General features: G+C 41.8%; 8 protein-coding genes across 26 annotated transcripts; 2 read left to right on the top strand and 6 right to left on the bottom strand.

The window, feature by feature from the left end:
* Positions 1-17,291: 17,291 nt before the first annotated feature.
* LOC118089892 (transmembrane protein 14C) lies at positions 17,292-144,915 on the bottom strand. The gene is made up of 6 exons (XM_035125013.2): positions 144,911-144,915; positions 24,816-24,853; positions 23,251-23,327; positions 20,393-20,494; positions 19,398-19,485; positions 17,292-18,473 (listed from the first exon to the last, which is right to left on the bottom strand). Exons 3-6 carry the CDS (start codon positions 23,324-23,326, stop codon positions 18,416-18,418), a joined length of 324 nt encoding a protein of 107 aa, XP_034980904.2. The 5' UTR covers position 23,327; positions 24,816-24,853; positions 144,911-144,915; the 3' UTR covers positions 17,292-18,415.
* On the bottom strand, positions 27,114-36,643 carry PAK1IP1 (PAK1 interacting protein 1). The gene is made up of 10 exons (XM_035124997.2): positions 36,412-36,643; positions 35,156-35,318; positions 34,274-34,394; positions 33,215-33,289; positions 32,955-33,007; positions 31,277-31,422; positions 31,095-31,192; positions 30,565-30,664; positions 29,837-29,963; positions 27,114-27,599 (listed from the first exon to the last, which is right to left on the bottom strand). Exons 1-10 carry the CDS (start codon positions 36,472-36,474, stop codon positions 27,445-27,447), a joined length of 1,101 nt encoding a protein of 366 aa, XP_034980888.2. The 5' UTR covers positions 36,475-36,643; the 3' UTR covers positions 27,114-27,444.
* C8H6orf52 (chromosome 8 C6orf52 homolog) lies at positions 36,704-47,428 on the top strand. Of its 12 annotated transcripts, none has more exons than XM_035125007.2 (10): positions 36,704-36,806; positions 38,294-38,465; positions 39,107-39,170; positions 40,118-40,194; positions 40,290-40,411; positions 42,758-42,937; positions 43,839-43,958; positions 44,487-44,883; positions 45,463-45,505; positions 47,042-47,428. In XM_035125007.2, the coding sequence occupies exons 4-10, from the start codon at positions 40,165-40,167 to the stop codon at positions 47,176-47,178; spliced, it is 1,029 nt and encodes a 342-aa protein (XP_034980898.1). In that variant the 5' UTR covers positions 36,704-36,806; positions 38,294-38,465; positions 39,107-39,170; positions 40,118-40,164; the 3' UTR covers positions 47,179-47,428. The 12 variants fall into 12 exon arrangements, with proteins under 12 accessions (XP_034980898.1, XP_034980894.1, XP_034980895.1 ...); XM_035125003.2 differs by having other exon boundaries at positions 40,287-40,411; XM_035125004.2 differs by having other exon boundaries at positions 40,002-40,194; positions 40,287-40,411.
* Positions 51,018-90,652, top strand: NUP153 (nucleoporin 153). Of its 5 annotated transcripts, none has more exons than XM_035125777.2 (22): positions 51,018-51,187; positions 62,552-62,765; positions 65,145-65,393; positions 66,233-66,372; positions 66,453-66,581; positions 67,883-67,999; positions 68,134-68,172; positions 68,279-68,332; positions 70,828-70,974; positions 73,067-73,119; positions 74,231-74,357; positions 75,293-75,433; positions 76,366-76,458; positions 76,645-76,735; positions 77,115-77,219; positions 78,082-78,702; positions 79,238-79,432; positions 80,944-81,795; positions 86,068-86,445; positions 87,561-87,836; positions 88,931-89,084; positions 89,569-90,652. In XM_035125777.2, exons 1-22 carry the CDS (start codon positions 51,032-51,034, stop codon positions 89,654-89,656), a joined length of 4,419 nt encoding a protein of 1,472 aa, XP_034981668.2. In that variant the 5' UTR covers positions 51,018-51,031; the 3' UTR covers positions 89,657-90,652. The 5 variants fall into 5 exon arrangements, with proteins under 5 accessions (XP_034981668.2, XP_060133948.1, XP_060133947.1 ...); XM_060277965.1 differs by having other exon boundaries at positions 62,549-62,765; positions 74,234-74,357; XM_060277964.1 differs by having other exon boundaries at positions 62,549-62,765; positions 89,572-90,652.
* Positions 90,715-103,716, bottom strand: FAM8A1 (family with sequence similarity 8 member A1). The gene is made up of 5 exons (XM_035125781.2): positions 103,116-103,716; positions 98,355-98,475; positions 96,613-96,736; positions 96,086-96,225; positions 90,715-94,787 (listed from the first exon to the last, which is right to left on the bottom strand). The coding sequence occupies exons 1-5, from the start codon at positions 103,510-103,512 to the stop codon at positions 94,643-94,645; spliced, it is 927 nt and encodes a 308-aa protein (XP_034981672.1). The 5' UTR covers positions 103,513-103,716; the 3' UTR covers positions 90,715-94,642.
* Positions 105,323-153,585, bottom strand: CAP2 (cyclase associated actin cytoskeleton regulatory protein 2). 4 transcript variants are annotated; one of them, XM_035125782.2, is made up of 13 exons: positions 153,409-153,584; positions 146,651-146,781; positions 138,938-139,038; positions 127,819-127,896; positions 122,999-123,142; positions 122,686-122,771; positions 121,216-121,321; positions 113,761-113,962; positions 112,936-113,108; positions 111,705-111,828; positions 111,166-111,248; positions 109,985-110,125; positions 105,323-109,256 (listed from the first exon to the last, which is right to left on the bottom strand). In XM_035125782.2, exons 2-13 carry the CDS (start codon positions 146,769-146,771, stop codon positions 109,173-109,175), a joined length of 1,443 nt encoding a protein of 480 aa, XP_034981673.1. In that variant the 5' UTR covers positions 146,772-146,781; positions 153,409-153,584; the 3' UTR covers positions 105,323-109,172. The 4 variants fall into 4 exon arrangements, 3 of the variants coding, with proteins under 3 accessions (XP_034981673.1, XP_034981675.1, XP_060133950.1); XM_035125784.2 differs by lacking the exon at positions 153,409-153,584 and adding an exon at positions 130,701-130,907 and having other exon boundaries at positions 146,651-146,675; XM_060277967.1 differs by lacking the exons at positions 146,651-146,781; positions 153,409-153,584 and adding exons at positions 130,701-130,907; positions 133,310-133,413.
* A 15,267-nt stretch (positions 153,586-168,852) lies between these two features.
* On the bottom strand, positions 168,853-186,410 carry RBM24 (RNA binding motif protein 24). The gene is made up of 4 exons (XM_035125289.2): positions 185,837-186,410; positions 184,816-184,939; positions 181,434-181,488; positions 168,853-170,987 (listed from the first exon to the last, which is right to left on the bottom strand). The coding sequence occupies exons 1-4, from the start codon at positions 186,002-186,004 to the stop codon at positions 170,642-170,644; spliced, it is 693 nt and encodes a 230-aa protein (XP_034981180.1). The 5' UTR covers positions 186,005-186,410; the 3' UTR covers positions 168,853-170,641.
* A 15,302-nt stretch (positions 186,411-201,712) lies between these two features.
* On the bottom strand, positions 201,713-208,622 carry STMND1 (stathmin domain containing 1). The gene is given in 5 exon segments (XM_035125081.2): positions 201,713-203,220; positions 203,223-203,289; positions 204,552-204,694; positions 206,770-206,905; positions 208,490-208,622. Coding segments are annotated over 5 exon segments (495 nt in total). The 5' UTR covers positions 208,574-208,622; the 3' UTR covers positions 201,713-203,155.
* Positions 208,623-210,557: the final 1,935 nt, after the last annotated feature.

Raw genomic sequence — 210,557 nt, 5'->3', positions numbered from 1 at the left:
GACTTCCTGCTTCCCCACTGGAATCGGAACTCTCCCTGCTTTCCCCTTTGCTCGGGGACGGGCTTGAACTCAGGAGGGGAGGGACTTCGCGATATCCCCTGTCCCTCACATCCACCCCCCTCCCAAGCTCTCCTTCACCCCTCCCCAGGCCCCCCCCATGTGTCGGTGACGACTGGAAGCCTAAGAACTCAGTGCTCTCCGAGCCCGTTGGTGTGAATACCTCCCCCCAGTCCTGCGAGCCCCCCCCTTCCGCCTGGGCGGACGGGAATCCCAAAAAGTCCGTGGCGTCAGAGCTGGTGGGGGTAAAAACGTTCTGCCAATCTGCTCCTTCCTCTGACTGGGTGGATCTCGGTGACACCCATACCTCATCCTCTGGTTCCTCAAACTCCGCTTCCCAGCGCCATGGTGAGCTGCTCTCCCGTGCCTCCTCCTCCTCCCCCTCCCTTTCCATGTGCCAGGGCTTGGGTCTGTGGGGAAAGAGGGCGTGAAATTCTTCCACCAAGAATTCCTCCTGTATCTGAGTGGCTGGGACCCATTCATTCTGGGACGGTGGAGCATCCTCCCATGCCATGAGGTACTCCAGTCCCCCCACCCCCCACCTTGAATCCAGGATGGCCGTGGCCTCATTGAGTTGCTCCCTGCCTTCCCTCTCCCCCCCTCCCTCGGGGGTTTGTTCGCTGTCTCGGAGCCTGCTGCTTTCCCTGTACGGCGACAGCAGCGATCTATGAAACACTGGATGCACCCTCATGTCCTCTGGCAGTGCCAGCCTGTATGCCACCGGGTTTACCTGTTGCGTGACCGTGAAGGGGCCCAGCCTTTTGGGTGCCAGCTTTTTGCACCTCCCTCTGGTGGGAAGGCCCTCCGAGGACAACCACACCTTGTCCCCCACCCTGATGACCTCCCCTTGTCGCCTGTGGCGATCTGCCCCCTTTTTGTACGCTTCCTTGGCCCTCTCCAAGTGGTCTCTGAGCTGCTGGTGCACCGTCTCCAGTTCCTCTGCCCAATCCTCAGCCTGTGGGCCCTCCTCCTCCTCCTCCTCCCTCTCCCTCTCTGGGAAAGATCTGAGGTCGCGCCCGTAATTGGCCTTAAAGGGCGACACCCCTGTGGAGACGTGCACTGCATTGTTGTAGGCAAATTCTGCTAGTGGCAAGCGATCCACCCAGTCCGTTTGCCGCTGGCTGACGTAGCATCTCAGGTACTGCTGCAGAATGGCGTTGACCCTCTCCGCTTGTCCGTTGGTCTGCGGGTGTCTAGCCGTCGACAAGCTGACCTCCACCTGCAGGAGGTTCATGAGCCGCCGCCAGAACCTGGAAACAAATTGGCGGCCACGATCCGAAATAACCCTTAAAGGTAATCCATGCAGTCTGAAAATGTGATCAACAAACAGTTTGGCTGTCTCTTCTGCCGAGACTGCCCTGGCACACGGTATAAAGTGACACATTTTGGACATAAGGTCCACCACCACCAACACTGCAGTCTTACCCCTGGACGAAGGCAGATCTGTGATGAAGTCCATGGACACCACTTCCCACGGCCTGTGTGGTGTGGCTAAGGGCTCCAGCAACCCTGGTGGCGCTGCTCTGACCACCTTCGCCCGCTGGCAGGTGGTACAGCCCCTTACATAGTCTCGAACATCTTCCCGCACCCCTGGCCACCAGAAGTGTCTCATGACTAGGTGAGCGGTTTTGTCCCTTCCAAAATGCCCCGCTGTAGGGTTGTCGTGCATCTGCTTGAGGACCGTACGTCGAAGCTGGGTGGTGGGTAGGTACAGCGCACCCTTGTAGAAAAGCAGCCCTCTGCGTTCTGCAAAGTCTTTTGCCTGCTCCCTCCCCCCTCTCAGTTCTCTGAAGATGCGGTTGGCAAATTCATCCGCTGCCGTCAGTGCTGTGAGTTCTGCCTCGCTCACCACAGCTGCTCCGCAGGACCATGCCGACGGGGGGAAAATGTGCCTTGGGGCTGGTGGCGCCTCCTCCTCCATGTACTCTGGCTTGCGGGAGAGGGCATCCGCCCTGACATTCTGCTCCCCCGGGATGTAGTGGATGGAGAAGTTGAAGTTCGAGAAGAACTCTGCCCACCGTATCTGCCGCTGGTTGAGCACCCTGGCAGTTCTCCAGAACTCCAGGTTCTTGTGGTCTGTGCACACCTGGATGGGGTGCTTCGCGCCCACCAGGAAGTGTCGCCAGTGCTGGAACGCAGCGTAGATCGCAAGAAGTTCCCTATCAAACACTGTGTAGTTGCGTTCAGGCTGTGTCAGCTTCCTGGAGAAGAAGGCACAGGGTCTCCACTCCCTGTTGGCGTCCAGTTGCAACAAAATTGCGCCCACAGCTTTTTCAGAAGCATCTGTCTCAATGCGTAGGGGCGCGTCCTGCACCACATGGAACAGGTTTTGGTCTGAGGCGAACACTCTCTTGAGGCTTTCGAACGCTGCTTGCGCCTCTGGTGTCCACTTGAACTTCTGCTTGCCTCTCAGGCAGTCCGTGATGGGAGCCGTAACGCGAGAGAAGTTCTTGATGAACTTCCTGTAGAAGTTAGCGAAGCCTAGTAGGCGTTGGGCATCTTTGCGCGTCCTGGGGCTGTGCCAGTCCAGGATGGCCTGCACCTTGTCCTTGTCCATCGCCAGCCCCTTGTCTGACAGCTTGTAGCCCAGGAAGTCCACCTCTTTGGTGTGAAACTTGCACTTCTCCAGCTTCACATACAGGTGGTTCTCCTTCAGGCGTTGCAACACCTCTCTGACATCTTTCACATGCTGCACTGGGTCATTCGAGTAGATAAGGATGTCATCTAGGAAGACCAAGCATTTCCTGAAGAGGAGGGACCCCAGGACGTGGTGCATGAAGGCCTGGAAGCAAGCTGAGCCCCCTTGCAAACCGAAGGGCATCACCAGATATTCAAAAGAGCCCAGAGGCGTGAACATCGTGGTTTTCCATTCATCTCCTTCCCGGATCCTGATCAAGTTGTACGCCCCCCTTAGGTCCAGCTTGGTGAAAATCTTGCCCCTGCGTGCCGCTGTCAGGAGATCATCCACTCTGGGCATGGGGAAAGCCACGGGCTCTGTCACCGAATTCAGCCGTCTAAAGTCCACCACAAGACGGCGCTGTTGCGTGTCTTTCTTGTCCACCCAGAAGACCGGGCTGCCCCCTGCTGCCTTGCTTTCCCTTATGAACCCCCGCTTGAGGTTCTTGTCGATGAAAGCGCGCAGATCCTCCAGCTCCTGGTCTGACATGGCGTACAGCTTGGCTGGGGGTATCGTCGCCCCTGGCACCAGGTTGATCTGGCAGTCAAAAGGCCTGTGCGGGGGTAGGTGGTCGGACTCCGCTTCGCTGAAGACCTCCTGCAGGTCCCAGTACTGCTTGGGTATTGCCTCACCCCCTTTGATATGCATGGTGGCCACCGTGGCTATCGGAGGCCCCTCCCCTGGTTGGTGCTGCATGCAATGTTCCAGACAAAAGTCCGATCCAAACGTGATGCATCTCTGGTGCCAACTGATGGAGGGGTCGTGGCGCGCCAGCCAGCTCATGCCCAAGACGATGGGGGGGTCTGAGATGGTGGTGACGTTGAACGCCAGTGTCTCTGAGTGCCTTCCCACCGTCATTCTCATGGGGGGGGTTTGATGTGTGATGGCCCCTCCCAGCAGCTCCCTGCCGTCAATGGTTGCTACGTGCAGAGGAAAATCCAACTGCAAAAGCTGGATTTGGTGCTCTTCTGCAAAGCTTCTCGAGAAGAAGTTGGCGGACGCCCCACTGTCAATTAAGGCGAGGACCGTCAGGGGATAGCCATTTGGGAGCGTTAGCGTCACTTCTAGAACCACTCCTGCTCTGGGAGGGGTGGGCTGGCTCTGCACCTCTCTGTGCGGGTGGGCGGGCTGGGGCTGTTGTCTGCTGACTGTGCCTGGCTGCTGCCCCTTGTCTCCTGCAGCCAGGCTTTCCCGTTTCCCTGCTGTGGTGCTGCGTCAGTGGGGGAGGGCACCACCGTTCCCGCCTTTCCTTGCCACTCCCTGCGATGTGGGCAGTCTCTGACGAGATGCTGGGGTGAGTTGCAGAGAAAGCAATTCCCGCCCCTTCCCTCCTTGCGTCTTGGCGCCGCTGGGGTTTGAAAAGCCCGCGCGCGCGCGCTATCAATCTGCATGGGCTCCTGGTCCTGGCTGGCTCCAGGCGTGGCCTGAAAGGGTTGTTGAGGGAGTGGCTTCTCCTGCGACCGTGGGAACCAAGCCCGCTTTGCGCGCGTCGCTTGCTTGTCGTTCCACCGGGATTCCTGCCTCACCCCCACCGCCAGAGCTGCTTTGCTCAGCTGATCCATAGTACTGGGCTTTGGACCTCTCGAGAGTTCATCCTTCACCTCCTCGCTCAAACCCAAGTAAAACGCAGCTTGCATGGGAGGCGAATCCAAAACCCACCCCAGTCTGTGCACCAGCATGGTGAATTTCGCCCAATATGCGCGAACTGTCATATTTCCTTGGCGTAAATTATGCAGTTCCTCCTTAGTCTGGTCCAAATGACTATCGGACGAATACATCGTCCTCAAACCTTCTAGAAATTGTTGGACATTTTTCATGCAAGGATTCTTGGTTGCGATTAATGGTCTTAGCCACTCCCTGGCTGCTCCGGTGAGATGTTCCACAATAAACGCTACTCTGTGCTCATCATCGGGGAACTCATTCTGGTGCAGCTCAAGAGCATACACGATCTCAGTCTCAAAGCCCTGAAACTCCTTCGGGTCTCCATTGAACTTGCTTACAAGGGTCCCTGCTCTCCTTCCTGGCAGCACTTGGACTTGGGGAGCCCCTCCCGCCTTGTTTTTCTCTGCATCCAGCTTGTTTTGGAGGTCTACCGCCACCGCCCTTAAATGCTGCTCTTTTTCCTGGAGCTCTCTCACCTGTTCCGCAAGTTGTAGCCGGTCGTCCTGGACCTTCTTAGTCTCCTCTTTAGCTGCCTTCAATTCTCCCTGCGCCTGCAGCGACAGCTGTTGCAGTTCTAGCTGGGCTTGCTCAGCGATCTGCCGCCACTTCTCCGCCTCGGACACGCTCATCCCGGCAACTCCGAAGTAGCCCAAAAATGATTAGGAGGTTGCTGTCACAGTGGCCGGAGTGGACTACTTCAGAGTAACGACGCTACGCAGCTCTGCATTTTATTCTTTTATTGGTGCTGCGTATTTACAGTGCTCAAGTCATTGCTATTTACACGGAGCGATGTTGTCAGTCGGTTTCAGAACCTCCTAATGGCTTTTGGCGCGTCTTTCTCCAACACAAAAGCTTTGGCAGACCCATCCTCTTGCCCCTCCTCTTCCTGCGTAATTCTGGAGTTGGAGGGATGGGTCTTCCCCCCTTGCTTGCCCCTTCCTGTCCCACCTGGGACCCTGGCTCCTCTACCTTGCCTGAGCCTCGGACACGACTTCCTGCTTCCCCACTGGAATCGGAACTCTCCCTGCTTTCCCCTTTGCTCGGGGACGGGCTTGAACTCAGGAGGGGAGGGACTTCGCGATATCCCCTGTCCCTCACACCCAGCCTAGATTATTTTTTGACAGGTGTGACTCTCTCAGAATTGCTATTAAAGATGTGAAAGACTAGGCAGGGAGGTACTGGAAAATTTGGGAAGAAATGTCCCTCCCCCTCCCGGGTCTTCACAATGGACTAAGCTTACTTAAATTTATTGAGTTCAATGGGTCTACTTTGAGTATGACTAGATTGCCTATCACTCTTTTTTAACTGGCTGTTCTAAACTATGGTCAGATATTCCATGGCGAGTTGCCCTTTAAATAATATCAAATAAAATAATTTATCATAAGAAGGTAAAAGCAAAACCAAATATATTCAGTCAATTGTGCTCACATTTTAACATCATACCAATACAAGGACATAAAAAATGAAGTAATACAATGTCTCTGATTTTTCATTCTGTTCTGTCAGTATAATGTCACCAGGGGGTTTTCTTTTTCTTTTCCTTATTACAGTATAGCAAATCATTTTACTGCATATTAAGTAGAGGTCAACTGACCAAATAAAATAATTTCGTTTTTAGGTAGACTAGGATAGTATCAAAAATGAAAGTTGAAAACTCTCTTGTCAATTTGCTTCTCTATTTGCCACTGTCCATCCCAGCTCAATAAATTATCCTTGCAACTTTATGCATGGCACTGCAAACTTTAGCATACTTTACTGTATTAGTAAATTGGAGGTGTGCCATAGAAAAGCTTGTGACTCCAAAAAAAGTTCAATATATGGAAATAAATCTCACAGCAATTCAAACAAGCAAATCCTATGAATAGCATGAGCTAGTTTTTCTTGTCCTCATTTTTGGACAAGGTAAAAACAAGCAGTAGACGATTACACATGTCAAAGGAATCTCTTTAACCCATTCCATGTTTTCCAGCCTAAGCTAAACTTAGGAGCATTTTTATAGTCAACTGCACTGATGTGGTTCCACTGAATCCTTAAAACGAAGAACCAAGGTTTAACTTGATGAAACACAATTTTCTCATTTACCTGTTGAGCGCTGGAAGGGACAGCTCAGAGGGACATCCTACACACTTGCCAGCAGGCTTTTCTGCATCAGACCTTCTCCCAACATGGACAAACTCAGGGAAGGGAAAGCAGGAGGTGGGGGGACAGGTTGGGCATGTGTGACCCCATTGTCTTTCTCCATGTTAACTCAATTGCATGAAAAGTAATGCCTGAACCGAGCTTTTGTGAAGGCTCAAACACGTTGTTTTTTTGCAGCTGTGCACAGATACCCCCATTCCACCCTGTGGCCCCAATCTTTGGCCCCTGGATTGGGCCAATTCACCTTGTGCCACATTTACAGTGGGTACCATTTTATGACCCAGGTGTTTTTTTACTCTTTATCTTTTAAATTATCACAAAAACACTTGAGAGAGAGAGAGGTACAGTGATATAATGCCATAATCCTTCACCCCACCCCCCAACATTATTTATAAAAACACATACAACCCCCCTAGTCATCACCATCAACGGTGTTACTAAAATGCCCATGACAGGAAAGTTATTCTAAATGGAATATTTAAAAAATGGCATGATTGATTATTGTGTTTTAACACCATCGCACCATAATTCAAAAACTACCGTACATTGTGATTTTCTAGTACTATAGGGTTTTTTTCCATTTTAAAAAAGCTGGCAAAGCGTGTTAACAATAATTAACATATTTATAGAAAGGGAAATAAATGGGAGTCATAAAATAGTCCTCTCTTCAAGGATTCTAGTGGATGTATGCGAAGGTTCAAATGACCCAACACACAGCAACTACATCACACCCATTCGTGTGGCTAGAATATAGTGGGACGTAAACTCTTTCCAATAGTGTAGAAAGTCAAGCTGCGTACACACTCCTGTCTAATCTCAGTGGTGGACCTTGGGGTCTCAAATTTCAGTGCCGCTCTCTGCAATGCCAAGATTTGACACACACACACACACACACACACACACACACACCACTTCTATTCTACCTCATAATTATGGAGCCCCCTGTGGCACCCCCGAGGCTCTGTTCCCAGTGAGACCAAACCACTTGCGCTCCCCCAAACCCACCTCTGCTACTCTACATCTAGTGCACTCCCATGACTGGTTCGGAAGCAGTGTACACAATCCCTATCTACCCTGGTGGGGTTTTTTTTTAGGAAAAATTCTGTTTTGATGTGTTTCCCCCACAAACTAGGTTCAATCCAGATTGAGAAAACGAACGACCTATATCTGCGTTTTAAGCCTGTATTGTGTACACAGCCTCTGTTGCAATTCTTCTTGTAGATTGCAGAAGAGTTTACAATGGTAGTGTTAGGAGTTACTTGTCCAGAAGCAACCAAAATTCACTTTTAAGGTTAACCCATAAAAGACTTTCTTTATTTGCATGCATTAATCAGTGCATCAAGAGCTCAAAGTGAAACGTTGAGTATGATGAGAGTACAGTTTTAAAAAATGCATTCCAGAAAGAGAGAAATATGTTTGGGCATTTTTAACATTCTTATCACACTACTCTTATTTATTAAAGCATTTGCTCACCTAGAGTCTTTTTCAACAACAGGCACATAGTATTATATCATTAAATTCTGCATCTGCCACTCTGCAGCTTTTTAAAGACGACAGTTTGTCTGAAATCCACAGAGCTAGCTGGAAGACTCGGGTGAAATTAGAGCTTGCTATACAAATGGAATTTATTTGGAATTCAATAATGTGCTAAGTGTCCTGTCTAAACATGCTGGCATCCCTCAGTTCAAAGTGAATTTTGTTGCAAACCAGTTTGTAATTGCATGGTTTCTCTCATCATCTTTGCCTGAGTTTATGCAATCCAGAGAACTGTGGCTTTTAAATGACACTAACTGTGATTCAGAGATAGAGAAACTGGTGATTCAGATCTGTCTGGTTCTCCCACATACAGACTTTACTGAGTCACCGTTAGTTATAATGTTTGCTGCATCCACAAAGGATGTAGAGGCTGAGACCTTGATTCCGTGAAGCTTTCAGTTTCATACCAATAGGAATCTATTCCTTTTTGTAATCTCCCTGTTCATTTCAGTATCACTTTGACTACATTTCTGTAGGGACACCCTACAATGCTATTGCTCTGTCTTGTAAATAGAACAGCTATTAACATGCATTGTATTCTACTAATGTCCCAGCATGCAAGAGTGTCCTATTGCAAAGGATTATACGTTCTGCATGTACCTGCAGAGTGCTCAATAACTGTGTTCATGGTGGGGAAATTATTAGGTTCGGCAGATCTAAAGGCACATGCTTATCGAGTGATGAATAATAGGTATTAATTTCGTAATTAGCAGCTTCAATTTTCTCGCTGTAAACTCGAATGAATAGTGGATAACATTAAGCCTTGTGCCAGGACTCATTGACGCAGTTCAGACATCACAATGGCAGGATTCAGTCTAGTAGGGTTGTCATACGTCTGGAATTTCCTGAACACTGCTGGAATACGGCAGTCAGTAACAGTGCCCGGGTGGAAATCGCTGAGATGTCCGGGAAAATCTGAACGTATGGCAGCCCATGTTGGAAGCCTAGATTTTGGCGATTTTACTTAAAAATAGCTCAATAACTTGAGTTCAACGTAGCTTAACAACTTTGGGCAAAACAAAACAAAAAACTGAACTTTTGTGTCTGGATTTTCACTTTTATATGGCAACCCTAGTCTAGCCTCTCCTGTATTTCGCTTGTCGAGAGAGGTGCTGGATGGAACTGGCTTGGGAAGAGATTGGCAGACAGGCCTTTATTTATCTCATTTAAATTCTGTCCATTAACTTCAGTGGGTCTACTCTGAGTACCGCCCTAAGTAAAATAAGCATAAGATTCGATTTACTTGTGTAGAATAAAATAGAATAGTTACCTGTATAGAATAAAAACACAGAGAGATTTGAAATCAGAGGCCATCAAGTAACCATTATGGAACCACTTCAGAGAATGCCCATGTGACCATGCAATTTATCTCTGGGATTAGGAAATCTGTTGTTGGATTCCCAGCTTCCATCAGCACCAGGCAGCAAAGCCTACAGTCTGGGATTATGGGAACTGAGGTCCAATGTCTGGAGGGTCACATGTTCCCAATCACTGATCTACAGTATATAGAAGTTTGTGTATCAGCTGGTTTGGACGGTATCCAATGCACTCATTCCATTAACGCAAGAATTTACTCCTGCACAACAGAACTCTCCCCTCTCCTCCTCCCGCATCCTCCATGAAGCTGCTCTGGATGGGTTGAGGGGAACCCCAGAACAGACTAAGCGGGTGCACAGGGAAGGAGAAGAGGGAAGTTCCATTGCACAAGAGCAAATCCACAACATACAGTCAAAACACTCTTATACCACTTCAGCAGCCATGGCTTCTCCCAAAGAATCCTGGGAACTGTAGTTTGTTAAGGGTGCTGAGAGTTGTTAGGAGACTCCCTCACAGAACTACAGTTCCCAGCTCTGGCAAAAGCCTATCTCAGGCATTCATAAGTAACCGGCATTCAGCATCCAATTTATAGTGTTTTTCAGATAAAGCCCTTTTCAGGTTTTCAAGAACTTCAAATAGCTTATTGACACACTACCAAACCTATCAACAGCCTCCCTGGATGAGTGAAAACGTCCAAAACATATGGTATCAAAAATAATAGTACCTTGTGAGCACAACAATGGTGAAGCGTTAAAACAAACCGGAGAACAAAAGAAGGTTGATCTTGAGAGGCTAGGTCATTAAATTATGATGTGCTGTATATCGATCCCTTCTCCTTACTGCTTTTGACACCAGTCTTACAGACCTCTGCAACCAGGCAAGGTGCCACTGAGTGTCTCTGTCTGGGTCAGAGGCGCTGCAGACCAGAATCCTGTTTTTTTGTTTTGCTTAACTTGCAGCTCTGAACGCAGATAAGTCCACAAGTATTTCATTTCTTCTAGAAACATATATTTCTCTGTCAATATTCACTGTACCACTGGAAGTATGCAACGGCTGCTAAGGTAAACAGCTTTATTCTTTAAAAATAAAAAATAAAAAGACAAGATGGCAATAGCTCTACTCAGGCGTTGTGTGTGTGAATGGCAAGGTGAGCAGAAAGAGGCTGCAGAAGGACACCTTTCTCCCTGCTCCCAACATGGCCTGTTTCTTATGCAGGCCCAGCCCTACCATCTGAGTGAGGCTGTTGCACCGAGCGGCAGAGGTTGGGGAAGGAGGAAATGGCAGCATAGCCTGCCCTGTGCCCTCTACAAAGCCTTCAGGGGTGGCAATGGTGGACACCGTCTGATCAGCAGTGTTGGAATCGCCCTTCGGGGGAAAGGGCTGTAGTGCAGTGATTGTTGTTGTTGTTTAGTCATTTAGTCATGTCCGACTCTTCGTGACCCCATGGACCAGAGCACGCCAGGCACTCCTGTCTTCCACCGCCTCCCGCAGTTTGGACAGACTCATGTTCGTAGCTTCGAGAACACTGTCCAACCATCTCGTCCTCTGTCATCCCCTTCTCCTTGTGCCCTCAATCTTTCCAACGTCAGGGTCTTTTCCAGGGAGTCTTCTCTTCTCATGAGGTGGCCAAAGTATTGGAGCCTCAGCTTCACAATCTGTCCTTCCAGTGAGCACTCAGGGCTGATTTCCTTAAGAATGGATAGGTTTGATCTTCTTGCAGTCCATGGGACTCTCAAGAGTCTCCTCCAGCACCATAATTCGAAAGCATCAATTCTTCGGCGATCAGCCTTCTTTATGGTGCAGCTCTCACTTCCATACATCACTACTGGGAAAACCATAGCTTTAACTATACGGACCTTTGTCGGCAAGGTGATGTCTCTGCTTTTTAAGATGCTGTCTAGGTTTGTCATTGCTTTTCTCCCAATAAGCAGGCGTCTTTTAATTTCGTGACTGCCGTCACCATCTGCAGTGATCATAGAACCCAAGAAAATAAAATCTCTCACTGCCTCCATTTCTTCCCCTTCTATTTGCCAGGAGGTGATGGGACCAGTGACCATGATCTTAGTTTTTTTGATGTTGAGCTTCAGACCATATTTTGCACTCTCCTCTTTCACCCTCATTAAAAGGTTCTTTTATTCCTCCTGCAGTGATAGAGAACCTTATTTGCCTGTAGGACGTCCCTGGTATCAATCCCTAGCATCTCCAGGTAGGGCGAAAAAAGATTCTCTGTCCGAAGCCCTGAAGAGGTGCTGCCAGTCAGTGCAGACAATAGCAAGCTAGGCTCATTATTGGCTTGACGAACATACCCTCCAAGTGTACCAATTGTCCTGGAATTATGAACGCCATCCTGGCTTCTGATTTGATCCTGGAATGTCCCTATTTCCCCCGTTATCAGGGTGAGAAATGTCCCTGTTTTCAACCAAGGAATGCTGGAAGGTATGGACTAAGTATAAGGCAGCTTCCTGTATTCCTGCCAGCTGCTTCAGCTTCTGTACTGTACGTGGCATGGAGTGTCCTTCGCCTCAGGCAGCAAAACTTTTGCTGTGGGGAACCTTTTTCTTTACATGATTTAGAAGAGGGGAAGATTGGAGATCTAAATCACGTGGGAAGCCTACACGAGTAGAGAAAGTTCCCCAGTGCAGAAGTTAAATAGGCAAGCAGCTAGTCTGATTATGGGGGCAGCGCTAAAGTTATGGCCCCACACCGCTTTGTACTCATGTTGACTCTTCAAAGTGAGTAATACTTACACGTTACACAGATCTGTTGATGGCTGTTAGCAATGAGGGCATCCTTGCATCCTTTGTCTGTTTGCAAAGACAGGGGGGCTCTGACTACCGGATGCTGGTAATTCACAGCTGGGGAGGAAAATAAAGGTGAAGCCTGCCTTGTGAATCTTCCTTAGGCATTGATAAATCCTGTTTTGTGACTCTGAGGCATTGTCCAGCAGACAAGGATCTGCTCATCGGATGACTGCTCTAGCACAGAGTGACAGTTCTTATGTTCTTAGATTGGACTAGATCAGGGTTTGCCAACCTATTTGGGCAGTGGGCACATTTGGGATTTTGAGAAAGTGCCATGGGGCCAGTAATGAAATGGCTGGTGTGCAGGTGTGGCAGAACACAAGATGACTACCATGGAGCTATGTAGGAGAGGTCAACCCATTGCAACAGCAACTGAGTGGGGAAAGCAGCTACTCAAAAGCACTGTGGATTTTTGAAGGAAGACTTACTAAAAGCTTTTGTAGGTACTGTTGGGCACATTGGTGCCCAAGCGTACTGCACTGACAAACCTGGGCTAGAATGACGGAATGACCTTCGGCTTTCTAGGGGGGGGGATTTTGGCAGGTAATGATGGTCCGTCAGGAGACACACAAGTTACACCAGCTGAAATTCCCTCTTCTACACCACCACTGAATTGTGCCTTGGCACCAGGACATCTTCTGTGTAAAGATTCAGCATGTTGGCTGTGAAACTTATTCAATTTATTTTGCTATTCATTTTAAAATATTTTTATCCTGCCTTTCTGTTTGAATAAATGCTCAAAGCAGTTTACTATCTAGTCAGCATATTAAAGCAACACTAAAATCCAAAATAACTTATAGTGAAAGAAAGAAGCAGCGGCAGATCAAACACTCCAACTAATTTAAATATCTTAAACGAGATTGATGCTATACTAACATTTTAGCTCTGCTTATATCACTTTGAAAAAAAATAATCTCATGAAATGGAGCACTGAAGCCAAGAATAATTTGTAATGCAGCTAGTTTTTCAGTGTCACAGTGCTACATTTTCATTCACGACAGCAACTTATACTTTGAGAGTATAAGTTTAAACAAGACAGTTAGGGCTGGGTTGACCTTTGTGAGCTGCCTTTGTCCAAACCTCCCTTCATTGTGGCTGCATTAAGCCTGGGGTAGGAAAGAAATGGAGAGATTAACATAATTAGCTCTCTTTTAATAAGGTTGTTTAATTGGCCAGTCCTTTTTATTACCTAGCTTCAGTCTCATTCTCCATTGATATACAGACAAATTCTTTTTCTTTCTTTTTTAATTGCCCTTTAGAAACAGGAAGGAGCTGGTACTGTTGTAATTATTTTGATCGCCTTGTAATGTCAGCCTTGGAATAAATTGAAGACTTTCTGGGATTCTGAGCTAACACCCTTCCACCTTGCAGTAACAAATTCAGATTCTTCTGTAGGCAAAAATAATGGCAACAAATCATACTTGTGACAACAAGCTGCTTATACACTGGCAATAACTTCACAGGGCTAAATGTTACCTAGGGGTTGGGGCTTGAAAAATATTTAGAATATAAGCTGCAGGCCTCACATTTTTTTAGGTACTCAGATGACATTAATGCCAACAAAATTCCAAACAATATTGTACACCGTCTCTGCGTAGTTCAGTGTGCATTACATTCATTCTTTCAGTGATCCTTGCAACTAGTAGCTTTGTATTACAGATATTTTGGCGCCTGAAACAAATAAGCCTCTCTCTGGAGTAAAAGTACAATGAGTTGTATCCAATGCTCTCTGTGCATAGTTGTGCTGGCACAATGGGGCTTCCGTTTCCTTGCTTCCTCCATGCCTCCCAAACCTACAGAGCTTATTTTGGGGCCATTTAGGGAGCTGAAAGGAACAGAAGCTGTTAGTAATTTGCTTTTCCCTTTCATGACCTGAGGCAGTCATTTCACTCTACCTGGTAAGGTGGCTGGGGGGTCCAGACTGGTCCGGGAGCAGAATAGCAAAAAATAAAAATTCTCTTTGCTTCTGAAAAGTGTGATGGTCTGTGTGCTTTGTTTCTATGACAGCAAAGCAAGTCTGAGAGCAATCTCCGCTACTGCATGTCACACTATTACCTAGGGTGGCTTGGTGAGTTATGGAGATACATCAGTTGAAACTCTTCTACACAACTGTTGAAGGTGCAGGGGCCCTGTGCTCTTTTCCACCTGGTTATCCAACCACTACCACATTGTTCTGCCACCACAATTTTCATCCTGTTTCTTCTGGACTTCTGCTACTCCACCTCTTTCGGAGTCTGTAAGAAGTGGCTCAGGAAGAATCACATGCATGGAGCAACCTTCCATGGAGCAGGGAGTTAAGTGGGTGCTCAGCTCTAATGGCAGGGTACCTCAGTGCACGTTATCATGATGCTGCTTTTACTCAAAAATTCCAGCAATGGTCCAGATTCCGAGACTCTGCACAGGAACATCTACCAACCACCTTAAAGGTAAAGGTAAAGGGACCCCTGACCATTAGGTCCAGTCGTGGACGACTCTGGGGTTGCGACGCTCATCTCACTTTACTGGCAGAGGAAGCTTCCAGGTCATGTGGCCAGCATGACAAAGCCGCTTCTGGCAAATCAGAGCAGCACACGGAAACGCCGTTTACCTTCCCGTTGGAGTGGTACCTATTTATCTACTTGCACTTTGACGTGCTTTCGAACTGCTAGGTTGGCAGGAGCAGGGACCGAGCAATGGGAGCTTACCCCGTCGCGGGGATTCAAACCGCCAACCTTCTGATCAGCAAGCCCTAGGCTCAGTGCCACCCACCACCCGCGTCCCTAGCAACCACCTTAGAGGCGTTTAAAAAACAACCACCACCACCCAGTGGGGGCTCTCTTTTTGTGATCAGTTGACAAGCCTATCTGTAGATTTTTAATGTTTTTAAGTTTTTAATGTTTAATGTTTTTAAGTTTTTAATGTTTAATGTTTTATTACATTTTTATATATGCTGGAAGCTGTCCAGACTGGTTGGGGAAACTCAGTCAGATAGGCGGGGTATAAATAAATAATAATTATTATTTTTATTAGAAAGAAGCTGAACAATAGCTCATGTAGTGAATTAAGTTGAGATTGAACCTGGAACTCCCTGGATCACACTCTTAACCACAATGAGCAGCTTCTAGTAACTTGAGACAACACAGTTCTCACAGCCCTGAGAACAGAATCCAGCATTTCGAAGCATTGTCTAACATTCCAGGGTTCAACTGCACCTATTTTTGTCTTAGAAACATTTAATGCACCTTCTCCCCACTGTTCTTCAGCAGCCTGTTTATGCTTTTCTTGATGTGGAGCTGAACGCTAATAAAACAGAATTTGGAATCAACTCCTGAGGATGACATGTTTATGAGAGGAAGGGACTAATAAATCTGCCAGCCCCTGCAGCCCTGCTAAGGGGTAACATTAATTCCATCTCTTTTTCTACAGTGCACCTAATAAGCAAGTGCCCTGTGCCTTTGAAGGAACATTACAACCTTTGTTCCAGTGAGGCTCTGCTACTTACACAGCTAATTGCCTTTCCTGCAAAAGGGTTAGGATTCCTTACTTGGGGTTACAAAGCGGATTTGGATTCTGTGCCCTCTTCTGGTGCTGGCCATGAAATTGATCCAAATAGTGCTTGTCTGTCAGCATATTTCACATGCAAATATTTGATGGAGGGTGATGTTTTGTACACATATATATAGATACAAGCAAATTAGTTCAGGGCTTTGCTCAACAGTTGCTCAACTACTCTCTGCAACTGCAGTTCAGTAACAATCTCATGTTGAAAGGAGAAAGTTCAGGAACCAGCCTGCAGTTGGTTACCACTGGATTTGCCTTTCCCTGACTCATTCAGGTAATCTAGTTTAAGAGAGCTTCTTAATTCTCTCAGTACAGGGAAGTTGCTCCTGAATATCAGATGGGAGTATGTCCGGGTTAGGGGACCTGTAGCCCCCCAAATGCTGCAGGACAACAGCTCCCATAATGTTGAACTCAAGAGTATGTTGCAAACCATCATTCCTGAAATTCAATTCCGTTCTCATGTACAAGTTTCTTTAGCCAACAAGCAGGTCTTACTGTAACAGCACGATTTATATCCAATAAGCTTACATTTACATTAATTTTTCATGTCTCATCTGTGTGTTTTTTAATTCAATATTAATCCTATCTGAGCTAGCACAGCTTTTTAGCACCCTCTGTCGTCTCAACCCACAAATGCAGGTGTAGATGCGATCCACACACAATGTATTGTTTTTATGTGTCTGTTCAAACCAGAGCCATACATTTGTCTCTGGAGAGGTCTGCTTGGGGGCTCCTCCCCATAGCTTGTTGTACCCCATCACTTTTGACCTTTCCTCTTGTTAGCCATTAACATTAGCTGCCTAAAATGCAGAAGCGGCTTTAGCCTATCATTGCATGTCATCCATATTATCATATAGAGACGCCGTGTGCTATATGTGCATGTTCGATCTATAGTAGGCTATCAAAACTGTCCACCTGCTTCCCCCAGACCAAAGGTAGCACACTAGCCAGATACTGTGGCCTGTCAACCGCGTGATAAATCCTTTGGTTTTAGGACCCACGTAATAGTGCAAACCAAAGAATTTTAACCATTCTTGTTTTCTGCAATGCATACCGGTACTTGGGTCATGAGTGAAACAAACCTCTAACAAGGCTAACTGAATGTTAGTTAGCAACAAATATCTCCCATCCATTATTCTTCATGGCAAAGGGTCCCAACAACGTTGTTATTTTTTGCTGGTAGAGGTGCATAGAGCATTTTTCATCATAGGACCACAGTGATAGGAAAGGATTACCTGATGAATTTCTGCCCATCACACAGCACAGGCCCACATTCTACACACTGGCAATCAGACTAAGGTTTTTGCCTGAGCCTCCACTCTTTATGGATGCATCACACAATGATTTATCCTGTTTATCCAAACTAAAACCTCAGTGTCCCTGTCACACCCAGTATACAAATCACAATTTGAATAGCTTCCCACGTTTTGGGCATTGCAACATTATTCTCAAAGATGTGAAAATGTCTGGTTGAATAACTATTGTAACCTTTTTTTTCATTTGGTTACAAACACTACGAGAACAATTGTTACCTTTCAATCAATCACAACAGAAATGTCAAGTCATCTGCATAGGCTTTAATGCTGTAAGAAAATAGCATATATGCATTGAACTCAATATTTCCCACCAATTCATTATATTAAAAAAGATAAGACATGGATGGATATATGATCAAAGACTGCACCTTTCAATAATAATAATAATAATAATAATAATAAGTTCAAAAAAAGAAGAGCACAAAAGTACTGTATACCAATCCAGTAAAGAATAGTTTTGACTACCATAATTCTATCTGTTTAATTAAAAAAAAAACCAGTAGCATTTTACTTAACACGGTAAGAAAAATAGTACCCCTGTGTTTCTACAGAAGCAAGCTCCTAGCTGAAAACTCCATCAGGGTTATCCTCTCCTCCACTGAAACTATGATGGCATCTGCAGCGACTTAACAATAGCTGCAGAAATATCCTATATGTAACAGAGGTGAGTAACCTGTGGCCTTCCAGTGGTTGCTGGACCACAACTCCCATCATCCCTGACCACTGACCCTGCTGGCTGAGGCTGATGGGAGTTGGAATCCAACATCTAAAGCCACAAAGACTCCTTGGCCATGCTATAGGAAGCAGGTAAGGCGAGGGCTCTCTGACTCTCTGACATTTGCCTTTATATACATCCTCATAAATCTTATTGCTACGTGAATTTGGAAGAGTACTGTTACGTCAGAACAGCAGCATAAGGGACTATTCCCACAGCTTTCAGAATAAAGCAATAAGGGCCATGGTGGAAGCCAGGCCAACCCTGTTCTCTGCTGTCTCCATGCAGCGGAATAGATAAAAACTGCATTCAGCCACGCCTTCCCTGCTGCCTTATAATTTATAATCTCTTTATCGGTTAAGCCAAAAGCCTGCCTTTGCCTTTCCAGTCAACACACATTGTCTTCATCTACAACAAATATACCACACTGATTTTTGTATCATAAACAGTAGTTACTTCTAGAATGTGAAAAAGAAAAATTTCTGTACACAATAAGACACTGTCAATGACCTCTGTCATATGTTTTTAAAAATTAGGACCTTCACTATTTACGGCGTGCTCTTTCTTTCTCCTTCTCTTTCCCATAGCCCATTCATCCTGCTGCCTGGTGTTCAGTCTTCTTATCCATGTGTCTCAAGCCTCGTGAGAGGTCCTGTTATCCTTCATGTGGCTTCTCATACATCTTCAGTCCAAGCCTCCCAACCATCAGCAGGCTTTAAAGGAAAATGCAGTCAAGTTTATCTATATGACAGAAATGTGCGAAGCCACCTCCTACGCAATTGCTCTTCTGACTCAATGCATGCGCAACACACCTCCAATATTTTATTTCGGAGGCTGGGACAGAAATGGGAGAAAGCAAACATGCTGTCCGGTAGTTCTCCATAACTCTCAGCCTTCCCAAACTGGAACCATGCAGTTCCTCAGGACCAGGTAACACTTGTCTCATTTTTTGGCTGTGCTAAGACAGTCTGTGCCCCCAACTCTCCCAAGGGGTCTACAGTGCTAATGAGAAAATCTCCCTTCCTGGAGAAATGCAGACATAGCCACCAGGTTGATTTGGCTTCAGAGTACACCAGTTCTGTTTTGTTAATTTTTATGGAATGCATGCTTTTAGTATTATATGGTTTCACTGTTGTTTCATTTTACAGTGTTGTGTATTTTGTATATCTGTAACTCACCCTGGGACATGTTTAAGAAAGGCGACTTAAGAATTTTAATTAAGCTATCAACAAGTCACCTGCTGATTGGCTGAAGGGATGGCTTTGGTTGCCAATGAGTGGAATATAGATTAAGGGAAGTGGAGCAGGGGAAGAAGGGAAGGTTTCAAAAGGTGGCCTTCCCTTGAAAGCGACAGAATGGCTCAACCTAAACCAGATCCTGCTTACGGTAATAAAATTATCTGATCTAATAAAAAGTACCGAAATGCACAACAAAACTGCTCATCCCCAAAAAGTGTTAAGCAATACAGTTTCTAGAATGCTATTTTATAAAACTAAAATTACAGCCTGATCCTAACTGTGCCTGTTTAGAAGTAAGTCCCATTGATTTATTTGGACTTATTCCAAAACATGTACGCAACAGGAATGCAACCTTAATGTCAAAAGCAAAATAAATAAAATAAACACGCAGCATAATACCTTGCACCAGCAATCAGTCCTGCAGGCATGAATTTTCCCGAGTTGTAGAATCTTATGCCCATAATACCAGCTAAGGTTCCAGAAGCAACTAATTGAAAGACAGAAAGAGAAGCAGCATTATATCAGGGGTGTTTCTGCCCACTTGAGGGCAATGATTAAAAAAGCCAAGTTATCAACTTTAGTATGTCACATGCACAAACAAGCAAGCAAGCAAGGACACACACAGCTCAAAGATGTGTACCAATGTAACCATTTTACACCCCTTAGTAACAATTTCAACCAAACAATTATTTAATAATTTTTTTGAAAATTTGTTGACCACCTAATCAACAAAATGCTCCAGAAATTTCACACCAAGTTCAAATTACATATTATTACTATTTTTATTAAAGCCAGACAGAAATGATGAACTGTAAGATGAACAATCTACTTCTACCTAAAATCTAACCTCAGAGAAAACTAGCGAAAAAGCCAGCATTGTGCAATTGGGCTAAGCAGCTGAGAAAATGTACTCTTAAGGAATGCTGAGAGGCACTTTCCTAATTGCAAGTTGCATCACACAGCACACAATTGAGAGCATGGGATATATCTCAGAGCAGGGATGAGGAACCAGCTGTCCTCCAGATGATGGACTACAACTCCCATCATCCCTGATGATGTTCTACTGTGTTGGGATGGGGTTGCTCCCTAGTAAGTGTGTGGTTAGGATTGCTTTAACTGACATGTGGTTTAATTCATCAAATGATGCTATACATGTGTGCTCCAGAATCAGCTTCCTGGTACAATACACAACACTACACATGAAATGACCCCACATTTATTCCAAATCAGCCTCCTGATAAAATTGGTATTTAACTTTGCTGCTTGTATCAAAGTGGTTTTGTTGCTGTTGTTATAGTACATCAACGAAATAAAATGCAGGTGCATTCAAAGCGTTGTGGTTAAGAGTTACTTTTACGTATTTCACATATATACATTTTCCCAGTTATGCTTACTCAGTGAAAGCCAAATGTTTTTTGAGTCTTGAGAAAGTTGGTAAGCTCCAAGTCCTGCTAAACCCCCAAAAAGAAGACCAGCAGCTAAAGATGGGACACTACCTGGAATAAATAAAACAAGGAATGTTTGTTAAGCTGTAGATATAAATGGGGTACATATATAAACCAAACCAACAAAATTTATTTTGTTCTAAGCAGTTTTCAGCTTAAAAAATAGCATTGTTCAAATGTTTAATATTTGAATTGATGTGATGCTTTATAGTGCAAGTGGTGGGGTCAGAACCGCATGTAAGGCACACCAAGGTTGGTCGCACCAGTGGGACCACCATTTTCTTTGAAGGTTTTGGTAAGTGAAGGCAAAGGAAGGTAAGAGCATGATAAAAACAGAGGAGAAAGATGACTTATACTGTAAAAAATAAAATAAAAATTAAGTAGGTGCAATGTTGCCTGTTGGTATTGAAATTGAATTCTAGGTCTGAAAAACATGAAAAGTCCTGCCCTACAAAATATGTGATATCTGCTGTCCCAGTTATCTTCAACCTATTCAGACTGAGAACCCACTTTTCACCAAAACATGCATTTGAGGACCCATTTCTTAAACTCCTATTGCAACCACCTTGAATCATGCTGTAACCCACCAGCTAAAGACCAATGCACTATGCTAACCTCAGAATCATATGTGCTATCTGGGAAACAGGTAAGGTTTACCCCAACTATTTAAATTTCCCCTTTTAAATACTTGAAGGATGAACATATTTTTCACATAATAAAAAAGGCTAGTAGTATAGCTTATCCACTCCAAGATGAAGACATTGTTCACATATAACAGCAAACCATGGCCTGTTTATTGTCCAGGTGTTGAACACAGATATTCACTCCTTCTCTCATGCACTCTAATTCCCTCTCTCACTTTATGGTTTGATCAAATCGAAGTTTGACATTACACTGGGCTAGCCTACAAACCAGAAATAGAAATCTACCTTAAAAAGCAAACGAGCACATACCCCCTGTTCCCTCTGTTATCTCCTCACAACTTCCCCATAGTAAAACTCAACATTTACTTTGGTGTAACTCAACATTCACTTTAGTGTCCTTTTAAATTAGCCGTTAGTACAGTTACTCTGGGCAAAGGATAATCCTGCACTATTCTAGGAAAGTGGCCTCAGGAGGCTGCTTCTACTCCCATTATCAGTTTATATATAAAGAGGTGACCTGCAAACGAAATTGATGAAATGTCACCACCTTTGGCTACTGGTGAATGGTCCCATTAATGAGGCTTAAGGGAGCACTCAACACCGATTTCTAACACCACTTGTTCCATTTGCAGGTCAAACCTAATTGGACTTGAAGCATCAAAGGGCACTGTTAAAACGGCCCTGAGTATTTTCTGTCTAGGCATTCTGCCTTCCTTCCATCATGCCACTGAAATGACCTGGAATGATTTGTTATTCTCATAATCAGGGTGTGATCTGTCATTTTCATAATGCCCTTGTGAATAAAAAGCAAGTCCTGGAATTCAAATGCCTAGATCTCTTCTCCTAGGTATCTTAAAAAAACATGGCATTAGGTTGTTGCTTCCCTCTTTTAAATTTTGATTTGCTTGCCTTGCAGCTAGAGAAAAGTTAAAATGAAGGACAAAAGAAACAATAAATAAATAAATTATTACATCTGGGTCCACCCCCCCACCTTGACACTTATTCTCAGTCACCATTATGTCTCTAACCATCATTCCAACTACTCAAAATGCTGCAAGAAGAATCCTGTAAGAAGCCCCTCACCACGTGAAGAGTCTCATCACAAATCAATACATAGATTTTCCATCAAGGTTAATGGAAGTTATACATGCAAGCCCAGAGAAAAATATGCCCCAAACAGCTTTTGTTACAGAAATGCTACCGTCAGTTCTTGAGAGACCTTCCTTGTTAAATTATTCATTTGTAGTGGGGGGGGGGGGAAGCCACGGGGAGAAAAAAAACCCAACAATTATTTCCCTCTATGAACACAAAATACATTACTTACTGCCTAGGTACAGTAGTTGTGTGTGTGTGTTAGGTTTGATAAGAAAACATATCTTATACATATTTCAACCCCCTCACACAAATTATCGTTTTTTCTGAGGGGTTTTTCTGCTTCCCTCAAAACGTTAAGGAAGTTCTCGTTTCTAGGCAGAGTAGGTAGTTCTGACAATGCTATAGCCAAACAATATATGCCATTGCAACACGATACACTGTTTAGCTGTGCACATGTTAGAATCACAGAGCAACATGTTTGTTCAAATAACCATGTGTGGTATTCAACTAAGTTTTATGTAGACCCATTGAAATTGTTGGAACTAATCTTCATTAATTTCAGTACTACTCTGAGTAAAATTTTAGTGAATATCAGCCTGAATGTGACACCTCGATGGGCACTGTGTGCAAGTCAGGGGGAAACAATGTGGCTTGCAACATGCAAACGTTTTGGGTCTTGCCGTCGATTATCAGCATAGCTCTGTCTGTGCCTTTATCATTCTAAAGCACGTTCTCATAGGAAGGGTGTCAGTTCCTTACAACTGCTAATCAGCACCCTGCAGCAAAAACTAGTAACAGCAGCTTGATATCTGTACATAGACTGATAGTAGGAATGCATAGTTGGAAGTTTCCCGTTTTTACAAGAGGGACCTCCATTTCAAAGAATATAATTCTACGTTTCCTAACTTGGTGCCCTCCAGATGTTCTGGGCTACAACTCCCATTATCCCTGACCATTGGTTCTGTTAGCTGATGGGAGCTGGAGTCCAACAACTGCTGGAGGGCACCAGGTTTGGAATGGCTATTTAATAGCAGAAAACAAGACCGTGAGGAGACATCAATACTATACCTGCTTTTGCATAGCCAATCATCCCGCCAGAAGCCACTAAAGCTGCATAGCCAAAACCAATCCAGTCCAACCCCATTCTGGAATGCAACAGAGATATGTATGTGGTAAATGTTTGTAATGAATGGAAATCAGATACAAATTGACTTTTTTATGTACCTTGTGCTAAAACTGTCTTAAGTGTAGACTGTTCTTCCTATGGCACAGCATTTGTCATTTTCTCAGTCTTGAAAATAAGGTCTAAGAAGTCACTGGCCTGCCCACCAAATACCAATTTAAACTGTTTCAGGCATATGGGCAACCATAAAATAGAGGAGAGAAGACTAGAACTCTATAAATTCTCCCATGCCTGATTACAGCAGGTAAGTGACAATTTAACATATTCCTGCTCACAGCCTCTCCATTGTTTCGGTTTATTTTGACAGTGCTCATGAAAAAACCACACCTGCATAGAAGAAAAAAACCCCACTTTATGACCTTTTAAATGTGGGGGTTTTCTGGTTATGTATTTATGTGTTTTTATACCATAAGGTACCCTGTGAACATTGGATGGAGGGCAGTATATTAATTTAATAAATAATAAAATAAGGGGGAAAACCACTTTTTCAAAAGGAAAAATATATATTAGATTGGTCTTGGATTTATTGAGTGGTTTTGGAGAAACCAATCTAAAATGGTGTTCCATGCGAATAGCAATTATCTACCTCTCAAAGGAAACTGTAGAGGAGAGAAATGAAATCAGGATTATAAAACACTTGCTGAAAGAGCAATATAAGATGCGTTTGTAAGTACATTTTCCAGGAATGGACACAAAAATATGAAATGAATTCAACAGACACATCTTTAATATTGGGCTTATACACTGATTTGCTAAACACCTGCAGACTTACGGTAAATAATAAGAGACTCAAAGTTAATTTCCTTTGCGTGCTTTTCTAAATTTTGAAATTATGGGGGAGAGGGAAACAGATTAAAGGAAAACATATATAATCCTCAGTCTGAACTTAACTCACTGTGTGGTTGTGAGGCTAAAACTACAGTATACCCTATACTCCTTGCAATGGTGGAATTCAAGATGTAGTAATTTATTTAATTTCAGGTCAGTCTATAAAAAAAATTCCTCTAACTTCATGTAACTAGCAGCAAAGAGTTCTCTGACAATTATTTTCAAAATAAACGTGCATGCGTTACTCATATTTAGATATCTGTTTTGTTGGAGGGGAATTTTTCTTGGAAGTAGAGAATTCTCTGGGGTTTTGTTTTGAAATCTTGCAACACCCAGGCTTAGAAAGAGTTCTGTGCACTCTTAAACAAAACAAAAGCTCCAATTCAGATCGATAAGGCATTATGTTATTAAAACCGTGAATTTCTGTAATGGGACACACACACCACCCTCTGATATTTATCCGATTTTCATCTATGTCTGCACAGAATCCCTTCACTGTTCACCAACTATTATATATACAGTATTCACAAAAGGTTCAGTACAAAGCCAGTTCGCTGGCTGCTGCCCTAAGAAAAGAAGAGAAAAAACCGTGGGAGGGAACTCCATGAATAAAGTCACTTACTCTGCAGGAACAGCAGCAGAAGAGTCACAACGTAGGAAACAAAACAAAACCGAGCCGTGCAAATACTGTATCGAATCCGCCCGGCAATGGGAGAACTACAAAAGAGCAACGCACGTGACGCGGGCCAAGCAGAGCAACAACCCGAGTTGTATTTGCAAAATCGCGGCCAAGCGGCAACCTGCCCTTTGGTTTTCTTACAGAAAGCTGCTACGTCAACCAACCCAAACGTACCATGACCGGGGGCGGGCGTTATTTCATTACATGTACAGGCGAGGCCAAGCATCAGAGCATTCCTCTGAGCATTGCAAACGCGTTTTTCCACCCTGCTGGTGCAATCCCCAATGGTTGCATTCAAAACTAATCTTTGCACGCATAAAAGAGACGAGCTCAAAACGGTGACTTTTCTTTTTAGTTACTCTGGAATCTTAGAGAGAGCCTGTTTTACAGTGGGCAAAGGGGGTGGTACTTGCAACCCTGAAATCCACACCGAACATTGCAACAAATTAAAAAATCTTCATTGGAATCTTCACGAAGGGGTCACGAAGAGTCGGACACGACTTAACGACTAAACAACAACAATTGGAATCTTCAGGGCTGGTTAAGGCAGGTTGCAGCCCCAAGTACATTTACTGAGTAGGAATTAAGCGCAGGTCCACACTGTACTTTGATTGATTGATTTTATTTTATCCTCACAACAACCATGTAATGTAGTTTGGTTTTGTTTGTTTTTAGTGGTAAAAGTGGTACATTTATAGCACATGACTGACCCCAAAGAATCACGGGAACTGTAGTTTCCTCTTCACAGAACTACAACTCCCAGCATTCTTTGGGAAAAGCCAGGTGTTTTAAACATATGGATCTGCCCTTTGACTGCAACCCTATAAATGCTTGTCTGCGAATAAATCACATTAAACTCAGTATGATTTACTTGTGCAAGTAGGAAAATTTAGGGCTGCATGGACATTAGCTCACCATAGCTGCCAAGTTTTCCCTTTTCTCGCGAGGAAGCCTATTCAGCATAAGGGAAAATCCCTTAAAAAAAGGGATAACTTGGCAGCTATGTAGCTCACTGGTAGAGCTTTGTATGCAGAATGTCCCAGCTTCAATCCCCAGCATCTCCAAGTAGGTCCAGGAAGACTTCCTCCCTGAAACCCTACTGACTGGCAATAGTGAGCTAAATGGACCCTGAAAATTATAGAAAAAAGTGTATCGTCTGGCTTCGGTTAGATAGCAACTTGCTTGTATGAACTGGGCAGTCAAGTTAAGAATAGGAAGTTGGTTGCTGCACTACTGTTGCAATCAAAAGACACCAGAAAATAATCCAAATAGGCCATTACATTTATGCAGCTTCGCTCACAAGATGCAAATTCTAGTTCTGTCCATAGTGCAACCCTATGCCTCTTTACTCAAAAGAAAACCTCACTGTCATCAAAAGGTCTAGTAGGAAGCAAAATATGTCAGTGGGGAGTCAGTGGGATTGCTCCTAAATTGAAGTGGAAGAGTCAGGGTGTGGTAAGGCTGCCATATGGGGAATTTCTGAAAGGCGGCGCTTTGCCCTAAATCTATGAAATATGGCAACCCTAGGGTGTGGGTGTGTTACCCTGCCAAGGAGATGGCAGAGGAGCTGTCTCTATGGCGAGAGCATGAATGACACTCAAAAATGTACCGGTATCTCCAGTATAATTGGTGGGCATTCAGTGGTTTTGCTTTTTTATATTGATTTATTGTTCATCAATCAGGTTTGTAATTTGTATTAATATTCTGTTTATACTTTGGGGGCCTTTGAGCCAAAAAGCATTATATAAATGAACCACAAAATAACTTCATAACTAATATAGCATGTTGAATCCAAGCATATCACCCTATATTAATTAAAAACTTACCTTCCAAGTCCCGGACTGCAGAATCCGGGACCGGCAGCCGTGTGACACCGGAAGTTGCGTCAATGTCACTTCCGGTGTCACTTTGCCCTTCTATGGGCACCAAAAATGGCTGCCGCCGGCTTCGAAAGTCGCTTGTACGCATGTCAGGAAGTGCGTCACGCAACTTCCGGTGTCGCTCCGCCCATCTATGGGCACCAAAATGGCCGCCACCGACACCGGAAGTTGCGTCTATGCACTTCCGGACATGCGTAGGTGCGACTTTTGAAGCCGGCGGCGGCCATTTTTGGTGCCCATAGAAGGGCAAATCGGGGGGGGGGGATGGCCGCCAGCAGGAGAAAATAACGGAGAAAAACGGGAGACGAAGTGATACGGGGGACCACCGGGAAAAGGTAAGCAAAAACGGGGGTTTCCCAGGGAAAACGGGGTACTTGGCAACTATGTAAAAAGTATTTTCATACTAGGGAGATTTCTGTACTTGTTCTTCCAAAACTTACAAATTCAACCACTACAATAGAACTTTTCAGGTGCTTTATATAAAATATTTATTTAAAAACAAAAAATGTTTCCTCCTCTGTAAAAAACATTTGGTCATAGGATCTGGAAATGCTCACAGCTTAAATAAAAATGGTTCCTTTCTATAAATATTAACAGATCAAATTGCCATGAAAAATTATGCTGGAAATCAAGTGTACTCTGGTTGGTGGCAATTTATTATAGGATTAGAATTGCAAATGGTAGCGACATATTCACATTAATCTCTGCATTATCTTTTTCTTCTTTTGCTGTACACCAGCAGATTTTCCTTTCTTGAGGGTTTCTTGGCCATCACCCTCTGATGACTTATCACACTCAGCCCAACCAATTTTCTTTTTCTTTATCAATGGTTGCTCCTCTTCATGTGCTGAAACAAAATGAAGTTATTCATTGTTAAATTTAAAGATGTAATGCTTTAAATACACTGGAAACTATTCAACTGTGTCCCTCTACACATGGAAGGCTCTTTCTTCCAGGGGAGGCTTCCATGAACGGAAGGCAGAGGGAAACAATATTCACAAATTTACAGCTACCCACATCCATTCCAAAGGTTCCCCCAGTTCTGTAGAACAGATTTAGAAAGGCTGCAGGGCACTGCAGAGGAAAAGAGAAAACAGCCCCAAACACCATTGGACAAACTGGAGTCAACTCTACATTTTACAAAATAACCAGGGGTTTTTTTGTTGAATGTATGAACAGTAACCTCCATGATCACTATTGTCTAAATAATAACTTGAATCAAACTATCATTGGACTTGTGCATTTTTCAACTCTGCAGAGCGAACTGGTTTGATGAGAGCCAAAATCACTTGTCCCCAAAATGCTGTAAATATACTTTATGGTAGGATCTGGTTAATATAGATCAACCCTTTTTTAAACAAGTCATCGCTGTATTACCTACAGCTGAAAACTTAACAGAAATCCAGGAAAGCTCTACTTGATTTTGAACTATTTCATGCTGCGGCTGGGCTGTCATGGATTAGAGAGTGGAACATACTTAAAGACACAGATCTATTAGATTTAGAGGGCTTCGACAACAGGTTTGGTTGGCACGCGTATTTGGTTTATGAGAAAGTTAAGATACACAAGGGGTTTTTAAAACCATATACAGTGGTGCCTCGCTAGATGAATTTAATTCATTCCACGGGTCTTTTCTTATAACGAAAAAGTCGTCTAGCGAATCCTAAAGGAATGCATTGATTTTTTTTTTTAATTTTCCCATAGGAACGCATTAATTGAATTTCAATGCATTCCTATGGGAAACCGCGATTTGCTAGATGAATTTTTCGTAAAACGAATTTGTCTAGCGAGACAACCTCCGCTAGAAAAAACCTTTCGTTAAGCGGAAATTTCGTTAAGCAGGGCATTCGTTAAGCGAGGCACCACTGTAATTAGGAAATCACTTTATAAAATCTGGGATAAATATAAGGGAATATTGGAACCTAAAATCCCCTGGTGGACCTCCCCGATAGAGGCCATGGCAGTAAAAAGGAAAAATGCAAAAGGTGACTGGGCAACATATAGAATGTTACTAGACTGAGGAAAACAACAATAAATAAAATTTGAAAAAAGTTGATGAAATCAGAAGGTATGTGACGGATTGGCTACAATATTTTCAAATAAATGAGAGGTAGAACATTGATAGACAAACTGGATTTGAAAAAGAAACATCAAGATTAGAAAAAGAATTAGTACAAGCCAAAAATAAGCATATCTCCAAAATGTATATTCTTCTACTCAAGTGGGAGACTAAAGAAGAAGTGAAAAGTGCAATGGTACGTTAGGCCCAAGACCTAGGCCATAATATCTACATGAATCAATGGGAGAGATTATGGAAAGAAGATATCAGGTACACAGCAACTTAAGAGAAAATATCATGAAAATTATATATTGGTGGCACCTCACCCCGGCCAGACTGGTCAAAATGTATAAGAGTAGATTGGAAAATTGTTGGAGATGTAAAGAGGGGAAGAGGGTTATTTATGCATATGTGGTGGGAATGTGGAAAAAAGTTTTGGGGTGTTATATATAATGAATTTAAAAAGATGTTAAAAATCCCATTCACAAAATGACCAGAAGCCTTCTTACTAGGGATAATGTCAACTGAAATTAAAAAAGAAGTAAGACCACTCTTTATGTATGCGACATCCGCAGCCATAATTTTAATTGCAACGTATTGGAAAAATGAAATTACTCCTACAAAATCAGAATGGCAAGTTAGATTGTTAGAATATCTGCAAATGGCAAAAATGACAGGGAGGGTAAGAGGGTATTCAACACAAAAAGTAAATCAAGAATGGATTATAGTCAAGGAATATCTGAAAAATTACTGTGACAGCGAAAACTTGTTGGCAGATCTTGAATGAGTCTTGCAATGTATAGATAATATATGTAAATTTAGTGTTTCTATTTAATTTTTCTTCTTTCTTTTTCCAAAAGACTTAAGAAAATAATATAATAATATGATACTGTGTAAAATATAACAAGTGTAATTCATGGTAGTTTTTTTGAGAACAATCGGAAGTCTATTTAAGGTATTTTTAAAAATTTCTTTAATAAAGATTGTTTTTAACTTAACAGAAGTCCAGGAAAGCTTTATGATACCTTGAGAGGATGTTGTGGCTTCATTGGGGGTCTTCTCGGTTTCTGAATCTCTTTTGTGCCAAACTGCTAAACATGTAAGCCTGGCCTTAGTATTGACTTCACACAGCAATGATGGGGAATTACTAATCTGAAGGGAGGGGAAAGAAATGGTTAATGTAAATCCCAGAAACCATGTTATTCTGTAGCAGCAATGGATAAGTGCTTAAATCTTAATTCCTGGCATCTCTAGGTAGGACTGGGAGTGAATCCTGTCTGGAATCTTGGGAGAAAATACAAAAAACAGACCCCTGTGTTGCAATTCAAACGAGAATCAAGCATAGAGCAACACACGACAACCATACATGGGAATGCAATGTCAATTCTAAAAGAACTCTTCAAACAAACAGATAGGATGGGCATAACTTAGATGGCCAGATAAAAAAAAGTGGCTTACACCATCAATATTTGTATTGATGGTGGAATTTCAGAAGATGTAGCTTACCTGCTGAAATGCCCTCTTCTACACAACTCTTAAAGGTGTAAAAGCTGTGTCTTCTCTTTTCACTTGGCGGCCATAGGCACACCTGCAACGTAATCCTAGCTGTGTTTACTCAGAAGCACACTTCCCACTGATGTCACGGCTAGCTGAGATTGTGGCTATTAAGTGCCAATGAAATAAATTAAGACTGCACTTCTTGGAATTTAGTATTCAACCTTGAATGGTGCACTTAGCTTTGTAATATGCAAACCTTCTCAAGATCAAGACTCCACATCTTAAGGTATCCATCGCTCGATGCAGTCACCAGAATATGTAAGCCTTCCATTTCAAAAGTGTAGATCTCTTTTACTCTATGGATCAAAAGTTGGTATGAAATATCCCAATAAAATTAGTAAAAATTAAACAGCAGCAAGCACTAAGAAAACTGGCGATAGGACACAATTCAGCCCTATTTAACCACTTAAAGTGCTACTGGTTTAAACACATGCTTTCTTTCATGCTAAAATCAGTAAATAAATAAATAAATGAAGTGCTGAACTACGGCACATTCATAATGAAAATACAAAACAAGAATCCAAAGAGAAAGAATTAAAAACGGACTATTATATACTGAGCCAGAGCATGCATAATATTTCAATGTTTAAAAGATTATTGTATCTTATTTTTCTGTTGGAAGCCGTCCAGAGTGGCTGGTAGAAACAATTATTATTATTATTATTATTATTATTATTATTATTATTATTATTATTTCCTTTCTATTATGTTTCAGAAAGAAAATACCTTTTTTCATGAGCTTTAAATTCACAAAGGCACTTTTGAGATTCACAATCAAATAACCGTACAAATTCTTCATCTCCTGCAATGGCAAGTATGGAATCCTGAAGGAAAAGGTGAAGAAAACATAAATCAGGTTGAATTTATTTAAAATGTTTTACTTACTTTGACATTGCATTACTACTTACTGTAAGAAACTTTACTGAAGATATTCTCTTTTCTGCAACAATGGTGCCAGAAATAGAAGCAGTTTCAAGGTTGTATATATCCACTTTGTTAGCTATAACTACCACGTATACCTCGCCACTGGGTGACCATTTAACAAGATGCGCATCTACGTTAAGAGGAAAAATGATACAGGTTTTATAAAATATTAATTTCAAATAGACACTAAATAACCACTTTACAGCAAACAAAATAAGGAAATCTAAGGTGGAATCTACACACATATAGAAAACATTCAGAAAATGCTTTTTTAAAAAGTGTTTTTAAAAATACAAATAATTGTCCATAAGGCTCACCATCGCCATAAAGTGTCACATTGTATATTGCACTTAAAACACATTTAAAATGTTTTATTTGCAACTGTATACTGTGGTACCTTGGTCTGCAACCGTTTTGGATTACAACCACGTCAAATCCGGAAGCGCATGTCCCTTTTTTTGGATTACAACCCATTTTTTTGGAGGTCCCATTGGCGAAAGCGCACCTTGGGTTACAACCTGTTTTTGTTTACAACCAGACCTCCGGAACGGATAGCCGAGTCCTAATACTGAATGTTATCAGCAATCTAAGCCAAATAGAGAAATGAAATGTCTTGGACATTGTTAAACTACCGGCCCTCCTCCCAGTTCCCTTCTGAATATTGCTAGAACATCTCTCTTAGACAAAGATTCTTTTCAAATGTGATTTGCTACAAATACGGTACTTGTTCACAGTACAAAACATTACATACACCCCAGTATGTAAAATTTTTGCCTTGTTTTTACATGTCTTTTAAAAGAGTGTTGTCTATAAAGATATAAAAAGGCAAATATATTAGTTATCTATAAACCAAAGTTTCCTTAATGTTTTTGCTTTGGAAAACATGTAGCCAGTGGTGTTCCTTGTGTTCAAGGAAGGCTCTCATTCAGCAGAGGCTTCTGTCAAGCAGAAGGAAATGATTTCCGTCAATTCTGTTTCCTTCCTGCAGGACCCCATTTCATCTCCCATGCTGTCTGAAGGATCCCAAGCATAGCTGCCAAGTTATCCCTTTTTTAAAGGGATTTTCCCTTATGCTGAATAGGCTACCTCGCGAGAAAAGGGAAAACTTGGCAGCTATGATCCCAAGACCTTCCTGGAGCAGATTTATGTGATGTGCTGGGGAGCATGGTTTAACTATTTTGCCTTCATAGATGCCACCAGTGCAAAGACATTAGAAGCACTCCTAACAGAAAAACCAAATCCTAGCTATGCTGAAGGGAGAGGCATGAAGCAAGAAAGACTGCTTGGAAGTACTCAACAGGTACCTCCAGAATATAGGAGACTAAGAACTTGAGAGCCATAAACATAGATTGATACAGGCTTTGAAGGGTTCCAGAGGAGGGCTAGGACTTGGGATGGGAATGATGTTTCTGCCAGGAACAATTGCCAGTGAGAAGGCTGGTGACTTATAATAGCATTCAATGGGATTATTGGGCAATGCGGGCCTTGAAACTTTTGTGTAACAAATAGAGATTCTCTGGGTTTTCAGGGCTGCATCACAAATCCAAGGACACAATAACTGTGGACTCTGAACTAAAGAAATTAGACACACATGGTATTTGGCAATGCATGGACATATCTATAATTACAGGACAGGACAGAATGCAAAGGGGATATACTCACTTTGTTTTATATTTTTTATGAATGCAGATCTTCCTTCTACAAGGTTCCATGTTCTGAAAAACAAGATGCTTAATAAACATATTTTGGAGTGAATAATTAACTAGTTTTAAAAAATGAACAATTTAATGTTTTCACCCCCTCTGGGACTTGTTTTGAATTTGTATCACTTGTTAATTGCTCTGAGTTTACAGAAAAGAAGAATCTAAAGTTTTAAATAAAATTAAAATGAATGTTTCTGAAGTTGCAGCCTTCCGACTCACCTTAACGTCTTGTCTGTTCCTACTGACAAAGCTAACTTCCCAGAAGGATGAATAGAAAAAGATGTCACATGTCCCCTGATAAAAAGAGCAAATGAAAGTCAAGATTCATTACTCCCATGAACTCACTAGCAATAATAAATGCTGCCCATGAATTAAGGCTGTATTTTGCATCCTGCCATTAGGAACTACATTTGTGGGGGTGACGTGCAGGAGTTGGCTGGCGGGAGGGGGGTTATTGCTAGTGGGTGAAGGGTCTATCAGTATGTCTTATTTTCGGGGTATGGCTTGTATCGCGCAATTGCTTAGAAATCCTGCTATGGCTTATATTATGGCTACGTCTTAAAATAGGGGAAACACGGTAGTATCAATGACAGCTCAGACTAGAGCAGGGGTTGTCAACCTGCTCCCTACCGCCCACTAGTGGCCATTTCAGGATTCTAGGTGGGCGGTAGGGGGTTCTACGGCACAAGCTGAATCCTCCTTCCATTAAACACTGGTGGGTGGCAAAGAAAAAATTTACCATCAAGAAAAATGCATTAGTGGGCGGTAGGTATAAAAAGGTTGACTACCCCTGGATCATCCTCAGTGGTTACACTACAACTGAGAATGCTTTGAACTCCCTAATTGAAGAAACCTGCCCCAACCTGATCCTACTGTGTTTTCTTAGCTGTTTAAGTGAGTTTGGGGGCAGTAACAAACTTAGCCTGACTTGGTTGTTGCTTGATTCTGATACTATTTTTCTGATAACAGTTGTTTCATAATGATATTTTACAACTGTTTTATGCTGCATTCTCTGCTTACCACACGTGTGTGATAAATATATAGGCTTGTAAACAACTTCAAGAAACCCTCCAGAACAGCATGGGATGTAGTTTCTGCAAGGTGTTCCTATCCAATTTCCACCACCCACTGTAGCCTTCTGTACCATGCCATTTTGGATTCTCTGGAAGAGTTGTTCTGGAATGGTTGCAGGGGAAGAGAGCATAAGAAAGCTTCTCATGCAACTCTGAAATTAGGCCATAGACTTTTTTTAAAAAAGAAGAAGAAAACAATACTTACTTGTGTGCCTTAATGGACTTTAAGCACTCCCATCGTTTTGTGTTCCAAATGCATATTAAACCGTCCTCGGCTCCACTCAATAAATGTGAACTTCCATAGAATTCCAAGCAGGTTACAGTGCCTGAAAATCCATGCAAATCAGTTACATTTAATGTATTTTGAACATGTCTTCTACATTTCAAAATGGTAATTTTGCAGCGTAACTGATTTAGATATGCCTTGCAAAACTGCACATGCTAAACTATGTTTATGATAGCTTATGGCTATCATTTGGTGCATAGGAACTCTGCAGTTCTCAGTACCACTTTGAATTTGATTCCACTGAAATCCATGAAAATTATTTCTGTGTACAGTGGTACCTTGGTTTATGAACACAATTGGTTCCGGATGTCTGTTCATAAACTGAAGCGTTCATAAACTGAAGCAAACTTTCCCATTGAAAGTAATGGAAAGTGAATGAATCCATTCCAGATGGGTCCGCGGCGTTCGCGAACCGAAAATTCATAAACCGAGGTGTTCATAAACCGAGGTTCCACTGTATGCTGCTTGGAATTGGAAACAAACCCTTGAAATAAGGTTGGCATGTGCGTTTTACCATGTGCTGGATTAAAGGCAGTGCCCTTGATTCAGAATCCCACAGGCACTTCAACATGCATATGGGGCACCTGCTGGAGCTGGCTTCCCTTTTTATTAATACCACAGAAGTGAATCAGGAAGCCTTTATGCTTGCAACCTTTCATGCAAGTAGCCTCTGGATCAGGGCAAATATTTGTAAGCCTCTTCATATCTTTCTGTACTTAAGTCCTGTTCAGAACCAACTCCCACTAATACATATCTCACTCCCAATCCATGCAACTAATACAAGAATGATAAGCCCCTTACCATCGTGTTGCATCAGTGCACCATGTTCTACTTTCTTTTTCATGTCGTAGATTTGTATGGTTTCATCCTTGCTGCCAGTGACTACATATCTGTCATTCACAGCTACTGCGGACAGTGAAGCAGTGTGAGCATGGTGGGTGAAATCAGGAACAGCTGACCATTTCTGAAGATAAAACATAAAAAGAACAATTATTATTTGCTAATGATATCCCAATTTTAAAAACAGAAACAGGGAACTAATCTTCAGAGGGCCTGATGCAGCTAATCCTATTCATCAGTAAGTTCAATGAAAGCAATGGAGTTATAGGAATTATGCCATAGTTCGAATAGGGACTTAGCTAGGATGAACTGTGTTGGGATCAAGACCAGAATGTGCACAGAGCACACAAAACATTCCATGTTCAATCAAGGAGATATCTGGTCAGTTGAGAAACAATCATGCAAAATTTGTCACAATCTCTACCTCACAGGCTTGTTGTGAGGATAAATGGGGATGCCGCCTTTAGCTCCCTTACTTGGAGGAAAGTGGGGTATAATCACCCCCCCCCAAGTGTCCCTATTTTTTCAGGGACAGTCCTGGATTTACAGAAACCGTCCCAGTTTCTGATTTGATCCCGGAATGTCCTGCTTTTCCTTAGGACATCTCTATTTTCATCAGAGAAATGTTGGAGGGTATGGAGTTATCAAGACCCTCGAGCCATCTGAAGGCTGTAGAGGTAAGTTTTTTAAATATTTAGTATTTTATTTTGTTTCTACAGTATATATGTTGGAAGCCACCCAGGGTGGCTGGGGCAGGCCAGTCAGATGGGCGGGGTATAACAACAACAATAGAATAGGACGTCCCTAAATGTTGGAGGATATGATAGCTCAGCCGCTAGAGCACGAAGCTATTAAGCTCAGAGTCGTGGGTTCAAATGCCACGTCGGGCAAAAATATTCCTGCACTGCAAAGGGGTTGGACTAGATGACCCTCGTGGTTCCTCCTATGAACGGGAGGAAGACGCCCTTTCATCGCCCCCATCTCTCGGCAACATTCGAACCCACAAGGGCGGAGCTGCGCGCGGCCAATGCCGCGAAGGCTTCTGGGAAGAAAGCCTTAGAGCAAGACGAGGCGAGCTCCCCCGTGACCCTCGTGCGTGTAGCATCTCGCGTGGCGTGCGTCGCGCATGCGGCCCTCGTGCTGTAAGTGCACAACGCGCCACTTTTTGCTCTTTCCAGCCCCCACCCGTTTCGTTTTTTAAAAAATACAGTTCCTACCTCGCCCGGCTGTATCGCGAACCCGAAAAGCACCTGTTCGTAGCAGCCCCCTAACAGCTCCATTTCTCGGCCTTTCGGCGACGCCTAATGACGCGGGGGTCCTTAATAGCTGTGCTGCATGGGGTTGTCTATTTCTCCCGCCTGATCAGGAGCCGGAAGACTGTGCCACCAGCGTGCGTGCGCTGCGGTCGTCACTGACGCTTCCCGTTCGATCTCCTCGTATTGGGTGGCGTGTTGCGGGGGGCCGTAAAGAGCGACCGGAAGTAAAACAAACAGGCAGTCACCGTGGCAGCCTTGGGCGGAAGTCGTCGAAGGAAGAAGGCGGGGCGGCGGCGGAAGGGAGCGTTGCGACATCCGAACTCCTCGTTATGGCGGCTCTCAGGAAGGCCGTAGACGTTAGTATGGGAGGTGCTGAGGGAGCGCGGGTGGCGAGCGGGTGCTTCTCGTTCCTTAACGGCTTCTCTCCAGCGCTTCTGGGGGTGGTTTTTAGGCTCCCCCGGCCCTTTTCGTGGAGTTTCTCCAGCCCCGCCCCTGTGAGGGAGGCCTCGGCGCGTGCTGGAGACTCTTCCTCCCGCCCGCTCTCTTGTTGTCGGGTTAGCCCCTTACAAGGCTGCGCAATCCTCCTGGGCGCGCTTAGTCTCGGCTGTGCCGCTTGCGACTGACACCTGAACCTTGGGGACTGGAGGATCGGGCTTTCTGCAAAGGCTCAGCCCAAGGCTTTCGTTTTCGACGTAGCCCAGTGGCACCGTTAAGCGTCGCTAGGTGGAACGTGGGACTTAAAATCCCCAACAGGCGGGTCGAACTGAAATGTAAAGCCCCCCCGTTTTAAACTTTTAAAAATCAAAGGAGACAGAGACGGATAGTCAGATATATTTTGCTAAACATACAGTTCTAGGCGAAATCAAGTTTTCAGTTGAAAAACGAAGGGCCTAGTAAGGTTGTTGTGTTTTTTCTAATCGCAGTACTGTATTAGACAGCCACATTTCTATTGGGAAACACAACTTTTTGCCACCCCCTTGCTTGAACGTCTGTTACAGAAAATTTGGGAACTACTTAATTTAGGATTTTTCAGATTTGAAAATTTAAAAGCATATTTTTTTCAGAAATTATTTTCTGTTTTAATATTTTGCCCAAACTACTAGGGTGCAATCAAAATCTGTTAAACTTTTTATGAGTGTTTTTCACCTTCCTCCATGTGCCCCCCCCAATCTTGCTCTGAAATTAAACCCTGGAATTATGTTCCTGCAGCCTGTTGTGATGGCCACCAACCCGGATGCCTTTAAAAGAGGATTAGACAACTCATGGACGATAAGGCTATCAATAGCAAGGAGCCAAATTAGCTTTGTTCTTTTTCTACTGTCAGGCAGTTCTGCAAATTGTTGTGCTCAGGTCCTGCTTTCAGGTTTCCCATGAATATCTGATTGTTCTCTGTAAGAACAGAATGCTGAACTAAGTGATCATTTGGCATGATTCAACAGGGTTTTTATTTTCTTGTGAGAGGAAAGTGAAGTTCTGTTGCATTAACAGAAATTCATCTCACTGATGTGCAGATATAATGGGATGCAACACTTTGGGTTTCTTGCTTACCTATGGAATGTATTCTTCTAAAGATTTATGTAAATACATGCTATGAGCATGATCTTTGAGTGTAAGAATTCTGTGGTGTGCTTTGTGTTTCGAAAAGTATCATGGAAACAAGTTCAGATGATTTCACTGAGACTTACCCAGTTTAGTATACTCTCACCAAATATTTGTAATACCAGTACAAAACAGCAAAAAGGTTCCCAGTTCTCCCGTCAGTCAAAATAAGTCCTATTGCTATGAAACTGTTATCATGTGTCTCTAATTCTTCTTTTCTTCCTTTTCTTTCTTTGTATTGTAGTGAAAACATAGGTTGTTTAGCAATCTTGGAGGAAGAAAGTACCAAAAATAGTTGTGAATTCATAAGATACTTGGAACCCGAAATACATTGGATGACACCTTACTTTGCTACTCCCCATCTTCTGCATCCAGAGTTATTTTTATGTGGCAGTTTGTGTAGTAGACACTGACTGGTAAGTTGAATAATCTTAAATTGAAATTATTCAACTTGAATAACTAGTTGTAGAACATGTTATTTGCATGTTTTTAAAGAGGCTATGTCTGTCAGCAATCTTGTAAGTAGAGCAAGATATTAGCTTCCTGAATGCATATTTTACATTACATTTTTGCATTGCTAATCTACAGATTGGATGTCCTCTTGTACCTTGGGAACAAAGTTACCATTACAGTTTGACATGCAATGAAGTACAGCCAATCTAATTTTGTCCTAATGTAGAAACTGCACATAAAGGGATAATTCATAACTATATTGGTATGGTTAATATGGCAAACACAGCATTTTTTAAAAAATAAAAGTACACAGCATACCCTAAAAAATTGGGCATGTGTTTTTCTTTGATTTTCAGGTTGGGCGGAGACTATACCCATGTAGAGTTGCATTCATATTGAAGCAACAAGTTTGCATCTTAGGGATGCTCATAGCTGCCAAGTTTTCCCTATTCTGCACTTGGTCACTTATATTCCTCAAGGAAGGAATCCCACCAAATCTAAGTGGTCAATAGGTTACATTTGCAGCAGTCCTGCAATTAAAGGCAGTTTATTTTTCATTTTAAAAAACTTACATATTTCTTTTCTTTTCTTTTTTAAAAAACAGCACCCAGAAGAGCAACCACAGCATATTTTTCTTCTGAAGATAGTTTTTAACAATGGCTAGCCAGGTAAGATCATTTTATGAGAATGACACATTCATAGCTCCTAAGGGGAAGACATTAGCCATGGTCAGAGCCATTGGCAAATGTCAAACTTAAGCAAGGATTTCTGGGGGAGGAGTGGCGGTGGTGGTGGGTTTTAGCCCTATGCTTTCCTCAGATGAATTTCTGACAGATTGTTCTCCCCTGCTGTGGAATCCTTAATCACGTCAACTGAAGCAGCTTGGGGGCAGAACAAGAAGCTTTGCTTTCTGCACTGTTGCACAGTGAGATCTTGTGGTGGGACTTTCCTATAACACACACTATTTAGGATGCCTGAACTGGTGCGCTAGAAGTGAAATGATACCATCCATGTAAGTAAACCTTAAATGAAAATGTTGAATCTCTATCCCGATGGTGAGGGATGGTGAGGGATATTGCCTTTGTTATCTGGTCGACTGCTGCCTCCTTCCCTTTTCCTCCCCAACCAGCCTCTGCTGGTTTCTTTCTCCTTTTTTTGGATGTGGCATTTTTTCCCCACTTGCATGTTGCTAGTGTAAAAACTTGAAGTGAGCTCCTTTGGCTGCACTTTAGATTCAGTCTACCCAAGACAGTTGCCCTGAGATAGTGGCCGATACCTGGCAGTGTTGATCAATATCTCAGAGAAGAGCCCAAGACCCCTTTTAGGTTAAAAATAATAATTGGTGACCTGGCCCTGCATCTCATACACTGGACCTCTTTCTGCTGTAGCGTCTCTGGGCAAGTCTTGGAGAGATCTAAAGCAGGGTCCTGTTGTAAAAGCAAGTCTTAAATTTCATGCTTGGTCAGCCTCTAATGGTTAACTCTTTTTTTTAAATTAAGGAAACCGAGGGGAGTCAAAATGTTGGCGTGAAAAGCAGTTACTCCTATAGCCAGCTTGACCAAGTCAGGGGAATATGGCTTTTCATACAATCCTTTGGCTCTGTTATTTTTGCCAGGCATTTTCCCCAGAGGCTGCTTTCCCTCATGGGAGGCGGAGGGAGAGATGGGACCCCAGGCTTCTGTCAAGGGAAAGGTGAATATGGGGAAATCACCAAGGTGGTGATCGGGAGAGGGAGGGAGGCATTTAATTGAGATGAAATACTGTATAACTGTTTTTCATTCTAGCAGGATACAGTGGGAAAGGCCAAAAAAGAAAGCCTGCCTCTGTGGTGGAGATCCCCCCACAAAAAACGGAAGAAAAAGAGTAAAGCAAGAGCAGGAAGACCAGATTTTACTAGTATTCCAAGCAGGTGAAGAAACCTTGAAACTGACAAGAAAAAAAGCCGGCTCTTGTCCATATAATAGTATTTAAATCAAATAGCACAAAATTAACAAAAAACCAACTCATTAGGCTGTTCTGAAAAAAAATAATTTGTAAAGTTAAATAAAGAAATAAGCCAGTTTTAATGGAGCTGTTTATTTAGTAGCTTTCAAAGGCCCAGTGGATATGAACTTGTAATTAAAGTGAAACAAGTTAAAAGGCTTCAGGCAACGGTTCCAAGACTATCGGGAGAATTCTGTGTTCAGCATGAAAGCTGATACATCTGATGGTAGACATCCAGAATATACACAAGTATTGTACCCTCTTGGTTTGTTCCCTGCTTCTCAAAAGGTTTTCTGATTATGCTTTCTCAGTGTCATTTATCTGCTTTATCTTTTGTACCATGTTTACCTTTTGATGCTTAAGGTTTTGCCATGTACTGTATTCATCTTGGAGGGCACATGTTGAATAAAATTACAACAGCCATCTCAATGGCTAGAAAGGCAGTAAACATACCTTGGCACTACAAAGTATTAATAGCATTACACTTTGGATATACATTTGAAGCCCACCTCACTGCGGGATATTGACAAGCCCCATTCATTCCCACAAATTCAGTTTTATTTTTAATGAAGTCATAGGACAAGAGAGAATCTGGTCTGTAATTGGAGCCAAACTACATTATTATAATGTTGTCCACAGTTAGGTAACAACTCATCAGGATAACCATCTATAAAGCTACTTGAAGGTTCTTTCATACTTAGCTTTTGACTAATATATGTAGGTACGATATATGTAAAGTGTATTGGCATTCTCTGATAAATGTTGGGGAAAGGGCTACACAATTTTTTAAAGAATATCTATGCCCCACTTGCTCAAAGCAACTCATGCTGAATATTACAGCATTTTGGGGAGTTTGCTTAATCTGATCCATGCTTGCTAATGTTAATGATATTTCCGTCATGTTCATTCTCCCTATTTCTTGCTTCAGTTTAACCATTATAAAATGGGAATATAAACGTAGAGTTTAGGATTAGAGTTCTAGAGCTAGAAGAAGCAGAATCATAGGTCCATCTTTTTGCTGCTTATGCAAGATTTCCTAGATATCAGCCCTCTCTACATATTACCCAGTTCTGGTTACAGGTAGGTAGCCGTGTTGGTCTGGGTCGAAGTAAAATAAAAAAATTCCTTCAGTAGCACCTTAAAGACCAACTAAGTTTTTATTTTGTATGAGCTTTCGTGTGCATGCACATGTATCTGAAGAAGTGTGCATGCACACGAAAGCTCATACCAAAATAAAAACTTAGTTGGTCTTTAAGGTGCTACTGAAGGAATTTTTTTATTTTACATATTACCCAGATAGTGCTGTGCCGCTAACAGAGAACATGAAAGGCACTTGCAGAGCAGAAGGCTCCAAATGATTCAAGCCACAGCTATGGGAGAAGGCAACAGTAATAACAAAATAAATAGAATTAATAACTAGTTCGAGCTGCAGAAAAACCTCCTTAATTTTAGTTCTTTTCTGCATCCACTGAATATGTGACTCTGCTTGGCCGTTGAATCACATTCTTTTGTATGCTTGATGGTCTCTTGATGGCAATGAGGTAACAGTGAAGAAAATAAAGGGCTGGATTTAATTACTCCTTCTGGTAATTAAAGTGCAAGGACTCCCATTAGTGCATCATGGCTGCTCCCCCATGCTTTCCCTAAATCCTCTTTGGGGGGGTCTGGAGAACCCCCAGAGCAGCACATGGCAGGAGGATAGTGTAGCTTGCCCAACAAAACACATAGAAATGCTTGTGCTGACAGAACATTCTCTTTGGTGCTAGAGTGAATTCCACCCAAAATTTGACTATTTTCTCTCATGGACGCTAGCAGGGTTGCTTTAGACTAAGAGCTTTGAGAACTGCTATCTTGAATCCGTAAGCAGAGCAGGCTAATAACAACCCACAAGCTGCTTAAAAGTACTGCTTAACTTTATTTTGGAGGAGGCAATTGACCTCTTTCATGGATTTAATAGTATAGTAAATATTTTTCACTTGGGTGGTTTGGAAAGGTGGTTTGTGTTGTGGTAGCAGCCTCTCGGACAGTTTGGTCTGAAGCAGAGTTTCAGAAAAGTGGTTTGAGGATTGTTGCTCAGACATGATCAAGATTATTGCTTCTGTGCATGGTGCCCGTGAATGCACCATGGGCAAGGACAAACACGTATTGGCTGGATCAATCCTAGGTAGGTATTTGAGTGGCATACACTCTGGAAAGTAACCTAGTGGATACAGGGCCCTGAGGCTTTTACTGCAAGACTACTAATTGCATTTTTTCTTTAAATTTCTTGCAGGCCAGAATTTCCAAGGCAAGAATTTGTTAGGCCAGAACAATTTACAAGGCCTGAATTTGCAATATTTGTAGGAGAGTTAACTCCCGAGGTGGATGATTTCTTGCTCTATGACTACTTTTTCAAAAGGTATCCATCTTCTGTAGACTGCAAAGTGGCCACAGATCTGCTGGGATATTCCAGGTAACTTATTACAGAACAAAAAGCATTGGTGGTAAGAAACTATGTACAACTGAGGTGCTTAAAAGCTTTTCGTAGTGAGCTCTGCACATCAAGAAACAAATGTGCAATCTCCAATGAGAAGAGAGAAGATAGACTAATGGTGTTCAGTCTTCTCATAGTGTGAACTTGCTATCTCAATGGAAAAGTAGCATGTTTGGGAGGGAATGTCAGAGCTGCAGTGCTTAGTGACTGCTTACACTTACATATAGAGGTCTGCTGTAGTTTGAGAAACCTGATATGATCCTGATTTAATATGTCATAGCTCTATATGATCATGTAACAAATTAGTGTAGACTTTCTTGAACTATTTATGAAGTTGCATATTTTAAGTGCACCTGTTGCATTTAATAAGGAAAGGAAGATAACATTAATCAAAATCAAGTGTAAGGAGAATGGTAAGATGTCTCCAGTTTACAGGTGGCAAAGAGAAGTAGTCTGCAGCTAACATTTTTTGGAATGGAATTTATTTGACCATTGGAAATCTAAGAGTCCACCAATGATGCAGTAACAAAAAATTTGGGTGTCATTTCATGACCAGTGACTTGCTTAGATAATATTGAACTTAGTAAGCATAAAGATCCTATGAAAAAACATTATTGTTGGAGGCGAAGTAATTTCAGTTTATGCTGGTGTTAGGGTTTGATAAAATTTGAAATAAATAGTATTCTGATTTATTTCATCAAACCCTAACACCCTAACAAATCATTCTGAAAAAGATGTACATTCCGGGGTGGGGGGATATCCCAGAAATGTGGTGAGAACACCCAGGGAAAGAAATGGTCAACTCGATAAGTTGCAGCACTAAATTGCTGAATTGAATATTAATAGAATGAACATGTACTAAAATGTGTATTAAAACTAGGGGTTATGGCTTTGTCCGATTTTCTGAAGAAGGTGATATGATGAGAGCATTGCAAGATTGTCAGAATGCACCTGGTCTAGGTGGAAAACGAATCCGATTGACTTTAGGAATTTCTAAAAGGTAACTCATGAAATTTACTAATCTCTTACAAACACACCATTTGTATATGATTACTCTGGAGCCTAGGGTTAGTTTTGTTTTGTTCTTGCATAATTGTAAACACCTGTGCTTTTCTTTCGAATAATCAACATAATTATTACCACATGAACAGCCAGGCCATGATTCTGCTTTCTTCCTCTCCTCCTCCTCCTCTTTCAGGGTTTCCACTTGCACAATAGGACTTTCCCCCCTTTTTCTCCCTCTGTGTACTCCATGCACCTTCCCCAAATCTGTTCCAGTGAGTTGGAGGAACCCCAGTACAAATTGGGGGCATAGGGAGTTAGCAGGGAGAGAATCTTCCGTTGCGCTAGGAAAAATCCTTGAACAGATGGAAGGAAAGACCTAGCACTATAATTCCACCCTGTATTCAGGTTAACTTTTTCTAGGGAATTTAGTTTTTGCTAGACTTTTTGCTAGACTTTCCGTGGTGCGATTGGTTTTATTTCATGCTTTAGATAACTTGTACTTTTCTTTTGCTTTGTGTTTTAGATTGAAAGCAGAATTTCAGCGGTACCAGCCCTATAGTTATAATGATTATTATCAAGACTATCAAAACTACTACCGCCAGTGTAATTATGATAGAAATGAACGCTTTGATCGCTATGAACGTGCTGACCGTTTTGAACGAGGTAACCGTTTTGGGGACCGTTTTCCTGAACGTTACCCTGAACAGTTTGGGGACCGTTGTCCTGAACGTTATGCTGAGCGCTTTGGTTCCCGTTTTGCCGACCGCTACGGTGACTACCCTGAATATGGAGAATATAATGCTGAATATGGAGATTATAATGCCGAATATAACGACTACAACTACAGCTATGCATCTTATGAAAGGATGCAACCAACCGGAAATATGGGACAGCAAACTATGAATCCAGCCATATTTCAGGTATCCACTTGAGCATACTTACAACTGAAGTTTTTTTTTATGAAGTCATAGGTAGAAATAATGACTATATACCTTAAATATGGCTGTTGGGTGCTTTTTAATAATGCAATAATTGTAAACCTGTGCTGTTTTAAAACACAGGCAGTGAGGGCTGGCTGAACTAGGTCCAGGCTTTAAGCATTTTTGTAACCAATCGTATAGAGGTTTACTCTGAAGTACTGTCCAGTTCAGTGTCCCAAGCCAAATAGGATTATAGCTAAATTCATGGATCATGTTTCTGCTTGATTCATTTCTTTAACTGATTGTCGTTATTTAACATGAGTAAGATTCAGACAAGCCCAACCCTTGGAGTTTGTCTATCATTATACTGAAATGCAATAAACTCAAAATATAGCTCAGCTCAGTTGCATTAAATCACTAACTTTATGTGACTTTAAAGTAAAAAAGGGGAGTGGAGGAAGAAGCTGAGGATCAGGTTACAATGTTTATAGCAATTGTGCTTTAAGTTTCTTCTTATTTCAAAAATAGCAGATAGATATTTTTTCTTTAGAGAAATGATTCATGTTTTTCCTCCCCCAGGAGACCTCTACTATGGTTATGAATGATGATCTAATAACAGAAGGTAATTGTGATATTATTAGTACATGCAAGTGGACTTTGATGCTTATCTTAGTTAGGCAAGATCCAACATTGCGTCAGCAGTTGCAATGGAATTCTTCCTTATCTCCCTCTGCAGCCCCTGTACCCCAAGTCTGCTCCAGAGGGTCCCTCAATCCTCAAGCAGATTTCGGGGGTATGCAAGGGGGTGGGGAGGAAGGGTAAGTTTCACTGCAAGTGGAAATAACAATTGGATGTTGCCTCCCCTTTTTTTCATTGGACAAAATGTACTGGTCTCCAAAGAAAATCTCTGAAATGTTGTTTTACAGCAGGGATGGGAAACGTCCATGGATCAAAGTGGTCCTTTAGGCCAGGGGTTGGCAAACTACTGCCTGGGGGCTGAATGTGGCCCCCCAGGCTCGTAAATCCGGCCCGTGGACCCTGCCAACACTGGCACGGCTTCAGATTGGCTGCAGGAAGCTCCTGCAGCCAATCCAAAGCTGTGGACGGTTCTGGGCAGGCAGCGACGCTGGCGCAGCTTCGGATTGGCGGCAGGAAGTTCCTGCAGCCAATCCAAAGCGTTGCTGCCTGCACACTGAGGTAAACCCGGCGTGGCCATGGATGGAGAGGCCGGTGGGTGGTGGGTCTGGGCATCAGAAAAGGCTCGTTGTGGGCCTTCAGCTGGAGCTTGGTGCGTCTGCTGGCCTGGCACATGGCTCAGCGCTGCTGCTCGGCAGCCGTGCTGGAGCACGAGCTGCCCAGCACTGCATGCACGGCCTGCATAGCGCCCTGGCCTCGGACGACGGGCCACAGCACATGGCGCACACCGCCTGGGAGCTCTGCAGGGATGGGCCAATGGAGTGGCTGCTGCTCATCAACAATGCTGGTGAGTGGGTGGCACCGAGATGCGCTCCTGAGAGCATTCCTCCTCCAGGTCCGGAGGCAGCTGTGGGACCGGCTTGCAGGGTATTTATATTTTTCAAAATATAGTCCGGCCCCCCACAAGGTCTGAGGGACAGTGGACCGCTCCCCTGATGAAAAAGTTTGCTGACCCCTGCTTTAGGCCCTTGGCCTTGGGAACATTCCCAGGCTGTGTACTGTCCTTGAGTGTTTTTTGCCTGGTTGTAATGTGTTCAAGAACTGTGGTGATGTCTCTTGCTTATCTGGACACAGGGTGGAGAGATGTATAATGGGCATGGGAAACTCTGGCTTTTGCATAGCTGGAAAGTAGCGTACTGTAGTTTCATAAGAGTGCATTCAGTGTAGAATTTTGTTCTGTGTTCTGCGTTTATCCCTGTTATGAGATAACATAACACAAATTACACAAAAGTCATGAATAAGTAGAGAATCTAAAAATTAAACTCTTTAAAAATCATTTTATGCATAAAAATCATTCTTTTCATTTTGATAAGAATGCATTCTGTACTTTAAGCTGTTTTGTAAAAAAAATTCACAACAGACGAAAATGGACAGAGAACACTGTTTTCCAAAGTTTGTTTTCCTGTATAGTAGCTGTTTTACTTGATTCCTTGCTCACTGATGTTTTGTTTTGCTTAAACAGATCCACAGCTCAACGTAGACGTTCACAGAATGAACAGAGAATTTATGGTGAGAAGTGAAGAACTCTTTGACACACTTATGAGCTGTCATTGGCAACCTCTGGATACGGTCACCTCTGAGATCCCTACTGCTTTCTAAAAGTGTCTTATGTTAACACCATAGCATGACTATTATGACCAAGGTGCTAAATTGACATTTCTTCAACATTACTTTGGATCCTAAGTTTTTAAGCACGGTATTGGATTTTGTTTTGCTATGCTTTGATGGCCTTTGTCATTTTAGTTCATCACCCAGTATCTTGAAATCATGTAAATATTCTGGAAATGTAAAGAGTTCGTCTAAAGATAGACTTGCTTATGTAAATAATAAAACTTTGTTTCTGCAAACATGTCAGTTGGAACCTGTTATTTTTACTTTACTAAGTTTGTGATCTAGTTTCCAAAATGTAGGGTTGAGGCTTCTGTGGGTGTGGTCCTTTCACCTGGCTGGTCAAGACTGGTGACAGTGCTGAGCTAGATGGACCTTAAGTCTTTGATTTATTTTGTTGCTGTTGTGTAGTTTGCATGAGCTTTCCTAATGATGTAAGCAAATGCATTACTTGATGAGTAAGAACAAAGGGCAGTCTAGTCCCATACTGCCTCCGGGGTGGCTGGCCAGATTCTAGGGCAAAATTTACAAACAGGTCCTGATGGAGATAACTGTTGCCCATTAGTCCACATACTAACCAGAGTTGGGCTGCCTTTTCAACATGAAAATCCCATTGGCTAGCTGATACTGTTTTAAATGAACCTTCGTGATTTCACCATTCATTCAAGAGTAAGCAGTTGTGTCTTTGTGGAATTGAATCTGCCAGTAAAGATCAAAAGCAAAGGGATGAAAAAATATTCACATTGCAGGCCTATACCCACCTTGGGAGTAAGACTACTTTATTCTTATTGTGAGAAGATGAGATTTGAGTGGAGCAGTTTCCCTTTTTCCTCTGCAAAAATACAAAGTGACTGTTCCTGAGGCCATACAGATCAACTTGTCTTGGGGATTGTGCTCATTATACGAAGCACCTCTCCCCCCCCCCCAAAAAAGTGTGCAAATACTACATATTGAAGCAGGCTGGAATTTATTTATTTTTCTTTTTAAGTGCTTCAGAGGGATAATGAATACTTTATAATAAGGGTTGAGGAAGATGTGGCCCCGGCCAGAATAGCTGGTGAGTCTAATAGCTGGAGGAACATAGGTTCCCCATTCAAGATCTAAATTATTCTTGGCTTCATACAACTCTTCCATACAACTCTTACAAGACCTCTGACTTTTGTGATGTGAGGGAGATGATTGAATTTAATTAACTGGTAGGCATTATGCTAATAGGTGTCCATAGTGTTACTTGCCTCTGTGTAATGTTAAATGTGTAGTTGTTGACCTAGAAAAATCTTCTTTTCTGCATATCCTTAGTTAAGGTGTATAATGAGAGTTCTTTCTGCTCAATGTTATGGTTGAAATTGCTTACAGTGGAAATTGACAAGCCATAAACATGCAGAGGATTGGGCTACATACACGTTTCAGTGCAATCCTATGCATCTCATGTTCCCTTATGGTTTACTTCCAGCAACGATCAATAACCAATCCTAACTCGTTAGTTTTGCCACAAGTTTCCCTTAATAATTAAGGGAATTATTATATTATTGTTAAGTTTCCCTTAATAATAAAAGCAGAGTTATCTTAATCCTTTTCCAGTGGGACAGCTCTGCAGTGACATGGATTTAAAGGACTGAATCTATTCAAAATCAATACTTGAGAGCATTTCAGGTACTAAATGGTAAACCAGCCTCCCTGTTACAAACTGAAGCTAATTTGTCAAAGCTGACATTTAACATACCGGTACTAGTTTATTGGATCCAGTTGTCCAAAGGAGAGAGAAACTTTCCAAATCAGCATTGTTGAGTAATTCAGATAGTGGCTGGGTTAAATCAGCCCATCATTTGATAGCTGCAATAGATTCTCCTCTTAATTTTTGCTAACACAAGGAGAAAAGAGCTTTAGATTGGGTGAGGCAATGTATTTTGGTTTAGATTTCCATGAACGGATGACAGAAAATACACAAACCCCTCTCCTTTTAAGCATACAATGTTATCTTAAGTTGCAAACCACTACAGTACTGTATCCTAATTGAATGTTGTGTCTCCAGCCAGAAGCACTTAGAACCGTTCTGTGAGCACACCCCTCTAGGACAACTAGTTCTAGAACTGAATGTTAGGAACTCTATCCCACCCAGCATATATAACAAAACTTGCATATCCAAATGTCAGAGAGCAATTACCTTTGCAAGAATTAATGAATTTCTTTCTGCTGTTACTGTATATTAGGATGGTTCAGAGGGATTCCTTTATAGTAGTGCTGGTATCTGTGAACAGCCAGGTGTGGAAAGTGTGGATTACATAGATTGAAGAGGATAGGATATACTGGTCTTTCTGCTGACGAACCTAAACCCACAGGATCATAATTGATTTAGCTAGCTGCTTTCAAATAAAAAGGAATGAGCCAAATCTCACTGGTTGACTGCTAGCCACAATTTAGAACAATGAAACAGCAGAGAACAAAAGCAACAGGATTACTAACTGCAGTACAAATTTTAAACGATAGCATTTCACTTACTGTATTTTATTAGTGCTGTTTTAAGTGTCAAAGGTAGAATGTGCTGTTTTGATTTGTTTCATGTGCAGTGATTATTTTTTGTATATGGTAATTCAGATGGCCTTTAACTAAATAACGATTTGGTATATTCATGTTCCAGTGGTAGAACATATTTGCTTAGGTTCACAGAGCCTTTAACAATTCTGCTAATAAGTGTACCAAGTTTTTAAATTCTTTAGTGTGTTATAATCCAATCCACATGAAACACTTTTACTGTCTAACCAGGAAGATAAATAATGGGTTTTCTAGAAGCCAGTGGAGATTATGTTTGCCTGCGTTAAAGCTGTATTGCTTTTCCTCTACAGCAAAGTTGGAGGTTAAACATATTTGCCAATTTGAGAGCTTTATGCCAGGCTACAAAAGCCCTTGCTGAACTCTCCCTCCGCAGTCAGTGGAGTTTAAATGTGCTTCTGCTGAATCGTCCTCTTGGTTTTGACCTACTCGGGGCGCAAAGCAATAACCACAAAGGTGTCCAGTCTGATATCGAAAACCGCCCGGGGGGGGGGGGGTCAAACAGGCCCAACCGCCCTTCCAAGGTTAGTTTTCCCCACCAAGCGCAGCGGTAAGAAATGGCCGTATCCTCCGGCCCTGTAAGGGTTAAAAAAAGGCGCCTTGGAAATCATTTTCATTCTAGAATAGCGAGTTCCGGCCTTCGCTGCGGCATATATCGCGAGATTCTGTGGCGCGTCAATGCGTCAGACCGGCAACCACCCCGAGAGAGGGCGGAGTGTGTCCATGCTCTCTGCGCAGCCTCGGCTTTCCGAAACTACATTTCCCGTGGACGCTCATGGGCCGTCGGCTGGCGACTGAAATAAGGCAGGATGGCGGGTCGCGCGGTTTGGTGACGCCAAGCCGTCCGGGCGGGTGTCCTCTGGTTGGTCGGGAGGAAAGGAAGGAGGGAGAGAATCTCGGGCGGGCTAGACGGTGACGGTGTTGGTGGAGGGGGGGGGAGAGAGAGGGTAGGAAAGGGAGGGGAAGTAGAGCGGCTAGGGACGGCCTCGGCGCGCGCGCGCGCACTAGCCAGGGAGTGAGACAGGCATCCTGTGAGGGCGCGAGGCAGGCCGCGCGGCGCGGGGTATCGCCATAGAGACAGTGACAGCACAGAACGGGATTGGGGCCAGGGGTGGGGGCAAAGAGGAGCGTGAGGGAGGGAGGAAGCGTGAGGGGGGATAGAAAGCGCGCGCGCGGGCGCGCGCACAGGGGGTGGCCGGGCTAGGCCGGGCCTCTCTGTTTGCGCCGTGCGTGCGTGCGTGCGGGTTGTGGGTGGGTGGGAGGGAGACCGGCAAGGCTCGGGAAAGGTCCCATTATGGATTCGGGGGAAAGCGGCGGAGCTCCGGGAGGAGGAGGAGGTGGTGGAAGCGGCGGCAGCGGCGGCGGCTACGAAAGCGGCGGCGGGAAGATCCGGACGCGGCGATACCACCTGGCAGCGGCCTCCTCGAAGCCTTACCCGAGAAACAAGCAGGTGAGGGAGGCCGACCGGGGAAGCATGTGGTGTGTGAGACCGGCAACTATACACATAATATATCTGTATGGAGGAGAGAGCGGAGGAAGCGGTGGGCCGGTGAGGCTTCGGCTCTGCCCTCCCGGGCCCCCTGGGAGCCGCCGTTGTCGGCCTGAGAAATGGCCAGGCCATATTCTGGTTGGGTGAACAACCTGGTACCTCGAGGAGGAAGAGAAAGCATTTTCTGCCCCCCCCCTTTCTTCTTCTGAGGGGGAGAGAAGGGGAAGTGTGTGGGGTCTATGTAAGTGGGGGGAGGCGTTGATTTTCGAGGCCGATCCCAGCGATATGAATGATTCAAGTGCGGGGGGGATGTTTAGAGGGGTGGGATTCCCCTTCTCCCGTTTTGAGGCACGCGCTTGGGTTCTATGAGATTTCTCCCCTTCCTGGATTTCTGTTACGGCGGGAAGAAAAGGAAGGAAGGGGAGGGCAGCCAAAGGGGAAAACGTGCCTCCTGCGAATCAAGGCGCCGATTCGCTGTTGTGCGATGTCTCAAGCAAGTGTTTTTAGCGGGATCTCTTGCTTTAAAGGTAACACCGAAAAGGGGTAGGGTTTTTAACCGTTGCACAAATCGCACATCCACTTTCTAGGCTTTAGGCTGCAGCCTTAGCCCCTACTTACCGGGAAGTAAGCCTCATTGAATTCAGTAGGAGTTATTTCTGGGTAGAAATGGTGAGGATTGGAATAGTGGGGTTATGATTAATGAGTCTGCACAGTGTCTGTGCAGGTCTGAGATTTCAAGACCTGTCTTTTGAATGCTAGGACAGGGACCAAATCGACCTTTAATACGGTATATTTTAGAAAGAACTTAAGTGTTAGTAATTTATGAGTGACACATGAATTTGTTTAGTTAATTTATAAATGACAACTTTTAAAAATTGCTGCTCATGCAGACATGTAAGATTTGGAATATTGGATATTCAGTGAAGTTTATTCAGAGCAGACCTACTGAAATTTAGAAATTTAATTTAGTCATGTCCATAAATGTCAGTGGGCCAGCTCCAAGTAGAATTTAAAAAAGCATGGTTTGTGTTGCAGCCATAATAATCAATATGTAGCATGGATCCCCCCCCCATGATTGGACAAAGGTGAGATACCGGTATTAATGAAACAAATAGGTGAAGCAGAATATGCTGATTTCAATATTATTTTCAGGTCACAACAAAATACAATATAGCTGTAGTGAGAAATGCCTGAAGTTGTAGGTAAAATGTGAAAGAATATAAAATTTGATCAAAAGCAATTCATGCTGTGTTCAGAAACACTGCTTTTGAAGCTAACTAGAAATATAAATAAAATTGCACTGTGAAAAGTGGCTTCCTTTTATTGTATTTGAAAAGCATCAAACATTTGCAATGGGAGGTTATTATTGGTCAGATTAGAATAGCTGTTGGGTTACAGCTACTAGTGTGAGCAGAAAGTAGGACACCTATACCTTTTTATTATTGTGTAGAAGTGATTTCAGATAATTGAAGCTAGTTATGTAGGGGTGAGAAACCATTACTACCAAAATTCCATTTTCTAACTAATTATTAAAGATCACTGTTGTCATTTGCATGATCTCACCCTGGTATCTGTACTTTTCACATATTTAGTTGTTAGAATGTAATTGTTTATATATTTATAGCAAGGAGTTGTAGTGACTAAGTTCTACTCAGGAGTATGCCTATTTGAAATTAACCTACACTAAACATGCCCATTAATTTCAGTGAGTCTGCTCTGGGTATTACTAAAGTTGGATACAGTCCATACAGTTTACCACCATGACACTATTTGGATTAAATGGGTGAGCAGTTATGGGCATGATCTTTGTCATATTCTCTTTGCCTGTACATAAAGCCTGACAGTGTTGCTATTTCTCCATACATCTTTTGTAATTGTTTCAGTTATTCTATTTTATTATAATGTTCAGCTTTGAAAATGAAGCTTAAAACCCCCCACTTATATAGGGAATAATTTCTTGAGATTCCTGCCTCTGTGGTGGTGAAGACCAATTCAGCAGTTCATTTGTCTTCAACACAGTTCTGTTCTACCCTAATATTTATGCAACTGTCATCTAAAGCCAATTAGTTAGTTTTGGCCTTTGTTAATGGAATCTTGGAAGCCTAAATCCTAATAAACCTTGTTTTAAGATTAAATTTAGGATCCTTAATCCTGTTGGGAATTTTACAAATTATGTTTGTGAGAGGATTTTAATAGTGCTGTATTTCTGAACACACAAAAAAGCAATACACAAAGATTTGTGTGTAAACTCTATTATTTTTCTGGATTTCCACTTTGTAAACCCTATGAAATGTAAGTGAATTGACAACCACTAGGAATTTCCTTGCTTGCTTCCCCCCCCCTGAACTTTTCTCTTGCAAATCTTTACAATATACAAGCGGATTCTACCAGTTTTAATGAAACATTTTGCTTTGGTTTAAGCACATTCTTGTATGTTTGCCAGCAAAAGTGGTCCAATAAAAATTATCCTTCTAATGTAAGCTGCTTCTTTTTATGGAACCACCACCAAAGCATCATTTCAGGGTAACTTATAGAGGCTGTATATTATTCAAGTTGAGAAACCGCTTGGAGTAAGTTCTTTCTGATCAGTACTGCATTGAGATATCTTTGCACCTTGAGCACAATCTCATTCAATACTTAGATTTTGAGATTCTTTTGGAGCAGATATCAGCCTGACCATTTTAAAGCATGTAATAATAACAATAATTTATTATTTATACCCTGCCCATCTGACTGGGTTTCCCCAGCCACTCTGGGTGCTCTCAACAGAATATTAAAAACACGATAAAACATCAAACATTAAAAACTTCCCTGAATAGGGCTGCCTTCGGATGTGGGTTGGATCCAGATTAACAGCAATCCAACACCTGAACCACATTATGCTGAGCTGTTAGGAGGGTTGGATTGCGTGAAGGTGTTTTTTTCTGCTCAGCTCTATTCTTCTTTCAGGTCTGACCTTCCTCTTTTGGCTGCTGAATGTGCACATTAGGAAGGGGAGCAAAGGTGTTCAATATAAGTACACTGAATTTGGATCCCATTGAAATATATGGGATAATAATAATAATAATATAATTTATTATTTATACCCTTCCCATCTGGCCGGGTCCCCCCCCACTCTGAGTGGCTTCCAACACATTAAAATACATTAAAATATCACAGATTAAAAACTTCCCTAAACAGGGCTGCCTTTAGGTATTTTCTAAATGTCAGGTAGTTGTTTATCTCTCTGACCTCTGATGGCGGGGCGTTCCACAGGGCGGGTGCCACTACCAAGAAGGCTTCTCGCAGTGAGGGAACTGCCAGAAGGCCCTCAGCGCTGGATCTCACTGTCTGGGCTGAACGATGGGGGTGGAGACGCTCCTTCAGGTATACAGGACCGAGGCCGTTTAGGGTTTTAAAGGTCAGCACCAACACTTTGAAATGTGCTCGGAAACATACTGGGAGCCAATGTAGGTCTCTCAGGACGGGTGTTATGTGGTCCCGGCAGCTGTTCCCAGTCACTTTGTCTAACTTGTCCCTTATATTTCAGTGAGATTCAAGTTCAACAAATTTAGTCTGGTTCTAATCGTGTATTTATAACATTGTTGCTGTTTGTAGCTGATTATATATTAAAATTTTATCAGCTGGATATTAGGGCTGAGCGATGTCTGATTTTTAACATGATATATTGCCAGATAAACATTGCACTATACCGATATATCACAATGTCTGAAATAAGGATGGAACTACGTAGAGGCGAATGGGGTAATGTCCTGGCAGCTGCTACTACTTAGGGGTCTAAAATGGATACATTTTTTACTTACCTTTATTGTTACAACTGTTATTTTAAAGTACAGAGCAACAGGGACTGCAGGAATCATGAGAAACACGATGACTGGCTACACTCACGATCACTTCCAACTCTACAGTTCTATGATTCTTTATCCACATCAAGATTTTTTTTACATAGCACACGTGCACATCACAATTCACAATATATCACCATGTTGTATGCAGTCATATCTTGGTTGTCTCCGACGTTTTGGCTTCCAAACGCCGCAAACCCAGAAGTGATTGATCTGGTTTGCAAACGTTCTTTTGGAACCCAAACATCTGACAGGGCTTCCGCAGCTTCCTGCAGCCAATCAGAAGCTGTACCTTGGTTTCCGAACCGTTTTGGAAGTCGAACGGACTTCCGGAACAGATTCTGTTCAACTTCGAAGGTACCACTGTACAGTATAATGCCTAAGTAGATTTAAAGTATTAAATTGGTAGCTATCATTCCTCCATTAAAAATTAGCAAGTCTCTTAGGTTCTTTCTGTTATTGAGAAAGTATATCAAAAATAGTTTTTAACTTTTTCTTCTTTTGGTCTCTTAAGAGAGAAGGGTACAGAGACACCTGTTATGGTACAGAAGGAGCTATGGAAATCGGAGAAGAAGGAAGTGCAGGCAGTCATACCTGAGGGATGTGGAAAGGGGATTGGGGAGAGATGGCTGTGTGGAGAACTATGGAGTGTAGGAAAAATGATTAGCAAAGGATTGGGCATATAGAAGGACATGGAATGGGAAAACAAAAGAAGCTGAAAGATAGAGGTTCAAAGAAGAGATTGCTATGTGGTGAAGGTACAAAAAGGGGTAGCATGAAGGTGTAAAGAGGTTTGTAAAGAGTAGAGAATGAATAACAAGCAACAAAAATGGAGCTGCAGAGATACCTTTGCGTAGGGAAGGAGAAAAAGAACGGGTATCTGAGATGTGTACAGAGAAGTAGCAGCCATCCATTGGTCTACAGTAGAGGAAGAGAAGGTAACTAGGGTCACCATTAGCTCTGCTGAAGGAATGAGGCCTGCTTTCCATCTCCCCATTGAAGTCGACTGCAAGAATGGCTGTTACCAGGTTGCAGCTGAGTGAGAAGAAGATTTAAAGTTGCTTGTGTATTTGTTTTTTAAGATGTTTCTTGATACCATGCATACAAACATATGTCTGAAGTGTATGCCTAAGCAGAGTGGAGAAGCCTAGGAAGTACTGAGTGTTTTTCATATACAATTGTAACTTATGATATGAAAAGGTGTGCCTAAAGTTGTTCTAAGAAGGCCACAAAAAACTACAAAAAATTATTCTGGTTGTGTTTAAGCTTTGCTTTAAGGGTGTATGCTTGAATGGATTTAGATTTAATCCTAATCATTTTTGTGAGCAAATCCCCTTGAATTATTGGAATTTGAGCAAACATGTTTAGGCCAAATTGTCGGAGTAGCATTCTTTTAGAAATATTTTATTTGCTCTTTCTGCTGTGCTCTCGATTTCTGAAAGTTGTGTCAATGCTTTATGTTAAACTCTGAATCATTTCAAAGACGTTGCACTGATTCTGAAAAACTTGGAATATCCCACAGTGAATGCACATTTTAAAGGTAGTATGTCATAAGGGCTACATTGCCACAGCATAATTTCTTCAGGCCCCTGTGGACTCTGCTTCATTTGATTTCAAAAGAAGTTTGAATGTTGATAGTCATGTGTTAGATACCCCAATCAGCAGTAGGGGATATTTTGGATGGTTACTGCTTATAGAAAGGGTGGGGAACCTCTCCCTATGTCAAAGGCTGCACCCACTCATGGGAAATATATCTGTGGTGCACACCAGGCATTGACATAGCCAGAACTGGTGGTGAGCAGGGCTGATACCAAAAAGGGCCAGGGCCAGAATTAACAGTAGGCCACCCATTTTCTTTTACCACCCCTCTCTGGCACTATCTCTCTCTCACACACACATCCCCATTACTTCCCCTCTGAAAGCCTTTTGTCCTGCAATGAAACGTAAGCTAGAGCAGTGGTTCCCAACAGGTGGTCCGGGGACCCCCAGAAGTCCGCGAGCTATGCCAGAGGGGTCCTCAAGATGCTATTAGATGCCAAGCCTCTGGCCCGCCGGAACCGGCGGAACTGCTGCCGCCAGTGCGTGGGCGCCAAGCGAGCCCGGTGGATCAACCGGGGAGCCACTGAAGGCCCCCCGACGACCCCACCGGACCGAGGCTGAGTGCGCCCGGCCGGAGACTCGGCGGAACCCCTGGGCCTAGAGGCTCGAAACAGTGTTCCAGGCCGCGGCGACCGCGTGGGCGTCAGAAACGTCCGGCGGAGCAAGCGAGGAGCCGCTGAGGCCCCCCCGCAGGTCCGCCGGGCCGAAGCCGAGGGCGCCCGGCCGATGGCCAAGCGGAGCTCCGTGGCCCGAGACCTCCCACCGCGCAACGATCCTAGGGGGCCTGCCTCGCGACTGCAGTCGCCATCACCCCTAGCTGCCCAAGAGGGGGAAGGAGCCCCCCAAGTGAAGGCCCCCGATCCCGCAGCTCCTGCGCGCCACACGGGGAGCCTCGTGGGGACCCGAAGAACAAAGGCCGCACCGAACCTGCTGGCGCTGCTACCGCCGCAAATACAACCACCCCCAGAGGAGGAGAAAAGAAGAGGGGACGACAGGGAAAAGAGGGCCCCACCACCACCCTCAACCAGGTGAAAAGGTAGAAACCTCCCCCCCTCCAGAGGGAAACCCCCCGACCCCCAGACGGCCATCACACCGCCTCCACCACAGCCACCACCACACCAACGCCCCCCCCCCCCAAGAAGGATAAAGAAAAGAGGAAAACAACTGAAAAATAAATAAAACCACTTTTTAATTTTAGGATTAGGAATTAATGGGGGTCCTTGTCACAATAGCGGCTCGATGAGGGGTCCTCGAGAAAATTTTGTTGGGAACCCCTGAGCTAGAGAGAAGTCCCAGTCATGTAAATAGTACCTTTTTTGTTAGCTTGATTGCTGGAAGGAGGGACAGCTGTGGGCCAGATCCCAAGGTGCCAAAAGTCATATGAACATTCATGAAGAACTGTAATAGTTCCTACGTTTTGCAACTCCCTTCCATTGCATATCAGACAGGTGCCTTTTCTATTGCCTTTTTGGCATCTGCTAAAGATGTTCCTCTTTCAACAAACCACCTAAAATCTGTACCCAGGTTGGTATCTGTTTTGGATTGGAACTGATCTTTTGTATTTGCTGTCATTTTAAACTCTTTCATATTTCTAATACTTTTTTAAAAAAAACTACCGGTATGTGCAGTTGTTTTAAGTTTTATATACAGTATGTACTGTTTTATATATTTTGTTGTAAATTGCTTCGGGATGCCTCAAAGGAAGTGACTCATAAATGAAATAATAGAAATAGGACTATTGTTTATTTAATAGAAAATTACTACCTTATTTAACAACACTTAAGAGCATTCTTAAATATCATTTTAGTAATTCACAAATAATTGACAGTTTGAAAATAATAGTTTTGATTCAAAAAATAAAAGTATTTTGTACAGGGCTAGTACGATGCTGTGTTTAAAATGCTTTTTATGTTATGCTTTCATGGGTAGGGGAAACCTCCTGCAGGTCACTTTGGTGTCAAAATATTATGTGGTAAGATGACAATATGTGTTAATACTGCTGATGCTGTCAGTGATCTGGATAAAACGTACTCCCAAGAAGGATTCAGACTTTGAATCCCAGGGTTGTAGCCATTGGTAGTTCTGTATGGAGTAGATCCATTGAAATTAATGGTCCTGACTAATTTCAGTGGGTCTACTGAGTCTGGTGGAGTTTGATACAACACCTAAACATGGCAGCTACCATGAAAATGTAATCTTACTAATATTATCAAAAATGTGTACTAAATTATAATGTGTGCCATAATCAAGCATTATTTATTTGTCTTCAGAGCCAATTATTTATTTAATTAACTTCAGATCCCATTTGGATGTGGAACATTTTAATCATGTTCTATTAAACTTAGTAATAAGCTCTTTTCTGAAACAGACAACCTTGCGTTCTGTATATTTGAGTATTTATCTTTTGGAAGTATCTGCAGTGTGTTAGTTTCCCTGAAGAAAAACAAGAATGGATGTTTTTGTCTGGATCTTGCAAATATTTCTGCACCAAAATAGCATGCTCTTATATCAGTTTTTCTACATTGGCTGCTGTACAGTGGTAGGTCTATAAATTGTAGGTGTATGAGGAGTCTACTAATAACTCTTAGTGACCATAACAAATTACACATCCCAGGATTCTTTGGGGAAAACTATGATTCTTAAAGTGCTTTAAATGTATGGTATGGATCTGATCATTTATGAAAGAATAGTTGGCCCCCATTGTGCAATGTTACCCTAAAAATGAGCACCCTCCTCCTGTTTTGGCTATCTTTATTAGCTATCTTTAACCCTAGTTTCTGTTAACTGAGTTCCCCTTATTCTGTACTCATCATAGATAGTATATACCAGGCATCCCCAAACTGCGGCCCTCCAGATGTTTTGGCCTACAACTCCCATAATCCCTAGCTAACAGGACCAGTGGTCAGGCATGATGGGATGGTCCAAAACATCTGGAGGGCCAAAGTTTGGGGATGCCTGGTATATACCATAGGCATTTCTGCTATCATTTTTTTAAAATAAAACTCACAATTGATAACCCCTGAGTTAGATACTGATGCATGGGGAGTGATCCTGCTTAACACTGGGCTCTCCTGAATGATCCTGCTTTAGTGTTAAGTCCTCACTTTGTGCAGTGCTTCATAGGCTCTCAACAACCAGTTGGTTGTCTGGTTCTTTGGGAGCTGCACAAAGCAGAGATTGAACAAGTTCCACCCTTTCAGTCAAGTCCCAACCACAATGCCCTCAAGGGCCAAATGAGGAAGCCTGCTAGGCCAAGATTGGCAATACCATCTCAATAGGATAACAATTATTAGAAGAGCTAATAGTTACATGTCAGTTATTGATCCATTGGACATTTTTGAAAAGTCTGTTCTCTAAGAATGTGTCTAAGATATAATGGATCTGAACTAAAGCGTTCTCAATTTGACTGTCTGATGATGATGGTTTTTAAAGCCATGCTTGCCTTGAAGAGGAGTCTCCATTCTTTACTACTCAGTAATGAGATGCCTTGAGGCTTAGAACACTACTGCTTGCCTTCCTCTCTGTGATCATGACCTTGAATACATTTTAGTTGTCCCTTTCTGAAGTTTAAATGAATTTATTACTCATGAACACATATTAACAGCAGGTTGTTCTGAAAGGAATATTGTAATCCATGACTAGCCCGGAAGTGTAGTAAAAGCGGTCTCATATAGGAGGTAAAAACAGAGATGGTAATTTTAAAAGTGTCTGTATTAGGTTTGCCCTGATAAAAAGCATAGCTTTATTTGTCTTAATTTTTAAGCTTTTAAAATTTGTAACACTCGTGACTATATGTCGTTTAGATGGTCAAAAATCTTTATTGTTGCACATAATTTTATCTGTAATTTGTATCAATCTCAAATTTGTCTTTAAACATAGGTGTTCTAATTTGCTGTTTTCCACACTTTGCTAACCAATTGGTGACTAAACTTGGCACTCTGAATATAAAGGGTCAAGTAACTGAAAAAGCTGTGTTCCATTTAGGCCTAATGCATTTAAGTACGGAAAATAGAACCAGGATTTACCATACAGCTAGCCCAGTCAAAAGGCCACAAACTGCAGTACTTGATTGAGGTTTAAACTCATAACAGTAAAAAAAAAGTATTATAAAGAATACACTGTTCTCCAGTGATACTGATCAGGCTTAATGCCTCTGACAAAGCCAAGTGGTAAAAATGCGGAGAACCTGAACAACTGTGACCTACATTGGAATTGCAAAGTTGCCAATAAACTATGGGCAGAAGTCAGACAGTGAATCAACTTTACTCACAGACTTATTTGTGAGTTATCTTTTGGTCTTTTAATGATTGGGCAAATTATAAATTACAAATTTTAATAGATTCCTGTTTAGCCCGGAGGCTCCCAGAAGGGCTTACATGATTTAAAAACAAACAAGCCCCAATATACCACAACTACTGTTAGTAGAACGAAACATCATAAAAATTGAATCACATTGACACACATGTCTTAACTTAATTCTGTCAGTTGGATTGTGGACATGTGCTCTGCAGGGAGCTGTTTTTAAAAACTCTTCGGAAACTTCTGCTTTTACAGAATGCACCAACTAAAAGTTTGACCAGAGCCAGTTTTTGGAGGAATGCATGTGATAGCCCCCTTGCCTTTTGCAACAATTCACTGACCATTTCAAAGTGTTGACTAGCTTTTAAAGTCCTGGACAGTTAATACTTAAAGAACTGTATCCTCTCATATGAGCCTGCTCACTCATAGTTTGACATTATAAGTGTTAGCATCCACACTTTACTATTACATCTCTGTGATATTTTATATGTAATGATTCAGATATGCCATAACACATGTGTTCTGATAATTTGAAGTTCTTACTCCTAGATGGTGCCAACATCTGTTATGGAGCCTATCCATTTGTGGGGGTGTCAGTTTGTGTGGAACAATATACTTCGGGTTTCAAGACTGTTGTGTTATATAATTACTCCTTCACTGAAGGTAGAGCAGAAATTGTCTGAAATTACCTTGTTTTCTTTGGCTAAGTGGTTTTTAATCCTTGGATTATTGCTGAATGTATGCTACTCTTAATATCCCGACTATTTACATTGAATTAGATTGGATTGCGGGGGGGACGGGCACCGACCAGAAACTAAAAGCCAAATGTGTGGATGATTTTCTCAAAGTGAAGGAGATGACTCTTCATAGGTTGAACAATTTTGCAGTTCTGAATACTTTTGGGGAGTGAAATCTTGCTTTTGTTTTCCCTGTATGTCTTGACATCACTTAGGAGCTGGGTTCTCTTGTTCACTTCAAAAGGATTCATAAGCAAGGTTCTACAACAATTGTGCCTGGCCTTGGGACCAACCAAAAATGTGTAGTTTCCAAGGCCTTGCTCCTCCCCTAAAGTGTAGAAATATAATTTCTGACCTCATGCCATGCCTTTGAGGCCGAACTTTTATTTTGGCACTGTGTTACTGATGCACTCGAAGTACTTGGAGGCAGGCACCAAAACAAACAAATCAAAAAGGGGTTGTCTCTTTCATTGCACTGTGTTTTGAACACTCTGGGAAATATGCCTGTTGGCCTGTTCCACCGCCAAGCTTAGGTGGAAGCTGGGGATTGGTCATGGGCATCATAGAGTAGTAGAACTGAGGTGACCGCTGCACATTGGGGATGTTTCTGTGCTAGATGACTACACTGAGGAATCATGGGTTAAAGAATTGTAGAATGCAAGCACCTGTTTGGAACATGAATATAATTGGAACAGAAGTTATAACAGATTTGCTATTTCAGGCAGCTTTATAGCATTGTAAACAACTACCAACAGCCTGTGGGTAGGTTCTAGTACTAACTTTGTCAACTGGGCCTTTGTTATTCTAGATATAATTTAAAAACTTTCTTCTTTTCTTAAAAGCAGGGAATTGTAAATATCGTTAAGGAATCTGTGAAGAGTATTGTTCCAGCTTGGCTTCAGAGATATTTCAGGCAAAGCGAAGAGGCATCCCCAAGTGAAGAAAGGAGCTTAGAGGAGAATGTAAACTATCATCCTGCCTTTGAAGATGATGATGCTGACAATACCCTTGAGATTGATGGACGAATTACTCCTGAGCCAACAAGAATTACTTTAGATGGTAGGCTAAAGATCTTCTCCAACCTCACAGCTAGCTTCTAACAATTCGTACTAGAGATCTACTTACGAATATAAAAACATTTTAATGGTTTTCTTAGCTGCAAACTGAGGGATGCTATTTTATATATGTCAAATATTCTGTTAAAAGAGAGTAATTAGAGACCCCTTGATATTCTGGTGCAAGGGTAGGGAACCTTAACCTACTGGCCAACCTTAGCCTGCCAGGGGTTCAAATTTTCTTCCAAAAGGCCATTTTTAAAACCACACCCATCTCCTAATCTGATGGGCAGATGACATCAGCAGATGAGCAGGAGATGGGTTTTAGTTTTGCAAGTTCCTGTTCCCTGTGAGGAACAATGCATGCATGGTTGATTTTTGCAGAAGCAGGATATAATTCCCTGTCCCCATCAGCTGATGAGCAGGTATTTCAGTCCTGCCAGGTTAAAACCAACTCTATAATTACTTATCCTCCACAGGCCATCTTTGACAGATGGTTGAGACCTGATGTCAATATAGGATCAGAAATAATGGCATTCCCAAGGGTATAAGGAAAGCTTTCTTGTACGCAACTGTGGCCGCGAGGGTGCTTATTGCGACATATTGGAAAAAGGACAAACTCTCTATCAGAGCTGAATGGTTACTCAAATTTACAGAAAATGCAGAATTAGCCTCTCTTGTGGAAAGAATCGGAGACAAGCCCAAACATTCTAGAATGTGATAATTTCAAGAATTATTTGAAAAGCAGCTGTAACTTAAGCATGGTAGTAGCCTTTGAATGATTTCTGCAAATAGTACATTTGAAGGAAAACAATATTGAAATAGAAAAGAGAATTTTCACAAAACAATGATAAACTAAAGCAAGATGATTAATATAAAGGAAAATATGGAGAGGATGGGAAGTCATAGGTTTGTGTAGAAAATACATAGTTGAAATTGTATGTATCTTTTGTGAACATTGTTATCTATTGGTCTGATCGAAATGAAGATGACTACGTGTTGTATATATATGGAAAACGAATAAGAAAGCATTTAAATTTTTTTTAAAAAAAGATGAGAAATAAAAGTCTTATTCGCCCTCCCCTGCCAAAAATCCCCTGCCAAAAATCTTGCCCACCCTGCTCTGGTGTGTGTTACTTCAGCATTATTGTGAAATGTTGGATGACACCATTTTGCCTACTAGCATTACCATGCACTGTTTTTTGAGACCAACATTCTAAGCATTGGACTAATATTCAATTATAATTCTGGGGTTTTAAAACATTTTTAGTATACCTAGTATGACAAGAGATGAACAAACACGATCCCTGTCTTGAGTGTTGTGTGTTAAATTCAGTGCAATATATATGATCCTGCTGTGTGATAAGGAGATTTGTATCTCTAATTGCCTTACCACCACCACCACCACCACCCCAAAAAGTTGATGTAGATGTTCAGTAACTTCTGCACAGTAGGGTCTTGGCATCCAAACCTAAGTCGAGAGATTTTTAAGTGCTATTCTTTCATGTTCTCATCCATTCTCCCAGTCTGAAATGTTGCTGTGAAATAAAAATTTAATCGCCAACAATTAAGTGATAAGGTTATAATTGATCACTACTAATATATATTTTTTCCAAATGGAACCAAAGCTTTGAACTGGTAACTGTTTGCATTGGATTGGTAGCCTCTTTTTATATTACTATTATTACTACTACTATTATATTTATTTATTTAAATTTATATACCACCCTTTATCAAAAGATTCCAGGTTGTTTAAAAACACATTGCAGAACATCAATAATAAAAACCTCATTAAAAACAGTGACCGACAGTCTAATATCCTACCATTAGGATTATTGGAAAGAGAAAATGTTAGTCATGCAATTCCCTTTCCCAGAGATAGGTGAGCAATGCAGTTTATATTCTAGAGAGCTGATACGATTGAACTTGTAGCAAAATATTTTTATAATTATTTACACATGGGTAGATAAACAATTGTTTTGTGGCTTTCAAATTACTCAGGGTGGTGTTCCTTGCATTTTAGATTTAACTTGTCATGTTAAAATATTCTGTTGTTCTTGGGAATCTATTTAAGCACTAGAGTATAGATTGGCATACCCAGGATCATCTTTTGTTTTGTTTTTAACATCACAACTAATGTTTCACTGTCAGTGCTATCATTTATATTGTGTTGTAGTACTTGGAAGAAATGTAGTAGCTATTCTCAGATGGATAGATGAAACCATACATGTATGTGGCACAAGTTAAATTTAGCTTATCGTCTATTTTTTACACTTGAAGCTTAGCAATAGAACTAGTGTTGGTAGCAAATAGCTTTTGACTGTTCCGTATGCATACCTGCAACTTAAGATAATTCTAATTGTGCTGCTTTGTTCCTCTTTAGAGCCCTCAACAAGTAGATCTGGTTTAAACTTCACAGATATTTTAACAAGACCCTCTCTCCACCGGAGTCATCTTAATTTCAACATCTTGGATTCCCCACCTCCACTTTGTCAACCCTCCACATCATCTACATTTCCAATTAGTAATTCTGGACTTTCACTTGGAAAAGAAATGAAAGATTCTACCTCTCAGCATGATGATGACAACATCTCAACTACAAGTGGCTTTTCTTCAAGGGCATCTGATAAAGGTAGCAAAGTTCACCAGAATCATTAGCATCTTTTTGTATGATTATTCCATAACGTGACTAGGTTTTGTTATACTGACATCACTTTAGAAGAGATTGTGCGCAAATGGCAGGTATTAACTGTGCATTTTAAGACTGATGTTCTTAATGCAATGTTATTTTGGGGGAGTGGGGAGAGGCAACGTAGTATGAGGGAAGGAAGTTATCTCATGCTCCATCAATGCAGAGAGCCAAATAGGTGTGTTAATAAATCTATGCTATTTTTCACCCAAATGACCCCCATATTGCAAACAATATGAAACACAATTAAGAATAGGAACAGATGAGAGCAGCAACTAATAAAACATAGTATATTTTAAAAGAACACAGTAACAACAGGAGTCAGCCATCACAAACTAATCTTGGAGAAATAAATTAGGCACTTTTAAAAGCCCATTGGAACGGTATCCACCATTAAGGGCCAGCATTGTTGTTGTTTTTGCCAGGGTGTGTGTGGAAAACCTACTAGATCAGAACTGTTAAGACCTATGTATCATGAATTCCCACTTGTTAAATTATATATGTTTTCCTTATGGGAAAGGAAGAGGGGAGAAAACCTCCATAGATCTCCTTTCACTCCATTCCTCACTTCATTCCTTCCATCCCTCCCTGCTTTCCATGATCTAGATAAAGAAGAGTAGTGTATTTTCTTTCAAATAATTTCTGGACTCCAAGTGATACTGCAAAATGGGAACTGTAGGGGGACAAAGCTTTAATATTGTGGTTATCGTAGTATTAAGGATCACTATTTTATAATATAAATAAGGCATTGATACATTTGTGTACACATGTTGTCTTTTTAGATATAACAGTTTCAAAAGTTGCTTCAGTACCACCTCTTTGGTCCTCGGAGAGTGAAAGACTTGTCTCCCTTTCTCAGCAGTCAGCCACCAGCTCTAAAAAGCCTGGCTTTAATCTGTCTGCTTTTGGAGCACTTTCCCCTGTAAGTACTGCACAACGTTTGCTTTAACTATGTTACTTCTGTATCCATTTTGCTAATTAGATATCAATATGTGTTTGCAGTCGCTTGGTAATGCATCAGCTTTTAAGACAAGCCAGCTTGGGAATTCTCCATTTTATCCTGGAAAAACCATGTATGGTGGTGCAGCTGCAGCAGCAAGGCAGTCTAAAGCACGGATTACTCCTTATCAGGTAACAGAAATGCTGGTGATCTATGGAGCATGTGAAAGAAGCAGCTACTTATATTAATAATTCTGATATGAATTTTAACTTTGTACTTTCCATAGTATATGCATACAAGTATTTCATTGTTTTGGTAACAAAAAAAACTTTAGTGATGCAGCTCTGGAATACAAACGAATCTCAGCCTGTTCTGGTTCATATGTAACGTTAAATTATGGCTATTTAAAAAACAGAAATGAATGCTGTCTCCTTGTGGACGTGCTGGGGGAGAAGAGTGGGGAACTGTCGAGCCAGAAACTGTGTTGTCACCGCCCACCTTTCCATTGGCGGGAAGTCACCCTTTAGAGGGTACACCTGGTGGGCAGGGCAATCTCCTTGCCAGTTCAGCTTACCACCAGCCTCACTGCAGGCTGCTCTTGGGGCAGCTCTGGTTACGGTAAAAGAGAAAAGGCAGGAATGCCATTTTGGAAGGGATCATGGCTTAAAGCAGGCATCCCCAAACTTTGGCCCTCCAGATGTTTTGGACTACAATTCCCATCTTCCCTGACCACCGGTCCTGTTAGCTAGGGATCATGGGAGTTGTAGGCCAAAACATCTGGAGGGCCGCAGTTTGGGGATGCCTGGCTTAAAGCAACTCTATTCAGTTTCTAAACAAGTCATTGTTAAACCATGGTCTTTGACGCTGCCTTGTGTACCTAATTAAAGTTTCTTTTAAGCCACACGTTTGCATCATATGTGAAATGATTTTGCGGACAAAACATAAACTCTAGCAACGACCTTCCTTGTAGCCAAGCAGGAGGAAAAGAGGGAAGGATGGAGTTTGTGAGCCTGAAAATTTGCTCATTCTAGCTCATGCACATCATCTTAAACTGGGTTTAGTGTTACACATGAACCGAAGCAGTGGCAAAATGTGGCCTAGCATGACTTGCAAATGTCCAAACAGGTTAGTTGCTGAATTTGGATGTGACAATAAAGCATTGCAAGAACGTGTCATGGTGAAACATGAGTTCACAGTGTGTGGGGGCATAACAACTATAAGTTGTGAACTCTTTACGGGCAGGGACCTGTCATCCATTACCTCTGAAACACCTGAAGTGCATGTTCATTGATAATGTATGTATGATGGATGTATGACGTCTACAGAAAATACTCTCATTAGGCTACCTGGGCCACGTTGAGCATATTTGAGTCCTTTCTCTCCAAATCCCTTCTAGACTTTTGGAGATCAACATGATAACTGACTGTAATAGCATGTAGACCCAAAGCTTCAAATCATACAATGTAACGTCCATAATCTTGGTTTTTTTTAGACACCAGTAAGAAGGCAGATGAAAGCCAAGCAAGTGAATGCACAATCTTATGGAGTGACAAGTTCCACTGCACGGCGCATCCTGCAGTCTCTGGAGAAGATGTCAAGCCCAATAGCAGTAAATTTCTCTCTTTGAAATGTTATTTATTCAGTACATAACATGAAGCTTTCTAATCCTGCATTGCATTAGGCAAACTCTTGCTTTGAATACATGTAGTTTAACTTACTTTAGTGTTGTTGTTTTTCCAACAGGATGCTAAAAGAATCCCATCTTCTTCTTCATTTTCATCTGTAAGTTAGTCTTCAAACTTTTTTAATGCATGGAGTTGTTGTTGTTGTTGTTGTTGTTGTTGTTGTTTTTAATCACACTTGTTAATTTGGATGTTTTGTTTCCCAGCCTGCAGAAAGAAATATGCTGAATATCACTGACTTCCATTCACCAAGGAAAAGGGTAAGTTAACTTCCATGTCTTAGTTGCTTCTATGTGGTGTAGAACTGTTAAATATTTTATGTTTGATACCGGTATGCAGCAGACATGAAATTGCCTATGGATTCTAGTATAGATAGCTGCTGGCATTTGCCTACTTATGTTTTTTAAAAATCCATTTACTTGGTTTTGAAATTTGAAACCTAGAGCAAATGTTAGTGGAACGCTAAATTAAGCTTTTATAAAACCAGTGTTGTAGTCGATGAATAAATTCATAACTTGCTCTGCATCTGTATCGTCTGTCTTTAATATGCCTATCAGATCTGTTTGTGTCATCCAGACTAAAATGTGCAACAAGGAGAAAACAAGAGGCTTATGTTTACATGCTGGAGGTACCATATGTAAGGTTAAAGTTAGCGGAATAAGGCAAAACTTTCACATGGTTTGCTAGATCTTCTGTCCTCAATGAGAGTTGTTGAAGATATCATTGGGGGGGGGACTTTTTTGGAGGCCCTACTTTAAATGTAACAGACTTTAGGAAATTGTACCCCTTTGTGAATAGTGGGTAGAACCTAATGAAGTCTGTTTTTAAAAGAATTCATTTATTTGCAGGATTGGCCAGGTATAAGCAAGCACTATTTCAGCTTAGATTTGCAGGTTGTTGACTCACACTTGTGCAGAAACATGGAACACTAGCTAACAGGCAACAGAAACTAGAGATGTCAGAAAGAAAGCTCTGTACCCAGCTGTCATTAAGTGGAAAAAAAGAGGAATTGTCTATTCATACTGTAGTAAATGGTTGGCAGCAGTAATTCTTGGCCAAGAAAAGTTTGCTGGTGATTTGCCACCAAAGTGAGTGGGCTGTCAACAGTCCACTTAATTTCTTGAGTAAAACAGTTACAGATGTCTGTACGGTTGGTATTCTAAAGACCTGTGTCTTCAATCTGGAACTTCTCTACATTAATCAGATAATTATAACTTATTTTTAATGCCTTGAATTTAATGGAATTACCCCTTCCATTAGTAGAACACTGCTGGGTCCAAGGCACTTCAATATCTATGAAAACGGACCTTTGCATCCAGCCTGGTGTCTGCATACAACTCCCTCTCACACCTGCACACTCCCGTTAGGCTCTATTTCATGTGGAAAGTCCACAGAATTGCACAAGTTGACCATGATGACGTTAGTTCATCATGATATCAGATTCCCCTATAGACCTAACCTTATGACCCACTCCTTGCACCAATCAAAATGTGCAGAAGAGAGATTAGTAGAATGCCAGGATTTTTAAAACATTCTTAAAATGTTGTCTAAAACCAGTACATTTGAAAGCAGTGTGTTAGACTTGTGATGACATCCATCCACTGTAGAAAAGGAACATACTTACCTTTGAAAAGATAGCTCCACCCACTCACTCCAACAGACAGGGCTATGCAAATCAGACGTTTAACTGTCATCCTGTGTAGAAGAGAGCTTTCTCCAGCCAGACACAGCAAGCAGGGAATAACTCGAGAGATGCTTGGACTCTCCTGGATAAGAAAGGGACAGCAGCCATTGACAACAAAGAGGCAAGCTCAAACATGGGTATCCTCACGCCCAATTAGGACTGACTGAGACCCTTACAGCAGTGTTTTTCAAAAGTGGGTCCCCAGCTGTTGTTGGAAAACAGCTTCCATCATCTCCAGTGGGGACCCAAGTTTGAGAAACCCTGCCTTACAGCCTGAGACCACCCCCACAACTCCCTCTAGCAGTAAGAAACACTTCTCCAGGGTGGGGAGGAAACCCTTCGTGTAGATTAGGAACTTAATGCAGGAATTGCAGTAAAGCTGTAACCATTCCACAGTGGGAGACCTGAGACTTCTATGCTCCCAGGCATGGAAGTAGACACTTTGTAAAACAGGAATTCAAGTATTGATCCGTTTCACCAGTGTGGCTTTGAAGACTTCCTTTCCCACAGTTTTAGGGTGAAAGGGATACACAAAGGCTGGGCTTTACTTGGTAAAAATAAATTAAAAATAGAGGAGCTGGTACTCATATATTGATAACAGTGCTGTGAGTGTCAGCACAACATAGCTGACATTACAGCAAAAAAGAAAAGAAGGTGCCGACACTTTGCTAGTAAGTACTGTCACGAAAAAGCCATGCGTTTAGCTTATCTCTGCAAAAGAAAATTCTGGAACTCTTTAATTTCCTTGCCAGACATCTCAGTTCAGGTCTGACAGTTAACCTCTTGATGGCAAGGGTTGCAGAAATTTCCTAGCAGCTCCCTCACTAAATGGGAACATTCAATGAGTCTTAGGTAACCATAATTTGTTTTTAAATAAAATTGGTAATAAGGGATACATTTGTATTTGTTCAAGACTATTGAAATATGTGAATAACCACCTTCCATATACAGACATAAGGGGATGGGTGTGCGTTTGTGTATACGTATGTACGTACATACATACATACATACATACATAGCATTACCCAATTTTATTCAGATTGCTTTAATTCAACACTGTTTCTTTTAAAGGCTGAATCCCATTATCCTCCAGTCCAGAAGCTTGTGACACCGAAGACCGTTCCACTGTCAATGAGTCGGTCACAATATTTTAAACCATCTCTACCATCCGCTGCTGAATCAGGCAAGATTCGACAGAGAATAGAGATGAACCATAAGGTATGCATACTTCAAAGCTGCTGATTGTACACCATCTTTAACCACAAGCTCCCTCTTCCTCAGTGCCATCACACCCTGCTCTGATTGCCCCCCCCCCCGGTGGCTGCTTTACAGTTCAACGCTCACACACTTCTTTTTGACAGTATCAGTCTGATAATTGGGATTCCAGTGCATCCCTTTAAAGTCATAGCCGGATAAAAAGTTAATAATTGATTTCACAATTTAGTTCAACATGGGGGGGGGGACACATTTTATTGGTATCTCATTCCAAACACACAGTCTAACACAGAAGCTACTAGGGCACAATGTTACCTTGAAATTCCTCATCAAGAAGCCCTAGAGGAGAAAGTGGGAGAGATGAATAGGTGAAATACTAAGCTCAAAACTAAATAATCACAGGAGTCCAAAGAACCCTAGTAGCCTATCATCATCATCTTTTCTTTTCTTTTCTTTTTTTTCTTTTCTTTTCTTTTCTTACAAACTATAATCCAGTGTTGCAAGCAGACTTCTGCATCAAGATAAACTCAACTTGCAGAATTAATGGAGCAAAATTAACCTCCAGGATAAAATTTACACCTGGGGTTGAACAGTGCTTAGTAAAAATTTGTGAGCCAGTGCTTTTTAAGTGGTATAGCTACAGCTGAAATTTATGATGCAGAGAAAATGCAGGGTTATTTTGAGAACTTGCTGAGGACAGAAAGGACTTAGGCATTTTGCAGCTTTACCTTTCCATTTACAGTCATACCTCGACATCCAAACGATTCGACTTCTGAAGTCGACAGCCCTGGAAGTCTTTTCGCCCTGCGCGTGCATTCTGCGCATGTGCAGAAGCAGTGCTTTAACATCCGAGGACTTTGACTTACGAAGATGGCCGCGGAACAGATCGTCTTCGTAAGTCGAGGTACCACTGTATTTCAGTGAGGTAGATTGGACTCCTGATAGGATTAGAGTGAAATGTATTTTTTTTAAAAATGAAAAGGAGGTGAGGAGGAAGAAACCTAGAACAAAAGACCCCACAGTTGTTGAGAAGTTCATGGAGTATGACATGGGTAAGATTTACTAAAGATGTTGTGCAAATATTTCAAGTGGCAAAAACCACATTAGCTCGCTTTTAAGTTGGCAGACGTTTTTGAAAGGGAAATTCTTTTCACGTTTTCTGCATTTTGTATCACAGAATGTATCTGAGAAATTAAGTTCATTCTACTATATTGAATCATAGGGACTTAATTTTCCTATTGAAAATAAATGAAGTCGCTTATTTACTGAGGGTTGTATCTAATGGCAGCTTTGCACTAGTGGAAGCTCTTCTGCTTGTGAAAGGCAGGGGAACCTGCCAGCCAGCCCCCCTTACCAATTGCAGCCCATTACACCCATACAGTTCTGGAGGGTTTCCCAACCCTGACTAGAAATTTGGGGAAAACAGGGCTGCACTGGGTAGGAGGGAATTGGTGAAAATCAGGTGTCCTACCTTGCAGAAGCGATTCCACTACTGCAGAGCCGCTATTGGATCTAGCCCAGGGATCGGCAAAGTTTTTGTGGCTTGGGCCCTTTCATGGTCCCACAGACGCCACGGTGGGCCAGAGTGCGCACGCATGCGCAAACGCTATTTCCAGCACGGGGGAGGTGTGTGCAGCTTCCCATTGGCTGCAGGAGAGCCAATCTGAAGCCGGCAAGCGGCGCGGAAGGCGCACGGGAGCCGAGCGGGCGTCCATGGGCCAGTTAAACAACCCTAGTTAACAAGCAGCCCATGGGCCTTAGGTTGCCGATCCCTGATCCCTATCTCTGTGATCCTGCAGAATGTTTTGTGGAGTAGGTAATTGCTGTAGACAGGCATTGTCACATGAACCTTGCTCACAAGAAATACAGCTTGTGGTGGAAGAGATTTATTTGGATAATTTCAGGCAGCAGGGGGCAGTAAAGGAGTACTTCTGCAAAAAGCCATATAAAGCTTAAGTGTACATGAGAAAGGCATTTGGGTAAACAAGGATCAGTGGCTTCCTGTTACATGCTCCAATGTTTAGTATCTTTTTTTAAGGAATATCGAATCAGAAAAAAAGAATTAAAACCTAAAGTATTTTTTTTTCCTTTACAGGGAGTACAAGAGAGAAATCTGGCAGCAGACAAGAAGGTAGAATCACCAGAAAGGTATGTGATGTATATCCTAAATCTAAAAGACATATTATAATTGCTCTTACGGGTTTTTCATTGGTACCCTGTTCATTTGTCCCTTATGCAGAGCAGACAATTAAATAATAGGCATAATAATAACAGAGATATGTTTATGTAAAAAGTTTCCAGAGGGGTAGCTGTGTTAGTTTTGTGTTGCATAAACAGTAAAGAGTCTTGTGGCATCTTGAAGACTACAATGCTAGCATGACATGGATTAGAATCCACTTTATTCGCAATACAGTACAATTCTACAAGTCTATATACACACTAGGGCATGGATTTGAAGGCTGTGAGGTCAGAGGAAAAGGAAATGCAAGAAGTGCATTCAGTGTTCCAAGTGCTGCAAGATTCTTTGTTGTTTTTAATTAGGAAACAGAAGTTCACATCTAACGCTATGCCAAACCATGGCTTAATGCAGGCATCCCCAAACTGTGGCCCTCCAGATGTTTTGGTCTACAACTCCCATGATCCCTAGCTAACAGGACCAGTGGTCGGGGAAGATGGGAATTGTAGTCCAAAACATCTGGAGGGCCGAAGTTTGGGGATACCTGCATTAAGCCATGGTTTGGCATAGCGTTAAATGTGAACTTCTGTTTCCTAAGTAAAAACAACAAAGAATCTTGCGGCACTTGGAACACTGAATGCACTTCTTGCATTTCCTTTTCCTCTGACCTCACAGCCTTCAAATCCATGCCCTAGTGTGTATATGCTGAATGTGCTAGTTGCTGAGATGGCACCTGCTTTCTCCCTCCCTGGTCCTTTAAGCTCAGCTCAGCAAATCAGCTGTAAACCCCCCCCCCCCCGGTTTTTTGCTTTCCCCCCGCCTTGCTAACTTTTGCCACTTTGCCATTTTGGGCAATGTATGTCTCTGATCCCTATTATATATATATATATATATATATATATATATATATATATATATATATATATATATATATATATAGTGTGTGTGTGTGTGTGTGTGTATATATATATATATATATATATATATATATATATAATTATCAGTTCGCATATGCATCCTTTGTTGCTGCTTTGTTTGTAGGACTCTGAAAAGCTATATAACATATATTTGATTCTCTGTCAGCAGTGTAACAAACCCCAGGTTCAGTACCTCTGCAACCAACGGGCTTCCTCCTTCAGTAGGAGGTGGTGGCGGCAAAATGAGAAGGGAAAGAGGTGTCCACTATGTATCAAAACCTGCGCAAGAGGAGGTAAGAATATTTGTTCAACTACACTGTGTGTGTCTGTGTGTGGTTTATGGAGTAGTTTGGAGCTTCAAAGCTGTTTATTCACAGCCTGATTGAATGGACAAACTTAGTATTTTAGTCATTGGATGGAATCCAACATAGGGCAAATCTTCAGCAGCCCAATGATTTTTCTATGTGCGATGGAACACCTTCCTCCTGTGCACCCCTAAAGCTATTCCACAACTTCTCCCAACCTTCTGGAGCAGCTTTGTGGAGGATAAGGAGGGGTGAAAGTCCTATTGCACAAGTGGGAATTCTTACGCTGACAGGACTCGCTAGTAGAATACTGTCCATTAGATTTAGACAGCTTCCCAAGCTTATGCTCTGCTTTGTAGCAGAATATAGGATTTATACGCAGGGTTCATACTCCAATTCAGGAATGGAAGAGGAGGGAAAGTATTCTAATGATATAGGAGCGTTCTGCAAGGTCGCTGGGAGTAGCCGTATAGCGCTAATCAGCACCAAGTTACAGCAGCAGAAAGTTATAGCTCACTAGGTTTTTATAAATAAGAATACTGTAATTATACTCCACTCATCTGGCTGGGTTCCCCATGTTTTGAGACATAGGTACAATTCATGGTATATTGCTTTAGCATTTACTGAGGAAGGCTCTGTTTCTGCTGCAGGTATAGGAGGGCACATGAGCTATAAAACAGTCAAATCCTGTATAACCGCAAATATAAATTATTGTGGTGCTTTTATTTATCCTGTATGTACTTTTGGTGTGCGAGGTGTTGTTGGTTTTTTTTTAATTCTTTAGGATTTCATTGATAAGGTTAACAACAGTTTCATTACTTGTTGGGTTGCTTTCATTTTTTCCTGCCGACAAAGGCTGAGTAGAACTAAGATGTAGGTTTCAGTGGAACTTGGAAAATAATTGCATCATTGTTCCATTCTAGGAAATGGATATGCCAGTGCTACCAGAAATATCTTTGCCCATCAGTACGTCATCTTTGCCAAACTTCAGCTTTGGCCTGCTTGCTAGCAGTACTACTGTCTCATCTTCGCCTGTCAGTTCTGCGCAATCAGTGGCTAAAAAGGTAATATTTGCATGAATCTAGGTTTTGCTTCCATACTCTCCTCTATCTGTTCTCTCCTGTAGATTCGCCAAACCCTTTGTGTATTCACCTGACTTTAATTTTAAGCCATGTGCTATTTGAGAATCCTTTAAAGGACAGCCCCACCCTTCACTGGCCCCTTCTTTCCCCACCCTGAGTGCGTCTGTCTGTCTGTCTGGAATGGATCCTTGAACTGTGAGAATGCCCCTTGCTTGCCTGGATGGAGAGAGAGTGCCTCTGACTGCATGGCTGGAATGTAGGAGTTGCATTGGTTGCTTTACCCACTTTTGTCTCTGGTCCCAGCCCTTCACTGGCATGCGATCTGTAAAAAAAATTGTCCCAAGGCAGTTTGGGCTTTGTAGGACCCCTGCGGTAATGGCGAGCTCTTTATGGGGGTGGCCTTGTTCAGTGCAACAGTTTGTAAAAGTTTACTCAGCAAGCTTTACAGAGATATAGGCTGAAGTTCTCTTTGTATGTTTCCCCCCTTTGGCAGTTACAGGAGCTAAGAAGTTAGGAGCTCAGAAACAGAATGGGTGTTGTCAACAACAGCCATGTCCCCCAAATAATCCCAGAAACAGTTGTTTGTTAAGGGTTCCCTACCAGTTCTCGGCAATCTTTGCAAGAGTGCTTTCGTGGTATGCTGTGGATGTGGCCCTACTGCTATAAACATTAGCACAATTGTTGTGTCTTATTACAAACTGCTTTTGAAACTCTCCTCAGTCTTCTAAACATCTTGTCATATGCTGTATAGACAGAAAAGGACAGCTGCAGTTAAAGAAACAGAATGGGTTGCTTGGGATCCATGCCAAAAGTCATCTTCCTAATTTGAGTGCATTTGTTTTTGCATTATTAACCAGTGACTTGTAATTCACTTCATTCAAGCTATTAAAATGCAGTTCTTTTTAAATAATTAGGTGCAACCAGCCAGTAATGCTAGCAGTCCTGTGTACAGATTTTCATCTCCAATTGTAAAATCGACAGAAGCAGAAGTGCTGCCATCAGTGTCTGTAAGTAAAAGATGCATAAGTAAAACTTGTGACAGAAGAAAGACAGGAATGATAGAGATAAAAATATGTTTAATACTCACCTTGGAAATTCAGTGTTAGGAACCATAAATCTGCAGCTCACATTTATGAGGCTATGTAAACTAGGCTGTTGTTTTCTTTTGACTTTTAAATTTTATCTCCTGCCAGGCTGGTGCATTCAAATTTAGTGTTCCTGTTGCAAAATCATCTGATCCTTCAGGACCTAAGGATACCCCAGTATTGCCTCAGAGTAATGCAGGTAATTAAGTTGACATTTAATGCGAACATTTTCTCCAGATGGGGAATTAAGATTGAATTTTGGTTAGGCTTTTAAAACTTTCCATTCTGTGTGACATCAGAAGCAAATGTATTCCTGGCCTCCATTCTGAGTACAATCCAGTTTAAATAGAACCTTATTCAAGCATATGTGTCTGACTTCCAATGAACTATATCATTTCGCTTCTATGGACAGCAAGTAGTTTGTGCTTCATCCAGTAAGCTACCGCATGGAAATTTTTAAGATGGGTTCTATGTAGACACGTGTGTGTTCTCATGTGTGTTGGTGGGTCCTCATAAGTACACACAACAGGGTCTGAACCATGAACCTTGTCAAACTATTATTTTCTTCACACCTGCAGCGGTCAATAGCATCAGCAGTAAGAGAGATCATGAGTATGATGGTCCCTTTAAGCCTGCAAAAATTCTGAAAGAAGGAAGTGTGCTGGATATTTTAAAGAGTCCTGGTGAGTCGGTTGATGAGGTTTCATTTAGTGTTAAATGATAACTGACAATGGGACCCTTAATCTCAGGGCCTTTGGCATTGCAGGGAGTTGGACTAGATAACCCTCAGGGTTGCTTCCAACTCTACAGTTCTATGATTGTATGATTTATATGGCACTTTAAAGAAAACAGTTGTAGGGATGTTGCACTCTAATAAGCATTCTATCAGTGCCAGCATTTCTTCTTGCCCAAAGGAATGATTTCCCCTCTCCTCCCTCTGTTTTTTTTTGGGGGGGCGGGTTCTCAGAGCCAATTGGGCAGGAGGGGGAGAGGAGGGCATTGATGGAAGTGGTTGTGTGGGCTTCTGCTAGCAGGATCAGGCAGTTAAATCTGGCCCTTGATATATTTTCTTAATCCAGTCTGATATATAATACCAGCAATTTGCACTTTTTGAAAAAAGGAATAGCCACATTGAGAGCAAGTATTTTCTCCAACTTTCAAATATATTGCCAGTTTTCTTTAGGAATAGGGATTTTCAAATCAATTTCCATTGTTATCTACATTTCTCATTGCTAGACTCAAGATAAATCTGGATAACATAAATTTTAAAATGTGGACCTTTCATTGGTTTGGTATTAATTGCAAAAAGACTGCAAGTGCCAACAATATGTATACATATTTGTGTAAGGGTTTCATGTTATGTGCAGTGATCTTTACCATACTATGATAGCCATTCTTCTTACCCAGCTATTTCTGTGCCTGAATAACCATATGCGCGGTATGGTTCCATCAATGAATCTTCTGTTTTAAAATCGTTTGCTTGGCTTTCCTGTAAAAGTAGAGTATTTGTTAGGCACTCAGACTATTTCCTTTTCTCTTTCTTAGGCTTTGCTTCTTCGACCACATACTCATCAACAGCCGCGCCACCTGTTACAGCAAGCACAGTAGTTTATACAAGGCCTGCAATAAGTACTTTCTCCGGAACTGTTTCAGGACTTGGAGATGCTTTGAAACAAGCGTCAGCCCATTGGCAGTGTGATACATGTCTTGTGCAAAACAAGCTGGCAGATAACAAATGTGTAGCCTGCCAAGCCGCTAAAGTGCCGATGTCAGATGGTACTAAGCAGACTGGTACTCAGTTTAACTCAACCTTGAAAGCATCTCTTTCTACAAGGGGGACGCAGGGCTTTGGAGACAAGTTTAAGGCAGCAGCTGGAACTTGGGACTGTGATACTTGCTTGGTCCAGAACAAACCGGAGGCTACAAAATGTGTGGCATGTGAGACACCAAAACCTGGAACAGGAGTAAAACCAGCCTTCGTGCTTCCTGCAGTCACAGACAGTGCAACAACAGTGACTTCCTCTTCTGGCTCTACTGATCTCACAGTCAGTTTTGGATTTGGAGACAAATTCAAGAAGCCAAAAGATGCTTGGGAATGTTCTGTGTGCTTGGTGTCAAATAAGGCAGAGGATAGCAAATGTGTTGCCTGTCAGTCGGACAAACCAGGTGAGTTTGCCGTATTTGGACATTGATTGGGGTGGGACATATCCAGCTATAATCCTAAACATCTTTATTACGGCATAGAACTTAGTTTTGAGGAAACAGGCATTGTGCTGTGTGAAGAACCCTTATTTGAAAAGAAAACAATAGAGGGCACCACTGAATATTTCCTGGAGTTTAAATATATAAGAACATACTGGGAAGTACAGACGACTAACATTTCATGTGTGAGTCCCGTTCCTGGCCCCTGCGCTCATCAGCAGAGCGTGCCCCACCTTCATTTTGGGTGCAAAAGGACCCGCGTGTCTGACTGCATGCCATTTGGGCGCGCCTAAAATTGTCACCACCTGTATTTGAGCTATATCCAGTGCTAGTCCCACTTGCAGTAGACCCATTGAAGTTAGGGGGCATGACTAACTTAGGTTCATTAATTTCAGTTTCTCTTGCAAGTTTCAAATAGGTACAGTATTTTCAGCTTTGTTTTTGGTCTACATGGGCAGAACTGCTAATGGTTTACTTTATGCTATGTTTCATTATCTAGGAAGTTCAGTGCCTGTGGTGAGTAGCAGTGCTTCCTCTTTACCTGCTCTTTCTGGAGGATTTCTAGGCTTAGACAAGTTCAAGAAGCCAGAGGGAAGCTGGGACTGTGACACATGCTTAGTACAAAACAAAGCAGATGCCACAAAGTGCGTCGCTTGTGAGAGTTCAAAACCAGGCAGCAAGACTGAACTCAAAGGTATGTAAAGAGTATAAATGCTCTCTCAAAAAATCATGTTTGCGTATTTTGCTTCTTAATTTTCTCCTTTTTAATTTCCCTCTCTACCCACGACTCATGCTTTCACCTCTAAATAAGGAGAGCCATGCCCAGAAGCAGTTTTCTGCAGTTGTGTCACTTGTTGGAAAAAAGGAGTGAATATAGATCACATTTGCAATGGATACACCTCCAATTTATCCCCTAATTCTTTAAACTCTGAGAGGTCCCCTCACCCTATCAAGTTAAGGAACCTTTGGGTCTAATTGCCCCCCCCCCCAAAAAAAACTGTCTCCTCCAGGCAGCCAAAAGGCATTGTCAGATTTCAGGGATGCAGTCCAGCTGACAAAATCATTTGAGGGTTCAAGGCAGGGCCAGAAAGCGGTATGTTGCCTGGGGAAGTCCCAAGGACTAGGTAGAGAAGTCTAGAGAGTAACATTTGTCATGGGACTAAGCTTAGCTATTCCTGACTCAGGAACACATACCTCCTGTAACTTCACTTTCCCATCTCTGCAGCCCTTTAAATGGCAAAGTTTCCACCTCTTACGGAGGGGGAGGAAGGAGAGAAACTGGGCTTGGTGCAGTTGAGCACTTTACGGGGATAAGGTCCCAAGTTGAATGAAAGCAAGCTCTTCTCGATTTCCTTTTACTGAACCTTCCAATTCCAGGTGATGAGGGCTCATGCCTGCATGCTGCTCTCTGCTGCCATCAAGTCTTGGCAACCTGAGAGCGGTGTGCATGTCTATTAACCCATTTGCAGCGATTGTGCTGCTGCTGCTGTTACTTTCTCTCCCCCCCCCTTACCTTTCAAAGTAAGATTTTCCTGCATTCCTGAGGGATAGTCCTCTCCTGTCTACATTGGCTCCCTCCCCTCCCCTCTCCTTTCCTCATCCCTCAGCATTCAGGGCATGCACTTTACAAATAGGGGGAGTGGTTTCATTCCAGGGAAATTTGCTAACTTGCTAAATTTGCTTTTAAAAAGGCAAGTGGCCTTTTAAAAAACATACTTTTATAGAATATCCTAGTCTTCAAATAGAATTCATTAAGTCTCCCCAGAATGTGACCATGTGTAGTCACACCCTGTGTATAATTACATTATCTTAATAGAATATGTTTTAATTCTTTCAATAACATTTTACATACACCTCTACAGTATTCACTTTATGTTAATGGTGCTCATACCATCTTCAGATTTACTGAGGAAAATATATTTATCCTCTTGCCAAATTACTCTGTGCTGCTTATTTCCTAACCTGAACTCATCAGTAATCTGTGATCTAGAATGAGTTATTATAACACCAGTTATGGTGGTGAAGAGAAGTCACAGTATTGGGAAGTGAGAATGATTATTTTTTCTAAGAAAAAAAATTCTTTACATAAAAATGTTGCTATGATTGATTTTCAAAACAATTAAAACTTGACCCTGCAGCATTTCTCTATATAAATAAAGGTTATGTTGGGTTTGTAACACATTTGGTGTACTATATTATTTTCAGGTTTTGGAACTGCTGCTGCTTCTACAGTCCCATCTACTACTTCCTTCAAATTTGGTATTCAGTCATCACCATCAGAGCCGCCTCAGACACTGGGAAATGCAGGAAAAAGTTTCAAATTTGGAGACCAAACAGGATTCAAATTTGGTATTACAGCAGAGCTGGGATCATCAACAAACACAATGACTGGAGGCTTTAAATTCTCGAAAGCAGAAGGGTCCAAACAGGAATCTGAATCTGAGGACAATGTGAAAGATGGCAAGAGCAATAGTAGTTTCAACTTTGGACTTCCCTCTGGAGCTAGAAGTACATCTTCTACATCATTTCAATTTGGAACCTCTAACCTTGGACAGCAAGAGAAGAAAGAGGGACTTAGCAAGCCTGCTGGAGGAGGCTTTACTTTCGGCACAGGTTCCACAGCCTCTGCAGCTGCACCTGAGAGTAAAACTGGAATAAGCGGCTTCAAATTTGGTAATACAGAGGAAAAGGAAACAACTTCAGTCACTCCCTTCTCCTTTAAAAAAGTGGAGGAGAAAAAAGAAGAAAACCCTTCAACAAAAGGTGGCTTTACTTTTGGTAATGTAGAATCTGTGCCCACCCCACAGCTTGTTTTGGGAAGGACAGATGAAAAACTGGACACTGTTGCTCCTTCCTATCCATCAGTGTTTGGAAAGAAAGCAGAAAATGAAGAATCAAAGGCACAACTCATGTTTCCATTTGCAAAGGCAGAGCAAACCAAAGATGACAGCACAGCAAAATCTGGATTTAGTTTCAACCTAGCAAAACCGGCAGAGAAAGAAACTGAACAACAAGCAAAGCCCGCTTTTATGTTTGGAGCACAAGCAAGCACTGCAGGTAGGTACAAAAAATCCTTATAATTTATCCCATCATGTTGTGAAATGGATTTTTTTGACAGGTGATTTAAGAAACTGGGGTAGTATTTGCCGTTTCTATGAACACTTCCCAAACATTTCAAACTATACTATTGATGAACACCACTTGCTGAAAGCCTACAGAAGTGTTTTAGTTTGAAATGTTTGGGAAGTGTTCATAGAAAAGGCAAATACTACCCCTTGGATAGCTTAAGACAGGGGTCAGCAAACTTTTTCAGCAGGTGGCCGGTCTACTGTCCCTCAGACCTTGTGGTGGGCCGGACTATATTTTTTGGTGGGGTGGGGGAGGGGAATGAACAAATTCCTATGCCCCACAAATAACCCAGAGATGCATTTTAAATAAAAGGACACATTCTACTCCTGTAAAAACACGCTGATTCCCGGACTGTCCGCGGGCCAGATTTAAAAGGCGATTGGGCCGGATCCGGCCCCCGGGCCTTAGTTTGCCTACCAATGGCTTAATGCCCACAGTGGGAAACTAGCCATACAAATAAGGTACACAGTTCCTGTAGGCCTGTAATATCTCAATAAAGCTCAGTGCAAGCTCAGGCAACCTGCCCATAGATAGGGTGCAAATGTGATGCTTTGTAACAACCCATTTGATCTTCTAAATTGGAGTCTTAAACATTTTATTTAAGAATTCTGACAGCAAACCTAATTAAGAGACAAACTGAGTTTATTTTAGAAGAGTTGGTAGTGGGGACTAATGTTTACACTTAAATATTGTGAATATTGTAGATGTTCTTTTGCTATGGAATAGCAGCCATTTCTGGTTTTAAATCCTTAGGATTGTGCATAAGTCATTTAACTGCCAGCTTTCAGAGTAGGAAATTGGAACAGGAATCATACTTTGAAAAAAATGAATGCATTAATTGAACGAGAATTGTACGTAACCATCTTTGCACATGGATAAATTATTAATGAATGATTTCATAGGAGCTGGGGGGAAATTACAATCAGGGAAATAACCACAGAACATCAGGGTATTAAAATTACTGTTTTATTATTTATTACAAGGGGAGAGAGATAGCATGGAGCAAGAGAAGGAAGACACAAAGTTCAGTAGCAACTTATGATAGATGCAAGATGGAAAAGGAAGCCAATATTAGAAATTGGACATGGGGAATCATATGGTCAAAGCAGTGTGCATAACATCAAATGAACAGAAGAATTGAGAGCAAAGATTTTTAAGCTGGAGGAGCAGGAAGACGGGAATATAAAACATTACAATGATTGAGTCTGGAATAAGGGAATGTAAAAATGTCCCCATTATAGAAAGAGACTAGTGATATTAGAGTTAAGAAGAAAAACTGGAATTGAAGACAAGTGAATTATATGAAAAAATAATCCAAGCAAATGTAAGGAAAGGGAAAAATAATTTCATGAAAGAAGAATTGAGAAATAACAGGCAGGAGGCAAAACCAATGGTATTGGTTTAAGATGAAATAGGGGCTTAGTGAGAAGACATTTGGTGAGGCATCTAGAACTATTGAGAGAAGAGGCAAGATCGTGAGCAAAGAAATTGAGATGCAAGTCAATAGGTTAAAGACAGTTTAAGATAAAGACGTGGATAATGGAAGCAAAAGGAAGATTATATAGGACACCTGTAACATTAGGGACGCGGGTGGCGCTGTGGTGTAAACCACTGAGCCTAGGGCTTGCCGATCAGAAGGTCGGCGGTTCGAATCCCTGCTCCTGCCAACCTAGCAGTTCGAAAGCACGTCAAAGTGCAAGTAGATAAACAGGTACCGCTCCGGCGGGAAGGTAAACAGCGTTTCCGTGCACTGCTCTGGTTCGCCAGAAATGGCTTAGTCATGCTGGCCACATGACCTGGAAGCTGTACACCAGCTCCCTCGGCCAGTAAACCGAGATGAGCGCCGCAACCCCAGAGTCGGTCATGACTAGACCTAATGGTCAGGGGTCCCTTTACCTTTAACAGAACATTATAGGTCCTAGGAATCAGTCTCTTTTACGAAAGAGTTTTACTACAGTATTAACCAAGTGGTTTACCTTTTCATTGTTTCACCAACATCACCGTGTTGTTTGTTGCTGCTACTGAGTATTGAAAGCATTTTGCATACATAATTTGAAATTCGAGTGATTCCCCCCCCCCCAAGTAAAAGTAATGAATATGGAACGAAGACTTAACAAGTCAAAAGCAGTACTAGTAGAGGAAAGAGAGAGAATGCAAGAACCGCCCACTGAAGAATTTTGGAAACATGCTGAAGGAGAAAAACAGAATGATATAGGAAACGGGAGAGTTGAGAGGAAGGTTTTTTGGAAGCAATGAGGCTGGTTGGAGAAATGTTTACCAACAAAAGCCAGGGTTTATTCAAGGTTAAAAGGAGAAGGAATATCAGACCAAGAATACAAATTTGACACCCTCAGCAGTTCTGCCACTGTTGAATTGTCATTTGCAGGTGGTTGGTAGAGCAACTGCAAGGTTCAATCAAGGCCTTGCTATTTAGATCATGTTCTGGCACACAAACACATATATCTAGTTACAGGTAGGTAGCCGTGTTGGTACACATATATGTTAACCCTGTTTTCATGTCACCTGACATCAGGATATCTTATTGCAAAGTGAGTGGCAATTGATCACCCTAGTGTAGCAGTCCTATGCCTTAGTGCAAGCATTGTGCTGACCCATTTCAGGCAATATTGGTTTAAATTATCTATGGTTTATCAAAAGGAGCATTGTGCCTGCACATCCCTTCCTCTTTATGGGATGTTAAAACAATAATTTAATTCCTGTAGTACGGGCATGTCGAACCTGCGGCCCTCCAGATGTTTTGGACTACAATTCCCATCTTCCCCAACCACTGGTGCTGCTAGCTAGGGATCATGGGAGTTGTAGGCCAAAACATCTGGAGGGCCGCAGGTTTGACATGCCTGCATGTAACACCTGAACTGAGAAATTGTGACCTCATCTCCCATCTCCCAACTACAAACCAGGTTTTGAAAATTCCAAGTTTGATATTTTGCTTTTTATTTAACTTGATTTAACATTTATTTTTAATTAATTAAATCATACTTTCCTGGTGCAAGTATAATGGGCAACTGTTTGTGATTTTGTTTTGGGTTATGGCTCATTAGAGAAGAAACCATGTTGAGCATAGTGCTTGTCCCAAGTTCAGTAAATCATGAATTATTAGACCGCAGTTGTCATACTTGAAATGACTGGCCATTGTGTCTCATAACTGTGATGCCATTTGTGCAAAAGTATAACTTTCGGTATAGCTTTCGTAGGAATCTGAGTTGAATGTTCTCATGGACATTGCCACATATAATTCCTGAAATCATTTACAGCATCTAAAATCTAGCTTTCTACTTCTCAGCCAATGAATAGAAGTGGAAGTTGTCCAGTTAAGATCCACAGTTAGTTTTACAGCTGTTGAGGAAAGGATAAAAGACAGGATTCAAGATGATGAAGAACTGAGCCCAAAGCTAACAAAATGAATTTAAAAGATAAATGTAAAGATCTGTGTTTATCTAGACTTCTAAATAGTAAGCCTGAGATCAGAGACTGTTGTCTTTTTGGTAACACTCACCTGATCTGCTATGTACAGTTCTGGGCACCACAGTTTTCAGTCCTCTGCATTCTACTGAAATTTAAGTTAGTCCAGAGGAGGGCAACAAAGATGGTTAGGGGCTTGGGAACCAGGTCCTATGAGGAAAGGTTGAAGGAGATGTTTGTGGTTACCCTGGAGAAGATATTAAGAGGCGTATTGATAGCCATCTTCAAATACAGTGGTACCTCAGGTTACACGACTCCGCTAACCCAGAAGTAGTACCTTGGGTTAAGAACTTTGTCCCAGGATGAGAACAGAAATTGCGTGACCGCGGCAGCGGGAGGCCACATTAGCTAAAGTGGTATCTCAGATTAAGAACAGTTTCAGGTTAAGAACAGACCTCTGGAATGAATTAAGTTCATAACCAGAGGTACCACTGCATTTGAAAGCTATCATACAGATGATTGAGCAAATTTGTTTTCTGTTACTCGATGGGGTAGAACCCAATCCAACGAAGTGCAAATTACAAAAACCTAAATTTCAGCTAAACATTTCTGACAATATAAGAAGAGGTTGGGTGGTTGGTTACCTATCAGAGATGTCATAGTAGTGGGTTTCATGCACTGGATCTTTGATATAAAAGCCAACACAGATTCTGTGGTCTAGCTTTACTCTGCAGCTTCATTGCTTTCTAAAATAATTTTAATCCCTTTCACTTTCAGATCCAGGAACACAAAAGTCTACATTCAGCTTCCTGAGCTCTAGTTCCTCCAACACTGCTGTGCAAAGTGTTTCTGCTGCTGCTGGTGGTGGTGGCGGTGGTGGCGTGTTCAGCAGCACCACCTCTTCCTCAAATCCTGCCCCACCAAGCTTTTTGTTTGGACAGGCCAACAACACTGTGAGCAGCTCTGCTTTTGGTAATCCCTCTGACTCCAGTACACCCCAGTCCTTTGGGTTCTCCCAAGAGAGCAAGCCACCAACAACCACCTCCAATACAAGTGCTCCTGCTCCATTTCTTTTCGGTACAGCAGCCACCACTAACAGTGCAGCCAACTCTGGCTTCAGTTTTGCAGCAGCCACCACAACAGCAGGTCCTTCAGGTATGCTCAGAACTTGATTTGGTTTGTGGCTATCTGTTGAAGGATTTGTTTTCCAGAAACTTGGCTGTAGAACAACATAAAGAGGGCTTTGAAAAAGATTGACTTGGCAAAGTTATCAGTGCTATGGCAGTTACGTTCCATAACAAATTCAATAGATTCATGGTCAAATTGAATGATACTTATATGTTGTTGTTCCTAAGTGTGCCGGGGTGTGTGGAGATGAGCTTTTCTAAAGCTATCCAGTGTGGTGTTGGCTGAGGGATTGCACAGCTCATTAATCGTAACTAGCAGTGCTACACCAGCTACATACATTCCATTTGATGGGCCTCCGTGTGCGTCAAAAACTGCTGCAATATGTTTTAATGTAGCTGTGTGAATGTTCAAAACAACTTCCTCTGCACTCACTAAAGTCTTCTTCCTACTGCTACTTTGCCTTCAGCCAGCTGTCTCTTGATGCCTTCTGTTTTCCCTTTGTCAGTGTGCCTACCTTCCCTTCATTGCCACCATTGTTGTTTCCTGTTGCAAAAATGGAGTGCAGTGTTACAGTGGCAACACGTATGTGCCTTAGTTTCAGGCGCTTAATGTTCAGTAGAGGACTGCTTTCATCCCTAGCAGTGGATTGACCTGGTGATAAGCTTTGTATGTACCCATTTTAAACTGGGTAGGAGTTTACTCTGAGGCATGGTCACATGCACTTTCAGTAGGGACACTTCTCACAGTTAACATGCAGGAATTAGCAATGCAAAACCACTTGTAGTCTGCAAGGCCGTCTTAAGCACCTCTGGCGCCCTGGCACTGTGGTGCGACTGATCCCTCCGGCGGGGCCCCCCCCCCGTTTCCCAGTGCAACGGGCGGGCAGGCGCAGCTGCGATGCGCCCCCCTGGCGGGCTGGCGCCATGGCACCACCCAGCCTGGCCGTAGGGCCGGCCCTGGTAGTGGGAGATAAAAGAGCAGGTACAGTTATTGAACATTTCAGGCAGTTTAACATTAAAGATCAGCTGAAATAAACTGTTAAATAAGCAAAAGCCTATATACCCCAGAGTAGAATTTAAATAGTTATATTCTTAACCACCAAGACCAGTTCTCAAGTTTATTCTGCTCACTTGTTTTTCTAGGTTCATCCTCTTCATTTGTGTTTGGTTCTGGGTCTTCAGCTCCTGCAACTGGTCCTGCATTTGGTGCCAGTCAAACACCAACATTTGGTCAAAGTCAAGGCTCCAGCCAGCCCCCTGCTCCAACCTTTGGATCACTCTCCTCATCATTATTTTCTACTGGTGCTCAGCCTGCGCCTCCAGCTTTTGGCTCTGTGTCAAGCAGTACACAGCCTCCTGTCTTTGGACAACAAGCTACCCAACCACCTGGTTTTGGCTCTAGTACAGCTCCCAATTCTGGTAAGTGCAACCTCTGGAGGTCTTGCCTTGTAGGCTGGTGGTGTTGTTAAGGCAGAGTTATGTTTAGGTTGTTCCATCCTAATTTTTCAGTCTTCTTTGCCTGCTAACCTGTGCTAGCATCATGAGTGCCACTTTAAAATACTTCTTGAATCAAATTCTGTTTGCAAATTAACTATTGGTTTGAAAAGTTTAGTAGTATTCCACATTCTTTGTGGAAATGGCATAGAATTTATAAATGATAAGTTCCTCTTAACTCTGCTCAGAATTTTTTTTGTGTGTTGATAAAATTACACCTCAGTGGGATACTGAAGAGTGTGAAATGTTTGCGCGGAGACAGGTAAACATTGTCAAAAACACACAATGTGTTTTGAAAGATCTAGCTGCTTTTTTCCAAAAATACTGATGTGATGCTTTGTATGATACATCTGCTTTATTAGAATATTTTTTTCCTCTGAAGATGGCTTTGTACATACTTTGGATTATATTTGAGCTGAAATGATTCATAAAGAGCTAATGCAGGCATCCCCAAACTTCGGCCCTCCAGATATTTTGGACTACAATTCCCATCATCCCTGACCACTGGTCCTGTTAGCTAGGGATCATGGGAGTTCCAGGCCAAAATATCTGGAGGGCCGCAGTTTGGGGATGCCTGAGCTAATGCTTAGGATATATGCTATCTGATGCACTGTGTAACACACTGCAGAAACAAGAGAAAGTTACCCAGAAACAAAAGCTGTACCAATGGATTTGGACATGACAAAGTGGATTTTTTTCTTTTTTGTATGAGAAACTGCTTTTGAAGGTCGCATTAGTTTCAGAAGAGTTTTGCCATGTAGCATTGGAAGGTCTTGTTAAATAAATGTGTGTGTTCTTGAACATGCATTTTTTAAGATCTAGCTCTGTGGAATCCAGAATATCTTATTGGTGCACTCCAGCAATGCAGTAGTTGCTTTGTGAACTGTTTTACTTGCATTCTCTTCCTTTGTAATCACCTATTCAGTGCTTCTAAAGAAATTAAAGTTCCCCATAGACAAATAATTGCAAAACAGTGCTTCTCGTCCAAGAGGCTAAGTCTCAGTATCTCGCTCTCTTAGGCCCGGTGTTCCAGTTCGGAAGTAGTACTAATTTCAACTTTACAGGCAACAGCCCAGGAGTATTTACCTTTGGTGCAGCTTCTGGTGCTCCAGCACAGCCTGCAGGTGGCTCTTCGGGATTTTCATTCACCCAGCCTTCATCATTTAACCCAGGGTAAGAAGGGGTTAAGACTTGGCATGATAGTATGGCAGGGTCTATATATATTGAAGGTGCAATCTCCTAGTGCTTCCATGCACATGTTGTAATGTAAGGGAATAATTTTCAGGTACATCTATAGGAATTCCACACTATTGAATAGCAGTGCCGGGGGGGTGGGCAGGATTAACTTTGCATTAATTGAATCTAGAAATTTAAATTTCACTCTAACTGTGGCTATTGGAAATGAATATTTAAAGCTGATGGCATTAAGCCTTTCAGATCAATTATACGCCTGCAGCTATCCTTGAAACAACTCCTTAACTGAGTGTCGTAATCTCTAGAAAATGATGTATTTAGTAAATGATCTATGGGATATTCATTCAAGTGCCTGTTTTTTTTACAGTGGATTCCCCCCCCTTTTTGTTCCACAATATTAGAAGCTTTAAGACATATGACTATCACTTAAGTTCCTCATGTCTAATTCTTTTCTTCCCTAAAGCAGGAATAATGGGAAAAATATATTCTCCACATCTGGACCTACGCAGCCTGTTCGGAAGATAAAGACAGCTGTTAGACGTAGAAAATAAAATATTAATGATTGTTACAGACAGCAGTTCTCTTACCCACAGCTGGTTGCCCTGCATTGTTCAATTACTGAATTGTACCTCATGCTGGGTTCAGCTGAAGCCAGGTCTGCCTAAACTCTGCTCGCTTTCCCCCCTCCCCATTTAGGTTTTTTAAATAATTAAGAGTTGGTGGCAGGGAGGATCTTAAGCAAAACTTTTAGAATCCAAGAGTTTTCACTGACTTGGCATGGTCTGGCTATAGATATAAATATAGCCTGCACAGCGAATGGCTTCGTATAATACCTCTGTTTGCACCACTTTGTGCGCTCATCTGCGTTTACTGACACCTCGAAATTGTAATTATATCAGAGGGGAGTCTGTATAGAGTAGAGAATGTGGATAATGAGTGGTTTCTATGCGGAGTTGTGCTGATGTATGTGTGAAGTGAGCGAGTTGCGTGTATTGTGCACTAAAATTTTCTGATAGAGGAAGAATGATTAAAGAATGGTCCATGCTAAGGACTAGTTAGATCAGTAGTACTTCATTCAATAATTAGATGCTCTTTCTATTTTCATTCTTACTCCTTATCACCTGTCTCGCTTTTTCAATATTTTATTATGAAACAAATGTGTAAATACAATTCAGTTTCTCAATGTACTTTGACATAACAGATCTGTGAACTTGAAATTTTAATTTTGTGTGTTACTGCAATTTTTTGTTTAGTATTGTCTCAGATTTTATTATGTAAATCTCATTATTCAAAGTTGCCTAAATCCATTAAAGACCTTTAAAATTGGGAATTCTTAAAGTGAGTTTATTGGCTTTTCTGATCCATTTTTGTTTGGACCAAAAACCAGTATTGTACAAAGTGTTAAGTATATATTTTTATATTTACGGAAATGGACTCTGGTGACTTTGGATAATAAGGAAAAGTTTAATATTAAAGCCATGTTTATTACAGTATAATTAACATGTTAAACCATGGGATAAATGCCATCAATAAAAATTATGGAAATATGTTTGTGGTGAATTTTAATATAAGCACGTGGTCTTACATGAATCTACAAATTCTCAGTTAGTAGGATATACGTCTTATATTTACAATTAACAAATGCTGATCAATGCAAATTAAATGCATCTGTGTTATTGTGCTAATAACAGGGTACCTGAACTTCAAAGCCCAGAGGGCTAAACACAGTTGTCTGGAGCATTTGAATACACTTAAACTTGCAGTAATACGTAATAGACCGGGGACAATAATGTATTTATTAAAATACTTACTGCCTAGTAATTGGCAGCAAGTGAAAGATAAACGATCGTAGGTACCTTGATTAACAGCCTCAGCTTGGTTTATAAGAGATTCTTCTTTGCGGTCTGCAGTCCCATATGCAGGTCCTCATCTTCACAGAACCTTTCAAGAGTTCCAGTCAGGAGGTTTATGCTCATTTCTCCCATTTTCTGCTATCTTAAGGCTAGTAGGTCTTTAAGTTTATATACATGCCTCAAAAAAACCTGGATGAGCACCTTTCAACTATGTTTTTCCAACAGCTTGCATTATCACCATCTAGCAAACCATTCTCCATTGTTTTCTCTTGCCCTAATACTCTGCTGCAGGGGCCAAAGTCCTCAATACACACAAAGAACATTTTGTCCTACATATTTTGCTTTTATCCCAGCAGTCCTCAGGGATGGGTTTCTACCATGTTTGATAAGTGGCTAAACACATTTACTCCTTTTTGAAAAGGGATGTGGGAGGCAAGAAGTCAAAGAGCAGTTGCCAGTTGTGGGCAATTTACTTTGTGACGTAGAACCTGTTTTTGCAGTATGCACAACTCCATGTCTGGCTGGCTTTTTTGTATATGCTTGGGGGCAGGTAAAAAAACCTCCAACCTTTCCATTCTGGTGTTCCCAAGACCTCATGAAGCATGGTGGCTCAAGAGTAATGCAACTAAACTATTAGCCCATGAGCCAAGGGTCTAGAAACAAAGATGAATTTATGAAGCACCTTTTAAAATAACATATGACCATAATAAATTCATCAGCCCCAGCAGTCAGTAATTAGCGGCTTTCACTGAAAAATGTGTTTTTAAAAGCCTAAAATATGTAATACTCAACTATGAGCAACAAAGCAACAACCTGATAAATACAACATATACTACATAAAATAAAAGTCAATCATCTTTAAAGACACATACCCAAAGTATAAAAAGCAATCATGTAGGCAGTTTAAATGGTGGCCTAATTAATCTTTATAATATCTAGTAACACAAGTTCTGTATTCATTACTAAAATAGTTGATCAAAGCAGTTTGTGTCCTTTGTGCTCTACAACTGATAATACCTAAGCTGCTGCTGCTGCTACCACTACTACTACTACTCTGTGTCTCTCAGCCTAACTAAAAGTGTAGAAATGTACCCTTCAGTTGATGGAACTGTGTGCAAAATACACCTTTCAAGTTCAATGCTACGCAGAAGGGTAGTGCAAACAAAGTCAAAATCCACAATTCTTGAACTGGTGACAACCTTTTCCACATCCAGATGGACTGTGACTTCCACTAGTCACAGCTCCACTCCATGATTTTCCACATGATTCACTGTTCTGGGCCTGACTACTCTGCAGGTAGTCAATCTTGCTATCCCTTGCTGTTGGAAGCAACTGAATGATCTTAGCACACCAGAAGCAGAGATGCTATCCCCAATTGATATCAGCTTTAATTAAGCTAGGATAAACTACAGTAGCACATAATTCAGCAATGCTGTGTGGAGCTACCTCTTACTACTCAATTCATAGAGCATCAGTGATTCATCAGCCCAGCAGTTCTCTCAGAGGGACTGAATTAGTGCTAAGTTATAATTAATGAAGACAGGCACTAAAGCTAAACCAAACCATGAACAAACCTTGGTTACAGCTTGTGGTCTGAATGCCATACCATAGCTGCCAAGTTTTCCCTTTTCTCGCAAGGAAGCCTATTCAGCATAAGGGAAAATCCCTGTAAAAAAGGGATAACTTGGCAGCTATGTGCCATACCAAGCAAAGTATGCCTTAGTAGGGTGTGAGAGAAGCAGAGAAGTGCAGTGGCCAAGATCTCTTCAGGAAACCGATGCTAAACCAGTTCAACTTAGCATTGCCTGCCAATTGGCTCATAGGTTCAGTTAATTCTAAGGAATAGGGTATTTGCCATAAGACAAGTGGGTGTGGTAAATCTCCCAATCCATCAGTGCTTTCCTATAAGTAGGCCTTCCTCAACAGGCATTTATGTTCAGTGCTGCAAACCATAGCAGCAAGACAACCTGCAGGTTTTTCAGCATGAAGATTAATTCATTCAGAAAGATGGAAAGAGACGAGTTAAAGGAAACAGCCATAGCACAAACTTTTAACCCTTCCAGAAATGTATTTTAGGAGAAATGTTAAGTACTTACTCCTGTATGATCTCCCCTCCAAGAAGCTCTCGCACATTCATCTTTATTTGAACACAGGACTTCTCAGAATTCCTGTGAGGGAGAAATATTATTTCTTTGCTGCTCCATAATGAACAGCAGCCCTTCCCCCTTAATTGTTTGTCTAATTAGAAGAATATTTCTGATATTCTGTTACATTTGGAAAGTCACTACTGTAGCCATATGATCTGTCAAGTTTGAGATCCCTGCTTATGTACATGGACAAGAATCTGAATCTCACGACACCATTGTACACCAGTTCCAAAACTAAACCAATGGCTCAGCTGTGAACTTCCTTAAATTGAGATACTTCAATAACTTGAAAACACCAGTGTATATTATAAGAATTACATTTTTAAAAGACATGTATTTTTTTTAAAAAAAATCAACAATATCCCATTACAATAAGTTAGTTCCTTATCAAGTGACCAGAAACAAATTAATAGAAACATTGTGTTCTGGTTACATAGTATTTGATCTTAAGGGAACAGAAGACTAAGGGAGAATAGTAATACTTTTTAAAGTTTGCCAAGCCATAAAAACTTGATACCAATGTGCTATTCAGCTAATATTCTATTTGTAAAAATAAATCATGCAAAATATGCTTTGTTCAATAAGGATAATTTAAATTATCTAGGCACACAACCAAATAAAGTGAAAGTGCACCTATTTATATTTGCTTTTTCAAAGATTACACAAATTCTCTATTGCTTTAGCGGTATTGTTATTGGCTATTTAAAAAATTATTTTGTTATAAAATGGTGCAAAAGGCTATGCATAAACTTCCTTTTGCTTGTATCTCAAACTTGTAGTTCTCATTAAACAAATCTGAAGCTTCGTTTTTCTCCTTTCTGCACTAGTTTAAGTTTTCTGTGCTCTTACAAAGGGGGAGGGGGAGGAGAGAGAAATCAAACTTTTCCTTATCCTAAGCAGTGATTAACATGTAATTTGCATCTATTCCCTATAGTAATACTGCCAGAACTCCAATATATACCAGTTTACCAATACCAGAATTATCTGCTTTCCATGATAATAGCACATATTCAGTTATTGGATTTGTGTTCAAGATCTCTTCATCATGCAAGACACACAAGATGTTTAAAGAAAACTTCCGAGTATTAAAATACAATGCTTGCATGAGAAATTCATGATAAGGCTTTTATAAAGTGACAATTCAGTCTGCCACCATAGCATTATATAACTTCTAGCAATTTGCCGCAAACACTATAATCCCTTTGGTTATCTCCTGTAATAGTTTGGAGTGTTCATGAAAAATAAGTCTCTCTTTTGCTATAGGACCCCCACTGTAGAACTAGCATTTCTCATACACTAGAAGACACTCTGACCATAGGCTGCCAATAGTTTTTGAAGATAACTAATTCCCTTGATCAGTTCAAATACTCTCAAATTATATCAGTGCCATTTTCTCCAATGTTTATGGCACTGCTGGAATTTTTTTTTTAAAAAAAAGTTCAGTGTCATCATTGGCACTGTTCTGGAGTGACAGATTCAGAAATCCACCAGATGTCATCAGCACATTTGAACAGTAGAATCCTGGCGTTCTTGTGTATCATCTGACACCGTTTCGTTTTACCACAATTGTTCCTGCTACAATATCATAGGCTGTTCGGTTATGCTGAAAGAACAGCAGGGTAATGAATGCAGGAAAAAAGGAAGCAATAGAAAAATTCTTGATCAAAGCTCGTATTGTAGATCTGGAAAGAAAAGAAATTATATGTCATCTCTGCAGTTTGTTCTGTAAACGAGTTGTTTTGACAAGAGTTATACAATTGCTATAAAAAAACAACCCAAAATCTACCCCACTCTCAGAATAATTTCCCATTTCTGAGAACCGATACACATCAGCTTTCATTAAGACAAATTTTCTATTGTTACTTTCAGAATCAAGGATATTAATCTTAGTTTGAAGAATCTACTCTTAACATATCCCCCTTCACAGCTGGTGTACCGGTACTGCTACACAACTAGTATTTCGTGTTTTACTAACACACTTCTTCCATTCATTAAATATTCAAACACCGTTTCCCCAGGAAAAGCAACCAGAGATTATTAGTAAAGGATTTAATATTATAATGCCTTTTTTTACAAAGACAAGCATTATCACACCATAGAATACCCTGTACGGTTCTGATTGTTGTACCTCATAAGGATAAAAATCAGAACAGTAATTCAGGGAGTTATAAATAACCAAGCTTTCTTCCTCATAATGACAATAGAGGGAACAATCCTACGCACAAGAAGCTGGCATAAAGAGAGTCAGTGTAAGTAAAGCTGATGCAAAGTTGTACTGGATCCAAACCCTGTTCAGCTGAAGGGATACTGCTGCTGCTCTGCCAAAGCCTGGTAGAGTGAAAACTTGCCTTTAAAATAGTTTTTTTGCTGGGTTGCCAGGTCATGTGATTGAACTGGATGAGCTTAGGATCCAGCTGAAGTCCCCCAATCTGGTCGCACCATGCCCCTGGAACCCCCCTTTTGGGGGGCTTACACCAGCCTTGGCTCAATGACCTTCAGCTCAGCCAGTTGAGTGCCAGCTGAGCACCAGCTGAACTTGGATGAACAAGTTACGTTGGTGTATCTTCGGCAGAGTTCAGGGTTAGGGATTTAACACCAGCTGAGACAGGGATCAACAAGCTAAGCCCGAAATCAATTGCATCTTAAGCTAGTCATTCCAGCAGAACTTGCCATAGGATTGCCCACTAAAGTATCAAGTTAAAAGTTAGTCTTGTTATTAGTCCAAAAATAAAATAAGTTCTGCCTACTGATGTATGTGGTTTTTTAAAAAATGTCTTTATAGTGCTTGTTGTTTTCAATGCCAGCTGTCTCTATTGTTGGCTTATTTTGTTAAAAAATCTTACTGTATAAAGTTTAATTAGACTGTATGCCACCTTGAAATTGAAGTGGAGGTGGTAAATAACTATTCAATGTAACTAGAAAAAATTGATGAACCACTACTTGTACCAACATAATAGTGATACAAAAAAAGTTAACTTACGTTGTCATGCTCACATTAGAAGATGGAATCACTAACACGCGACTTGGTGCAATAAGGACAGATGTGTCGCATGTCACAACTCGAAGGCCAAGCAGAAATTTCCCTGGGGTTGCTCCACCTGCTCCCCAAATGCAAATAATCTGAAAATAAATTCCATTTCAAATTTTGTCGCCAGGAAACAATATTTTACCTTGCACAACCTTCCAAATGCAAACACTTTAAAAATGAAGCTAACTTGATGAAACCAGAAGAACTTCAAAACATGTTTTATAATTGGGGATATAACTGGAGACGGAGGGATAACCTGCTCCCTGTCCTGGACGACTCAATAACCCTAGAGACTACTGTATGTAGATAGTGGCTTCTGCTTCTTGGTCACACTAGAATGTAACATAAAATAGAAATTCATTTTGTATATTGGTGACTTTTCCAAAAGTTCTCATTATATGTGTCAGTTTAAGCTCACTAAGTATTAAGGCATATGTTCTCACTATTCACTACTGAATGTGTAGTTAGGGCTTAGTTACCTCATAGAAGCAGACTAGCAATCTGTAGACAAGGGCCACTATCATCATTTTCTGTAAATCTTCCATGGAAGTGTCTTCATCTATTTCCTCTATGATGTAATGCATGGCAAACTTGGATATATCCCTGCACCAAAAAATCATTTTAGTAATCAATAACACTAACATACAATATCACTACAGTATAGATGCTTCTATTCAATCCCCACTTTCCTGTCAAATGTTTTCACCTGATGGGAATTTTAACTGCATAGAATTAAGTAGTGACTAAGGAGTCAGAATTAAGCTGCATGGATGTAGCCGGGGGGGGGGGGGGAGCTGCCCCTCCATCAAGAAAAATCCATTAAAAATACTTAAATAACTGAGGTTCTGCTCCCCCACAACAAAAATCCTGGCTACACCAATGACAAATTGTGTCTATGTTTTGGCCAGTGCCAATTGTATTTAATTACACAAGCTGGATGCTACTCATGCTTGGCAACAGTTTCAATTCATGCAGAAAATATGCTTATTTCGCATCTAAAAGCACAATTCTACATGAGAGCTAGTATATGGTAGGAAGTCCCCAGGACTAATCTTGCCTGTGACATGAACTTCACAGTGTAACCTTAGGCAAGTCAAACACTCTCAGCCTAACAATTCATGGCTAAAAATACTCCTCCATCTCACGGGGAAGTTGTACAGTTTAAAATATGGTAGTATATGTGAAGTGTTGCAAATACTTCAAAGTGTATAAAAATGCTGGATTATGTGTTAATTATTTTGAGGTAAGCAAACCCCATCTGAAAAACCTAAATATTTTATATCGACCAATACCAACTTATCAACTTTTAATCAAGCTATACAATTATTTAAAAATGCCAAGTTAAAAAACATTAGGTGAGATGCAAACAAGTACAGTGGTACCTCTGGATGCGAACGGGATCCGTTCTGGAGCCCTGTACGCATCCAGAGCAGTACTTAACCTGAAGCGCCGAATCTGCGCATGCTCGCCACATGATTTGGTGCTTCTGCGAATGCACGTGACATCATTTAGCGCATCTGCGCATGCACAAATTACCGAACCCGGAAGTAACCCGTTCCATTACTTCTGGGTTCGGCGTGTTCGTAACCTATGTTGTACGCAACCCGCAGCATTCGTATCTAGAGGTATGACTGTATTCTATAATTTTTAAAAAGATGAACATAATTTTCCAATATACTTCTCTATAGGGAAACAATATACATTAAGTGAAGTCACCTACACCCAAGAACTATACCACTCATTTAGCAAGTGCTGTATTTACTAAATCTTGACGTATGACTTGAGTATTGCTGCAACTACAAAGCTTGAGGAATAGGGTACAACTAAATTTAAGCTTATACAAGGTGGTATTATCATATTAGTTGGTTATTTAATAAAAAACATTTTTTGGCTCAAAGCAACTAACATTTTTTAAAACCACAGCACCAAATTAAAATGTATCCAAATATTTTAAAAAAACCTATTTGTGAGTGTTTCCACATGGAAAAATAGTTCTACACCTAGAAATCTAGTATGGCAGGGAGGAAACTTGGCTAGATCCTTTAACATCTATGTTTTCCATGTTCAGGGATTTATTTTGGTATGAAGAACATTCAATCTTACAGCCTCCACCTGCAATTTGAAATGGACTAGTTCTGCTATAGGTTTTTCTAATTCAAGGAAAACAAGAGCACAGTTAAGAGGAGAAATTATAACATTTTCTATATATTTTAAAACTTACTTTATTCCACTGAGGTGCATAATACTCAAAACTATGGTTGCTTTAATAAAGAAAAGAATGAAGAAATCCACCATCTCTGCTATAAACCTGTGAGCCAAGGATGGGATAATATATTCACGACCTGTTTTTTAAAAACAAGAGTATTCAATAATATAGTACCGTATTAATACAAAATAAACAGCTTGAAAAAAGATGCAATGTGCACAAGATAGGCTTATTATATTTCACTTTACATACCCAATGGCAAATGATGCAATATTATAATTGTAAGAACAGTGGTGCCTCGCTAGACGAAATTAATTCGTTCCACGGGTCTTTTCTTATAGCGAAAAATTCGTCTAGCGAATCCCATAGGAATGCATTGAATTTTATTTTATTTTATTTTGCCCATAGGAACGCATTAATTGAATTTCAATGCATTCCTATGGGAAACCGCGATTCGCTAGACAAATTTTTCGTAAAACGCATTCGTCTAGCGAGGCAAGCTCCACTCGAAAAATCCTTTCGTTAAGCGGAAATTTCATTAAGCAGGGCATTCGTTAAGCGAGGCACCACTGTATGTATAATGCTAGAAAACACAGAGACACAACTGAAAACCACACCAGCTTAAAGGAAATTTACCACCATATGATCATTACTATGTGAACCAATGTTCTCAAGTGAAAACAAACTGCTGAGGAGCAACACAAAAGACTGCATGATAGTCTTCTCCCATGCCATGCTATCCTGGCACAAGGTCTGCTGCAATAATACTTGAGCTATTCACAGAGAACTGAGGCCTTGCCACGAACCATCTAGGGTTGGGATAGGAGGAAAGTAGACCTAGGATCTATTTGTAGAAATATGGCTGATTTGTAGGGATCAAGGGATTCAGATTACATGTGTGGAAACTAATGTGCTAATAAAGAACTTGTGTTTAGTTTAATTGACAATTACAGTGTTAAATGATTATTTTAAAAATGATCTTTCTACTTATATTCGATTATATTTCTTCTCTTAATGAACTTAACTATTTCTACTATTTACGTATTTTATAATGAGATGTAATTGTATGCTGATCTAATTAATATGCTTTATATACTTTTTCCAAGTTAAGTTAATGAGAATTAGTTAAAGTAATCTACCGTGTTTCTCATATTATAAGACACGTCTTACATATATTTATTTTTTCCTCAAAAAAAAACACTATGGCTTATTTTCAAGGGATGTCTTATTTTTTTCCTCCTCCTCCTGCCGCAGCCGGCATTGCTGCTGCGCCTATCACTATGTCTTATTTTCGGGGTATGGCTTATATTCCTTGAATGCTTAAAAATCCTGCTATGGCTTATTTTATGGGTATGTCTTAAAATATGAGAAACAGTGTAATTCTCAACAGAAAGTAAATCTGCAATCAAAAACAATTCTCCGCCATGGCTCGTTTTGTACTAATCACTTCTCTCTCATACTGAAGTTTTTCTCACCTGTAAGATACACTTATTAAACGGTTGCTTTTAACGAGGTCTTACTGCAGCTTTGCTGGCTAGTTTGAAAGCTGTATGATCAATCCATATGCCACTATTTTGATGCTTCCTTGTGCCTCCCTTTTTCCTACTCTAAATTTCATATTTCCCTTTTGAAAAGAAACATGAAAATCAATGCTCGAAAATGGAATTTCAAGATTTGGGCTCTGCATTAGATGCACTCGGTGTTTCTGCAGAAATGACAAATATTTCAATGCAACAGTATCATACCGCAAACTGTACTTTTGAGTGACATTATAGGTTTTCCAGAGGCATCTCACTAACAATTGTAGGAAACCGGCTGCTGGCCAAGAAATACCTTAATTAGGTCTAGGAAGGATCTTATGCACTCATCCACCCAAGCCCTTCCATACTTATATTTACCAAAAGTTTCTAGAAGAGTAGCCATGTTGAATTCCAACCTATACCTATTTCCTGAGAGCAAGCCCCACTCATCTCAATGGAACTTAGAATGCAGCAAAATCAACAAAGACTCTTGCAGCCCCTTAAAAACGCAAATTTATTTGGCTTTTTATCAGGCTCAGCTGATCTGAGGCTGGGGTGGAGGTCCTGTTAGAATAAAGTTGTAAACTCAAAACAAAAAAATCAGCCAATCTGGTTACATAAGATAGCAGGGACCCTTGGCCGACTTAGCTCTCCAAGGGCCTGGGCAAGTGTACCCAGCTGGCCCACGCCTCTACATGGGCTTGCTTTCATTCCAAGCTTACTCCTCTGCCTCCACTCTGTCCTCTGTGAACTGCTCAGCAGAGTTTTTCTGAGTAGCAAAATAATTGGTGAGGCACAGCCTTGGGGAAAAAATGGCTAACCACTTGGAAATTGACCATTCTCACATCAATGTCTGCTCCAGACTTGATACCACAGTTGATAAGGCCTAGAGCAGGCACCCCCAGACTCCGGCCCTCCAGATGTTTTGAACTACAATTCCCATCATCCCTGACCACTTGTCCTCTTAGCTAGGGATCATGGGAGTTGTAGGCCAAAACATCTGGAGGGCCACAGTTTGGGGATGCCTGGCCTAGAGATACTTAGAGCATTGTCAATTTTCTCAGTTACTGTTGCCCAAGGATACAGCAGAACATTAGAAGATTTCAGGCCCAGCACATGCTCTCTTGACCCTTGCCCATTTTGGCTTTTAAGATCTAGCAAGGAGGGACTTGATTAGGTGGATCAAAGGAATGGATTATGTCTCACTTAGAAGTCATAGTGCATTCCTTCCTGAACCACCCAGTCACATATCCTATTCCTGGGCAAGATAGCAGAGCGTGACAGCTCACCAACAACAGACACTCCGGGATAAAATTAATTATTCAACCTAATTCCAGTTTGCCTTCAGATCTGGGTATGGCACTGAAACAATCTCGGTCATCCTGGTTGATGACCTTTATCAAGATAGAAAGGGGAAAACACTACCCACTTGTTCTGCTTCACCTCTTAGGAAAGATCAGGCATCCCCAAACTGCGGCCCTCCAGATGTTTTGGCCTACAACTCCCATGATCCCTAGCTAACAGGACCAGTGGTCGGGGAAGATGGGAATTGTAGTGCAAAACATCTGGAGGGCCGAAGTTTGGGGATGCCTGGGAAAGATTAATACCACTAACCATGGCATTCTCCTGGAACAACTCTGGGGGTTGAGAATCAACAACACTTTAAGTTCCTACTTAAAGAACTGCTCCCATACAGTAGTATCGGGGGACATCTGCTCAGCTTCATGACATTCATATTGTTCCTCATTCACTTTAATGGAAACCAGCAGCCATGTGTGGACCAAGACAGCCTGGTGGCAGTGACCACCAACACACACTTTACCATCTCTCAGTTGAACTACTGCAAGGCACTCTACATGGAGATGCCCTTCAATATAGTCCAGAAGATACAGTCACTGAAGAATTCCACTGCCATGTTTTTACATGGGGTAGCAAGAAGAACTCTGCACAGGGCCCAGTTCAAGAGTATGGACATACAAGGCCCTGTACAGTCTGGGGAACTAGTACTTAAAAGAACACCTCCCCAGATGCTGCTGTCCAGGACTGACCTGCTGAGAGCCTGAAGGGCCCTGCCTTGCTTCTCTCCACCTGGCTTGGGGTGGGGCCTGACAGGCTCCATAGAGGACCTCTGCTGCTGGACAAAGAGGGCTCCTTTTTAAATTTTATTTTTTATCTATGTCATTTTAAATTGTAATTGATATTAATGTTGTATTTTTTAGTTTTAGATTTTACTATTTATATGGAAATTGTTTTCCATTTGGTTGTGTACCTACCTTTTGATGTGTTTTATTTATAGTTTATTATTTTTGTTATGTTGGTAATTATGTAAATCTTCTCATGTTGTAAGCCGCCTTGAACATTGTTTTAAGTATGGAAAGGCGACATACAAATAAAATGATGGTGGTGGTGGTGGTGGTACCTTCCAACCTATGCTTGAGAGAACTACCGGTAGTTCATGATGACACCGGTAGGCAAAGACCAAGGAGTGAAAGAATATAACAAACCCTTGCTGACAGCATTTCCTTCTCTTGTGCATGTGTGTTTGTGTGCGCCCAAGAACTGAGAACCACACTCTATATCTCCTGTTAAGGAAAACTTCTGCCACAACAGATTTGTTGAAGTCTTTAAAAGGGCGCCACAGCATTTACCAAAACGCTGCCCAGAGAACAGCCCATAAGCCTCTCCCCTTCATTTATTATACAGGTGAAACTCGGGAAATTAGAATATCGTCAAAAAGTGCATTTATTTCAGTAACGCAACTTAAAAGGTGAAACCAATATATGAGATAGACGCATGACATGCAAAGCAAGATATGTCAAGCCTTTATTTGTTTTAATTGTAATTATTTGTCGTTAGGCGGGTCAATTATAAATGGAATGTAATTAATGAAATGTAATGGCGATGTTTCTTTTTGTATTATTGTAACTATTTGTTTTATTACTGTGGAATTTCCAAAAGAAAGCACTTGTAAAAATTAAAAGAAAAATAAAAAATAATAAGTTGCATTACTAAAATAAATGCACTTTTCGATGAAATTCTATTTTTCCGAGTTTCACCTGTAAGCAATCCACCTCCCAGGCGCTGCTTCTCGCATCTACGCCCCCACCTCAGGCTAAACAGCGCGCCTCCCTCCCCTCCCGTAAACATCACCATGGAAACCCAACCCTCAGGCCGCCCCCGCCCCCTTCTCTCCACTTCAGCCCTGGCGCCGCTTCCCTCCCCGCCCCCTGCCCCTTCCCCGGTCAACTCCTCTCACCTGCCGGCCGGCCGGGTTCCCTCAGAGAGCTGGCGGCGGGGGCGGCCCGTTGGGTCAGGGGCGCGTGCCTGCCCGCGGGCGGTTGCCAAGCCGGGGCCGCGCGCGGCGGGGCAGGACCACTGGCGGCGGGAGCCGGAGGGGTCGCGAGGAGGTAGTGGAAGGGGCTGTAGTAATAGCCTCCGGGAGGCGGGGCGGCGGAGGCAGTGGCTCCGGCCATGAGCGCGGCCAGGCCGCTCTGCCAGCTCAGGTAGCCGCAGTACGAGTCCCACAGCCACTGGTGCACCCGCCGAGAGTATTCCCCCGCGCTCAGCGACTCCGAGGCGGCGGCGGCAGTGTGAGCGCCGCCTGTTTCCTCAGGGCCGCCGCCGCCGCCTGGGACCTCCTTGGTCTCTGCCATGGCCCCGGCCAGGTGCGCGGCCTTCTCCGCGGCGCCTCTCACTGCCCGCGGGCCTCACTGCGCAGCTGCAGGGCCATCCCGCTCCCCGACCGCTTACGCCGGATATATAATGTAGATCTGCGTGACAGGCCGAGCGTAACTTTTGCGGCGCCGGCTGCGTAGCTCTGACGTCACTGGCGTAGGCGGGGCGGAGGGAGACGGGAGAGCGGCCCCAGGCCCCGAGGAACGGTTTGGAGCGTACCACTGCCTGTTCACGACCCTACGTGAAATGGTATCGCCCAGCTGCGCCGCTCGGTGTTTTGGGGGCTCGGCTTGCGCCCCGCCCGTAGCAAAGAAGAGTACGATAAGGAAAAGAGGCAGGGCAGCCAAAGTCCTTGGACTGGAACCCATGAGGTCTGCCATGCCCCTTTGCAGGTGGGAATCAGAAGGCGCCGAGCTGCCCAGGATCACTTAGAATAGCAACGTGTTTGACCTGTGAGCTTTGACCAGGCGTACTTCCAACTTGCGCATCCTCTTTTTTATCTCCTTCAAGTTCTCTAGAAGAGGGGACTAAAGGTTTTCAGCGAAAGCAACAGGCAGTTGTACAGCGTATGGTGCTGCTGACTATGCCGGACTATGTTTTGAAGGCTCAACCAGATTATCTGAAGCAGACAAGGATCCATTGGAAGCAACCTGTCCCCAGCTCCCTGACCCTCTAGGATCCTTTATCCTCTCTTGCCTGGCAGCCAACGAGATAAACAAATGCCTTGTTGGGATAAGTTGGCACATCTCTTGGCTGTAAGGCCAAACCTATTTTGTAACATCGTTTGCCCATGTGTTTAGCTGGCTTCAGCTGCTTGACCTCATTTCTAAGTATTTTTGGATCAGACTTTGAGTGAAGTGTTGTGTTCACTGTGAGAGTTTTTGCTACAAGTTTGGGCTGCTTTAGAAAATCAGTGTAGAAAGCAAATGTGTTATCATTCTAAGAATCTAGTCTCCAATAATATAATAGTAACATAAGAAGGTCCCTGCTGGGTAAGAACATAGGCCTATCTAGTCTGGCTTTCCATTCTTGCAGTAGCTAACTAGAAGTCTCAGGATATGAGCACATCTTCCTGCCATTCCTGATCCCCAGCAGCTCTTACTCAGAGGCAAACTACCTCTGGTACTAGAAATAATATACAACCATTGTGACTACCAGCCTTATCCTCCACGAGTAATGGGTGGATATTTCTTTTTAAGTCAATGTGTTTAGGTTTGAGTTCAAACTGTAGTTCAGGTTGAGCATAGAAGTCTTACTGCCTAGTCCTATCAGTACAGTGGTACCTCTACTTACGAATAACTCTACTTACGAATATTTCTACTTACGAATGGAGCTCCGTCCGCCATCTTGGATGCGGTTTAGATAGGATTTTTTCTACGTACGAAATTTTAGATATGGTTGCTTCTACTTACGAATTTTTTCTCCCAATGCATTCCTATGGGATTCGACTTACAAATTTTTTCGACTTACAAATGTGCGTTCGGAACGCATTAAATTCGTAAGTAGAGGTACCACTGTATTTACTCTGAGTTCAGTGAGGCTTACTCCCAAGTAAATGTGCATATTTGCAGTCTTAGAACGTAGCTGCAATCCTATGTGCAATTGGGAATATCTCTGGCTGAATTTTCAGTGGGATTGATTAATATGCAAACACTGAACAAGAAAGTTTGCTGGAACAGTATATTGCCACCACAGCAGGTAAAAGTAATGTAAGGACCCCTGGATGGTTAAGTCCAGTCAAAGGTGACTGCAGCATAACATTATTAGAGATACATTATTTTAATTCAATTGCACACCAATGTAACCTGCATATTAGAGATGAACAGCAGCAAGCTGCCATTCTCTTTTAGGATCAGCAACTTTTTTTTATTCCTTATTCATATGTACTCCTTGGTGCTTAACTCTAACTTGATTGTGAGTATTCACATATATTCGAATAATTAGACATGAGACCCAAGTGATTGTTTTCCCTATCTCTGTCTGTATTTGAATGATTGCCCTTAAAATTCTAAAATAGTTTCAGGTTTTAAAAATATAAATCTCGCAGCCCACTTCAAGATAAAATTAACAGTATCATTTGTTCTTTTTTAATTTAACAAACATATTTTCAAAACTAACTTCCCATTTTTTCCTAGGAGTGTTTGGGAATTGTTTACATTCTAGTGCTTATTCTGCCACCTGGTGGCTATGCAGAGTCAGTATCTCAACTGGTTGATAAGTAAAAGTCAGGTATACTGTACAGTATTTGCTTTTTTGCTTTAGAAGGTGAGAAATATTTTCACAGTCATATTTGTAGATTCTGCTTTTAATTGCTAAGTGAGAACACAAATTGATTCACATTTAAACACATAATTTCCCCAAGCGTATGTTCTTTAAAGCCGATTCTCATTGAGTATTTGCTGAAGGTGGTGAAAGCCACTGAGCCTCTTGGACTTGCCAATAGGAAAGTTGGCGGTTTGAATCCCCGCCACAGGTGAGCTCCCGTTGCTCTGTCCCAGCTCTTGCCAACCTAGCAGTTTGAAAGCACACCAGTGCAAGTAGATAAATAGGTACCGCTGCGATGGGAAGGTAAATGGTGTTTTCGTGAGCTCTGGCTTCTTGTCAGTGTTCCATTGCGCCAGAAGCAATTCAGTCATGTAGGCCACATGACCCAGAAAGCTGTCTGTGGACAAACGCCGGCTCCCTCAGCCTGAAAGCGAGATGAGCACTGCACCCCATAGTCTCCTTTGACTGGACTTAACTGTCCAGGGGTCCTTCACGTTTACCTTTTTATAGGCGTCCTGTAGTTTGAAAGTACCTACAATGCGATTTTCAGCTTTGACATTGTGATGGAATTATGTTCAGCACTTGAGAGTTACACAATACAAATCAATACTCTACTTTGCTGAGTATTTTACCCAGCATGTTTACAAATCAAGTTCTTCATTGTGCAGTTAGCTCTCAGCTTATAAAGTCCCATTTAACTCACTGCTGCAGCATTATGTCTGACTATAGAATTTGGATGCAAAATGTTATAACCAGTATACAAATGTCAATTGCCTCTTATTAAAACGTAACATGTAGTCTCATGTTTCCCTGGATAGTGCATGTGTCCTCAAGGTTCTCAATTCTGCATTGGCTCAACTTAAATCTGCTTAAATCACATACTCATCATTCATTATGTAATTTGAGCAAATTTGGAGATGCATTGGATACATATATCTTTTAACATTCTTTTCCCTTCCTTACCTTATTGTACATCCTGATCTGCCAAAATTCCTATTGGTAAGCTCCTTTGGTGGGGGACTGGGGTTTGTAGTATGGTGCTTTGTACCACACACATTGGCAACATCTAAGTAAATAAATCACTAAATAACCAGATGGGCTTTGTGTAGCGTCTTCCTCTCAGCCTCTCCGTTTGCTGACTCTCAGCTCATACTCTGCTTAGGATCTTTTCAGTTGTGGTTTATACAACATTGGGAAACTCACCCCAGGGCAGCTCATCTGTTGTCAAGAAGACAGATTTCTTTTTCCGTTCCAGATGTAAGTGCTTGTGAGTTAAATGCAAATTATATATGCAAATCTCCCATAAATTTTGAACATGAAAGGCATTAAAAAAAAACTTTACAATGCATTATATTTAAACAAGTTACCATTTTATTTTTAGTCATGTCAGGTTTACTACTGAAAAATGGCATGTACTAAACCCACAACAACATTATACATACAGATTAAACATCAGATAGCAAAATCTTATTCCATGAGCACTATTTGTTGTAGTATCTATACTGTACAGTACTACAGTCAAATATAATTTAAAAACGAAGGGGTTACATATCTTGTAAGGTGCAGTAGGCACGATTTATATCCTGATCTAGCTTTGCAAGCATATTACCATTATTTCACTGTTACAAAGTAGTATAAGTAATCAAAATTCAAAATGTATTGAAATGTACTACAACATGTACTGCACATCACATTAGTGTTACAAATTAAAAAATATGGACCATGTAAGTCAAGCCCATCTCCCAAAATACAATCCGTTTAGTCTGAGTTCAAAATTTATTCAGAAATAGTCTATGGCTTTTCTTAACGTACATTTTTGAATAAATGCATGCATACCTTACAAATGGAAATAGAAGCAGAAATACACCCTTGCCCAGTACACAAAATAAGATATATAACTAGGATAACCAACTTCTGTATTATTAGGAGCCACTCTAATCTCCAGACACTGGTCTGGAAGTGTATTTTATTGCAAAAGCTGGCACTCTCACAGATGGGGGCCAGGATGTATAATAAAATTGCTGCTATTCAGCAACACAGCCTTCACAATGATAGAGTGGATGTATGCAGGCAGAGTGGGGATACTACATACAAAACAGGAAGAGGCATAACATCCAAGTGTGAAATAGCTCTTAGCATTTCTGAAGCAAAATCCTATTCCTTGAATGGAAAACTAACTCAGAGTGCACCTACTGAAATCAGTGCACTAATGTTAACAATGTAATAGCAAGTATATTGATTTCAGATTGTGACTTAGTCTGATACCATTATATAACCATGTCTTCATTAATGTTTGGTAGGGTAGCAAGTAGTAAGCTTTGGCCTTACCCCAGAAGCCACTGCATTTTATTGTCTTCTCGTTCCTTCCAGACATAGGAATAATTAGCATTTGTGAGATCCAGGAGAAACGATGCTTAACATTCAGCTAAGACCCTTTATGTTATCAAATAATTTAAAAAAAAATTTTTTTCAGATTAGGTTGTTAAATACTGTTTGACCCAAGTAAACAGTAAAGCCCACAAACAAGGAAATGTTATAATGGACAGGGGAGAAGTGAGGGGGGGGGAACTCAGTAGAATGCAGATTTACTTAAGTTTAAAATAACTTTTTCTATAAATTATCTCTGAGCTAACATCAACAAAATTGAACAGAAACAAAGATAACAGCAAACTCTCCTTGTTAAAAATAGATGGTTAAGGGGAATAAGAAATTGAAAATATCTAGCTTTTATTTTCCGTGAGCAGCTGTTTCCATTACCTTTTCCACTTTCAGAAGTGCAAAGACATATAAGAACTACAGACTTCTTGGGCTCCAGGTTTATTGGGTGATACATGAATGAACTGAAATCTAAAATGAACATCGTAACCTACTGCAGTTTTTTTTAAACCGGTCAACACATTAAAAAAGGAATGCACTGAAACATGACAAAAGTGTATCATGCAGACATTTGGCTTCCTATATGCAGTGAAATAGCCAGTAACCTGAATAGTTAATTTAAAAAACATTTATACATTCACATGACATTTGTATGACCTATTTGCAAACAAAGTCAAATTGTGGACATGTTGAGAATATCAGGATGCCTACAAAAAGTGAACAGGGGCTGTGCAGTGTTTTCAAAGTGTGTCATGGCAAAATGAACGTTCATGCCTCCCTCAGACATAGTTGTGTACATCAGTATACTTTTTTCCTCCAGAGATAGTCTCAGTGGAGGAAAAAATACTATGTAATACAGCGTATGGTTTCCAGAACACAAAGTAGCGGCTGGAAGGCTTATCACTCATTACAAACCAGTGCTGCTGCTTCATGCTGTTGTTTTCAGATGGATTTCTTTGGAGATTGTGGTCAGTGGTTTCTGTCCAGCCCTAGGAAGTTAACCCACAATCTCTGTAGGATCAGTGACCAACTTGGATCCATCCCACGATGTCTTGAACTGTTCAGGAACAGGAAATTCTTTCTATATGGATGCAAGATTGACAATGTCAGTTGGTCAAACAAGTGGCTGTTATGAAAACTGATGCACTCACTGTTAGTGGCACATGACTGAGGAGGCTTTTATAAGTCAGTCATACTATAAAGGACCTTCTTGATTACATTCAGGGGGGGGGGAAACAAGCGTGGCATTTTTTGTTGCACTAGCAGATTTGTGATTTCTCCTCTTGATGTAATTTGATGACAACCATCCCAGGTTAGGATAGCATAAATGCCAAAAAGTAAGAAAATGCTGTCATTGAAATTCTACTCGATATTGATCCAGAGCAGATTCCAATGTATAGTTAGCAGAGTTAAAACTTAAAACATGTTGCAGGATCCCCCAAAAATAGACCAGGGGCAATCAATATTTCATCCAGCAGAGCTTTACTGCTACTGAAGGCAAATGAGCATAATGGTCACAAATCCAATACATTCAGGATTGGTGCTGCCCAAAAGAAATCCAGTTGCAGCAGACTTAACTTAAACTTAACAATAACTTATAATAAGTCTAAACCTTAACACTACATACAGAGACACCAGAACAAAAAGAAAGAGAGAGAAATGAGTATATATTAATTATACTGTATGTATTCAAGAAACGATTTACTTTAATCCAAAAGACTGTTTTCCTCGGAGCAACTTGCTGTCAGTATACGATTCAGTGTGTATTTCAGGAATTTGTATCAGAAAGTTTTAAAATATCACACTTACATAATCACCATCCTTTGGGATAAGGATGTTCATTTCAGATGACTTAGCACTCACAATCTCACAATCTAATGATTCCTCACTGAGGTATATATGACAGCCTTCAGTCTTGTTAACTGAAATGGTTGGCACTTTTCCTATTACCTGCAGAACAATCAAAGGACTTTATAACAAATCAAAATAGTAAAGAAAAAAATGTTAACCTCAACAGAGAAGTGTGGTTTTTTACACCAGGCCAGGCAGAGCTTAATTAAAACCGGCCAAATTCCAATGGTAATTCAATACACAAGTCAGCCCCCGTAGTCCGTTGTCACCATGTTACAAACAAGTGAATGGCTGCATAAAAAATTCGCCAAGCATTGCTCTCATGTTACCCACTTTCATTTCAACAGTGTTCCCATTGAAGCAGAATCAGGTGACATGCAGCTCTCTGGCAAACCCCGCCCCCCGGCATTGAAAAGATCAGAATAGGTGCCAGGCAGACAGCTAAGGGGAGCAAGATCCATCTGAGGAAAACCTAAACAATCAAGCAGGTCTGCAGGCAGTTCTTCAGGTACCTAGATTGTAAAATATTGTCATCCATCAACAACCTATCTCCTCTCCATCTCACAGTCACCTCTGCACAGAATGACCTTTGCATGCCTCCTAAAGGAGAGGAGAAAGTAGATCAGAGGACCTCCCTAAGAGGGATATTCCATAGAATAGGGGTATAGGGAACTAAGCAGATGGATATTAGCCAGCTCTTACTGAAAGTTTAACAGATGTAAAGGACGCCACAGATTTATGGGCTGAGTTACTGCTTGTCAAGAGCAATGCCTGGTGATATTTATCCCCTCCCTCCTTCTCTATAAAAGAGCAAAGGTTGCCTGAGGTCACAAAGAGCACATTTGTGGGTGCATTTATAAAATGGAGAGAATTAATAGTCACACGTTATAAATATAGTGCAAGTGTTGCTGAAGCTCACAAGTAGAGCATGGAAGCAACAGTGAGATATAACTAACTTAAAGGCCCAACTAGACATGGTGTTAAATGCATCTTTGCATCTAACATGCATATTTTAAAAAAAATACAAAGAGGAGCTGTTTGTGGAAGCTGATGATCAGTGGAACCTCAGCAGGTAGAGTAGGAAAGTCTATCTTTCTTGTTTTGGGTTCCCTGTATTAGTGTTATGAATGGGTGCTTACCTGTATCTGAATATCCTTGGAATTGATCACTTCAACAATACCCACAACATTGTCAAACACAAGGCCAAACTTTTTGCAATTGTCTGAAAAAAGGGGGGGGGGATAAAAAAGGTCACAAAACGTATTCAGTTCTATCTATTGTTGAACATATGAGAAAGCATTTAACTGCTACAACTTGCAAGTGTTTGCGGGTTGTAGCTAATTAAGATTTACACAGAGTAGATCCACTGAAATTAACAGAGCTATGTTAACCATGTCCATTAATTTTAATGGATGAGTATTACTAACATTGGAATCAACTCAGAGAATCTAGCTAATTTTATTCACATTCTTATCCCCACAAAATTCAAAAGGAGTAACAATTGTGTCTTAAAGTGCTATCACCTACAAAAGCTTTGCAGGATGTTCATTACAATCCTGTGCACATTCCCCCCTCCCCACACCAAAGTAAGTCTCACTATATTCAACAGGGCTTTATTCCAGGTATATGTGCATAGGATTGCAACCTTAGTCTTCACTCTAAAAATAAGCACACGTACCAACTGTAATGGAATTAATTTTTCCTTTCATCTGTAATGTAGATTTGTTGCACTTGAAAATGTAAGCTACTTGCTTGAGTTCAGTGTCGGAAATTAAAAGGTCATTCTTGTCTTCTTGGTATTCCTGCATTAAAGAGAAAGGAAAGGAGGAACATACCACAGATTAGCCTTAACGGATAGTAGCATTTGCACTTTTCTTCCAACCACTATTATCTCACAAAACGTGGGTGAGAATCTAACCTGCAGCTACGTTCTTTTCGTGTATCACCTGCTTTTCCACCAAGCTCCAAGTCCCACAGGAGGGTTTTGAGAATGAACACAGGAATGCATGGCATCGGTAATTTGTGTATTTCTTTGGGCTAGACGAAGTTATCTAAAATGATTTTGAAGTTTAATTGTTTGAGATTTTAACAAATGAAATTAATCCAATTTTGGGTGGAGTTTCCGAACATTTTAGGTGAAATTTAAATAAGCACCTTTTTTAAAAAGAAAAAAACTACCTGCAGTGATAATAAGTCAAACGTGCCCGTCATCAAGAGAACGGCACTGAAATGCAGCCTTTGTTTGACTTTTATATTGGAAGCAATTTTTGTACTGCAAATTTGTTGATGTGACACCCAACTTTCTAACAATATTTGCAAATAAGCAATTCTGAGGACTCTTCCCAAAGATTGCATAATTATTTTCAGCGTCATTGGTGCATATCATTCCAGGTCATGTTCTTAAGTGGGGCTCCACCTCCTCACAATTTACTTACTTTTGTGGAAATATGGCAGCATGCTATTTCATGCAGAGCACAGTTACACCAACATCTAATGGCATTTACTTAAAGGGAAACATTGAGAAGCTTGAATGTGCTGTTTCATACAGTATACTACTACAGTCGTACCTTGGATCCCAAACGCCTTGGTACTTGGAAGTTTTGGCTCCCGAACGCCGCAAACCCGGGAGTGTTTCGGTTTGCGAACATTCTTTGGAACCCAAACATCCGACGGGGTTTCCACAGCTTCCAATTGGCTGTAGGAGCTTCCTGCAGCCAATCAGAAGCCACACTTTGGTTTCCGAATGTTTTGGAAGTCGAACGGACTTCCGGAACAGATTCCATCCGACTTCCGAGGTACGACTGTACACCTTTTGCACACACTTTTTACTCCAGAGAAAGGTCAGTAAACCAGGTCAGTTTACTCCAGTAAAGGTCAGTGAAGGTTAGTTATAGGTGAGCTGAACTTACCACTCTCCATTTCTTTCCTTCAAGTTCCAACACAGGACAGTGGCTCTGCTGGGAAGGCTTGGGAGTAGTCAGATTTGGTGCATGGCTTTTTGTAGGAGATCGAATCGGTGTCCCCTGAGCCCGAAGACTGGGGTTCTTATGAGTCTTCAGGTCATCAGAGACATAGCGAAGCCCTAAGAAAACCACAAGCAGTTGTACAAAAATAGCAGCTTCGTACACCTAAAAGCATCACCTTCATCAGATTGGTTGATATGGTGGCCCAGCTTTTGCTATTGTGTTGTGTTTGATAAATCAGCAGGCACTTGTATTTTAATGCAACTTTGCCTGCAGAAAAGCATTATGCCTGATTCTATTCAGAGAGTATCATGGAGTCACAGAGTTGGAAGGGACAACAAGAGTCATATAGCCCAACCACCCGCAATGCAGGAATCTTTTGCCCAATGTGGGGCTCGTAACCACAATCCTGAAATTGAGAGCCTCACGCTCTACCAACTGAGAGCTTTATGTCTGATTAAGAGCACACAACTTAATGTTTCTCAAAATGTAAAGGCGTGCAACATCAAAAGAGACTCCAGAATCAACTGACAGCAAATTCATGATACAAGAGTGGCATCAGGTTTCTAAATGATGTACTACTTTTGTGTACTCAGGGTCCTGAAAGCAATCAGGATGTCATTTTGAGCTTCCTCGACGTCTCCTTGACCAGTGGCTCTATGCCCTAAAGATACATGGCAGTTAATGAAAGCTTGCTTGGCGTTTGTTTCTTGAAGAAACAAAAAGACAATGACTATCTACAGCATTGGAAATGTATTATTTTCTTGGCACCTTTGGTAATTGTTTCTCCCTGGTTCAGCTGGGCAAATAAGGCTGAGCGTGTTGCAGTTGCATCCTCTTTTGCATTTTCTGTATCAAAGACAGGAGGAGGTCCTGGTGGTGGTGGTGGAGGAGGAGGAGGTGGAGGAGGTGGAGGAGGACCCTGGTTGCTCGCTAGAGTAGACAGCCCAGATGCTGCTGATGCGATTGGACCCTATAAGGAAAATTTTAAAAAGGCGTCTGGAACTATAGAAACAAATGGTGTCACAAATCACGAGAAACTCTTCTGCACTATACTTTTGGCATGACTGAATATGCACCGATCCCGTAATTTCATTGTAGAATGCATGATTATAAAACAACGACAACCTAGAATACAGTGGTTATATTAAAGGTTCAAGGTGGTCACAGTTAGAAAACAAATAATAGGTTTGGATGTCGGTAAATTTTTTTAGCTGTTTAGATTTATGCAATGTTGGAATTCTGTCTCCTTTGCTGCTTACAGCCATTGGCCACCACAAAGTAGTTTCAGGAAAGAATAGGTCAGTAAACGAGCTACAACCTGTATTACATAAAATAATATATAAGACATAAACGAATAAAAAAAGATTCTTCCAGGGAACCAAATTGTATTATTCATATTCCTAAACTGATTAGTCGTCTTTACAATTAACAACTCTGATGTGGAATTTTCTATTAATCTTCCAAGGCTTGTTCCAGGACATGCACTTTCAGCTAAACCATGCATGATATGTGAACTTGCACCAAATATTATAGAAAGAAAGATTAATGGTAAAAAAAAATCAACCTGATAATAATGGTCACTTATTATACCATCCCAAGGGCTGACAAGATGTAATGTAATATTAGAATACAAAGTTAGGTACAACCCTACGCATTCTTATTTAAAAGTATGTATCGCTGAAGACTGTGGAGTTTAAGCAAACACCACCAGGCTGTTAATCAGCAATGTAATTTGCAGCACCTCCTGTTAATATTGTGTGCTTTTTCTCTTGTATTTTTCTTGTACAGTTGTACCTTGGAAGTCAAATGGAATCTGTTCCAGAAGTCCGTTTGACTTCCAAAACATTCGGAAACCAAAGCATGGCTTCTGATTGGCTGCAGGAAGCTCCTGCAGCCAATTGGAAGTCGCAGAAGCCCTGTTGGACATTCAGGTTCCAAAGAACGTTCACAAACCAGAACACTCACTTCCGGGTTTGCGGCATTTGGCAGCCGAGTACCAAGGCATTGGGGATTCAAGGTACGACTGTAGTTCCTTTTACTGCCTGTTGGCTTTTGCCTGCCAGTGAAATAGTTGTAAGTTACCTCCATTAGCATGTGTCCCGCTGAGGAGCCACACTCAAACAGACTGACAAACTCCTATGGAAATCTGGTCCACACAGCATCAAAATTCATGCTTGAAATGACTCCTGAGCTATATCACATCTTCCCAGTATGTTAAATTGCTATACAGTAGGCCTGTCACTTATGCAAGGATTCAGTTCCAGGGGTCCAGTTCCAGGGTTATGCATACCTCCTTCCCGAAGCCTTGGTTACCCCGCCTTGGGAAGGCAGCAAGGGGCCTCTGGCAGTGTTCCAGAGTCCTTGTGCCGCCTTCCCAAAGTCTGTCAAGCAAGGAAAATCTTCTGGGTGCTCAGGAAATAAATGGAGAGCAGAGAATGGTGGGTTTCCCTGGCTCTCCATTTACTTATTTATCCCGCCTGCATAAGGTTGCGCTTGCATAAGTAGAGCCAGCGCAAATTGTGGGCTTACTCTATATAGGCAGCTTTGACGTGGGTGCTTTCAAACCATCACCCCACATGTGTAGTCTGGGCCCATTTACAAAATGAAACTGCAGAGGCTAGTCTAAAGCAGAAGACCTGGAAGGTGAGGCAAAGAGGGACTTAAAAACTCTTTCATATCCAGGTTTGCCCTTTCTTCTCTGCTTTGAAAATCAGCCCATGTGCTTTTCGTCCTCCCAGCAATGGGGTAATGGCAGTAGCAGATGGCGGAGTGAGGTGGCAGTGCTCAGTCACCTTCAGCCAGTTGCATCACTGCTGCTTACCAGGAGGAGCAAGGAAGCAGGGAGGTTTGCACAGTGCAAATACACTGATAGAACCAAACTAGTGTGTTTGCTTTATCCTGACCTTATCACTGCCTCAGCCCTCCCTCTCTACCTCCTGGTTTTGGAAGGAGCACGGTCTCTGAAGGAGCAGTTTTGCCCAAGTGACCTCTTTGGCCACAGTGGCCCATGCAAGGGCTTAGTAGCTGTCTCAGCCCCTCAACTTTCCTCACAAAAGCTCGTCTATCTGATCATTGCCTGCATGAGGGAGCTGCAGGTCTGTGAATTCACAGACTTCAGCTTAGGACCTTGTACAAGAAAGATGTGTTACAGTTTCTCAAAAGTCTGTCCTTCTCTTAATCCAGCAGGTGCTTGCTGTTCCAAACCATTCTTTAGATTAAGTGCAAGCAGATGTTAATAACAATGTATCCTTATAAAAAGGCATTTAAACAGCTATTTAACTAGCACAAATGGTTACGACGTCTGTCTTCTAGGTTTATGTCAGCTGCTTTCCTTAGCAACAGCTGCTCTCTCATTGCTGCCCCTTAATAGCATATAGTTTGGTCAAGTAACATACAAAAGTATTTGTGCCAAAGTATCTGTTGGTGGTTGATCTCACTCGCAAATAAGATCCATTTGTTGCCAACCGTGGAATTGTTTGAAAGTAATTCCAAAAAACATAAAGGGAATCAGGATTGCAGATTATAAATGCATGCAAAAAAGACTTGCTTTTGAAGAGAAGCACACTGTATTTTAATGTCAAGTGTATCATTGGTTTTCTGAGGAATATTTATGTAGAAAAGATACTAGATTAGCCTTACTGCAATTGGTAATAAATCCTGTGTTGATGAGGGTTTGGGAGCTACCAGCTCCTGCCCTGGGAATGAAGTTGGCCAAGTTCCTAACATTTGCAGGAGATACAAAATGAAACTTTCTAAGGATTATGGTTTTGCGCCTCAACTTCCATCTCCTTCCACTGGAGATCAACATGAAACATGGGGGAGAGATATCCCTGCAGGATCTCTGATCAATGATGACTACACATACTTATCTTGCCCTCTGGCAAGTGGGAGTTTTGAGTGCCCACACTTGGACAGATACCACCTGGGTTTTGTGCAGGTACAGGAAACCACACTGGTGTCATTCCACCGGCAGGTGCTTCAGACTCTACACACTGGAGACCAAGATAAGTGTGTGTCGGGAACAGGGGAGATGTTGATCAGAGGCCCTGCAATGGCTTTTATTGAACTTAAAACAAACATAGGAAGCTGCCTTATACCAACCAAGTCAGACCACTGGCCCATTTAGTATGGTCTACACCAGGCACCCCCAAACTTTGGCCCTCCAGATGTTTTGGACTACAATTCCCATCATCCCTGACCACTGGTCCTGTTAGCTAGGGACCATGGGAGTTGTAGGCCAAAGCATCTGGAGGGCCGCAGTTTGGGAGTGCCTGGTCTACACCATTGTTTCCTAAACTTGAGTCTCCAGCTGTTTTTGGACTACAACACCCATCTTCCCTAGCTAGCAGGACCAGTGGTCAGAGATTATGGGAACTGTAGTTCAAAAACAGCTGCAGACCCAAGTTTCACAAACTGGCAGAACTCTACAGCCACTGAAACTGTCCAACGGTTTGACTACACCCCCCAAAAGGCACACTCCTCCTTTGTCTCCCAAGATGGACGGATGCCAACAACACAAACTGGCAGTGGCTCTCCTGAGTTTCAAACTGGGTCTCTCCCAGGCAGCTGGAGATGCCAAGAATTGAACCCGGGGTAATCTGCATGCAAAGCAGATGCTGTACCACCAAACTATGGCCGTCCTTGCCAACTCCTTTGAAACCAAGTTCTAGCAATAAATAATAATAATAATAGTAACAACAACAACAATCCCCAGTCACTCTGGGCGGCTCCCAACAGAATTAAAAGCACAATAGAACATCAAACATTAAAAACTTCCCTAAACAGGGCTGCCTTCAGATGTCTTCTAAAAGTCAGATAGTTGTTTATTTCATTGACATCTGATGGGAGGGTGCCACTACCGAGAAGGTTCCCTGTAACTTCACTTCTCACAGTGAGGGAAACGACAGAAGGCCCTTGGCACTGGACTTCAGTGTCCGGGCAGAATGATGGGGGTGGAGACGCTCCTTCAGGAATACTGGGCCGAGGCCATTTAGGGCTTTAAAGGTCAGCACTAACACTTTGAATTGTGCTCAGAAACGTACTGGGAACCAATGTAGGTATTTCAGGACCAGTGTTATATGGTCTCAGCGGCCATTCCCAGTCACTAGTCTAGCTGCTGTATTCTGGATTAGTTGCAGTTTCTGGGTCACCTTCAAAGGTAGCCCCACATAGAGCGCATTGCAGTAGTTAAAGTGGGAAATAACTAGAGCATGCACCACTCTGGAGAGACAGTCTGTGGGCAGGTAGGGTCTCAGCATGTGTACCAGATGGAGCTGGTAGACAGCTGCTCTGGACACAGGAAATTTGGGGGTTGCATCCTGCATACATATTTCTACTGCTATTGACTCCCCCTGGTAGATGAAGGAAAATGCAGATTCACTTCCTTTGCTCATCAGTTGTTTGACCTCCTAATTTTCATCTTCAGTCAGTGGCATTTGAAGAACTAAGCTCAGAAATGGGATAGAGGTGTTAGAAAGAAGAGTCCATATACCATTACTGTTTACCTCACTCATTTGTAAAAAAAGTTCCTTATGCCTACATTCATGTCTCCACCTTTCAACCCATCAGTGTGTGGTCCAGTATAATAATAATAATAATAATAATAATAATAATAATAATAATAATAATATTTATACCCTGCACATCTGGCTGGGTTTCCCCAGACACTCTGGGCAGCTTCCAAGAGAAAAATACAATACAATAATCTACTAAACATTAAAAGCCTCCCTAAACAGGGCTGCCTTCAGATGTCTTCTAAAAATCTGGTAGTTGTTTTTCTCTTTGACATATGATGGGAGGGCGTTCCACAGGGCGGGCGCCACTACCAAGAAGACCCTCTGCCTGGTTCCCTGCAACTTGGCTTCTCGCAATGAGGGAACCGCCAGAAGGCCCTCAGCGCTGGACCTCAGTGTCCGGGCAGAACGAAGTAGATAATAACTGAACTTCAGCTCAAGTTCAGATCCCAGGTTAGGCGTGGAATAATTCTGGGTGGCCAAGGGAGTGACACTCACGATGAGATTCAGTTCCCTTCTGTAAAACAAGATATCAAAGACCTACCACATAGCAGAAAACTGTACATTGCTGCTGCTATTAAATAATACATATAACAACACCTTATTCTTTCCCATTAATATGTTTCTTTTAAAAGACAGTCTGAACAAAAATGGAGCATATGAATTTTAAAACGTAGCTCTGGCAAGCACAAGCCAAATTTCACCATTATGTTTCATATGCTAACGATAGTTAAGTTAATTTTGTGGATGTGTGCACAATTAGCTTACAGACATTTGATTTGTGAACGAGGGGGACAGGTGGTGTGAGCAAGGACATAAATGAACTGAAAATCCATCCCCCTCCAGGAAACCAATTACTGGGAGTCTCAAAGGAGAAATTTTCATTCTCCTAATAAAAAGCTACAAGCACTACAAACTCTTATAATCCCAGTTACATGCTTAATATGATTACAGAGCTCCATATTGTCCTCTTCACACATACACACACAGACAAAGATGAGGATTGTGAAGCTCAAAATATCATGTAACAGCCTAGAGGAACAGGTGGGCTATGACGAGGAGACATAAATCTTTTGTTAAGGTGTTTCTTCTGTAAATCTATACTAGCGTTGTCCCTGCTAACTACAACATTTAGACCACCTGTCTGCCAGCATTCCTGCTGCCCAATGATATGCTAGTTACAAGGTGAAACAGCTGATGGTTGCTGCCTCTATAGAAAAATCTAATCCACTTTGGCTGTTTATCTGTTTGTCTGAAGCCATCTAAAAAGAAAAAAAAGATTAGTGCCATTTATCACCTGTTCCGGATTTGCCATGCTGTCTGTACATCAGTGTGGGTTACATTTAGCCACACTATTTAGTTTAGCGAGCCAGTTTTTTGGTATGGTGATTAACTCTACCACCCATGACAGTTTCTATAGCACAGGAGGGAAGAATATAGTGCTGTTTTCACATGCTGGCTTTCTCATAATTGTGGTGTTACCCTTCTAAAATAAATATAATTGTTGGGATACATTTCCTTCCCATTTTCTAAAAGAGTTTTTTTCATTTCGAATTTTTGCCTGTTAGTGGTGAGCTGATATGGCTAAAAAGCCGTAAGTCTTGACATCTTTCATTTAGAAGGCAAGTGATGATGGTGAGTAAAAGGCACTGAACTAAAATACCTGGCATTTTTTACAGCTATAGATGGTGAACCTGCTTCTTGCTAATTTGGCAGCACACAGAAGACAAGAAGAAAGCATAGAGGCCAGATAGAACTAACCAAGTTCCTGAAAATTAACTCTTGAAATGTTTTCAACCTACCACACCTCGTCACTTTGCTTACATCTGGATGTCTTACGCCAGGAACTGCCACAACACCAGACCTGGAAGCAGAGTCACTTATGGGGGGGGGGAGGGTGGAGAGCTGAGGGGGCAGCAATGGCAGAGCTGTGCAGGCACACTGGTGGAGCCAATCTACTGTTCCCACTGGTGTGATTACTCAGCACCCTCCCAGTAAGTGGCTCCACTGCCAGGAAGTCAGGTACGCGGCCATTACTCCTTGCCAGCCATTACAGCCAAACCTCGGCTCCCGAACATCTCTGTTTTGGAAAGTTTCAGCTCCCAAACAGAAGTAAATGCTCCAGTTTTCAAACATTTTTCGGAAGCTGAACATCCGACACGGCTTCTGCTTGAGTGCAGGAAGCTCTTGCAACCAATCGGAAGCCGTGCCACAGTTGTTGAACATTTCGGAAGCCAAACGGGCTTCCAGAACGGATTGCGTTCAACAACCGAGGTTTGACTGTACTGTACTGTACTGTCTTACGCCTCAGGGGCCAAACTGCATGTGCCAATAATTGTGTCGTCTGTCCTTCAATGCAAACTTTCTATTTCCTTAAACATGTCTGCATTCCACAGCAGCATGTAGAGAGCCCTTGACTTTAACAAGTGTGACATGAATGTGGTCTTTATCATTGAGCTTAGAGTTGAGACAGATTCCTGAATTCAGCGGCCAGCATTATCAGGTCTTACATTACCCATTTAAGAGAGAGGGCAAGTAATGGTACATTCACTAGGAGCTTCTTTTTCCTCACAGTAAATTTCTGTAATATAATATCCTCAATTAGCCATTTCCAAGGATCAGAGGGAACACTGAATACAGGGTAAGAGAGGCTAAGTATTATTCAACTTTTCTTGCATTGGAAGGAAATTCCAAGAAATACAGCACTTACAGTTTTACTCCATGCGAGCCCAGTGGTGTGATATTCTTTGATGTATGCCTGAAGTTCTGTCCAGATATTCAAGAATGACTTCACCCAATCAACATGGCGCAAATCACTGTAACATAATGGGAAATACTTGTGCATGCATTAAACATTTTGGGGGACAACCCCTTCGATCCCTGGGATCACAGGCCTGAAAGAATATTGCAGATGCTATGGAGAAGGAGGTATTCCAGCAGAAAAGGAGGTCCACCATCAGAAGTCTCCTCGCTGCAGCTGCGGAAAGCTAACAGCCACCCATCCCCTACCATCAGTTCTTCAACAGTGGTGAAGGGAGAGTTTGGGAGGCAGGTTGAGGGAGCCTGTTCCCCATACATATTCCTGACGAGGGAAGGAAAATACACTAGTTGTGGAACTGGCATATTTATTTTTCCTCCAGCCTCCTCACTCTTCCTGGCTGGAATGCAACTGCATTAGTTTCATAGGCCTGTACTGGATAGCACATGTAAAATTACTAGTGGTGAGTTAAAGCAGAGACTGTGGCATCTGCTTGGAACATGTCCCCATCATCATGCAGGAATTGACTCCTTGTCATTGGCTTTTTCTCCTTCAGCTTTTGTGCTGGGTGAATATACCAATGTTATGCTAACCTAGCTAGAGTGTAAGGGATCCGCCAGTGTAGCTAGGACCATTGGAGTGACCAGCCACTGAAAAAAAGGCTTGGAGGCTACGAAATCTTCAGCTGAGTTAGAGTAAAATAATACAGTATTAATGTATAAGCATCTCTGAGGACTTCCTGCATTCTTGTAATACACCTTAGGTCAGGCTTCCTCAACCTCGGCCCTCCAGATGTTTTTGGCCTACAACTCCCATGACCCCTAGCTAGCAGGACCAGTGGTCAGCGATGATGGGAACTGTAGTCTCAAAACATCTGGAGGGCTGAGGTTGAGGAAGCCTGCCTTAGGTAGCAGCTTGCTCATTATGCATTGTTCTGCTCCTTTACAAGTCCTTAGAGCAGAATTGACATTTGTGAAATGATGTGAATAAATACACATTTTTAAGTGGCTCTATCTGAAGTTATTGCATTGCTAAATTTAGAACACAATATGGGTTATATTGTACACAACACATCTTTCTTTCTTTCTTTCTTTCTTTCTTTCTTTCTTTCTTTCTTTCTTTCTTTCTTTCTTTCACATAAATATAGTTTTATTGATTTCCAGTATATTAACAATTACCAAAAAGAAAAGAAAAAGATACAAAAACAAAATCCCAGCCCACCCACTTCTCCTCCAGGATGGATAAATCTGGTTAAGTTTGCCAAAATCCAATCTGTGATTTTGGGAGACAACACATATTTCTCAAATACTTTTTGTAGTAGATTCAAAATCATACAATATTCTTTAGAACTTGATAAAACTGGTTCTGAAATACCACCAGAGAAATGTAGCAATTTTTAAATATATGTTTTTAATAACTTACCTATGCTTGTAGTCTTTTAACACCCTGTTTGTATAAAAGGTAGCAGCATCATTCATCTCCTTGACATAAGGCCCTGGCTTAGGAGACTAAGGAAAGGTAGAGGACCATCATGTAAATGATGCAAGAGTGGAGAAAAAGAAAGAGAAAGAGGATGTAAAATCAAAAGGCAAAACTTCCCTGCATTTTAGAATGTAACCATGAAGATTTTGAAACACAGGGAGGGGGGAGAAGACACAACTTGAATTTGACATTAGCTGGGCACAGCATGTCAAAAATAAGGATTATTTTTTTAAAAGAAAAATTCAAAACTCACCACAGTTATCCACCCAAGAGCTGGAATGCTTTCACTGACTGCTGACAGATGATTAAACATTTTACTTCCTCGATTTCTCTCCCTGAACGTCTGAATTTCCTGGATCTTGTCTGATATTGGTTTTAAAAGAATAGTCACTTCACTCTGCAATATTAAAAAGAAGAAGTGTTATTACTGCTGACATAGCAGCAGCACACTGGATCTGCAGAGAGGAGGAGTCAGAAAGTTGTACAGCCAGCCCAGGTTGACAAGGTGGGGCACTGGCGAATGGTCTCTGGGTTCAGATGTTCCGCTATTGCCTGCGGCTTGGTCAGGCTGCACACTTCTCAGGCACTTCTTGGCTCCAGCTGTTCTGCTGCTATCTGATAAAGATTAAAGTGCCATTGCTGCTGCACTCAAGCTTGCTCCAGATTTATGGAGGAGCATCCAGACAACCCTAGTTCAATGTTTCCAGCCATGGTGCTACCTCTTGGCACTGAGGAGCCTTCCACTTTGGGGGAGATAATGGAGAACAGGTCTGGTGCTAACCCAGCTCTGACTCCACCCCCATCTCCAAGGACGTGATAGTGACACCAGCTATGTGAACGAGCCTTGTGTAGCCAGCCTGTTCAAAGGAAGGTCCAGTCCTAGGGTGCAGGACACTCGCTGTGCAAAGTGGTGTCTACCCCTTACTTCAAAGGAAGGTGCAGGCAATGTGTCATTTGTTGGGTCAACATCTTAGCTAGTGCTTAGTGCGTGTATTCTTGCCTCCTGTGTACCTGTTGAGCCTTGCTTTGTTTAGTTTGCCTTATGTTCCACTCAGATTTGAGCACTGAAGCCTTGGACAAACCTGGAACAGGGTCAGGACGCAGAATAAATATCAGAGGAAATTCCATAGCAGAAAATAACCTTGCACTTATACATTGTTGAGTGAGAAGTTTTCATCCTGAATCACACAGGCCAAATCCAGATAATAATAATTATTTTTTACTGAGATTTATTTCCAATCAGATGGCTGATTGCATAACTCTCTATGGCAGACTCTAAACTGTGGAACTCCCTGCACCTGCAGCCTTCATTATACAGGACTCCTGGATGGCTCAGTCAGTAGAGCATGGGACTCCTAATCTCAGGGTTGTGGGTTCGGGTCCCATGTTGGACAAAAGATTCCTGCATTGAGGGGGTTTGACTAGATGACCCTCATGGTCCCTTCCAACTCTACAGTTATATGATCTCCTGGCAAATGCTGCTCTTTACCCTGGCTTGAAGTATGTGTATATATTAGGACCCACCTTATTTTGGTGATTGCAAATTGTTTTTAATTGTTTTTAATATTATGCTTTTGTAACTCAACCTTTGGGTGAAGGGCAGGTAATTAATAATAGCAACAAGAATAATAATTCATAACATACAGTTTAAAGCAGTAGAATTTGTTCTGATTCCATTTTGTGCCACTTCTATGGACTATGAACACAACAAACAGAAATCATTGTCATTTAGGTTTCTTCTGTTTTGAGAATCCTGAGTTTTTAATATAGAATTTGTGTATTAATGACAGGTATGTCCGACTACAGAATTTCAGCGTCAGACCAGCTGGGCTATTGACAGCTATGAACAACACATTTTTAAATGAGGTTTTTTTTTAAAATAAAAAAAACAACACCATTTGTATTTTCAGCAGCACCTGTTACTAATCTTACTATCTGTAGTTGCGCCTCTTGGCAAGGAGCCAACTTCTCCCTGTTCAGATACTTCTGGAAGCTAGTTTTAGGCTTTGCATTTGCATTTTTAAAAATAATATGATAATAGGAATTGATCAGAGGTTGCTTATAATGCTCTATAGTCTATATATCACAATTCAACTGACTTGTATAGGATTAATGGAAGCAACTGTACTCAGGGCCGTCTTAAGCGCCCCTGGCGCTGTGGTGCGCCGGATCCCTCCGGAGCCCTCCCGCCCCGTTTCCCAGCGCGGTGGGCACAGCGCGCAGCGCGGCTACCACAGGCGCTGCTGTGTGGCGGGCAGGCAGGCACAGCGCGGTTGCTGTGGGCGCAGCTGGCGGGCGCAGCTCGCGGCGCCCTCCTGGCGGGCCAGCGCTGTGGTGCCCTGCACCACCCAGCCTGGCCGTAGGGCCAGCCCTGACTGTACTGTAATTGGGGAGGCAGGAAGAAAGGGCCTCCCTCAACTCTTATGTTCTTCTTCCTCTCCAGGGTAGACCATGCTGGCTTGGAATTATGAGAGTGGCAGTCCACAACATCCAACAGGTAACCGTTCTTATATACTTATTACATCTGACCAGTTTTCAAGCTACCAATGCTCTATTAGGGCTAGTGCAATAGAAAACAGTAAAAGGGAAGTCAGGTATGTAGTAACATTTCTCAAGCTACATTTTTATGATATGTGCTGTGATGAATATAACATTAACCTGCTTTGAATCCAATTAGGCAACTTGAACCAGAGTTCTTACTGCTTGCCACTTGAAACTGGCACAGCACTCCTATATATGAATAATCAGATTCTGCAGTGGTGGGGAGAGAAAACGTGTTTGGGTGCAGCTTCAAGGTATTATTCTCAACATATTGTACATATTTCAACTACAGTTTTGAAAAATAATATTTTGGGTCACAAAGATAAGTTTCAAGGGTCAGAATTAAAACAGCTGCATGGACAGATTTTCAGAAAACTTGAATCAGTGGCAAACCTGGAATCCCTGCATGTACAACTATGTTACAAAATGCTTTAACTTGTAGAGGAGTCTGAATTCTAGCAGTAATCTTGCTTCTAGCAGTAATCTTGCTTTATCTTAATTAGTTAGAAAAGCTCCCAAATGCTTTATATATATAATTCTCCACTCTTATTTCCTGACTTTAAAGTACAACTTACAGTACTTTGCCATTTTAATATTTGATATGAAAAAATCAGAAATGAATTCCAAATAACTGAAATGAGTTTCAGAAACAATCACGGCTTTCTAAAAGGTGATTCTGCAGGCAACAGCCACTAGCTGGTATACATAAGCTCTAATATCAGAGGGTGCTTTTGTCATGTGATCATTTCCACTTCACATACAAATATAGAACATGACCATAAAAAGTAACATAACATTCACCCTGCTAAGTAATTTATTGTAGTTGATGTGGGATTGGCATGCCAGCTGGAACGATCTTCTCTGCTCTTGCTATTTTTGCATATACAGAAAGAAAAGTGCTTCAAGAAGGAATAATAAAATGTAAACTTAACTGCTGAAAGCAAATCTAAACTGCACTGAAGGGACACTTGGTTGTGATTTGCTAGGTACAGATACTGAAGAAATCCCTAAAATTTGTGACCCAATGAAATAAGGGGGGAAATCCCAGACACCCTATTTTCTGCTTGCCCTTTTGTGTCAATCATAGTATAATGTAGTTTTAGCAACACCCTTTCCATTTTGTTCCTGAGTTCACTTGCTTCTTAAAGCAGAGGACAGACATCCCACCCCCCATTTCCTCTTTTAAAATAAGACATCCCTGTGTCCAACCCAGCAGGAACTCGGCAAATCCCCTCAGTCTCAACAATGCTGTTTCTGAATATCTGCAAAGCTACTATGCTGTGATCACAGCTAGCCAGCTCATTCACAGCTTTACATTACTAAAGCAAACCGTCTAGACAGCAGAATGACACAATTACTCGCTTTTCTGCAGCACTTAGATGCTGTCACCCTCATTTGCTTTTCTCTGCTCTGCGAGTTTTGGTAAACTAATGGTTGGCTTTCCTGTTTGGATTTCACACTGACTGCATAGTTTTAGGTTATAAGCAGAGGCAAACACAGATGACATCGCAAACAAAGTTATAGGGGAGCCTCTTTTCTTCTCTCTTCTGGACCATTCTGTGCACATCAGGTTGCTGTAATACCCAGGGCTTTTTTTCAGCCCAAACTCGCTGGAACTCAGAGCTGGCACCTCTCAGGTGGGCGCCATTGCCATTAAAAGAGAACAAGGGAGGTGTTCATGGTGAGTTCCAGCACCTCTTTTTCTAGACAAATAGCAATGGTAATACTGTAGGAAGCTAGGGTTGCCATATGAATGCTACAGTTGACAACTACACTGATATATTTGTATAAGACCCAAAATAACCTTTGCTCTATGTCAGGCACCCCCAAACTTCGGCCCTCCAGATGTTTTGGACTACAATTCCCATCATCCCTGACCATTGGTCCTCTTAGCTAGGGATCATGGGAGTTGTAGGCCAAAACATCTGGAGGGCCGCAGTTTGGCTGCTCTATGTCCTTGAGTTCAGGATATGTCAAAGCAAACACATTTTGGTTATTCGTGGCAAGTTTTCTTTTTTTCCCTTTTTAATTATTCTACAGTGGTACCTTGCTAGACGAATGCCCTGCTAGACAATTTTTTTGCTAGACGAATGGGTTTTGCAATCGGAGGTTGCCTCGCAAGACAAATTTGTTTTGTGAAAAATTCATCTAGCGAATCACGGTTTCCCATAGGAATGCATTAAAATTCAATTAATGCGTTCCTATGGGTAAAAAAATAAAAATCAATGCATTCCTATGGGATTCGCAAGACTAATTTTTCACAAAACGAATTGACTCACAGAACAAATTAAATTCGTCTTGCGAGGCACCACTGTATTTCTGTCCTGAACTTTCCTCCTAAAGGAGACCAGAGGTGGTTTGCCTATTTTGTGTTAATTACAAACAGGTCACATGTCCATGACACCTGCACAGCACTCATAAATGATTGGTGTGAACGATCAGAAGTGACTTCATTGGAAAGGTCAATAAGGCATTTATTCAGTGCCATCCAACTAAAAAAAAAAAAAGCCACCTCTCCCACCTCTCTCTTACCTCCTGAGGTTCTTGATACTGTGAGGTCAACAGTAGATATGCTCTCTGTGCTTGAAAAGCTGCGCGGATCATTTCTGCCTGGAAAAAAGGGTGACAAACCGAGTTATGAGTATTTAAAATATGTAAACACTAAACCCTTTCACTTGTGATTATTATTATTTTTAGGACATTAATGGCTTCAAAAATAAAGCTATCCAAATCCACATTGATTTGTTCATTCCAGTTATCTAAATCCATATTATGGTATTATTATTATTATTATTATTATTATTACCATATTTTACTCTAATTTTCACATTGTTCATTTTTATAATTTTATTTGCAGCTCTCTTACAGCAGCAAGTAAGCCAGGCTAGCATGAGCCTCACAACGGATGGGAGTGCAGATTTAACATTTCAGGAGTACCAGGTGGCTGCAATGAATAAGCCCATCTGAAATAGCAGAACTACGGTATGTTTCAGAGAATGATGGCTTCTTCCATGCCATCTGTACCATCCCAGTTCTCGGCTTCCTGGGTCATGCTGTATTTACCATTAAGGAAACACGGAGTAATAATTGACAGAATGCGGAAAAGGGAAAGAGGCATTTTGAAGACTATATTTTACCCCCTGCTGTGGCACATGCCAATATGTGTGGTGATGCATTTGCACTGCAGATTCCACCTGACAACCCCGTAGGCTTGAGTAGCGATCACAGTGGGTTACTGTATACTGCAGGCTCATCTGATGCCACTCAGTGGCAGTGTCCTTATCTACACTCAAGGTGTGTAGATAAGGACACTGCCATTATTTCCCATACAGTCTCAAGGACAATGTTTTCTTCTATCCTATTTTGTACCTGGAGCAGGAATTATTTGCTCTCAACAGTGGTTCATGGAGACTATCATAGGAGACTGTAAAACAAAGAAATTTAAAAACCATTCCCTTAGAGCAGGGGAACCTTTGGGCCTCCCATCAACCCTAGCCATTGGCCATGGGCAAAAACTCCCATCATGCTTGCTAGAACTAGTAGTTGTGAGTCGAGAACCCGCCACCCGCTTGGGGAAATAAAGACACACGGACACAATGTATTATAGTTAATGGGTGGCGCAAAATGGAGGCTGAGGTCTATTGGCTGGCTACTGGAGGCATGGCGCGGCAGCGAGGGCAGGTAGGCAAGGGGCCGCAACGCCCCCTTGCCTACGCGGGAGCGGCTTCCACTCACAACCCCTCCCCTCTGTAAAGAGGAGAGACTTTATTGTAGTTCCACAACATCTGCCTTAGAATATTCAATGTGGTCCATTGAAGCATCACTTGAACAACCCCAACCCCCAATAATTAGCAATTTTTCTTCTCAATCACAACATTTTGCTTCACATTATGTTCTTTTGTGGGCTTTCAAAAGACCTTTTGCATCATTATTTCCCCCCTCATTGTATACGGCCCTACAATGGAAACTGCACTAACGGTTACTTCCAAACACCAGAAAATGCTCCTCACAAAAGTGCAGATACAAAGTCCTTTCTCTTCTGGGATAATGACATCATGCCCTGACTCAACTGTTAGCAATGTGTCCAGCCTTTGGATGCAGCCAGATCAACACGGGCACATATGTGAGCAGACTGCTTTGCTGATGGACCATGAAGTTTCCAAACAGTGGCAGCAACAGTGAAGCAAGATCAATTGTGACAATGTTCTCTGACACATTAGCAGCTTAGTTACTAATTTAGAAGTGTGGATTTTTATTGATTTTACTCTTTATAAAAACAATAAACAATTGCATTGATCTTGCTATTCATAGAATTGTTTATGAAAACAGCAGTCACTGTAAATCATCAAAACCAGCCGCAATTATGCCTAAGAACTGGCCTTACAATGGAGGTTAGCAGACCACATACAGCGAATTGCGTTTAAACCAGGGGTCCCCAGACTACGGCCCCCGGGCCGGAGGCGGCCCAATTGGCCTCCCAATCCGGCCTGCGGCGACCCCCGCCGCCCGCTGCTGCCGCCCGCTCTTGCGACGCGCTGCGCGGTGGCACGCTTCCAGATTAAAAAAAAAATTGCCGAAAATCATTTCTGCGCATGCGTATGGGCCTCTCCCGACCCAGAAGAGGTCATTTCCGGTGCACTTCCGGGTCGGGGGAGGTGCACTTCCGGGTCGGGGGAGGCCATACGCATGCGCACAAACAATTTTCAGCGATTTTTCCGGCCTGGAAGCGCGCCACCGTGCCAGTAAATGGGTGTGCGCATGCGCACTGGCGCGTACTCCCCCACCCTCCGGCCCACTGCGCGCACACTCTCCCACCCTCCGGCTCGCCGCGCAATCGCGCGGCGGGCACCGGCCCGAAGGCGGGTAAGTCTGGGGACCCCTGGTTTAAACTGTGTGGATAGCTCCACTGGTTGGAGTGTGGTGCTGGTAATGCCAAGGTCGTAGGTTCAATCTCCGTATGGGACAGCTGCGTATTCCTGCATTCAAAGGGGTTGGACTAGATGATCCTCAGGATCCCTTCCAACTCTACAATCCTATGATCGAAGGGACATTCAATGAAGCTGAATGCTGGAAGATTTAGGACAGGCAAAAGAAAGAGAACTTATTCACACACTGCATAGTTAAACTATGGAATTTGCTCCCACAAGCAGCAGTGATGGCCACCAACTTGGATGGTTCATTAGACAAATTCATTGAGGATAAATAAGGCTTTCAGTGGCTTTGAACTATGATGGCTATGCTCTGCATCCACAGATGGAAGCAGTAGACTTCTGAATACTAGTGTTCTTCTTATGCTCATGGCACAGCAGCAGACATTTCTTATAGATATTTGTCTTTCTTAACAAGAACATATACAGTACACAGCATTCTTGCAAAAGCCTCCAGAAATTAGTTCACATGTAGCCCTTGCTTACTTCTGTTTGTGCTGATACTCTAGCATTAACGCAGTGAAGAAATCTAAACGTGTTCCTTGACAATGCATAATTGAAGGATTTCTTGTGAGTTTCACACATATTACTATCCTAGTCACTCAGGTATGCGAGGGTTTTCTAGGCAACAGGTGTCTTCTGAAACCAAATACAACCTTCTTTCCAACTCTCTCTGTGTGAACAAGGCAGCAGCTGCAATCATAATGTACAGGACACATGGTCTATAAGATGTGTAGAAGAAAAACATTCATTGTCCGACTTGTTAAAGCACAGATGTTGGAGCAGCACCAAATCTTGTAGCCTCTATTTCACAATGCAGATTATGACAGTAAACTCTCAGAAAAAGTTAACTAAGTCAAATGCACACAGTATGATGCTTGGAAACTATCTATTATAATTAGCTGTTACAAATAATAAACATTTTATCATTGGTATTCATTTTATTTTGTTTAAATGAATTATTATTTCCCCCTTAATAACTAACATTAGCAAACATGCACAGATATACTTTTATATTAATGCTCATCAACCTGGATTCTAGCCCCTACTCAACAACAAAGCTTACTGGGTGACCTTGGACTAATTCTAAGCCACCTCACAGCGTTGTTGCTAGGATAAAAGGGTTGAAGAAATGTTTAAACTGCCCCATGTTCATTGGAGGAAGGGTGAGATAAAAAATGATTTAAAAAATGTTAACAACAATATTGTGTAATAACTGAAGTACTCTCTTGTAATGAATACAACAGTAAATCTATATATATATATAGTGTATTCAAAAGGATCTTCACCCATGTTGAACTAATGTGTTCAATTACTTTGCCAGTGAATTGTAAATGAGGAAGCTACATTTCAGAGGCACAATTCAACTAAAATTATTCACTTTTAGGTGTCACTGTTTTCAATTAGAGTGTTAAGTATGTGTCACTAAAATCCCTGAAAGTTAAAAGCGCCTTATATTGATATGCTCACACCCCAATTGTTTCTAACAGACAAAATGAGCCTTTCATTGTTTGCCCTTCTCTAATAACTTTCTTACCCTAGACGTGGTTCAAATCTGGATATCATAAACCTATTTCTATTTTACAGAATGTCAACTATGCCTATACAGTACGATAATGAGGATACTAGAATGAACGTAAGAAAAAACTGCATTCTCCAGTGGCTAGATTTGTATTGAAATTATAACAATAGTCAGGAGGAGGGACTGAGGGAAGTCTCACCTAAGATGGAATTGTAAAAGTTAATAAGGATAAAAGGTATGTTGTTGTTGTTGTTTGGTTTTTTTATCGTTCTATTGTATTGTTTGTTTTAATTGTATTTTGTTATCTGTATTTTTGTTATATAAATTTGTGGGAAATGAATAAAAAAGTATTTGCAAAAAAAATAATAGAATGAAAGTAAGAAAAACTGGATTCTCCAGTGGCTAGATTTGTATTGAAATTATAACAATAGCAAGCCATTCATTATAGTTCAACCTTAAATCTGCAGCAGTTCTCACAATCTCCTGAGGGAAGCTTTATATTGCAAGTGGATTCACACTATCTGTGCAAACACAGATATATTGTTTCTGAATAAAGTTCCCTCCCAGTCAACATGAGATGTGCTGTAACCACATCATAGATGCAACTATAGATTTAATAAATAATAACAACAGCCTTGTTGTTGTTGTTTAGTCGTTTAGTCTTGTCCGACTCTTCGTGACCCCATGAAAAATCTGAAAAAGATATACTGTACTTGTTTTCAGTCATCATGGAGAAAGACTTTTCATCATATATAAATAGTACCTGTGTAAGGTTGATAATGGATCACACCCTACCTGTGAGATGTGTAAATCCATTCTTTGTACTGGGGGTGGGGAGAGAAACATTTTAGGTCCTTGGATGTCAGTGTGGTATGGAGAGAAACCTTGCTTTTTCTGCTGCTTCTTTCCTCCACAAGCCCTAAGCCCCAGGTTGCTGTTTCCATCTTGGCTGTAAATCCTGAAGGACCTGCTCCCTGCTCTATAGGCCTTTTTCTGCCTGGCCTGGGAGGGTGGGACCCTGACTGACTCCAACTACAAAACCTGAGGCTGCTGAAGAGGCCAGAGATCATCTTGGCTGAGTCATGGAAAACCAGCTCTGGTTCATGCAAGCCAGAGAGGCACAGGGGGATTCTCGTTCAGCTGCTCAGCTGAGGCCTCCTCTTGTCTCATCTGAGCAGCCTCAACAAGCCTCTGGCTGGTGAGGAGACCCTTCCCCACCCCCACCAGATATATCCTCTTTGGGCTCTGGGCTGGGTCTTCTGAGGGAAGTGCATTCCGTCCCCTTTTTTTCTGGAAAAAGCACTGTTATTTCTAAATCTACAACTATGCATTTACATTAGTGTAAACTAATTCTGTATGTTTTAATCCCATTTTTGGCAATGTGTCAGTGGCTAACCAACAAAGGTCAGCCATCAAACTTTAGAATCTTTTGGGGATGCTAGGTTGTTTTATTTCTTTTAACTGAGGATTCCCCACCTGTAGCCTGAATGGCTGCAGCACAGTCTACCATCTCTGGTTCCTACCACCTCATTATTCCGCCTGTGTGGAGCAGCTCTAATGCTGCGTACATTACCCAGTATGTTGAGGGACTTTGTAGTAACTTTTTCTCCAATGTAACCTTTACAGAAGCGTGGGAGGAAGTGAGATCCATCGCAGATGCTGGCATCAGAATGTATGCTGGGGGAGTTGAAATGGAAAAGATCTCTATTTCAAGTTTCATATCAGTTAACTGTTTATTTCTTAACTTATGCATTACTTAATTATTATCTTTTAATCCTGCCTTTCGTTCAAGGAGCTGACAGTGGCACACATGCTTCTCCCCCACCCTAATTTATCCTCGCAGCCCCTCTTGTAAAGTAGGCTAGGCTGAGAAATGCTGGCTTGCTTTATGGCGGAGTGGGAATTTGAACCTGGGTCTTCCTGATGAAAAGCACAAACAAAAATCTAAGCTTTGTACAATAAACATGGCTGTAAATTATTATTGTTCCCGCTAACAGCAAAATCAGGTAGCTGAGTGTTGACAAGATTGGAGCCAAAACAGGGCCACCAAAAAAGCAACCAAGAGGGAGCAGCTGTTCTGGTGATCCTTGAAGTATGCACAAGTATGAACCTCCAGAGGAGACAAAACCCACAAAAAAGAACAGCCAGATGAGGAAGAACTCAGCATACTCTGTGACCTTGAAGGAACACAGAATGTTGAGGATCAGTTGCTAGGGGCATGTTAAAAACCATGAAAGGCAAGGAATGACCTGCTTAAGTCCCTTACACCTTACTGATGTCCAAACTTTTTTCAAAGATTGAAGTTGTTGAGCTTTTTTATGGTTTACCCCAAAATTGTTGAGCTTTCTTTTTGGATTGAGGTTGTTGAGCTTTTTTTTAGTGATGAAGTTATTGAGGGTTTTTTTAAGGATTTTACCCCAGAAATAAACCGGCTGGATTAAACTGACTGGCAGGCCGGATTAGGCCCCCGAAAGGGACTTTGGACATGCCTGCCTTATAGTATTCTGGGTTGCTGGATATAACTGGATTGCTGAACTGCAGCATTCCTGTTGGGTGAGGAAATATTGCAACCTTTCATTTCTCTGAAATCCACTCGGAGGCCCTGTTGGCATCTGTCCGTCTCAAGAAACAATGGGGGTGGCCCATTAAGCTGCACACCTGAGGCGAGGAAAGAGCATGATGTGTCCCTCAGCAGAGGTTCAACCCCTTCCCTGACACCTCTAGCACCTCAGTGCATGAGTACCTATATAGAATCATCAAGTATTTTCTTCGTGGTTTTCAGTTTGGTAACATGATGCAACTGCTTTCTTCCAATGGGAAAGCACGGCTGTTTCAACAACTGACTCATAAAACTCCATTTCAAAGCAGTTCCCCTGAAAGTTCAAGGGGCAGAGGGTCTCAAGAACCAACCAGCCAGGGTCCGTAGTATATTTTGTGACCCATGACACATCTCTCTATCTTTCTGCCAGTCAAGCATCACCATGCATACTTTAAGGTAGTTTTGTTAATATTGTGATTAAAATAACAACAATTAAGGGTTCATTACTTCCCTGCTGCACCTACATTTAAACCTACAGAAAAAAAGATTCCAAACTCCAGGAAGAAAATACCCCTCCTTGCACAGGCCTGCCGTTTCTTCATCCTTTTCACTTTTTATTTATTTATTTTTCTTTAGTTTTATGTCCTTGCCATAGACAGTGCACATCTGCTGGGGGTGGGGGACAAAACAAATTCAGGTGGGACTTGGATTTGCCTTGTAGTTTATAACCTTAATTGTGTTATAGTTTATAATAGTTTATAGTTTATAACCTTAAATGTGCCTCAGTTATGTTATTGACAAACAAATCTGATCCATTATGTTTAAGATTCTCATTTCTGTTCTCCTTCCAAAAAATAATGATAAAGAATCAACCCATTTTGTGAGCACAGGGCATCCAACTTGCCTACAACTTAATACAAGTAAGTGTGTGTGTGTGTGTGTGTGTGTGTGTGTGTGTGTGTGTGTGTGAACCGTCTTCCTCTTCTCTTGCAATAGAACAAGAATGTGGAGTATGCTAAATGAGCTACAGCACACCATTTTCAGTAAGCTCAGCAGGGGTTGCCAATGTGGTACTGTTCTGATGCTTCCTGCAAGTCGGAGTCTAACAATATCTGGAGGGATCACATCGGCTGCTTCTGCACTATTCTAGAAAAATGCATGTCCTTCACCCATGCTATACTTATTTCACATTCAGCACACCACAGATCTATGGGAATGCCCACAACCAAGGAGATGTGAAAGGTACAGCATGGTTTTTGCTTATATGTTATGTAAACCTCTTAGAGATGCGTGTGTGAGAGAGAGAGAGAGAGTGTGTGTGTGTGTGTACCATTTAACATACATATGTTAAATGGTATATAATCATTATGAAGAAAGTTATTAATGTTTTATCATTCCATTTATGTCTGACATTTGGGTGTGAGGCTGGATACTTAAGTAACAAAAACAGTAGCAGAAGGAGGAGATATCAACAAGCAAGCCAGGTGAGAGGCCACAGAAAGACAAATAAGTGCTCATATTTTCAGGCTAGGGGGTTTGTCCTTTGGAAACCACAGTCTTCAGGCTAGGGGCAGGATGGAGCTTATGAGAGGAGGATCTGAGGAACAGACTAATAATAATACATTTATTATTTATACCCCGCCTATCTAGCTGGGTTTCCCCAGCCACTCTGGGCGGCTTCCAACAAAACATTAAAATACAATAATCTATTAAACATTAAAAGCTTCCCTAAACAGGGCTGCCTTCAGATGTCTCCTAAAAGTCTGGTAGTTGTTTTTCTCTTTGACATCTGGTGGGAGGGCATTCCACAGGGCGAGTGCCACTACCAAGAAGGCCCTCTGCTTGGTTTCCTGTAACGTGACTTCTCGTGAGGGAACCGCCAGAAGGCCCTTGGCACTGGACCTCAGTGCCCGGGCAGAACCTGCAACCACTAGACAGCAATTGGCTTGTTCACAGATTGCTGGATGTTCTGATTCAGGGGTAATGGGTGTGTATTCCAGGGGAAAGCTGTGGGACAAACAATAAACACCGCATATCTGTGCCTAGAAAGAATGATACAAGCGGAAAACTGCTTGGACTCAGGGAAAGTATGGAAGAGCCCTCACCTCAGCTGCTAATTATGGTGCTCTCCATGGTGCTGAAGCTACTGGTTTCCCTCGACCCCATGAGTTTCTGACATGTAAGGGTCAGAGCAGCCTGGCTTACTGAACTGAACAATGAACAGGAGCATATCACCCCTTTTTGTTGCAGCTCAAACTTATTCAACACTAACCTCTAACTTTGTGATATGCATTGTTCAGCCAAGTTCCATATTTTTGTCATTTTCTATAATACCGGTAATACATTCCTACCTATGCTTTGGGATGCGGATGGCGCTGTGGTCTAAACAACAGAGCCTAAGGCTTGCTGATCGGAAGGTCGGCAGTTCGAATCCCCGCAATGGGGTGAGCTCCCGTTGCTCGGGCCCTGCTCCTGCCCACCTAGCAGTTCAAAAGCACATCAAAGTGCAAGTACAGTGGATCCTCGGTTTACGAACACCACGGTTTACAAATTTACGGTTTACGAACTACCGTAACCCGAAAGTAAGTAAACCAAGGTTTCCAAGGCTTTAAGACTGGGCTGCAGCTGCAGAAGCACTCTGATGCCTTCACGGACACCTGGAGTGAAGGCCCGGCCTCCGCAGAGGCATCGGAGCACCACCACAGCTGCGGCCCAGTCGTGGACGCTCCCCTCCTTCCCGCAGCCCAGCAGATTTCGAGCTCCCGTCCCGCCTTTCCATTCCGAAGTTGTGTTATCTCCATTGTTGCGGGAGGGAGAAAGTGTCGAAGGTGGGTGGGTGGGGTGGTCGGGGTGGATTGGCGAGGAGAAGAGAGAGACGCGTGAAAGCAAGCCTAACTTAGCAGCCAAGTAATCCACAAGCAAGGCATTGTGAAGCCCAAATTGGCGGCGTACGCTCTGAGGCAGAGAGGCCCTCCGTGGAGGCATCAAAGCACTTCCGCGACTGGGCCGCAGCTCCGTAGCAGCGAGTAGGCAGCAGGCGAGCGCCGGAGGGAGCCTGCAGGCGCGCTCCGGCGGCACCCAACCCGCTGCTTCTGCAGCACCACCACTACCTGGGCTGGTCTGAGCCCCAGAGCCGAGCGAGGAGCTGCCAGCCTCGGAGCCGGTCCCGTCCCCTCATGACCGCGGATGGATCTTGCAAAGGAGGCACCTCTGCTCCGTCGCTGGAGCGGCCCGGCCCAGCAGAGATCCCTTGCCAGCCGCTGCCTTTCTCTGCCTCAGAGCGTATGGCGCCGATTTGGGCTTCGCACCGCCTCGCTTGTGGATTACTTGGCTGCTAAGCTAGGCTCGCTTTCGCTGGTCTCTCTCTTCTCCTCGCCCATCCGCCCCCGACCACCCCCCATCCAATGGAATGGAAAAGCGGAGCGGGGGCTTGAAATCCGCTGGGCTGCGGGAAGGAGGGGCGTGTCCGCGACTGAGCCGCAGCCAATGCCCCCCTCTCCTTCCCCCTTTAAAAATCAGCTGTTTGCCACGTCCCGGCCAGCATTTTTCTGCCCCCCATCCCCCTCTCTCAGGGGAGGCCGCTTGAGTCTCCTTTCTAGCGTGGGCTGAGCGCCGTCTTTGGGCTGTGCTCCAACCCCCTAGTGCCTCTCACGGGAGGCATCGGAATGAAGAGGACCCTGAGCCCCCATCCAAACAATGACTATCATCAGCCCATGTAACAAAAAAAAATATCATTTTTTCATTTTGTCTTAATTATTTTATAGTACAGTACATTGATTATTGTCTTCATTTTATGTATCAATGGTCTGGGTGACAGTAAAATTCGTGTTAAATTGCTGCTTTAGGGGGTGTTTTTCATCGTCTGGAACGGATTAATCCACTTTCCATTACTTTCAATGGGAAAGTTCGCTTCAGTTTATGAACACTTCAGTTTATGAACAGATTTCCAGAACCAATTGTGGTTGTAAACCGAGGTACCACTGTAGATAAATAGGTACCGCTCCAGCAGGAAGGTAAACGGTGTTTCCGTGCACTGCTATGGTTCGCCAGAAGTAGCTTAGTCATGGTGGCCACATGACTCGGAAGCTGCCTGCGGACAAACGCCGGCTCCCTTGGCCTATAGAGCGAGATGAGCGCCGCAACCCCCAAGTCATCCGCGGCTGGACCTAACCATTACCTATGGTTTATTCCTACATTGTGAACTTTTATTCATGTGTTTTTATATTATAGTTTTTTAAAAAACAAAAACAAATGTGGAATATACCCCTGACTTAGCAAAACAATGATCCCAAGTTACTTTTAAAAAAGAAAAAAGAGGATCTTAAGTCCAAACAACCTTTTGGTTCTAAATGTATGTTCAATGATAAGAACAGTAAGGGTTGCATCGAACTACGGAAGACTAGACTCATTTAAATTAATGTGCCTAAGTCAGTTATGCTTCAGTGGGTCTACTAGCATTGGCTACAGCCCTATGTTTCTGACAGCTATTAGCAGTGTGAGAGAAATAGTAAGATTTTGGGCTCAGCCATTGCCATAGGAATAAATGTATAAACGATAAATACTACAACAGATGTATTTGCTTATGGAGACAGACCTGTTTTTTTTTTTTAAGAAAATCACAGTTGCCATATACAATCAGATGGTAAAAAGAGAAATACTTACATGTGTCTTCACATCGCCATCAAGGATCTTGCTATTTCTTAGAAACTCAGCTACACTCCCCTTTATGATCCTATCAAAGGCTTCGACATACGGTGCTACATCTGCAGGAGAACAGAACTTCACTAGATCTGGCTGAGAAGATTCACACATTTTCAATGCTTTTACATCTAAGATTAAATTGCAACACGACTGGAAGATGTTCCATAGAAGCATTTCTACATCAGAAACCGATATAGCAGCATGTGACTTGAGCCCGGCCCGTGGCATTTATTTACTTACGGTAGTCATTCATTTATTTATGTATTAACTTTATTTCCTCCCCTTCCTCCTAAAGGAGCTTAAGGTGGAGAACAGAAAGCAATAAAATAAAAACAAAAACATATTTAAAACAATTCCAATACAGATGCAGACTAGGAAAGACCAACTACTTAGGCATTCTGCCCTTGAACTGTTTCTATGCCAGCTAATCATTATAAGAGCTACTATTTAAGAACTGGCACCTGAGTTTGCTTTCTTCCTCTTCCCCCATGGCCCTTTGCCATTGTGTGTCATTTTTTAGATAGTAAGTCTGTAGGTAGGGGCTGTCTTGTTTTAACTGACTGTATGTAAGCCAGTATGGGAATCTCTTTGGCTGTGAAGACCAGGGTACAAATGTGTTAAACAAACAAACATAATGTACAAGAAATTAGACAGGTGTCCTTCTGGGCTTTTCTCATAATGGAGTCTTAGATTAGAATCATAGAATCATAGAATCATAGAGTTGGAAGAGACCACAAGGGCCATCCAGTCCAACCCCCTGCCAAGCAGGAAACACCATCAAAGCATTCCTGACAGATGGCTGTCAAGCCTCTGCTTAAAGACCTCCAAAGAAGGAGACTCCACCACACTCCTTGGCAGCAAATTCCACTGCCGAACAGCTCTTACTGTCAGGAAGTTCTTCCTAATGTTTAGGTGGAATTTTCTTTCTTGTAGTTTGAATCCATTGCTCCGTGTCCGCTTCTCTGGAGCAGCAGAAAACAACCTTTCTCCCTCCTCTATATGACATCCTTTTATATATTTGAACATGGTTATCATATCACCCCTTAACCTTCTCTTCTCCAGGCTAAACATACCCAGCTCCCTAAGCCGTTCCTCATAAGGCATTGTTTCCAGGCCTTTGACCATTTTGGTTGCCCTCTTCTGGACACGTTCCAGCTTGTCAGTATCCTTCTTGAACTGTGGTGCCCAGAACTGGACACAGTACTCCAGGTGAGGTCTGACCAGAGCAGAATACAGTGGTACTATTACTTCCCTTGATCTAGATGCTATACTCCTATTGATGCAGCCCAGAATTGCATTGGCTTTTTTAGCTGCTGCATCACACTGCTGACTCATGTCAAGTTTGTGGTCTACCAAGACTCCTAGATCCTTTTCACATGTACTGCTCTCAAGCCAGGTGTCTCCCATCCTGTATTTGTGCCTTTCATTTTTTTTGCCCAAGTGTAGTACTTTACATTTCTCCTTGTTAAAATTCATCTTGTTTGCTTTGGCCCAGTTGTCTAATCTGTTAAGGTCATTCTGAAGTGTGATCCTGTCCTCTGGGGTGTTAGCCACCCCTCCCAATTTGGTGTCATCTGCAAACTTGCTCAGGATGCCCTCAAGCCCATCATCCAAGTCATTGATAAAGATGTTGAACAAGACTGGGCCCAAGACAGAACCCTGTGGCACCCCACTAGTCACTACTCTCCAGGATGAGGAGGAGCCATTGATGAGCACCCTTTGGGTTCGGTCAGTCAGCCAGTTACAAATCCACTGAATGGTAGCATTGTCTAGCCCACATTTTACCAGCTTCTTTACAAGAATATCATGGGGCACCTTGTCAAAGGCCTTGCTGAAATCAAGATAGGCTACATCCACAGCGTTCCCTTCATCTACCAGGCTTGTAATTCTGTCAAAAAATGAGATCAGATTAGTCTGACATGACTTATTTTTCAGGAACCCATGCTGACTTTTAGTGATCACAGAGTTTCTTTCTAGGTGCTCACAGACTGTTTGCTTAATGATCTGCTCTAGAATCTTTCCTGGTATTGATGTCAGGCTGACTGGGCGGTAATTGTTTGGGTCCTCTCTTTTCCCCTTTTTGAAAATAGGGACAACATTTGCCCTCCTCCAGTCTGCTGGAACTTCACCTGTTCTCCAGGAATTTTCAAAGACTATTGCCAGTGGTTCTGAAATCACCTCTGCCAGTTCTTTTAATACTCTTGGATGTAGTTCATCTGGCCCTGGAGACTTGAATACATCTAAACTAGCCAAGTATTCTTGTACTACCTCCTTACTTATTCTGGGCTGTGTTTCCTCTGCTGAATCATCTGCTCCATATTCTTCAGGTCGGGCGTTGTTTTCTTTCTTGGAGAAGACTGAGGCAAAGAAGGCATTGAGGAGTTCTGCCCTTTCTCTGTCCCCTGTTTGCGTTTCACCATCTTCTCCTCTGAGTGACCCCACTGTTTCCTTGTTTTTCCTTTTGCTACGGACATACCCATAAAAGCCCTTTTTGTTGCTTTTAACCTCTCTGGCGAGCCTGAGTTCATTCTGTGCTTTAGCTTTTCTGACTTTGCCTCTACACGTGCTGGCTATATGTTTGAATTCCTCTCTGGAGATTTCCCCCCTTTTCCATTTTTTGTACATATCCCTTTTAAATCTTAACTCAGTCAAAAGTTCTTTAGATAGCCAGCCTGGCTTCTTTAGGCACTTTCCATGTTTCCGTCTCATTGGTATTGCCTGAAGTTGTGCTTTTAATATCTCCCTTTTAACAAACTCCCAACCATCATGAACTCCCTTCCCTTTTAGTATTACTGTCCATGGGATTTCACCCAGCGTTTCCCTAAGTTTTCTGAAGTCGGCTTTCTTAAAGTCTAGAATTTGGACCTTAGTATGCTTGGTTGCTCCTTTCCGCTGGATAATAAACTCCAGAAGAGCATGGTCACTCCCACCTAATGATCCTGCCACTTCTACCCCACTAACCAAGTCATCACTATTGGTTAGGACCAGATCTAAAATGGCTGATCCTCTTGTTGCTTCTCCCACTTTCTGGACAATGAAGTTGTCTGCAAGGCCAGTGAGGAATCTGTTCGACCTTATGCTCTTGGCTGAGTTTGACATCCAACAAATATCAGGATAGTTGAAATCCCCCATTACTACTATCTCACTTCCTTTGGAATGCTTGGCCATCTGTTCCAGGAAGGCATCATCTGTGTCCTCAGTTTGGCTTGGGGATCTATAGTAAACTCCCACAATGAGATCACTGTTGTTTTTCTCTCCCTTAATTTTGACCCAGATACTCTCAATTTGGCTTTGAAGTTTTAAATCCTGGATCTCTTCACAGGTATACATATCCCTAACATATAAAGCTACTCCTCCTCCTTTCCTGTTTGGTCTATTTCTCTTAAATAGATTGTATCCCTCTATTACTACATTCCAGTCATGAGACTCATCCCACCAGGTTTCAGTGATGCCTATTATGTCATATTTAGTTTGCTGTACCAAGAGCTCAAGTTCATCTTGTTTATTTCCCATGCTCTGTGCATTAGTATACAGACATTGAAGACCGTTGATCATTCCCCCATGTCTCTTATTTAAGGATATTTTCGTCCCACCACTAGGTCTGCATGCTGCTTGCTCCATTTGGTCCTTGACATTTGGATGATCATCTTCAGCATTTGATAGACTCCTACCTTCAGGACCACTGTCTCCCTCCCCCACATAAGTCAGTTTAAAGCCCTCCTGATGAGGTTTTTGAGTTTCGTGGCAAAAACATTCCTCCCAACTTTTGTGAGGTGCAGTCCATCACTTGCCAGAAGTCCATCTTCAAGAAACTGCAGACCGTTATCTAGGAATCCAAACCGTTCCTGTTTGCACCATTTGCGAAGCCAGTTGTTCACTTCCCCTATTTTTCCCTCTCTCCCTGGGCCATGTCGTTCAACTGGGAGGACAGAAGAGATGACAATTTGTGCATCTAATTGCTTCAACTTCCTGCCCAGAGCCTCATAATCATTTTTGATCTTCTGTAAGCTATGGCTTGCAGTGTCATTGGTTCCCACGTGCACCAAAAGGAAGGGGTATTTGTCAGTGGGTTTTATGATTCCTTGCAGCCGTTCTGTTACATCTTTGATCTTGGCCCCGGGTAGACAGCACACCTCTCGAGACATCTTGTCAGGCCCACAGATCACTGCTTCTGTACCCCTCAGCAGGGAATCCCCTATCACCACTACACGCCTCTTCATAGGCTTGGTTGGGATTCTTCCATGTGCTGTCCCTTCCAAGGTTACCTGCATATTCCCGGAGGACTGACTTTGCTGCTCGTCTACTGACTTTGCTGCTCGTCGATTAATAACCATGAGAACTGTCTTGAGTGAACTGCATTTGAATGTTAATGTGTGTGATCCAGTGTAAAACAGAAAGCATTTTGAGAGGGTAAAATGTTTGTTTGTTTGTTTAAATTTATATACCACCCTGTATCTGCAGGTCTCAGGGCGGTTCACAGAATAAAATCAGAATATAAAACCACAAAATACATAATCAAAATAAAAACAACAACAACTCAACAAACCCCAGCACATTTTAAAAGGGGAATAGGATGCCTATTATTATTATTATTATTATTATTATTATTATTATTATTATTATTATTATTATCATCTGAAGATCACAGGGTGGCTTAGGATATAAAAACACAAATGACAATAACCAATGACTTCCCATTCTTTTCACTTGCAGACTCAATATTACCTGTGAATAGGCTGTCTGTTTTGTATCATTCTTTTCTCTCTCCTACCTTTAAGCTTAAAGAATTTCTGGGCTTCCATCATCTGACAAATGCATGTGCTCGCATAGCCTTTCCTTGCATAAACCTCCTCTATGGGTATTTCATGTTGAACAAAACAATTTCCACTTTTTTGTTTTGTTTCTTTCTTTTAAAGCAAATGCCAGGCTTCACAGTGAGTTCAAATGGTAGCCACCAACTCTGCTTCCCACTTTCAGGATTAACTTCTTGATTTATGACAGCATGTTTTAGATTCTGATAAACCACTCTGTGGTTCTGCAATGAAATCCAGTTTTAACTCAAGTAAGAGAGGGAAGATGCTGTATTTCATCAAACCCTTGGGAAACAGAATGAGGTAAACCAAAGAGGATAATTCAGTGGTTGGAGCTCTATGCCAGTTTGTGAAAAATGACCACACACATATAAGGCAAGGTCACAGAAAACAAGGAGATTGGGCAGTTCCAAAAATGTCATAAACATTTCTCCTTTTTGGCCTTCTCTTTCTCACTGCTGATTACGTTCTCTTTTCCCCTCTTTGCTTTCTCCTCTTTCTTAATAGATTCTGCCACTTTTTCTCCTCCTCTTCATTCTTTTGTTTCTTTGACATTTTTCTGTCATTGATTCCTACTTCTGCTTTAGCACAGTTGAGTGTCTTTGGCATAAGTCCAGCATGTTGGATGCCTGAATGCACTACATGTAATAAGCTTATGTTTAATACCTTGAGAAAGGGGTTAACCAGGTGGTTTTTTATTAATTATCAGTTACAACAATTATTCCACTGAAGGTTCTTCAGCTAGTCAGGCTCCACCCCCTTTCCCCAGGATTATCTCTAAACTCCCATCCCAATGTTTCTTGTGAGGAAATTTCTCTAAATTACTACAGTCGCTATACTGTAGACTTATGTTTTCTTTTCTTCTGTTTTTTCTTTTACTTGCTGAGCAGACTTTTCATGCCTCTTCTTGTTGTCATTCTGTTCTTCACTGGTTCCAGTTTCCCTATCATCTCAGCCGTCTCCTAATTTCATTTCCATCTCTTCTTCCTTCTTCAGGTAAAGTGACTGAAGAAGAAATGTACTTTTGTACAGCTATATTATTATTATTATTATTATTATTATTATTATTATTATATTATATTATTTATTGAATTTATATGCCCGGAGGTCTCAGGGCAGTTCACAGAACAAAACCAAAACATAAAACCAAAAGAACTAAGAACTAAGGTAGAATTTGAATACATTTTAGGGAAAGGTTGCTAAGCCAGATCCTTGACATTTGGAAATGCCTGGTAGAATATGAAGATACCCAAACCTCCACAGGTTTGTGGCACTGGTGGGTGAAAAACAACACAGTCCCAGTGGAGAATCCCCTACACACCAAATTCATAAGCTTCATAAGAGGGATTTGCCTCAGGATGGGAACAGGGGAGGAAAAGGTTAAATTCTACCACTCCATGCCTGCTGTGATTCTAGTAATGATCAACCCCTCCAGCTATGTGCATGTAATGATGCCAGTGTATTATTTAAAGGCTGCGTGTTAAATAAACATATGCTAATAGATCTAGCCTGGTTCTGAGAGGTAGGAGTGCTGGATTGCAGCAGTGAGACCGTGACTTGTGCAATTTCAGGGGAGCTGCCTGGGTGACAGTCAGAGCAGGAGGTCTGTTCGGAAATGCTAAAAGCTCTCAGGCCTGGATCTAAGCCCTGGGTTACTTCCAGGTTATTTCTTGCACCTCCCCTTTAAAAAGCGAACAAAGACATTTCGATACATTCATCTATGCATTCACAAACTGTTATGATAAGGCAAATGAATGAATGCTGTGAAAATTGCACTAAAATATGGCTTACGGCATCATATCAATGTGTGTGGAGATAGTTATAATAACTTTTGAACCAATGTATTGCTGTGATAACTAGACAAAATAAGCAAAACAAATAAAAGTACAGTGGTACCTCTACTTACGAATTTAATGCGTTCCGAACGCACATTCCTAAGTCAAAAAAGTTTGTAAGTCGAATCCCATAGGAATGCATTGGGAGAAAAAAATCGTAAGTAGAAGCAACCCTATCTAAAAATTCGTAAGTAGAAAAAATCCTATCTAAACTGCATCCAAGATGGCGGACGGAGCTCCATTCGTAAGTAGAAACATTAGTAAGTAGAGTTATTCGTAAGTAGAGGTACCACTGTAAATAATAATGAGGCTTACATTTGTATGCAACATTAAATACATAAAGAACACACTGTACAGAACAAATCTCAGGTTGGAAGTTGGAAAACAGAACCAGTATCTCTTCTGCTAATTTCTGTCTGATTTAGTAGTCATTCATTATATTACAAAAAAGAGGAAACAGTAACACTGAAAGATCAATAGACACTTGAAAGACTGGGTTGTATCGAATGGTGTACCTCATGCTGACAGAAGACTTTGTTCTAGTGGAGACTTCTATCAATGGACTGGGGAGGCCATTTTTCCCAATTCCCTCTCCTGTCCTACAGCCCCCATGGTGATCCAATGGGTTCCTCCCCTGGAGCAGATTTTGGAGCTGCCTGGAGACCACTGGAGGAGAAGGTACCATCCAAAACTGCCTGCCTTTCTATTCCACTGATGGGTGTCTCTGCTAACTCAAAGAGCCTTCCATTAGTACGAGGGACACTGCTAAATGCAATCCATCGACAACACATTCAATAGAAAAATCTTTTCCGTGGTCCATTAAATTATAATTATAATTAAAGCTGACACCGGCCATTTTCTGTCTGAGCCCACAAGATATTCCTTATTGCTAATTTAAGAGCTGGGTGGGGGCGGTTGGGAATCATCCAGCTTCTTTTAGAACAAATGCTACCAGCACATGTCATTTAGTCGTTCAGTTCCTAACGTTTGAAATTATGAATAAGGCTACTTGAAAGACGGAACCATACCTCCATTGACGCCATTGACAGTTCCACATTCCATCCCAGCCAGCCTGTGTGAATCTGATAGCAGAGATTCAAGCCTTACCACCGCATTCTCCAACCTCTCAATCAAAGCCATTTCTGCCATTCTGGAAAAGCTAAACAAAGGCACAAATAATATTAGCTGTTTCATTTCATGTGTGAATTTCAAAGAACTGTATATCCTTCATACAGTTAACAGGTACTATCATCAAGGCTTCTGTGTTTTTTTAATACCATGTCACTAATATATTTGGCTGTTGTTGCTTTTTAAAAAAAGAGGATTTCAACAGTTAACATTTGATTTCTCTTATATAACATACAAATATCCCGCCTTGACCAAGTACTATAACCTCTGTAACCCATTTAACGCATTTCACATTTTTAATGTAAGCCTACTAAGTGAAGCATCCCGCCTAGACATGCAAGTCTCTAAGCATCATCAATACTAGAACTCTTACTTTTAAAAAAATCTTACAAAATAAGACAATCATACTGAGATGTCATCATAGCACTAAACAGATTGTCCGATCAGTGCAGTGCAAGCAGTTCTGGTTACCTAACATTCCCCCTTCTCCTCCCTCCTCCAGAGCAGGTTTGGGGAGTGGGGGGGGAGTCTCATTGCAATAGTAGGAATCCTTGTACAGGTTGCCACTAGGTGCTGGCACCCCCAAACTTCAGCCCTCCAGATGTGTTGGACTACAATTCCCATCATCCCTGACCACTGGTCCTGTTAGCTAGGGATCATGGGAGTTGTAGGCCAACATCTGGAGGGCCGCAGTTCAGGGATGCCTGCACTAGTGCAATGGGTTACTTGGATACAGTCCTTAAGTCTTTTCAGCTGAAGAAGTGGAGCAGCAAGAATTAAGCCCTAAGGCTGCCACCCTAAACACATTAACAGGGAAATGCTATTGTGAGAATGTATGTGAGGAGAACCCAGAGCAACCACCACGTCCAAAACCTGGCCAAGTAACTGCAGTCAGGGAAGAAAGTGGTTGCTGCTTCTTTTCTTCTTTCCACTCTTCCACCCATTAACTACAATGGGAGGAAATGAGTTATGCCATTTCCAGGGCTGATGTAGTTTCAAGGGTTGTTTGGGAAGGAGGAGGCGTAGCATCCTCTGGATCCATGGATTCCCACAACGTGCACACACCCCAAATGCCACATTTTAGGATCTGCCACTGGCAGAACACCTTCACCAGGATATCAGCAGCACTTCTGCCCCTGACCTAGGTGCATGTTTGGCTATGGTTACTCTTCCATCTCTCCTTAGGAAGGATGCTCCCATAATTTTTCTCCTTTTTGTTCATGGTGCTGGATTGATCTATAAACCAGAAATGGGAGAGTTGAGGCACTGTGGCCCATAGTGCGTAGTTATCAAATTAAATTCAAATCAATTGTATTTTAAAAAACTCTTTTCCAACTCTCTTGTTTTCAAGAGCGCACAGTTTTTCTACAGTACTGACTCACTGAAACAGTGCTTCCAAGGGATGCCCCATCAGCAACGATAGCAGGGAAACAGGAAGTCCAGCTCTGTTAAAGGTGACCAACCCTGTCATCGCTGTTTTAGCGTGACAGGAGTTGTTTTAATTTTCTCGCTAGTCCCATTAGTCTTTGTGAATGAACAGCCACTAAATGGAAATCTCCATCCACTCGTGCATGCATGAGCGTGCACACACACTGCAAACCACGTGGTTTGCCACAGATGATAGGCACTTCTGTTTTTGAACAGCAATTCCTTGTAAATGCATTCATATGGAAGTGCTTGCTTTTTTACACTTCGGAATAATATCTTCTCGTACTGTAGCAACCAGATTGTCAGTCTCTGTTAGAATGACTGACTTAAAGTTACCAAGGCAACCAACTTTGCTAGTCCATGCACCTGATGCATAATGCTGCTTTTTATTTTCTCTTTGCAACCAATGAAGTGTAACATTTTAAGTATCTTCTCCACCAATGGTCATGCAGAGTTTAGAGTACCCTTCCCCCCCCCCCAATGCATTAAGCTCAGACTTTTTCTTGTAATTAAGCATTCTGAAGGGCTTGTAATCCGTTTAATTACATGCCACTAGTCCAATTACTGGAAGCAAGCAAATTGCCCTGCTGAACTCTAATAATGGGAACATATACATATATATGTTATACCATGGATACTAAACTTAAGTGACCGGATCAGAGAAGAAGGACTGGTAAATCTAATGTCCATTTGAAAATCTAATTGAATTGAAGACAACTAAGAATTTTAAAAAAGATTTTGAATAGTATTCCAGCAATGATTAATTATTATAATTATTTGTCATCATATATGGAAAAACAGGCTAATGATATTTTGTCTAAAAACATCAGCAGAACACCTCTTCCATCTTAAAATTGCTTCTTACAAGCATCTCTCCTATATATACACAATTTGCCACCAAATAATGACATTTATATTCTACATTTATATCTTACATTACTTCTAGAACTATCACAATTACTTCTCCCTAGTCCTGTAGATTTCACAGTTCATTCCATATTGCTGGACAATCCAACAAGTTATTCCAGAATCCCAGAACAACTAGTGTAAAGAGACAGAGTACATTTCATGGTAACTGCATCTTTCTCCTTGAAGAGAAACAGACTAAAATAACCTGTTCAAATCCAGCAACCTCCACACTCACTACTATTTGCAAGGAAAGTGGGATGGCTACATTTTGTTCAGCATGAAGTAAACAATAGTGACAAATGAGGTTGGGGGGGAAGTAGTCAGATCTCAATTAAACTGTGTGTCAATAGAAGAGGCACTCAAAATAATTATTTCAGTATAACTAATTGTATACATAAGGAAACAAACGATAAGCAAGTTGCCATTGGCCTTGAACTGAGTCAGCTATACACCCAGGAAGAGAACCAGAGCATCCTATGTTCCAGGAGCCTATTGCAAAAGAATGAATGAAGAATATTCCAGAGAGCAGCAAAGGAAGCCATGGTGGGCACTTCCAGACTGCCAGTATTTTCAGGTGGGATTCAATCACCAAGACCATATTACACTGATCCTTAAAGACCTACACTGGCTTCCAGTACATTTCCAAGCACAATTCAAAGTGTTGGTGCTCACCTTTAAAGCCCTAAATGGCTTCGGCTCAGTATACCTGAAGGAGCATCTCCACCCCCATCATTCAGCCTGGACACTGAGGTCCAGGCAGAGGGCCTTCTGGCGGTTCCCTCACTGAGAGAAGTGAGGTTACAGGGAACCAGGCAGAGGGCCTTCTCAGCAGTGGTGCCTGCCCTGTGGAATGCCCTCCCATCAGATGTCAAGAAAATAAACAATGTTTAATGTTGTTAATGTTTGTAGTTTTATTCTGTTTTTAGTGTCCTGCTGGGAGCCATCCAGAGCGGCTGGGGAAACCCAGCCAGATGGGTGGGGTATAAATAATAAAAGAATTATTATTATTACTATTACATAATTTTAGTTGATTGGAAGGTTTTGCACAACCCATTTCCCTTTTTTGAGAACTTTTTGAGAACAGGAATGCAATGGGTGAAATGCCTTGGAAAGTGTAAGATAACACTTGCTTTGACCTATGGTCATCTAACCTTCCCACCAACGAACTACAGCAAATGCTCATTAAATAGATTGTCTGGAAGTACAGTAACCTGTGTTTGTCAGTTCTACCATCATGTCAAGGTTTTCCCACTTCACCTTCTTATCCATTCCAAAGTAATGATGCCTTTGCACCAATCTATGGTGCGCCCAGACTCAGAATACTGTGTGCAGTTCTGGTCATTGCACTTCAGAAAGGCTGTTGCAGATGGAGGTGGTGAAGAAAAAGGCAGCCAGAGTGATTCAACTCCCCTATGAGCTAATGCTACAAACCTTGAGACTTTGTAGTTTAGGACAGAAAAGATGAGAAAGGGGGAAACATGACAGAAGTACGGAAAATTATGCACCATATGTAAAAAAAACCTGAACAGACTGTTTTCCTCCCTCTCCCTCATTTTACTAGAAAGCAGGGTCATTCACTGAAGGTAAGTGCTGGGGGATTCTGGACAGCGAAAAGGAAGCGATTCCTCACTCAGTGCACAAGTGAGCTGTGGAGGTTGCTACCACAAGATGTAGTGATGGAAAAGCCTGGAAAGCTTTAAAAGGGAATTAAGACAAAATCAAAGAGGCCGAGGCTGTCAATGGCTGCTAGTCATGATGGCAATGGTCAAGTGTCAAGGGCCCGCGCCTCAGCTGCTGGGGATCATGACAGAAGTACTATTGAGCTCAGGACCTCCTTGAGGGCTTCCCAGAAGCATCTGACTGGCCACTGTGAGAACAGGATTAGATATGCTGTAAGCCGCCCAGAGTGGCCAAGGAAACTCAACCAGATGGGCAGGGTATAAATAATAAAATTATCATCATCATCATCATCATTATCATCATGTCTTTGGGTCTGATGCAGCTGGCCTATTATTATGTTCTTATATTAACTAATCCACTCCAATCATTCACAATTATTTTCCAAATGGCACAACACCTTCAGTACCGAATAATCAGGGCTTTGAATCTTCCGTTATGCTCTGTTACAAAAATTTGATTTGAACCAGCAAACAACTAAGACTACTCCAATTGGCTATATATAATATATATGGAATGGTGTTCAGTCCCTTAGGTATATCCTTTCACTGCTGCTAGAACCACGGTCCACGCTAGACACCCAAAGCCAGTAATGCATTAGCCTTAGTGCAGTAGTGAATAATGCACAGCCCCTTTTCATTTTTATTTAATTAAGAGAACATCTTTTATTCATGTGCCAGCATTGACAACACATCTTTTAGGGCAGCAGTCAAGGAAGAAGTGAATGAACCACAAGTCCTCTGATGACCATTCTTTAGACAAAGGAACTAACTTTATTTTGTTTACTTCTACTGTATAGGGAAAAGACCTACATACATTTCAAAAGTATATATACTATCCCATTCTATTAAGTCTTTACTTTAAAGTTCTGAAGCAAATATTTAAAAGTACAATTTAATTTAGTTTCCCTTTATTGATTAAAAAATGTGTCTCCAAGCGAAGTCCATGTGGTTATATGTGATATTAAGCAGTTTTATAAGGAGCTGAATTAATCCAGTGTTCTCCACAATTTGGATGATCGGCTTTATATTAGGGAGAAAAAAATTGATGCAAGTACAGTATAGTGAATAAATGTGAATAAATTCTTGTAATTTAATAGAAAAATGAATCACATCACCTAGCACTCCTGCTTTTTCTTGTGGTGACTTAAACAAAGCTTTATTTATAACTGTGTGTTGTTTTTCCTCTAACAAAGGCTTCCCTGTAATATACTGTCATGTTAATAGAAGTCACTACAGAAATTCTTTCTCCAAAACTGAATCTAATTTGCTAACAAATGAACCTGACTCACTATCCTATTCCTGCAAACAAACCCTGCAGCTCATGAAATTACATTTAAAAATCTATATTTGCACTATTTGGGAGAACTTGGGATTATTCTGGGTGCTCCACTGAAAATCATACAACCCAGCTGTAAACCTTCCCCAAATTATCACCCACAATGTGGCTAGGCTTGAAAGGGGGGGAGCCAATCAGTGGTTAATAGAGGTTTTCTTTCAGCAGGAGAGAAGTGAAGGATGACACCCTGTGGGAATCTGCCACGCCCACAAGTGCCCCATTGCCACCCTGTGCCCTAGATGATTCACAGTTTATTGAGAGTCCAGTGTTGTCCCTAAACAGAATTAGGCGAAGTGAACCATTACAAGCATCCCTTAACCATTAACAAGCATCCCCTAAGCACTGCAAACAGCCAGGTGGTTGCCTTAAAAGGCGTGAAATAAGATACGCACGCAGAGCTAGCAATTCCGCTGTCAGGTTGCCACCCTGCACCAACCTCGGGGTGTCTAACGGCAGCTCGACTCAAACGCCAACAGAAGCCCACGCTGCTGTCGAAACAAAATCACAGCAGCGTGCAAGAAACAAGGGACGTCCCTTGAGGCCTGAGCTGCAGAACCAGCGCAGGTCAAAGCCCACGACGGGAAACGATACTCCGCCGCCGCCCTCCTCCTCCCCCCCCCCGCCGGGAGGCACGCCAGGTGCCCGTCGCCAATACAGTTAAAGAGCTGTGGCGTTTTGCCGTGAATAAAGAGCCGGCTGCTAGTCACACCCACACCTAGATGCGATCCTGGAGCTGGAGGAGGGGGAACAAAACCTCCAGGTTGGTCGGATTCGATGGGGCCCCTCGAAGCTGCAGGCCATGGGAGGTGGGAGGAGGGTAACGTGGGAGACGGAGAGGGAGAGAGATGGTGACCCAGATTAGCCCTTCCCGTTCTCTCTCTCTCCATCCCCCCCCCTCTCTCTCTCGCACACACACACACACACACACACACACAGAGAGAGAGAGAGAGAGAGAGAGAGAGAGAGAGAGAGAGAGAGAGAGAGAGAGAGAGAGAGAGAGAGAGAGAGAGCGCCAAATCAATCCCCCTCAGTAGCTCGCTCTGGATTCCCGCCCCCTCTGGCCTCCCACGCCCAAGCAGAGGGGCTGCGGCGAGAGCCACCAGGCAAGGCCGCTCTCTGCGGGAGCCTCTCTCACGCCCAACCAGCCCCTTCCCCGCATCTCCAGTACGCCCCCTCCCCCAAAAAACCCTGCTCCCCTCTGCCCTGCCCATCGCTTCCCTGCGACGGGGAGGGGGGAACCCGCCTCACAACAGACGGCTGGGTTGCTTCGCCCCTCCCCGCCCCTTGCCAGCTGCTCTTGAATTACCTGTTCGGACGAGCAGGGGAGCCTCTAGTTCTCCTCTCTCTTTGCGCGCGGAGGAAAATCCGTGGCGGCTCACTCGCGCTCCTGCCGGCCCCCCTCCGCGCTCTTTCTTCCTGCCGCCTCCTCCTCCTCCTCGATGTGAGCTGCTGTCACTCACAAAAGCCGTGCAGGAGGCGGAGGGCGGGAAAGAGAGAGAGATGCAGCGCCGGCAGGCGGTTTCCGGGCGCGCCAAATATAGGCAAGTCCGAAAGGAAAGGGCGAAGAAGAGAGGGAGAGAGAAAGGGAGACGCTGGCGGAGAAGGAGAAAGAAAGCGAAAGGGGTGGAGTGTGTGGGAGGTGGGGATGAGAGAGAGGTGCCTCTCAGCAATATCAGCTCTCCACTCACGCAGAGTGCGGGGAGGCGGTTGTCACGAAGAGCTTAGGAACAGGCGCCGGTGGGGAAACCGAGGTTGGGGAGGGACCGCTTGGCCTAAGCAGCGAGGAGAGGGGAGGCGCGATTCTCGGGGGAAAGGGGCGAAGGCAAAGTTTTCCCACGCGCCTATGGCTCCCTGTCGAATCTGGAGCCCCCATTCCTTCGTTTCATTGACCCTCTGTCCCTCCCGAGTCCGGACTATACACGTATCTTGCCAATGCATTGATGCATCGCAAGGGCATGTTTCCATCACCGACGATTCTGCAACCAGAGACGGCTCTGGTGTTCGGTGGGGTGTTTTGTTACCAGATTCGGGGTATCCTTTAGAATTAAAATATATCATTGCATAATTATCAGGAAGCCTAAGCCTGGGCGGAGTCAGTGGCACACACACAGTGCATTTTTGCCTCGCCTTTTGTACCCGCGCTCTCCTGTTACTTTGGCTGAACTCCCATATGCTCAGCCTTGCCATAGATTTTTTTTTTTCTATTAGACCCAAGGGATTTCACATTTTGAGGAAATTGAATAGAAGGAGCAGTGATAATGCAGGAGAAGGAGCGCCCAAGACTGCAATCCTACACCTGCTTACTTGGGAGTAAGTCCAGTTGAGCACAGTGGGGCTTCTGAGAAGACATCCTTGGCTGTCAGTTTATTAGCATTACACTAGAAAAAGAAGCTGTCAATCAATCAATACAGTACTTTCCCTCCTTTTAAGTACAGTATCTTAAACAATTTAAGATCAATGCCAAATGGGCAGGTTTGGGGAAACATAAGACCTGCCTATAGGACAAAATCCTAGGGGAAACATAACAAAATAAAGATTCCAGACTAATCACGTTCACACAATTATTGTCATATCTACTTTGACCCAATTTTTGTTTCTTTTTTATCATTGATATCCTGCATTCTTTCTCAAAAGGTTTACTCAAGCTGGCTTCCATCCTTCAACAAATGCCAAGCATCCCTAAATAAACATGATGTATTTATAGCTCAGGTAGAACACAATTTCCATTCCCTTTAAAACAAAGCCTTCAACAGGTAGGATCTGTCTATAATAGTAGTGCCTAGACCCACTGTGGGAGAGATAGTTATAGCAGACATCTAAATCCGGAATGCTGTAGCACGGAATGTTCTAGTGATAGAATAATCAGTCCAAATACAATGGTTTAACGGCACTGAATACAGAACTGAAGCAGGTTTATGCTAGTGATGCTATCTTATGCCACCAGTGTACGCTGTATCAATCCAAAATTATAATGAGCTTGCATTTCTGTATTCATTAACACACCAGTAAGCATGCTTTAGGAGGATGTTAGGTTCGAAGCCTGAGGATCTGATATTATCTCATTACTTAAGCAAACATTTCCCAATGTGTACATGTTAAAAGGTACACACTGGGACATAGGAAGTAGAAAGAAGCTGAGGGAGGCTTTGAGTACTCTTTGTAATCCTGCCTTCTCCTTCTTCTCAGTGGCACACAGGAGAAGGAGGAGGATTGTAAAGGGCTTTGCAAGCCTCCCTGGTCTTTTCCTTTGCACCTCCAAAGGAGGTGGGAGAATTGCACCTGCACTCCCCCTTTCAATTCCTGATTTTGCATGTTGGAAGGGAAAGCACAGTAAATGAAAGCTGCTGTCACTGCTAGTGCTGGAAGCAATAAATAAGTTGAATTTTAAAAGGTAATAAAGTGTTCCCTTATGAACCTCTCTTTGAAGTTGGTTAAACAGCCATTCACTGCAATTATGGTGGTTAGTTTGTCATATATATATTTATCCAATTACTGTTCTTCACCAACACTTGCTTTAAGAAACCCCATCTACCCTGTCAAAATCTTTATCAGCATCAAAAAGTATAGTGTGATGAGCCTCTTATTATAGTTTATACTTTGTATCACATCAGTCTGTCCTTTAACTTTATTCTCTTTATAAATCCATTTTGTCTTCTGTACTAACATGATTTCTAAAAATACTCCTTGATCTAGCTGTCAAAAGAGAATTTATAGCATTATAATCTGTCATTATCAATGATATTGGTCTTTAAGATTCTGACCATTCTAGAATTTCATCAGGTTTTGGTATCAATACTATATTTACTTTGTTTCAGGTGATAAGTATCTTACCAGCCTGCCTGATATAATTCAGCAGAACAGGCATAATTATTTATTCAAAGGTTTGATGTAAATCTGCCAATAATCCATCTGGTCATTATGACCTATTTGTCTTATTTAAAATTTATATTATTTTCTTGATACCTTAATAGTACAGATGGAGGTTGTACTAAATGACCTTCAGAGTCCCCTCCAACTCAGTGATTTTATTCTCATAAGTTTGGAGTCTGGGCAAGAGTCTGCTAAAGTGGTCAAACCACTTGGACAGGAGATGACTAAAAAGTAGCCAGCAACTATTCTGGAAAGGAAAAGCATGTCTTCCTCTCACACATACTATTGGTAGAGATTATATAAGCCAGTGCACATAAAGGCACTGACTGAAGTTAGAGTTAAAATGCTGGGTTTTGAGCTCTGGAAAAGCTAACAGCTACTTTGGGTGCTGACTGTCTCCTGGAGATCTGAGAGGCAGATTTTGACTGTGTTGACATTTTAAATACATATGTCTACTTGTGCATAGCTTGGATATTTATAAAAATCAATCATTTATTGTACAGTATTTGACTAAAAGCCATTACAAATCCAGTTACCAGCAAAACCAATAAAACCTATTAAGAAGGATCCAGAAATAAACAACCATTTACAGTAAATCAAATAAATGCAGATATTAAATTCTGTAAGTCTTCTGTGAAATATGTGCTATACTAGTTCGTGTGAAATTCTGAGCAAATGTATAAAAATTAAAGTATTGGCATTTGGTAGTTCAGAAAAAGAATCGCTTATCAATAGAAGGAGGTATATTGGAAGAACTAACATGTTTAATAATAGAAAAAGAGAAACTAATTTATCTTTAGCATAATATACACATTGCTCTGCATTAGCACCTTTTATTATTGCATTTCTTTATATCTGGTGCTTAATAAATATAACATAAATATAACTCAATAAGTATTTATTATTATTTTTATTATTACTCAGAAACACTCCAAACAGCACCTACTAGTGTGCACAGAACTGCAGTCTTAAGGGTGTGACACCTCAGGCACAAGGGGTTCAGTGAGGGATGGTTGTGAAAGCCCCTCTGAGTAAGTGGCCTTCTGCACAAGCCAAACCTAAGCAACTGAAAGTCTCATTGTTTTCAATTGAAAATATGTAACCAACTCACCTGTTGTTGTTTAGTCATTTAGTCGTGTCCGACTCTTCTTGACCCCATGGACCAGAGCACACCAGGCACTCCTGTCTTGCACTGCCTCCCGCAGTTTGGTCAGACTCATGTTGGTAGCTTTGAGAACACTGTCCAACCATCTCGTTCTCTGTCGTCCCCTTCTCCTTGTGCCCTCCATCTTTCCCAACATCAGGGTCTTTTCCAGGGAGTCCTCTCTTCTCATGAGGTGACCAAAGTAATGGAGCCTCAGCTTCATGCTCTGTCCTTCCAGTGAGCACTCAGGGCTGATTTCCTTCAGAATTGATAGGTTTGATCTTCTTGCAGTCCATGGGACTCTCAAGAGTCTCCTCCAGCACCATAATTCAAAAGCATCCATTCTTCGGCGATCAGCCTTCTTTATGGTCCAGCTCTCACTTCCATACATCACCACTGGAAAAACCATAGCTTTAACTATACAGACCTTTGTTGGCAAGGTAATGTCTCTGCTTTTTAAGATGCAGTCTAGGTTTGTCATTGCTTTTCTCCCAAGAAGCAGGTGTCTTTTAATTTCATGACTGCTGTCACCATCTGCAGTGATCATGGAACCCAAGAAAGTAAAAGCCGGAACCAACTCTCCTACTGTATTAAGAGGCATGTCTTTGGCTCACAGCAATGATAAATCCAACTATTAGTACTGCCATTAGTAATAGTGCCCTGGCCTCCTCATCAAGAGTAAAGGTAAAGGGACCCCTGACCATTAGGTCCAGTCGTGACTGACTCTGGGGTTGTGGCGCTCATCTCGCTCTATTGGCTGAGGGAGCTGGCGTACAGCTTCTGGGTCATGTGGCCAGCATGACAAAGCCACTTCTAGCGAACCAGAGCAGTGCACGGAACCGCCTCATCAAGAATAAATGTGGCTAAATATGCACTGACCCCCAGATGAAGGTTTTTATGTCCTGATGTGTTTTATTTTTTGAGAAAATAATAATAATAATAATAATGCTAAATCATAGCTATAATTAGATGTTATCTAACAATCTAATACCATTTTTAACCCAATACTTTGCACCATCATCTGATCTAAATATTGGACTTCTTCAGAAGCCTGCTGGAACTGTCATTGGCTTGCCAACAGTTTGCCATTGAATGAAATGAAACATTCCTTTCCAGTGTGGGCTTGTAGCCAGGTCACAATCTACCCATAAATAGCTATCGCCTACAGACTGAGTGACTAATCTTAAATAGCAGCAAACGAAAAGCTACCGCTCTTTGATTTATCATTTATGTGTAGTTTTATTTTGTTATACCTTCTTTCTGATTACTTGAGGGCACATTTTTAGTTGATGATAGGGGGTTTTCAATAAATTAATCTAACCAATTAATAAACTAAATGTTCAGCCTTGCTTAACATACAAAACCTTGCTTAACATACAAAACAGTCTAAGAATGCAATCCTAAGTGGAGTGTGTGTGTGTATTAGGAGTGGCGACATTAACTCTCTACAGTGGTGTGGCATGGGTGGGGCCACAGGGACAGTTGCCCTGGCCGCAAAATTATTAGGGGCACAAAATTTCAAAGGAAAAAAAATAGAATGAAGTAATAATAAATAATAAATAATGTGCACCCTTCCTATCACACAGAATATCTCCCAGTGTTCGAATGGGCAGACTGAGGAAGGGATTTGGGTAACAGCTGGTTGCTAGGGCACCCTCTACATGGACTTTAGAAAGATACCTATTATTATTATTATTATTATTTCAACAACAATTTACACATCATAAAATTACATTTGAAAAATCATACACTATTTACATTACGAATACATACACATAAATGATATATATGTAAATAATATAATTGTATATGAAGTAGGAAATAAAGAATATATACACTTTAAAGAATTGAAATATGGAATAATAAACATAAAGAAAAAGAAAAATAAGATAATAAAAGAAGAGAAACAAAGAAAAAAGAAAAGAAAATAAAGAAGAGAAATAAAGGAAGGAAGAGAATACAACAAAGAATACAGCAAAAGAATCCACTGCGGGATACATTTCCACCGCTTTCCACACAGTACTCTACAGTTCACATTTTTTTCCTGTCTTGGATTGTATAATATATAATATATTTCACATATAACAATTAATCTGTTAACGTTGTCTTCTTACTTTCCATATCCTTCAAGGTCAATCTAAACATAACCATATTCTATTCCTTGTTTCGGTCTTCTTTAAATAGTCATTATGGCATTCCCATTGTTTTTTGATCCTCTCTTTTGGTTTTTGTCTTATTATATTATATAAGTCCATGGGACTCTCAAGAGTCTCCTCCAACACCATAATTCAAAAGCATCAATTCGAATTAGCATGCAATAGCAGCAAGATAAATACTGTATATTCCTATAAGTATATTGTGATTTTTTAAAATAAATATGGGTTATATACAATATTCCCTCATAATCCCTTAGTGGGATGCCAGTATAACATTTTAATAATGAATATTAACTATAGTTAATATTTATATACTAAAAGGGAGTTCAAGGCTTCATTTCACCCCCTAGTGATTTATCAGGGGAAAGAGAAGTTTTCCACTCAGCAACACTCAATCTTACTTTCCCTCCCTCTACAGAGGATGGAAATGGGGTTGGTTGCCTTCCCTTTCTGTGCATCATTTTATTGGCATTATAGCTGGATTGACTATTGTGCTGAGAAAGCTGGAAACTAAGTGAAGCCGCAGTTAAACAGAGGCCCTGGCAGCAGAGAAAGGTTTGTAGCACAGTGCTGTTCAGCTGATAGTAAGGTTTCTGTCAGCAGAGCAAGGAGAGAAGCAAGCTTCAGTTATTCCCCTCTCCCACCAACATGCTCCCCTAATCTGTCCGGGAGGACCCCCACCCCCCAACTCTGAGCAGATTTAGAGTAGATGCAGCATGGGAGGGGCGGGGTCACAACAAAATGCTTTCCTCCCCATTCCACTGATGAAAGCATTACTATCAGCTGAGCAAAGTACCCAAAGTGTTCAGGTATTTCCCACCAGGAAAAATCCCAGTTTGCTCCCTGCACGGAACTCTTTTTTAAATCCCCTGCATTTTAGGACTACTATTCTCCAGGAAATCTGTGGTCCCCCCTGTACAATAATCAGAATAGCCTTGAACAGAAAAGATTTTACAGCTAATGCTCTTCTCTTCTCCCTCTCTTTGGCAATCACTCGTAGCTGAGTAAGATTGTCTTCCATAAACACAGTCTTAAAAGTGAGTCCGTAAGTGACTGTGGAGGCCAATTCTGGATCCACACATCCTTCCACAGTGGGGACATTGGTTTCCGGACGGGAGTTGATCACGGTGTGGATTTGCCAAGTGTGCCTTCCTCTTAGCACGTTTCTCCCTTGCGTCTTGAGATCGAGTTTCTTCAAAGCCCATGACACCTTTGGTAAAGGCTGTTCTCCAACTGGAGCGCTTGCAGGCCAGTGTTTCCCAGTTGTCGGTGTTTATACTACATTTTTAAAGATTTGCCTTGAGACAGTCTTTAAACCTCTTTTGTTGACCACCAGCATTACACTTTCCATTTTAAATTTGCTTTGGAATATGATAATCAGGCATCCGCACAACATGACCAGCATAGCTGCCAAGTACCCCGTTTTCCCCGGGAAACCCCCGTTTTTACTTACCTTTTTCCGGTGGTCCCCCGTATCACTTCGTCTCCCGTTTTTCTCCATTATTTTCTCCTGCCGGCGGCCATTTTTTTTCCTGATTTGCCCTTCTATGGGCACAAAAATGGCCACCGCCGGCTTCAAAAGTCGCATCTACGCATGACTGGAAGTGCGTAGACGTGACTTCCTGTGTCAACGGCGGCCATTTTTTGTGCCCATAGATGGGCGGGGCGACACCGGAAGTTGTGTCAACGCACTTCCGGTCATGCGTAGAAGCTACTTTTGAAGCCGCTGGCGACCTTTTTTGGTGCCCATAGAAGGGCAAAGCGACCCGGAAGTTACGTCGACGCAACTTCTGGTGTCACACGGCTGCCGGTCCCGAATTCTGCAGTCCGGGACTTGGAAGGTTAGATGACCAGTCCAACGAAGTTGATGTTGAAGAATCATTGCTTCAACACTGGTGATCTTTGCTTCTTCCAGTACACTGATATTAGTTTGCTTGTCTTCCCAAGTGATGTGTAAAAAATTTTGGAGACACCGTTGATGGAATCTTTCCAGGAGTTGGAGACGGCGTTTATAAGTGGTTACCCAATAATGGCATGCTTTCCAGTGAGAAATTCAGACTCGGACTTGCTGTACACCGTATCGTGGATTAACAGGAGGAAGGGGAACGCTAAACATGATTATGTAAAATTATTAAGACAAAAAGAATCACAATTTATTTTTATGTTCAAAACGCTCCATCCAGAGGGATTGAACTCTGAGTTAGATTTGAATTGTTTCAGCTAATTATATTACTTTCAGGATCTTGAGGTTGTATGTTACTTTAAAATTTCAATAGCCTAGATTAACTAGGGTGTTACCTGTGGTGGTACTGTATATTAAGCTTTCTATTTCTTGCTTCAGGCATCAGGGGTTACATATGCGTATGACCCCTGTTCCGCAGTTTGCATACAAACACTAAGGTATGTTTTATTTTTGTGTTTTATGTTTGTATTTTCCTGTATTTTTTCAATGTTAAAATATTCTGGACTGTATAGACTCGTGTTCATGCTGGCCATTGGCCTTAATATAATGTATGACATAATTAATGATATGTATTTATTTGATTTATTTTTTGTAGTTAAAAAACTGAAGAAGACCAAACCAAAACAGTACGATTACCTTGGATCACTGTCTCGTATGTTGTTATAGTTTACAAAGATAAAAACAGATATATTTCGCCCGTGAAATTGGTCGACGTGTTGCCTCCTTTTTTTGGTATTTTTAATTGGCACAGGCTCTGAACCTCATACAGGCTGCGTGGGAACAATATGAGGTGTTAGCTGTCAGCAAATTGTTGTCAACAAAAGCGCTGCATTTGAGGCTTTAGGTTCATGCAGATATGGGCTCTTTTGTACCTTTTGTCAGATACACAATGCATTGTCTCTGTGAGGATTGTACTTATCTGATCCCCTAAAAAAATACTGAGCAGCACAGGACATGTGTAGATTTCTTGTTTTGCTACTGCACTGCCAGTAGGTAGGCTGGAGTGGAGTAAAAAACAGAATTGGTCAAACCTTTGACTTCTCGTTTTGTTTGAAGAGATAGCTGCACTTCATGCACTTGAAGTGACACATGGAGTTACGGAAGGGAAACTGAGAGCTCAAGTGCCAAGAGCTGCGGTCTGGGGAAAATGTCCCCCTTTCCTCTACATCAGAGGTTCTTAAATATCTGTACAGTACTTGGCCCTGCACTTCAGGGTTGTTGTTGTTTTTCCAATGGAGATTGATAATCTGGCCCTGATTAAGGAACAGGCTAAGAATGCCTGGTGCAGTTGCGGAGGATGAGGTGGCATTCAGACTGGTGAGGTGGGAAAAAGCCCACCCACTTGTCTCCAGGCAACAGGGCAAATTCTTTGGACATGTAAATGGTGATACTTAACTGCTAGCTAAGGCCATTTTCTTACAAAGAAACTAGTCTGACCAGTTCAGCAGCCTCTTCTACTAGTTTCTAAGCCTCCTTGATACAAAATCACTGGCCTAGAAGGGACCCATGGATATGTTCTAGACCACGGGTGTCAAACACAAGGCCCGGCCCGCCAGACCTTGTTATGTGGCCCGCTGAGCGCCCCAGCCAGTGGGACCCAGCAGCAGGACCTTGCTGCTGAAGCGCCACGCCGACAAAGCGCCGACAAACAGCTGGGGCTGGGGGGGGGGTAGAAAGGCGGCCAGAGCAGTGCTGCGTGGAGCGCCCCAAGCCACAGCAGGAGAAGAAGGAGGCATCTTGCCGGGTCAGCGCCCGGCAGCGCCGCACGGAGAGTCCCGAGCCTCTGCGACGCAGCAGTGCTCTGTAGCACTTTGAATCCTCCTCCTCCTGCCACGGCTTGGTGCCTGGAAACGGCTGCTGCTGCTGCTGCTGCTGAAGCACAGACAAAGCACCCAGCAGCGCCGTGTGGAGGAGAAGGAGGATTCAAAGTGCTACAGAGCACTGCTGCGTCCCAGAGGCTCGGGACTCTCCGCACGGCGCTGCCGGGCACCGACCCGGCAAGCCTCCGCCTCCGCCTCCTCTTGCCTCACCTCCTCCTCCTCCTGCCGCGGCTCAGACTCATGAACGTGAGCTCAGCAGCGGCTCAGCCTCACGAACGTGCAACTCTGAGACTTTACGCACTTCTCCTAAAACGGACACCCGCTGCCTCACGCTGCACGGGAAATGCTTTTTGCCCTTGGGTCCCTTCGCGCTCTTTTCTGGCGCTGAATCAAGGCGGCGACCCCCCCTTCCCTTTCTTTCTTCCTCTCTCTCGTTCTTATTTTTTCTTTCCCTCTCCTTCCTTCCTTCTTTATCTCTGTCTTCTCTCCCTCTTTCTTTTTCTTTCCTTCTTTATTCCCTTCCTTATTTCCTACTCTTCTTTCTCTCCCCTCTTTCCTTCCTTCCTCTCTCCCTCCCACTCCCTCTTTTCTTCCTTCCTTCCTTCCTTCCTTCCTTCCTTCCTTCCTTCCTTCCTCCCCTCCCCTCCCCTCCCCTCCCCTCCCCTCCCCTCCCTCTCCTCAGAAACATAGGATGCTGCTTTATACTTCTGGCCCTTAAACCCTGGAACCAGGAGAGCAGCTCCAGTGAGTCAACCTCAGCCAGTCCCTTTGGTGAAGGGTGGTGGCTCACTGGCAGAACATCTGTCCTGCATGCAGAAGGACCCCAGCATCTCCAGGTACTAGTAGCTCTGCAAAGGTCCTGCATGAAACCCTAGCGAGCCTCCACCACCCAGTGCAGTTACCAAAAATCATTTTTCAATAAATTGTACAATAATTGTACATTTGAATATCTACTTGCCATTATTCTGACTATGTTTCTGCTTTCAGAGCTAATTATACTTACATTATTACAAACAACAGTAATAATTAAATGCAGTGACAATAATTTATGATAATAAAGAATGGACACATAGTCCTACAGATACAACCGGCCCTTTGAGGGTGACCAAACTGCTGATGCGGCCCCCGATGAATTTGAGTTTGACACCCCTGTTCTAGACTGATTCCCCACCACCACCTATAATGTTAGTGCAAAGGACACCATTGGATACAGTGCAAAGGACACCATTGGATACAGCCCACTGGCTAAAGGGAATTTGGTGGTTTAGTATTTCACAGTTAGAACACAACTTACCCCCTACCATCACAAATTGTAATGTATGTTGTTGTTGTTTAGTCGTTTAGTCGTGTCCGACTCTTCGTGACCCCATGGACCATAGCACGCCAGGCACTCCTGTCTTGCACTGCCTCCCGCAGTTTGGTCAAACTCATGTTCGTAGCTTGTAATGTATGCACAGACTGTTTCTGTGTAGTGATGGGTGCATTTTTTGCTGTGTGTGCCATGCCTTTTAATGATTGTCTACAAATTAAAAACAGATTATTTTATCAATGTATTCTGGAAATATTCTTTTAATGTACACAATAATATGGAAGTGAGCGGTCATACAAGACATCAGCTACAGGTTGATTTAAGATGTTTCCTTTGAAGTGTCATCAGTTTTGAAAATGACCAATTTGTGTGAGTATTCTACTCTTTTCACAGAATAAAGCCAGCTATTAGGAGAACATAGATTTTAACCTGGCAGTGGATGGTCCATCAGGTTAATAAGAGATGAGCTAAATACTATATATTTCTCATTGCAAACTGAATAATGATGAGGATATGTGCCATTAGCTCAAATAATTTTTTAAAATATAAGTTGCTATGAAATATATAATCCATGAAAATAGAATCCCTACTGCTGTAACAACTGCTTCCCTACAACTTCCTGTGTCCTGATTCATCCTTTAAAATTTAATGTTATGAGCAGTTTTAAAAAAGTGGTTACTTATATTTTATATCTTGGGGGGTGCTCATGCCTGTTTAGACCACCTTCCAGAATTTGACTAGTATGACCATGTCATGTTATAATTCTTCTGTGTCAAATATATTGGATGATCTAATATGGAAAGGTATAAGATGCTGTGTCACAGTGAGTATTCAGTTCCTTTGGAACTAGGACACCACACTGGCTTCGCCTTTTCCACATAACAGCATTTCTTATTAATAGAGTTCTACATGTCGTCATGGATTATTGATAGCACTTGATAGTTATGCAGAGCGGCAAGTTATCCTTAATCCAAAAAGCCAGCCTGCCTCTCTCTTTTTCAGTTTTAGTAACAGGATTATGAACATATTTCCCCATATGAAGCTACTGGCAAAGGTTGAGTAGATAGTATGAAACTTGAAGTGTTGGGGGACCTTGCAGGCTTGACCCAGTGAGTCCCTTAAATGTGCTGTTAAATGCACACAGCTGTCCTACAAACACTGCTTTTAATTTGTGAAAAGGCTACATACAGGGATAGGAGCTTAAGGCACCAGGAGAGGGTGATGAGGATGAAAACAACAACTGGATCATGCCCTAAGACATTCAGAGATCAAGGGAAATGAGCATCCTTTAAACACGTTGGAGCAGTAGGTGTGATGTTTAAAACATGCTACCGGTAGTTGGTACAGGTTAACATGACCAGTCTGGTAACAAAATGTGCTTCAGTGCTTGAGCAATACATAATTAGGTGCCAGTTCCTAGGGTCCGAGTTCCCTTTGTCCCCCACTCATAAATACACCAAATTCAAATCCAGCTTGATTTATTGGGTCTCTGTATAAGAGGTAGGCTAACAGATAATGTGTGATGTCTTCCACTTGGGGTTGACCACAAATACAAAGTCTGTCTGCATAAGGGACCTTGTTGTAGCAGCCATCCCAAACTGCAGTGGGGATCACTTGGAAACGCAATTCAATAAAGACATTATTATTGATTGTGGAAACTGGTGAGTTTGGTCAAATAACTTAGCTGTAAAATACTGTGTTCTCAAGAGTGAGTGTCAAGCGGAAATTTTGGTGTTTCTAATTATTTGCAGGTCCCGTTTTGATTCTGCCTAGAAGAGCCAATGCCTTAGTTGACACTTATTCAAGGTCAAAGTAGAACACAGTTCAGGGAAATAAAAATCTAAAGCATCTTGACAAGCTGTTTTCCAGAGTTGGTGACAGAAGCAAGCCAGCAGTAAATCACACCATATACGTTGCAGTTAACTCTTTATTAGCAAAAACTGTATCTGCACAGGAGTGTCAGGCCTAATGAGCACAGAAACTTATCTCTGTAGATTGGTCTTGCCCCTATGAAGTATTTACTGAGACGGAACGCTCCCACCTCCCCAGAGCTGTCTAAGTCTCCTCCTCTCTAGGGTTTACCCCAAGCAATCTGAAACTACGCCTGTGTAAAATTAACTTCTCCCTTCTCATGCCTCTCCTGGTTCTGGGAGACAAGAGTGGAGGGGAGCTTGTCGCAGCAGGAAGGGGAAAAACTTGTGACTCTTCACCCACCTCTTGGTCTCTCTCCTGTTTTATAGTATACTAAATGAGTTGTAGTTTCCTTAAAATCATTATATGTGGTACACATGTATTACTAATAATTCTGTCTCAATGTACAGCACCAGTATGAGTTTCTGCAGTTTGTGGAATTAATTACATATTCAGTGGGGCAGGTAACAGGGGATTAACTCCTTCAGGAATAAAGACTGCACCTTCTTTCTGATCTAGCACAGGCATAGGCAAACTTGGCCCTCCAGATGTTTTGGGACTACAACTCCCATCATCCCTGACCACTGGTCCTGTTAGCCAGGGATGATGGGAGTTGTAGTCCAAAAACATCTGGAGGGCCAAGTTTGCCTACGCCTGACCTAGCACTATGGTTAACAAAAAAAAGATGTAGTATTAATACCCCTGAAAACAATTACAAGTGAGAAAACTGCTGATAAGTTACGTCTTACTGAAGACTGAAAAGCACAATTGTTTTCACACTTCACAGCTGCTTCCTGTAAATCTCAAATTCTTATTTTCATTTTTTTAATGCCTTTCCAGATGTTGGCAAAGAAAAACTATTTACTAGAAGATTCCTAAAAACACCACTCCCTCAGAACAGTGTACTTTCCCATAGTTTTTTTAACTCCTGCCAACGTAAGTTGTTCAATATATGTTGCTTCTGGTGTTTTGTAGTGGTCCCCCGTCCTGCCCCCCAGGGATGAAGTTGCATCGTTGATATCCCAGCCCCCCCCCAACATTTTCTGCTTAAATCTACCATAGTAGCATTTTAAAAAATCTCCCCATTCTCTTCTGAAAACCTTGAGCTTCTTTTGCCTATATGGAGTCGATTGTTCAATAATCCAATAATGAAGGGAGCTGGGAGAGAGTTCAGTGTCCCGTCCCACCCCCACCCCCCATTGCCAGTAGGACCCAGAATGGGGCATTCCAGGGCCTGGGTGAAAGTGGCTTTGGATCCAGAACTCTCAATTGTATTTTAAGCTGGTCCAATTCTGGCTCCCCAAGAAACCAAATTGTTCATTGCTGTTAAGAAAATCAGAACTTCCTGCCCTGCCTGGTGTCAGTATTATGACTTTGGAAGGGGCAGGCAATCTACCACTTCACTCCCTGCCACTGCCATCCCTATTAGGATTACTTTGTCAATTATCATGCGTATCTGCTACTAAGACAGAAAGTATCATAGTATTTAGAGCCTGCTACTGTGTGGTGCAGTGGGACGCGGGTGGCGCTGTGGTCTAAACCACTGAGCCTAGGGCTTGCTGATCGGAAGGTCGGCGGTTCGAATCTCCGTGACAGAGTGAGCTCCCGTTGCTCATTCCCAGCCCCTGCCAACCTAGCAGTTCGAAAGCACATCAAAGTGCAAGTAGATAAATAGGTACCGCTCGGGCGGGAAGGTAAACGGCATTTCCATGCACTGCTCTGGTTTCACTTAGTCATGCTGGCCACATGACCCAGAAGCTGTCTGCGGACAAACGCCAGCTCCCTCGGCCAGTAAAGCAAGATGAGCGCTGCAATCCCGGATTCATTCGTGAATGGACTTAGCTGTCAGGGGTTCTTTACCTTTACCTTTACCGTGTGGTGCAAGTGTCACATTTTGTACTGTATAATAAATTCCACAAGTTAATTATGTATTGTATGAAGCAGTACTCGCTTGAGCCTTAATGCTTAAGATTCACAGTATTGTACAATACTGAACAAGCCAGGAAATGCTTCAGTTGTCTTTTGATGTGCATCTTTGAAATCACCGAACTTGCTCTTCTCACAACCGAGGAACTTTAGAAAACACATAGAGGCATCTTGATATGGCAAGAAACTTTTTTTTTTTTTTGCAAAACTAAATAGGTTGGATTCAACAATATTTTTATTTTTATTTAATACAAGTGTATAGATTAGAAGATTTGAAACATTATAAAGCAATATACATAATAAATAACATGCACATGAAAGTCATGTTATCTACCTTATATAACACTGGCTAGTACTCAAAATACTTAAAATAAATCCAGTGACATTGGATAAAGTCCATAAAAATGCTATCCTGTCTTCCCTTGTACGAAATTGTTCAAGTATAAAAAGATTTCCAATACAGTGTAAAATATTAAATTCCTTTTTTAGGTCAAGAATAAAAATTGCAAGTTATTGCAGTTTCACAGGACAATGTAAAGCAGCGTTTCCTAGCAAAGGAATAAAAGTTGATCTACAAAGAGATGAAAAGTGGGAAAAAACTACCCCTTTTTTGATAGGAGGAAATTCTGACAACCTACCCATAACACACTATGTGGATAATTTCATGGGAGTTTAATTCCACATAGCACATCTAAAAATGGAGCTTCAGATTCAGTATTCCATTTATCTAAGTCTCATTAAGTTCAGAGGAAAGGGACTTAGTCCCATTTACATATTACCCCTGTCACACAGGAGTTGTTTCTGTGTTGCCCAGTCCTGTGTGTTACCAATACTTTCTATAAATAGGAACCCATCACATTATAACAGTCACATGGTCAATTCCCACATCACTCACCTGATCTACATGGTTTCCATTTGCAGGCATTATTGGTGAGGTGTATGGCCGGACCACAGAAACAGTAATGCATTATTTGGGCCTTTCTCCTGAGCTAGTGTGTAGAGTATTATAGCTTTATAACCCAATCCTTTGCCAAGCCTTGATTTATTGGGGGAAAGTTCCACTGAAATCAAGAGCTTTCTTCCAAGAAAACAGGCTTATGGTTAAGGTGATCACAGGAAAAGCATGAAACTAGCATTTTTAAGATCAAACCTTTAAAAAAAAGTATTGAAAGTACACTTATAAAAAGAGTACCAACAGAATTTAAATAAACCCATGTCAGCATTTTAGTTGATTAGGTTAATATTTCGTATACTATAGCTAAACCTACTAAATAACTTATACCATGAGATGAATACATAATTTTACAGTTTCACATCTAAAGTTGTTTTCTTTAGAGTGCAGCATAGTACAACTTTCAAAATAAATATATCTTTAAATAGCATTACAATTAAGGCACAATATAACCCACTTAGCATTAACCCTTGAAGAACTGCAATCTCAACAAGCCGTCTCATGAGACCTATGCTTTTTTCCCAATAAATATTTTAAATAGGTATTAAATTGTATATAAATCATTTCCAAAAAAACCCCAAAAAATTCCCTTAACACAGTTCTTAAAGGTTTAAATTCAGCAAATTTCTTCATGCCTTTATTCGCAAGCCATGAATAGATACAATAAATAAAAGGAGAAAGCTGTTGTAGTAAAGAGCTGATCCTATTTCAGAATCAGAATAGCTGACACCAGCAGTCAAAGTTTCCTAAAAGTGAAACAGGATGGAGAGAGGGATTAGAATGTGACAAGCTCATCAAACGAGCACAAGTGATGTGTTCTTTCCAGATCGGTCTTTGTTATTGATTGTCTGTACAGCTGTTGCGCCCATTAATTCCACATCACTTGCTCCATAGTCCCATTCACCAGAGGACAGATGAGAAAATAACTTTGGTGCCTGTCCACCTTTCCCCCCAACCCTCCCCCCCAAAGGCCACGTTCCTTAGTTTGTTCGATGCCCATTAAGAGATAGTCAGAAAGCATTTTTCTTACTCATTCAAACAAAGTTCTGTAGGCCATAATAAAAAGTAGTAATGACAGTCAGTGCTTTCAACATTTAAATAATAGTCATCTTCAGCTTGATACAGGCTACATATTGCTCACCTGGACTTTTTTCCCTGATAATGTAAAATGCATCTTTTACTGGTTTACTTTTTTTATTTTATAAATATAAGCTTCTTTTCGTTACTTCTGCCATCCTTTCATGATAGGGATGATGCTTGGACTGATATTACGATACCCACCCCACAATACCATCCATGATATGGATGCATGTGCTGTACAAAGACAGTGGAATCTGTTTTTGTAGTAATACGCTATTGCATTGTAGCTTTCCTTAAAGCTGGATTGGTTAAGGTTAATTGCCTCTTTTGTAACTATTTATATTGGAAGGCTTGAAGGTAAAAATGTAGGAAGAGTAAGAAACAGAACTTTCTTCACAAGTCCATCCACTATTGCATACGGTCTGTTTGCAGCTGTTGTGGCTGGTATTGGCCGAAAGCAGCAGCAGCTGCTGCAGCAGCTGTCCCAGGTGCCGCTGCAGTAATTGGTTGCTGGACTGCATAGCCATAACCCCCGGCTGTGACATATCCTGCAGCAGCTGGGGACGCTGCGTAGGGATACTGGTCATAGGCTGCAGCGGCAGCAGCTGCTGCTGCAGCTGAATATTGAGCATATGCGGCTCCAGTGTAGTCAAGGTAAGGTGTGGTGGAGGCTGCAGCTGCTGTAGGCTGGACATGTGGAATGACTACTCCTGGCTGCACAAAAGCTTGTGGATATACATAATGGGCAGGGATCCTGTTGAAAGACAGAAGAGGAAAGTTAGATCTCACAAGTAAGCCTTACTTCCAGCTTCAGAACTTTAAAAACAAACTCAAATTTAGTTGTTGTTATACGCATAGGGTTGCCACAATAACCAATTTTGATGGACAAATTGATCGTCTAAACAAGAGCCAAAAGGGAAAGGTCTTACTAAAATCAGAACTTAATATTCACCACAGTGTCACAGTGTTAGTGCCGATTTAACAGCAGCTGATAGTAAGTACTATGTTACTAATAATTTTAAATACTTAGAGGGGCCTTGAGATGTGTAGGACATCTATTAAAAGAAGGAATAAATGAGATTTCTAGCTATGAGACTGGAGAACACAGGGTTTTAAATTCAACGGGAAGTGACAGGTTCCCCCCACCCCAATACTTGCTAAGCAAAGCTAGTGAGCATTTATAAAATTCTTAGCTCCATGAACTGTATTATCTGGTTTTTGTTTTTGTTTTGTAGTTATGTTACATGTTTAGTTTTACATTGCAAGTTTCCTTTAGTCATTTACACAGATCTAAGGAAATAATCATTTTGTATCGTGGCAACCCTACTTGAATTGCTATGCAGACTCAGCACACATTAATTTCTCTGCAACCTCAGTCACCCTTATTAAAAAAAACAAAAACAAAAAAACAAAAAACCAACAACACAGGCGACAAAGGAGTTTAAATAGAAGTTCACGAGTGTGGTAAACACAGCAAGAATCACACTTTTCAAACGGAACTATAGTGCAATTCACTCCGTCACAAGAGGCCATTGAGGGGAAGCTACATAGATGCCATTAAAATACACAACAGTGGTCCCTAGGCAAATGTGCACCACACATTTGGAGAGGTTAAGGCCATGAGAGTCAAACCTGTTGTGACAAATCTGGCCACGGGTGTCCTGCTTTGTGCCAGCTTGTTTATTTCTATACAAGACATAGCTTTGGAATGGTTAGGGGCAGGATTATATTCAGGAAGATCTAGTGTTTAACAAAAGCAGAAAAAAATAATATTGTGAGGAACAACCTCACCGTTTTAAAATACATTATTTATTATCTTCCACATTATGACATGTTACTTCTTGTGTGTGCGCTCTCAGTAGTACAGTCAGACTAATTTTGATCAGGCTAATCGCAGGGGGTTGGACTGGATGAACCCTTGGAGTCACTTCCATGATTCTATAATGTTGATATTTGTCGCAAGGCTGCCACATTCAAAAATACAGCATTTACATAGCATACTGAGTACGCAACATGCTTCATGTATCATCTCAGTAATGCTTACAAGACCACTCTCTGCAAGGCAGATCAATGTTATGGTGGACATATGGCTGAAACTGAAGTAATTATTTCCCTAAGACTCCAAAGGAAATATATTGCTGAGATTTGGAAGATGGACCCCTCAGTTCACATTCCTTAGCCACTAGCAACCCAGCTCTCAGTTCTCCACCTGTTATAAAAAAATAGACACGGGGATCCTTCATATCACAGGAAACCCAAAATGTATTATTTTTACATTAGTAGTACCACCTTCAAAGCTTTGACCTGCAACTGAAACTGTATGGGGGCGGGGGAACCCTCCTATCCCCATGAAGTGCAACTCTAATGGGATCCAACAGACACACACGCACACACACACACAGAGCTCCAGATGCAGAATAAAAGCTTTCAATGTCTCATGCAATGTCAAAAGATTTCCTTTCCAGCTGTTGCACAAGTCAGCTCCACCTGGTCACCCTATATAAATATAGTTAAGATTAATGAGAATATGTTTAAATAAAAAATTACTTTCATTTAAAGTTGCCAAGAAAGAAAATATTTTCAGCTGAAGAATGCTGCCAACTTTGAAAAGTATTCCCCCCCACTATTTTAAAAGCGAAGATTTGCCTGTTTAGCAACTAATCACTCCCCCTTCAATGCCTGCATCTCAAGCATTGAAATGTTAAAAGTTTAACTAAGAAAAAAAATATATTTACATCATCAATCTCCCACTGTCCGTGATGGGAGAACTGTAAAGTGTTAGTGATACATGGAGAAACAGATGAGAACAGAGCAACAAAATTGAATCTTAATCAATGCCCTTTACAGATTTGTTTATTTTTTAATGGTGATAGCGATTCATCAGTTTTTATGTTGAATCCACTTGCCTGATTCTTCTGTGTATCTAAGGCCCACCTCAATAACAACTTTGTAGTCTTGTTGCAATGTTTTTAAGCTACACAAAAAGATGATTTGCTTATACTGTTTGCTTAAACACATTTGCTTCTGTCAAATCTAACAGAGAGGACAGTCTTTAGCAATCATGTGAAGTTCAGTTTATAATATTGGTTGAAAAGAGAACAAAACTAAAACTAACTAACTAACTACCCTCTATCTTTCTCTACATGCCAACAGAAGCACAGTCATCATGGCTCCGGTATCCTTGTTAAAGAAAGGAGACGCATAAATGAATGTACTCCTACTTAAGCTCTTGTGATTTGTTTCTTTTAAAGCCAAGCAACTAACAGGTGGAGAATTATGAAACACTATCCCTTCAGAACCTCTTGGTTTACAATATGCATGAACTCCTTGCAGGCGCACCACTATTATGCCATTTTGCACGTGGTGATTGACAGGACAGGCTGCAGTGGGTCTATTTTTGATCATCTGTCATGCGACAAGGGCTTCCAGCTGAGCAAAATGACTTTATAAGGCCAAAGTAAACTTCCATCTGTTGGAAAGGCCAGCATGCAGAGATTGTCATGATACTGAAATGCTAGCTCCTTTTATGCTCAGCAAGGTCAAAAGGTTAAAGAGCAGTTTCCCATTATGCTGCAGAGGCATCTTTATTCAGTGGTTTTAGGAGTGTTATTTTGAACTTATTGTTTGGTATATATTGGTAGGAACAACTGAAACTGTTCTAGATTTCTTCATTGAAAGGAGATAGTTTTGCTTTGGTGTACTAGAAATAAGCATTGATAATACCACAAACCTCTTCCTAAGACTGTAATATGCTTGCTTATGAGGAGTAAGCCTTGCTGAATACAGTAAGACTAGCTTTTGAGGAAATATGCATAGGATCGCACCACAAACCCAGAAACATATTTCAGTGGTTTGCTTTTAAAGCAAGCGTGCTTTGGATTCCCTATGAGTTGTCTGGTTCTATGCAGATTTACTCAGAAGTAACTGCTGCTGAATAAACTTGGTAAGCAATCTAAACAATAATTTTGTGGTAAATATTACCACAAAGTTAACTTAATAACTTGTATCATATAATATTGTGGACAACTCTGTACAGAGCATACAAGACACTGAAAATGAAAGATAATTTAGAAAACATAAATACATCTGCCACAAAACAGTTTGTATCAAAATTTTATTGTCTATGTTTTTGTTTTGTACCCAGATTATTAATGAGGTAACTAACATGTTTATTTCAGGGGTGAAGCAGAAAAAGCCTTATTATATCACAGGTGTCCCCTTAAAAAAACACCTTCAAAATAGTCCTTTGAATCTAACCCTCTAATCACAACCTTTAATTACTGCGAAATATATTGTATAACTTGCATAATATTTTTGAATGGTTTCATTCAACAATTCATAGGTGCCCATTAAATCAGACGTTTTACTCACAATACTATATTTGATCACATGTTATTCATTCCAAGCCCCCAACTGCACTCAGTATAATTGCTTAAAACTGATAGAGGAAGCTTTGTGGAAACTCAAATCCACTTTTTTTAAAAAAAGGTTAGCTTATATTAAGCCCTATTTTGTCCCTACTGATCACAATGGAAGCATTTTCAATAGAAGCACATAAAGCCTTAGAGTAGACAAATGTAAATAAAAACAAAAGGATGAGAGTTTTCTGGTAAGTCACTGATAGTCATTCATAAAAGCACAAAAATTTCACCACTGATATCAAGCCTTGAATTCAAAAGCATTTCATTACTGATAAAAACATACACACATTTACCTGGGAGTAAATTACACTGAACTAAACAGAGCTTACTTCTGAGTAGACCTGCATCAGACTGCACACCAGGTAAAACCTTGGTAAGAAAAACTGGCTCTTTCCCCAGCAGCTGCATGCACAGAAGCATGAATTGTTATTTTACTCTTACGACATTCCAGGAAATAGAAAAACGTAAATTGGTTGGTCCAGTGTCCTTTCCGCCTTCTTTTAAATTGAAGATAGCACAAGTATTCAGAAAGTTAGAGAAAGCAACCAGCAGTATTAAACAGAGACTTCCAGATCTTAACTTGCAAAATATATTAGCTCTGGCATATGGGATCTGCTCACCGCTGAATCTTTTAAGTCCAAGGCCAGCTATTTCGCAACATTAAATATTCCAAGATACAGGAAATCATTTTCAATGGGTGGGTTCAATGCTTTGCTATCAGCTATTACGGAAGATTGATTTACCAAGTTACTTTGGCATTTGAAAGTTTGTCCTTGCAAAAGCATTTCAGTCAAAAAGTTACCCATATTCTCCTATCTGCACTGCAATTTTTATAGCGACCCATGGAGTGGGGGGGGGGGTTTCCTGCTGCACAAGTGGAAATCATTGTGCTGATAGCATGGTTACAAGCAACGGGATGGATACAAGTCTCACAAATATTTTCTCTGTACTTGGGGAACAAAGTTTAATTTTATGTTTCAATTTTAATGGCAGACTCTAACTCCAAGGTTTTAGATAATATAGCCAAGTTCCTCATTGTATCCAGAGTCAAAATCGCTTTTAAAAAGTATTTCTGATTGTTCAGGTATTCTGTTAAATGTTCATACAGTGGTATCTCAGTTTTTGAATGTCTCTGTTGACGAACATTTCGGTTTTCAAATGCCGTAAACCTGGAAGTAAACGCTCTGGTTTTCTAACGTGCTTCGGAAGTCAAACATGAAACACGGCTTCTGTATTGAGTTTTCCATATTGAGGATTCCGTACTGAGTTTTGGGTTTTTGAATGTTTCGGAACTCGAACGGTCTTCCAGAACAGATTACGTTCAAAAACAGAGGAACCACTGTACAATTTGTGTGCATGTATAGTGTTTTTTCCTCTGCTGTGGTTGGCTTGACACCATAGTTGTAACTATTTTTAATGGTCTGTAGACCAAATAAACTGAAAGGAATCTTTTTAGCAGGCACACAATGAGGTTTGCAGTGGGGACAATGAGCCAAAGGGCCACTCTTTTCTCTTACCCATAACCCAAACCTTTCGGGGTAAAATTGCACTCCTGGCACATTTTTCATTTCAGGTATTCCTACAATCAGTGCTTCTTTAAGGGAGTACTCAATGGTATGCAGAACTGGAGCCTCTTTTCGTTGTTAAAAAAGTTTGGCACTTACTGTAACAACTTCATGGTGAGTACCAGCACCTTTTTTTCTAGAAAAAAAGCACTGCCTACAATGTAGGACATTACAACTGTGCAGGTAACAAACAATGTCCCCAATTTTGAGCCACTTTCTATTTAGAGTAGGGTTGCCTAACTTGGGAACCTCAGGTGTTGTTGGACCCCCAAGTGCCATCAGCCACAACTAGCATGGCCAATACTCAGGGAGTTGTAGTGAACAATGCCTGGAGAGCAACAGGTTAGGCATCTCTTAATTTAGCATTTTTGTTCTCTATTTTTGCCTGGGATAAAAATAGTCTGGGACTATGTTCTTGTTTTGCGACACACACAAAATGTCCTGTGGCTTTTTCAAACAAAAATTGGTCCATGGAAGCAAACTTAAGTGCTCTTTTTCCAACAATACACATGGCTTCGCTATGGGACATTGCACTACCCAAAGAAACATTTGGATTTAGATTGGGGTCCCAATACAGTAAAACCGTTTGTGTTCTGTTTCCCAGGGGCATGGGTTACTGTTTAAAACTACTGTACTGTATACTTATACTTTAAAAAACAACCACCACCACCACAACAACAACCCAGAAGAGGCTGCATATATATACCGTAAATAGCACCAGCTAATTATGGTGGCAATAGCAATAGATCATACGAAATATGGGTAGTAAAAACTTCAAAACTGGCCACCAGAACATCATGCTTTATATTAAAAATGGGTTTCTAGTACTAAAATTTACATGAACAAAACCAACACTCTAGTTTACTAAGATTTCCAAGAAATGAATTAAGCAAATGTTTTTGAACTAAACACAACCAGTTGGAGAAGAAACTGACAGTCCAAAAGGCACTAACTTCTGGCTTTCTAGGGAAGCAATGTTATGGAAGCATAACCAGGTTCTCTCACTATGCTTAAACCCTTTTAAATGACACTGTGTCCTACTAACATAAGCTGAGGACAAAATATAGCAGACACTCACTTTTCTATCAATACCAAAAGCCTGCATTCTGGAAATGGCAGAATATCAGGAAAGAAAACTTTCATTACAAATGAGTAGGGACAGCCACTATGACCTTTATATAAAATGTTAAGACATTTACCTATTAACGTAACAATAGGCAAAAAAAATGCTATTCAAAAACAAAGGAAGTCTGAAGTGTTTCCCCCCTCCAAAAGTAAAATACCAAAGGGGGAAAATATTGCTATACTACTATACTATACGTCCATACTAAAACAGTGGAAGGGAGCGGATGGCGCTGTGGTCTAAACCATTGAGCCTCTTTGGCTTGCTGATCAGAAGGTCAGCAGTTTGAGTCTGCGCAATGGGGTGAGCTCCCCTTGCTCTGTCCCAGCTTCTGCCAACCTAGCTATTTGAAAGCACACCAGTGCAAATACTTAAATAGCTACTGCTAAGGCGGGAAAGTAAACGGTGTTTCCATGCGCTCTGGCACTCGTCACTGTGTTCCGTTGTGCCAGAAGCAGTTTAGTCATGCTGGCCACATGACCCAGAAAGCTATCTGTGGACAAACGGCGGCTTCCTCGGCCTGAAAGCAGAGATGAGCGCTGCACCCCATAGTCACCTTCGACTGGATTTAACCACCCAGGGGTCCTTTACCTACCAAAACAGTACTAAAACCTTACCTAGTAAAACAGTACAACATTTCAAAATGACCACTTAGGGTCTGATTTCCTCACGTCTACCACCTCATATATTTGCACTGTTTTCAAATGAAAATCTATGTGACCATTGTAAGGAAGTTACTTAACGGCGACTTTTCACTTTTGATGAACAGCTTAGTCGTTTTAAAAACAATTCTGCAAATTTGCTCACCACAGAAAAAGTGATAAAACACACAGCACACTTTTTTTTAATGAATTAAAAAAAGTTTAAATCAAGGGTTGCCAATGTGGTGCCCACAGACATAAATGTGCTGAGAGAGACCTTTGTTGGTGCCCACTAGGTCCCCTTTCTCACTGAAATTAGTTTTGAAAGAAGCATTCTATTATGGACAATATAATGGCTAGCAATGTGTGCTTCACTTGTGTGTATGTCTGGTGCCCATGGCAGTTTCTCCAGTTTGCAAAAGTGCCCGTGAGCCCAAAAAAGTTGGCAAGCCCTTGTTCAAATACAGTGTTGCATAGTCAATCCATCTGAAAGTGTAACTCAACCATAAGCATAACCTGTCAAATAAGACTTTTATTCATTCAGTTACAATATAGCCCTACAAGCTACTTTAAAGTTGTTTTACGTACAGCACAATGCTGTCCATGCACACTCACAGACTGTAATGGGACATAATATCAGCAGGATTGCAACTATCCAGATACTTCTAAGTAGCCAATCTCAGAAATTGAGTATTAGGGCATATTCCAATTACACGTTCCAATTAATTGTGTTTAAGTTTATATACTGGTCACTTTGACTGCGATTGTGATCTGATTGCTAAGTTTTTTGTGCTGGTGAATGTCTTTGTTCATTCCAGATACTCCAATTGAATGGGGAAGCTCTAATATTCATAAGAAGTCTTCCCTCCAATACACACACTACCAAAGCATTCACTTTAATGGAGAAAGTGACTCGATAAAAACAAAACGCTGTTTATTGCTCCACCCTCTTAAGAAATGGATGGGACACAATCATATGAAAAAATAATAATCATGTGCTGGCTAAACAAGCCTTATATCAGTTGATGAAATATCCAACTTAGTTTTCCTCATATACAGTATCTTGCTTGTGGACTGGGCTTTAATTAGGTTGCAATCGGGTGGAGAACCTAACCCCTATGAGCCTAACTAGGTCCAGCACAGGTCCCTCGAAGCTTTTACCCCAAACCATACTATTGCATGTGCAGTCACATGCAGCATCATAGGACATGTAAGGACAGGGGTGCCTACCAAGGAACAATTGCCAGCTTGTTTGAATAGTTCCCAGTTATTCCATTGCAAGTGGATCTTGCTGACAGCTGACTGGTGGTCATAGTAAGACCTACCAACATCAGTTGTACTAAGGAGTTCACCATTGGGATTAAAACGGCACCTGCAAATGGACTTCAGAAGGACTTGCCATAACCACTGATCCATGAGAATATTTCAATTTTACAGGTGGGGGATTCTAAATATTTGATTCGCTAGCTAGGTTCCATTCCCCAATCCTGCTACACACACTTACCTAGGGGTAAGTCCCATTAAACTCAGTAGGATTCCTTTCTGCGTATACATGTATACATGTTAGTCTCTTTAGCTGGTGTCTGCTAGCCCAACCATCTTACCGTAATAGACCAACTAAAGAACAAACTGGGTGTTTAACATTTCCAGTTTTTAAAAATGTAAATAGCAGCTGGGGGTGATCAGGATCAGAGCATGCAGGAGGGGTGTGTGTGTTACCCTTTTCCCCCCATGCTGCATTCTTGATTAAACAACCCCACTGTTTGTGGGGAAGCTTCCATTGACACCAATGAAGGCATCTTCTAGAGGAGGGACATTTTAATTGAGACTGCAGTGTGAGAGGAAAGGGTTAAAACCCCGCCCAGCTCTGCTCCATAAACTTGCAGGCTCTTGGGCTCTGTTCTTGGTTTAATAAAATGTCAGGAGAATGTCATATGCCACTACAGGTGCCACAAAATACCTGCTCCACATTTGTAAGAACTCAATCATTTAGTGTGGCAGTACTTACTCTTCGGAACTTCCTGCCTGTTGATATCAAGCAGGAAAACTTTCCCTGTATTCTTTTCATCACCTGCCAAAACATTCTTGTTTAGGCAAGCCTACCCAGATGCTTACAAATGATGGTGTGAATTTTAATCTGCTTTAGCATTTTAGCATCTTATATGTTTTAATGTATTGGAACTTTTTCCTGATTATACCTTTTTGCAAACCAGTATAAATTTTATGAAATAAAAATAAATAAATGTAATATGGTATATACTTTGGACTTTGTTTAGGCAGTCAGTAATGTGGTTGCTAATGTCTCATTTCAAGATATATAGTGTTTCAAAACTATTCTCAAATAAGCATGCATGCTTAAAGTTTATTCCCCCTCCTTTCCTTGTTAAGTATTCAACTAACTTTTTGTCACAAGCCTTACTCAACAAGAATCAAAGAGGAGACAGCGTACAAGACACTCAAGCAAGCAGATGTCACCTCCAACTTTGATGCTTAATTGTAGAATAAAAATGCACAGCAACTTTAGGAATAGCATATGTTTAAGTAAATCTGTGGAAGGCTAAATATATATATATTATCTAATGGGAAGCGCACGTGGACGCACATTGTTAATACAGGGAGCTCCAAACCCTTCCCAAGGAACAAAACCAAAATTGTAACATGCAAGCAATGTTGATTTTTCTTTTTTAATAAAAAGAAATCAAAAAAGAAACCACACAAATTTAGCACTCACTACAAAGTACGGTTAAAAAATAAATATAAAAAAAGAAGTCACAGGCTACAGCTTGAAAGCAAGGGGGGGGGGAAGTCCCTTCGCTCCCCAAGGCAAAGTCAACACTTCTCCACAAAACCAAAATGAAAAGACCACCAAAAAACTTTCACTACAGCTCTCTCAATAAATAAAATCACACAGTTTAGCTATCAACACCACTTCATTACTGTAATAAATAAATAAAAAAAGCACACGGATATCTATTGACTATATAGGAAAAAAAACATACATGCATCGTTAATCACCATTTTAGCTTGGTTTGTGTGTTTGAGTCTACTGGTTACAGAGTTTAATTCCAAACAGAACTATTCCACCTCTTATCATCATATCCTTCTCATCAGTTATCTTAACTGTAAACGATCCCTGTCAGATTAGAAAGAGATAAATAACATTGAGTCAACCTGAAGAAAAACACCGAATGGGGCACAGTGGCTTATAAAAAGGGCACCCTTTCTTGTTTACCACATGAGCTTACGAGCACAGGGGCTGCTTGAGTGCAAGGCCGGCATGCATCTTACACCACTTGACTCGGATATAGTATTTATTTAGAGAATTATCAATGAAGTGATGGCATTTTAAATCTGGAAATTTGAAAAATATAATTTTATTTCCAACTGTCACGTTAAGACGCACACACTATATTGTTCCCACCCCCAAATATGAGCTTAAGGCAGACTTACCCAAAAGGCCTCTGTATTAATGCTGGGTGGAGCTGCTGGACACCAAAGGCAAAACCTAACAACAAAACACATCACATTCTCTAGGTGAGCATTACATTTACTTCACGTGAAAATTCTAATAACCACCCTGCGATCATTCTCAGTGAAGAGGAATATGTCACAGCATAAGTCTACTCAGAAGTAAGTTTCACTGCATTCAGTGGGGCCTACTCTCAGGTCGCGTGAATAGGATCACCATCTTAATATATTGAGCAGTATTGATTTCAGGTAAACAAATCAGTCAAAAAATGTGATCTGACGCCATGTGGTTTGAATACCTTGATAAGATCAGCTTTATAAAGTATGAAAGTATTTCTCTCTCTTGAGCATTATAATGTAGAATTAATGAGCTATTACTTCTGGCAAACTGCTGTAGCGTGGAACAAACGTAGCATCCACCATCTTCTAAACTTGGCTGAATTTCAATTTGCCATTCATGGTTTGAGTTAACCATGGTACAGGGTTATATACCTGCACTGGCACTAACCCTATGGTCAACACTACTCAAGTTAATCAAGGCAGTGCTGATGCAGAGAGAATGTCACACTGTTAAAACAAACCATGGAAGTGAGAGGCATTCTGGCAAGAGTGAGGGAGGAACTTACAAGTCAGTTGCACACTCCTGATCTCCTAACCATGATTCGCTGCACCAGGCTGGTTTGATCCCGGCTTGATTATACAAACCACAGTCTAAACCAGGCACCCCCAAACTCGGCCCTCCAGTTGTTTTGGGACTACAATTCCCATCATCCCTGACCAATGGTTCTGTTAGCTAGGGATGATGGGAGTTGTAATCCCAAAACACCTGGAGGGCTGAGTTTGGGGATGCCTGGTCTAAACCAGTGTTTCCCAACCTTGTGCCTCCAGATGTTTTGGGACTACAACTCTCATCATCCCTAGCTAGCAAGACCAGTGGTCAGGAATGGTGGGAATTGTAGTCCAAAAACATCTGGAGGCACAAGGTTGGGAAACACTGGTCTAAACTAACCAGAGCCCCACCCCCTTTTTTTAGTTTGGACATAACAATAAACTGAGAAGGGAGTACAGAAGCTGAGCCTCACATGACATGGAGGCTTTCAATCTCCTGATTGTAGCCATACCAGATGAGAAGGGAGGGCAGAGGCTCATTTCTTCTTAGGCGCATAGTACTAGTGGATGGTTTAGTGTCATATCTTAAATGGGCTGGTCTGATTAGTCACTTTTTCCTCAAGTATTTAAACACATCGTTTGGCTGCCTCTGTTTACCATCTTCTCAATACTCATTTTTATAACCTGATTCTACAGGGCAGCAGCAACTATGATATGTCAATTTATTAAAAGTAAAGGTAAAGGGACCCCTGACCATTAGGTCCAGTCGTGACCGACTCTGGGGTTGTGGCGCTCATCTCGTGTTGATGGCTGAGGGAGCTGGCGTATAGCTTCCAGGTCATGTGGCCAGCATGACAAAGCCGCTTCTGGCAAACCAGAGCAGCACACGGAAACGCCGTTTACCTTCCCGCTGTAGCAATTTATAGACTGTGCCAATTCATAGTTAGTACAAATTGTGTAAAAACCACTAAATGGTTTCTACATAATTTCTCTACAGAATTTCACTATCAAGGACCCACTGGCGGTAATAGAATGGTTAAAATGGCGATGTTTGGGACAATGGGATAAAACAACCCTTAATGCTTTCAGTGGAAGAGGTTCGTAAGAATGGACTGGTGGGTTAAAGGGAGCATGAAATTCTGTTGAAGTTTTAGGAACCCTGGTAGTTACTATGCCAATTGTTCACATTCCCTTAATAGCCCTAAATAAAAATCTCCAGCCTTTAACTTCTAAAATCAGAAGCATTACGCTGGAACCAGTTGCACTAATTCCACATATGGAGATGTGTGGCGGCTGACTGTAAAAAATATTATGCACACATTCGAAGGCTGAGCTCTGGTACGAAGGACAGCTTCCAAAGTTAAAACTGTAGCTCAGATTCAGCCCACGTTATCCCCTAACCTTTACTTAGAAAACAAAGGCAAGTACGATCGCTTTTTATCTCATGAATACCAATACTGAGTTCAGCAAGACCATGAAGCCCATAATACACTCTGTTGTTGTTGTTGTTTTTATCAACATGGGAAAGTATGTTTCTGTAAATGTAAAATGGGAATCCGGCCTCACAAATAATTGGAAGCCATTCCAGGTGGTCACTTCTGCTTAGACTGGACAAAAAAGTTGGCAGCCATCTGCCAAAGATGGCAGCAAGTGACTTAAGTTAACTGCCAATGCCGTCATCCTGTTGCACCATGTAGCAGGTGTGCATTTGCACTATTTTTTATTATTAAATTTATATCTGTCCAACATTACAGGAGCACATTGTGCAAGTACCATAAGCTTCCAGCATGTCCTCCTGGAAACAGGTGGTTTCAGACCCAGAAATTTATATTCATATAGCAGAATTCATCTCCAATAAACAATGGGGCCACTGTTTTAATTTGCTTAAAGTTTCCAAAGGAGGACATTTGTTTAAGTAATGTACCACTCAAAACATACAGAAAAACATTGAGTGTGTACCTAGTCCTATGTATCTACTCTTTATGCGCATAACGGCTATAATGCTATGCACATTTATTTGGGAAACAATACATCAGTGAGACCTGACTACAGGTGAGCTTACACAAGACCAAGGTGCAAGTTTTTAATATGAGGAAAATGCCAATAATGCGCATTTTCAGTACATATACAAATTATACTTCAAGGCTGTGGTTTCTGAACTTGTACCCCTATTTCTGGGAAACTTCTTACCAAAACATTTCATCTTGTGAGGGAATGTGTAAGGCTCCCTGTAAACACAACTGACGTGCACAATGACTTGCAGATCCAGACAAATGGATATCCAAAAATATTTTACCAAGGAAAGCCCCCCCCTTTCCATTTTTCTCTTAGATAGTGAAGTGTGTTTGTCTGTTTTGTGTGTACACTCACAGGAGAATAAGCCCTGCCACTGCACAGCTTCTGGTAGTGGATTACTTCCACAGCTCCAACATATAAACCTCATGGAAGTATCTTATGTCTCCCACCACAAACACTCATAGGAGACCCCATGGTTTTATGCTCAAAGGGCAGTACTGTCACTCTGACAAATTCAGCATTCATATTTGTGTTACTGCATCTTCCATCATCATATCATATCAAGTTTAGTAGGCTGCATTAGCACAACATAATTGTAAGAATCCTTTCAGGAATTGGGACCCAATCCTCAAGCTGTTCGTTCTGAAGTAGCTTCACTGAAATAGGATAAGGTTATTAAGTTTTCATTCTCTGCTCAGCTGATAAGGAGTCAGGTAGGGAGGACAGAGGCTGTTCTTACCTGGCTGCATTATCCTTGGTTTTGCTCCTAGGTACGCTAGGTTCACATTAGCCTTTCTGCCATCAATGATTGGGTTAGGATCTTTGCAGGCCCTTTCGGCAGCAGCTCTGTCAGCCATGGTTACCTTGACAATAAACAGCGTAGGATATCAGAACTCATGTACTTGACACAACTCATATAGTACAGTAAGCTGGTGCAATGTGAAATGGAAACACCGTTTCCAAGAGGCTCTCTCAGAACTTACCCAAATGAAAATGCTACTACTATAACAGCACAGCAACTTTAGGGTTGTTGTGGGTGTTTTTTTTGTTAAATTACGGTACTCTCCCACAAAAATCAGGCTATATTTGAAGCGTTTGCCATTTCCCAGAACACAGAATTGGAATTTTGCAGGCACCAAACACCCACTGACACAGTAGCATGTGCTGCAAGCAGATAAAAATACGAACGTGTCATATCAGCCTGTAACCAGCTGGCTTCATCGGATGCCAAAAATTCACTAGCAACTTTTCATATGCAAGTTATGATGCAAATCTCATCTGAAGGGCACAGCACAGCTTCCCCACCACCACCACCACCCCACCCCAGGGTTTCCTTTTCGTTTCTTACCCTCTAGAAAAGAAAGAAGTGGTCAAAATACACAATCCCGTCGACAGAGGAAAAGGAGACACCTCGTAGTTCATGTCAGTATTTATTGCGCCTATCAGCCAGCTGCTTTTCCAATCCGTTGCTCACAACAAGTTTTACCTAACTTCCAGGAAGTTCAGTTGGCTCACCTGCTTTACCCATCCTAGTCGCCTGACGATCACGCTTCCCCTCCTCCTCCTCCACGCTTTTTAATTTTTTGAGAGGACGACGACGCGAGATCCAAAAATATCGCCGAGCGTCTCCCTTTTCCCCTTTCCCAACCCCCCACGCCTCCTGCCCGTTGGGTTTAGGTAGCAGCGTTAGCCGCTCTCCAGGCGCGCCCACACATCCACACGTTACACGATCCACCCACCCCCGTGTCCTTCGCACTTACAAATCCGTATCCCCGGGATTTGCCCGTCTGCCTGTCGGTGATGACCACGGCTTCCTCGATCTCCCCGAACACCTCGAAGTACTTGCGCAGGCTGGAGTCCGTGGTGTGGTAGGGGAGACCCCCGACGAAGATCTTGGTGTACGTGGTATCTTTCTGCGTCGTGTGCATCTTCCAAAAAGATGCCGCTCTCCTTTAGCTGCAAGCCCCGCGCAAGCAAGGGATCCTGGTGGCGGTGGTGGAAAAGAAAGCACAAAAAAAAGAACGGGGAAAAAAGATTCGGCGGCGAGTTGGGTGGGCTTTGCGCGTGCCGCTCACTTCCAGCCAACTTCTTCCACCTTCCGCAGCGACTCCCCTGCTTTCTATTTCTCCCCTGTGTCTCTCGCTTGTCAGCTCTTTCCTTGCCCTTCAGGTAGGCAGGAGGCGTGGGGAGCTGCCTTGAGGTAGACGCTGTTCACGAGGAGCCGGAGGAGGTGGCGGCAGCGACCACAGCAGCCGGAGAAAGGAAAAGCACCAGGGCCCAGCCGCAGGCGACTCTGCTGCCTCCCGCCGCCTGTGGCTTTCCTCTAAAAAGCCGCCAGGCGCGACCTCCCCAACTCCCGCTGCTCCGCCCTCCCTCCAGCAAAGGGGGGGCGGGGAGCCGGGCGGGGCCGGGCCGGCTATTGGCCGCTTCCTCGGCGCGCCGCTGCCACCCGGCCGTTAGAAAGGAACAGCTGCTGCTGCTGTGTCTCTGTGTGTGTGTGCGCGCGCGCGCCAGCCTGGCGAGAGAAGCCAACCGGGAGGAAGGAGGGGGGCGGGAGGATCCACGTGCGCGCTGGAAGGTGGCCTCGGGCTCTGCGCGCACGCGCGCCTCCCTCCCTCCCCCCCGCTCTGGTCAGCCGAGCGCGAGAGGCGGAGGAGAACCGAAAGCGCCTCTCAGGTGCGGACGGGGGGGGGGGATTCCCTCAGCGCGCACTGCTGCTGTTGCTGCTGCTGCTCACTTTGGCGCTCCAGGCAGCCCCGCTTGCTCTTTCTTTTTCCCGCTGGAGGGTTTCGTCAGGTGGTCCTAGGTTATGGTTCTAGGTTATGGGGGTACCGAAGTAGCCCCACGGGGCGGGCTGGGGAGAGAGGGTGCATCTCCTTCGCCCCTCAGACAAAGCAGCTCGTGGCTCCCCAAGCCTTCTCCGCCCACAGACGGGAAAGCGAGAGCAAACGGGCAGAAGAGGCTGCTGCCCAACGCTCCTCCTGGGGCAGCATGCTTTGTTTTCTTCGCGGGTGGAGGATGGGGCTCCGTGGGGCTGCTGAGAAAGCTTGATCTGCCCCCTCTTGAGAGTTAGGACCATGGGCGTAGGCAGGGGGGGCAGTGAGAGGCAGCTGCCCCCCTAAATCAATAGAAACACAGTACATAGCAAACTCAGGTTCTGCCCCCTCAACAAAAGGTCCCCCCCCCCAATCCTGGCTATGCCCATGGTTAGGACAGTGGGATAGTGAACTCAAATCATAGGAGCCACCTCCTAGGGGCTGATGGCCCTTTGGCGACCACCCCCAATAAAATATTTGAGGAGTTCACCCCCCTCCAAGTTGATGGTTATTGGCATTCACATGGTGTGTGGGTACCACAGCTTTTGATTAATTGTGTGGAGCGGGGTTTCCTGGGGCCTCCCAATATTTTATTCAATTTGGCATTCCTGATTCAGATGTGCAGGCAAAGCCTCCATAAGATGGCAACATAAACGAACTTTTGGCCGATGCAGACATGATGCCTTTAGTACCAAGCTTGCTTTTTTCTTAACCTTTGCTCTCCCTTCACTGGTTAACATTCATCCTCATGAAGAAATATAGAGGACTCAATACTTCTTCAAACTGAAAATGGTGTTTAACCCTTAGGCGGGCATGCAAGTTAATCGACCTCTTCCTGACCACTTTGTGTGGATTTTGCTCCGTGGAGAGCTTATTTGGCATGTAGAGGATTTTAAATAGGAAGTGACATCATTTCCCCTGCTGTGCCAATATGATGACACACTGTCCCTGCTCCACTACACCACTGGGGTTTGGCCCAGTGTAGATGTGCAAGCGGACAGAGGTCCTGGCTGCTGGTGGAAGGAGGATTCATCTCATCTGCTTGCTTTCCCAAATCCACTATTCCTCTGGAAGTTGCTGCAGCAGAAATTACGTACAGCAAGCCTAATCCTCCCTTATTGCTCCAGACGTTCAAGAGAATACCAATTGTCAGGTTGCACCTTAACAGAAGAGAGCTAATCAGGGGCGTACCCAGGATCAAAATTAGGGGGGGCAAGGGGCGGGAGGGGAGGGGCCACAGTGGGAATGTGGGCGGGGCTACGTGGCCTGCGTCCTCCCAGCTCTTCTGAGGAGGCAGCCCCAGGCTCTTGTTCTTGGCGCAAAGCTCCAGAGGCGCGCGGGGAACGCAAGCCTGGGGCTGCCTCCTCCGCGCCTCCCAGGTCTTCCGAGGAGGCGGCCCCAAGCTCCCGTTCCCGGCGCGAAGCTCCAGAGGTGCGCGGGGAACGCGAGCCTGTGGCTGCCTCCTCCACTTACACTCCCCGCTCCCGCTTACGCTCCCCTCGCGCCTCTGGAGCTTTGCGCTGGGAACGGGAGCTTGGGGCCGCCTCCTCGGAAGACCTGGGAAACCATTTGTGGTTTTTTCACCCACTTCTGTGAACAAAGCGGGAGGCCTTGGGCTGCGTGCCCCAGTGTGGCTTGCAAAACCATACTTTATGGCAGTGATGGGCAACCTTTTGAGCTTGTCGTGTCAAAATTCGCCAAAAAACCGAGCATAACTCAGGTGGTGTGTCACTTCAAGAAAATAACAATGATTTCGCGATATTTATAGTTTAAATAACAAAAATGTATAATTGTAATATATAACTGTATTTAATAAACCAGAACTAATTATTTAACAAAACAAAATCAAAACCCCCTTATTTATCACAAAGTGCCCAGAGTTGTTGAGCTTTTTGGGGGGAGCTGCTGACCAAAGTTTTGGAGGTTTTTTGGGGGGGTGCAAAAGTTGCTTTTTTGGGGGGGATAGAGAACAGAAATAAATGACGAATAATACCTTCGCTGGAACTAACACACAGCACCGACATAGTCTGCCAAAGCGCCAAAAAACCAGCACAGAATGGCTTAAAAAATGAATGCTGTTACACCCAATCATAGTCTGCCAAAGCGCCAGAAAAAAAGCACAGGAAGGGTTAAAAACCAATCTCTGGCTACCAGCAACAAGAACAACAAAAAAGGATCCGGGTTTTAACAGCGGAGACAAGCTGTAGTGGAGACAAGCTCTAGCAGAGACAAGCTGTAGGAGGAGTGGGAGAACAAATGGGGGGGGGACAACAACAACAACAGTGCGAATGGGGCGGTGCGGCGCGTGCCAGCAGTGAGGGCTCTGCGTGTCACGTCTGACACGCGTGTCATAGGTTCGCCATCACTGCTTTATGGAGTGTTACTTGGGTATGCACTTGCTGAAACAGAACGTGTGTTTCACCAACAAATTTTACTTTGCTCTCAGTGTCCTAGGGGAAAACATGGTTCAGATATTTATTCTGAAGCTTTTGCTTCGCTGCATAAAATTGTTCTTTTGAAATTAAATCACCATTAAACAACATAATCACTTTGCTTTATGAGGCCAGCTTCAAGACATCTCAGAGCAAATCTCTAGCGCACAAATGTATCTGTGATGGACAAATGAAAGCCGTGTTCCAACTTAAGTAATGCAAATATATATATATAGCAAGATTCCTGCTGGATCAGATAACAGTCCCATCTGATCTAACATTTTGTTCTCACGGTGGTCAATCAAATGCCTATGGAAAGTCTATAAGCAGGGCATGATTGCAATAGCACCCTCCCATTATTGATCTCTAGCAACTAGCATTTGAGACTTGTTGTGGTTGCTGTTGTTGTTTAGTCGTTTAGTCGTGTCCGACTCTTCATGACCCCATGGACCATAGCACGCCAGGCACTCCTGTCTTCCACTGCCTCCCGCAGTTTGGTCAAACTCATGTTCATAGCTTCAAGAACACTGTCCAACCATCTCGTCCTCTGTCGTCCCCTTCTCCTTGTGCCCTCAACCTTTCCCAACATCAGGGTCTTTTCCAGGGAGTCTTCTCTTCTCATGAGGTGGCCAAAGTATTGGAGCCTCAGCTTCAGGATCTGTCCTTCCAGTGAGCACTCAGGGCTGATTTCCTTCAGAATGGATAGGTTTGATCTTCTTGCAGTCCATGGGACTCTCAAGAGTCTCCTCCAGCACCATAATTCAAAAGCATCAATTCTTCGGCGATCAGCCTCCTTTATGGTCCAGCTCTCACTTCCATACATCACTACTGGGAAAACCATAGCTTTGACTATACGCACCTTGGTCAGCAAGGTGATGTCTCTTCTTTTTAAGATGCTGTCTAGGTTTGTCATTGCTTTTCTCCCAAGAAGCAGGCGTCTTTTAATTTTGTGACTGCTGTCACCATCTGCAGTGATCAAGGAGCCCAAGAAAGTAAAATCTCTCACTGCCTCCATTTCTTCCCCTTCTATTTGTCAGGAGGTGATGGGACCAGTGGCCATGAGCTTGATTTGAGACTTAGAATCATATAATTGTAGAGTTGGAAAGGACCGCAAGGGTCATCTACAATGCAGGAATCTTTTGCTCAACGTGGGGCTCAAACCCACTTATTATATTATATTATATTAATTATATTATATTATATTCCCAAACCGGAATTAAGATTGCCGGAAGAAATATCAACAACCTCAGATATGCTGATGACACAACCTTGATGGCAGAAAGTGAGGAGGAATTAAATAACCTTTTAATGAGGGTGAAAGAGGAGAGCGCAAAATATGGTCTGAAGCTCAACATCAAAAAAACTAAGATCATTAATAGTGGAACACTTATTTTGCATCGTTGCTTTTTTATGTAATCAATAAGGGTCATATCTGCTATATTTACATTATAATTGCTCCCCACAATAGTAAAGCTGGCTGTTTAGTATTAGATACTGCACAACTGGTGGCACAATGTTTTAAGTGTCAAAAGGCAACTGTTTATGACCTTTAAGTTGTGTAACTGTATGTGCTGCTCTACTTACCGTAAGTAATAGGAAACAGATGCCAACCATTCTTGCCAACCAGCCATCAATGAAGGACCTCTGTGGTCAAAACAAAAAAGTACTCTTGTGCTATGTCAAGAAAAAGGTAGTTGGATCCAGGGATATTGGATATCTGCTAATCCTGACTAGAAAGAAAGCTGAAGTTTATACACGTTATTATAGTTGAATGTTTTGGAATTTAAATATTTTATTTCCCCAGCTTCCAACAGAAATATTAGAATACACTAATTTCTTAAAGATTAAAAGCTTCCCTAAACAGGACTGCCTTCAGGTGTCCTCTAATAGTCTGGTAGTTGTTTTTCTCTTTGACATCTGGTGGGAGGGCGTTCCACAGAGCGGGTGCCACTACCGATAAGGCCCTCTGCCTGGTATATTTACTATACTAGTTTCTAGTCAGTATGTTCATGATTGCTGCTCACTGAAAGCAATGGGACTTAGTAGACAAGCCTAGGATTGCGCTGGTCCTTTGAGCAAACCCTTAGCCACAACCTGTTTAAGATTTGTCCAGGACAGGCCATTTATGGTATGATGACTTAAAGGAATAGGGCAATTTTATTTCATGCAATTAAACATACAGGCACACTGGTAGCTACTTATCTCATGCATTGGTCAGTACACTGGAGAGCAGGGTCGCATTTACTTCTCTATGAGCATTCACTGCTTGCATGCTTTGACTTGCGTCTTCACAAGTAAAAGGCCTAGAGTGAAAGTCTGAAAATTTGGGGTGGAGGTCTAGGACCATACCTGGCTCACAGGCAACTAACTAGCTTGCTATCCTTGGTCAAGATTGACATTTTTATCAAATGTGCCACATTTGTAAATATAACATTCATTCTTGAAAGCAGGCATATATTTAAATAGGTGCCATTCAAAATCCCTCTTTTTCTAAACTCTGGATTTTTGAAAGCTTGTGATCTAGTATAGTACTGTATAGCAGGCATGTCCAACAGGTAGATTGTGATCTACCAGTAGATCACTGGACATCTGTGGTAGATCACTGGCTCCCTCCAAAGAAGCTCAACAACTTTGGCTCCCCTAAAAATGCTCAACATTTTAGCCCTTCACCCCCCAAACAGGGCTTTCTTCCCACCTCAGAAAAGCTCAACAACTCTGACCTGAACCCCTAAAAATGGGCCTTCCTCCTTCCTAAAAAATCTCAACAACTTTGACCTGAACCCCTAAAAAACAAGGCTTTCCTCCTCCCTAAACAACTTTGACCTGAACACCCCAAAAGGGGGTAGATCACTGCCAGTTTTTAACTCTGTGAGTAGATTGCAGTCTCTTCGGAGTTGGCCACCCCTGCATAGCATCACACATGTACGGCTTGTCCCACTTTCATATTTATATTACTAATTGCCACTACAAATCTTGTCTCCCACAGTCTTGGGGGTGCTTCAATTACGGAATTTCTGCAGCTCAGTGTTGGTCCTGCATGTACCTTGACTTATTCTGCCCTGGAGTGTTTGTGACTTCTGATTCGCCTTCAGGCCCTGGGTTTCAAGACAGAGGTAAAGAAAAATTCTCTTTTCTGATTTATTTATTTTTAGAAATCAGGGTATATTGGACTCTTTGTGCACTAGATTCTAGCTTTCTATCTGCTATGGAAGTACCTTCACAATTCTGATGTCATCATGAGCATAGTAGTATGAGGCAAAGTATTTGGTTTTTCAGTGACCAAACCACCAGAGAGAGTAATGTACTTGTCAAGTGTGCTTTAAAAGGCAGCACTAAGAAATAACAACTTCTGTTGTCAGAAGTTGTGCAGATTAGAGAGAGATTTTGGTTATTGACAGTCATCGTTACAACAAAAAACTGAATTCTGGCAGGTTGAGATTTCAAGTGTCCTAACAATGCGTTTCTGAAATGTCGCGAACTTATCTAGGACTTCCTAAGTAACCCAAGTCATTTCTGATTGTGTTGTTAAGGGCTTTCATACAAATGCTGCAGTGTAAGGAATAAAGATTATTTCCTACTGCACTTTTAAATAAATTATCAGTGTCCATAAAGAATATAAATTGGAAGACCATCCTGTGTGTCTTTTGGGGATACAGTACTATAATATAGCATCCCTGAAGCAGACTATCGCTTACAATGAATAGTTTTAACTGATGCATTTTATTATAGTCTTCCTGTCAGGGGTAGCAATGAGCAGACAGCTTGCCAGCTTACCAATTGCTACTGAATTCAGTGGTATTAACATTAACTGTATTGTCAGTCCTTTTATTTATTTATACGCACCAGATGTCTGTCATGTCAGAGAGCAGGGGATGTCATGTAGTCATTCAGCAGGCTGCTGAAGACAACAAAGGCCCACCGATTATATTCCACTCTATTTATTCCTCCCAATGGTTTATTTCAGCATATGATAATGACCCAGAAGGCATTTGGAAGGGGGGTATTATGACTTCAGCAACAGTGCAATCCTATACATGTCTACTCAGAAGCAAGCCCCACTGAGGTCCATGGGACTTACTCCTCAGTAAGTGTGTATATATATTCCTAGCCTAAATCAAGGTTACTTCTGCGGTGCCCTGCGACAACAGATCAAAATAATATTGATTTGATTTTGAAGGAAATTACAAAAACGTATTAGGAGATATTTCGACTGCCTACGGGATCTCCACAGGGTTTAATCTGGCACTGTATTTCTGATATTTGAAATGAAGATGGAGCTATCAGAAAGTTTTCAGTTCACATACCGGAATAAAAACAAACACATTAAATAATCTGTTTTTCTATTAAAAACAGTTTTGGCTCCTGAGAATTGCATTTTTTCGATGTGATTTCAAAAAGGCTTGAAGTTTTGCGCTCTTAGAAAATGTTTTTTAGCTAATGGTTGCACTCTGAGCAAAGTTTTCTTAATGAAATACTTGAAATAGGCATACCTTATATGGGGTATCATTTGGCTTCCTACGAGAAAACCCTAAATACTCTTACACCTCTTGCCATAGTGCTTATCATGTATTGCTGATTGTATAATGTGCTTGTCTCCCTTTTTGACAACCTTTTCTGGGTCCTGAGTATGCTAAGAGCAAAGTACTCCAGAAAATACATTGCATGCTTCAGGAGCAGACCGTAGTATCACCAAGACTAGTTTTATTCTGAGAGAGATTCCTTCAGGCCTAAGGAAAACAGATCCCCTCTGTCTGTCACAGCCAAGATTGAGATAGTAAGCGTAACATGATAATGCACAGATGTTCTTTTTGGCATTTTACACGACAAAAATAAAGACAGTGTCTGCTATAGAGACTTTAAAGTCGTCCCAAATGATATGCTATCAAGGTAGTAAACATAAAGAGTATAGCACATGGGCACCTGTTGATAATTGGACAACTTTAACACTGATATATGGCAGGAAATTTAATTTGAAAGCTATTTAGAGCTTGAGCACACTGGAATCCTTAACAGGTGTGAACCCTTTGATATTTTTGTACAAAGAGAAGCGTAGTAAAGTCGAGAAATTTTCATTGAGTTATGCGCTAATTATGCAGCCTTATCTTAAACATGTTTATTTGAAATTAAGTTCTATTAAATTCAGTGGGGTGTGCTGTCACATATGTGCATACAGTATAGGGTGGCAGCTTTAGGCTACAGTCTTATGCACACTTACATGAGAGTAAGACTGTGTACATGACAATACTCTTTTCTTGTTGATTTCTATTCTTTTAATCTACAATTTCACTTGTGAAACTGAATTCGGAAATAAGATACAGCCATTAATAAATCAGCAGGAATAAACTGAACAAAGGCAACTGTATACTAGGTGGTGTTTATTTATTGATGGCATCTTTGCGAATACTAGATTTTAGGAATGAACTGGAGTCTACTTAGTTCTCAAGTGTGCCATTTGGATTTTGTGACAACTGAATTTACACTTTATTTTCCTTCAGCCTTCTTTCTTTATAAACTTACAAGGAATTATGGTGCTTCAATATTTAATACAAGCAAAAGTTACAGATTATAATGCAAGGGGTGAATTATTTAAGAAGGTTTGGCTATTGGAAGAAATAATGAGTATCCTCTTCTGAACCGAATACTAGAATTATTGGCTGTAAGGAGAGAGTAGCCATGTAATTAATGGAGTTTTCATAGATGAGGTTTAAAAGGGCTCTTGCTTTAGTTTGGTTTGTAATGCAAATGTGCTAGCAAGTGCTTTACTTTAAATCTCAGTTCAACTATGAACCCAGTGGGAGATCTTAGGCAAGTCATTAGCACTATTCCAGCTATGCACATAGGCTCCATCAGCACAATTGGGGAAATGCTAAGTAGGCAGAATCCCTGATTGTATAATAAGCAGAGCTTACATGTATTCAGTTTGTATGAGTATAGGCTCTTTTGCACAGAAAGTACATAGGAGGCAAGCTAGGGCAGTGAATGGGTGCAATCCTGCTCTCCTCCCTGCCCCAATGTGTGTTCAGAAGAATGACTGAACAGTGAGTGCTCTTTCCCCCCCAGCCTCAAATCTCCCTCTGACTTGTTTTGTGTGTGATAATGAATATACAGTGGTACCTCGGATTAAGAATTTAATTCGTTCTGAAGGTCCGTTTTTAACCTGAAACTGTTCTTAACCACTTTAGCTAATGGGGCCTCCCGCTGCTGCCGCACCGCCACCGCGCGATTTCTGTTCTCATCCTGAAGCAAAGTTCTTAACCCGAGGTACCGTTTCTGGGTTAGCGGAGTGTGTAACCTGAAGCGTCTGTAACCCGAGGTACCACTGTAACATGCTAGGAGTACTGAAGAGAAATGTTATATAAGCACCAAGTAATTCTTTTCAAAGTATTGAATCCATAAATCCTGTGTGTGGAACTCCACTGAATGTTATAGAAGGGGCAGGGAGAGGTGAATTTTCCCAATTTCTACCACCACCTCTGAAAATCTGCTGCAGAGGGTTATTATTATAATTATTATTGTTTATTAAATCATACCACCCTTCATCCAAAGATGTTCACAACATAAAATTACGAGTAAGAACACAAAATGCATAACAAAGAAACACCAATAACCTCCCTCCTACAAACACATTTCAAAGACCCTAGTTGTTTAATCAGCCAAAGGCCTGGTTATAGAGAAATGTTTTGGCCTTCCAACTTAAAAGTATGTAATGAAGGCACCGGGCAAGCCTCCCTGCGGAGAGCATTCCACAAACGGAGAGCCACCGCAGAAAAGGCCTGATCGTGTGTTGCCACCTTCCGGACTTCTTGGAGAGGGGACACACAAAGAAGGGCCTCAGATGACAATTGCAAGGTCTGGGTTGGTTCATATATGGAGAAGCGGTCCTCAATGGTTGGAGAACATGTGAAGTTGAGGATTGAACAGCATGAGAAATGAGACAGTACAGGCTGCAGAGGTCATAGGCAAAAACTGCCCCACTATTCTGTGAATAAAGGTAACTGACCATTAGGTCCAGTCGTGACCGACTCTGGGGTTGCAGCGCTCATCTCACGTTATTGGCCGAGGGAACCGGCGTACAGCTTCTAGGTCATGTGACCAGCATGACAAAGCCGCTTCTGGCGAACCAGAGCAGCACACCGAAACGCCGTTTACCTTTCTGCATAGCGGTACCTATTTATCTACTTGCATTTTGACATGCTTTCGAACTGCCAGGTTGGCAGGAACTGGTAGGTTAGCAGGAATAGCTATTCTGTGAATAGCAACCTCTAAATCCAAGCTCTTATGAATAAATAAAAACAACTAGGGATGGTATCTGTCTCTTTATTCAGAGTTGACCCATTGAAATTCATGAATGTAAGTTAGTAATGTCTAGGAATTTCAGTGGGTCTACTCTGAGTATGACTAACATTGGATACCATCCAAAGGTTCTGGCTGGTGACTTCACATTCATTTAGTTATTTAAGAAATATGTCCTTGCTTTCAGTAATCCTACTCCAGAATATTCTGTTAGTTGCCCTTTAACAGCTTAACAACAAGAAAACTCTCTCTCTCTATATATATATAAAAAGCAGAAACAATAGGCACACCACTGGAACAGAATAAAAACCAATTTGATCAATATGGTAAAGGGCCCAGGAAAATTTAAAAAGCCTTTGTGTGATGCCCAAAATACCTTTGAGCAGGTACTAAGTGGGTCTCTGGGGAGCGAAGCATTTCAAAGGTCCTATGCCACAATTGATAAAGGTTTTTCATTGGCTGCTACTCAGGTGGGAGCACCTGAAGAAGGAAGGTTTGTGCATGCGAAGCACTCTTTCAGGCACACCAGTCCAAAGCCACATGCAGCTTTGAAGGTAAACACCAGCACTTTGAATCTTGTTTGGAAAAGGCCTGGGAGTCAGTATGGTTGTTGAAGATATGAGACATATTCCAGTTTGATGACTTTCATTTCAAAGGCTAGAAGCAATATTTTGATGAAGATTTGAGAAGCCTTCAAAGGCAGCCCTACATAATACATAGTACCGGTAGTAGCCTAGTCTGGCCGATGGATATTTGTGGACAGAATATCTCTGTCTTAGAGGGGTTGTAGCTGACACACCAGTCTCAGCTGATGGAGGGCACTTCGTACAAGGGTACATGCCAATAGTTGCTTTAGTGACCAAGATGGCTCTATCCCCTCCCCTGGTCTGTAAACAAGTGCAACTCTTGCCTAAAACAGGCCTAACATTAGTTCTCCAGGCATATGAATTTCTTTAGCAGCAGTATGGCAAGAGGTTCTCTGCTTTCAGCTTCTACTATCACCATACTCTGGTAATATGTTGCCCCTTTCCCTGCTGCAGTGCTGATTAAGACCCAAGAACACCCCTTTTAGCCACCAGAATAACGTTTTGAAGCATTATTGTGGTTTGACAGAGTCGGAAAAGGATATGTTGCAGCGTAGACTGGTGTGGTGGCTTATGCTTTGATATTTCAAACACAGTAGCTAGACTTGGAGCTGGAAATGTGCAAGCCTGTCTCCAGCATTCTGCAGTTGTCTGGCAAGGAGCATGTTATGGCAGCTGTTGGAAAATGTTATGTCACAGTGCCCTCTTTCCCTCTGTTCAGGATTAGATATTGTGCTTTTTAAATGCACTTTGTGTAGCTAATAAAAGCTTGCTCTGCATCACAAGCACATTTAAAGGATTGCTGGACTGAACACTTGAGTAGTACAGGTCCTGATGTTCAGATGTGATTTGTGTGGCTTATACACAAGGTTCTCAGTCTTCATTTTTCTTCCACCTGAACTTCAAAACTGCCCTACTAATTCTATTTTTTTATTTAAAAACTATTCCCTTCCCAAGCAAGGGACCATGTTGGCTTTTAGCTGGAATCATACTGACCCTCCCAGATTGGTTCCTAAAGGCTTTAGCAATATGGGGCAGTAATTGTAACTAAGTATGGATGCAACCTCCGGCACCGAAGCCCAGCAATCCAATGTCTTCCTTTCTAGAGCAGTGTTCTGCCTGAGCTTTAACACCACAAGGTTAGTTGGTTATCACTTGTTGATAGGAATGTAGGCTATTTCAAGCATTCTTCTACATCTATTTATAAGTCAGGCTGGAAATCCATATTTTGGAATTAGTGTAGACTAGAAATGCACGGATTGTAGGAGTCCTGCCTTGTCTGCCAAACGAAATGTGCAATAAGCAAGACATAACTTAGCTACTTTCAAGTATAAAGCTTTTGTTGGACTGGTGCTTTAAAAGGACCAACAAATAAACTCAAACTGAAATATGATGCAGGTACTGAAGCCTGGCTTGAATGTGTCCTTGGACTCTTATAATACCTCTCAGTTGCCTGAATCAAGGATAGAGAAGGGGTGTGAATGTGTGTAGAAACCACACTGCTATAGAAAGGTAAAATTAACACACAGTGCTTGGTTTGCTTTTGCCTCTGGCCCTGCACATCACTGGGATGTATCTCCTGGAAGGTCACCTAAATGGGAATGTGTCCTTGGTCTGTGAAAAGTTCCCTACCCCTACTTTCAACCATAAATATATTTTTTTTCCTGGTAGCTATTATAGAATGCAGTGTAATGATGATGAAACAACTATTTTTGCTTAGCTAGTTTATAATTTAGAAGCATTAGGAACATGGTAAATCTGTCTAATAACATCACAAATTGAAGGTGTAATATAATACGTTATAATAGCACGAAAGAACAAGAAACTCACTTCGGGAGATCCGTTAACCATAGCGGCATATAAGAATATATCGGAAATAGACAAACTCATCCGTGCCTCTGTTGCTTAGCCTCAAGGGGTATCTGCAGGGATTGGCTCTGTGATGGTCACCTTATTCTTAAGGCTGGGGGATTCAGGACTCCGGTGATGCATCTCGATCCTAACTCACAAATACCTTCTTCTGACCAGCAATCCCGGTAGTGCAGTGGGCAAGGATCCTGGTTTGAATTCCATTGTACCTGAAATAGGTGTGGGTTTTGGTTTCTCTCAGTTTCTAATTCTTCCAATCTTAAATTCTGTTCTCCATATTGCAAATTTGTTTTTATAAGCTGTCCTGAAAATTTAGCAGCATGTTAGAGCAAATTTCTCCTCCCCCCCCCAAAGTATTTCCCACTAATACATCACATTGTTGTTTGTCAAGAGCCTGCCGCTTCCATACATTGATTGGACTCCATTTCCCATCAGCCTCAGACAGCAGATTAGGGATGATGGTAATTGTAGTCCAGGAACATCTGGAGGGCCACAGTTCCCCATCTGTGTTGTGTGCTATTTCCATTGATGAAGCTGCACTTCAGCTCATTATACTGTAAGTGTTTTTGCACACATTGCTCGGTTAGAGAACTGCATGCCAAGATTCAAAGTTGTACAAATTTAAAAGCTGTTAGGTTACTGGCAGGAGTCTGAAATGGGTGTCAGTATTGGTCAGTAACAGTTATGAACCATGTAAGCCGCCCAGAGCGGCTGGGGCAACCCAGTGAGATGGGTAGGCTGCAAATAATAAATTATTATTATTATTATTATTATTATTATTATTATTATTATATTTGTTTTGTTCAAGGAGCTGGCGGCCCAATGATTAGATATTTGGCAGTGGGGGGCAAGATCAGATATTCATATCCAAGCACCTTTGCATAAAAAAATATCTTGCTTTTTATCCAGCACTCACAAAAACCTGAAACTATGCCTTCAAAACTGTTGAATTTCAAGACAGTGCAATGTGAGTATGGAATGTTATGTGGGAGGTTTTGCCAACCTCCAGTAGCCCCTGTTGTCTAGGGGTTGATGGAAATGGTAGTCAAAAACATCTGGAGCGACCAGGTTGGTGAAGGCTGTTATTGCATTCAGCTCCCTGACATCTTTGGTGCTCCAGTTTTGACTTGAGTGTAAGCTTTTCAGTGCTGATGCTCACCAGGGCTCCATCTACTGTTCTCTGCAATAAACTGCATGAACACTCACTGATGTTTCATTTTCTTACACTGTGCCACTTTTGCTTCCTTCTACCACCTCCTGACGATCCCAGATTGCAGGTGCAAGATGTGAAATTGCATGGCTGTTTTGGGCTAACATGTTTGCATATATTTATTGCTTGAGAGATGCATATCTGAAGCATAAAAGTTACAAAACATTCACAAGTCCGCCAGCATTATTTTTCAGAAAAATGTTAAGGGTGGAACATGTTTGCATTTTAAGCAATATCCATGGTGTAATGGGGGTGTTTCAGGTAGTGGGGATGGACACACACCATGTCAAAAAAACAACACAATTCTCTTGTTATTGTGAAAGGAACAAATCTCCCAGTTTCAGCAAACCATGACTGGTCCTGGCACTACTTACAGCAGCACGTCTTTTATTTAGCAGTGTATGCTGGACATGCTATCCTGGATACTACAGATGTTCGCCTCCCACTACCTTGTAGAAGCAAGGCTGCATCAAGGACGACAATAAGGGGGTAGAGAGGCCTGTGTCCCCCTAGGCATTGCCCTTGCTGGATCAACACTAAAGGCTTGCCTGCTTTCATGTTGAATTCTAGAACATTCAATCTGGGAACAGCCAACTGTTGGATAACTTCTCTAAATGTAGCCACCCAGTGGACATGAAGTAAGGCGGATTATGTTAATAATGGAGCTAACAGTTGCGTACAAATGGGAAAGACTCTGCCCAATCGGTTCATTTCGCTGTCTCTCCTCTGGGACTCCCAGCAAATTTAACTTTTTAAAATCTAAATTGTTTAACTGATGTTTCGCTACATAGTTCATTGGCAGCCCTAGTGCTAACATTGCAACAATACAATTATTTCTGACTGAGTGGACATATGTAGGATTGCACTGTTTATCCCACCTTCTATCAATACCTCAGTGATTAGGATGACAAAGTTTTCTTTTGCTCTAAAGTGGAAACAGCCAACAATGAGACCATTTTAAAGGTCTATTTCTAGTTTGTTATTCTTCTTCATGAACTCTTAATATTTATTCAGTTACAAACTGTATCAATTGCTTCGTATTTGAAAATAATAAACAATCCTGCTAGAATGAGTTACATTTTATTTTTGTTTGTCTGTTGGGGGTGGGAATGAAAATATCCTACCAAATTAAATCATAATCAAATGTTTGTTTGGTTTTTAGTACATATATTTTAATGCAGGTGAAAACCTAGATATTTAACTTCCATAGCTCAATACGTTTGAAAGAAATTGTACTGATCAAAATGTTTCATTTACTGTGTTATAAGTGGCATCTGATTCCACCATACTAAAACCTTCAAAATTGCCATTTACATTATCACCCCAATCTTCTTTCTCTGTCCAGCTTCCTGAACCCAGATTTAAGGAAAGCAACTGAAAAGTATTGGAAGTTTTTTCAACTTCAGAAGCTGAACAGTCTATGTCACTCCCTGTAGTTCTGCTTTCATGGGAGGTTAGTGGTGACGGTCTGTCAGTCAGCAATTCCTTTTTCAGTTGCTCTTCTCTTGTCTGAAAAGAGATGCCTCTTTAAATGGAGTAGGGATACAACATAGCATAGGCTAGCACCACAAACAAATTCTTAATGTGAATATAATCAACATGTGGAGGGGAGAGATGGGTATTGCAAAGGTAGGCCCCACCCATACCTCAATGTGCTAATCGTTGCTTTTAGCACAAAGCTTGCAGGCATACAATTTATAGAAACTGAGATGTGAAAGCTAGGAGCTAAATGGCACCTTAAACCTAGGTTATGGGCGCCACAATGGAGTGTCTAGGCGCACTTTTTATAACAAATACACAAAGCTGAAAATGAATGAACTGCAGCTAAAATATTATGTTCATTTTTCACATGGTCTAGTCCTCATATGAAGACTGCAAAAAACAAAGCCATACATCCCGTGCCTGCTCCCCTACTATTCTTATGAGGGCCCTTTCCCAGTCATCAGAGTGGCTGGAAGTGAGACAGAAAAAGGTCCTATCTGAAATCTTAGGCTCAGTACTGTGCCCACAGCTCAGAAACTCCTTGCATTAATGAAATTCCCTGTCACAAAACATGCCTAGAACAATGGGAATTTCAAACGCTGTTTATAGGTGCATAGACCCTGTATGTATGATCTGGTACCCTTTATTTTAAAGGGTGCATGGAGACAGCCTATGTGCATAGAACTTGAATGCATGCATGCTCAGCATGAAAAAAACAACCCACTTTGAATATGTGAAGGTCATGGTCAATCACAGCAATCTTGATTTCCCCAACCCCTTGCATGAGTTTTACCCACGTTAAGACTATCTGAGTAAGACAGTCATTAGAAGTTGTTGACCTTCCTGTCAGAGTTACAGCTCTATCAGTACAGTTGTTCCTTGGTTTTTGAACAGAATGTGTGCAGGAGCGTCCTGCAGCCAACCAGAAGCCATGGAAGTCGCGCCACATGTTTGGCTTCTAAGGCAAAGTTCGCAAACTGGAACACCTACTTCCGGGTTTGCGATGTTCGAGTTCCAAGTTGTTCGTGAACTAAGCTGTTCAAAAAACAAGGTACGACTGTACATTGCATGCTGAAGCAGGAACAACAAAGAGCCTTGTGGCACCTTAATGACCTAACACTTATTGTGGCACTACATTTTGGGACTAGAGTCTATTTCACTGGATGCATGCTGAATTTAATCAGATCATAGGATGGAAGGAAGGCAGGAAGGCAGAAAATTTCAAATTTGTATTAGCCTCTATCAGTTAACTTGTTTAGAAATACCTCTTCCATTAAGAGCCAAGTTCAGTAGTAACATGTGGAACAGAAGCTTTCCTAATTCAAAGATATGTTGTGATGTTGCATACATTATTGATTGTTAGGTATTCAGATACTAGAATGATGTAGTCAGATTAGTGGATTCTTCTCTTTTCAACACATGGCTTGTTTTCAGAGTCCTTTATTGTTAAATTATGTGCTTCCTTTTGATTTCGAGCTTTTCCAGTTTGGCTGGTGGTTTCTTTGGTGGATTTCCTGTATCTATCAACTGTAGAAATAGTAAAATTTTATATATGTCCATGAAGGAAGTCTGTTTTTCAAAGGGGAATTACCTTATTCTACTCTCTGCATGCATGTGAATAAATTAAATCACAGTATTTGAAATAATGTTGAAAAGAACCAAACAAATAGAAAGAGAAATAATGAAAATCTATTTTAACACATAACAATATACTTCAGAGTAGACATGCATAGTTACTTGGTTGTGTTTAGCTTACTTTTGTACATACAGGTAGGTAGCCGTGTTGGTCTGAGTCGAAGCAAAATATTTTTTTTTTGTACATACAGTTCTCAGAGTCTTGCTAATGCTATCTCCAGTGTTAGGATTTAACTTGTTTGCTACTACTTTTGAACCTTATATTCCATCTCCTGCATTTTTCCAGTTCATGTCAACTTTATACCGAGTGTTTATTTCTTTTGTCAATGAAAGCCAATTTGGATTAAAATGCCAAACAGGGGGAAAAAAATACCCTAGCACCTCAAGTGCCATGTCTCCTCACATGAACCAACTGGACCCTGCATTCTTCATCTTAGGTCCCTCTTGGTATGCTCCCTTCAAGGGAGGTGCAGAGGGTGGCAACATGAGAACAAGCCTTCTCTGTGGTGGCTCCCCGGTTGTGGAATGCTCTCCTCAGGGAGGCACACCTGGTGCCTTCACTATCTGTTTTTAGGTGCCGAGTAAATTTTAAAAAAAATTATTCACTCAGGTTTTTAGAATTTAGTTCTCTGCATATTTTAGTGGCATGGGATTGAGTTGTATTTGTATATTTGTTGTGAGTATTTTAGGTTGCTTTAATTCTTTTTTTAATATTTATTTTCTCATCTTGTGTCTTTTGCAAGTCACTTTGAGTTCATTTTTTGAAAAGAAAAAACTGACTAATCATTACAAGAAGCCCTGCAAGGTTTGAGGGTGTTTTGGGATGGAGTTTTAGATATAAGGGGCAGCAAAGAAGAAAGTGTGGGGTTGAATAAGGGTTTAGGAGACCTTCAGAAATAAATTGATTGAAATAAATATAATAAATTTATTTATTATGTGTAGAGATTTTTATACCAACCTTCACCAGAGATAGTCACGGGAATGTTTACTATAATATAGTATAATATAATTCTCATACATTACATAAACAGCTTAATTAACTCAATTCTCAATTCCTCAAGAAAGATCCATTGCAGGAGTAACCCATAGTTCACTGCAGAAAATATCAGCTCAGACTGGAAAGTGTATTTCTGTTAGTTTTTACATCTACTTACCATGGCATCATCTGCTGCTCTGTTATTAGAATTTGCACTTGAGGTCTTGATTATTCCTTGCATCCGAAGCTCCTCCAATATGTCTGATGATGTCTGTCTTTCTCTTTCTCTCATCGGTTTCTTGGAAAGTCCACTTTTGATATCTTCACAAACATAAATGTTAAATTGTTATTATTTTTCTGATACTTTATTTTTAGAAGCATTAATAAAAAGCAACACAAGTGCATTTCGTTAAATGTCATTGTTAAGTTTCAGTCCTCTGAATTAATTCATGTTTTTGTTTTATAAGTTCCATAATATGAAGAACAGGGGAGTCAAGTTGGGGGAGGGGAGAATTGTGCGCTATAACCTAAATCTATGCTAAAGCAGAATAGAAATGGTTTCAGGCAGGTTCTCTGCTCACAAATCATTTTTATACTGTGATGTTTGAGCATGTAGGACACTAGCCATCAGAAAATTAATTTGTGAAATCTCTGTGAAGTGATTGTGAGCTGTAGTTTTCTTGTGAAGGTCCCATTCATTTTTTTATTAACCATTTTAATCAAAGATCATAAAATAGTAACCATACATTGATAAACATGTCCAAAATTGTTATTATCCTAAATTACAATCTTTGACCAATATTCTGTAATCCTATAATGCTTTCCAGAGAGTAAATCCCATTGAATGCAGTTCATTAAATTCAGGCACATTGGATTGTGCTGTAAATCATAAACTCCCTTATTGCCTGGAGTGCTTCTAATGTAGATCCATTTTGCCTTTGCTGCAATTTGTAAGATTTCTCCCCAAGCTCTCTATGCTGCAGCACAGTCCTTAGATTACAGGAAGTAGCATAATAAAGTCTGCAGCTTCATAATTTAAAAATCTTTTAAAATCATTCACACCATCTTCAATCCGCCAAAAATATTTAGCCTACACATGGTATTCCATTTCTGTGGACTCATTTTATGTATAGATCCTCTTAAACTATTTATAGTTTATCTCGGCTTCCTTTGAACTGGGCTTCTATTAAATTTAAGCAAGAGGAAAATCTGCTTTACTTTGGATCTGTCTCCATTTTCCTGGTTCTAGTACCCCCTTTTATATCTGAACACTAGAAGAGCTCCGTATGCTTAATCAGATCAGCAGACCTAGTCTAGCATCCTGTTCTCACATTGGTCAATCAGATGCCTATTAGGTTCTGCAGGCAAGACATGATTATGAAGATAATTGTTATCCTAAGTTATTGCCCTGTGTCCCATTCCAATCAGCATGGTTTGTATGACAAAACATCTCAGGATATGATGTCATGCCAGGCCATAGGCCTTGGTTCAAATTGGAATGCGTTCAGCCTGCTGCATATTTCAACTAGTGCCTACATCACTGTTCCTTTTTGGTCCCGTCCTCCCAATTGTTCCTGTGCATTCTAGTGCACATATTTCTGAATTTTTCAGTTTATACACAGTTTATACACAAACAGTTCTACTCAGCAATACTGACAGCTAGACAACAACTCCCAATTATTTCCAGTGGTCATTTCAATAAGCATGCTGGAATAGGAATGTATGCTGTCATGCAAAAGGTCCCAAGTTCAAACCATGGTGTCTCCAAGTAAGGCTGGGAAAGACTCCACACTGAAATCCTGGGGAGCTCAGGACTGGCCCTACCATTGGGCAGAAAGAGGAAAACATTTCAGAAGGCTGTTGGTGGTGGCTAATAGCTGCAGTCCTTTACAGTTCTTCCCAGTTCCCTCAGCCATTCCCCTCTGTTGCCGCATGGCCTTTCTTGGAGTCTCAGGTGTGGTGAAAGACACTATCACATTGGTTTCTATACATGAAAATGGGAAAGGGGCACCATCTTGTCGTTTGTCTCAGGCAGCACAATTTCTTGGTCTGACCCTGGGGAAAGCCACAGCCAATCAGTGTTGACAGTACTAAGCTAGATAGACCATGGCCTGACTTGGTAGAAGGAAGCTTCCAATGTTTCTATTCATATCCATGAGCAGCTCCTTCCAACTGTGGGCTGTATATGCATGAAGAGTGCGAGCAAGAAGTAAACCAGAAAGAAAATAAACAGATGAAACATCTAGGCAAGAATTGGCCTTAAAAAAAAAATCAGTGGACACAATGCAATGTGCACTGAACATAGAAGTGTGTTAAATAATGGCTCTTAGCCATTCTCTACCTGCTACCAAACACAAAACACTGCTTTGTGTTACTAAGATGCTAGTAATTCACACCTGTATTTTGTTCATTAGCTGGTGGTAGCTTTTCCGTACTGTTGTCTGGCAGCCTTCCTTCAGCGGAATAATCTTCAGCAACTGACCCACCTTGAGAGACAGTGTTAACTGTTCCAGTAAGTGGATCATTTTCAGCCTGCGGAAAAATTGATATTAGCATTTATCTGCACAAAATTTATACTGTATAGAACAAACTCCAGTTGTTGAGTTTGCTGGTGCTCTTTGCAGAATTGTTTAAGTCTATTCTGTTCTCCTGAAGCTTGCCACAGAGGGAGAGAAGAGCTGAGGAATATTAGTGTCCGTCCCCCCGCCCTGGTATGACAGTGATGATAGTTGTAAAAAGTAATAAAGGTTGCTGTAAACTTGGCTGCTTCACTGCAGCCCCCCCCCCCCCCGTTCACCAATCTTGGCCTGCTTTGCATCTCGTCACCCTTAGTTTGCTTGCACTGCAAATGTGCATCGCACTGGACAGCAGAGCATTGTCTCTGACCATATATTGAAGCTAAATTATATGTGCTGATGCAGCAGTAGATTCTTCCAAGCCACACAGACAAACCCAGCTCCTATTGACATAGGTTTTGCTCATTAGTCTTGCCATTGCTGCACTGATACCTTTTTTTTTTTTGCAGAGAACTGCACAAAACTGTATAGTGATTACATGCAACAGTGCATAACAGTCCATTCCCCTGTCCCCTGTAGGAAAAATAAGAAAAGACCGAGGGGGAGGATGCAGGAAAATACTGGAAGTAAAGGAGGCTAGAAAAATGAATCACCATGCCTAACACATGATAGCAACCATGATCACGGTTACAGGGTTCATTTCTCCAAAATCAGTTTTTGTTACATTAACTAGGAATGTTTATCCCTTTTACATCCTGCTTTTGCGCTTCCCATAGCATCTGTTTGGTCACTGGGGGAAACTGGATCCTAGAATAGACAGGCCTTTGGTCTGTTCCAGTGGAGCACTTCTCATGTTCTTACGTTAAACATAGCTTCCTGTAGCACCTGCATTGTGTTCTATACATTTTCAGCACAGGTGATTCAAATCAGCTGTGTTGGGTAAATCCATTTTAATTCAGTGTTGATCAATGCTGTAATTGCGGCAGTCTGGGCTTCAGCCTGTGCCGTGAGAGAGAATGGAGGCAAACCAAACTCTCTTCTACTGCTAATGCAGGAGGGGTGTTCGTTTGTTATAATTGTTTGAGACATTTAATGTATAAAGCAATCGTGTGACTTAACAAGCTATAATGCAAACAGGTAGCATCAATTTAAAAGCCAAAGAAAAGAATCAAATACAACACCAAAATTTCCTAAAGCGCTCATCTAGCGATGCAAGAAAAAGGACAAATCCCACCCAACCCCACTAAAAAGATGAGTGGAACAGTAAAGGGATAAATGGGTGGGCACCATTGTAAAAGCCCATTTTCATGTTGCCACCTCTGCACGTCAAGTGAGGCATGTGGGAAAGGGCCTCTGATGAAGACTAAAGGCAGGGCCTGGACTTGTTCATGTGGGTAGAGGTGGCCCTTGAGATTTTGATGCCTCCTGCAGGAGTCTATTTGCTTCCATTGTGCTACATTATATGCGTAAATAAGGCAGACATTATAGAGATACCACTATTCTCTAGTGATCTCCCATCTAAAGGAAGCAAAGCGTGGCAACACTGATTTTGGAAAGCCTAACCATTTGTAGAAGTAGAGAAATCTAAGCAACGTATTACCTGCTTTTTGACTTCTCTGCTCTGATGTGGATTCTTGGATAATGGTTCCTTGACAATTGCCCTGCTAGAAGTGCTGCAACCCATGTTGTGACAAGTGCTTCTTTGGAAGCAGAACAGGGAGCTCAGCCTCCTGTTTTTCACAGAAACCATCACTATGGACTTAAGCTGTTGCCAAGGCCTGTTGCTACAATAAATCACACCCAGCAAAGTGCTTTTGTCTAGCGTTTAGCGCACTGTAGCACTCTGTATCTTAGCCTGGGTGACCCTGCCTAAGCATGGACCCCAGGTCGGATGTGAACAGCAGAATGGCAGCAAGAAATATTGGTAGATTCTTCCCAGTTATGGAGGGAAGAAACTTGACCTTTTTCCTGCTTCAGCTTGCATCCCGTTCCTTTGCTGTAGCTGCAAAATAATGGTAACAACAACATTTTTAAGAACGATGGAAAGTTCATCAAGAGAATGCAACTGTTTGGGTTTCCATTGGTATAAAACATCAGAGACAGAAACCATAAATAAATAAGGAGATTAGACAATAACTGCTAGGGAAGCTTTTTAAAATGCATGTGTGTAAACCAGTTCTTACAATGAGTTTCACACAGCACCCTCCTTTGCTAATTGTTTTCCATACTGTACATTAAAAAGAAAAAAGAAAACGCAATTTCTTGCTCCAGTCATGCAAAACATGAAAATACAGAAAAGGAAAGGGAAATCATATAAAAGAGGCAGCCAATACATTAGTTTTCTTGAAGTGTAATGTTTTTACAAGCTAGCTGTTTGTTGACTTGAAGTGGCTAGCAGTTATCCTCTAAGTATGATCAGTTAGCTGCTGTTTGGCCTGAGATTATTATTTTCCCAAATTTTCCTGTAGGGAGTCCATGTGAAAAAGAGGACAGGACTCCTACAGAGATGGTTTGTTTTTTTAAAAAAAAATTTTTTAAATTCATTTCATAGTTAAACACAACCAACAACACATAATACAAACATAACACCCACAAAAAAACAACATAAAGAATAAAAAAAGAAAAACTAAAACACAATAATCATTTTCCTTTAACATTCTAAAAGGGTACTTCCTCGAACTCCCCCTATCTGTGGTTCATTTCTGCTCATCTTTAGCAAATTCTACTTCTTATTTTTAAATTCTTCCCATTTCCATTCTCTCAATATAGCAATTAATTTAACATAATTCTTAAATCTGCAGTTTCTGTACACTTCTAAATCCACTTCTAGTACTCAATTTTAGCATACTTTTAAAAATACATTTTAAAATCTTTCCAATCCTCTTCCACCGATCCTTCTCCCTAATCGCGCAGTCTTCCGGTCAGCTCAGCAAGTTCCGTATAGTCCATCATTTTCATTTGCCAATCTTCCACTGTTGGTATCTCTTGAGCTTTCCAGTTCTTAGCTAATAATACTCTTGCCGCTGTCGTGGCATACAGAAAAAAAGTTATGTCTTTCTTGGAAATTTCTTTTCCGACTATACCCAATAGAAAGGATTCTGGTTTCATAATAAATGTGTTTTTCAACACTCTCTTTAGTTCATTATATATCTTTCCCCAGAAATCCCTTACTAATGGGCAGGTCCACCACATATGGTAAAAGGTTCCTTCGCTTTTCTTACATTTCCAACATTTATTATCTTGATTATGATAAATCTTAGCTAACTTTACTGGTATAAAATACCATCTATACATCATTTTCATTATATTTTCTCTTAAAGCATTACACGCAGTAAATTTCATATTCTTCCTCCACAACCTTTCCCAATCCTCCATCATGATATTATGTCCTACAACTCTCGCCCAATCTATCATAACATTTTTCGTTTGTTCATCTTTCGTGTGCCACTCCAGCAGTAACTTATACATTCTGGACAAAATTTTTATTTTTGGTTCTAACAATTCCATTTCCAACTTGGATTTTTCTACTTGGAAACCAATTTTTCTATCCATTTTAAATATGTCATTAATCTGATGATATTGGAGCCAATCATCAAGATTATTCTTCAATTGCTCATATGTCTTTAACTTACCTACAGAGATGGTTTTAGGGTAGCTAAACTGATTCA

This window comes from Zootoca vivipara, chromosome 8, assembly GCF_963506605.1.
Source record: "Zootoca vivipara chromosome 8, rZooViv1.1, whole genome shotgun sequence".
Lineage (NCBI taxonomy): Eukaryota > Metazoa > Chordata > Lepidosauria > Squamata > Lacertidae > Zootoca > Zootoca vivipara.
The sequence above is the reverse complement of the archived record's forward strand: the minus strand, read 5'-3'. Positions and strand labels throughout refer to the sequence as shown.

Excerpts from the sequence above, each read along its gene's own strand:
- LOC118089892 (XM_035125013.2), bottom strand. The coding sequence starts at position 23,326 with ATGGGGTTGGACTGGATTGGTTTTGGCTATGCAGCTTTAGTGGCTTCT. Across the intron at positions 20,495-23,250 it reads GATTGGCTATGCAAAAGCAG|GTAGTGTCCCATCTTTAGCT; the intron begins GTATAGTATTGA and ends TATTTATTCCAG. Across the intron at positions 18,474-19,397 it reads GGACTGATTGCTGGTGCAAG|CCTGCTGATGGTTGGGAGGC; the intron begins GTATTATGCTGC and ends TTTCCTTTAAAG.
- PAK1IP1 (XM_035124997.2), bottom strand. The coding sequence starts at position 36,474 with ATGGAGCTGTTAGGGGGCTGCTACGAACAGGTGCTTTTCGGGTTCGCG. Across the intron at positions 33,290-34,273 it reads AAGTCCATTAAGGCACACAA|GGGACATGTGACATCTTTTT; the intron begins GTAAGTATTGTT and ends TCTTTTTATCAG. Across the intron at positions 29,964-30,564 it reads GGAGTCTTGATCTTGAGAAG|ATTAGTAATTCCCCATCATT; the intron begins GTTTGCATATTA and ends CCCTCCCTTCAG.
- C8H6orf52 (XM_035125003.2), top strand. The coding sequence starts at position 40,165 with ATGGGACCCCAGGCTTCTGTCAAGGGAAAG. Across the intron at positions 42,938-43,838 it reads GATCTGCTGGGATATTCCAG|GGGTTATGGCTTTGTCCGAT; the intron begins GTAACTTATTAC and ends TATTAAAACTAG. Across the intron at positions 44,884-45,462 it reads TGAATCCAGCCATATTTCAG|GAGACCTCTACTATGGTTAT; the intron begins GTATCCACTTGA and ends TTCCTCCCCCAG.
- NUP153 (XM_060277963.1), top strand. The coding sequence starts at position 51,032 with ATGGATTCGGGGGAAAGCGGCGGAGCTCCGGGAGGAGGAGGAGGTGGT. Across the intron at positions 68,000-68,133 it reads AGATGTCAAGCCCAATAGCA|GATGCTAAAAGAATCCCATC; the intron begins GTAAATTTCTCT and ends TTTTTCCAACAG. Across the intron at positions 87,837-88,930 it reads TAGTACAGCTCCCAATTCTG|GCCCGGTGTTCCAGTTCGGA; the intron begins GTAAGTGCAACC and ends TCGCTCTCTTAG.
- FAM8A1 (XM_035125781.2), bottom strand. The coding sequence starts at position 103,512 with ATGGCAGAGACCAAGGAGGTCCCAGGCGGCGGCGGCGGCCCTGAGGAA. Across the intron at positions 98,476-103,115 it reads GGAACCCGGCCGGCCGGCAG|GTCGTGAATATATTATCCCA; the intron begins GTGAGAGGAGTT and ends TTTAAAAAACAG. Across the intron at positions 94,788-96,085 it reads TCTAATGTGAGCATGACAAC|ATCTACAATACGAGCTTTGA; the intron begins GTAAGTTAACTT and ends TTTTCTTTCCAG.
- CAP2 (XM_035125782.2), bottom strand. The coding sequence starts at position 146,771 with ATGGCAGAAATGGCTTTGATTGAGAGGTTGGAGAATGCGGTGGTAAGG. Across the intron at positions 139,039-146,650 it reads TGTCAATGGCGTCAATGGAG|ATGTAGCACCGTATGTCGAA; the intron begins GTATGGTTCCGT and ends GTTCTCCTGCAG. Across the intron at positions 121,322-122,685 it reads TTAAAAGACTACAAGCATAG|TGATTTGCGCCATGTTGATT; the intron begins GTAAGTTATTAA and ends ATTATGTTACAG.
- RBM24 (XM_035125289.2), bottom strand. The coding sequence starts at position 186,004 with ATGCACACGACGCAGAAAGATACCACGTACACCAAGATCTTCGTCGGG. Across the intron at positions 184,940-185,836 it reads AATCCCGGGGATACGGATTT|GTAACCATGGCTGACAGAGC; the intron begins GTAAGTGCGAAG and ends TTTATTGTCAAG. Across the intron at positions 181,489-184,815 it reads ACCAAGGATAATGCAGCCAG|GTTTTGCCTTTGGTGTCCAG; the intron begins GTAAGAACAGCC and ends TTTTGTTGTTAG.